The sequence below is a fragment of the Cavia porcellus genome, unplaced genomic scaffold (assembly GCF_034190915.1).
Source record: "Cavia porcellus strain 051 isolate PalLab524CR breed Dunkin Hartley unplaced genomic scaffold, mCavPor4.1 scaffold_8, whole genome shotgun sequence".
Classification (NCBI taxonomy): Eukaryota; Metazoa; Chordata; class Mammalia; order Rodentia; family Caviidae; genus Cavia; species Cavia porcellus.
Genome location: NW_026947491.1, coordinates 2,012,971 through 2,273,294, shown reverse-complemented (window position 1 = coordinate 2,273,294; position 260,324 = coordinate 2,012,971). Strand labels below are relative to the sequence as shown.

The window sequence follows — 260,324 nt, the reverse complement described above, 5'->3', positions numbered from 1 at the left end:
AAGCCTGTTTCAAAAACAACTACAGATTAAATGAACGTCAGTTTGCATCCATTTACATGCAAATTTTATCTTCTTTACAACTGCACAGTACTGTGCTGTGTAAATATCATATTTTCCTTATCTATTTATTTATTTTTTAAAATTTTATTTAAGGAGAAAAGAAAAAAAAAACAGCGAAAGGGTACAAGTTATACAGATTTACAGAAAAAAAAAGAACAGTAGGAAATCACTAGTTAATGGGTTGCATATTGCCATCTTAGAAATAATTGTTCAAGTCACAAAATTAAAGTTTGTAGAGTAGACATTCCAACAATGATACTGCAAACGGTTCTGTTCAATGATCCAATAAAACTCTGTGATATTATTTTCTATCTTATACACTTAAATATACATGCAGTTATATAGTTTAGAGCACTTCTTTTCCTCTCTTTTGTACAATGACTATTACACGTTTTGGGTTCCATTGCTCCCACGGTTCTTATTGCTTTTTTGGAAGAGAGTAAAACCAAATGTGACATAACAGAACAGAATCGGTCAAGTCAAAAGGGTGGACATAATAGATAATGTAAAAACGTAATACAAGGTGATCAACAATGGTTACCATAATGCCTCCCGCTATCTCTAATAGAATTGCCTATATCATTAGTTATAATACAATTGAACAAAACAGTAAAGAACAAAACCGACAAAACCAAAACATTGGAGACATTGTAGGTCTTCAAAAGTAGATAAAAGTCAACGAGAAAGGGCATTATAATGAATCTCATTATCTTCACAGCTGATGCCTAAACTTTCGAACCTGATACTATCCAGCAAAACAGAATAGGGGAACATCAGTCAAAAACAAGACGGTGAGAGTAATACAGGGCTTCAAATCGAGATAATAGAAAGTCAAAGTGGGTTACTATAATATATCCTGCTATTTTTTTCCCTTTAATTAAACGGATAAAAAATTAAAAAGTAAATAATGGAGTGGAGATTGAGATAAAAGAGGGCATAACAGTGAAACAGCGCGGATCAAAACATAACCATTTAAGCAGAAAAGTGTTTCACCACCAGATAATCCCGACCCAAAAGTAGTTACCATATTGACTCTTTCCTTGAAATCCTTGAGTACAACTTCGTATACTGTAGCATTATGTATATCAAAACAATGTAAAACCATTTAAGAGAATGACAGCATTACAGAGTATTTAGAATCGACTAACAGAAAATGAACAATGGTTTCTGTATAATCTCCTTGTCTTTAAAAGGTTTTTGCTTATACTATCGTACATAATAAAATCCAATAAGATACAACCTATTTAGACCATTGGAGACAGAAGAACAAAAGCTAGCTAGATGAGACTTCAAAACAAGATGATACTAAATCAGTATTACCTATTAAGATATCATTTTCTCCAAAATAGCTGTTCCTATCATCCAATCTTCTCTGTCTCATTTCTGTTGAGCTCTTTTTCTGTCAGTAGCTGTCAGTTTGTCTTCTTCATTTTGTTCTCTGCTCCATTCATTGTGGCCTCCCCGCCACTATTTCTGGGTTCTTTGTATTTTTCTTTTTTTAGAATATCCTGCAATACTTTCTGTAGAGTTGAATTGGTGGTTGCAAATTCCCCCAGTTCCTCTTTATCCTGGAAGCACCTTGTTTTTCCATCAATATCCAGGGACAGTTGTGCAGGATATCTCAATCTTGGCTGGAGATTATTATCTTTCAAAGCTTGAATTATTTCTCCCCACGCTCTTCGAGATTTGATGGTTTGTGCAGAGAAATCTGCTGTAATTCTGATGGGTGTTCCCTTGTAAGTGGTCTGTTTCTTGTCTCTGACAGCTTTTAATATTCTGTTCTTGTATTGAATTTCTGGAATTTTTATTATTATATGCCTGGGTGTTGCTCTGTTTGGGTTGTAGGTAGCTGGGGTCCTGTATGCCTCATACATCTGAGTATCTTTACCTTTTGCTAAATTAGGAAAATTCTGCTGGATTATTTCTGTGAGTAGCTTTTGTAGTTCACTTGTTTGTGTCCCTACTTCTTCTTTTATGTTCTTAATCCTTAAGTTATGGATCCTCTTATCATCTTCTTGTCTTTGTATTATTGCTGTTTGTTTCTTTGTTATTTTTAAGAAGTTTTTCATTTCATTCTCCCATATTACAAGTCTGCCCTCCAGTTCAGATAGTCTGTCCTTAGTTTCTTTCAAGCTGTTATGCCAGTCTTGGATAGACTTCTTAGTTTCTTGGTAGTCCCTTTGAACCTGCTTCACGTACTCTATGCTTTCTCTGTTTTCTCCATCAAACAATTCTCCCCTCTTTTTCTGTTCTTCCATTCCACCATCTGTTTTTTCCTGGGTGGTGCTTAGCATTTCTCTAACTATTCTGCATACTTCTAGCTTCAGGTCGTTGATAACTTCATTCCTGAATTGGTCTATGAGGCTCTCTATATGGCGCTTTATGTCTATTGGTGCAGTGTCCGCTATTGCCTGTTTCTCAGAATTGGGGGCCGAGGAGCCCTTCTTGTTGCTGCCTCTTCCCATATTCTCTGATCCTTATATATGCAAGCTTACATAGGAGGCCCAGCTTCCCTCCCTGTCAGCCACAGCCTGATCGAATTGCGCTGGTTAGGTGTTCCCGCCCACCACAGTGCACCAGGAAGTTGCAGATCAGGCAGCCTACACTGGGCCCGCCCCTCCCGGCCACCATCAGGCTCTGGGATCTGGGTTGGGCCAGCCTACTGGGTCCGCCAGCAGCCTCACGCAGACCAGGCACTTTTCACCAATCCAGTCCAAGAGGGGGATATGTGGCTGGAGTCGCCACCGCGCCCTGCTCCTGCAGGACTGCCTGAGCCCAGAAAGTCCTCCGCTGGAGTCAAACTGTGGTAGAGTGTCAGTTTCTCTCACTCACCTCACCATAAGTCAGTGCACGCCTAGCTGCCCGTCCTGTTTTCAACTCCGTTCGCAGAATCCCGTTCTCAGAGCTTCCGCGCTTCTGTCTCCTTGCCGAGCCGATGTAGAGGCAGCCAGCCGCCGCGCGCGGCGGGAAACCCAAATCGCGGCTTCCAGTGGCACGGGGTCCAGCCTCCACACTGAGGCTTTTCTGTTCCTGTTTTAGCGACAGGACTGCATTCCAAGTTGGTTTCTCTCAGCCCAGTTCGTTCCTGAGTCAGCAGAGCATATCTCCACCGGCTTATGTCTCCTTAGTCCGCACCATTCCTGGCTTCTGAACCAAGCCTTTCAGAGAGCCTCCGTAGTATCTGCTATCTGTCCACCATGTTCTTCCGGAACCTCCTTATCTATTTAGAACTAGCCTGAGAATCCTTCTTACTCCACAAAGAGTAGCCATCAGACAATGTAATAACATGCTGGCAAGCATAGTTGGGCAGGGGGGACTCTGGCATTGTTGGTGGGAATGTAAACTAGTACAACCACTATGAAAATCTGTGAAGATTTCCTCAGAAAACTAAAAATAGGGATTTCATTTGAGTAGGTATCTTCCCAAAAGAGTACCCTCTATTGCTTTTAGTCCTTGAGATTTGGGGTCATATTAATCTATGCTGACAGACAATGCACGGAAATTTTTCATGCTAGTGCCAAAAGACATACATCATGGTCTACCTCAATATATCCTATTTTACTGTATAATTGATTATGTAATAATTTTATAATGTTAATCCCCATAGATATTTTTAACAATTTTATTGAATTAAACAGTTTTGGGGCTTTTACTTCTGGTCAGTTTGGCATTCTTTTCCTTCTGAAACAAAAAAGCAGCAGGGATCAGCATTTTTACAGACAGTAACACCAGGAGTGAAGGACTGTGGACAGTGAGTGGTCCATGAGAGACGGCAGATGAATTGAGCCCTGCAGTTTCCTTGGTTTACTGCCTTGAAGGTTTCCAGCCACACAACGGGAATGGGAAGCCAAGCAGCAGCTGAGGCAGACAGCTGAGAAGCCCTGAAGTGCAGTCTTCCAGGCTGCGCTCCAGGACGGCCAGCAGCTGGGGATGGGGTGGGCCAGGAAAGGAACACCGAGGAAACCCCACCTGGCTCTTTAAACAGGGCCAGAAACGGTGCATATTCCACTACTTTGGGACTGGGAGCCTGGGACCCAGGATTTGGGAAAGTGCGCCATTTTATATGGCAGTAATTATCCCTAGACTGAGTGCTGCTGTGTACTTACCTAACAAATGAAAAAGCTAGACCTGCAAGGTGTTAGTTTTCTGTTGCAAGAGAAAAGCGAAAATAAAAAAAAAAATTTAAAAAAAGAAAAGTAAAAGAACAGGTTTATTGAGGACGGGAAAGGGGCACACAAGCCATGGCGGGTGGACTGCCTCCTCTGACCAGATACAAAGCGGCCAAGGGTTAGGGCCTCTGATGGGAAGTGGTGCGTGGGGTGGATGTTGATGACATGTGAGGACCTGATTGGAATTTTCTGTACATGCAGACAGGAAGGGCAGTTGCAATTAGGGCTGGAGAAGAAAGAAGAAGTGGTAGGCGTTCCTGCTTTGGCCTTCCTCCATGTTAGACCACCGCCCTAGTTGTCAGCAATTTATACTAGAGCAAGAAGCTTTCACAAGTAACTCCACATAAAGAGACTGTATCCCTGGACAAAACCCAAGATAAGTGGTAAATTGAGCACCCACAGAAGTCAAACTCACAATGTGTAGCTTTCAATTAAAGATTAAAGGCATAGAAATATGCAGCAAGATATGAACATAATGAAAATGGCCAATCAAACTGACAGCAATATCGAATTAGCAGGGTATTAGACACCACTGTCAGAATTAGCAGGATACTACAAGTAAATGTAACTATTCATATTGACCTACCAATAAAAAATAGGTAAAAATTACACGAATGAAATTAATGATAGATCAGACCCAGAGAAGAAAGATAAGCGGATCTGAAGACAATAGAAATCTGAAGCAATAGAAATTATCCAAAGGGAACAATGAACTTTGGAAAAGCATCAGTGAGCTGCAGGGCTTCGAGGTCCCCTGCAGTTCTAAACCACCTTCATACTGTCTGGACTTCCTGCAGAGCTCTGTTAGACGGAAGCTGTTTTCCATTTCCCGGGTCTAGGCCCTGTGAAAACTACCGTGTAGTTTTATTCTGTTCTCGAGGCAGCCAAGGCAGGCCTCCGTCCGGATTTCTACTTCTGCTGTCTCTCTCATGTCTTCTTTCTCCCTTTTAGTTTAGATCTATTAAAGACTTCTAGGCAGAGTAGCAGCACCCACCTGTAATTCCAACTGCTTGGGAGACTGAGGCAGGAAAATCACCATCCCCAGACCAGCCTAGAGAATTTAGCTAGATCTTATCTCAAACTAAATGATAAAAGGGGGTCAGGTGAGCACCAGCGAGGGGGTGACATCGATCACTATTCTGCTCGAGGAGAAACAAGCTACAGCGTGGACTGCAGAGCCCTGGGCTGCAGAGGCCTCGTGGGGACACAGCCCCCGTTTCCCCAGCTCCTCAGAACTCTGCCCCTGACGGCCACCTCGGGAAAGGGGCTGTCATTAGTAAATCAAACAATAACGAATGCTGGTGTGGCTGTTCTTAATTCAACCTGTAACTCAGCAGAAGAGTTCCAAGTGTTGAATTTCCACCTCTTGACCGGAGTCCCTTTACACAGTTCTTTCAGGTTGCTCTGTTGTCTTTCTTTGAAGCTTCATGGTTTGGAGGTTCCTTCTGAATCATTCTTATTTTTGAAAAATGAATTTAAGGTGAGATTTTTATACCTAACATTTATTGTGTGCCAAACACTAGACTAAGAGTATTTTTAATCTTTATTTGTTGCAATCTTCCAAAATACTCTGAGAGAAGTGATCAGTATCTCCATTTACAAATGAGGAGGTTGAGGCATTATATGAGTAAGCCCAGATTTTGGGCTTTTGTCTGATTTTGGCTACATTGTCTGAGTACATATCACGTCCAATTAAATGTTACAAATATTCAGTTAAACGATATAGAAAAAGAATTAATAGGTTTTCTAATATCACCATTCCCTCCTTTCACCCAGCATACCCAGAGTGCACTGGGGTGTGCCTTTCCATTTTCAAGACTCATCCATGTGTATCAGTGGACACCTGGGCACTTACATGCCCCTCACACAGAAACGTAACTTCATATGCATAAAACAGCCCTTGAAACTGGAAACTTGGATTTCATGGAGGAGGGGAAAGTATCAATTTTGAACTCTGGGGTGTGATATAAACTTCCTACTTTATGCTTCTTGGTTTTTGGTATTTTTAACTATGTTAGTGAATTATCATTTATAAAATAGGCACACTGTCCTATATCATTGTTTCTCAAAGAATTACCACAGTTTGATTGTAAGTCATGCAAATTAGAGTTCTGTGTAAATAAGAGTTGTGTGGGAAATAATAAACATCATTACAGTTGCATTAGGGACTAGGCAAAGATAAATTGCAGCTTTCACAGTGTTTATTATGCACACTTTGAATCTGCAACTAGGAAATGTATTATATGACTTTTTATTGTTGAGAAGACCCAGGATTAGAACTCCTCAAAAGATATTTTAATAAACACTATTCTTGGTGACCTATTGACATCAGCTTTGGGCAGACTGTGACCCATGGGTTGTATTTGTCCTACTGCCTGTTTTTTATATAGCCTGTAAATTACTGTTTTATAACGCGTGAGGGAAAAAAACCAAAAGACTAATATTTTGTGACACCTGAAAATTGTATGACAACTAAATTTCACTGGTCATAAAAAAATTTTGTTATGGTTTAGATCTAAGATGTCCCTCAAATTTTCATGCCTGTAGAAGGTGATCGTATCACGGGCACCATGCTTATTTACCTGTGAATGCACCCACTGATGGGATCAGCTGTTAAGAAGTGGAGCCTGGGTGGAGGAGGTCCCGCTGGTTAACACCTCCGCTTCACTCTGTCTGCTTCCCGGGTGCTATGGGATGAGCACCTTTTTCTCTACCATGCTCTTCTGACATCCTTTTCCTGCCCCGGAGAATGCCAATCATGGTCTAAAATTGTGCGCCAAAATAAACCTCTCCTCCTTTAACTTGTAGGTGTTGCATATTTTATTCCAGCAGTGGGAAAAGTAGCAAAGATGACTTTTATCAGAACAACTGTGCTCATTTCTTTACGTATTATCCATGGCACTTTCACATGAAAACGGCAGGGTTGGACATTGGAGCAGAGATGAGAGTTTGCTTTTGCATCATTTCAGTCCTCAGTGACCATAAATTGCAGTCATGGCATTACAGTTGAGCACCCTATCACATTCAGGTTTTTTTTTTGTTACTTGTATCAAAGCAAGAAAAGAATAGAAACATAATGTCATATTTGAATATCTAAAGGCATAATAGAATATGGCATTTGTTTGTTTGTTTTTTGAGACAGGGTCTCACTATCTAGCTCAGACTGGCCTCAAATTCATGGCAATCCACCTGCCTCAGCCTCCCAAGTACTGGGAATACTGCCTTGTTTTGCTCATGAAATAGGTGACAAACGATTGTATTTATTATGACATTGTAGTTCTGTTCTAAAAATAATATATCTATCTGTCTACTTTTCAGATAAAGTACTCACTATAGTATTTCCAACTCTCAGGAAGGCAATGATGAGAAAAATGAAAAATGTAATACAGGATATTAAATTACAGAATTTCTTCTCGAGGCTAGATAGAAAGATTGTGATCAAAATAAATTTCCAAGTGGGTTATTTGTTAACTAATTGAGAAAAGTCACATCACAGTGGTGGGTTAATAAAACGTAGTTTTTAGTGCAGAAAACAAATCTATCTAGAAAAAATACATTTATTTAAGACCATTAGCCTATTGATGAGAAAAATTTTTGAAGCATTGAGGAACAACATCAATAACCAATTAAAAAGCAAGGCAAATCATTTCAAGCTGTTTTTCTTGACTATATGAACCCATAGAAGTTATTGATTCACTGAACTATTTACTCAAAGAGCCTATGTCAAATTTGGAGTGAAAGAGGAATTAGACTGTAAGAATAACCTGTACAGGATAGGAACAGGTAGGAATATTTCCAGAAAAGGAAATACTAATTCTTTTTTTTTTTTTTTTTTGTGGTACCGGGGATTGAACTCATGACCTCGGGCTTGCCAGGCAGGCACCTATGCTGCCAAGCCAAATTCCAGACCCTCTAACTCAATAAAACCTGAAGTAGAATCTACTGAGATCTATTACAACCGATGGTCGCTAAAAACATGGAATAAGAAAAGGCTTAGCTGAACAAATTTATGAGGGCTCTTAAAATGCAAGTTCCTGGAAGCTGTGGTTTTCCTCATTCTGTTCTTCACCCACAGGAACTTTCAGAGAGATATTTGAGTGTTCTGTATGATCCAGAGCCAGCAGGATGACGGTGAGTATCATTCGGCCTTGTGTTCTGCCTATCATTATTTCTAGGAATTTTTGTCATAAGTAGGAGTCAAATATGCAAAATATCCCAGCAATTCTACAGCTTCACAACTGTAAAGTTTTATTGTGATTTTTTTTAGCTCAGAACGACATTACAGTTTTTCTGAATGATAAACATTATGTCAATCATTGAATGACTTTTGGAATTAGCTCTTGCTGCAGACTTGGTAGTGCTATTTAATAAATTCAACCTAAAATCACAAGACCAAATAATATTTGCATGTGAAATTTATACTCCACTAGAGTCCTTCTGACAACTTATTTTTCACAACTTCTTTTTTTTTTTTTTTTTGGTACGGGATTGAACTCACGACCTAGCGCTTGCCAGACAGGCACTTACACTACTGAGCTAAATCCCCAGCCCCCAACAACTTATTTTTGAATCACAGAACTTGGTAAGTCATTTAATAAGCTTCCCATTCCGTATACCGTTAGAACAAGAAACAAGATCCATCACCACACAAGTTTTTAGTGGACATATTTTCCAGTCTTAAAACTATATTTCCAGTAGAGTTTTGGGGACACTGATGTAAGTACAAAGGACATTTTTACATTTCAGAATCCATTCAAATGCATGCCTAGGGAAAATCCATTAACTCTTTAAGGAAGTGACTGACCATGCAATGCCATGGCATGTGAACAAAGCCTTAAGAAGCTAACAAAACAGTATGAATGTCTTCCTCACAATAAACACATAGGTGGAAACATATTTTCACTGATGATAGACAAGTCTTATTGCAAATTAGCATTAATAGATAAACATTTGGAGTTGATTCTGATTGACAAGGAACATTAACTTTGAGTTTTGATTCAGCAAAATATTCCCTGCTATTAAAAAAAGAATTACATTCCTCACCAGCAAACCAGTATCACAAAAATTGTGCTCATTTTTATGATATTTAAATTTTTACCAATCACTAATTTGTGAAAATTTTGTGATATAAAACATATACAATATTCTTTCTGAGACAAGGTCTCACTATATAGTCTAGGCTGGCCTTTATTTGTGTGTAGCCCAGTGGCCTGGAACTCAAGATTCTCCAGCCTTAGCCTCCTGACTGCTGAGGTTACAGGCGTGTCCCACAACACCCCGCTACAGTATCTCTTCTGCCTCTTGGCCACAAAGCCCAAAATATTTACCCTCACATCCTTTCAAAATAATTGGTGTGGACCATAAGTTTAAATATGAAAATAAATAATAAATGAATAAGTGAAATAAATAATAAATGAAAATAATAAAACTTGGAGAAATAATATAAATATAAAGAAATTTATTCATGACATTAGGGCATATAAAATTTAACTACAATATGAAACCACTAACTGTAGTAGAAAACTGATAAATTTGACTACATCATAATTAAGATCTACTATATATCAAAAGGCATAAAAGCTGGAGATACAACACTGTAGTACTTAGTATTTAAACAGCCAACTTGTGACAATCAAAAGTCCTACAAACACCCTTTTCTTGACTTTTTTCAAGTTCAATTTTTAAAAAGTAGCCATCACAGTCAAAATTGGGAGAAAAATGTCTATCTAGAGATCATACCTTTTCCTAGCTGCAAAAATTTATAATAAATTTATAGCTCACTCTCAAATATAAGTTAATTTATCAAGTGAAAAACATCACTCCATATTATTACTACTGAGCAGTACTTTTACAAAGAGGAAATAGTATTAGAATGTATATGTTCAAACATTTTTACAAATTATATTTCATTTGTATCGTATGAATCACAGAATTGATAAGAAATCAGTTAGATTCACAATTAAACCTGATTAAATTGAAAACATTACAAGGCAGTCATCCCTGTGGTTACCATTTAGAACCCCAATTTCACTAAAAAAATCACTAGCGTAGTAAATAAACCTCAACAAAATCAGCACATATTTTATGTGAGTAAGTGCATTAGCTTGATTGTAGCTGGTAGCCAAGGACAATTTGATGAAACTCCTGGAGGGTGACACATTTCACAGTGAAATGTTTTTCTGTCTTTACCTGATAAATATAGAAACCACTTGCAATTTAAATGTGACCAATTTCTTTTTTTATTAAAAAGAATTAAATGAAAGGAGATTAAAATAAGATAAAAGAGGACATAACATAATAATACAGAACAGAACAATTTAAGCAATGTAGTGTTTCACCACAAGATAACCCAACATAACAGTAGCTATCCTAGTGTCTCTTTCCTTGAAATATTTGAGTATAACTTTGTATATTATAGCATCACACGCAACATGACAGTGTAAAACCATTCAAGAGAATGAAAGTATTACAGGGTATTTAGAACCAACTAACAGAAAACAAACAATGGTTTCTATATTATCTCCTTGTCAATAAAAAATTTTGTTTATACTATCACATATAATAAAATCCAGTAAGATACAACATGATAAACCGATGGAGACAGAAGAACAAAGGCTTCATGGGACTTCAAAACAAGATGCTATTAAATCAGCACTAGCTGTTATATTGTCTTGTTTTCTTCAAAATAACTGTTTATACCATCACAGACAATAAAATCAAATAACCCAGAATAAAACCATTCCAATTAATGAATGAAAACATTATAAGGCCTCAAAGCAATATAATGGGGAATCATGTTTACCACATACTTTTATGTATTCTTACCGTTTCTTACTCTAGGGAAACTATTCAGTATTTATACATGTGTGTTTGATTTATTTTGCTTATGAGTATGCTCTCAAGCTGCACCCATTTATTTATAAATATCTCAATGTGATCATTCCTTATAGCTGAGTAGTACTCCATTGTATAAAAATACCACAACTGTTTTATCCATTCCTCAGTTGATGGATACTTAGGTTGTTTTCAAGATCTGGCTATTACAAATTGTGCTGCTATAAACATGGGTGTACATATATCACTGTGGTATGATGTTTTCAGTTCTGGGAATATGCCTAGAAGTGGAATAGCTGGAATAAGTGGGACTTCCATTCCCAGCTTTTTGAGAAATCTCCAGACTGAACTCCACAATGGTTGCACCATTCTACACTCTGACCAACAGTGCAGGAGAGTTCCTTTTTCCCCACAGCCTCTCCAGCATTTGTTGTTGGTAGTTTTCTTGATCCTGGCCATTCTTTCAGGAGTGAGATGGAATCTCAGTGTGGTTTTAATTTGCATTTCTCTAATGAGTAATGATGATCAACATTTTTTCATATATTTATTTGTCATTTGTATTTATTCATCTGAGAAGTGTGTATTCATCTCAGATGCCCATTTTTGGATTGGATCTTTGAATTTTGGGGGTCTGATTTTTTAAAAATTCTTTATATGTTTTAGATAGAATTCCTTTGTCTGAGGGACAGTTCACTAAGATTTTTTCCCAGTTTGTGGGTTTTCTTTTCACTATGCTGGAGATTTCTTTTGACATGCAGAAAATTTTCAATAAGAGGTGATCCAAGTTATGATTCTGGGAAGTATTACCCATGCGGTTTGATTCCTGTTCATGAATTCTCTACCTAATGTGACCAATTTCAACCAATAAAAACTGAATACAAAATTTTAAGTTAGCATTTCAAGCTCTGCGATAGAATCCAATAGACAAATGCTACCAATTCTATGGCTTTCATGCATAAATGTTAAATATAATCATCTCAGGGGTAGAATATTATTAAAATTACCTTTATCTAAACTAATCCTTTAAGCTTAAAGGAGCTTTTATTTTTTATTAGTGCATGTTTTCAGTACATAATGTTTGTATTCTTTGTGTGGAGTTAGTACATGTACGTAAGTCTTTTTTTCATTCTCTTTTTCTCTCCATTTCCCCTAATACTTGATCTCCTTCCACTGGAGAAAGATCTGTCTCTCTGCTTCCTATTAGCTATCTTTTATTTTGCTCTTAAAAGGAGTGTTTTTTGCATCTAGGGTCTGGCTGTGTGGTCCAGGCTGGCCTTGAACTCACGGCGATCCTCCTGAAAAGTACTTTTAAAAAAAACTCAGACAATGTAATTTTGAAACTTTTCCCTGTTTTTTTCTTCATGCCATATATTAGTATTTAGTACCTAACTTTTAATTTTTTCAATGAAGAGATTATTGTTTTTGAAGCTTCCATAGAAAAATATTTTTGTCAGATAGTGGAAAACAGAAGACATATAATATAACTATTTTTATGTGCCAATTATACAAAGAACTTGTGTGTATTAATTGGCTCACTTTAATTTGGAAGAACAACTATTAAAGTCACTTAGAAATAAGAAAAGTGAGGCTTAGGTTAAGTCAGAACAGAGAAAGCTGAGGTCCAAAATAGACCTTCTTTCACAGGCAGTTGAAACTAAAGTCTAAACTGAGAAGAACTTGGTGACCTGTTAGTGAAAACATAGCATGTGGGTTTTTAAAATTTTTTTTATTTTTATTTTAAAGGGGGTAAAATTAAACACAACAAAACAGAACAAAATAGGACATAAGAAAGCAATTTAAGAGATACAAATTTCAAAGCTAGACAACCTTAGATCTTCACTGTCTATCATATTCTCTCTTGTTTTCTTCCAAATAGTTGTCCATGTCTTCGCATATAGAGAATTCATATAAAACAACATAGTATAAAACTGATCTGAACAGAATGAGGAAGGCGTTTTAGGTCTTCAAAACCAGACAACAGGGAAGTCACTAATGGCTGTCGTAGGGTCTCTCATTCTCTTCAAAATAGCTGTCCATACTTTCATGTATATTGAAGTTCAACAAAACAATACAGGCAGGGGGGAGGGGTTGCTTGGTTTCCCAGCACTCCAGGTCCCAGCATGGCTCGGGTCCCAGTAAACGCCAGTGGCTCTTGTGCTGGGCCACAGCAGCCTGTCACGCTCACAGCCACTCACAGGGGGAAGAGGAGGGGTTTCTTCAAGCTGTTTCTTTTTAATGAATTGACCATTTTACTGCCTAAGTTCTGAAATGGCCAACAGACCATAGAAAGACATCTTTTTAGGCTCCTGCTTGAAACCAACAGCCTCAGGAAGCTGCTGGCCTTGATTCAGGGCCAGGATAGCATGAGTTTTAAGACAGCACTGATAGAAAAGCTGTGGCTAAAATTGTGATATATTGTGCCAAATCAACTGTCTGAAATTAAACAAAAATGCTTGCTGTGAATATGGCTAGAATTCTAGACTGACCCAATGGAAAGGTTATACTGCAGACAGATGAGGCTCTTAGAACTGCTGAAGGGTGTTAAAGAAACAATATTCAGGCCATAGATGTTAAAAAACAGATTAGGTCCACTGTGACACATTTTGGCAGAGAATAGTGAAATTAATTAAATGTTTGTTTCTTAATGTGCTATAGATTCTGTCAAACGGTGTCACTGGCAAACAAAACAAACTCTTAAACTATTCAGAAACATTAACAAAAAAACCATGAAATTCCCTTCTCTGCCTAATATCTTTCCAAATCTCAATTACCAGATAAATTTTTGCATGCCTGCTCTCAGACTGTGCGTGTGTGTCTAGACACAAACGTGCAACAGAATCGTTCTTTGAAATAGAATCACCTGGTTTATGTTGTTCTGCAGTCAGCTGTAAAATGGTACTTATTAAATATTTAAACTATCATTTTATAACTAAGTTGAAAATCACTTTTATAAGAGGTTAACTTTTGCCTCTGTGGTTCTATTTCTCCAGTTGTTTATTTGAACACCTGTACTACATGTATACCATACAGTGTCTTTAAAGTTTAATATCTGAAAGCAGTGTTTCTCCAAGTGTTTTGGCTATTGGTTGTTTTTCCATAAAATTTTGGATGTTTTTGGGAACTTTTATCCTTTCATGTGAATTTTTGCGTATGAATGTTCTTTTCTAGTTCCATCGATAGCTCTTCAGTGTGGAATCATACTCTTCCATGTTAATTTTGAGGGCCTAAATTTTTCCTGATAGACAGATATGCTGTGACTTGGTTATCCCCAAGGGTGCATGTGATGGGAGTCTCGGGCTCCAGTGTGCAGACAGAGCATTGTCTGAAGTATGATCGTGTCAGGGAAGTAGAGGTGGCATCTAGTGGGAGGCCCTCAGATCGTGAGGGCCTAAGGTGACTCTCAGGCAACCCCTTTGCATTTCTTGTGAAACGTTGTTATAAAAGGAACAGTCCTGGCCCTGCCCTGCTCTCTCTGCTCCTGTTTGAGATGGAATCCTAGGTTGCTCCTGCACGTGCTCTCACGACAGCTATCTATGCCATAAAGGGAGGGAGCAAGTGGTGACCTCCCGGGCCTGTGTTGTGCCTTCAGACTTTCAGTCTTCAAAACTATGACGACTTATTTTTCTTCATAAAATAGTCTGTGTCAGGTATTTCATTGTGGCAACAGAAAGCTAACACATGGCATGGCACTCTATTTATTCGTTTTGTTTTATGTCTTTCAGCAAGACTTTATAAATTTTTTATCATGTAAGTCCTATAATTTGTTATTTGTTTTCTTAAACATTTGCTATCCTTAATGCTAGGATACCAGGGATCCTTTTAATTTCCATTTCTAACGGTTTAGAAAAGCTATTGGTATTTGTGCCTTTGTCCTCCTATATGCAGCCATCTTACAAATTTTCTCAGTATTTCTTGGGCCTTCTCACCATGTTTTTAAAAGCATACCATCTAAAAGTAGAGATTTTTTCAATCTTCCTAATGACCTAATTGATCACTTAAATTTTTCTTGTTCCATTATCTGTAACTTGCAAAATGAGACTGAATATGCTGTAGACATTTATCGTTTTAGAGGAAAAGGCTTTTCAACATCTGACCCATTTCACTGTTGAGGAATTTCTTGACCTGTGAATCATGTATGGCTTGGCTCTTTGAAAGTGAGTGGAAAAATCTAGATGCTTTCCTTGTCAATGCCCTTTAATTAGACTCAGTTAATTAGATAGGCCTTTTCAGGGCTGTGAGATAATGAACCAAAGATGCGGGAATGATGAAAAACTAATTTTTTAGAAATAATGCAACATTCTTCTCCAAGAGTTGAGGGTGCCTAGGAATCATCCACAGCTCAGCAAGAGAGAGCTCTGCCTGCTGTGGAATGCAGCCTCAGCCCCGCAGTGAAGGGACTTCTCAGGCTACTCTGTGGAATGAGTTCCCTGTGGTTTTGTGGCCAGGCCTCCCCATGTTCCCTCTGAATCTCTAAGCCTGGCTCTCCAACCTCTCTGGTGATTCTGGAGAGAGTATGTTTCCTTACTTTTTTTTAATTTATGAGGATAAAATCACATAACATAAAATTAGCCATTTAAAAATGAACAATTCAATGACTTCTTGTAATCACAATGTTCTGTGACCACTGCCTCTATCTGGTTCTAAAAATGTTTTTGTCCAAAGAAAAACTCTCTGATCAATTAAGTAGTGTCTCCCCATTGCCTCCGTCCTGGAAGCCACTAACACACATCCTGCCTACTTTGCTATTCGTGTTATTTTGCATGCGCAGGATCATATAATAAGTAACCTCTGCGTCTGGCTTCTTCCACTTAGGATGGTGTTCTTAAGATTCTTCCATGTGATGATGAGGATCAGCACAGGTGCTCCTTAGTTTATGATGGGAGTATAAACCCTTCCTAAGTCAAAACTATCACAAGCTAAACACAATGCATTGAATTTGCCTCACTTGCCAAGCATCATACACTAACTAGCCTGTCTTAAATGTTAGCCAACAGTTGTATAAAAATCATCTGACACAAAGCCTGTTTCCTATGTGGTAACCGTGTGACCCGAGCCTGACTGGGAGCTGTGGTTTATTCCACCATCCAGCATTGCCTGGTATTGTGTGGCGTAGCATTAGCCCAAGGAAAGGCCAAAACTTGAAGTGTAGTTATGATAGAAGGTGTATTGCTCTCATGCTATCATTAAGTGAATAATTGTAAGTTGAATCATTCTAAGTTGGGAATTATCTGTACTTCATCCTTTTGTATAGTTGAATAATTTTGTTGTGTGTCTTTACCCTAATGTCTTTACCCATCCATTTGTTGCTGGGTATTTGGATGTTTCCACATTCTATCTATTGTGAATAGTGCTGTTATAAACATGCAAACACTTAAATACATGCTTGGAGTACTAGTACACTAGTTACATGCTTAGGGGTGTAATTGTGGAAGCAATAGTAATTATACATCTCAACTGTTTTCCACAGTGACTATATCATTTTGCTATACCACCAGCAATCTTCAAATTTTCCAGTTCCTTCATATCTCACCAGCATTTGTTACACTCCTGTTATTATTACTGTTGTTATTATTTCCATCCCAGATACAAAGTGGTACCTCACTGTGGTCTGGACTCATGCCCAGCTAGTAATTATGAATTTGTTGACTATTGTGGTTGACTGTGTGTCTCCTTTGAGAAATGTCCCTTCAAATACTTCATCACTTTAAAAGTTGCGTTAATGTGTTTGCTTGTGCTGAGCTGTAAGATTTTTATATCCGAATATGAGGCTCTTATTAGATGTATGATTCGCACATGTGCTTTCCCACTCTATAGATGTCATTTTTATTGAAGTGTCATTTGATGCACAAAGGTTTTTAATTTTGATGACATTTCCTTTACCTGGTTTTTCTTTTCCCTTTTTTTTGCTCTCAGTTTTAAGCAGGAAGGACAAAAGCTCGAAGCATCACCTTTCCTGATTTCAGGATATATTACAATGCTAAAATAATCAAAATGATATGGTACTGATTTAAAAATGAACATATAGAGCTATGGCACAGAATAGAGAACTCAGAAATAAATAAAATAAAACCACACTGATTTTAAACAAAGGTGCCAAGAGTATGCATGGAAATAGTCTCTCCCGTAAACCCTAGTTGTAAAATTGGATATCCACATCATAGGGAGTGAAATTGGGCCTTATAGTACATGACAATCTATTTAAAATGGGTTGAAGAGTTAATTGTAAGATCTGAAAGTATTAAGCTCCTAGAATATGTAGGACATTGGTATTCGCAATAATTTGGCATCAAAAGCATAGAAAACAAATAAAATGGAGAAGAAGGATTACATCAAAAGCATAGAAAACAAACAAAATGGAGAAGAAGGATTACATTAAACTACAAAGCTGAATAGGAACAGAAACAATCCAAATAGGGCTGGGGATTTAGCTCAGCAGCGTAAGTGCCTGCCTGGCAAGTGCAAGGTTGTGAGTTCAATCCCTGGTACCAAAAATAAATAAATAAGCCAGGGATTTAGCTCAGTGGATTAAGCGCCTGCCTGGAAAGCATGAGGTCATGAGTTCAATCCCCAGTAAAAAAAAAAAAAAAAGTTACAAAAATAAATAAATAAATAAATAAATAAATAATAAAATTGAAAAAACCCAAATAATCCAAGTGAAAAGGCAACTGACAGAGAAGATATTTACAAATCATGTTTGATGACATGATAATATTCAAAATATATACAGGATTCTGACAAATCAATAGCAGAACATGAATAATTTGATTGAAAAATACATAAAGGAATTGAATAGACAGTTTGCCAAAGAAGACATGAACAATCAACAGATAAGGAAAAGTGCAATCAGCATCACCAATCATCAGGGAAGTGCAAACCAAAGCCACAATGACATTTCACCTCACACCCATTAGAATGGCTATTTTTTTTTAAAGCTCATAATTATTGGCAAGGATATAGAGAAACAGGATCCTTTGTATGCTGTTGGCAGGAATGTGAATTCTTACATTCATTTCATTTTTCCTACTATGAAAAACAGTTTTGGGGTTTCTCCAAAAATTTAAAAAGCAACCACATGGGATCCGGCAGTCTGACTTCTGAGTACACCCAAAGCAACTGAAGTCAAGATCCTGCCTCCTTATGTTAATTACTTATGACAGCTGAGACATGGACGCAAACCAAAATGTCAGTTGACTGATAAATAACAACAGTGTAGTAGAGAGATCCAGAGGCACATAATTAAGCCTTGGAAAAGAAAGAAGTCTTGCTACTCATGAAAATATGGATGAACCTGGAAGACTATGTAAAAAAAAAAATTAGCCAGACAGGAGACAAATACTATGGAACTGGAGTTCTATAGGTGTCATCCTAATCTGAAAACCTGAAATCTGAAATGCCCTCAGATCCAAAACTCATTTTTTTTAGATCCAAAACTCCTTGACAGCTGACATGACAATGGAAAATTTCACACTGGTCTCATCTGTTGAAATTCAGATGCACAGCACAAGAGGCAGAAAAGCTCTCGTAGCCCCTTTCATCTGCAGCACACAAACCTTGTTAAATGCTTAGGATAACTAAAATATGATATATGATTGCCTTCAGGGTGTGTGCATAAGATACATGTGTATGTTTTGTGCTTATAAGTGAATTTCATGTTTAGTCTTGGGCCCCATGTCCATGATATCTCACTATGCTTATGAAAACCTTCTGAGACGTGTCTGGTCCCAAACATGTCAGATAAGAGATCCTTAATTGGTATGAGGAATATGAAGTAGGTAAATTCACAGGAACTGAGGGCAGAAAAGTGAGCACCAGGTGGTAAGATGGGTACATAAGCTGACATTGGTCAGCAGGTGCGGTGTTTCAAACACAGTGAGCACTAAATCCTGAAGATCCACTACGCGTGTACTGGTGCATATAATGAGCAATATTGAACTGTGTGCTTGACGCTTTTCCAAGAGTTATGTCAAAATGTTTAATATTCACATCATAAAAATTATAATAATAAAAGAGATCAGAAAGAAATTTTGAATGTGGTGGGTATATTTATTATAATGATTGTAGTTATGTCATGAGTAAATATGTATCTTCAGACTCATTAAATTGTGACTATAAATATATCTTTTCACATGTCAATTTTATCTCAATGAATAGTTTTAAAAATAAAAATTAAAAACAAGGAAATTCTGACATATGCTTCAACATGCGTGAAACTTCAAGGCATTGTGCTAAATGAAATAAGCCCATAACAAAGAAAAAAATTCTACAATTCCATTTATATGAGACACTTAAAATGGGTAAACTCGTAGATAACCAAGTGTAATGGTGGCTTCCAGAGGCCACAGAAAAGTGGCAATATGGAATTATTGTTTAATAGGCATAGTTTTTTTGTTTGTTTGTTTGTTTGTTTGTTTGTCTTTTTCCTTTTTATCGGTACCAGGAATCGAACTCACGACTGCCTGCTTGCAAGGCAGGTGCTTATGCCGCTGAGCTAAATCCCCAGCCCCCTAAAGTTTTCATTTTACAAGATAAACACAGTTTCTGGGGAGGAATCGAGCCAGAAGTTTTCACAGTGTAAATGTATTTACTGCCAGTGAACTGTGTAGTTAGAAATGGTTGAGTCTTCTTGTGGCACTGTGCACACTGCTGAAATTAGCCCAGCTCACTGTACCGTGCCTTCTAGCAGCTGCGAGCTGTGCGGAAAGGACCTTGGAGGACCCCGCTGCTGTGCATAAGAGGCAGTGATCTTGAGGACATAGCTGTGAACTTCACCATGGAGGAGTGGGCTCTGCTAAATCCAGCCCAAAAGAAGCACTACAGAGATGATACGGGAAACCTTTAGGAACTCAGCTGCCGTAGGAGGAAACTCGGATGGCCACGAATTTGAAGATGAGTGAAATATTGGAAGAGGAATCTAAGAAGTGAAATGCTGTCAATATAAATTATGGCATCAACATGGAGAAATGTCTTTTTGGATTCTAGATCCTGATGTGAGCGTGAAACTACCTGCTTCAAAACCAGCTGACAGTCTTGCATGTGGAAAGACCTTGCTTGGTCATGCACTGCTAATTATACCCATCAAAGCTCCAATTACACGAGTATCAGGACTTTGCAGAGAAGCCATCTAAATGTAATGAACATGGAAAGGCCAGTAGTAATTTCCATTGGCTTCAGAAGCGTGCGTATACAGAACCTGTAAAGAAAAATTACTTATGTAAGCAGTATTAAAGGTTTTCAGTAGACACAGTCTTCATAAAATACATTAAAGAACTCACATAGGAGAATATGTAAGCAGTGTGGAAAAGGACTTAAAACACACAGAAATTGTCAGATACATGGAAGAATTCACATTGAGGAGAAACCCTTTGCATATGAACAGCAAGGGAAAGCTTTCAGTACACAAAACAATTTTCTGTTTTTTTTTTAAATCGGTGCTGGAGATTGAACTCATGACCATCTGCTCGCAAGGCAGGTACTTCTGCTGCTGAGCTAAATCCCCAGGCCCACACAAAATAATTTTCAAATACATGAAAGAATTTACACTGAAGAGAAATCCTATATATGTAAGCAAAGTGGGAAAACTTTCAAGCAACAGTCATTGAAAAGCCCCTAAAAGCATTCACATTGGAAAGAAACCCTATGAATGTAAGCAATGTGAGAAAACCTTCAGCAGACACAATAATTGTAAAACACATGAAAAAATTCACACTGAAGGAAAAAACCCTGTATGTAAGTAGTGTGGGAAAACATTCAATACACAAAAATGTTTTCAAATACATGAACTCACACTGGAGAGAAAAAGCTATGTACAAAAGCAATATAGGAAAGCTTTTAGTACACACAGGTATTGTTGGGTACCTGTAAAAATACACACTGGAAAGAAACAATATGTATGCAAGCAATGTGGGCAAATTTTGCAAAGACAGTGATTGTCAAACATATGAAACAATTCATGAGAGAGAGAAACCTTATGTATGTGAGCAATGTGGAAAAGATTTCAGAGGACACAGTGATAGCACAATATATGAAAGAATTCACACAAGAGAGAAACCTTCTGTATATAATCAGCGTGGAAAAGCTTTCTGAAGATACAGTAATTGTCAAATACATGAAAGACTCACATTGGAGAAAAACCATATGTATGTAGGCAATATTGGAAGATTTTCAGTAAAAAAGCGTGAAAGAATTCACACTGAAGGGAAATCCTATATATGGAAGCAATGCAAGAAAACTTTTCGCCACAGAGTCATTGTACAAGGCACAGAAGTATCCACACAAGGGGAAATCCTGTGATCGTAAGGAATATGGAAAAGCTTTCAAGACACACAGTGGTTGCAAAATACATGAAAAAAACTCACACTGGAGAGAAATCCAATGTATGTAAGCAATGTGGGAAAGCTTTCAGGCAACAGAGTCATAAAATACATAAAAGAATTTACACTGGATAGAAACTCAATCTACACAAGCAATATCGGAAATCTTTGACCACTGATAGTTCTTTGTGTAGACTCTGTAAGAAGACATAGTGGAGAGAAACCCTGTGTATCTGAGCACTGTGTGTAACGGTTAACTTGCAACGGTTCCCTTTGTAGGCGTAAGTGAATTTATATTGTGTGGAAACGATGTATGTAAGCAATGTGGGAAAGCTTTCACTCCCATTAGAGGGGGAATCACTGTATATGCCATCAACATAGAAAAGCCTTCAGTTCCTCCTGTAATCAATGGATTTCTCACTCAGCTTTTAGTTTCATTCAGTCCTCAAGTGAATTGAGTGAGGGAGGAGAGTGCACTGAATTGTTACCTCACAGACCTGTCATCCTCATTCACAAGCAGTCTCACAGACACTGTTCAACCACACAGATGGGCTAAAAACCGCCACAGCGGGTTTTTAGCAAACATGGAGAAGCACTGGTATAGCACTAGAAAGAGAAGTGGTTATAGCTTGGAACTATATTGAAGAAGCTAACAGACATATGTTAGCCTGTACAATAAGTAGGATTAAAGAACAGAAGAATAGGTCAGTGTGGGCTGGAGAAATTGGATGAAGTGGTATTTCAGCATAGGTTGACTTACGCTGATCTAGAAACACTTTTCTGTAACTTCACAAAATGGAAGGAGATTCTAAAGAGATAAATAGGGACCTTGGTGTCTAATTCTAGTGCAAATTCGTTACACTGAACAAGAAAGATGACTTTAATTTTCCAGCATAATTTGAAAACTTGCCACTCAATTACTAAATATTTAAAACCCATGTTAGTACGTTCCCTTTTGTACTCTTATAAACCTTTTATGAACTGGGGAAAGTCCTTGTAACATTCATGAATAAGTCAGCACAAAGTCTGGATTGATACAAACCAATGATCATCATGATTTTATTTTGTCCTTTGGCAGCTAGAATAAACTTAACATGTAAACATTAGTCATTCAATTTGTGATGCTTTATCTTATTGTCTCACTAGTGTGAAAAACTGAAGGAATATATACGTGTATGGATACATATATAAAAATAGTTATACTACTGATTTCTCTGAGTTAATGAAGAGAAAGATTTGTGCTGCTTTGTTCAGACAGTTGAATGCAGGCATCTTGTGCTCTGGGTGAATGATTTAGGGATAACAATACTAAATGTGTGCACAATTGTTGTCCCCTGATTGATGTGTTTTGAAATTTTGTTTTATTTTTTTTTCTCTTTGAAATAACATGGATTTGAAAAAAGATTGCAGTGTTTTATCCTATATCCCAAATTTCAAAATGCAGAATTTGGATTTGTTTATCTTTTCCAGTATTGATTGCAGACACTAAAGCCAAACTGTTGAGAGTGAGTTGTTTCTGATTGGCAAGATGTAGACCTGTTCTCTGGAGAGACACCTTTGCCCCATCAATGGGAAGACCGAGTCGCTAAAAAGTCCTGATTTCACTCCAGCTCTGTCCCCAGCTGCTCAACTGCCCTTGTAGCCAAAGTTGTTTGAAGGAGCCAATAGAGAGTAATTCCTAGAAATTGAGACCCTACCCCATATTTATCTAGGGGATGTTCTGTTCTGTGTGTGCATGGTTGTCGCTATGGCACTGAGATTCTGGGAGGACCGTGACTGCCTGCTGTTCTGGCATCATCTTACCTGACTTGAAGATCTGTAAGCAATAAAACCCTTCAACTTTCACACTGTGTTTATGCTGCTGGATCCGTGCCCGCATTCCATCCCTCGGCATCAAGACTGCCCTACGGGCTCTGCAAATGCTGTGCTCATCTCTCTGGACCTCTTGTGACTGACTGGTGGGCACAGTAGCTGTCAGCTAACTTAATATAGAAAGTTGAAGGGTTTCTACACAAGAGATTGAGAGATCTTTGTTACAGAATGATCTAACTTGCTAATACTCTTAATGGCCATGTGTCCAGTTACCCAATTCCAGTCTGTGCTAAATCAGCTCCATCCTATAGCTAGAGTCCAACTTACATGTGTTCAAATCCGTCTGTTACAACAGTTACCTACAGATTTCTACTGTGTCAAGCTTTTCTGATTTCAGCCTATCCTTCACACATTAGTACTTTGGTATTATCTCCTAAAAATAATAAAATAACACAAATATCCACAAAATTTTAAATTCATGTTTTATCTCACTTCCTCCCCAAAATCTATAAAATTATAGTAAAGGCATAACATGATAATTTGTTTTTGTCTTTTTGAAATAGAGTCTCAGATGTAATTCAGGCTAGCCTTGAGTTCACTTTGCAGCCCAGGCTGGTTTCAAACTCACAACAATCCTCCTGCCTCAGACAATAAATGAAGGTACTTCTTCCTAGTTAAACCACTTTCTATCTCTCCAAAGACAACTATTGTATTGATACTTTAAAACAAATCGTGATAGAATATATGTACCATAGAATTCACCATGGTATTTTAAGTGTAGAGTTAGGTACGTTCACATTGTCGTATAAGTGATCTCCAGAAATTTTTACATCTCATAAATATGAAACAAGTGTATCATTAAACAACTATCCATGGCATGCATTCCTTCCCCAAACCCATGGGAACTGACATTCTACTAGTGTGTATCTCTATGATTTTGGATACTGTAAATATTGCCTTTTTTGGACTGGTGATTTCACTTAGCATTATGCCACTTGTGTATTAGCATGTGCCAGAATCTTATACCTCTTTAAGGCTGAATACTATTTCAGTGTATGTATAGTCTGCCTTTTGCTTATCTATTTGCCCTTTGGGTTAATGTCAAAATGCCTCCATCGAAATAAGGAAGAACATGACAGATAGATAGCAGCAGCTTCGGAGGCTCTCTGAGAAACCGCACTTAAAATCCAGGAATGGTTCTGGGCAGGAAGTCCTAGGCAAGGGGCGATATTCTTTGCCGACCCAGGAATGAACTAAATTAAGAAAAACCAACTGGAAACACAATCCTCGTGATACAGCAGGAACAAATAAGGTCTTAGCACGGAAGCGGGACCCTGCACCACTGGAAACTGCGATTTGAATTTCCTGCAGCTGCTGCTGCTTCCTGGTCGGCACAGCAGGGATAGAGGCACAAAGGCTCTGAGAGTGGGAAGCGTTGAATGGAGCTGGGAGCGGGACTGGCCGGGTGCCCTGCATCGACCTGCGGTGAGTGAACGGATTGGAGACCCTTCCATAGAGAAGGAGGCTTCAGCAGAAGACATACTCCGACTGGGCAGACTTCCCAGAAGGAGATGCTGCAGTGACTTCAGTCACATATTCCCCTCTCAAGCAGGATTGGTGGGGAGTGCCTGGCCTGCGAGATGCCGCTGGCTGAGACCCAGTAGGCTAGCCCAACCCAGATCCCAGCACCTGGAGGTGCACCCTAGCGGTGAAGCCTTCTGTAGGTTGACCTGGAGGGGCAGGCCTGATATAGACTGCCAAGGTCTGTGTCTCCCTGGTGTGCTGTGGTGGGCGGGAACACCTAGCCGGCGCAATTCAAACAGACTGTGGCCAACAGGGAAGGAAGCTGGGCCTCCTATATATGCTTTTATATAAGGAATAAAGAATATGGGAAGAGGGAGCAACAAGAAAGGGTCCTCGGCCCCCAATCCTAAGAAACATGCAATAACAGACACGGCACCAATAGACATAAAGCGCTATCTCCAGAGCCTCATAGACAAGTTCAGGAATGAAGTTATTAATGACCTGAAGCAATACATAAGCAGAATAGTTAGAGAAATGCTAAGCACTGCCCAAGAAAAAACAGATGGTGGAATGGAAGAACAGAAAAAAAGGGGGAAATTGTTTGATGGAGAAAATAGAGAAAACATAGAATACGTGAAACAGGTTCAAAGAGATTACCAGGAAACTAAAAACTCTATCGAAAACTGGCATAACAGCTTAAAAGAAACTAAGGATAGATTATCTGAACTGGAGGGCAGATTTGTAATATGGGAGCATGAAATGAAAAGCTTCTTTAAAATAACAACAAAAAAAACCCAAACAGCAACAATACAAAAGCTAGAAGATGATAAGAGGATCTATAACTTAAGAATTAAGAACATAAGAGAAGAAGTAGGGACACAAACAAATGGACTACAAAAGCTATTCACAGAAATAATCCAAGAGAATTTCCCTAATTTAGCAAATGGTAAAGATACTCAGATATATGAGGCATACAGGACTCCAGCAACCTACAACCCAAACAGAGTTACACCCAGGCATATAATAATCAAAATTCCAGAAATCCAATATAAGAACATAATATTAAAAGCTGTCAGAGACAAGAAACAGATCACTTACAAGGGAACACCCATCAGAATTACAGCAGACTTCTCAGCACAAACCATCAAATCATGAAGAGCGTGGGGGGAAATAATTCAAACTTTGAAAGATAATAACCTCCAGCCAAGATTGATATATCCTGAACAACTGTCCCTAGAAATTGATGGAAAAACAAGATGCTTCCAGGATAAAGAGGAACTAGAGGAATTTGCAACCACCAATTCAACTCTACAGAGAATACTGCAGGATATTCTAAAAAAGAAAAACACCAAGATTCCAGAAACAGTGGCAGAGAGGCCACAATGAATGGAGCAGAAAATGAAATGAAGAAGATAAACTGACAACAAATGACAGAAAAAGAGCTCAACAGAAATGAGACGGAGAAGATTGGATGGTAGGAACAGCTATTTTGGAGAAAACAAGACATCATAATAGCTAGTGCTGATTTAGTATCATCTTGCTTTGAAGTCCCATCAAGCTTTTATTCTTCTGTCTCCATCGGTCTTCACAGGTTGTATCTTATTGGATTTTATTATATGTGATAATCCAAGCAAAAACTTTTATAGACAAGGAGATTATACAGAAACCATTGTTCATTTACTGATAGTTGGTTCTAAATACCCTGTAATAATGTCATTCTCTTGAATGGTTTTATAGTGTCTTGATATGTTTGGTGCTACAGTTTACAAAGTTATATTCAAAGATTTCAAGGAAAAAGACACTATTTGATATATGGTATGACACTATTTTTATGTCAGGATATCTTGTGGTGAAACACTATTTCGCTTAAATGGTTATCTTTTGACCTGTGCTGTTCTGTTGTTATGCCCTCTTTTATCTCAATCCCCTTTTTTAAAAATTATTTACTTTTTTCTTTTTATTTTTTTAATTAGGGGAAAAATAAATTTAAAAATGGCAGCATACATTATAGTAACCTACTTTGATTTCCTATTAACTTGATTTGAAATCCTGTATTGCCCGTGTCACCATCTTGTTTTGACTAATTTTCCTCTATTCTGCTTTGCTTGATAGTACCAAGTTCGAAAGTATAGGCATAACTGTGAAGACAATAAGAATCATTATGACGCCCATTCCAGTTGACTATTATTTTCTCTTAAAATCCTGTAATGTCTCCAATGCTTTGGTTTTATTCTTTACTGTTTAGTTCCATTTTATTATAACTGCCAATTCTTCTTAAAATAGCAAGAGGCAGTATGGTAACCATTGTTGATCACCTTATATCTTGTTTTTACATTATCTATTATGTCCATCCTTTTGATTTGACTGACTCTGTCCTATTATATCACATTTGGTTTTACTCTCTTCAAAAAAAGTAATAAGACCTGTGGGAGTAATAAAACCCAAAATGTGTAATTGTCATTCTACAAAAGAAAAGAAAGTGCTCTAAAGGTTATAACTGCATATATGTTTAAGTGTATAAGATAGACCACCATATTACTGAGTGTTTTTTGGATCATTGAACAAAACTGTTTGCACTCTCACTGTTTGAAAGTCCACTTTATATGCTTCAATTTTGTAACTTGAACAACTATTTCTAAGATGAGAATATGTAATCTATTAACTAGTGATTTCTTACTGTTTGTTTTTTAAATTTTCTATTACTTGTACCCTTTTTCTGTTTTTTTCTTTTTCCCCTTAAATAAAAAAAAATGCCTCCATAAGCATATGTATAGAAATGTCTCTTTGAGATTTTGCTTTCAGTTCTTCTGTGTCTATACCCAGAGGCAAAGTTACTGGGTCATAGTTTAATTCTATCTTCAGTTCCTTTGGAAGCTCTCATACTGTTTTCTAGAACAATTGTTCCATTTTTGTATTTACCAGAACAGTGCACAAAGGCTCTGCTTTGCCCACACCCTCACCAGTACTTGCTATCTGCTGTTTTTTTTTAACAGTAGTCATCCTAATGGATGAGAGGTGGTATCTTGTAGTTTTGATTTGTATTTTCCTAGTGAGATTGAGCATCTTTTTATGTGTTTCTTGATCATTTTTATACTGTCTTTGAAGAAATCCCTGTTCAAATCCTTTGCCCATTTTTAATTAGTTGTTGAGTCATCAACACATCCTCAGTACTAGTCTCTTATCAGATTTATGATTTGAAATATTTTCTCCGATTCCATAGTTTGTCTTTTTGCTTAGGTAATTTTGTTCCTTGATATATAAAACATTTAAATATCTGCTTTTGGTGTTGTAGCCAAGAAAGCACTATAAATTCATTGTAGTGTAGCTTTTCCTCTATGTAGTCTAAGAATTTTGTAGTTTTAGCTCTTGTGTTTAGGTATTTGATCTACCTTGGGGTAATTTTTATATATGCTTAAGGTACAGGTCTGACTTTGTAAATATTTTTTTTTTAATTTTAAAGAGGGTGAAATTAAACACAACAAAACAGAACATAAGAAAGCAATGTAGGAGACATAAATTTCAAAGCAAGACCACCAGAGACCATCAGAGATCTTCACTATCTATCATATTGTCTCTTGTTTTCTCCCAAATAGTTGTCCATGTCTTCACATATGTGAATTCATGCAAAACAACATGGTATAAAACTGATCCAAACAGAATGATGAAGGCATTCTAGGTCCTCAAGACCAGACAATAAGGAAGTCAACAATGGCTGTCATAATGTCTCTTGCTCTCTTCAAAATAGCTGTCCATACCTTCACGTATGTTGAAATTAAACAAAACAAAACAGACTAAAATCACTCTGAACAAAGAATAATAGTGTTGCTGGGTTTCACATCATGCCACTACGGAATCAGCACTGGGTACCTTAGTGACTCTTTTTCTTCAAAGTAGCTGTCATTTCATCATGCATTATATAATCAGTTCTTACAAGCTGTTTATAAGTTCTACGCATACATGAGTCTCTACATGTATATTTATCCTTTCTGTATTAGAGGGGAAAGCAAAACAAAGCAAGACAAAACAAAACAAATTCCTAGAAAAACATGAAATGAAAAAGTCATATAAAACCACAATACAAGGTGATCTACAATGGTTACTATGATGTCTCTTGTTATCTTCAATAGAATTATCTATATCATCAGGCATAGTATATTGAACATAGCAGTACATAATAACATTAATAAAAACAAAACATTGGAGACATTATAAGACTTCAAAAGCAGGTAACAGTTGAACCAGACTGGGTATCCTACTGAATCTTGTCATCTTCAGTGTAGTTGCCTATACTCTCAGATTTGATACTATCAATCATAACAGATTCAAATAAAATCAGTCAATACAAAACAGCGATCTAACAAATCAGATTCAAATAATATCAGTCAAAATAAGACAGTGTAAGTAATACAAGGCTTCAGATTAATTTAATAGGAAATTAAGGATGGTTAACATCATATATCCTGCTATTTTACAAGTATATAGACCGGAACAGAATATAATCAAACTAAACAGAGTGATGAGAATAATGTGGGTTTTAAATCCTGATACATTATTAACAATGTCCTCTGCCTTCCTTTTTAGACAGTTCCTCCCCTTTCACTTTCACAGGGTACATTATACATTTTGCATCCCGTTAATTCCTTTAGTTTTTAGATTGTAGTTTTGATTTGCATTTTCCTAAATAGTGAGATTGAGCATCTTTTTATGTGTTTCTTGATCATTTTTATACTGAACCTTTTTACTCCTGGGCTTGATTTTAAGTTGTATTCCTTTACCTACAAAAGCCTCAAGGTTTTCCTTCATTGTAATTGAGTAGTTCTCTACTGCAAAAAAGTGTCATGTCTTTCCAACCTATCTGCAGGTGCTGGACGAGCTGTCCCTATTTCTCTCTGGTTCCCTGTCACACAAAGAGCATTGTTTTCTCATATTTGACTTTCAGTCCATAAACCTTCTTTCAGGTTGATTATATTTCCTGTACAGAGCATCTAGATGGACCCTACCTCCTGATCTAGTGAGCCTGTGTTTCTTTTTGTTAGTGTATCAAGGCCATCTATGTTAGAGATTATAGCCCACCTTCTCTGCCTCATTTCTGCTATGCTATTTTGCCGCTATTGGTTGTCTACTTTTCTCCTTCATTCCACTGTCTGCCCCATTCATTGAGACCTCTCTGCCACTGCCCTGAAATTCTGGTGTTTTTTTCCCTCTCTCTATATAATGTCCTTCAGTATTTTTTGTAGGGTTGGATTGGTGGTCATGAATTCCCTCAGTTCTTTGTCATGGAAGCATCTTGTTTCTCCATTAATTTTGAGAGATAGTTTTGCAGAGTACATCAATCTGGGTTGAAGGTTATTTTCTTTCAGTGCTTGGAACACTTCACTCCAGGCTCTTCTTGATTTGATGGTTTGTGTCAAGAAGTCTGTCGTGATTTTGATGGATTTTATTTTATAGGTGATCTGTTTCTTTTCTCTGACAGCTTTTAATATTCTGTTCTTGTGATGAATTTCTGGGATCTTGATTATTATATGTCTGAGTGTAGCTCTGTTTTGGTTGTAGGTGGCTAGAGTTCTGTATGACTCATACACCTGAATATCATTTCCTATTCCTATGCTTGGGAAGTTTTCCTTAATTATTTCTGTGAACAGCCTTTGTATTTCCTTTGTGTTTACCCCTGGTTCTTCAATCACATTTTTTTTATTAAGTTATAGATCCTCTTGTCATCTTGTAGCCTTTATATTGTTACTGCCTATTTCCTCGTTATGTTTAAGAGATCTTTCCTTTTGTTAATCTATCTCTAGTTTCTTTCAAGCAACTTGGCCAGCTTTCGATGAAGTTTTTAATTTCCTGGTAATTTCTTTGAATCTGTTTCATGTATTTCCGGTTTTTCTTATATTCTTCAGAAAATGTTTCTCTCTTTTTCATGTACCTCCATTCTTCCATCTGTGTTATCATCTTATATCTTACTTTACTTGTTTTAATATTTCGGTTTTGAGTTCATCCATAATGTCACAAAGCTATTTCTTTATGTCAGCTGATTCTGCATCAGATACTGCATGTCTGCTGCCCTCAGTCTGTTCTGTATTAACCTCTCCTGGACTAATATTCCCTGGGTTGGGGGCTAGAGGCTTTTTCTTATTTGTTTCTCTTGTCATGTTTCTGGTTTCTTCCATACAGGTATATGGTAGAGGTCCCAGCCCCTTTCCTTGTTGGTTATGGTTCTTCTGAAGCATGCTGGCTAGGGATTTCTGCCCTCTCCAGTTTGCTGTTGGTCATTGAGGTGCAAGCAGGGGTGGTGTAGGCTGGTCCCTCCCCTCTGAGCTAGTCAACCAGTGGGGGCCTTCACCACATTAGTGTGTGCAGCATGGATGGGACAGTTTGGGGACAATTTTGGGGACAATTTTGTCCCTGGCTATTGGGTCTTGGCCAGGGGCATGACCCAGCCCAAGCAGATCCCACCAATCTGCTCTGGGAAGGGAACAACCAACTGAAGTCACTGCCATTCCTGGGTCAGGCCCGTCCTGCCCGATTCAAATATTTGTCCAGTCAGTCACTCCTTTCCCATGGGAGGGTCAAATTTGGAGCACTCACTGTGGGTTAGTGCAGGTCTCCACACCGGTTCTGTTCTCCACTGGGCTCACCGACCCCTGACTTCAGCGTGACTGCAGCTCTGGCAGCGAGAGCACTGTAACCACGAGTCTGAGCGGCTCCAGTGAGAGCACCATGACCGTGAGTCTGGTGGGCTCTGATGGGAGCGCTGTGACCGCAAGTCTGACCAGCTCCTTTCCCTTTAGTTTCTTCATGGATGGAGAGGATCCAGTTCCCTCCATCTGGTCTTCTCCAGCATCTGAGTTGTTTCTCTCAGGGAGGCTCCATATTTTGCTGCTTACTGATCCACCATCTTTAGCTCTGCCCCAACTTTATATTTTTGCCTGTTGATATTCAGCTTTGCCTATGCCATTTGTTAAAAAGAATGCCCCTATTGAATTCTCTTGGCATATGTACCAAAAATTATTTGAACATATTTACAAGTATTTATCCTGTGATGTGTATTCTGTAATATTCTATTTCTGCCTCTTCTACAATGATTATTGTATCTTTATAGTAAATTTGAAGTCAAGAAGTGTGAGACATCCAATTTTTTATTTTTAAGATTATTTCAACTACTCGGGTTCCCTTGAGATTCCATATAATTTTTGAATGCATTTTTTTCTATATTTAAAAAGTACCCGTAGAATGTTAATAAGTGACTTCCAGGAGAACATGGCGGACAGATAGCAGATACTACGGAGGCTCTCTGAAAGGCTTGGTTCAGAAGTCAGGAATGGTGCAGACTAAGGAGACATAAGCCGGTGGAGATATGCTCTGCTGACTCAGGAACGAACTGGGCTGAGAGAAACCAACTTGGAATGCAGTCCTGGTGCTAAAACAGGAACAGAAAAGTCTCGGTGTGGAGGCTGGACCCCGCGCCATTGGAAGCCGCGATTTGGGTTTCCCGCCACGCGGCGACTGCCTCCACAGCGGCTCGGCAAGGAGAGAGACGCGCAGAAGCTCTGAGAACGGGAGTGTGTGAATGGAGTTGAAAACAGGATGGACAGGGAGGCGTACACTGACTTGTGGTGAGGTGAGTGAGAGAAACTGACACTCTACCACAGTTTGACTCCAGTGGAGGACTTTCTGGGCTCGGGAAGTCCTGCGGGAGCAGGGCGCGGTGGCGACTCCAGCCACACATTCCCTTCTCAGACGGGATTGGTGAAAGGTGCCTGGCCTGCGCGATGCTGCTGGTGGACTCGGTAGGCTGGCACAACCCAGATCCCAGAGCCTGACGGTGGCCCGGAGGGGTGACTCCCATGTAGGCTGCCTAGTCCATAACTCCTTGGTGCGCTGCAGTGGGCGGGAACACCTAGCCAGCGTAATTCGATCAGGCTGTGGCTGACAGGGAGGGAAGCTGGGCCTCCTATGTAAGCTTGCATATATAAGGATCAGAGAATATGGGAAAAGGCAGCAACAAGAAAGGCTCCTCGGCCCCCAATTCTGAGAAACAGGCAATAGCGGACACCGCACCAATAGACATAAAGCACCATATAGAGAGCCTCATAGACCAATTCAGGAATGAAGTTATCAACGACCTGAAGCTAGAGGTATGCAGAATAGTTAGAGAAATGCTAAGCACCACCCAGGAAAAAACAGATGGTGGAATGGAAGAACAGAAAAAGAGGGGAGAATTGTTTGATGGAGAAAACAGAGAAAGCATAGAGTACGTGAAGCAGGTTCAAAGGGACTACCAAGAAACTAAGAAGTCTATCCAAGACTAGCATAACAGCTTGAAAGAAACTAAGGACAGACTATCTGAACTGGAGGGCAGACTTGTAATATGGGAAAATGAAATGAAAAACTTCTTTAAAATAACAAAGAAACAAACAGCAATAATACAAAGACAAGAAGATTATAAGAGAGCCATAACTTAAGGATTAAGAACATAAAAGAAGAAGTAGGGACACAAACAAGTGAACTACAAAAGCTACTCACAGAAATAATCCAGGAGAATTTTCCTAATTTAGCAAAAGGTAAAGATACTCAGATGTATGAGGCATACAGGACCCCGGCTACCTACAACCCAAACAGAGCAACACCCAGGCATATAATAATAAAAATTCCAGAAATTCAATACAAGAACAGAATATTAAAAGCTGTCAGAGACAAGAAACAGACCACTTACAAGGGAACACCCATCAGAATTACAGCAGATTTCTCTGCACAAACCATCTAATCACGAAGAGCATGGGGGGGGGGGAAATAATTCAAGCTTTGAAAGATAATAATCTCCAGCCAAGATTGAGATATCCTGCACAACTGTCCCTGGAAATTGATGGAAAAGCAAGGTGCTTCCAGGATAAAGAGGAACTGGGGGAATTTGCAACCACCAATTCAACACTACAGAAAGTATTGCAGGATATTCTAAAAAAAGAAAAATACAAAGAACCCAGAAATAGTGGCGGGGAGGCCACAATGAATGGAGCAGAGAACAAAATGAAGAAGACAAACTGACAGCTACTGACAGAAAAAGAGCTCAACAGAAATGAGACAGAGAAGATTGGATGATAGGAACAGCTATTTTGGAAAAAATGACATCTTAATAGGTAATACTGATTTAGTATCATCTTGTTTTGAAGTCTCATCTAGCTTTTGTTCTTCTGTCTCCAATGGTCTAAACAGGTTGTATCTTATTGGATTTTATTATGTACGATAGTATAAGCAAAAACCTTTTAAAGACAAGGAGATTATACAGAAACCATTGTTTATTTTCTGTTAGTCAATTCTAAATACTCTGTAATGCTGTCATTCTCTTAAATGGTTTTACATTGTTTTGATATACTTAATGCTACAGTATACGAAGTTGTACTCAAGGACTTCAGGGAGGGAGTCAATATGGTAACTATTTTTGGGTCGGAATTATCTGGTGGTGAAACACTATTCTGCTTAAATGGTTATGTTTTGATCTGCGCTGTTTCACTATTATGCCCTCTTTTATCTCAATCTCCACTCCATTACTTACTTTTGAATTTTTATCCGTTTAATTAAAGGGAAAAAAATAGCAGGATATATTATAGTAACCCACTTTGACTTTCTATTATCTCGATTTGAAGCCCTGTATTACTCTCACCATCTTGTTTTTGACTGATGTCCCCCTATTCTGTTTTGCTGGATAGTATCAGGTTTGAAAGTTTAGGCATCAGCTGTGAAGATAATGAGATTCATTATAACGCCCATTCTCGTTGACTTTTATCTACTTTTGAAGACCTACAATGTCTCCAATAGTTTGGTTTTGTCGGTTTTGTTCTTTACTGTTTTGTTCAATTGTATTATAACTAATGATATAGGCAATTCTATTAGAGATAGCGGGAGGCATTATGGTAACCATTGTTGATCACCTTGTATTATGTTTTTACATTATCTATTATGTCCACCCTTTTGACTTGACCGATTCTGTTCTGTTATGTCACATTTGGTTTTACTCTCTTCTAAAAAAGCAGTAAGAACCGTGGGAGCAATGGAACCCAAAATGTGTAATAGTCATTGTACAAAAGAGAGGAAAAGAAAGTGCTCTTAACTATATAACTGCATGTATATTTAAATGTATAAGATAGAAAATGATATCACAGAGTTTTATTGGATCATTGAACAGAACTGTTTGCAGTATCACTGTTGGAATGTCCACTCTACAAGCTTTAATTTTGTGACTTGAACAATTATTTCTAAGATGGCAATATGTAATCCATTAACTAGTGATTTCCTACTGTTCATTTTTTTCTGTAAATCTGTATAACTTGTACCCTTTCACTGTTTTTTTCTTTTCTCCTTAAATAAAATTTAAAAAAAGAATGTTAATATGTTTGTATGTATATATGTATGTATGTATATGTTATGGTTGATACATTGTGTCAATTTGAGAAGTGTAGAAGTTTAACTGAGAGAATCAGCAAGGAGCCAGGGTTCTTACTTTGTAAATATCCTCATGCTATGCAAAAGAGTGCAAGAAGATTTTTTGAGTGCTGCACCAGCCTTGGAAGGCAGGGGGTGGCCTGTGTACAGTATAAGTCAGGAAAAGGGGCCTGTTTTCCCCCTTTTTTGTTCTGGATGCTGCTTTAAAATGTGGCCCTTGTGCCTTGCCACCTGCCTTGGAGCCAGCTGATTATGGACTGAAACCTCCAAAAACAGTGAGCTAAATAAACTTTCCTTCCTTCATGTTGGGCATCAGGTATTTTGTCTCAGCAACAAGAGAAAAGTAAACAATACAGTATGTATGTATTGTATGTATGGATGGATGGATGGATGGATGGATGCGTGCATGGATGGATTGAGACAGGGTTTGCTTTGCATTTCAGAACGGCCTTGAACTCACTTCATAGCTCATGTAGCATTCCTCCTGTCTCAGGTTCTTGCATGCTGGAATTACAGGTGTGTGCCCTCACACCCAGCTGATAATTAAATTAACCTATAGATTAAATTTGAGTAATATCACCATCTTAAAAACATTACCTGTTCCAATTCATGAACACCAGGTTTCTTTCTATGTATGTGTTTTCCTTAATAGCTTTGAGTAACATTTTGTATTTTAGTGTATAAGAAATTTATTTCTATGTATTTTATTCTTTTTGATGCAAATGAAATTATTTTCTAAATTTTCATTATATTTTTCATGTGAGTGTATAAAAGAACAACCAGTTTTATGTGTTTTGTATCTTACAATTTGTTGGTTTAACAGTTTTAATAGCATTTTTGTAAGATATTCATGGTTTACTATATTGACTAGTGTGGCAATTATGTCCTTGTCTTTTTTGTTTGTTTGCTTTTGTTTTTGGTACCGGAGATCGAGCTCACAACCTTGCACTCGCCAGGCAGATGTTGTGCCACGAGCTACATCCTTGGCCCTGTCTTCTCTTTCTTTTACTCTTGACTACATAAAATATGTATTTCTAAACATTATAATTTTCTGGGCTTTAAATTTCATATGCATTAAATCATATGAAATATATCATTCGGTGTATGGTTTCTTTTGTTCAACATTAGCTTATCGTGTTATAGTGTTTTATTTGAATTTATCACCATATTATTTCTTGCTACTGTTTTTATTTCACTGGAAAATTGGTTTGTTAATTTAAGGGATGCAAGTTACATATTTTTCGCAATATATATTTGGAGTTCTAGTTTCTTGTTACTGTAAGCAATAGTAATACTATGAACAGCAGTGCATGGGCTGCTATGGATATCCTTATACATATTTTCTGATTTGTATAAATAAAAGCATTGTTTGATCATTTTTTCATACCTAAATCTTGTAACCTGAACAACTACCTCTAAGACAACAATATGTTGTATATTAACTAGTGTTAATTTTCTATTTTTTAGAATTATGTATCATTTCTTTTTTTTAAAAAAAAGAAAGAACATACACAACAATGAAATTGTTAGGTCATGGGGCATATATCTTAAATTTAGCAGATAATACCAAACTATTTTCTAAGGTTGTTTTTACTGGGGCCAAGGATATAGCTCAGTGGCAGAGCACCTGCCGGGTAAGAGTCAGGTTGTGAGTTTGATCTCTGGTACCAAAACAATAAAACAGAAACAAAACAAAAAAAAGCTATGTTTTTACCAATTATACTCCCCTTTTAAATGAGTGTTCTTACTGCTTCACATTCTTGTTAACCCTGGTATTGTTAGTCTTAAGTTTTAGCCACCTTCATGTATGATCAAATGTATATTATACTTTTATATTACTCGTTACATTTTTAATTTGTGCTTTCCTGAAGACTACTCAGCTAAACATTATCTTTTTGCCCATTTTTTTCCTGCTAGTTTATTATTCTTTTTACTTTTGACTCGTAGGTATTCTTCAGGATAGACTGAGTTGCTGTTGTCAAGAGCTTGAAGGTATCAGCTGTCTCAAATTACTCTCCTCAAATTTTAGGATGTGAGGTTTTCTGGGTCAAAGCTGATCCTTGGTTAAATCCTGGACTCTAACTCCTCCATCATGACTCTTCAAAACTATCAAAAGATTCACTTCACAGAAAACCCAATCCATGATACCAGTGCCTTTCCTAATTCTGCTTGGCTGGATGGAGCTCAGTGTTTTGGGGGGATTACCACTGAAATCAGTGGTTGTGAAAAGGAAGGGGAAGGAATAAGATTGGGCTGATGGAAAAACAGCTGAATGAACATGGCTCATCGGTGTTCTGGTAAGTGGGAACAAAATTACCAAGCTTTTGTACCTCCATCTCAAACAGTTGCTGGATTCAGTTGCTGGATGCTAAGAAGAGTAGTGGTACTTTGGACCACAAACTTAATTTTTTTCATGATTCTGGTTGCAAACTGAATTGACTGAGAATGGAATCAAATTCAGTGGTTAGGTTCAATATTGGCCTTATGGGGAAATTTGATTTGGTTCTCAATTTGGTTTGAGACCAGAATTGTGAAAAGAATTAAGTTCGTGAACCGAGGTACCCACTGTGTAATACAATCACAGCCAGATGGCTCCCTGCAGCTGAAATAACCCTGACGAACATAATAACCAGAGGCTGTTTTCTGATCACACTGTCAGCCACTGGGGCAGCAAGTGCTCCATGATATGGGATGTAGGATATATATCGCTTTGCCCTCCTATCTACATTTTTTAGAGTAGCAAATGTCCCTGGCTCAAAGGCTAATCTTTGTTCTTATCTCCTACTGTGTATCTTGCTTCTGTAATTTCTCAATATCTTTTTTTTTAAGTGAGCACTTTCAAGAAAGTGGTTGTGTTAGCAGATGTTTAGTTGTCTTCAATAGCATAGTGAGTCCAAATTACCTATTCCACATCACCTAATAAGGTCTCACAGGGTCTGGGCTTAAATACTTTTATGGGAGTTGGGTAACAACTGGGATATAGTTTTGAGCCTTAATATGAAGTTAGAACTGAGCTTCCTGAATAAAGGCAAGACTCCTCAAAGCCTTGCCATTTCTGATAGGGAGAGCAGAAATATTTTATCCACAAGGTTTCAGGAAGATGAAAAATAGTTAAGAAGGAAGAAAGATTGTGGAGTCTTCTAAGAAATTAAAACTTTAAGGCCACTCTATCAGTGTTGTAGGTGGCATGGAAGAGTGAATCTACTCTACCTTATGGAGTAAACATCACCCTCTCAGAGGAACTTTGCCTGGCCTCCTAGACTCTCCTTTGAGATCTGGGTGGAAGCTTCTGTGACCACACAAGTCTTGTATTCTGCATGCCTGAAAAACCAGCAATGCATAGATGATGGCAAGGTTTTCACCAGCTGGAGCAATAGCATGAGGCCTTCCACAGCTGCAGTGTTCTCTGGGTTCCTGAGTACCTGAATGTGGGGACACATTTCCCTAGGCAGCCCTGCATGAACAGGATGCCCTGAGACCCTCAAAGTAAAGTCTTTCAAAGGAGTTTATTCTTTTACACTCTTGGGTCTGGGATGGGTGGGTTCTGACCAATTCCTGAGATGCCCTCAAAGCATCTTTCCTTTGCCTTGGTGCAAACTATTTAGTTTTTTCTTTCTTTCTTTTTTCAGTTTTTTAGTTTTTTTAGTACATGTTTGTAATACATAAACCCACTTATTGTGGGGGGTTGATATATATAAATATTGCATCTTAGTCTTTTTTATTTCTCCTCCTCAATTCCCTCCCTTCTGCCTCCAACCCAAGATCCCTTTCCCATCTGCAAAAGGCCTACCTCCCTGTTTTCTGTTATCTTACTTTGTTTTGCTCTTTGAAATACTTATTTAGTTTTCTCATATAACAGAAATCATGCACTATTTAACCTCTGTGTCTGATTTATTTTGCTTAACATTATGGTCTCAGGATCATTCATTTTCCTGTAAGTGACTCAAATGTATCCTTCTGTATGGTAACAAGTACTCCCTTTTGTACATTTAACACGTTTTTATTAGTACATGGTAATGATCACGTTCTTAGTGAGGAGCTGCAGGTACATAACAACTGCTGATTCTGTTTACTTTGCTTTTCATTTTCCCCTCCCTTCATCTCTAGATGCTCTTCCCACTTTAAAAAGTTCCATATACCTGTTTCCTATTATCTATCTTTTATTTTGCTCTTTAAATTATTAATACTTTGGTATCTCATATAAGAAAAACTATGCCATATTTAAACTTGTATGTCTATTTTATTTCACTTAAAATTACGGTCTCAAGGTGAATCCATTTTCCTACAAATACCTCAAATGAATCCTTCTTTATGGCAGAGTGTTACTCTACCATATATAAATACCACATTTTCTTTACCGAGTCCTCTATTGATGAATGTATAGGCCACGTTCAACATTTATCTATTATGAATTTTACTGCTGTAAATATGAGTATGCATATATATACTATAATATAATGTCTTGAAATTGGGGCGATATACCCAGAAGAGATTTATCTGAGTGAAATGAAGTGTCTAATTTTAATTTTCTGTAGAATCTCCATACTGATTCCTATATGGGGTTTACTATTTTACCTTCCTGCCAACAGTACAGAGGTTTTTTTTTTTTTTTTTTTTTTGTCCTACAACCTCACCAGCATTTCTTGTTTTGAGTTCATGGTGATAGCCACTCTTCCTGGAGTAAGATGGAATGTCACTATTTTGATTTACATTTCTCCAATGGCCAAAGATGTTGAAAATACTTGTTATCTATTTGAATTTCTTATGAGAAGTGTTTATTCATTTCAATTGCCCATTTTTTGATTGTATCTTTTGAGGGGGTCTAACTTTTTGTGTTCTTTACATGTTGTAAGTAATATCATCTATTCAAGGGATAGGTGTCAATTTTTTTAGAATTCATTTAAAATGTCTTATATTTATAGCCCGTGTGTGCCACATTTGTAGCTTATGATAAGCTGTGATTTTCTATATGAGCAATGTATTTATACAAATTTATTTGGACTTGGAGCATAAATTTTTTGTTTTCAGATACAATGGAGGGCTTTGGGAAATATTTTGTCATGTGTACCTATACCCCATTACGCCATTGGGTAAAAAAATTCTAGTATCTTTTATAGCAATAACCCAATTTCTCCTTTTCAACTGCTTCCTGACACCTTCTGATACATCAAAAAAGTAACATATTGTATTTTATTTATTTATTTATTTATTGGTACTGGGAATTGAACTCATGGCCTTGTGCTTGCGAGGCAGGCACTTATATTGCTGAGCTAAATTCCTGGCCCAACATTCCAGCTTTTGACCTTATAGTTTCTAACAAGTAGCACTTTCACTGTTTTCCTTTTGAAGACACTAATTGCCTATAACATAATTAGTTAGGTAAATGGTCAAAAACCAATAGCTTTAAATTACTGTATAACAACTTTAGTTTTTCCTCCATAATTAAGTGGGAAATTCTCTAAATATTTAAAAATATATACATTAATCTCTGTTCTTGTTCTCATGCTTTTATTGGATATTTTCACAGTAATTTTGCTGTCAATCTCATGTCATCTTAAAATAAGACCCTTTACTATCTGTGCGCAGTATGTGAAAGTCTCTGGGTACGTCTCCTATTAATAATTGAGAGCTCTGGTTGTTTTCTTTGCCTGCTTGTTAGTATTCAGCTCTCACTAACGTCTCTCTGACTAAGAGAGTTAATACCACATGGGCTATTATACACTTTAAATGAGCTTTGTGTATGAAACGGACTGTTAAAGTGTTACATGAGATACTAATTTAAAAGTAGGAGCAATTATACACGGAAAGCAAGAGTATTGCAGATTACCACTACACTTCATAAACAAACAGAAAAGACGTGGCAGAATCCACTGGCTTGGTGACATTAACGGTAATAAATTCAGAAGGGCTGGTACTTCAGTAATAATATCCTTAGGGGTCACCTGCAATCTGATTTGTGGTAACACTTCAGTTACACAGCTGTTTGGCTTAGCCTGCGTGGTATCAGTCCACATGGCATTTAACAGCAGTACAATTATGAAAACTTTTAACCTTTTCAAATGCAATTCCTAACTGTGATGAGCAAAATGACAAATCTATGTATTTTTCTTCTATGAAATTTACATAAAGTTGAATAGTATCTGCCATGAATTAATTTTTATAATGAGATAACAAAATGTTTCATGAGGAAAGAGACCGAGTGCTGTTTTACTGATTTACTTTTTTTCTTTCACATATTCATGTCACACTTTATTTTACCTTTGCAATTTTTCACTTTGCTCTAAACCACGCCACATCTACTCAGGCGTGCTGAGGGCTGTTAGTTTCCTTACTTGCAAAATGAAAGAACAGTAGGTGATTTGTGCTCAGACTGTGTATGAGCTAATCCCCAACCCATAGGAATGATTAAGCTAGAGCTGTTCCGGCTCATGTCGGGTAAGAGGGGTTTTTGCTTCCAGGGAAACCCCAAATTTTCTTTTCTCTCTATCCTCCAAGAACTCTAAGGATTCTAGTAAACAAAATAAAACAAAAACTATGAATTAAGAAATGAGGTGAGCAATGCCGTAGGATACACAGTCAACATAACAATTCAATAATGAAATTAAGAAAATGTATTAACAGTTGCATTCAAAGAATAGGAACAAAGTTAATGAAGGAAGGATAAGATCTGTGTATGGAATAAGTAAGTAGAGATGCACGCATATTTATAAATTAGAGGTCAACCTCCTTACGGTGGCAGTACTCTCCAAATTAAAAAGTAGAGTCAATGAAAATCCTGTGAAAATTCCAGGAGGTCATCTACAGAAATTGACAAAGTAACCTAAAATTTATATGGAAAAGAACACCTAAAACAGCCAAAAAAGATGTTGCCAAGATGAAACTAGAGAATTTATGCTACCTGATTTCAAATTTTATAAAATTTCACAAATTAATACAGGATAGTATTGGCACAAAGACAGATACACAAGTCAATATAGAAAAACAGAGAATGCAAAAGTAAATGGACTTATTTATGGTTAGTAAGTGTAAAATTAAAAATAGAAACTTCTAGAAGAAAACATGGCCAAGGCTTATCAGATGCCAGGTCCAAAGCTGCTGTAAACAGGGTTTGCATGTATCACTATAATATGTCTTTACCTCTTTCAGGGAGATACCAGAAAGGGGATGGTGAGATTGAAAGGAATGTCTAATTTTAGTTCTTGGAGGAATTTCCACATTGATTTTCATATTGTTTATGTCCCCACCAACGATGTAAGAAGAGTTCCACTTCCTTGCTAGCATTTGTTGTTACTTGATTTCTTTCTGGGCTCAGATGGAATTGAGCGCTGTTTTAATTTGGTTTTCCCCATGGCTGGGGTGTTGAGCATCTTCCCCGTGGACTTAGCGGTCATCCGCGTGCCTTCTGTGAAGCGCTGATTCATCCCCTGTGCCCATCTTTGGATGGCTCTTTATTCTGATCGCCCTGGCTTCTCTGTGGGTTGTAAGTATCCGTCCTCCAGGATGTAGCTGGCAATTGTTCCCCCATGCTGTAGCTTGTCCCTTCTCTCTGTTGATTGTTTACTGTGCAGAAGACTTTAAATTTGATATAATCTCATCACTGATTCTAGGTGTTATTTCTTGAGCAGCAGGGTTCCGTTGAGAAGGGCCTGTGGTTCCCAGCCGTGCTCCACCTAGGGTAGGGTTTGCTCTGCTCGCAGAGGCTGGATGGTGAGTGGTGGGCAGGCTGCCTCAGGGCCCAGAGCTCCCGGTGGTTTGGGAGGGTGAGGTGGGGAGGAGGGGGGGGTCGGGGGTCTGGATTCTTGTTTAGAGGCTGCTGGTTCTCCTTCTCCTTCTCATTTCACCAGTCAAATCTGGGGTGCCCTGGGGCCCTCACTGAAACTGTCTCCCGCCTGGGTTTCTTGGCAGGTGCAGGGGGGAGTGTGCAGGGAGCCGTCCTAGGAGTGGGGTCTGCGGCTCCTGCCCTCAGGATGTTAGGGTCCTCTCAGGACTGACACGGGGACCCACCTCCCTTTCCTAACCCCGCCGGGGCTTTAGTTAGAGCTGTGGCGCTCTCCATCAGGTTAATTCACCATTCCGTGGTTCTCCTCCAGTTTCCTTGTGCACCCCCTCTTTGCTTGGCCAGGATGAATCTCCCCATTCTAGTTCACGGCTTGATAACTGTATACACACTGATTTCTGAAAATCAGGGATTGGAAATACCATTTATTCTGTTTGTAACCTGTTTCACTTACTGGAGTGTGGTGAACGTCCTTTCACTACAACAAATTCAGGTTAACACGAAGATCTTTTAATGATATACTTAATAACTTTCCGCCATCCCCCCTATTCCCATCCCTAACCTCTTCTCCTCTCCCAAGGATTTTCCATAAGTCTAAGAAGATTAAAATGGTGAATGAGAATGACTTAGCTGATGTGTTTTTAAGATAACCGAAGGTCCAGAGAAGAATTAAAAGGAGCCTATCGGAGAAGTTGGGCAACACTTCCAGAAAGAAGGGCCTGGACATCTGAGGCCTGTTGGGGCAAAGCCAAGGGGGTGACACAGTTTGATCCCGGGGTGTCCCTGGACCAGAGAAGAGGAATCTGGACCAGCAAAGCTGCAGGTTTTCTCAGCTGTGGCTGAGCTGGCCAGTGATAACCAGTAGCGTAGCTGGTAGGGAGGCACAGGCCCTTCTGAGAGCTGGAGGGATGAGAGAAAAGGATGTGGGTGAAGTGGGAAGATCAGTGATCTCAAAGGCTGAGGCCCAAGCGGAGAGATCTGTGGCCTAGAAAACTGCACTCACTAAGCAAGAGTCTTACCGCTTGCAGCTGTGCTGCAGTGTAAACACACCTTCAGATTTCTATGTGGCCTTGAGAGTGAGAGCTGCAGGTTGGCCTCACAGTGCACCCTGCTGGGAAACGAGGTCACTCCAGACGAGAGTAGCAAAGAAAGGCTGCTAGCATCTGTGGACAAAAGGATGCTCCGCAAGCTTTACCAAAAAGCATCACATATGCAATACTTTCTTCTAATTTTCAAAAGAACGCTGTGCAGCAAATAATATTCTTGGTTTACAAATATGAAGAAAGAAGAGCCTAATAATTGTAACCAAGCTCATCAGCCCCTCTTACATCTGGGCCAGAGTCCCAGACCCTTATTTTTCACCTTGCCAAGCACCTCAACTCGCAAATAGACATTTAAGTCTAGATGAGTACAAATAGATCACTCTAGTGAGAAGAATCCTCTGTTTGGACTCTTTTTTGCTAGAAAGCCTAATACTGTTCCAGTACATTGCCTAAGTTCCAAAGATATCGTCACTTCTCTTAGGTCCCAAACACAGAAGCATTTCATTCTTCATATAAAAAATTATGTATAATGTTTTAAATGCAGCATTATTACCTGAGGCACCACTGAAATCAGATATATCTCAGCCACATAAGCAGGATATAAGCGTCCACCAGCGTCTCGGTAACACTGGTCTGGGAGGTTAGGCCATTAGATACTATTAAATGTGATTTGTAGGTATCCAGAGATCGTTTTCAGGGAGGAAATCTTAGCAGGCTTACACCACGTCTACTTTTTTTCTTTTCTATTTTTGTATTAGAACACAGCAGTTGATAATCAAGAGAAATTACTTGTTTCCATGATGAAGGAGGAAAAAAAGAACCAATTACACTAACTCAGAAGCAGTCTTCTGAGAGGAGTAAAACCTGATGCGAATGATGAGTGATTTACTGAAAATCCAACGAATAATTTTGAGCGCATTTCTAGTCACTGCTTTAGTCATTCAGTCATTCCCAGCCTTTCCTTCCCTTCCAGTGCAGGACATGGGTAAGTGGGAGAGAAACAACCAGGAGTGGACCCTGGTCCTTCCTCACAGAAGTCGTAGCAAGTCCAGACGCTTGACAGAAAAATAAAGGGAGGCGGTGGCAATAGATACTCACCAGCTAACTACAGTGGGGAGTTGTGGGCACTGCCGGGGCTGCGTAAACAGAAAGGAAGGAAGAAGGTCAGAAGGAAGGTCAGAAAGGAAGGAAGAATCGGTTGCATCCAGGCCTGGAGCCCAGTGCTGGGAACCGCTGTCAGCATGGCAGCTGCAGAGCTGTGGTTAGCCCAGTGTGGCGCAGTCAGAGGGCAAGAAAAACCGAGACCTGCAGCCTCAGTGTCCCGGTAACAGGTGCTGAGGTAAGTGTGGAGGAGACACAGATCAAGTCGCAGCTGGGTTTGGGAGGGAAGTTGTCTATTAAATGCAAAAGGAAAGATCACGAGCAGGCGGTGCTGTTAGTTTACCACAGTTTAAATTCCTCTTCAGATTGTTAGGGTTCCAAGACTTCTTTTGAAAATTGCAATGCCCCATTCATTTGCTTACTCATTAATTAGGTGTGCATGAAACACCTACATCAGGCTTAACACTGAGTGTGTGTGTGTGTGTATATATATATATATATATATATATATATATATAATGATTATATATATAATCAAATGTCATCATTGATCTGTGAAAAGGCAGCACTCAATCCTGTGGAAGGCAATAAATGTGGAAGACAATATGGGAAACACAATGAGGAACTAATTGCTCAAGAAAGATATTACCCTTGAGCTTGGTTCTAGAAGATGGGCAGGAGTTTCCCAATGCAGAGGGCGGTAAAGAACACTCCAAAAAGAGCAGAGAGCCTGAGTGGAGTCACAAAGCGGCAGAGGTACACAGAAAGGAGAGCGTTGTGAGGGGAGGTTGGAAGGGGAGGAAGTGAGCTGCAGAGGCAGATTTGAATTTCCATTCAGAAAAGAGGCCGAACCACATTCAACCACGCTGGTCATTCAGTGTAACCTCGCCCAGCCCAGAGCCTCAGAGGTAACAGGCTCCTCCCGTGGTCCTGATTGGTTTCTACCTGTGGTCTCCTTCACCTGTCATTTCTATGACCAGCTCTTGAAGCAGGTAAAGTGCTAGACTGCCACTCTTGCTCCACACCCCAGCATGGGAGAGCAGGAGCACCTCCGCCTCCAGTCTCCTTTCCAGTTCCTTTATTCTGTGACCCCATAGAATGAGCCCCTGGACACTGTCCTCCTTCTGGTTTTGCTCCAGGCTCAGATGAATCTGACGAGCACATCATAAAGCATGATAGTAGTACTCCGCAGTGCTACTTCTCAGAGCAGCATGTCTGATTCACAGAAGCAGTCAGTGTTTACAGAAGTAACCTGTGTGTCTAGACTGTATGTTTGTGTACGTGGTTGTGAAGATGTTTGGGGAAGAGGAGACCAAGTGCGTTTTGGACTGAAGCCTTTACCTGATTGACATGCATCTGAGAATGACGAGCTGGCGCCTCTAACCTCAGCCATCTCGTTGGCTGGTTTGGTCATGGTCATATCACATGTAGTCTGAAAGACTGTGCTTGAATGGGGCTTCAGCGTAAGAGATTCCTATGTTTAAAATGTTATGGTCTTTATTACATATGTATGGTAGTAGATTCATTGTAGCAGCAAAACAAGAAAAACAACAGATTTTATTCATAAAGTTCCACTATATCTTGAAGGATTCATGTCTGCTTATGTTGAGAATAACTGATATTTAATAGTCACTGTGAATGAATTAAAGAGAGAAAACACAAATAAACAGGGCTCTAAGTTAAATGATGATTTCGTGGCCAGAAGTGTTAGATAAATTGCAAATAGAAGCATCAATGTCATAGTCTACAAGATGGATCCTACCACTATTGACTGGCTCTGGATAGTAATCCTGTGTCCCATTGCAGGAGATGTAGATTTCTAACACATTCTGTTCCAGCTGATGTTCTAGAAGATGTTAGGATGGAGCATTTAATAAGCCTGGCTAGGGGATTGTAAGTCTTTTAGTGTAAGCAAAACCTGTGTTGTGCAAGTTAAGAAACAGCCATTTGCCTTCTCATGTGTAGATTCTGGTGAACTTTTTAGGGTCGCTGGTGGGAACGTGCTGGGAGGCAGAGGAGATGAGATTCATAAGCTGTGATCTTGCAGATGCAGATGCAGGCCAAGAACTGACAATAAAGCCTTCTCCACTAAGGAACCAGGACTGGCATGCAAATTAAAAGGCGAGAGCTTCTCTTTATCCTTTTCTGCACAACCCCTTCCCTCCCCACAAGGAAAGAGAAACCTAAACTTTTCCCTAATCCCACTGAAGGTCTTTAGCTTCACGGTCAGAGGGAGACAGAAGTTTTCTTTCCAACCACATCTTAAGCAGCCCATCTGGGATCTCTCCTCGCCATCCTGGGGAAACTACACTCTGCTCCCAGGCCCTCAAGGAGGTAGTTGTGCAGAGCAGGAGTGCTGCTTTGTGTGGAGTTTCAGGCTTTGGCTCTGGGGGAATATTTAAAACTGTTAGTGGCCAAACTAACTCCAGGCAGTCATGGGAAACAGCTGTTGGAGGCTGGCAGAGCCAAATCTTGAGAATTTTGTGCTTTATTCTCTTCTCCTGAGCTGAAGTCCTCTCCTCTTATTTGACAGTTGCTGTGTACAAAGCAGGTTAAGCATTGCCTGGGGTAAATGAATACACAACCTGAGCATCTACAGAAGCATTATCCATCTGAGCATGGGCAGGGCTTTTGCATATTACTACAGATTTCAATGAGCAGCAAGAGGGTTGACTGTGCTTGGGTTATGTTTGCTGTGTTCCAAAAGTAAGGTGAAATCTGGCCTCAGGTCCCTCGAGTCTAACTAATCCAGTAATGAACTGAGACAGCTTGATAGGTGTTATTTCCACCTAATTCCCAGGCTGTTCAGTTTTGAGAAGGTATTTTCTAAATTGAAAATGGAGTACATGTAATGGGCCCCACTCAAAAATAACAGATCTTATTAAAAATCATCCATAATTGAATGGAACTAGTGATGCCTTAAAATATTCCTTTGTTCCTAAAGTTGTATTGAAGAGTTTTATTGTCAAGGAGACTTGATGGGTTTATTAAATACCCTACAGAATACTATAGTTGAAGCCCCTGCTTTAATGCAATTTTTCTATTTAATTTGAGTTTTATGTATGCTGTTGCAGCCTTAAAACATCTGGGTACATCAGTTTTTTCTATCCTGCACCTGCAAGCATAAGTACACACATAAACAAAAAAGAAATTAAATCTTCTGCAGAACTGGGGGAAAAAGAACCCAACCAGCCATGAAGCTCAGGGGAGCAGTGTGACAGGCACTGAGCTGTAAACAAGCTTGAGAGGGATTTAATTCTTCTGACAAGCGCCAGTGGAGGCGTCTCACATAGACTTAGCATATGCCCACATTTCAGAGAGGAGCCACATAGGATTCAGTGCAAAGAGAAGAGAAGGGAAAAAGCTCTCAGCACACCAGCAGCTCCGAGTCTATAAATAGCCAAGCAAAGCAGGATAAGCTAGCGTTTTAATTATTCTTGATTTTCAGAATTTTTGCCACTCACAGGAGACTTTTAGTCTCCTCCTTCCTCTTCATAATTATAGCTGCTGTCCCAGCCTCTGCCGAGGGCTGGTGGTTGCAATGCGATATTCACCAGTTGGCTGCTCTGCAGCAGAGAAAGCTACAGTTTCCGGCGCTGGTCTGGTTTTGTCATTTAGGACCCAAATCAAGACTGCCGAGAGCAGCCATTCATCATCCAGCGACAGCTCTTTCTTCATTTTTGATTGCCTTTTTAGACTCTGGTGCTGTGGGGCCCTTCTGCACTTGGATAAATGACATCACTAAGACACCACAGGAGCTGCGTTCCACTTTCCACAGAATTGCAGACAGTTAAATCAGGGAAGGATGAGAAGCCAAGCTTTTGGTAGCCCAGAAACTAGACCCCTTCCAGATGCAGAATACCATGGTTGCTGACCCATAATCTCTTGGCGTGTCGAGAACTACAATGTGTGATTAAGGTTAGCTGGGCGGCTTAGACATTCTGCTTGCCGCCTACCTAGTATTCTTCCCTGCCGCAGGAGCGCGCGTGCTGCAACTCCCCGCGGACTCTACCCTGCAGGCCGTACCTACAGCTGCGTGGGAACACGGCCTCCTTGTGCGGGGCCTGTGGCTGCTTTCACACCATGAGGGCAGAACCCAGCAGCTGCAGCCCTGCACGGCACATTCGCCATGCAGCACTTTACGGGACAGTTTTGCTGACCCCTGTGTTGTATTTACCAGAACTTCATTTGGATTATGGCAGCCCCATGCCGGATTTTTCAAAATTAGTTTCTGGAAGGGGGGGGGGCTGGTTACCTGATCCAGTTACGTCTATTCAGATAGAAGACCGAGTAAGTTGGAGAGGCCTCCACGAAAATGTCTTCCTCCTGAAACTGGCGAGGCCACGGTTTCATCTTTTTGCTGTGTGCATGGCCATGGTGACACTTGTGGGCTGCTCCCAGCTGAGGTGGAATCCCACTGACGGAGCACGGTGAGCGTGAAGAATAAAAGTAGTGCTTAAAAAATAGTATTGTAAGGATATAAGTGGCAGTGTGGATTTTAATGGCTTTCTGGAGAGGCTGCTTTCAGGTTAGCCCTGAACAGATTATAGCCCGAACGGTGAACCACCTAGCAGGATTTTTGTAACTCACAAACAAGTGGACTCCAAACTAAAAACCAGGCTGGTCTTACAGCGCACATTGTTTGTACTATCCTGAGAAAGTTTCCTGAAACTTTTTCCTAAAATTCATTTATCACTGTAGTCTGTGTCTCTGTAAATATATTCACCAACTCTGATGGTCACAGAAGCCCTGAGGGTGACAGAAGTCCCTCTGACTTTGCTGGCACATGTGGCTCTATTGAGAACGGGAGAAGAGATGGAATTGGGGGAGCTACTCTCCAGTTCAGTAATTGAAGATTTGTTTTTACCCCGTGTCTGATGAGGCCAGAAGTACTTCCGAATGAATGCCCACAGTTTCCCCTCCATTGCCTCCCCGCTCTCCTCTTTCTCCTCTGCTGAGTTCCGGCTGTTCAGTGAATAGAACTGTAAGAGACCAGCACGCGGGAGCACAGGGACTCGTACAATAACCCACACACGGTGTTTTCGCGCTGTCTGGTTTCGGTCGCACTACATCCACGGGCGGACTTTGCTCGAAATGTGACCATCGCAGTTACAAGTGGGCCGGGCCAGGCGGCAGCTCAGGGTCCGTGGCGGCTCTACCCCATCCCTCGGCCTCCTTCCCTGGCCTACAGCAGCAGGAAAGATGCTGAAAGAAAGCCACAAGCACACACTGAAACACCTACTCCTTCCTCATAAAGGTGAAATAAAGTCTAAAGAGAAGATACCAAGTTTTTATAGCAGACAGTACAGTTGATGCATTCCTCTGCAGAGTTCACGGAAAGTCTACAATTAAATATGGTCTCACTTCATGTGAGATTTATGTTGTTCACTAGAAATGGTGAAGTTTTGAATTCTTAAGAGTATTTAGTAGGAATTTTACTGCGCTTTTAAGTGACAAAATCTTTCAAGAATAGTTTCACATGGACATTTTCATGGATGCTTCTGTGTCACATACATCATTCAGAAAAACTCAGGAAATAACTTTGGAGGAAATAGCTTTTTGGAGGTGTTATGTTTAAAGTTTATTAGAGCTATTAAAGCTATCTTAATTTGATTGAAAATGAAGTTTCAAGGGGCCCGACGTTTTCACTTCACCTTGTCTGTAATTACAGACTTCTGACTATGTGAAGAAATGGGGTCAGTAGATTTAACAGGGCTGTCTGGAGGAGGAGCCGCATCAGAGAAGCCAGACAGGATTCACTGGGAAGGCCGGAGGGGGTTTCACACCCAAACGGAGACCATATATGTAGATCAAATAAAACCAACCAGACGGACCCCCGCAGGGCAGCGGGGCTGCTGCAGGGGGTCCAGCGCGCTCAGCCGCTGCTCCTCTGGGCTGGGAAATGCCCGAAGGACCACTCGGGCTGCAGAGACCAGGCTCCCGGACAGGCCTGGTACCTACACGCGCGAGCACCGCGTTCCTGCGGCAGCCGCCTCCCACCCACTGCGGCCCAGAGAGGATGCACAGGTGCGTGACGCGCAGCAGAGGCCGCCCCGGACCGTGAGCACCTGCCCTGCACGTCCCGGCCTGTGGGTCGCAGGCACCAGCTGAGGCTGCTGGACACCTGCCTGACTGACCAGCGCGTGTCCGGGGTGACCAGAGCGTCCGCGCAGCTGTGGACGACACAGGCGGGGCCTGCATCAGAGAAGGGGGTTGTGAGACACAGGGCTCCGCAGGCTGCAGTCAGGAAGGCACCACAGCCCCTGCAGACTCGCCTTCCGCATGCCCGCAGGAGTAAGGAGAGGGAGGCGGGCCCCGCGCACAGCCTGGGCAGAGTGTGGGGAACGTGGATTCCAGGAGGCACAGGCACGCACACATGAACACACTCACATGCACACGCGTGAACACACACATTCATGCACAGCCCACATGCACACATGCACACACACGTGCTCACGCACATACATTTGCCCGCACAGGTACCCACACATGTGCACACACACATTCACATGCACATGCACGCTCACGCGTAACCACGCCCTGACGAGACTGGACTCCAGCCTGAGAGTGAAGAGCCCAAAGTTGGATCTTACTGCATCATTAAAATCAGGAAGCTGGGACTTCCTGAGAACATGGCGGACAGACAGCAGCAGCTACTGAAGGCTCTCTAAAGGCTCAGCTCAGAGGCCAGGAATGATGCGGACTAAGGAGATACGAACCAGTAGAGATATGCTCTGCTGACTCAGGAACGAACTGGGCTGAGAGAATCTAACTTAGAATACAGTCCTGGCGCTAAAATAGGAACAGAAAAATCTCGGTGTGGAGGCTCGACCCCGCGCCATTGGAAACCGCGGTTTGGATTTCCCGCCGCCCAGCGGCTGGCTGCCTCCACAGCGGCTCGGCAAGGAGAGACACGCAGAAGCTCTGGGAATGGGAGTCTGCGAACGGAGTCCCCGCGCCATTGGAAACCGCGGTTTGGATTTCCCGCCGCCCAGCGGCTGGCTGCCTCCACAGCAGCTCGGCAAGGAGAGACGCGCCGAGCTCTGGGAACGGGAGTCTGCGAACGGAGTCGGAAACACGACGGACAAGGAGGAAAACTGACTGGTGGCAAGGTGAGCAAGAAACTGATCCCCTACCACAGTTTGACTCCAGCGGAGGTTTTTCTGGGCTCGGGCAGTCCTGTAAGAGCAGGGCGCGGTGACAACTCCAGCCGCACATTCCCCTCTCGGACGGGATTGGTGAAAGGTGCCTGGCCTGAGTGACGCTGCTGGCGGACTCCCTAGGCTGGCCTAACCCAGATCCCAGAGCCTGACCGTGGCCCGGAGGAGCGACCGACTCCCGCGTAGGCTGCCTCCTCCGCAACTCCCTGGGGCGCAGCGGTGGGCGGGAACAACTAGCCAGCGCAATTTGATCAGGCTGTGGCTGACAGGCAGGGAAGCCGGGCCTCCTATGTAAGATTGCATTTTATAAGGAACAAAAAATATGGGGAAGGGAAGCAACAAAAAAGGCTCCTTGGCCCCCAATCCTGAGAAACAGGCAATAGTGGACACCGCACCAATATACATTAAGCGCCATCTAGAGAGCCTCATAGACCAATTCAGGAATGAAGTTATCAATGACCTGAAGCTAGAAGTATGCAGAATAGTTAGAGAAATGCTAAGCACCACCCAGGAAAAAGCAGATGGTGGAATGGAAGAACAGAAAAAGAGGGGAGAATTGCTTGATGGAGAAAACAGAGAAAGCATTGAGTATGTGAAGCAGGTTCAAAGAGACTATCAAGAAATTAAGAAGTCTATCCAAGACTGGCATAACAGCTTGAAAGAAACTAAGGACAGACTATCTGAATTGGAGGGCAGACTTGAAACATGGGAGAATGAAATGAAAAACTTCTTAAAAATAACAAAGAAACACACAGCAATAATACAAAGACAAGAAGATGATAAGAGGAGCCATAACTTAAGGATTAAGAACATAAAAGAAGAAGTAGGGACACAAACAAGTGAACTACAAAAGCTACTCACAGAAATAATCCAGGAGAATTTTCCTAATTTAGCAAAAGGTAAAGATACTCAGATGTATGAGGCATACAGGACCCCAGCTACCTACAACCCTAACAGAGAAACACCCAGGCATATAATAATAAAAATTCCAGAAATTCAATACAAGAACAGAATATTAAAAGCTGTAAGAGACAAGAAACAGATCACTTACAAGGGAATACCCATCAGAATTACAGCAGATTTCTCTTCACAAACCATCAAATCACGAAGAGCATGGGGAGAAATAATTCAAGCTTTGAAAGATAATAATCTCCAGCCAAGATTGAGATATCCTGCACAACTGTCTCTGGAAATTGATGGAAAAACGAGGTGCTTCCAGGATAAAGAGGAACTGGGGGAATTTGCAACCACCAATTCAACCCTACAGAAAGTATTGCAGGATATTCTAAAAAAAGAAAAATACAAAGAACCCAGAAATAGTGGCAGGGAGGCCACAACGAATGGAGCAGAGAACAAAATGAAGAAGACAAACTGACAGCTACTGACAGAAACAGAGCTCAACAGAAATGAGACAGAGAAGATTGGATGATAGGAACAGCTTTTTTTGGAGAAAATGACATCTTAATAGGTAATGCTGATTTAGTGCCATCTTGTTTTGAAGTCTCATCTAGCTTTTGTTCTTCTGTCTCCAATGGTCTAAACAGGTTGTATCTTATTGGATTTTGTTATGTACGATAGTATAAGCAAAAACCTTTTAAGGACAAGGAGATTATACAGAGACCATTGTTCATTTTCTGTTAGTCGATTCTAAATACTCTATAATGCTGTCATTCTCTTAAATGGTTTTACATTGTTTTGATATACTTAATGCTACAGTATATGAAGTTGTACTCAAGGACTTCAGGGAGGGAGTCAATATGGTAACTATTTTTGGGTCAGGATTATCTGGTGGTGAAACACTATTCTGCTTAAATGGTTATGTTTTGATCTGCCCTGTTTCGCTGTTATGCCCTCTTTTTTCTCAATCTCCACTCCATTATTTACTTTTTTATTTTTATCCATTTAATTAAAGGGAAAAATATAGCAGGATATAATATAGTAACCCACTTTGACTTTCTATTATCTCGATTTGAAGCCCTGTATTATTCTCACCATCTTGTTTTTGACTGAGGTTCCTCTATTCTGTTTTGCTGGATAGTATCAGGTTCGAAAGTTTAGGCATCAGCTGAGAAGATAATGAGATTCATTATAACGCCCATTCTCGTTGACTTTTATCTACTTTTGAAGACCTACAATATCTCCAATGTTTTGGTTTTGTCGGTTTTATTCTTTACGGTTTTGTTCAATTGTATAACAACTAATGATATAGGCAATTCTATTAGAAATAGCGGGAGGCATTATGGTAACCATTGTTGATCACCTTGTATTATGTTTTTATATTATCTATTATGTCCACCCTTTTGACTTGACCGATTCTGTTCTGTTATGTCACATTTGGTTTTACTCTCTTCCAAAAAAGCAATAAGAACCGTGGGAGCAATGAAACCCAAAATGTGTAATAGTCATTGTACAAAAGAGAGGAAAAGAAAGTGCTCTAAACTATATAACTGCATGTATATTTAAATGTATAAGATAGAAAATGATATCACAGAGTTTTATTGGATCATTGAACAGAACTGTTTGCAGTATCATTGTTGGAATGTCCACTCTACAAGCTTTAATTTTGTGACTTGAACAATTATTTCTAAGATGGCAATATGTAATCCATTAACTAGTGATTGCCTACTGCGCATTTTTTTCTCCTGTAAATCTGTATAACTTGTACCCCTTCACTGTTTTTTTTTTTCTTTCTTTTCTTTTCTCCTTAAATAAAATAAAAAAAAAATCAGGAAGCTGGCGGTGAGCATTCTGAACATATTGCCAAAAAGCATGGGTTTGCTCTGCCAGTGATGGAGTGGTTGAGCGATTCCTGACATGTTTCTACTATGAAGCCATGGAGATTAATCCATGGACTGAGACAATTCCCTCAAATATTTATATATCCTTGTGACTTACACTGTGATTTTTTCTATGCATATGTGTTTAGTTGACAATATTGTAATTTTTTTCATTCAGTATTTTTTACAACGTACTCTTTGCATATTTTATTTATTGTTTCCTAAACCTTCCTAGGATGGATAGAATCCTGCTCAAGGTTAAAAAACCTGTGCCAAGGTTAAAACACACATGTGTGCGAGACATGTGTGCAACAATAGCAGGCAGCAGGCAGCAGAGCCGAGAAGAAAAGCAAGAGAGCCTGCGTCTTTCTGGTACACTCTTACACAGGTCGTGATCTGATGTTTACATTCTCACGCAGTGCAGGAACCAGTGCACGTGTGTTGATCTGTGCCAAGTCATGGTTACACATCTGTATCCCGTGGTGTGCCTGTGCTACACAAGTGGGGTCGTATCTTCAGGTGTCCTTAGATCCTTGAGCTTTGAAACAGTATGAGTGGTTCCCCACATTCCACCATCTCAAAGATCAGGGGTATATAAAACAGGGCACAAGAACCTGTAGTTAGTAAGTCAAGCACCATGTAGTTTGGCAAAACTGCTTTTTCCATTTGAACAATTTCATCCATAAGTAACTTTCATCCATATGTCAAGCAAGGGCCTCAACTTGGAGGGCTAAGTTTGGGGTCCTTGGCTCTGGTCAGATGCTGTTGCAGCAGTCAACATTGCAATGCTCGCTCAAGGCATCTGCTAAGTCATTTCCCAGTGAGCGGGAAGGGTTCTGTCTTGAACCCTGATACCTTACAGATCAGCTTTTGGGCCATGCTCCCACACGTCTCACCACTTTTCTTGTCTCCCAGCCCATGTGCCAGAAGGGGCTGGCATCTGGTTCTCCTCCCCATGGTCAGTGCATGGCACCATCTCACAGGAAGGGGCTGGCGTCTGCTTATACTCCCTGCAGCCTGTGAGTGGCCAGATGTAGTTTTTTTTATAAAGTAGAATACTACTCTGCCAGAAAGAAAGAAGTGTGAGACATTTCTAGGTAAATGAATGCACTTTGAGGACATATTCTTGGATGAAATAAATCAGATGCATGTGTTGAATTATCACATGATGTCTCTGGGTATGAGAAACTGAAAGTGTAAGGACCAAAATATATCATAGATACTGGGAAATGGGAAGAGAATGTTCAGATGAGAAGGTGAACAAGGGAGAAGGAAAGGAAAGAAGGAACAATAAGAAAACAAGAAAAAATGGAAACAAAATTCTTGAAAATAAAGAAGGGGAAAGTGGTGGTAGAGAAGGTAGGGAAATGGGAAAAAAAGAACCAAGATATATCGTGCATGGGTACAGCTCCCTATGATAAATGTTATCATTATGTATACTTAAAATGCACCAATAAAATAAACAGTTACAAAGCACTTCTTCAGCAACAGACTTATTTAGTGGTGCTGTGTATTGCTGTGTTCTTAAAGTGGACACTGAGTGGGTGCAGTTATGCTCTGTCTTCTACTACTAATTCTTAGAAGAGGCTGCTGGGTCGCAAAGACCGAGGGACAATGTGACTCCTCCAGTGATTCTCCATCAGTAGGTGGCGCAGCTATCTCTGCGGGAAAACCCGCGGTCCTGCTCTCCCTCTTTCTGGTTGCAGGAGTTCGAAAGACTGAGCTTTGCTTCACAGCAGCCTGCAATTCAGCCATACTTTGATTACCGAGTCAGGATCCCATCTTGCTTTCTGGATGTGCCTATCTCCAGGAGCAGAGCTCTCGGGCTGGTTGCTGGCAGATGCGGGACTTGTGTTCTGGCTCAGAGTATACAGTTCTGTGACCCCATGTTCCAGCCTTTGGCTTCCCAGTAGTTGCTGCAGCTTCCCGGTACCCAGGTGTCCTGGAAATACCTTCTGTTTCCTGATGGAAGTTTTTTTTAAGCTACAATTTTCCTTCTAAATAGTGACTTAATGTGCACTACAAGTTTTCACCAGTGTATTCTAAGTACCATTTAATTTTAAGTTTATTCCTTAAACAGTTTGGGTACATTTTAAAATTTCTGGACATGTACCTTTAAATTTTGTTTTCTTATTACTGATTTCCTATTTTATTGCATGTGGTCTGGTAGTAGCACATCATCTGATTCTTTGGAATGTATTGTGTCCTAATATGTAGTTGACGTGTGTATGTATTTAGATGACAGTAGGCATAAGCAGGTAGACTCAAATTCTTAATTTTGGTATTTAAATCTTTTTTATATTGATGTTTGGTATGAATTAGAGCTGGTTATTTTGATGCAAAATCTCATAAGCCAGAATTCAGTAACAATAGAAGAGGATGGACCCTGGGCTGGGTGATAGGGGAGGGAGATTTTTTAAAAATAACTATCTAATTTGAGTGATGTGCCGAGAACTTGCTCTTGCAGAGGGGAGCATTTTATTTAAAATTGTGAGAAGAGTGGAGAAGGAATGCTGTGCCTCTGCACGCTGGCTGGAGAATTTAAAAAGTGGTCCACTTTCTTAATCATGGAGAGCATATAGCCCGGAGAAAGGGAGCGGGTGTGTGTGTGTGTGTGTGTGTGTGTGTGTGTGTGTGTGGGTGGGTGTGGGTGTGCGCTTTGCTGTGGGCTATCCTGGACATCAGGGAAACAGAGGGGGGTGCTTTGCCATCACCTCTATGCTGCTGCTGCCTGGACAAAACAAGAAAGCTCTCTGCTGCAGGGGGAAAAAGCGGGGGTCTGAACTGGAACATTTATTTTTTAGTAATAGTTCTTGCTTAGCATGACTAATACCAAATTTACTAGAAAGGTCGAGGAGGGTTACACACTAATGGAGTGGTCGAGGGGAAGATGAATTTTTTTTTTATGTAAGTGCTCCTGAGGCTCTCAGAATTATTTTGGGAAGTGGGCTTTACAAAAACAAAGACAAACAAAACAAAACTATCTAGATAACCAAGCAAGAAAAAGAATATTTTGGCTATTAAATGTTAATTCAATTTAATGTATACTCACGGGATGGTGACATTGTTTTTTATGTGTAGAGATATATTGTCATGGTATGTACTTAGAAATATAAATAACATATGTAACTTTCTGCAAGTAGCATATACCTATGTTGTTTGCTTTATCCATTCTACAACATATCACTGATATAATAGTCAAAAGTTGCCAAAACTCCCCAGCCAAAAAGAATTTATACATTTAAAGCTTTTAGATAATCAGTCACTACTAGTCTGCGTGATCAGGCTCAATTCATTTAGCTGGAAAGAATCCAAACAGTTAAGTATGCAAACGTATAAAGCCGAATAAGATAGCATTCGATTCCTTTATTGTCTTACAGTGAAAGAGAACAAACGAACAAGATGACGGCTCTATGCCAATTACTTTTAGTATGCTTTCTTTTATACTAAGGTATAGCTGAAGGCAAACTCTCAAATTCTAGAATGAGCATGAAACAGCCATAACATAAATATTTTAGGAGCTATAGGACCCTTTTTGTGGATTATGGTTGGAAATAAGAATTTTAAACTGTAACTCCTCTGACTGCTTTGACAAATGTGTAAAAAAACTACTGGGAGTTTGTGTGTGTGTGTGTGTGTGTGTGTGTGTGTGTGTGTGTGTGTGTGGCTTTAGTCCAAGATCTGCTTCCAAAAGGCATTAAGTCCTGAGGGTCCAAGGACTCCATAACCCTCTATCCTTCTATTTTCTAGATTAATATTTTACCCCTTCACCCCGCTGAAGTCATCCCTCTAGTGGCGTGAGCTTAGTTGAGAAGGACATGCATTTCCATGTGCAAGGCATGTGGCCCACTGACTGTCTGCAAACACTGGGCCAGCAACCCCGCAGAACGGCTGGCTGAGCTGAAGAGCTGGGTCGGGGGCCCCCACTCCAGCTCCGTGCAAACCCCTGGGCCCTTCAGCAAGCCTCAAAGCTCTGTAAGAGAGACAGCAAATCGGGGAGATCCATTCAAGCCCCAGGGAGAAGGTAAGATTGTTAAGGGGAGCTAACCAATCACATACTTAACCTATTTGTTTACAGATGTTTTTCCTCTTTCTAAAAAATAAATTAAAAAGTACAAAATTTCTGTGTGTAAGGCACTTCAAGAATTAATGAACCCCATTCTTTTTTCCTTACCCAAGGCATATTGCTGCTTAAAACCAGAAAGTGCTGACCTAACCAGTGGCTCCAGGACCTGGAGCCTCAGCACAGAGTTTTAAAGCCTCGTCTTCATGAGAAATTATGACTTTAATGATGGTTTTGGTAACATCTGGTGGGTGGAAATCACTTTCTGTAGATGAAGCAACATGGTTCCCATTTATGCTTCTCTGTACTTGCGACCTTAAGGAGACTTCACTAACTGTTCATTTAGTACAGTTTCTGCTGAATTATTTAAAACATCACCTTCCTGCTTTAATTTTGAATTTGCATGAGAAAGAACAATACCAGTTAAGATTCCTGTATTGTCTCTGCTTTTTTTTATTTATTTATTTATTTATTTTTGTCTTTTTCATTTTTATCAGTATCGGGGGGTCGAACTCACAACTGCCTGCTTGCAAGGCAGGCGCTTATGCCGCTGAGCTAAATATCCAGCCCCCCTGCATTGTCTCAAATGCTCTAAAAATAGGTACAAGCTAAATCCTGGTCACAGATACATTTCTTTCCTTCTGACTTTTCTGTTATTTTAAGCTTAGGCAAAATACATGAATCACACACAAAATTTGCGAAAGACAGCTAGAAGGTTAGAAAATTATTTATTAAGGTAACAACAAAATTAAATCTAAATGACTTAGATTTAATTTTTGGGAGCTTTTTGGGAGCATTGGAGACACTTGGTTCAGAGCTCTACATTTAGGTAGAAACTCTGTGTATACATTGACAGGTACAGACTGAACCGTCGCCAGGATTACATAATGTAGAATATAAATGTATTGTTGCACACTTGTATTTCCAGCTATTTGGGAGGTAGAAGCCAGGGAATCTCAATTTCAGGGCCAGTGTTGGCAATTTAGTGAGACTCTACCCTAAAATAAAATGAATAAATGTAAATGTAAATACTTAACATTTATGTAAAACTTAAAAATGGAAAACATTGGCTCATTTGGCCAATTTGAATTATACTCCCTACTAACCAAAAGCAAAGTCAGGTGCACAGCATAACTTTAGTTGACCATGTTTTATTTTTTTATTTTTGCAGAACTAGTATTTCTTTGCCCACTCTCTTTGATCTTTTCTCATTATCTGAGCCCTGGCTATTGACTCTAAGTCTGTCTTAGGCGACGTCCTCCAGGTAGATGTGGACTGTTCCATCTTCGTCACGCATACTGCTCTGGTTTCCACAAACCCTTCCTACTCACTGCTGCTACCTGGAATACCTGCTCCCTGCTGCCTCGTGTCTCTTCCGTTCTGTTCTGTTCTGTTCTGTTCTGTTCTGTTTGGTTCCGTTCGGCTCCGCTCCGCTCCACTCTGCTCTGCCCTCTGCCCTCTGCCCTCTGCCCTCTGCCCTCTGCCCACTGCCCTCTGCCCACTGCCCTCTGCCCTCTGCCCTCTGCTCTAAACCATCTGCTTATGAACCTTTCCGTGAAGGGGCTTTCAACTATTTCCGTCTTGCTCCAGGCATTCTGACTGCTCTGTTGTGACCCTGTATTATAGCTGTGCACCTGTCAACACTGAAAACCTTTGTAAATTAGCTCATGTTTACAGTCCATAATGTTTCCATTCCTTGCGTGGAGCTGGCACATGCACATAACACCTCCTAGTCCCTCTTTCCATCCCTTTTCCGCCCCTCCCACTCCCTCCTTGGCCACTTCCTCCCTCCATCTCTTGATTCTCTTCCCTTTGAGAAAGATCTACCTCCCATCTCCTATTACCTATCTTTTGTTGTGCTCTTTATTTAAATCTTGGGTTTCTTATGTACGGAAAATCAAGAATATGTAGGCCTGTGGGTCTGATGATTTTGTTTAACACTGTGGTCTCCAGATGCATCTGTTTCCCACAAATGACTCCACTTTGTCCTTCTTCACAGCAGAGTAGCGCTCCATGGTGGGACTCCACAGTTTCTCTATCCACTCCTTGTGGATGGACACGTAGGCTACTTCCAAGATGTAGCTATTATGAATTTGCTTTTATAGATATGGGTGTGCATGTGTCACTGAGGATGATGTGTTCAACTCTTTCGGGAGCATACCCAGGGGGGCAATAGCTGGGTCTAATGGAAGCTCCAGTTTTAGTCTTTGAGGAGTCTCCATACTGATTCCCATCATAGTTGTACTATTTCCATTCCCACCAACAATGTGGAAGGCTTTTTTTCCCTTGCAGTCTTGCCAGCATTTGTTATTACTTGATTTCTTGATAATGAAGAAAATGGAATCTCAGTGTTGTTTTAATTTACATTTCTCAACTTTCAAGAAATAGTTTTCAGAAAATAGTTTGAATTCTTTTGTGTTGCCATGGATCTGCACTTGGAAACATATTAGCTGTATGTTGTCCTGCTTACAGATATGCTGCGAAGAACAAACCACTGCACAACAGGGAAGGAGGAAAATCCATTTAAATCATGGTGCCATCTACTGGTACCACGCTCTCAAACCGGTTATATCCACTCAATAACACATTCACAGATTTACAGTGATACACATTTGTTTATACAGTTTGCGTGCAGTGTATCCAATTAAGACCTTGCTCCCACTTTTAGTTATGTTTCCGAAAAAGTTACAATAAGAAAATATTCCCATCTTAGTCCTCTGAATGAAACTGTCATCTACAAGAGATGGCTGTGAATTTTGGACTATCATTTCTGGCTGATTTGTACTGAGCTTCCTTTGTATTTATCGAAAAAGAATTTATTTATTTATTTATTTATTTTTAGTACCGAGAATCGAACTCATGACCTCACACTTGCAAGGCAAGTGCTTATGCCACTGAGCTAAATCCCTAGCCCCTTGGAAAAGAATTTATTTATGGAATAAAGAACTGAAATAACAGTGAAATGTCTGATTGCCATGAAGTTCCTATGGAAGTGGCATTATGTTAGGAAGAAGACTAGTTTTGGTTTTTGCTATTTTATTTCAGGAAATTAGTCCTTCTGTGAGAGATCCCCGCAGGGCTGGCCACCTTCACGCCATGGATGGCTGAGGAAGTGTGATTTCTCAGAGCAAGGCAGAGAGAACGTGTAACACGGCAATATTAAACTACTTAACTCCTGTATGTCAGCATAACCGTTTAGTCTGTTAAATGTTTTCTCAAACTCTTTAATAAACTCAATCTTGCTCTAAAAAAGTGTGAGTAGATTTAAACAAAATGCAAGGACATCAGCTAAAACTTCCCACTCCTCACACAGAGGCTGATCTGGATGGTGTGGGATAATTAGTGACCAAACAGTTGCCCCTGTCTGGAGTCAGAGACAGCTCTCAGCTGCACAGAGCCCCCTTCATTTCTAGCACAGAGGTGAGCTTAGAGCTGGCATTGATTTGTGCACCCTTTTCATCTTCCTGTTTATTGTGTGCTTCATTAAAGTCAGTCTCCACGGGGAAGACTGTCAGCCAAGCTCGGCCTGTCCTGCTATCTCCTGTCTCTAGAGAGCATCCTTCATCCTGACAGACGGGCTGAGCTGGGCACATGAGCGGCTCCTTATAATACATAGATTTCAGAGAGTCACTTCCTCCACACAGGCACGAGAGAGTCTGATAAGCAGGATTATTGACATGGGCATCTCAGCCAAGACAAAGCTTTTCCAGGAGATACGCTTTCAGATTTACTGTTGTGAAATGAGATAGAGGATCTCTACTTTTATCACTGTATCACACCACACTCTTAGGGCTGTGTTAGCCTGACGTCTCCCTGTGGATTCAGCATCATTTACAGGGTGTTTTCTGCACATCAAGTTTTATGCTAGGCATTGGAGAAGTAAAGATATTTATGGGGAGGAAAACAGTGCTCATGGGAGGAAAAAAAAAGTGAGACTCCTTGAAAAGCCATAAAAACACCTCACAGCTATGCTGCCAGCCTGCGTGGTGAGCTGGGCCTGCCTTGTCTGTTAGACTGCAGGCCAGGTCATCCACAGCAATTGTTCAGTCTGGATTAAAGGCTACACGGGGGCCCTAGACTAGTTTCCAGGCATGCTGTTCCCACTCTGGCTCATGTTGACAGCTAACGCAGCAAAGTTACTCTAGAAACTGGGACCCCATGACCCTGCTCCTATTAAATCAGATGTAGTCACCCATTCTAAGTTGCTCCAGCAAAACACCTGGAGCTGGATACTTTATAAAGATAAGAGTTTATTTGGCTCACAGTTTTGGAGGCTGATAATCCAACACTGGGTGGTGCCATTGGCTTGGTTCTGGCGAGGGTTCCTTGGCTGTGTCAGGGAACAGTTTCACAGCAGGAATATAGAAGTGGGAGAGATCACATGGCAGGATGGGGAGCTGGAGAGCAGGGCAGGCTCAGATCACCTTTTCATCACAACTCGCTCCTGTGGGAACTAACTGGGGTCCCCCTGAACTGCAGTAATTCTTTGCAAGGGCATGCCCAAATGACTTACTTTGCACTAAACTCCACCTCTTAAAGGTTCTCGGTGGAGACAGAAATGTCCGACAGATGGACCCAGAGAGGCATGTAAAAGAGGACTGCACACAAATCACCAAGAGAGGATACAGAGAAAGGTAAAAATAAAGCCTGAGGGATATCAGTGAGGGAGGCAACAGGTGAGCTGAATGCAGGGTGGCTCTGTAGCAACAGTGGGACCGGAACTCAAGTTTGGAGGTCTTGCAGCGTGGGGATGAGGAAAGAGTGTACACATGGGGATGCATTCTGACCTTTATCGAGCTTTAAATCCAACTGGAAACCAGACCAGACTCACATGTGACAAGGGGGGCTGTACTGACTTTGGGGGAGAGTGTCCCCCAAGGTTCATGTGGTGACCTTGATCCCCATGCTGCAGTGTGGGGAGGTGGGCTAAAGGGAAGTGCTTGGGCTGAGGGTAGCGCCAAATTTGGGCCTCTATAAAAGGACCAGTGTGGCCTCCCCTGGCTCCCTCTCTGCCTCTGCATCTTAGCCCAAGGCACTAGGAAGCACAGGGAGCGCTGCTGGCCTCCACAGTGGGGTGAAACCTGGGGTTCTGGGAATAGTGGGTCCCAGGCCAGGCCTAGGCCAGTCTGAGTGGGTGCCGGGGAGGTGCATGGAACAGGTTCCCCCATCCTCGTGTTTTTCATCCCCCGCAGGGTTGTTCAGTGTTTTAGATTAGCTCACGGTTACGATTCAGGAGATACTATCTGGCAAAAAAACAACGTGAAACACACAAATATTAAATGTTTAATGTGTTCTCCTCCACAGAGGTTTAACACCAGTCAAAACTAAAAATAGACTCAAAATAGTTTGCATATTATTGATTGTTCTCTAGAAGCCTTTGCGTGTGCGATAAAGATTACGTCGTCCAATCTACCATGCAAATGTTTGGGAAGCAGGGAAACCCAAGCTAACTGAGCCAGAGAAGCAGCCGGTCCAGATCGAGGCTCTGGCTCCCCCTAGTGTCCTTGGCTCAGCGTTTGCTCTACATTTAAAATGCTCGGGATGTGGACGGGCTCTCTCTCAGCAGAGACTGCAAAGCCTTGCTGAGTGAACTCCTTATCCGTTTAACACGTCATGCATCTCATTCATCTGTGAGTCACTTTGTTACTTGCTGTGGCTTACAACTAACATCTGAATACATTCGATTGTTTCTTGTGTATTGTCTCCCCCTCCTCCCCAACCCCAAATCACAATTATGTCTGTCTTTAAAAAATATGGACCACTTCATGAATTTGCATGTGGCAACTGTATCTTTGAAATGGGAAATAATCTGTATATGGCAAGCAATAATTTCAATTCAAGAATCCCAATATTAAAGTGAGTAAGCATGTTAATATAACTTGCTCCTTTTACAAAATAAGAAACAAAACAAGAGAATCAATATGTTGATCATTTCACACAGGTCTAGGAAAACCTTTTAGCCGCAGTGCTGCCTGCCATGGAGGAGACAGGCATCCAAGAGATGGCCCCAAGCGTCATGGGCATCTCAATGAGGTGTGACAAAGAGGACATAGGCCTCAGTCACCCCAGGGGGACACCCACCGTGAGGCCAGACACAGAGACCACGGGGTCTCAGTGAAGACACCCCCAGATGCAACAGTGGTTGTTAAAGTTGGCCTTAAAAGATGAGTGGGATTTGACTGTGTGAAAGTGGGGAAAGGGTGGTGTGTGACAGGGTTTCAGAGAAGGGAATTGCACAGAGAATCCTGGACACTAAGACGGAGTGGCTGAGGGTTAAACCATGGGAGGTTTTGAATGCCCGCCGTGAAGCTTCTCTGTGACACCATGCTGGAAGCACTACTAAAGGCAAGACTTCCACAAATTTCCAGTTTCTTGAACACGTGTTGTGTCCTTTAAGAAAATGAATTCTTCATCTTTAGAGCTGTTTAAGGTGGATGCGTTTTTATTCAACTTTCCCCCTACCATTTATAGAGAGATTCATAAAGAGGATTCATGCCTGGACTAGATAACTGCTAAGATTACTTCTCATTGGTTGTACAGTTAGGGTGCTTAAACCAAAAATTGGCCCTACTTTTTAGAAAGATTTGTATCTCTCTTTGTAGTAAGTCTCCATTAATGCTTCCTCAATTGACAAATGTCATAAACAGTGTCCTGTTTTAGGAAGAGGAATTTGGTCACAGGGTTTAAGCTAGACAAGCAAGAAAGGGGAGACCAGATACAGGAGAACTGGTTGGGACATCGTGATTCATTTCCAAGGTGTAAGCTAGGTTAGTGGGTAGGAGAACGGGAGGTACACTGACACTGATGCAGAATCAAGCTGATCACTGTGTGGTGATTATTTGCAATTCGTTTCCTTAGTAAACTGGAAATTCCATAAGACCTGAAAATGTGTCTTATTTGATCTTCTCTCCCTGCAGCCTAACAATAACCAGCACATCTAAGTATTAAATATGTGTTAATCAGTTTGTGGGCTACCTGGTTCCTGAAGAAGTAAGTACTTGAGATAGAATTATCTGAGGGACATCAAGGGTCCAAAGAGGTAGCCAGTGATGCCAGACTTGGGCTTAGATACAAGTGGTCGTGCCCCAGGGCCGAGGGGGCACGGGGGCAGCAGCTGGGTCTGTTTCTTCGCTATCTGTTCATTCACCCATGCCATGCAATCCTTCATCCATCCCTACTGATTGCAACTTTTCACTTCTCGGTCACCCGAACCCACCAGGCTCTTCTTTCTCCTCTCACTTTATTTAACTTGTCACTAACGTTGGACACGTTTGCCTTTTTCATTCCCTGAACACTTTCTTCCTTCAACTTCTGGGTCATTACTCTCTTGATATTATTTCTACCTGGTTGATAATCTTTTCAACCTAATTATTCTGGCTCCACTCCCTATTTCCAAGTGTATTTACCCTTGAAATCAGCAAGGGTCTGCACCTTAATGGTGCATCAGAATCACTTCGTGGAGCTTCGGAATCCGCTGGTGTTCAAATTGAACCACCGATACATTAAGTCACAATCTGAGGGAGGAGTGTGGGCTCAGTACTTGTCTGATGCTCTTCTAGTGATTCCAGAGTGCATCGTTTTTAAACTGCTTCCCTGAATATAGGAAGTCATTAAGTTCAGGCCTCGATCTCTCCCCTTTTCTGGCTCTATCCTTCGGTCCAGGGGTTATAAGAGCCTCCTCCTCATTACAAGAGCAACCTTGTTCTTCCAACCCCACGTTTGGAACTGTACACTTCTCCCCGCAAACTGCCTACTTGCAACCTCTACTGAGATACAGACAGTGTTTACGAGTTCAGACTCAGCTCTACGATTTTTCATGGCTTCTATTTTCCTTCTTGTTCCTGTCTCAGTTAATGGGAGGATCATTTGCCCCAGTGAGCTGGCAAAGGCAACTTGGAGTCATCCTTTTTCGTCCCTCTTCCCCTCTACTCCATCAAGAGTCCCATGTGTTTTATTAATAAATATGTTCCGGACCTGACCATCACCTCCAGCCCCACCGCTCCCACCTCACCTGCTCTGCTGCCACCAGCCTGGCTGCTGTTCCTGACTTCAGACTCGCTCCTTATGGCCTTGCATGTACAGCAGTCACAGGGATCTTTACAAACCTGCACTGTGTCACGGTTCTCACGCTTTAGAAACCCTCCAGGGGCTTCCCATTATTACTTAGAACAAATCCCAAATTCTTTCCCCAGTCTTCCAGTTCTTTGTGCTTTGGCCCCTGCCTGCGGCCCCTCTGCACCTCACCTTTCCTGCTCTGTGGCCTGTGCTTCTGTTAAATAAGCTTTTTGTGGTGTGAGGCCTGCGGCCTTTGTGTGGGATGCTTTTCCACTCAAGTCTTCACATGGCTCCCAGGCACGATTCGGGAGTCTGTGAACCTCTTGGACACCTCCTCCTGACCCATCCCTCACAGCTAACATGGCCACCACCACCTGTTGTCCTCTGCCCTCGCCTTGCCCTGTGCACCTCTTAGGGTTTCTTATTATCTGAAATGGTAGTGATCTTTATTTCTTTGTGTCCCTCTTGTAAAAGCCAAGGGCTTTGTCTACTCTTTTGGTTTTTTTTTTTTTTTACTACTGTACCTCTGATACCTGGTAATTACCTGATATCTGATCTCAGTAATTACCTGCTGTGTTAATTATTAAGTCCTGAATCAAAATTCAAATTGATAGTGAAGCAGCCAAGGTGTCACTGTGAGTTGAATGAATAATCTCAACACAAGGTACAATTAATTACAAACTCTATTAGAGGTGTTTTGGGAGAATATGTGGCTCAGAGGCTGGGTAGACTCTGCCATAAATTATTCTTCCCCTAGTCACGGTATATGAAACTCTTCCATTGACCATTCAAATTTATGCCTTTATGTCGAAAGCTTTCACCTTCTCCTATATGCCCTGCTAACATTCAATCTTGTACTACTATTGGGTAATATAAGATGAGTAAAAGATTTCTTTGAAAGACTAGAGCAGAGGAGGCAGATTACACAGACTCAGATAATGTGCATACTGATTTTTCTCAGTATGTAATAATGCCTTTGAAGAGTCCTTTGGGGAAATCAGTCCTAACCAGTAGGAAGCTGATGGTATAGGCTTTACCAAAAACCTTTTTTGAACCCCATTAGAATTGCAACCTTTTAATTTCACTTTCCCCTATCTAACTTCAATTTAATTCCCCAGCCTCCAGTATAATTTCCTAAGTTTGGGGATTTGATAGTCTATTTCAAAAGATCCTCTCACTCCTGACTGTGATTTCTCTTACGGCAAATCAACCAACCTTACCTGTTCCAGGGGAAAGTAGTTCTGTAGTATATAATTAAAAAATATTCTAACAATATAATATGCTACTAAGTAATTATCAAAATGTACATTTAGAGACAAAGAATTTGGTTTTCCTGATTTTGCAATTTGGATTCCCTGAGAAGCAGACACAGAGCTCAGCAGGTAGAACGTGTATTACTAAGCTGCTCTTGGGATCTACATTTGTGGAAGGGAAGGAAGCAGGGGAAAACTGAGCTCAGCTCAGTCTCTGTAGAGGCCTTGGCCTTGTCTCATCCCTTTAAGGCTTTTAAAGCTGGATGGCTGCTCTGAGTTTACTTCCCGCTAAGTCTAGGTTTTCAGTCCACATCAGCCCACTATTTGATGAAGCTGCTCCAGGTGAGAGAGTGCTCTGGGACCAGGGTAATTTCTGGAACTATCAGACCCTCATGGTTGTCTACAGACAGCATTTTCAGAATCCAGAAAAATAGGGTTGAAGACACCATTCCTAAGCCCTTGTGTTTTCATACTGCTGTTACATGAGTTTGTTGCTGACATTATTCCGTGTTACAGAGGACAATTGGATGAATCATGTACTGAGTCACCACTGAATCAGCTTTATGTTGAGGACTCTTTTTTTAATCATGATGTGTTTCTGAAATACTTAAATTTTCTATCCCTAATACATACTATTATCATATTAATGTGGTGGTATTTTGTATGTGATTGTCATTATTATTCCTATTTAACATTTTGTGATGAATTCAGGCTCTGAAATTGTTCCTTCGCCATCTGCAGTGGCCATTTGGTTGATTAGAAAGATAAAATCTGACTTATTTTAATACTGCAGACTCATTGAACCCAAGTTCCTTGAGTTTTCTTTAAAATAACAAAATCAAACCCTCCGCCTGGACGATGCTGGAGGAGCTAACTATTCAGGCTTCCTATTATACTTTTGCCTATGTCAGATCTGCAGGTTGAGCCCTAAAAAAGCATAATTGAGAATTAATGTGTTCTGTAGCTCAGAGGTAGGATATCAGATGGCGGCAGCCTACATGAAGAAACTGTAGATTCGTGTGTCCATGCAGCAATGAGAACAGATGACTGTGATGTTCAATACTAAAGGCTGAGTGGTGGATTTAAAAAAGGAGGACCCCCCTTCTACAGTGATTTTTTCACCCTGGCATGGTTAGTCCTTGAAGTAAGAGTAAATTATACATTATTGTGTTTATCCCTCTGGTAAAACATGGATCTGAACTATAACACGGTGACTACATCTGACTATGTAGTTTAGAAGTCCTTTGATAGTTCATTGGAAGAGTTTGGAAAGGTTTGAAGATACCAGCTACAGAATCTCTCGAATACTGTAAGCCAAGCTTGGTAGGAATCTGGTTGGACCTCAGAACACCAGAACACTCATAAAAACCTGTAAAGACCAGGCTTGGAGATTTCATGTGGGAATATGTACTCTTTTGGTAGTCGGACTAGAGACCATGTGTGTTATGTTGTCGACATTTTGCCAATGTCCTCAGACTTTATGGGAGGCTGAGATTAGGGGTAGTAGGCTAGGTAATCTGGCAGAGAAAAATTTCAAGACAGCTCAATGTTCATGCTATGGTATGGGTACTGCTTGCTTCATTCATTCATTTTTTTATTTTTGTTTTTGTTTTTCTGAAACAGGGACTCACTATATATTTCAGGTTTACCTTGAACTCACTTTGTGGCCCAGAATAGCTTTAAACACAGCAAGCCTCCTAGCTCAGCCTTCTGAATGCTGGGGTTATAGACAGGTACCACCATGCCCACTTTTGCTGTTTATATCAAGCTCTACAGTGAAAATGTAAAGTAAAAATTTCATTTAAAAATTTGAGGCTGGGGATATAATTCAATGGCATAAGTGCCTGCTTGACAAGCACAGGGTCCTGAGTTTAATTTCTGGTACCAAAAAAAAGTTTTCAGTTTTGTCAGAAAGGAAGTGCCTGCAAAGTTAGATTACAGGACAGAATAGTTCCTGAAAATGTTAGCATTGAGTAGAAATCAAGTACTTTGTATCAGATGATAGAAAAGATGTATAGAGGGCATGTGGAGAATCAGTAAGACCTCACCCTTCACATACTCAGGGGTGTAAAATCTGGAAAGCTTTTATTTGAGAAGACAGTTCCAAGGTGCCTGTTTGAGAAGAGCTGCCTAAGGAACTGGTTCTGTGGGATTTGTTTCACAGTGTTCATGCTGGCACTTGGAGGCCTCTGCATCCATGATCTAAGGGCACCTGTCAACAGCTTGACCTGATAAAAGTTGGGCTAAAATACAAGACAAAGGCTTAATCGTCTTCAGTTCTATGAAGTCTAAGAGAAGTGAAGAAGCTGCAAAAGAAAATCTTAAGGCTAGTAGGGCTCAGTTTATGAGATTTATGGAAAGAAATAATCTCCATAGTATAAAAATACAAGGTATAAATAAACAAGTATGTTCATACACCTTTGGTAAAAATCTGCTTGATATGATTATCCTGACAGTAACTTGTATCTATTCTAATGAAAATGCTGGTAGAGAAGCTGCAGCAAGTTATCCAGAAGATCTAGCTAATATCATTGATGAAGGTGGTTACACTAAAGAATGAATATCCAATGTAGACAACATAACCTTATTATGGAAGATGCCATCAGGACTCTCACGGTGAGAGAGAAGTAGTCAACTCCCGGATTAGAAGTTTCAAAGAATAGGCTGACACTTTGTAAGGCTGAAGGAAGCAAGTAACTTTAAATTGAAGCCAATGATCACTTATTATTCTGAAAATCTTAAACCCCTTAAGCATTATGCTAAATTTACTCTGTTTAAGCCCTATAAATGGAGCAGTAAGGTCTAAATGACACCATATCTATTAAAAACATGACTTACTTAAAAATTCTAAGTCACTGTTGTGACCTGCTAAAAAAAACCCTTTCCTTTCAAAATATTATTGCTGATTGTTAAGGCACCCCTGGTCACCTAAGAATTCTCACAGAGGAATATAATAAAATTAATATTATTTTCATAACCACTAAAACACCTACTCTGGAAACCATAGATCAGGAATAATTTTTCCTTTCAAGACTGTTTAACAATATATTTTGCAACACTTCTTGGTCTTTTGGGTTGGATGAAATGGAGAAATACATTTCATAAGCTAACAACCTCAGTAGAGAGCAATCCTTTTGCTAGATCTAGACAAAGTAAACTGAAGACCTTGAAAATGTTTGCTATCACAGATGCCATTAAGAACATTCTTGACTCATAGGAGTTTGGAGCAGGAGTTTGGAAAAAGTTTATTCCAGTCTTCATGGATGACTTTGAGGGGTTCAGGACTTCAGTGAAGAAGTAACCATAGATGTGGCAGCAACAGCAAGAAAATCAGATTAGAAGTGAGGTCCAGAGGGGGAGGGAACTGCTACAATCTCATGGTAGCACTGTGGATGAGGAGTAGCTTCTTTTTTTCATGACATTCAATTTATAAGTTTATTAGTGTACTAGTAATTGCAACACCCTAGTAATAAATGGAAAGGTCAAATGACTTTAAATATCTTCCAGCTCTACACTATGTCTCCTCTGTATGGGACACACCAAACGGAAAAGCAGCAGCGAGCCCAGCCTGCCTCGGCCTCCCCGAGGGAGCAGGCACTGCAGCGGGAGCCTCTGCTAACAAGGACGGGAGCTCAGCACAGCACATGGCTTCCAGAGACCAGGTGGAACAACTTCATGAACAAGTTTCTCGACATTATTTTGGCAATAATATAAAATGGTTTCAGACTGTAAAAAGCTGAGTTTAGAAGATCAAATTTTTCTAAACCAACATTGACACCCCCTGCACTGCCTAGCACGTCCTCCGAGCAGTAGCTTCTTATGGATGAACAGACAGTGATTTATGAAAGGAAATCTGCTCCTGGTGAGGCCTCTGGGAACAGTGTTGCAGAGGCATCAAAGGGCTTAGAAAGTCACACAGCCTTAGCTGAGAAAGCAGGAGCAGGGTTTGAGAGGGTTGTTTCCCATTAGAAAAGAGGTGCTACAGTGGGTAAAATGCTACCAGACAGCATCATGTACTAACGAGAAAACTTTCCTGAAAGAAAGAGCCAATCCATGGGGTAAACACTGTCTCAGCTAAAGAAACCCCCACAGCCCTCCTAAACTTCAGCCACTCTGGACTTCTGTCGGTAGCCATCAGTACTGAGGCCAAAATCTCCACCTGCAAAAGACTGTGATTTGATCAAGTCTCAGATAATCATTAACACTTTTAGGAATGATGTATGTAAAATTTAGTTCAAACAATGGCCTTCTACCCTCAAAGAACTATCACATAAACATAATCTTGATCTGCACTGGGAAGTGGAAGTAATTCTCATGACTCAAGTATTGTGATATGCTAAATTTACTGTGATACTGTTTTTATTACTATGATCTGGAACAAAACCTGCAATATCTCCAGGGCTATCTGTAGTAAAAGTGAGCAGATATCTCACATTAAGTGAATTAAACGTATATCTCACATTTAAAAACAATTATCTAAATGAGACTGACTGAAAAAGAACAAAACACAAAGGAAATAATTGATAAATCTGACATGAAATTAAAATTTTTTGTTCTTTAAAAGGCATCTTAGAAAAACTAAAGGCGATAAGCCATGGTCTATGAAAATAAAGTAGATGTGCCTATAAAATTCTTGAGCAGTGAAGACAAACCTGTTAACGAGTGCCCGTATTGCAATTCAAAATCTGCTTATTTATCACAAAGTGCTAACAGTGCAATTAAGCCTGAATAGTGAAATGCTAGTTTACAAATACAACTCCTCTATTAGCATCTTTTGTATTAAAAGAAAAATGACATCTGTGCCAAACATTTGCCACTACTGCTATGGAGTAATGTAAAAAACAATATGGAATTGAAAGCAATTTGCAGAAGTACTTGTAGCCCAATTAATCTTGTTAAAGCAGTCAAAATATCGATCAATTTTGGAGACTGATACATGGTACCGAAGTAAAATGTCACGAACAGGAATGATAAATCCTCAACATAGAATAGTGTTATCTGTAGGGGGAGGAAGGGCACAGAAAGAAGTGTACTTGCACAAAAAATGGTTTCCACCATTTTCCTTTGTTAGGTTAAGGATATAAAGGCATTCATATAATTCTCTGTATTGTCCTGTATGTCTGAAAAACATTTCAGAAAATGTCAAAAATATTGAAATCATCAATACAAGTGAACATGACTCAGAAATAGAAACTAGATATTGGGACTCAGTTCCTTAAACTACAAGTTGTAAAGTTTGATTCTTTAAATTTTAAGTAGCTATGACCTATAATATTCAAAAGTAGGAAAATGCCAGCACTGTTTACATAGATAAGCATTAAAAGGGGGATAAAAATCATTCCCTACTAATGAACCCACAACTTATTTTGAGATTTTCTAAACAATTTTCTAGAAAATTAACCAATGAGACTTCCAGAAGAACATGGCAGATAGATAGCAGCAGCTACCGACGCTCTCTGAGATACCCCACTTAGAATCCAGAAATGCTGCAGTAGGAGGAGTCCTAAGCAAGGGGAAATACACCCTGCCGACCCAGGAATGAACTAAGCTAAGAGAAACCAACTGGAAATCCAATCCTGATGCTATAACAGGAACAGATAAAATCTCAGCGTAGAAGCTAGAACCCCCGCCACTGGAAGCTGCGATTTGAATTTCCTGCTGCTGCTGCTGCATCCAAATCTGCAGGCCAGGGAGAGAGACGTGCAAAAGCTGTGAGAGGGGGAATCTGTGAACGGAGTTGAGAGCAGGACTAGCAGGGACCCCTACATCGACTTGCGGTGAGTGAGCGGAATGGGGACCCTTTCATAGAGTAGGAGGCTCCAGCAAAGGACATACTGGGACTGGGCAGACTTGCCGGAACAGGATGCTGCAGTGACTGCAGTCACATATTCCCCTCTCAAGCAGGATTGGTGGGGAGTGCCTGGCCTGCTTGACGCCGCTGACTAAGACCCAGTAGGCTAGCCCAAACCAGGTCCCAGCGCCTGGAGGTGCACCCTAGTGGTGAAGTCTTCAGTAGGTTGACCTGGAGAGGTGGGCCCAGCAGAGGCTGCCCAGGTCTGTGTCTCCCTAGTACACTGCAGTGGGCGGGAACACCTAGCTGGTGCAATTCAAACAAACTGTAACCAAAACAGACAAAAAAATTGGGCCTCCTACATTCTCTTGTATGGAAGGAACAAAAAGTATGGGAAGAGGAAGGAACAAGAAATGGTCCTCAGTCCCCAATCCTGAGAACACTGATCCAGGAAAGGGAAACGCAAAGGAAGACAGAAAACATGCAATATCAGACACGGCACCAATAGACATAAAGCGATCTCTCCAGAGCCTCATAGACGAGTTTAAAAATGAAGTACTTAACGAAATAAAGCAAGATATAAGTAGAATAGTTAGAGAAATGCTAAGCACCGCCCAAGAAAAAACAGATGGTGGAATGGAAGAACAGAAAAAAAGGGGAGAATTGTTTGGTGGAGAAAATAGAGAAAACATAGAATACATGAAGCAGGTTCAAAGAGATTACCAGGAAACTAAAAACTCTATCAAAAACTGGCATAACAGCTTGAAAGAAACTAAGGATAGATTATCTGAATTGGAGGGCAGACTTGTAATATGGGAGCATGAAATGAAAAGCTTCTTAAAAATAACAAGAAAACAAATAGCAATAATACAAAGGCTAGAAGATGATAAGAGGATCTACAACCTAAGAATTAAGAACATAAAAGAAGAAGTAGGGACACAAACAAATGGACTACAAAAGCTATTCACAGAAATAATCCAAGAGAATTTCCCTAATTTAGCAAAAGGTAAAGATACTCAGATGTATGAGGCATACAGTACCCCAGCCACATACAACCCAAACAGAGCTACACCCAGGCATATAATAATCAAAATTCCAGAAATCCAATATAAGAACAGAATATTAAAAGCCGTCAGAGACAAGAAACAGATCGCTTACAAGGGAACACCCATCAGAATTACAGCAGACTTCTCGGCACAAACCATCAAATCACGAAGAGTGTGGGGGGAAATAATTCAAACTTTGAAAGATAACAACCTCCAGCCAAGATTGATATATCCTGCACAACTGTCCCTAGAAATTGATGTAAAAACAAGGTGCTTCCAGGATAAAGAGGAACTAAAGGAATTTGCAGCTACCAATTCAACTCTACAGAGAATACTGCAGGATATTCTAAAAAAGGAAAATACCAAGACTTCAGAAACAGTGGCAGAGAGGCCACAATGAATGGAGCAGAAAGCAAAATGAAGAAGACAATCTGACAACAAGTGACAAAAAAAGAGCTCAACAGAAATGAGGCAGAGAAGATTGGATGGTAGGAACAGCTATTTTGGAGAAAACATGACATCATAATAGCTAGTGTTGATTTAGTATCATCTTGCTTTGAAGTCCCATCAAGCTTTTATTCTTCTGTCTTCATCGGTCTTAACAGGTTGTGTCTTATTGGATTTTATTATATGTGATAATATAAGCAAAAACTTTTCTAGACAAGGAGATTATACAGAAACCATTGTTCATTTTCTGATAGTTGGTTCTAAATACCCTGTAATACTGTCATTCTCTTGAATGGTTTTACATTGTCTTTTTTTTTCTTTTTCTTTTTTTTTTTTTTTTTTGTCTTTTTCGTTTTTATCGGTACCAGGGATCGAACTCACGACTGCCTGCTTGCAAGGCATTTTACATTGTCTTGATATGTTTGGTGCTACAGTATATGAAGTTACACTCAAAGATTTCAAGGAAAGAGACATTATGGTAACTACTTTTATGTCAGGATGTCTTGTGGTGAAACACTATTTTGCTTAAATGGTTATGCTTTGACCTGCGCTGTTTTGTTGTTATGCCCTCTTTATCTCAGTCTCCTATTTTTAATTGTTTACTTTTTTATTTTTTTCTTTTTAATTAAGGGAAAAATTTTTAAAAAGCAAGATACATTATAGTAACCCACTTTGATTTCCTATTAACTTGATTTGAAACCCTGTATTGCTCTCACCATCTTGTTTTGACTGATTTTCCTCTATTCTGCTTTGCTTGATAGCACCAAGTTTGAAAGTATAGGCAACAACTGTAAAGACAATAAGATTCATTATGACGCCCATTCTGGTTGACTATTATCGTCTTTTAAAGCCCTGTAATGCCTCAAATGTTTTGGCTTTATCCTTTACTGTTTTGTTCAATTTTATTATAACTGATGATATAGGCAATTCTTTTTAAGAAAGCAAGAGGCAGTATGGTAACCATTGTTGATCACCTAGTATTTTGTTTTTACATTATCTATTATGTTCATCTTTTTGATTTGACTGACTCTGTTCTGTTATGTCACATTTGGCTTTACTCTCTTCAAAAAAAAATAATAAGAACTGTGGGAGTAATAAAACCCAAAATGTGTAATTGTCATTGTACAAAAGAAAGGAAAAGAAAGTGCTCTAAAGAATATAACCGCATATATATTTAAGTGTATAAGATAGATAACCATATTACTGAGTTTTGTTGGATCATTGAACAGAACTGTTTCCAGTCTCACTGTTTGACAGTCCACTTTGTATGCTTTGATTTTGTAACTTGAACAACTATTTCTAAAATGAAAATATGTAATTTATTAACTAGTGATTTCCTACTGTTTATTTTTTCTGAAATTCTGTATAACTTGTACCCTATTTCTGTTTTTTTTTTCTTTTTCTCCTTAATAAAAAAAAAAGAAAATTAACCAATGTATTAGAATTCACTGTTGGCCAAAGGACCGTAGAAATAGAGCAAGGGAATGCAGAAAATTGAGAACAATAAGAAAAATGTAGGAATTAGCTTAAAGTAGATGTGGGCAAAATTAAAATTCCTGATCATGGATATATTTTAGCACTTTCATAACTGGAAAATAACACCAAATGAGTCCTATAAAACTGTGATGGGGTGTCCACTGAAGTTATGAATATAAGGGAGGAAATGCATCCAGAGACTTTTAAATGGGAGAGAAAGGCTTTGGTACTTCAAATTGGTTATCAGGTCAAATTCCTTGCTCAAAAACTTACTGAACCTTTTCTGGAAAGCATTAATTTGCAAATCTAAAAAACCATAATGTTGTACATAAAATCAGCCTGAGTTGGGGGAGATTAAAATCTGTCAGTTGGATCAAATTTTCCTCTGTAATGGGGCCAGTAAAGGGCAGCAGCAGTGTAATTAATTGCTTGAGGCTCAGAAAGCCAATTAATCTCCAAGCTAACTTTCATTTCCTTACACATTAGGCTAGAAAGCCTGCCAGGATCATCCAACCCACTCTCTTCATTTTGTAGAGGAGGAAACAGACATCAGGGAGGTGAAATGACTTGTTCAAGGTCAGAGATAAGTTTCATACTTGACACTATAACCTATAAATTGATTCAGCTTTACGTCCTTTTTATTAGTGTTTGTGTTTCTGATCATGAGCACAGTTTATTCTTCTGTTAGAGTCTTTCATAAGTATTTGAAAGTTCGTCTTGTGAAAGTTTTCTTGCAAGGGTTTTCAATTCTCAGTTTTAAAAATTTGAAACCTTTTCCATGCACTTTGTGCAGCAAGGATTGTAAAAGGAGAGCATGGGGGGATGGATGTGCATTCCTCACAGGGAATATCTAGGAACAGAAGAGTCCTGGGCTGTGGACTCTTGGAAACAAAGAGGGGTTCTGAGTGTGAACAAGGCCTGATCCTGGTGGTATGTTGCCACACATCCCATCTGTGTTAGTTACTTTTCTCTCGTTGCTGAGACAAAATACCCAATATCCAAAATTAGGGAAGGAAAGGTTTATTTAGCTCACAGTTTGTGGAGGTTTTAGTCCATAATCAGCTGACTCCAAGGCAGGGTGGCACGGCAGAGGGGCAACCTTTCATGGTGGCAGAAAACAGCAAAAGCACCAAGAGTGGGGTCAGGGGTTTAGTTCAGTGACAGAAGCGCCTACTCAGCAAGCACAAGGTCATGAGTACAATCCCTGGTGCAAAAAATAGGAGGAGTGGACAAAGAAGACTCTTTCTGTCCCTTATATTACATGTCGGCCACACTCACCCTAGGGTGGGGGCAGCACTCACACCATCATCCCAGCATTGGACCATGAATCAACCACAAAATCTAGAATCCTGCCCCATGACTGCATGAGGCTTTGGGGGGACATCCAGACACAAACCGTAACGCTACCGCTCATAGATTCTGCATGCTTGATTCCAACATGTGAGCAGAGAAAAAATAGCACACAGAATATTTTTAGTGAAGCGCCCAGTGGGGCAGCAAGGATGATGATGACGTATGAGGACACAGGAAATGACAGCCACTGCACATGTGGAAAGCAGTGTGGCACACCATGCATTTGTGTGGCAGCGTGGAGGTGCCCTCCTGAGATCTGCCCCAGTGAGCCTGCTGTTAATGAAGAGGTTGTCGAGGAGCCTCCAGTTGCTGCATATTCTGATTTGCTGCTGCATCCACGCTCTGACCAGCTTTCCCTGAGTGCTCCCTCTAAGTGCTCCCCACGGATGCCTGGGCACATACAGGGTAAGAGTCAGGGTTTTGGCCCAATATAAGGCCTTTCTAAGGAGAAGTCTTTATTCAGAGACTTCCTCTTAGCGTGGAAGAGACCTGCTCAGAATTGTGCTACCGTTTGAGCTCCTTTTATTTACTTTTCTTTTCAGGTGTCAGACCTGTGCTGTGTCTGAAGAATACTTGCCTACCCTTACTGTATTTCTCTTTATCCTTCACAAGCCTTTTCCCAAAGAAATCTCTTGACCATCAGGTTCTGTATTGACATGTGCATCTCAGAAGATCCTAGCTAATGCCAAGTATGGTGATTGCCCTGATTGATGCCAAAGAAGAATAAACAATTATAACTTTAAAAATGTAGTTAGGATCTTATCCACTGCTGAGGGCTTCACAGCAACGGTTTCTCTTTGGTTGTTTCAGTTTCCATTACCACAATGCCTTACTTGTGACCTCTCATGATGGCATGGCTTTAGGAGATGCGTGTAGAAAGAGAAAAAGATCTTTATCTTTAGGTCCTAATATATACATTTTAAAGAACATTTTAACATTTCTGAAATTAGAATGGTCATTAAAATCACAGATTTACTATTGTTTAATTTGGCAAGGGTTTTCTTCTTTCCTGCAGTGTAAAATAATGGAATATCTTATCATTTGTGTTGTTATAAATTGGATAAAATATACTAACTAAATTCAAGTCATTCGATCCAGGTTCTAAAATGGATTCTAAAGACCTCAGGGACTGGGATACCATTTGTGGGTTATTGTCTGTCTATTTTCTAGGTACATCTTCTAGAAAAGGAAAGAAAATTTCTGAAGAGCAAAATTATATGGTGAAGAGGTTCATGGCATATAACTGTTGATATGAATACGTCAACCTAGAAATGGTTACCCATGGAAGGACTAAAAAGCCATGAGAAGCGAGGATGGGTGCTCTTCCATTCATGGCCTTAGGCCCTCTTTCACTCTTCCTTACCCATGTTTTGCTAGTTTTACGGCTGATTCTTCCTTGCAGGCCACGGTCATCTTATTTTGGTTATTTCTTCTTCCAGAAACATCTTGTGTGACATAGGGTTATAAAGGTTTTCACTCGGTGTGTTTATTTTCTTGATAATATGTGACCCCTGTATGTGTTATCTTGAAAAAGGAAAAAAACTCAATATATGGCTTACTGCATTTGATATACTTTAACATTTTCTGCATTATTTTCATGTTGTTTAAAAATACCACCTGTGATTCATAGTTTAAAAAATACCAGACTGCTATAAAGATCCTGAGGTGAGGAATCAGTTTTGGTACAAATCTCTGTCCTTTTTTGTGAACATGGCTAGTTACTTCTTTGTGTGCTTTCTTTGTGAAAAATAAAAAACGGAAGTTGTTCTGATGAGTAAAGATGACTGTATATGAAGTGGCTGGCATATAGAGTAGTTGTTCCACAAGTGCTAAAGTAGTTAAAAATCGAACAAAACAGAATAGAAAAAAACAATAAAAACAAAACAATGAATGCAATAAAGGACTTCAAAACAAGACAATAGTCAATCCAAAATGGCTACCATAATATATCTTGTTATCTTTGAAACAGCTGCCCGTGCCATGGGATGTAATAAAACCAAACAAAATGAAATGAATAAAACCCAACCCAATGAAAATGATACAGGGCTTCAAAACAAGATGATAGAGAATTAACAATGGCTACCACCTTCAGAAGGAGCTCCCCATACATGCTACATTGCGTATTGTTATCCTCTGAATAGGTGATCAGACTACTGGCTTTAGGCCTGCAAGGTCAGTGAAACACTAAACACTACAAGCATTAAGTTGTATTTGACCTCATTAGCCATCGTCACAGCCTGTGTTTCTCTGGATCAGCCAGTGGCTTACGGCAGTGGTGAGGGAGGGGCTGGCTCTTCTTGTTTACTTAACACTGGGTCTGGTGGACCCATTCCTTCCTTTTCTAAATAAGTTTGTAGTTTAGCAGAATAGTAGCTGGCTGTGTTTCTCAGTTCTTTTCCCTGGGGGACATAGAAAGCAATCTATGTGTTTACCCACTCGGTATGAGGAATGCCAAGGTGTGTGCACCTGTGCAAAAGTGGCAGAACAGGATTTATACCCGCCCTGTCCTCCACCTAATTGGTTATATTTACCGGAGCATCACAGAGGGTCCAATCACAACTCTCCAGGATTTGTTTTTAAAAAGTCTTCTTTTGACTTTTCTGGTAGAAGTATCCCAATTCAGTACAATGGCACATGAGAAACCAGATTTACAAGTTTTGGAGGAGGCCAAAGGTGAATCATCATATTCCTCATGCATGGATGATGCAGATGACCCATTATGGTAAAATAGAAGCTTTCATAGGCGAAGAGTGGTGCAGGATGATGATAGTGATGGTGGTGGTGATGACAACTTTGACATTGGTTATGTGAGCCAGAGTTCCTGTGACAGTGAAATGAAGCAAGAATCAAGTGATATAAACTCAGGGAAAGCGGACCTGCTTGGTTCAGATGACAAAGAAAACAGCTGTATGAGTACATATTTGACTAGTGAAAATGCTGCGGAACGGCATTGCAATCAAATGGAACAACCCAATGTTAGAAGTAGGTCTGAAAATATAGTGAGGATCTTGGCAGGGGTGAAAAATATGGGACAGAATAGGCACTGCCATTCAGTGTTGGAAACTGCAACAGACAAAATGCTACAAAGTGCTCTAAATATACAATGGCTGAGATGCAAGTAAAATGTTCTATATTTACCAATATCCATATTTAAAATGTGTTCATCTTGAAGTATTAAATGAATTGAAAGCATTAATATGTCTGTTGTACACAGATTTTCATGGTGATTACAGAAATGTAAAAACACTTATTGAAAAGCAATGGGTCAAAATATGGCATAAAAATTTATGCCCTTATAGATGCAAATACTTACTATGTTTTCAGTGTGAGCATTTATCCTGGAGCTCAGCCATCAGGATGGTCCTTGTTCATATAGTAATAACCCAAATGATGTGAACAGATTCATTGCTCTTAACTCCCAAACTAATCGGAATGTGACATTCAACAGTTGACGTTCCATTTGGTAGCAGGACACAAGTTGACCAGCACAGGAACTGTACACAGGAACAAAGCACAAGTTCCAAATGGAATATTGCAATTTCAAAACAGAGAATTGCAGAGCACATCTTTGGATTTCAGAAAGATACAACACTAGGGAAACCTTGACAAAATGAAGCCTGGGACAGAAACGTTTTGCAACAAAACTAAAGGCTACAGGCGGGGCTGCTGTTGTTGATGGGTTATGCAGCAACTGTGGGGTCACCGGAAACACAAAGCACTGGTCAATGGTTCTGTTTTACTCAGTCCTAAACATCTGAGGTATAAATAATTTGAGAGTTTACAATGAAAATGACCAGTGCAACGTGTCACAGAAAAACTTTCTGAGAGTATTGGAATCGGAACTGGTAAGAGATCAGTTACAGCAGAGGCAAAACAAGATGTTTCTGCCTAGGGAACTATGCAAAAAAAAAAAAAAATGTGGAGCACACATCAGCTGGCAGGTGACCAGGCAGGTACAGCATCACAAAGATCTGCAAGAACAGGAAAACAAAATGGTGTCAACTGTCCCTTCCAAGAAAGGACAGGAAAACAAAACACACATATGAGCAGAGTACTGAGACATCTGCACCGAACGTGACAACTGTCACGTGTGAAGACTACCTCAGGTGTGACAGTTTTGTTTGTGGCTACACTGTATTTCGCATAACTTTTTATTTTTGATGCTATCTTTTTAGGTTTTGTAAACAAGTAAGCAACTGATATGAAAATGACTGCTATTCTAAGCACTCACATTTGATATTTTATTGCTATCTTGTTTCCCTGCTAAGTGCAGGCTGTACAGTGTAGTAGGAAGCTCCTGACAACACAAGAACGGAAGAGAAGTGACAGAACTGGCCCATGGGAAAGGCAAGCTAAGCACACGCACTGTCAGTGTAAGTGAGATGTGCGCGTGGAACTGTCACACGTGCAGACTGCATCGGAGGTGGCAATCAAAGCAATTGCTATAGCGTTCCATTGACATTTTCCTTAGTATTCATATAGGAGTTTATTTCTGATATTATCTTTTAGTCATCACAAGCAGTTGACGTGAAAATGTTGGTGCCTATTTTAAATGTGCAATAACACATTAAGAATTTAATACTTTACTTTTATTGATATTTTAGGTGGCTTTTAAGTACACACTGTGTAATATGACAAGAACCTCCTGACCAAACAGCAAGATCACTGAGGGTCAGGTCTGTCCTACAAAAAGGCCAGGAAAGCCAAACACATGTGCCTCGGTGTGAGGACGAATTGTGCTGTGGTCACGGTGCAGGCTTTTTAGGTGGGACAGCTCAAGCGAAGACTTCTTTGTAAAGTGCTATTGCATTTTCATTGCAGTGCACACAGGAATTTAATTCTGTTGGGTTTTTTTCAGACTCTGTACACCAAAAAAAGCTGATGTTAAAATTTTTGATGCTTTTTTATAAACACTCCACAATATTAATACTGTATTGTTGTGATTTTTCCTGTTAAATACTCAGTGTTTAACATAATGAAACTCAAAAAATTAACATTAATAATTCACCAATAGAAACATTCTAAAGAATAAACATGGGTCTGAGAGAGCCATGTTTCTGCGTCTTTGTGACAAAGTCAGTGTTTTGAATTGCGCTGAGAAATGCCCAGCTGACCGGCCTAGCACGCTTCCAGATGCGCCTGCACGATGGACGTGCTGTAGGCAGGACCCTCCTGGAGGCGGTGGCACCGACCACCACGCTTGCTGCCCGGAGGGATTAAAAAGTAAAGGAAGAATGAAATCTTGCCTCTGTTTCTTCGTAGGCGCTCCCGTCTCCTCCACTATCTTTGGACCTCGTTCTCCAGGCTCCCAGTACCGACCCTTCAAATTCCTTTGACTTGATGAGGGTGCAAGAGCAAGAATGCCAGTGAGAAAGCAGGAAAGAATCAACCAATCTAGCCAACAAATAAACCATTTGATGTGCCGTTTGGCCCTCCAAGAAATTGTTTAGCACTCGGTCACATCATCACGTGGTCAATCTGATTCCCAGATTGCAGTGGCCAGAATGTGCAGAAACACATTTTATTGTCTTAATGAAACAATCAGATTCAACATATGTTAGCTGGCTTATTCTAAATCCATAAGAAAGTAGTCATTTTCTAACTGCATATAACAGAGAAGAGTATAAAAGGAAGTTACATACAATGAAGCCATTAGTGCAGATTTGCTACAAGGCAAGACGGGAATGCTTGAACATTGTGGAGTGCAAAACACTGCAAACACATTATATTTCTAACCCTCCATCTCCTTAACTATGTACACTCTTCAGCTAAATAAGATAAATTGAGATTCAAGAGGCAGCATCACACTGGCAAATCCCATCCTAAAGGCATCCATTAATATAAATCAACAGTAGCAATTTGGTTTGATCACTTATTTGCAAGAATCATTAAGGCTTATTAGCATAATTATTCCCTGTGGGATTTCCTGTCGAGGAAATGAAAAATGATATTATCAATATTTAAAAGGTAAGTGTGTGTAATGTTCAGATACTTAAACAGTCATCTCCAGGTAGTGTCCAACTGCAGCAAATTAGGTTAGATTTGGGCATTTTTCTGAATGAAAGAAAAATTGTCTTGCTTTAATTGCTTCATTTTATAAAGCAATACAATTTGAGGGAATAAATTTTAATGCATAATAAGAAGTTATACTGCCTGCTTAGTCGCATGCTGTCTTTCAGATCAGCAACTTCGATATGTTCAATCCTGTTATCCTGCAACTACTAGGAAACATTAACCGGCATAATTCATCACTTAATATTAGGAAAATTCCCTTCTCTTTAGTACTCTAGATCTTTAATCTAAACCTGTAGGCAAAAAGCCAAACCAAAAATTTCACCCTAATGCTAGGAGGGCATAAATCTTCCCTTAACAAGTATGTATGACATAGTAACTTATCACTGAAAATAAATTTTAAGTGTAAATGCTAAAAATACCGTATTGTGAAATATTATTCAATGATAAAGGTAGAAAAGCTGTCAAGCCACAAAAAGATGCAGAGGAAACTTAAATACATATCGCTAAAAGAAAAAGTCATTCCACGAAGGTTTCATACTGTATAATTTCAATTATGTGACATTCTGAAAAAGGCACAAGTATATCAACAGTAGAAAGATTAGTAGGTTCCAGGGGCTTTGGGGCTGGGGCCAAGGAAGGATAAATAGGTAGAACACAGAAGATTTTTATGATGATGAAACTATATTCTATGATACCGCAATGGTGAATGTACATTATATATTTTCCAGAACCTATAGACCCACAAAAATAAGCGGTCTAAAATGAACTATGGGCTTTAATTAATAATAATGTATTAATAGTGGTCGATTAATTGTTATAAGTGTATAACCCTAAAGTCCTGCTAACAATAGTGGGAACTCTGTAGGTGTAGGGACATATGGGAATTTAATAAACTTTGTCAATTTTTCTGTAAATCTAAGATCACTACAAAATCTATTAACTTGGGGAAAAAAGTAATAGCCTTTTACCCCCAATATTCCTTTTCTTGGACCTCTAGAGCATCGATTAAATTACACGAATCCTTTCATAATACTCCTGGATAGACTAGAAATCAGGGGATATAAATAAAATTCAATTCAGAGACAAACATCTTCAGTTAGAAATGATAATGAAGAAGCATACATGTTTGCTAAAACATTTTGCAAAACTGCTGTTTGGTTACTAGGAATTTAATTCCAAGTCACATGTTACTGTGTTGTACCCTGTTCGGCCCCAAACCCACCGCATCTCTGACCCACGACAGAACTCCAACCCTTGGGGAGATCCTGATGCCCAGAAGAGAAACCTGCAGCGGGTGCGTGCTCTGTGCCTCTGTAGTCTGTTTACACACAGCCCCGAGCTGGTGAGTCCACTGGTCTCTGGCCCAGGAATCCCAGTGAGTAGAACTGTGGATACAACAGAGATCTGCAGCTGTGGGATAGGGTAAGCCCAGGTGGAGAGGAACAAAGGCTTACAGCTCTGCTGTTCTTTCAGGTTCAAGTTGAGTTTTCTTACATTCTATATTCTTTTTCCTGATGGTCTCCATCTTTGTGGTCCTCAATAGAATTTCCTTCAGCAAGCACGTTGTATGTTCTAACCCGACTGTCTACGGCCTTCCTTTTAATCAGAGTTTTCCTCGTTAGCATATATTTTTCTTATTATAAGTGCAAACGTTTTTCTTTTCTTTTTTTTTTTTTCTCTTTTTATCGGTACCAGGGATCGAACTCATGACTGCCTCCTTGCAAGGCAAGTGCTTATGCCGCTGAGCTAAATCCCCAGCCCCTAAGTGCAAACTTTTTTTAAATTTATTTAAGAGAAAAACACAAAACAAAACAAAGCGGTGTAAGGGTACACGTAATACAGAACTACAAAAAAAAAAAACATAACAATTAAGAAATCACCTGTTAATAGATTACATATTATCATCTTGAAAATAGTTGCTCAAATCACAGTATCAAAGAATACAAAGTGGACATTCAAACAGGGAGATTGCAAACAGCTGTGTTCAATGATCCAAAAACATTAATATAGTCAGCTATTTAACACCCCTAAACACACTTGCTGTTATATCCGTTAGAGCTCTTTTTTTTTCCCTCTCTTTTTTACAACAAAATTTACACATTTTGGATTTTATTACTCCTTAGTTCTTATTACTTTTTGGGGGGGGGAGAGAATACAGTCAAATATGGCAAAACAAAGCTGTCAGTCAAAACCAAGGATAGACATAGCACATGGTGTAGAACAGAGTACAAGGTTATCAACAATGGTTATCAACGTGGTCTCTTGTTTCCTTAAAAAGAATTGTCTATCTCACTAGATATTATAAAGTTAGACAAAACAGTAGAGAACAAGACCAATAAAACTTAGGCATTGTAAACATTACAGGACTTCCCAAGGAGACAATAGTCAAACCAGAATGGGCATCTTAGTGAATCTTATTGCCTTCAAAGTAGTTGCCTATACCCTCAAACTTGATACTATCATACAGAATGGAATAGTCTAATCAGTCAAATCAAGATCGTGGGAGTATTACAGGACTTCAAAACAAGTTAATAGGAAATCAAAAAGAGTTACTATTATATATCCTAATTTTTTAAATTTTTCCCCTTAATTAAAACAAACATAAGAAATAACTAAATAATTTTTTTAAAGAATAAGGGGGAGATTGAGATAAAACAGGACATAACAATATAACAATAGAGGTCAAAGCATGACTGTTTCAGCAACCTAGTACTTCACCACCATATAACCTGACTTAATAGTAGTTACCATTAGTGTCTGTCTTTTTCCTTGAAATATTTGGATAAAACTTCATATACTATAGCTTCAAATATTTCCATATCAAGAAGCCCAGAATAAAGCCTTTCTAATTAATGAGTGAAAACTTTATAAGGCTTCAAGGCTACATAATGGGGAATCATGATTACCACATATTTTTATATATTTGAATCATTACTTACATTAGGGAAACTATTCGGTATTCACACATGCGAGATTGATTTATTTCACTTATGAGTATGGTCTCAAGCTGCGCCCATTTATTGATAAATATCTCAATGTGATCCTTCTTTATAGCTGAATAATACTCCATTGTATAGAAATACCACAACTTTTTTATCCATTCCTCAGTTGATGGACACTTGGGTTGTTTCCAAGATCTGGCGATTACAAATTGTGCTGCTATAAACATAGGTGCACATATATCACTGTGGTATGATGCTTTCAGTTCTTCTGGGAATATGCCTAGAAGTGGAATAGCTGGAATAAATGGGATTTCCAATCCCCACTTTTTGAGAAATCTCCAGACAGATCTCCACAAAGGCTGTACCAGTCTACACTCCCACCAACAGTGCAGGAGAGTTCCTTTTTCCCCACAGCCTCTCCAGCATTTGTTGTTGGTTTTCTTGATCCTGGCCATTCTTTCAGGAGTGAGATGGTATCTCAGTGTGGTTTTAATTTGCATTTCTCTAATGACCAATGATGATGAGCATTTTTTCATGTATTTATTTGCCATTTGCATTTCTTCATCTGAGAATTGCGTATTCATCTCAGATGCCCATTTTTGGATTGGATAGGATCTTTGAATTTTCGAGGTCTGAGTTTTTTTAATTCTTTATATGTTTTAGACAAGAGTCCCTTGTCTGAGAGAGAGTTCACTAAAATCTTTTCCCAGTTTGTGGGTTTTCTTTTCACTATGCTGGAGAATTCTTTTGACATGCAGAAACTTTTTAATAAGAAGTGGTCCCAGTTATTGATTCTGGGAAGTATTTCCCATGCGGTTTGAGTCCTGTTCATGAATTCTCTACCTACTCCTATGTCTCCAAGGTTTCTACCCAATTTGTCTTCCAATAGATTTAGTGTTTCTGTTTTAATATTCAGATCTTTGACCCATTTAGATTTTAATTTAGTACATGGTGATAGACATGGGTCTAGCTTTAGTTTTTGGCAAATGGAGAGCCAGTTTTTCCAGCACCATTTATTAAAGAGACTGTCATTCTTCCAGTGAACCTGCTTGGCTCCTTTATCAAAGATAAGGTCGTTGAGTGTGTTTATAGTTGTGGTTGTATCTTCTAATCTATTCCATTGATCTTCGGCTCTGTTTTGATTCCAATACCATGTTGATTTTACTACTGTTGCTTTGTAGTATAACTTCAAGTCAGGGATTGTGATGCCTCCTGCTTTGTCTTTGCTGCTTAGAATTACCTTTGCGATTCTAGGTCTCTTCTGGTTTCAGATGAAATTTAGGGGTGATTTCTCTAGATCTATAAGGTATGTTGATGGTATTTCTATTGGGATTGCATTGAATCTGTATAACAGTTTTGGGAGAATGGCTATCTTCACAATGTTTGTTCTTCCTATCCATGAGCAAGAGATGTCTTTCCATTTTCTGAGATCATTTCAATTTCCTTTTTCAGTGTATTATAATTTTCACTGTATAAGTCTTTCACTTCTTTCGTAAGAGTAACTCCTAAATATTTCATTTTTTGGGTTGCTAATGTGAATAGTCCAGTTTCTCTTATTTCCCTCTCTGTGATTTTGTTGTTCGTGTATAGGAATGCTATTGATTTCTGAGTATTGATTTTGTATCCAGCCACATTACTGAATTTATTTATTGTATCTAAGAGTCTTTCAATGGAGTTTAGGGGGTCTTCTATGTAGAGTATCATGTCATCTGCAAACAATGATAATTTAACTTCTTCTTTTCCTATCTTTACCCCTTTTATTTCTCTTTCTTGCCTAATTGCTCTGGCTAGTACTTCCAGTACTATATTAAATAGGAGTGGCGATAAAGGACATCCTTGTCTTGTGCCCGATTTTAAAGTAAAGGCTTTCAATTTTTGGCCATTTAGTATGATGCTGGCTGTTGGTTGGTCATAAATGGCCTTTATTATATTGAGGTAAAGACCATCTATTCCAATTTTCTATAAAGTTCTTATCATGAATAAATGTTGGACCTTATCGAAGGCTTTTTCTGCATCTATAGAAACGATCATGTGATTCTTATTTTTGGCTTTATTGATATGGTGGATTACATTTATTGATTTGCGTATGTTGAACCATCCTTGCAGTCCTGGGATGAATCCCACTTGGTCATGGTGTATAATATTCTTGATGATTTGCTGGATCTTATTTGCCAATATTTTACTGAGGATTTTTGCATCTGTGTTCATTAGGGAGATCGGTCTATAGTTCTCTTTTTTAGTTGGGTCTTTCTCAGGTTTTGGTACGAGTAATATTTGCTTCCAGGAATGACTTAGGAAGGATTGCTTCCCTTTCAATTTCATTGAATAGTTTGAGGCGTGTCGGCATTAGGTCTTCTTTGTATTTCTTGTAGAATTCTGCAGTGAATCCATCTGGGCCTGGGCTCTTCTTGGTGGGTAAGGACTTAATTACATTTTAAATTTCATTAGCAGAGATTGGGTTATTCAACAGTTTTACATCCTCTTGATCTAGCTTTGGTACTTCATATGCTTCTAAGAATCTGTCTATTTCTTCTGTGTTATCAAACTTTTGAGAGTAGAGGTTTTCGAAATAGGTGTTGATGATCTTCTGTATTTCTATTGGGTCTGTAGTGATTTCTCCTTTTTCATTTCTTATTGCATGAATTTGAGCTTTTTCTTCCCTTTTTTAAATAAGGTTGGCTAGGGGCTTATCGATTTTATTTATTCTTTCAAAGAACCAACTCTTTGATTCGTTGATTCTTTGGATTGTTTTCTTAGTCTCTATTGCATTGATTTCTGCTCTGATTTTTATAAATTCCTCTCTTCTTTTGGCTTTGGGCTTGACTTGCTCTTCTTTTTCTAGCTGTTTGAGGTGTAGCATCAAGTTATTTATTTGTATTCGTTCTGCTTTCCTGATGTGGGAACTCAGTGCAATAAATTTTCCTCTCAGGACGGCTTTCATTGCATCCCACAGATTCCTATAAGTTGTATCTGCATTTTCATTTTCTTTTAGGTGTTTAATTTCTTCTTTAATTTCTTCTGTGACCCACTGATTACTCAAGAGTGTGTTATTCAGTTTCCATGTGTTTGCGGGATTTTTGCAGTATCTTTTATCGTTAATTTCTAATTTCAGAGCGCTATGATCCGATAACATGCAAGGGATGATTTCAGCTCTTTTGCATTTGTTTAAATATGTTCTGTGAGCTAATATATGGTCTATTTTAGAAAATGATCCATGTACTGCTGAGAAGAATGTGTATTCTGATGTTGTTGGGTGGAACATTCTGTATATGTCTATCAAACGCATTTGTTCACAGTTATGATTCAGTTCTGTTATTTCTTTGCTCATTTTCTGTCTGGTTGATCTGTCCCTTGGTGTCAATGGCGTATTAAGGTCTCCTGTTACAATTGTGTTACTGATAATTCGAGTTTTCATTTCTGTTAATAATTGTTTTATATAACTGGGTGCTCTGGAGTTTGGTGCGTATATATTTAAGATAGTTATCTCTTCCTCTTGGAGTTTTCCCCTTACGAGTATGTAGTGACCTTCTTTGTCCTTTATGGTCATTGTTGGTTTAAAGTTCACATTGTCTGCAAACAGAATGGCTACTCCTGCCTTTTTTTGGATTCCTGCTGCATGAAGAATTGTTTTCCATCCTTTGACTTTCAGTCTGTGAGTATCCTTCTGGGTTGGATGGGTTTCCTGTAAACAGCATATGGTTGGATTTTGTTTCTTGATCCATTCTGCTAGTCTGTTTCTTTTGATTGGTGCATTGAGACCATTTACATTAATGGTTATTACTGTTAAATGCTGGTAGGAATGTTATCTCTCTGCTGTTGCATCTTTATCTTTCTGTTCTGCTTAATTATTTGCTTTGCTAAGTGGTTTTTTCCTTTGTGTATCTAAACTGTCCTTCAATATTTTTTGCAGGGTTGGTTTGGTGTTCATGAAGTTCTTCAGCTGTTCTTTGTCATGGAAGTATTGTATTTCACCATCTATTTTGAATGATAGTTTTGCAGGATATATCAGTCTAGGTTGGAAATCATTTTGCTTTAGGATCTGGAATACTTCACTCCATGCTCTTCTTAACTTTATCGTTTGTGCTGAGAAGTCTGCTGTGATTCTGATAGGTTTTCCTTTATAAGTGATCTGTCTTTTCTCTCTGACAGCTTTTAATAATCTATTCTTGTGTTGGATTTCTGGGATGGTGATTATTATATGTCTTGGTGTAGTTTTATTTTGGTTATGACTATTTGGAGTTCTATATGCTTCACTGATCCTGATGTCAGTTTCTGATCTCATGCTTGGGAAATTTTCAGCTATTACTTCTCTAAATATCCTCCTGACATCCTTCATGTTGTCTCCCTCTCTTTCATTAATCCCTATCATTCTTATGTCATTCTTCTTTGCATCGTCTTGCAGTTGTTGAATTGTTGTTTCCTGATTCCTTGTTATTTTCAAAAGATCTTTCCTTTCCTGTTTACTAGCTGCAATCCTGTCTTCAAGGTCTGAAATTCTATCTTCACTTTCATTAAGGTGGTTTTTACAACTTTCAGTGGAGTTTTTTATTTCCTGTATATCTCTGTACATCTGCATTATGTATTATGTTTGTTTCTTATATTGCTCGTCTAGGGATTCTATCTTTTTGTTTAGTTCCTCCAATTTTTTATCTGTGTTTTCTTTAGATATATTTAGAATCTCTTTCATTTCTTTTATCATTTCTTCTTTTATCTGGGAGATTATTTCGAGTTTGAATTTCTTTAAAGCTTGCTGGAGTTGCTTGTCAATTTCAGTAGCTATTGTGTCTGATATATGAGGTGGATGGGATATATTTTCTTCTATATACATTGCTCCTAGGGTTTCTTGAGATGGGCTGGAGGTTTGAGGTTGTAATTTGGTCTTTCGTTTTGTCATTTTCCTATAATTCTGTGTTTCAAGTGTTATTTGAAAGCTTCTTCAGGATCTGTTGAAAATCCCCTTCTATGTTTGCAGCTACTGAGACTCTGGCACCACGCTACCCCAAGCCATTGGGCCTGCAGAACCAGTGGCCCTCCTCTGCCTGCTCAGAACTCCACAGTTCCAGACAAGCTGGGCCTCAGGGACACTGTGCACCCACCTGTCCCTTGGAAGCTCCACAGCTCTTCAATCGCAGCCGGGTTAGGGTACTCACCACAGGCCGTGGTGCCTCAGGAGCCTGTGATCCCTCCCTGCTTGCAGAGATATCCACAGTCCTCCAGACACACGGAGAGGCTGATGAAGGCACCCCAGATCCGCCCAGCTCCTCCTCTGTACACTGATGTCTAGGCATCGCAGCAAAACAGGCTGGGCTCCGGGGATAGTGTGGGCCCGCCCACCCGTCGGGAGCTCAGCAGTTCTCCAAGTGCAACCGGGATGGGGAGGCGGATGTAGAGACCTCAAACCCACCTCTCCTCTTCACTGCACCTGGAAGCCTGGAGGGACTCCAACAGTCTGGGCGGAGATATCCACAGTCCTGCAGACACACAGAGAGGCCAATGAAGGCACCCCAGATCTGCCCAGCTCCTCCTCTGCACACCGATGGCCAGGCGCCAAGTGCAAACTTTTTTAAGGAGGGGTCTTTCATCAAGGCATCTCAGTCCTTCTGCCAATGTGAGCATTCTTTGACAGCAGCTCAGACTCTGTTCTCAGATCCTACCGAATGTCTGCTTTCCTTGCTAAGTGGTTAAAAGCATGCAGACCGTTCTACAGTTCAGCCTTTTAAAAATTCTCCTTTTATCTATTTTGCTTCAAAGTTTCTGACTGACATATGGAATTTGCCCTTAATTTATTTCTACAGACTTTTAAAAAAGCTTCTGTGGCTTTTCCTCCACCTACATAGTGGTTTCTCTTTCTCACCCTTCCCATCATCATGATACTCACATTACCCATTCTAGATATATAATCAATATTTTAATGCATGTTTTGTAAGCTATCCTATGTCAGTGCTCTGTGCTAAGCAAACTGTTTAATTAAAGCTAAACAATTAGAAATGCAGTTAAACAATTGATTACAATGTATATATAGTGTTCTGAAATATTACTTGCATATTTTAAGAAGCACATGATATTGATATGTTTAAATTCCTGTCTATCCTGATAAGCTATGTATTGATAAGTGAAGTACTTTGTAAGCTTGATTAATGAACTAGTCTTTATGTTACAAACATTTACTGAAAAAAATATATTAGTGTGACTTAGGAATCAATTATGCAAGTAGTATAAGTTCAGGTCTAACAAGACAATATTGCTAACATTTTTATCTTGTTAATGTTTTAAAGACATATTTATGATTAATAAATTTTGTATAAACATTGTTGACCAAAATCTATGCATACAAAATGATTTATCATTCAATTGCCAATAAATCAATTGGATCTTGCTAGACAGATAAGGGAAATAATAATGTATTTAGACTTTAGTAAAGAGATTTTGGAAAATATTCCCAATAAGTTCTTATTGGTAGCATATTATTAAAATTGATGCATTAATAACTAGTTCAATGATCAAATACGAAGTTTGAGGATTTGTGTCTATTGACAGATATTTTAGCTGTGTCCATTGTGGTTCAGTGTCCCTGTGGTTTCTGTCCCTGTCTACATTTTTATCTGTAAGAGATCTGAAAATAGAAAATGCTTCCCCAATTCAAAATGACATGGCTCTTGGAGGTACCAAGTCATAGGTAAATGCTGTGTGGATATTTTGGAAAAATAAAAGCAATGATCAAAAGTTGTGATCCAGACTCTGAGACCCGGGTAAAAGGGAAGGGACTCAGATTCTGGAGGATAAAAGAGGGAGAGAAAAATGTGAAAAAGAAGACCAGGTATTTGCATTCTACTTATTAATAATATGCAGAACAAAAATTCGTTAGAAAAACAATGCTGTAAAATTTTCGTTTTCTTAGTCATTTCATCGTAAGAGACATAAGGGACATAGTGGTCACATCCAGTAGGACTCACGTTAGAGGAGCAGCATTAGATGAACAGCAGTAGACTTGGAGGGGAAGAGCGGGCGTGGAGGCGCAGACATGTTAGCTGTTTACTTTTCGTTCACACTACCTAGAGTGGGAGTCAGTCCAAGTCTGATGTGGTAGCCGTGTGGTTACCAAGAACCAAGGCTCCTTCTGGTGTTCTGCTCTGCATTCATAGCATAATGTTGTCTTACAGACGGGGACAAAGTTCAGTCATCACATACTCTCTTTAAGGGAATAAACTGAGGAGCTTCCTAGGCAGACTGATTTACACTGACAAAAGCTTTCTGGCAGACAGAAACAAAAAGAAATCCACATTTCGTTTCAAGAAGAAACCCGAAGAGGTAGACACAGAATCTTTTAAACCAGGGTGAGGATATCGAACATTCTTTAAAGGCAATAAGCAAAATATGAATGTTCTCTAATATTAAGGAATGTTTTTCCAACTTACAACTTTTTCCTGTCCCCAGAAAAACAGTGCGACAGGCAAACGGAGAAACTCCCGCTGCCCTCATCCATCTAGTAAGTACAAGCCCCCAAGAAAGTGGCTACTAACAGATGAGGAGCAAGAATGTGGAGAGAAGGCTGTAAAATGCGAGAACGAAGGGAAAGCCTGGAGCCAAGGTAGAATGCAACATCGAGACAAATCTGCTGGAAAACCAGTCCCAGCTGTTATGAGCAGCAGACAACACTGGAGAACTTTGGAGATAGTACTGAAAATAACTCTAGCGGCAAGTTCAAATCCAGCTTGACCTCCGGCTAACTGACTGGATCTTCTGCCTTAGGAATTTGTAAGAAGAGGTATGCTTGTTCTCAGGCACAGGTCTTTCAGTCCTCACTATTTTACATCATGACCAGCATTCAATAAAAAAACCACGAGTCCCACAAAACAGTAGGAAAAAAATAGACCTGTAAAAAGACGGGGCTGGTGATTTAGCTCAGCGGCATAAGTGCCTGCCTTGCAAGCATGTGGTCATGAGTTCAATCCCCGGTACTGGAAAAAAAGTCTCTTAAACCTGCCCCCCCCCCCACACACACAACCCAACAGAATATAACCCACATGTGAACCAGATGGTGAAATTATTAGACAGAAAAATTTAACGTTGCATATTAAAGACCGTAATGGAAAAAGTGGACAATTTATATGAAAAGATGAATGATTTTAGCAGAAAAGTTGGAAACTAAAAGGAAGTAAAATGGAAATACTAGATTGAAAAAATAATGAACATGAAGTGCATCTCTGACAGATTTATCAGAAGACACAAGAGGCAGAAATTAAAGATAAAGTAATAAAAATTACCCAACTGAAACATAAAGAGAAAGATTAGAAAAAACCAAAACAAATGGAGCATTTGAAAACTCCAAAACAATTTCAAACAATATAACATATGTAAAAATCTATGTATTATGGATTTACAGCATATGTAAAAGTAAATTGTATAACAGCGTCCCAAAAGGTGAACTGAAGCAATGTCAGGTTTTACAGTGTGGCAGGATTATAGTATTCAGACAATTGGAAGACACCACAAAGAGCTTAAATAATAAAATAGAAATAATCAGCCAATAGCAAAAATAAAATGAAATTTCAGACAATAAGACAGAAAAAGAGAAAACAAAAAAAGAACAGATACAATATATATTTGAAAACTAATGAAATGTGGTTACTAATCCATTTACATTAAAAGTGACATTAAATGTAAATATCATAAACACACCAATTAAATGACAGAGGTTGTCAGATTAAATAAAAAGTAACCCCAACTATATGCTCTCCATAGGAAAGTCACTTTAAATATAATGGCATAGATTCAAAGTTAAAAACAAAAGATACACCATATAGCACTACTTAAAAGAAATCTAGAATGGCTACAAGTATGACAAACATTTTTTAGAACAAGAGTAGTGTCAGAAATAGAAGATTATTCTAGAATGCTAATGCCAAAAGGTTACTAAGACATAACAATAATCCTAAAGATGTATACACCTACCAACAGAAACTTACAATATAGGGGTTAAAAATATAGAACTGAAAAGAGAAGTAAGAAAATCCACAATTATACATGAAGACCTTAACACTCCTTTCAAAAATGGATAAAATACAAATACTATATGGATACCTGAACAGCAGCCACAACAAACTTAGCCTTGTTGACTTTTATAAGATACTCCTCCACAATACCAGATTATTGACCACTTTTTGAGGGCAGACCATATTTTGCATAATAAAACAAACTTCCACAGACTTAAAAGAATTGATGCCCTACAAAGTCTGTTCTCTGGACACTATGGAATTAAACTACAAATCAGTTTTAAAAAGATACGTAGATATTCTGAAATATTTTGAAAGTTAACAAAACATTTGTAAATAACTTTAGAGTTAAAGAAGTAGTCTGAATGTTTTGAATGGGTGAATATAAAATTACAATATATTAAAATATGTCAAAGGCAGCTAAAGCAGGGTTAGAGAAAAACTTCTACATTTATTCATAAAAGGAATGGATTTAAATAAATATTTTAGCATCCACATTAAGAAGCTAAGGAAAAGAAGGCAAAATAAACCAAAAGCAAACAAAAAGAAGGAATAATGATAGGAAAAGAAGAAAACAATGGATTTGGAAATAGAAAATTAATGGAAAATTAGTGAAGGCAGTTTTATTCTCCAAAAATATAAATATAATTGATAAAACTTGAACAGGACTATATAAGAACAATAATTCCCCAAAGTAGTCTGTGGGTAGAGTTTTATATGAATCACAGTAATGTTATTTCAACCATCTGCTGATTTAACAAATACTCAGCACTTACTGTCTGCCAAGCAGTATTTAATGTGCTTGTAATACATCAGTATTCAAACCAAAAATTTTTGATAGTAGCTCAGTGAACAGCTTTTTAGTTAAAGGCTACTTTATGAGACGTTATATAAGCCAAATCCTTCTGGAGCACAAGATCAAAGCAAGAGGCATCACAATACCTGCTTTAAAACATTCTAGAACCTGAAATAATTCCTGAAGGTACAATTTGTGGAAGGGTAAGGACCCATTAACAATGGGTCATGCTAGTCCGCGGAAAATCCCTAGCAACTTTTCAAAATCACCATTTAAGTGGCCACACTAGTTGAGGTCTCCAGTGGCTTTTGCTCCAGGTAAGTAGGCTTTGTCTTGGACTTTGGATTCCACTCACTCCAAATTTTAAGGCGGGTAGTTAGTGAAAGTTTTCTACCCTAGTATAAATTATTGAATATTATCGCAGTGGTTTAACACGGTGGAAGGCCAAAACAAGGCCAGTTTATTTTCCTGATGGCCACTTCCTTCTCCTTCCTTCTCAGCCCTCATTACAACTTCCTCTTTCTTTTCCCCCGCAGGCTTGAAGAAAATTCCAGCCAGTTCCCCACACTCGTCAGCGCCAGCCCCAAACCCCGCCTCCGGCCAGAGGTCTATAACCTTTCACCCCTGTCCCCCTGGCCACAGGACAAGCCCAGCCCCAGGAGCTGTGAACTCCTCTCCACCTCCTAAGTAAAGGCTTCCTTTTTCTTTTCTTTTTTCTTTCCTATTGGGCTGGAAAAACCTAGCAGTCTGTCCTATGATCTCATTAATATGAGGGATCCCAAAAAAAGTCATTGATTTTTAATTTGTAGAGATTTTGTCTTAGTTTGGTTGGGTTTGGTTGGTTAAAGTTGAGAGATGATTTCCACGCTTTCGACACATGGAAAAACTTAAAGTTCAATAAGTTATTAATTTTTAAAAAGACACTACTTCAAGTTAAATCGTTATGCTACAGACTACGTTTTAAAACAAATTTATTTTTGACCAGATTTCTCAAAGTGTATCAGTATATCTGACTAACTTTTGGTCTTGTTCTTAAGTTCCATGTAAAACGGACTTCGGTGTTTGCCAGTGAAACAAAGCAGACCAAAACTCTGGCACCATCTGTGAACTTGGCCCCCTCCTTGCGCTCGGAACACAGCGCAGCGCAAGACGCTTGCACTTAAGGCATCTGGACCCCAGTTTACTGACAGCGTCTGTGAAGGGAGGGACTGGTAGGTCTGCCCGCCCCTGGGCTGCGGGACGGAACCAGAACCGGGGAACGAGAACCGGCCCTCAGGCCAGCGGCGAGGCTGGAGGGCGCAAGACGCGCGCGGGAGCTTCCGTACTCAGCTTTGGCTGGGGATTCATTTGAAAATGATTTCTTCCGGAAACCCTCCTAAGCACCAAAGTGCAGCGGTCCGCGGGAAACCTCCAGCGCCCTCAGCGGCCAGCGGAGGACAGGTGTCTGTCGGTTTGAATTTGGCGCTATCCGACTTATTAGGCCAGTGGAATGAGCCCTCCCACGGCTCTGAGAAAGCTCCATGCCGATTGGGTCTCGCCTCGTCCAATGGGAGGCAGCGTACTGAGCGGGTTGGCTGTGGCTGTTGCCCGGACACCTTGTAAACACAAAAGCGCAGCAGCAGAGGCGTTTGCTACTGCGGATTTAGTTGGTATCTTCGGGAACCTGCGTGGAGGAACTTGACTTTTCGTCTGCCAAGATGGTGAGCAAGTTGGGGGATTCTAGATTACTTGTGTTTAATTATCGTTTAGAGCTCGCCTGTTTCTAAAAAAGATTTGGAAGTGCATAAAGTGGGAGTGAAGCTGGAAACTTGTATTTGCTTTCCTCTACGAACGCTCGCCACGGTTCCCTTCCTTTTCTTTACCCCTCCGCCCCCCGTCTTAGATACATCGTTAAATCTGCCTGTGGATTCTCAGCACAAATGAATGGCAATAAAAGTCCAGGAGAGCAGCGGTTGACCCAGGAGATCTATATTAGGAAAAACTGACGAACTTCTGAATAGGACTTTGTGGCCATAGGGTGGTGTGGTGGATAAGCCAAGAGGAGGAATGAATTCCTCGGTGGTGATGTGGAGCTGGATCTGTGAACCGTGGCTGTCTGTTTTTGAATCCTAGGAGTACTTTTCTTTAAGTACTTTTACTTTTCATGCTCATCCATAAAATAGTATTAATTCTTACTTGACGCATCAGTGTATTAAGCAGCTACGTTTAATATTTTGAAGGAAGCCAAAACTGCTACCTGTTTTTATATCGTTTGGTATAGACGGACAAGACTTTGGAATATTGAAGTAGGCAAACTTTTTTTTTTTTCTGTTATAGGCTTCCGCAAGGAGATCTTGGAGCTTTAGTGAAAGGCATCAAAATTTAGTAGATCGAAACTACTGCAAAAAATTGGATGTCGAAGCACTAAAAAAGATAGAGAGTCGAGTCAGGAACCAGACTGTGCAGAGTGAAAATGATGACCGTGTTGAGCACAAGAGATTCCTCAGATTATTACAAGACGAGCAGTTTGAGTTGGATATGGAAGAAGCCATCCAAAAAGTAAGTTTTGATATTCCTTGTTAATTTTCATTGTTTGCACTTTGGCAGTGATGAGACCAGCAGCAGCTAAAGGTGCCTCATTTTGAGTCATTCCAGTTTAGTGGTAAGAGCTGGCTTTTTTGAGCCAAACTGTTTGACTTTGAATCCTAGTACTGCTTTTATCTTAGCTATGGAACCACAGGTAGCTTGTTTTTACATTTTATGCTTCATATGTAACATGGAAATTAGTAATGGAACCTCCAAGTTAGGACTATTTTAATGAATAATATGTATAAAGTGCTTTGAAAAGTGCCTCACAAGAATATTATTATTATTATTATTTGGTACTGGAAACTGAACTCACAACCTCATACTTGCCAGGCAGGTGCTTGTGCCGCTAAGCTGAATACCTGACTCAAGAATAAGAATTTTTAAAACATGAATGTGAAATTTATATTTAGGAATTTCCAATTTTATTCATATAAACACAGTTACCTTGCTATATAAATTTCCGAAGACAAAAACTTAAGGATGTCTTTTTGAATTTACTAAAATTAAACATATTATTAGGTGGTAGGAAATAGACACTTTTGTGTTAAGTGTAAATTTAGTTGTATTTTTTATTTTTGAAACTTTCCTTGAAGAATTTAGGTGCCATGAAATATGGAAATAATTTATCAGTGTTATTTCTTTTTTTACTTTAAAGAGGGAAAAACAAAACAAAACAAAATATAAGAAAAACAAGAAACAAAAGAGAAAAATAAACAACAATAACAAAAAACCCAAAACATTAATGATATGGGCTTTCAAAACAAGATGGTAGGAACTTAACACAGGTTGTTATTTTGCATACTTATCTTCAAAAGTTACTGAGATCACCAGCTATAGACATGAAAAATTGATCTAATCCTATGAATGTTAGCTGTTTTGTTCCAAGAATAGAATTAGTACAATCATCTTAGCTATCTTAAGTATGTTTATACAAATTTATCATTTTTCTTTTCCTGTCCTTCTTTTCTCCTTTTCGCTATGAGTTATTTTTCCTTTTTGAGCAGTTTCTTAACCTTTCACAATGTTCACAGTAGATTTTGTATCTTATTTACTCTTTCGGTTTCATAACACTAGGAAGGTAATATGGTATTTACACATGTGAGTTTGATTTATTTCACTTATGAATATGCTCTTAAGTTGCATCCATTTACCTATAAAAGCCTCAATGTGATCCTTCTTTGTAGCTAAGTACTCCATTTTATAAAAATAACACATCTTTCATCCATTCCTCAGTTAATGGGCATTTGGGTTGTTTCTAAGATCTGGCTATTACAGATTGTGCTGCTATAAACATGGGTGCACATACATCATTGTGGTATGATGTTTTCATTTCTTCTGGGAATATGCCCAGAAGCAGGATAGCTGGGTCAAATGGGACTTCCAATCCCAGCTTTTTGAGGAACTTCCAGACTGGTTTCCACAGTGATTGTACCAATCTACACTCCCACCAACAGTGCAAAAGAGTTCCTTTTCTCTCATAGCCTCTCCAGCATTTGCTGTTGGTTGTTTTCTTGATCTTGGCCATTTTTTCTAGAGTAAGAATCTCGGTTGTTTTAATTTGTATTTCTCTAATGACCAATGGTGCTGAAAACTATTTATTTATTTGCCATTTGTGTTCATCAGAGAAGTATGAATTCATGTCATTATCATTTATGATTGGGTCTTTGAATTTTGGAAGTCTGATTTTTAAAAATTCTTTATATTTTCTAAAGAAAATATATATTTCTATCTTCTTCTATAGATAGAAGTGCTTTGTCTGAGGGACAGTTGACTAAGAATTTTTTCCCAGTACATAGGTTTTCTTTTCACCCTGTTGATTTCTTTTTTTAAAAAAAATTTATTTAAAGAGAAAACCAAAACAAATCATAAAAAGGATAGAAATAATACAGAATTTCAAAAAACAGAAATCACTAGTTGATAAATTACATATGGTCATCTTAGAAATAGTTGTTCAAGTTATAAAATTAAAGCATACAAAGTAGACATTCACTGAGACTGCAAACAGTTCTGTTCAAAGATGCAGCGAAAACTTAGTAATGTGGTTATCTGTCCTACGCACTTAAACATGCATGCAGTTATATCCATTAGAGCGCTTTCTTTTCCTCTTTTTTTATAATAGCAATTACACATTTTGGGTTTTATTACTCCTACAGTTCTTATTTCTTTTTACACGAGAGATACAATGTGATATTTACAAATATGATTCTTATTTATTTCTCTTATGAGGATAGTCTCAATTGCCTCCACTTACCTATGAAGGCCTCAAGACCATCCTTTTTTATAGCTGAGTAATATTCTATATCTTTTTCATCCACTCTGTGGTTGATGGGCATTTTGGTTGTTTCCAAGATTTCGCTATTACAAATTGTGCTGTTATGAACATGGGTGCACATATATCACTGTGATAGGACCTTTTCAGTTTTTCTGGGAAAATATCCAGGAGGGGAGTAGCTGGACTGAATAGAACTTCCAATCCTAGTTTTATGAAGAATCTTCATACTGATTTCCACAGAGGTTGCACCAGTCTGCACTCCCAACAGTGGAGAAGTGTTTCTTTTTCCCTGCATCCTCGCCAATGTTTGTTATCAGTTGAATGGCTGATGGCAGCCATTCTTTCCAGGGTGAGATAAAATCTCAATGCTGTTTTAATTTGTATTTCTCAAATGACCAGTGATGGTGAACATTTCTTCATATATTTATTTGCCATTTGTATATCTTCATCTGAGAAATGTGTGTTCATCTCAGATGCCCATTTTTGGAGAGGGTCTTTTAATTTGTGGGGCTTGGTGTTTTTCATTTCTTTTATATGGTCTGGATATAAGTCCTTTGTCTAAGGGATTGTTGGCTAAAATTCTTTCCCATTCTGTGGGTTTTCTTTTCACTCTGTTGGTGATTTCTTTTGAAGTGCAAAAACTTTTTAGTAATATGAGATCCCAGTTATTTATTCTTTGAAGTACTTCCCATGTGGTTTGCATTTTATTCATGAATTCTCTCCCTACCCCTGTGTCTCCAAGGTTTTTAACTACCTTGTCTTCCAGTTGATTTACTGTTTTCTGTTTTAATATTTAGATCCTTGATCCATTTTGACTTTAGTGTATGGTGATAGACATGGGTCTATTTTCAGTCTTTGGAATGTGTAAAGCCAATTTTTCCAACACCATTTGTTAAAGGTGCTACCTTCTTCCAGGGAACATGTTTAGCCCTTTTGTCAAATATAAGGTGGCTGAGTCTTTGTAGTATGTGGGAAGCCCTATAATTGGCTGCCATCTTAACATCTGCGGGCCGTACTACCTTAACATCTGCAGGCCGCACCACCTTAACTCCCTCTAGGAGTTAAGTTTGGTAGTTAAGCAGCACCTTGCCTACCTAGCTTGTTTGGCCTATTCAGGAACATAGTTCCACCTTATGAGTCTGTGTCCGGGAAATTTGATTTGACCTATAACCCTCAGTCTTGCCGCTGTTGCTAAGTTACCTGCTGATGTCTCAGAACCTAAATCCCTCCTCCTCAATACCCTATATATTTGTTACTCCTTCCGTGAATAAATGAGACTTGTTTGGACTTCCTCATCTTGTCTCTGCTCTTTGTGTCTCTTGTTTCTTTTTCATCCCCACTTCCCCTTCTAGGGTCTCCATGGACTTACCCGCAGGCCGGGTCAGTAGTAGCGTTTGTATCTCCTGATCTGTTCTATTGATCCTCAGGTCTATTTCTTTGCCAGTACCATGCTGATTTTATTACTGTGGCTTTGTAGTACAGTTTCTTTCTTCTTTTTTTTTTTTGTACCAGGGATCAAACTCATGACCACCCACTTGCAAGGCAGGCACTTATGCCACTGAGCTAACTCCTGGCGCCATAATATAGTTTCAAGTCAGAAATTGAAATGCCTCCTGCCTTGCCTTTGTTGCCCAGAATTGCCTTTGCTATTCAAGATTTCTTCTGTTTCCAGATGAATTTTAGGAATATTTTCCCTAGATATATAAGGTATGTTAATGGTGTTTTGATTGGGATTGCATTGAATCTGTATAACAGTTTTGGGAGTATGACCATTTTTTACAATATTGGTTCTTCCTAGCCAAAGAGCAAGGAATATCCTTCCATTTTCTAATATCCTCTTCATTCTCCTTTTGTAGAGTAGTATAGTTTTCAGCAGATAGGTCTTTTATATTCTTGGTTAGGTTGATTCCTAGGTATTTCATTTTTTTAGATGCTATTGTGAAAGGTGATATTTCCATAATTTCTCTCTCAGTGAGTTTTTTGTTTGTGTACAGGAATGCTATTGATTTTTTTGTTGACTTTGTATCCAGCTATGCTGCTGAATTTGTTTATTAATCTCTAGTAGTCTTTTAATGGAGTTTTTGGGGTCTTCTATGTAGAGTATCGTGTCATCTGCAAATAATGATAATTTAACCTCTTCTTTTCCTACTTGTATTCCTTTTATTTCTCCCTCTTGTCTGATTGCTCTGGCTAGTATTTCCAGAACTATATTGAATAAGAGTAGTGATAATGGACATCCTTGTCTTGTTTCTGATTTTAGAGTGAAGGCTTTCAGTTTTTATCCATTTGGTATAATGTTGGCTGTTGGTTTGTCATAGATGGCTTTTATGGTAATTTGATTGAAATTGTATTAAATCTGTATAAGAATATTGGGAGAATGCCCATTTTCACAATGTTTGTTTTTCCTATCTGTAAACAAGGAATGTCTTTCCATTTTCTGAACTCCTATTAGATTTCTTTTTGCAGAATACTATAATTTTCACTGTATGGATCTTTTACTTCCTTTGTTACATTGGTTCCTAAATGTTCCATTTTTTTGGACGCTATTGTGAAGGATGTAGTATCTCTTTTTCACTCAGTGAGTTCAGTGTTTGTGTACAGGAATGCTGTTGATTATTCAGTATTGATTTTGTATTCAGCTACATTACTGAATTTGGTCATTACATCTAGAAGTCTTTCAATGGTGTTTTGGGGGTGTTATATGCAGTGTACCATGTCATCTGCAAATAATGATAAATTAGCTTCTTCCTTTCCTATCCTTATTACTTTTATTTCCCTCTTGTCTAATTGCTCTGGCTAATGTTTTCCGCACTGTATTGGATAGAAGTAGTGATAGTGGATAGCCTGGTCTTGTTCCTGGTTTTAGAGGGGAGGCTTTCAATTTTTGACGGTTTAATATGATGCTGGCTGTTGGTTTGTCATAGATGGCTTTTATGAGGTTGAGGTACATACTGTCTATTCTGATTTTCCATAGGGTTGTTATCATGAATGGATGTTCGACTTTACCAAAACCTTTTTCTGCAGCTGTTGAGATGATCTTGTGATTCTTATTCTTGGCTCTCTTGATATGGTGCATTGCATTTATTGATTTGTGTATGTTGAACCATCCTTGCATTCCTGGGATAAATCCCACTTGGTTATGGCATATATCGTCTTGATGATTTATTGCACTCTGATTGCCTGTATTTTATTGAGGATTTTTGCATTTATGTTCATTAAGGAGATTGGCCTCTAGTTCTCTTTTTTGGTTGGGTCTTTCTCAGTTTTGGTATCAGGGTAATACTTGCTTCTAGGAATGAGTCAGGGAGAATTGTTTCCCTTTCAATTTCATTGAAGAGTTTGAGGAGTGTTAGCATTAAGTCTTGCTTGAATTTCTTGTAGAATTCAGCCATGAATCCATGAGGACCTGGGCTTCTCTTTGTTGATAAACTTCTAATTACATTTTCAATTTCATTAATAGACATTGGGTTATTCATAAGTTTTATATCTTCTTGATCCAACTTTGGTAATTCATGTGTTTCTAGGAATCTGTCCATTTCTTCTGTGTTATCAAACCTATGAGAATAAAGGTTTTTAAAGTAGGTATTGATAATCTGTATTTCCACAGAGTCTGTAGTGATTTTACCCTTTTCATTCCTTATTGCATGTATTTGAGTTTTGCTTTTATTAATAAGGTTGGCTAGGGGCTTATCAATTTTATTCATTCTTTCAAAGAACCAACTCTTCAATTCATTAATTCTTTATATTGTTTTCTTCGTCTAAATTGTGATAATTTCTACCCTGTTCTTTATACTTTCCTTCCTTCTTTGGGCTTTGGGCTTGACTTGCTCTTCTTTTTCTAGATGGTTGAAGTGTAGCATCAGGTTATTTATTTGTGTTCTTTCTGTTTTCCTGATGTGGGGATTCACTGCAATAAATTTACCTCTGAAGACTGCTCTCATTGCATCTGACAGATTCTGGTAAGTTGTATTTGCGTTTGCATTTTCTTGTAGATATTCATTTCTTCCTTAATTTCCTTTGTGAACCATTGATTGTTCAGGAGTATTTTATTTAATTTCCATATGTTTATGGAGTTTTTGAAGTTTCTTTTTTCATTAATTTCCAGTTTCATGTCACTATGTTCAGATAACATGCATGGGATAATTTCAATTCTTTTGAATTTACTGAAGCATGTTCTATGGGTATGTGGTCTTTTATTTTATTTTATTTTTTGAACAATCGGCACAAGTCTTTTTTCCTAATACATAAATACATGATATTTTTTAGGAGGAAAGGAAACATCTTGAAACAGATCAGAATACACCTTCATATTAATCATTCTTTTCATATTATATGATCTGTTTGAGAGAATGTCCCATGTGCAGCTGAGAAGAATGTATATTCTGATGTTGTTAGATAGAACACTCTGTATATGTCTATCAAGTTCATTTGTTCACAAGTTTGATTCATTTTTCTTATTTCCTTGCTGATTTTTTTGTCTAGTTGATCTGTTTCTTTGTGTCAGTGGGGTGTTAAGGTCTCCTATTATAATTGTGTTATTGCTTGTTTGATTTTTCATGTCTGTTACTATTTCTGGTATATAGTTGGGTGCTCCCATATTTGGTGTATATATATTTAAGAGCATTATCTCTTTCTCTTGAAATTTTCCCCTAACCCGTATATAGTGACCTTCCTTATCTCTTTTGATCATTGTTGATGTGAAGTTCACATTATCTGCAAACAGAATAGCTATCCCTGCTTTTTTCTGGGTTCCTGTTGCATGAAGTATTTTTTTTTTTTTGCCTCCTTTGAGTTTCAGTCTGTGGGTTTCCTTATGGGTAGATGGGTTTCTTGTATACAGCATATGGTTGGATGTTGTTTCTTGATCCATTCTGCCAGTCTGTTTCTTTTAATTGGTGAAGTGAGACCATTTATATTAATGTTTGTGACTGATATGTGTTGGTTTATTTTTGTTATCTTGTTATCTTGTCATGTTATCTTTCTACTGTTGGTTTTTTACTTTTCCCTTCGGTTTGGTTGTTTGCCCAGCTTGTTGGTTTCTTTCTTTTGTTATTAAAATTGTAGTCATTTTTATGTCTATCTAGAATGTCTTTCAGTGCTCTTTATGGGGTTGGTTGTGGTCATGAAGTCCTTCAGTTGTTCTTTGTCATGCAAGTATCTTACTTCTCTATCAATTTTGAAGGATAGTTTTGTGGGGTACATCGATCTGGGTTGGAAGTCGTTTTTACTCCATGTTCTCTTTCTGTGTTTTCACTTCATGTTCTGCTTGCCTTGATGCTTTGTGTTGAGAAGTTGGCTATGATTCTGATTAACTCCTTTTCCCTACCACCTTTTAATATTGTATTATTATGCTGAATTTCAGGGATGTTGATTGTTCTGTGTATGTAGGTATAGATTTATTTTGATTATGAGTAATTGGAGTTCTGTATGCTTCACTTATCTGCATGTTATTTCTTTTCCCATGTTTGGGAAATTTTCTGCTCTTCTGTAAATACTCTTTTTATATCATTTGTGTTGTCACCTTTTTCATTTACACCTATCAAACTTACAGTTTTTTCCTTGCTTCGTGTTGTAACTGTTGAATTATTTCCTGATTTCTTATTATTTTAAAAAGATTTTTTGCTTTCCTGTTCACTAGCTGAAATCTTGTCTTTTGATATCTGAAAGTCTATGTTTACATTCATTCAAGGGGTTTTGACAGCTTTCTATGAGTTTTTGATTTCCTGGATACCTCTTTGGTCTGTTCCATGCATTCTAATTCTTTCTTACATTGTTCATTCAAGGTTTCCATCATTTTTCAGTGCTCCTCTATTTTTTTAACTATGTCTTCTTTAGATGTGTTCAGCATTTGTTTCATTATGTTTATTATTTCTTGTTTTGCCTGGTTGATTATTTCTGATCTAATTTCCTTTACAGCTTCATGGAGTTGTTTCTTTACTTTAGTTGCTATGATTTCAGAAGTTTCAGATAAGAGACTTGGACTTTCCTGTATGTTCATATCTCCTAGGTTTGTTTGGGATGGGCATTAAAGAATGCAAAACACTGATTTTCTAATTCAATTATTCGTTAACATTTAATTAACCAAAATTTCTCTGTAAAGAGCTTTCTTTTAACTGGGCTTGTTTTTTTTTTTTTTTTTTGTTTTGTTTTTTGAGATGGGGTGTCAATATGCAGTTCAGGCTTGCCTTGAGCTCACTTTGTAGCCCAGGTTGGTTTTGAACTTGCAACAATCCTCCCACTTCAGCCTCCCGAGTGCTGGGATTACAGGCATGAGCCACCATGCCCAGCTGGCTTGTTTGTTTTTACTGGAAAAGGACATAGCTAATTTTAGAGTGAAGAATTGGTGCTATGGTTAAGTCCATTAGAGTCTGCCTATGTTGTGGTTGTTTTTAAGTTGTTGTGTTTAGTTTTTGATGTTTTTGTCTTTTAAAAAGTGTCTTTATGGGCTCATGGATCTTTATATACTTATAATTACACTTATTACTAGATTATCCTCATCAGCCAGTGGATGATCTTTTTTTCTTTCTTCTGTGTCTTTTTGACAAGATATCTTAATCTTCACTATCTTTCTTGCTTTCAGATAGAACAAAACATTTCAGGCTTGTGATCGTTAATTTTATGTGTCAACTTGATTGGGCTTTGGTGTGCATAGACATTTGATCATACGTTATCCTGAGTGTTTTGTAATGTTGTTTTGAATGACATTAACATTTAAGTTGATAGATTGAGTAAAACAGAGTTATCTCTCTAGTGAAGGTAGACCTCATCCAATTAGTTGAAGGCCTGAATAAAACAAAAAGGATTACCTTCTTCAAATAGGAGAGAATTCTTCCTGTCTGAGTGCAACATCTAATTTTTTTCCTACTGTTGGGCTTAACTGAAACACTGGCTCTTGCTAGGTCTCCAGTCTGCTGGTCTTTGGATAGAGCTACATGATTGGCCTTGATTCTCAGTCCAGTGAAATCACTGGCTCTTCAGGTTGCCAGCCCATCCTGTAGATCTTGTGACTTGATAGCCTCCATAGTCACTTTCTTGGCAGAACCCAAGTAGTGTATAATTTATAGCCCTGTGCCTGGAATTAGCCATTGTGTCAAGCACTGTATTATCATTTACTAGAAGTAATATTTTGGGACACTTTGGGTGCTATATGTATTCCTTATTCTTGGATTATTAATGCTGCTGTGTCTTTTCAGGGGAGAAAATTTGGAAATAAATATTTAATTTTTTGAGATGAGATTAAATTTGTAGACAAGTTCAAAAATAGTAGAGGTAATTCTCTTATTCTTTTCCTGACACCTTCTTATGTTAACATCTTAAATAGATAAAAATCATTATCAGAACAGCATTGATACAATGCTGTTAACTAAACTATAGAACTATTCTAGTCATTTTCTCATTGCTGACACACAGTACCCAACACCCACAAGTTAAAGAGAAAAAGTTATTTTGCTCACAGTTTGTAGAGGTTTTAGTCAATGGTCAGCTAGCTCCAAAGCAGGGCAGCACAGCAGAGGAGAAATAGTTCATGGATTGGCAGGCAGGAAGAAGAGTGGGTTCAAGGAAGGAGAATGTTAAACTTTTGACTGGATGTCCCCCCAAAGCCTCATGTACTCATAGATGGGGCTTTATGGAGCTCGCTGGATCTAGGAGGTGACACTGGGATTCGGGGTATGTGTAACTGATTGGACTCAGCATAGTTCTGGTGTGTTTAAAGGGATATACTGAAGTCAGAAGACCCACCCTAGGTTTGGGTGTCACCACCAAAAAAGGTTGTATCCTGGATGGGATAAAAGGGAAAGACAGGTTTACTGCAGCTGCTGCTTGCTGCCATCTGCCCACGTGGCCATGCCATGGACTGTTTCTCCTCTGCAAGGCCCCTCTACCGTGTCACCCTGTCTTAGAACCAGCTGAAGATGGAGTGAAACTTCTACAAAATGTAAGCTAAATAAACCTTCCTCCCTTAATTTGTGAGTGTTAGGTATTTTGTCTTAGCAACTGGAAAAGTAACTAACATAGATTTTGGCACCAGAGAAACGGAGTTGTTGCTGTGCCACTACCTGACCATATGGTCCAGGAACCTTTGGAACTGGATAGTGGAAAGATTTTGAAAAGGTTTGGAGAAGCTGACTGAAAAAGTGGCCCTGGAATACATCAAACTGTACTTGATAGGAGATTTGGTCAGAGTTCAGAACACCAGAATCATGATAGAAATGCAGTCAGTAAAAACCAGGCTCAAGAGGTTTCAGTTTGGAAGAAGGACTTCATTGGTTGTTGGATTCCATATCATGAGTGTTATCCTTTAGAAGAAAATGTGTGTGCATTTTGCTCATGTCCAGAAACTTTGCCTGAGACGTAAGAGTAAAGGCAGTGGACTAATTCATCTTGCAGAAGAAATTTCAAGGCAGTCTAATGTTGAAGAAGTGGCATAGTTACTTTTGGGTAGATTTATGTTGAGAATCAAGAGCAGAGAGCCCAGAAAAATGATTTTGAATGTTTTCAGCTTAGCCAGAAAGGAAGCACCAGTAAAGTTGTGGACTATAAAAGAACAGCAGAGAATGTGGTTGCTGAAAAGGAAGAGGATGATAGAAAAAATGTCGCAAGGACATTACAAGAACCAGCAGAACTCCATACTTTGCAGCCTCAACATTGCAAAGCTAAAAGATACTTTCCGAGGAGAACCCCAGTGTACCATGTTTCAGAATGGCAGCAGTCCAGAGAATTTGTTCCTTTATTTTGGGTTTATAGTGCTCAGCAAACCAGGCACTCAACTCAAAGTCAAGAGAGAAGAAAGCCTGGCTACTTCTCCATCTGGTGACAGTCCTTGGTGTCATCCACATGGTGCTGATTTTAGATGCATGCAGAGTACAAGAGTTGTGGGGTCATGAAAGCTTCCATTAGGACTTTAGAAGAAGGTCTGGGAGACCATGCAGTGTACCCCTGAGGCTGTGAGTGTGAAGTCAGAGGCGCAGTAGAGCTCCCAGAAGGTTGTGTAAGCCAAGGACTTGGATCATCTGAGGAAAGCCACAAGGAGTGAGCAAAGCCAGCCCAAGAGAGAAGCCATGGGAAATACAACCACCAGCAGTGCCTTAAAGGCAGAGAACCCAAGCCTCCTGGAGTTTAATCCTGCCACAGGTGGCCCTGGATGCTGGATGTGAAATTATAGGACTTACTGTTTTTCCTACTGAATTTTGGACTTACTTTGCACTTATTCCTTTCTGTCCCACTATTTGCACCTTTTGGAATGGGAATGTTTATCTTATCCTATTGTATGTTGGAAGTATATAATTTTCATTTGTACATGGCCTCACAGCTAAGAGTTTGTTTTAATTCTCAGAGGAGGCTTTAGACTTGGACATTTCAGCAATGCTTCAACTGTTAGCACTTTGGCAACTCTCAGAGATGGACTAAATGCTTTTTTCATAGAAAGATGCTTTTGAGTCTTTTGGTGGCCAGAGGGGGAATATTATGGCTTATGTCTAGATGTCCCCCCCAAAGCCTCATGTGGTCATGGTGGGGCTTTTCACAGCTGGCTGGATCTAGGGTGTGTGAGCTGGGATTAAGATGTGATCCTGGGATTAATGGTGCATGATTACTAAATTAGTCTACTAATTGGTTTAGCATAGTTTTGGTATGGATAATGGGAAAGCCCACGCTGGGGGTGGGTACTGCCACTCAAAAGGCAGGTATCCTGGAAGAGACAAAAGAGAGGCTTCTGCTGCTGCTTCTGGTGCTCTTGCTTTTTACTGCTTTGCTACCTCCCGCAGGCTGTTTCTCCTCTGTGATGCCTCTCGGCCATGCTGTTCTGTCTTGGAGCCAGGCTTTACAACCTGAGACCTGTATGTATTGTGAGCTATAATAAACCTTTCCTCCTTAGGCTTTGCTTGTTGAGTATTTTGTCTCAGAAACAAGAAAACTAAGACAAGGAAGAATGCATATCCTTCCAGGCCACACTCACAGTGACCCTCCTCTTCCTACCTGGCCTCATCTGCTTGACTTCATGACACGTAGCTATAAACCCATTGGTGGACTACTCTAATATCAAACACTTGTGACCCTGCATCACATACCATGACACAGCCTCCCAAAAGTCCTATCTGTGAGCACGTGAGGCTTTGCAGGAATATTGAGATGATAAGCCACAACAGGGACTAATTCAGATTTCATGTTTTTCCTCTTCCAGGATCATGTGTTACTTTTAGATGTCATGTGTCCTTCATCTCCTCCATTCTTTGTCTCCTCCAATCAGCGAATTCCTTACTTGTTCTTGACTTTCATAAGATTAGCAACTTTGAAGGATGCAGTTCAGTTTTAAGTAGTTTTCTGTTGCTGTGTAGTAAATTATCATAGACATAACCGCTTAAACTATTATTTTACAATTTCTACAGGCCAGAAATATGGTCATGGTGTAGCTGAATTCTCTGCTGAAATCAAGGTGCTGGCTTGTATACACTTTTTACCTGGAGTTTGGGATCCTCCCCTCTGCTCCTTTAAGTTTTGGCAGAATTCATTTACATTAAATTATAAGATAGACTCTCATGGTTCATTGGTCACTACTATTCCCTGCCAGATGGCACTTTGCTTCTCTTGGGCCCACTGGACAGTGACTTAGCTGCTCTTTTCATTTTTATGGCTCACCTGATTAGGTTAGGCCCACTTAGGACAATCTGCCTTCCAATTTAACTCAAATGATTGGAGACCTTAATCTCCTTTTTGTATATCATTGGGACAGACGATACTGATATGTATTATTCTTGATATTAATCTGGCTTAAGGTGGTATATACCAGGATTATCCTCTGTAATATTGCTATCTTTTACTTTATAATTACTGTGTATCTTGAAGGAGGTATTTTGAGACTATGAATATCCTGTTTGTGTTTAAAATTTTTCTCATTATATTTCCAACACTGGTGAATTTGCAACTCTCTCACTATTCCTGGCATCCACTAGTTTGTTCTCCATTTCTATATAATTTTTCATTTCAAGGAGGTTAAATAAATGTAATCATGTATTTGATTCCATACGTGTGAAATCACGTCTGTGGTCTTTTGAGTAGGCTTTTTCACTCAGCATAGATCCCTGAGGATTTCACCCAAGTTGTTGGGGGTAGTGAACGTCTTGGAAATTCATCCAAGTATCTTTTGCTGAATAGCAGTGCATGATGTGTATGTACTGGGAGGTTTCTTTTTTTTTTTTAATTTTGAGTATTACAAACTTCATTCTTTGATTTACAGTTTTATGGACTTCTGTTTCCAGCATCACAGAGTTTTGTAAAACAATCCTTCACAAGTTGGTGTGCCATCCTTGCACAGGGGCCATGCTAACTTCCTCATTGTTCTCACTTTTAGTATATGTGCTGCTGAAGCAAGCACTGGTGCAGCCTGCCCTCGTGTTGTCACTCGTGCCCCAGTCCTTGGGAACTGCTAGCTTCTTTTTGTCTCAATAGTGTGGACTTTTCCACAGGGCCATATAAATAGCATTGTACAGTATGAAGCCTTATGGATCTGGCCTCGTTTACTTAGCAAAATAAATTTAAGACTGCATGTTACCACATGAATCAGTCTTTTACAGAATAGAATGAGGGTACTACAACTTGTTTTTGCATTCACAGGTTGAAGGAAGTTTCCATTTTGGGGACTGTGAATAAAGCTTCCATGTACAGTTGATTATAGCCCTGGGTGTGAACATAAATCGTCATTTCTCTTGAATAGATATCTGGAATTAGGATGGCAGTATCACATGGTAGATGTATGTTTCATTTGATAAGAAATGACCAAGCCATTTTCTAAAGCTGCTACACTATTTCATGTTTACTAAAGTGTGAGAATTCCAGTTGCTGTTTGTCCTCACCAGCACTTGCTATTTGCTTTTTTTGTTAAAATTTTTAATTGAGATGATGTATATTCATATACAGTTGTAAGAAATAATGCAGAGATCCTGTCCTCTGTATCCATTGTCTCCTAATAAAAACATTTCATGAAACCATAGTACAGTGTCATAAACATCAACAATAACTCAATATACAATCTTCAGATTTCCTTTTATCTGTGTGTACTTAATTCTATACAGTTTGTCAATCTATAAATTATATATTAAATACACAAAATAAGTCAAGATACAGAATACCTCTGTGACCACAGAATTCCTTGTTTTTCCCTTTTATAAATGTAACCATCTTCCTTGTCTCCCTATCTTCTATCCATAACACTACTCACCACCATTTCTATAATTTTGTCATTTTAAGAAAGTTCTGTATACAAGTAAACAAGGATTTCTATAGCTGTTTCTGCAAAGGAGATGTACAAATTAACAGTAAGCACAAAAAAGACACTTGGCATCGTTAGTTATTAGAAAACTTCAAACCCCAAATACAAGATACCACTTGGGATTCATGAAGATTGCTATAGTGATAAAATAATGGAAAATAATTATTTATGAAGATGTGGAGAGCATGAACCCTTTTACATTGCTGGTGAAAATGTAAACTGGTGTAGTGGCTATTGAAAATAGTTCAGGGGCTGGGGATTTAGCTCAGCGGCATAAGCACCTGCCTTGCAAGCAGGCGATTGTGAGTTCCATCCCTGGTACCGATAAAAAGGAAAAAGACAAAAAAAAAAAGAAAAGAAAATAGTTCAGGAGATTCTCAAAATGGCAGCTTGATAGGGGCTGGATGGAGAGCCTCTGCAGGGAAGGCAGCTCAGATGCTAGAGTTTGGAGAGGGCCAGACTACTGAGGATGATTTTTACTAAGCCAGGAGAAAACCGAAGGGAAAAATAAAAGTTGGGGGGGGGGGAGCTGGGGATTTAGCTCCGTGGCATAAGCGCCTGCCTTGCTAGCAGGCAGTCATGAGTTCGATCCCTGGTACCGATAAAAAGGAAAAAGACAAAAAAAAAGTAGGAAGAGGAAGGAAAAGCGTGGGTGGAGGGCTGTAGTGGGATGCACTCACTGAGACCGGTTCTGTGCTGTGCTGGGCGCGTCCTGGAGTCAGAGGATCCAAAGTCACGCTGAAGCTGCAGCTGCCGATAACCAGAGTCAGTGAGTCCTGGGCCCTTGACAGAGAGAAGTGGAGCCCAGGAGGGGAGCTGTTGACTCTCGGTGAGTACTGGAAATTGGGTCCGGGGCCCGATTCCGGAGGAGGCCACGGTGAGGACCATGTGTCTGGGTGCCAAAGCTGGGCACACACCACGCATTTTTCTGAAGAGGCAGGATGCTGACCTAGATGTGGAAAAACCACATCAAGCTAGAATCTACCTCTGCAGAGGAAGGAAAAACGTGAGTATAGGGCTGGAGCCCTACGTGCTCACTGAGACAGGTCCGCGCTATACTGGGAGCACCGTGGAGTCAGGCAATTCAAGGTCGAGCTGAAGCCACAGCCGCCGATAATGGGAATTGTTGAGTCCTGAGCCCTTGCGGGAGGACATGGCATAGCGTGGAGTGCAGTCAAGAGGAGAAGCTGCGTTGATTCCCGGTGAGTGCTGAGGATTGGGTCCTGCGGCTGCTGTCCCTGGCTGGAGGACATCTTGGAGTTGGGCAGAGCCCAGCACTGCGGGGGCATCAGTCAGCCAACCCTGGTGCAGAGAGGATAGGTGAGCTCTTCAGGGCTGAGCTACGCCTCTGGTTGGGACCCAATAGTCAAGGACAAAAAAAGTCATGACTTGGTGATATCTGCAAGGTACAACGTAAGTCCCTGAAGGAAATTGCGGGTCAACTGGCTCAGAGTCTAGAGGCTAGCCTGCACCGTCCCTGTGTCCTTGTCTGTACCTCAGATGACAGCAAATTGGGGAGGGCAGCAAAACCCCACTCAGCACACTTCAGAAAAACCCTAAGCAATAAGGAGAGGGCCAGAGACCCCCAGGACACACCTGTCTGAAAGAAACCAGAAACATGACAAGAGATAGAAATAAAAAAAAAAATCTCCAGCCGCTGACCCTGGGAAAATAAGCCCAGGAGAGGTAAATACAGAAGAGAACCAGTGCAGTAATCATGCAATATTAGACACAGCATCAGCGGACATAAAGAAATACCTTTGTGACCTCATAGATGAATTTAAAACTGTACTTCTGATCCAAGTGAGGCAAGATATAAAAAAGATTAATTAAAGAAATGATAAGCCCCTCCCAAGAGAACACAAATGGAGGAACAGAGGAACTCGGAAAAGGAAGAGAAACCTTTCATTAAGAATATAAACAAAATCTAGAATACATGAAACAGATCCAAAGAGATTACCAGGAAACTAAAAACTCCATTGAAAGCTGGCAAAATGCCTTGACAGAAACTAAAAGCCTTTTGAAATTTGAAGAGAGATTTATGATGTATGATCGTGAAAGAAAAGATCTCTTAAAAATAACAAGGAGCCAGAAAGAAACAATTCAAAGGCTAGAAGATGACAAGAGGATTTATAACATAAGAATAAAAAATGTAAATGAAGAAGCAGGGATAACCAACCATAAATGAACTACAAAGAATATTCACAGATATAGTTAAGGAAAACTTCCCAAGCATAGGAAAAAGAAATGATATCCAAATAAATGAGGCATACAGAACTCCAGCCACCTACAACCAAAACAGATCTACACCCAGACATATGATAATCAAGATACCAGAAATCCACCGCAAGAACAGAATATTAAAAGTGGCCAGAGAAAAGATGCAGATCACCTACAAAGGAAAAATTATCAAAATAACAACAGGCTTATCAACACAAACTCTCAAATCGAGAAGAGCCTGGGGGAAAATGGTCCAAGCTCTGAAAGAAAATAACTTCCAACCAAGGCTGATGTACTCGGAAAAACTCTCTCAAAATTAATGGAGAAACAAGATATTTCCAAGACAAGGAGGAACTGTGGGAGTTCATGGCCACCATCCCAGCCCTAAACACTGAAGGACATTCCAGACAGAGGAAAAACCGAGATTCCAGCAGAGAGGAATGGCAGAGAGGCCTCAATGAACAGGGAAGACAGTGGAATGAAGGAGTAAAGTGGACAAATAATAGCAGAGATGAGGCAGAGACGGTAAGCTATAATCTTTAATATATATAGCCTTGATATACCAACAAAAAAGAAACACAGGCAGAGTAGGTTAGGAGGCAGTATACATCGAGAGGCTCTGAATAGGAAATACACTCAACCTGAAAGAGGGTTAATAAACTGAAAGTCAAAGATGAGAAGACAATGCTATATGTGACAGGAAAGAGAGAGAAATAGGGACAACTCATCCAGCAGCCGCGTGTAGGTTGGAAAGTTATGACACTTATGGGCAGTGTAGGAACTACACAGCTGGAAGGAAGGAAAACTTTTGTGGCGTTAGTAAGTAAAGGAGTACAGCTCAAGATTAAGCTCAGGGATGAAAAGGTTCAGCCACACTCAGATAGATAACAGATTGACCCCCTAGTCTAAAAACTATAGGAGCTAGTGGGACCCAAAATACACAAAGCATCCTGAGAAGGGGAAAGGTGAGGAATTGCCTAAAAAAGGAAGACAGAGGACATTGTTAAAAGTGTATCAGAATTGAGAAGCCTGAGTAGTCTTAGTGTTCTGTTTAATTTGATTATATTTTGTTACGATCTGTCTACTCATCTGAGATTTGAGGGCACAGACAGCTAACCCAAAAGTAACAGGTTATACCACGGTAACTATCCTTAATTTCCTGTTAACTTAAACTGAAACCCTGTATTACTTACATTTTCTTACTGTGACTTACTATTACTTATTTGAAGCTGGTTTATTAGACCACTATTTTGCCTTGACTGATTTTATTCAAATTTGGTATGCTTGACAGTATCAAGTCTAAGAGTAGAGACAACTACTCTGAAGATGACAAGATGTAAAAGATATCCATTCCAGTTTTGATTAACTGCTTTCAAGTCCTACAAAGATGTGTTTTATAAAATGTAATGCTAGCTTAACTATATAATGCCTGATGATTTTATTGAAAATAACAAGAATTTTATTGAAAATAACAAGAGAAAGCATAGTAACTACTGTAGATTACCTAATATTGTGGTCTTATATGTCTTTTTCACTGTGTTTTTGACTTCACTTCATCTGTTTTGATCACAGTCAGAAAGAAGGAGAACTTCAAGAATTGCTTCAGAAAACAGCAGAGCAATAGGATAAAGGTTTTTGTAGTAAGGGAAAATAGTTTGAGGGTGATTAATGGCAGATTGCCTTTCATTATAATAATAATTTTTTTCTTTTTTAAAAAGTTAAACATTAACTGCATATTCGGATCATATTTCATGTATATACAGCATATATTTAAATACATAGTATTTAACATACAGTAAACTACATGTTATTTTATCTGTAAATGCCAAAACTTGGAAGCAGTCAGGAAGTCTTGATAAACTTACATCTGTCACTGATTGGCTAAGAGTTCTTTTGCTCAGTTCAAGTGAAAGTCAGGAACAGGCGCAGTATTAGCAGCCCTAGTCTCTGGGTGCCAGTGGTTATCATTTCTTAGGCTTAGTGGTCCCTCTTGCCACTTGGAGCCCCTGACCTGAGAGGCTTATCTAACATCAAAGATGGCAACTCCAGGCAACTCTGTCCTCATTGTTTTCTGTCTGCTGTCTACCTTCCCTGTCGCCAGCCTCAGCTCAGGCTGCTTTTGGTGCCGTGGCCTTTGGCATTACCAGTTTTTAGTATACCAGCTCAGCCTGCTCTCCTGGAGATGGAAAGCATGAATGGAGAAAAATACGCTGTTCAAGGGGACTTTTTTCGGCCTTACTGTGCAGCGTAAGAGGAGCCATTGCATGGACTGACCACTGAGGCTATGTTGGGAGTTGATTACCTAGAGGAGAAAGGCAGGCTTTTGCATGTGCAGTGTCAGACTTTCTGCTTAGTCATAGGTGGGGGCTGTGCCTTATGGACCTGACTGAGGTTGACTACACAGGGCCAAGGCCTCTAGAGAGCCTGTTGGGTGAGGTCATCTGTGATGGGCCCATGATGGAAGCCTGCAGCTGCCAAAGCAGCTGTCTGCTAGAGTGGCCATGAGTCATCTGCCCTAGCTATGGCCAGCTGCAGGGCATTTGGGGCAGCCATGGAAGAATGAAAAATGAAAGTGTCTCCCAGAAGAATTGGGCCTTTCCTGTTGCATGTCTAGAAATGTGGATGTGACAGTTCAGCACTAAAGAAATGAGATAGCAACCATGGTGGAACTTCACATGCATGTTACTAAGTGAAGGAAGTCACCTAAAAAGGCCATATTCTGTGTAATTTCAGCAGTATGATATTCTGAGAAAGGCAGGATTAGGAAAACAGTAAAAAGATCAGTGGTTGGAGAGGGTTTATTTTCATATTTTTTTGAACATTGGTGAGACTGGAAATTTTTACCATGGTAGTATGTTTGGAAACGTATTTGTTGAAATGTTATTTTGTATATTAAAATAGTTAGTTGACCATTGCTCTTAAAGTGTTTAGTTTCTTGTTATAAAACAAATCGAAACACGATAGAAAGAAGGCATTCTGGAGGAAAACATAACTAAGTTATGTTCTTTATTCAGGCAGAAGAAAACAAGAGATTAAGGGAAAAGCAGCTTGAACAAGAGGAAAAATTGGCTGTAGAACTGGCAAAACTAAAGCATGAAAGTCTAAAGGATGAAAAGATGAGGCAACAAGTAAGAGAAAACAGGTACCCTGATTTCTACTACTTTGATTTTTTTGGTATTTATACATAAACATTATGTAATCTTTAACACCTGAAAGTGTAAATCTCTTTGCTGTGTTACTATACAGTATTTTGTCTGGAAATGCTGGTTTTAGTCTAGAAATATTCATTTGAGAAAATTAATTGCATTCATAGAAGTGTAATATTTACAGTGAAAATTAATTGTCAGTTTCTTCTGCAAAAATTTTTATTCTTACTATGAAAAATAGTCCCATAGAGTCCTGGAATATATTTCTGAATGTTTCCTGCTGTGGCTTGGATCTAGATGTGCCTCCAAAGCCTCATCTGCTTATACAAAGGGCATTTCAGAGCTGGCTGCATCTAGGGTGGATGATACTGGGGTTAAAGGTGTGAGGTGCTAAATCCGTGCACTGATTGCTGTAGCCTAGTTCTGGGTTCTGATAATGAGAAGGCCCACCCTGGCTGTGTGTGGCACCACCCGTAAGGGTGTTAGCCTGGATGGGATAACAGGGAAAGGGAGCTGCTTCTGCTGCTACTTAATGCTTGCTGCTTTCTGCCCGCCTTGCCATGGACTGTATTTCTTCTGCAATGCCTGTGTGCCATGTCTCTGCCTTGGAGCTGGCTAGTAATGGACTGAAACCTCTACAAACTGTGAGCAGAACAAACCTTTCCTTCTTTAATTTGAGGGTGTCAGACGTTTGTCTCACCATGAGAAAAGAAACTAATACAGTCCTCAAGACAGTTGCTTCCCAGGGACGGCCACATCACACTGTTGATCCCTAATCTATACTCAGCTGACGCCAGGTGGCAGGGTGGTATGGGGGGGCCATCATAAACAGCAAGCACAAACGGCTGAGTATAGACTGAAACCTCCAAAACTGTAAGAACTAAACTTTCCCTTTCCTAATTTTGGGTGTCAGGTAGTTTATCTCAACAACAAGAGAGAAAAGTAACTAAGACAGACCTGGAGCCCGTGACAGTGTCTCATGTGAGTCTGTTTCATGAATCTGTGCTGGGAAGGCCCAAAGGACAGTGATGGAAGCTAGAAAGTCTGTGCCAACAAGGTGAAGGATCTGTGCCAGCAGACGGAGGGATCTGCACTGGAGTCAGGAAGCGGCGCTCAAGGTAAGGACCAGAACTTCCCTGAAAACTACCACAGCCATCCTCAGCCACAAGGTCCCAAACTCCTCTGATGATGTGAACAACCAAGTTCATATCAGGAAGCCAGCGTGACAAGTTTCTCCTAGAGACTGAACAGCACACCATCTTCCTCGCCGGAGCCAGGAAGTGGTAAAGTAAAAACCAGAGCTCCCTCAAAGTGAACTGCAGCCATTCTCAGTGACAAGGTCCCAAGCTCATCTGATGATGAGAACAGCCAAGTTCCTACCAGGACAGAAGCCAACAAGCTCCTCCAGGAGAACCAGTGACAACAGGAGAACCAACCCCACCATGGAGAACCAACACTACCTCTTCCTCTACAGTCCTCCTTTTTATCTTAGCAACAATGCTCAGATGGGTCATCCGCACAGCACTACACTGATGCAGTTCAGCTGGCGTTATAAGCCGATCACTGTTAACAATCCATCACGCTGGGAGAAGAAAAAACTAGTGTGATGAGCTTGGCATTAGTGGCTGTGTTCCTTCTGGAGGTTCTTGCAGATTCTGAAAGTATGACTAAGTTATAGGAGGCTGCACCTGACAAAAAGGCACAGGACTAACATGTTTAGTAGTTTTCCTCAAGCTCTACATGTAAAATTTCTGCACATTGGTGTATATTATCCTATAATTTGTTTTATAAGATAAGACATAAATGAATAGATATTCTGAGATAGTTTAGTGTGAACTACAGAAGAAAGGTGGGAGATACACATGGGTAGAAAAATACAGACGAGAACTTAAAAGAGATACTGGCTTGTCATGGTTTTTGTCTGTGTCCGCCAGGCCTCGTGAGTTTGCATTGTGCATTTGTGATTGGTTCATTGTCTAGTGCTTGGATTGATGTCAGTGCTACACCCACATAGGGGTGGAGCCAGGATGTGATGTAATGGCAGGAAGAAGGTGTGTCTTGCTCTTTGCTGGTTCCTGCTTGCTGTTGGTGGCTGCCATGAACTGCGGCCCAGCCATGCCCGCCTGCCTTGGGGCCAACTGAGTGTGGGCTGAAACCTCCAAAAACTGTAAGAAATAAACCTTTCCTTTCCCAACTTAGGCTTCAGGTATTTTTTCTCAGCGACGAGTAAAAAGTAACTAAGACATGGCTTATGGTGGAAATTATTAACAGATTTATATACATTCATTTTAGTCCTGGTAGTGAAGGTTAAAGAGGATGATACAGAGCATTATTTGCAGAGATGCTAAAAATGGTAGACATAAAGCCACAGGCATAAAACTCAAAAATCAAAATTCGACCTAAATTCCAAACTCATTCTCATCAAATATCCAGAACCTGATTTATAAAAAATAAAAGCAGCCAGAGAAAATGTATGTTAGCTTCAAAGAAGTGACATTAAGGAGTATGAATGTTGAACAAGGACAGTAAAAAATGTTAGATAATGGGGTTGGATGGTGTATACCTAAGTCAGTAAGCGTAGTACACCTTATTAACAGAGCCAAGGACAAAACCCATATGATCACCTCAATAGATGCAGAAAAAGTTTTTGACAAAGTCCAGCACCCATTCATGATTTAAAAAGTCCTCCAGAAAGCTGGAATAGATGGTCTTTATCTCAATTTATAAAAGCCATTTTATGACAAACTAACAGCCAACATCATACTAAATGGACAAAACCTGAAGGCTTTCTCTCTAAAATCAGGAACAAGGAAAAGATGTCCAGTCTGCACTCTTATTCAACATACTATTGGAAACTTTAGCCAGAGCAATTAGACAAGAGAAAGAATAAAAGGAATAACAATAGGAAAGTAAGAAGTTAAATTATCATTGTTTGCAGATGACATGATATATGCTACATGGGAGACCCCAAAAACTCCACTAAACAATTGCTAGATTTGGGGCTGGGGATTTAGCTCAGCAGCCTAAGCGCCTGCCTTGCAAGCAGGCAGTCGTGAGTTCGATCCCTGGTACCGATAAAAACGAAAAAGACAAAAAAAAAATTGCTAGATTTAATAAACAAATTCAGTAATGTAGCTGGATACAAAGTCAGCACTCAAAAATCAATAGTCTTCCTATACATGAATAACAAACTTGCTGAGAGTGAAATCAGGGAAACAGCACCTTTCACAATGGCATCCAAAAAAATAAAATCCCTAGGAATCATTCTAACGAAGGATGTAGAAGACCTCTCTACATTAAAAACTACAATTCTCTGGAAAAGGAGATTGAAGAGCGTACCAGAAAAGGAGAGATATCCTTTGCTCCTGGGTAGGGGGAACCAAAACAGTGAAAATGGCCATACTTTGCCACCTTATCTTTGACAAAGATGCCAAACACGTTCACTGGAAGAAAAATATAGCCTCTTTAATAAATAGTGCTGGAAGAACTGGCTCTGCACATGCCGAAGATTAAAACTGGATCTGTATCTTTCCCCATGCACTTTCATCATGCACCATGAATCAAAGATCTAAATATTAAAGTAAACACATAATGTGCTCAAAAATAGAATAGGTAAAACTCCTTTTTTTTTTGGTGGTATCGGGGATTGAACTCATGACCTCGTGCTTGCCAGCCAGGCACTTATGCCGCTGAGCTAAATCCCTAGCCCAGAGTACGTAAAACTCTTGAAGACATTGGTGTAAAAAAAGACCTTATAAATAAAACCCCAGTCACAATAACTATCACAAAGAATCAACAGCTGGGATCTCAACCACCAACAGAGGGAAGAGACAACCCACAATGTGGGAAAAAATGTTTGTCAGCTATTCCTTACAGAATTATTATCATACATATGAAGAACTAAAAAAAACCCAGACTTTCCAAATTTAAGGACCTAATCAAAAAATGGGCATGTGAGATGAATGCACACTTCTCAGATGAAGAAATACAAAGAGCAGGGCCAGGGATTTAGATCAGCAGCATAAGCGCCTCCCTGGCAAGGACGAGGGCGTGAGTTCAGTCCCTGATATGCCCCTGCAAAAAGAAATGCAAACAGCAAATAAATATATGAAAAACTGTTCAACATCACTGGGCATTCAAGACATGTGTGCTAAAACAACGCTGAGGTTCCATCTCACCCTGGAAAGGATAACTGTTATCAAGAAATCAACCAGTAACAATTGCTGGAGGGGCTGTGGGGAAAAGGGAACCCTTCTCCACTGTTGGAGAAGTGGAAGTGTAGGCTAGTGTGACCACTGTGGAAATCAGTGTGGAGACTCCTCAAAAAACTGGGATTGGAGGTCCCCTTTGACCCAGCTCTTCTCCTGCTGTGTATTTTCCCAGAAGAATTAAAAACATCATACCACAGCAATGTATGTGCACTCATGCTTATAGTAACACAATTTGTAATAGGTGCATCTTGGAAACAACCCAAATGCCCATCAACTGAAGAATGGATAAAAAAGATACGGTCTTTTTATACAATGGAGTGCTACTTAGGTGTAAAAGGATAAACTAGATACTTTTATAAATGAATAGATGCAACTCAAGACCATACTCATAAGTAAAATACACCAGACACTTGTGTAAACATCATATTGTCTCCTTAGTGTGAGAAGCTAAAAGAGTAAATAAGGTACAAAATCTACGATGGCTGTTCTAAATGGGAAGAAGCTTCAAAAGGAAAGAGAAACTGCAATGGGTGAGTGGAGAAAAGAAGGAAGGGAAAAGAAAAATATATAAAAGGTAGTTAAGAGGGTTATACTACTAATTTCTCTTAGCTCATTGAAAAGAAAGGTTTGTACTAATATTGTTTGAACAATTAAATGCAGATATCTTGTACTCTGAGTAATTAATTTAAAAATAATATGCAATACATTAACCAGTTACCCTCTTGTTTTGAGTTTTCATTTTATTTTTTCACTTTAAAATAAACAGTAATTGGGGCTGGGGATTTAGCTCAGCGGCATAAGCGCCTGCCTTGCAAGCAGACAGTCATGAGTTCGATCCCTGGTACCGATAAAAAGGAGAAAGACAAAAAATAAAATAAAATAAAATAAAATAAACAGTAATTAAATAATAAAAACAAAATAGTAAATAAATGAAGCTACAGTGGTCAAGAATCTTTCGTTGTGTGGTAAATAATAGAACAATTTTAACAGATGTGAAACAACATACGTATGTAATCTTTGTCTTAAAAATGTGGAAAACACAATTAAATTAATTATATAGAGCAAAAACATGTGATTACAGGAAATGAAGACTCAGAAGAAGGCTGTGCAGAAACCAGTCCACATAGCAGGCTTCTTGGCACGCCTCTAGGAACTAAGATTTGAGTAAGTTTGCACTGTGGTAAATAGTTAGAAGTGCCTACACTGTTTGCAAAAACGATGTGCATCTTCCTGCAAACATCGCCTTTCTTTCTTCTGCGATTCTGGAAGTCAGCATGTGCCAGGTGGAGGCTGCCTAAGTAACCAGCTCCCCGCAAAACCTTCAGTGCTGGGTCCCCCTGAGCTTCTCTGGCAGACAGCATTTCACACAGGTCATCCCAGCTCCTGGGGCCAGGCGTGTCCTCGTGAATCCCACAGGACAGGTCTTCCGAAGCTTCACCCGGTTCCCTCTGGATTCACCCCACCTGTCTTTTCCTGTGCCGCTTTGCTCTGCATTCTTTCACGGGAACACGTGCGCAGTCACATGCCGAGTGCTGTGACCCTCATCTCATCGAGAGCCATCTAAGCTGCTCCACCCGGGTGGCTGCGGTACCCACGAAGCAGCAGAAAGGAGAGAACAGTGAACGTAACAGGGAGGACAAAGTGAAAGAAGGTACTAAGGCTGTAAATTTAAACAGCTTTATTAGTTGTTATAGTAAAAATATTTGAACCAACAGACATGATACGTTAGTCCAGAATAAAATTATCAAGAAATTGTCAAGGGATTTAATTTATATATATTATGTTCTGTGGCTACATTGGAATTAAACTAAATGTCAGGAACTAAAAACCACTCACAATATGTTTAAGGGTTTTTTTGTTTTGTTTTGTTTTTGGTGTTACTAGGGATCAAACTTACCACCTTGCGCTTACCAGGCAGGTGCTTGTGCCACTGGGCTAAATCCCCAGCCCTACGTTTAAATATTTTAAAAATATATTTCTAAATAACTCTTGGGCCAAAAGGAATCAAAATTGAAATTATTATTTTTTCAAATCCATTTTATTCATAGATAGAAAAAGAAGAAGAAAAAAACTCCAACAAAATTTTAAAGTACATTAATCAGGGGGTAGCAATGGCACATACATTCCACATTGTCATCCCCAAATCATTCACCCAGAGCACAAGGCATCTACCTTGAGTTGTCTGAACAATACCAGTGCAAATCTTTCTCTTCAACATCCTCAAAATTGAAATTAGAAAATACTGTCAAGTGAAAGTAGTGAGACTATCTCATGGTAAAAGTTGCCAGGCTGATGTCAGCAAAATAACAAGTATAGGCAGGTTAAGGCCCCTGTCCTTCCCACCTGTGTTCCCCATGAGGTGCACTAAAACAAACCACAAAAACCAAGCATAAAACGCCAAGGAGAAGCTGTAAGAACCAACTCGTAAGAACTCTGCTAATCCACAGGTGATGGGAACCAATCAAACGCTGAGTCAAGGAAGGGGTGACTTAGACTTGTGCATTTACTGCCACTGAGGGCTCTGAGACAGCTCAGAAGAGGTTGAGGGCAGCAGCTGTGGTCTGAAGTTGAGACGGGTTCCTGGCCTACAGGGGAGCAGAGCACACCGCCTGTCCTAACTGCCTCTGCGGAACGCAGACACAGATGGATCGTGTTCTAGCAAGAACTCACTTAGGCAAGAAAAACAGCTTGTATTTCTGAGAAGGACTGAGTGTCCAGAATATAGGAAGAAAGGCTGCAATTCTGTAATAAAAACCCGATTCAAAAATGAGCGTAGCATTTAAATAGACATTGTCCCAAAGATGATAGACAGTGAGCAAAGAGTACATGGGAAGATACTCAGTTTCCTCAGCCGCTCGAGAATACAAACCAGAGCCTCAACAGGAAACCATTTCACACTCTTAATACGAGTGGGGTATAACACCTGTGGCCAAGAAAGTGGAAAATTGGACCCTGCGAATGCTGCTGGTATGAACGTAAAGTGTGGAAAAAGTTAAGCAGCTACCATGTGACCCGAGGATTTTACACCCAGGTACGTGTGCAAAAGAGCTGAATGCTTGACTGAAATGAATACGTCAGTGTTCCGTGTGATGGTTTACAGAGGTCAGAAGGCAGAAACAACCTGATTGTTCACCAGTGGACGAGTAGTGGAGCAGGTGGGCAGGCACATGCCATGGAAGGTCATCCAGCATAAAAAGGGAATGACATTCTGGTACGTGGCCACATTGAGTGAACATATGACACATGTTACACTAAATAGCCAGGCAGCCGAACAGATACTGTATAATGTTACTTACCTGAACTAGACAGATACATGCAAGTAGACCTCGGGCAGGATGGAAGAGGGAGTAGTTGTTTAATAGATACTGCGTTTCTGTTTGAGGTGATGAAAAAAACATTGGAAATACTGTTGATGCTCACAGGACACTGAATATAGTAACACCAGTGGATTTTACACTTGGAATAGTTAAAATGCGAATTTTCCCATTATATGTATTTTTCGCAGTAAAAGTTGTAAGATTAAAAAAGAACACCCCATCTCTTCCAGGACGTAGCTAAGGCTGTTCCTGTCAGGGAAATTTTTAGTCTGAAATGACTGCATTACACATGATTCCTATGGGGATTCATAGCAAACAATCAGCGGATTACTTTCTAAAATCGTTACAGGAAGAATGGAGGAGGAGAGAGCGAAGAGAAAGCTGAAAGCTTACACATTCCAAGTAGATTTAGGAATTCAATGCAGTCTTAATCAGAAGTGCTGCCGGTTTTGTTTTTGGTGAAGTTTGACAAGCCAAGGCTAAAGTGGGAATGGAAACGCAAGTACTAAGAATCGCGAATTTTTTTTAAAGAACACTAAAATTGGAGATGATTTCTTCAGGGTATGAAGACTTAATATAATCTGCAGGAGTTAAGACACTGTGGCGTTGTTATAAACAAATGGGTGAATGTAATAGAATAATATGTTCCTTTAAGCCCCGAGAGCCCTAAAGCATCCATTAAATGTAATGAATTAAGGTATCTCTCCTGTGGGTCTACAGGGATACTAGTTATGTAGTTTCTGAAAAAATTTAAAATGTAGAAGAAGCTCAGTTTTCTGTGAAGTTTTCTTATATACTTCAATTTCAGGTTGTCTTTTCTTCCCTCCACAGTATTGAACTCAGAGAACTGGAGCAGAAATTAAGAGCAGCTTACATGAATAAGGAGAGGGCTGCCCAGATTGCGGAGAAGGATGCCATTAAATACGAGCAAATGGTAACACTGTTTCTGATCTTAAGTTTTTATGCTTTGAGCTTTATTTAGAAAAATGTTAAAACCTAGTTTTTCTGTTTTGTTTTTAACATTGTTACATTCCATAAAGAATTTGCACTGCTATTTTTCCAAATACTTGTATACTTTTCAGGTTTGAGGGTATGGAAAATCTTTAGTGAACTCATATGGAACCTTGCTCAATTTAATATTCAAGCCTTTCAGAGCCCTAAATAACTCCCGGCATTCTTTATGGCCTCTACCTGGTTATTCTCTGATAAAACATAATAGTGTACATTGTTAGCAGGGCTATATTTTAGAAGATTATTAATTTTTAAAATACTTTATAATTTGAATAGTTTTATGAGGCACATTTGAAAAATATGATTCTTTGAAAAAGTTAAAGTCCTCTTTCATGAGTATCTTTAGTTGCAGTTTGTGGCTGCCTCAGTTTCTTGAATTGAGTCAGAGTATTTACCTTACATGATCATTTTGACTTTGGGGAAGAACCAGAAGTTACATGGTGCACATCCAGGGGGTACAGTGGATGAGGATGCATGGAGATACTTTTATAAATGTGCCTTCCCGTAGGATGATGTGCAAAGACAGCAGCATTCACGGTGTTCTTTATTAAACATTGTAAAACCACAAGAGAGGACTTCCAGAACCACCTCAGAAAGTGGCAAGAACAGTGGGATACGCTAATCCCGTTTTGTTTCTTTCTTTTTTTTTCTTTTTTTTAAAACACACCTGGGTTAGAAATTCACTGTGGTCTGAAGTATGAATCTGACCTACCAGTGCCCTTGTTATTAATCCCCTTTCTAACTCCTGATATGCTGCCACTTTGAGGGACTGCGCGTGGACAGAGGACTCTCAGACATGCTCACTAGCAGTGTTACATGGTGTAAATATGTAATAGGGTTATTGAGTTAACCGTTAACTACAGGGTATAGGTCATCCCTTGAGCCTCACTGTCACATACAAAGCCCAGACAATTGTATGTGCACGTATGTGTATATTTTGTGTATCAACATATATTCACACACATGTACAAGTCAGGGATGGTATCATAGTAGTTAACCCATGCAGTGCAATATCAGTATTTTTAAGAATAGGCACAAGATGTAGAGGCACATACGTGTTATTTGTGTGTACATTTGTGTTACTGTAGAAAATGTCTGGAGGTTCCATTGTGTACTGTTAATGATACCCTTAGGTGTGGCAGGGGTAGAAAAAGTGGGAAGAATTTATTTCCTAAGGCGTATGGTTCTATCCTTTCAATAACAAAATAGAACACAATTTACTATTTGACCAGTGATTTTTTGGTTTTAGTATTTCTGATAGTTAAAGTATTCAGGGTCATTGTACACATTTTAATTTGACTCCTAAAAAGATTTAGAATGATATGTCTAAATCAAATTGGTACACAAAATTAAAGCCAAATATTCCCAAGCCTTGACCAAGCGTCAGGGTATCTGGATACTGGTGTGGCTCAGTTTCTCTGAGCCTTGATTTTCTTGTTTGTAAAATGAGAACTTTGCATTCTAAAACTAGGTAATTATGCATACAGAAAAGTTTTGTCATTTCATATTTTTTAAAAATTTAGTACAACATATATAAAAAAGAGAAAATTTTGTCATATTGACAGGGTTTATTTTGCAGGCATCAGTTATATCAGGAATGACATTTATCTATTCATATTTTAACCTGTTTCTTCTTTATATTTGACGCTGCACAACTCTTCCTGTATTTGGGACGTGATCATAAAGGCAAATGTTGCTCCAGTATGTTTCATTTAAAACTTATTTTGTAGCCAGGTGTGGTGGCGCATGCCTGTAATCCCAGCACTTGGGAGGCTGAGGCAGGAGGATTGCTGTGAATTTGAGGCCAGCCTGGGCTACAAAGTCAGTTCAAGGTCAGCCTGAACTGCATAGCGAGACTGTCTCAAAAATAAAATAAAATAAATTAAATTAACTTATTTTGTTAAATTATTTGATAATGCTCAGAAAACTTAAGGGGTTTAATCCATCCAAGAAAAGTTTTATCTCTTAACAGGAATGGTACTGCACAAATGAATTAAAGATTGTGAGAAACAGGCACAGAACATAAGGACCCTTTAAAGAGATTCCACAAGGCCCTTGATAACTGGGAGAGAGCAAACTCAGAGGCTCATGGCAGGAAGGAGACTCTGGCTGGAAAAAGCTTGAGTTGCTTGCAGTCATCTGATAGCAGATCCGTATGAAAGAGCTCAGGCCAGCTTTGTACCAAATAGCGACTGATAAACCCTGGAGCTAAAAACTATGCAAATTGCCAAGATCAGCTTATAAATAGAAGAGAGAGAAGACTATAGCTTTGAGTTAAACAGTTACTAATAAAATGCTTATCATTGTACTTCTGGTTTCCCAGTGTAGATTTACTGATTGTCCTATTATTGCTCAAGGACAGCTTCTGAAAGGAACAGGAAACCTCCCCTCTCTGGGGTTTAATTCTTCTTTCTCACCATTCAGGTCACCGTGATTTTCTTTTACTGTGTAGTTACACAGATGAAAATACTTGCTTATGGGACGGCTTTAAAATAGCTAGTTAGTCTATTTAAAATAATCCACCATGCTTGTCTCCAATTTGAAATGGAAAGATAAACTTTGTTATGATTCCAGAAACGTGATGCGGAAATAGCCAAAACCATGATGGAAGAGCACGAGAGAGTGACGAGGGAGGAAAATGCTCTGGAAGACAAACGCAACAGAGAGAAAGCACGGTACTACCTTGACTTAGAGAAGCAACTTGAAGAACAAGAAAAAAGAAAGCAGGAAGCTTATGAGCAGCTGCTGAAAGAAAAACTCATGATTGATGAGATTGTTAGGAAAATATATGAAGAAGACCAATTGTAAGTTTATCCCAATTTTTTTAAATGGCTAAACATTTCCTTTACACTGATCTTAGGTTTGCCGTAAAGAGGTGAAGCACAGATGCTTCACCTGTAGCATAAAGAGGGACCGATGCATCCTAAGTGTTCAGTGATCATAAACTGAGGGCAGTTCCCGATCTTTGTCAGCATGATTATGAATAAATTACGTGAAAATAAATGCTTGCTGGAGTGACTCAAACCCTTTTCTTAAATATGCCCGCATCATATTCTGATGAATTTCCTTGGTAAACAGCTGAAGTGTAGTCTACTACAATCAGGGTTGTAGCCTTTCTGAAAAAATAATGTATACAACTCTATTAATAGAAGAAAGGGATGGAAGTGTTTTGTTCAGAGGAAATTCATTCCTCACCTTCTACTTAGTGGCTCATGGTAGGCATTCAAAATGTTTATTGCTTGAATGAATGAACAAATTACATATAGGAAAGGTGTATTTTGAAAACTAGTACTCCAAAAAGGAAATTGCATTGTTAATTTATTATTATTTCTGTTACTGTAAAACTGTATCACTGTTGTTTTATAGGGAAAGACAACAAAAGTTAGAAAAAATGAACGCAACTCGGAAGTACATTGAAGAGTTTCAGAAAGAGCAGGCTCTGTGGAGAAAGCAGAAACGCATGGAGATGGAAGAGGAAAACAGGAAAATCATAGAGTTTGCCAACATGCAGCAGCAAAGAGAGGAAGAAAGGAGGGCAAAGGTTCAAGAAGTGGAGGGGAAAAGGCTGCAGCTTCAGAATGCGGTACTGAGACGAACTCTTCTTCACCTCTGGTAAAATTCTGAGATGCTGGTTACAGAGCTTGGTCCTATAAATATTTTTGTTTAAAAAAATTTGACAGCTGATTCAGAAGTTGGAAGAAATGCTGCGGCAGCGTGAAGATTTGGAACAAGTGCGACAAGAATTATACCAGGAAGAAGCAGCCGCATTTTATAAGAGGAAAATAAAAGTAAGTTTTGGAAATTGAAAGAACAATTAGTATATCAAGTTATATAATTTTGAGACAGAGCTGTAGAAAGATAGATGTAAACAGGCTTTTGATAATTACACTGTGTGTGAGACGGTACGCATTTTCAACATGGATAGAAAAGCCAGCCCCAGGAAGCAGTTCATAAGACTGCTCCATAAAAAGCCTGGTGTAGCCGTGTGGTCCACCATCAGTGTTCAGCCTGTTCAAGTAACAGGTAACAAAGACAGATCATATCCTCGATGTAAAGTCTCAATAATTTTCAAGACTGTAAATCCATACCAGTCAGGTTTTCTGACTATAGGGTAACTAATTAGAAATAAGGATGAAAATGTACCTTCAAAATCTTTAAGTCCTGTAATCAAAAACATGTAATTCTTAGTACACAGCGAACAGAGGAAAGCATCATGGTGGAAATTAGTTATTTCCGGCTAAATGATAAGAGAACACTATAGCAAAATACAGGAAGTGCAGCGAAGGCAGTGCTTAACAGGAAGGTTGCATCTTTTAAGTACGTATGTTTTAGAAAGGAAAAATGGTTAAAAATTAATGATCTTATAGCTATACAAAATCTGTACACAAATGTTCATATAAGACTCATAATAGCTAAAAAGTGAAAACCATCAGAATGTTCAGCTGATGAATGTGAAACAAAATTATTCAACCACAAATGAATGAAGTACTGATAAGTATCAAAGAATGCACAAACCTGTCATAATCATAATGTTATATAACTGGATGGAATGGTATGTAATCTTTTGAGATCCACTGTTTTCACTAAGCATATTTCCATGGAAATTCATTGATATTATTGCTTGTATCTGTATTTTTTTGATGAGTATTATTTCATTCATATATAGATCCTAGTTTGTTTGACCCATTAAAGAAATCTAAGGTCTGACTCTTAGGAATAAATCTGTAAATGTTCAGATTTCTGTATAAAAAAACTTTTCATATATTTGGAATAAATGCTCAACAACTTTTAGGCAGAATATATAAAGAGCACTTGATAAAATATTAAAAAATCTAGTCTTATTAAGTGAGCAAGAAATTTGAATGGCTTCTTTATACAGAACAAGATGTATGAATAGCAGTGCATACAATAAATTGTCACTGTTACTGTTATTATCTTTAATATAAGAAAATGTGTGTAGATTTTTAGAGATATTTTAATGTGATCTTATAGCTACCTAATATCAAATTACCCAAAAGAGATTAAGAATAAATGATAAATTAAGGCTAACCAGTATATATGTCTAAATAGCAGTCAGACAGGGAGGCTTATCCACCAGATAAGTGGGCCATTAAACAAACCCTAAGTATTACGGATAAAAGATACAATTAATAATGAAAGTGTAACAGAACTAACATTTAATCTTACATGTAGCATTGAAATATATAATTAAAGCTATTAGAAATCTGAAGGAAATTTATCAGGATAACGCAAAGCGAAAAAATACTTGACCTGCCTCAGGAAATCAGTAAGCATATTTTAACCAACTAACTAAAAATCGAAAAATATTCTTCTCATTTATTATTAGTTGAAGAAAAAAATTACAACTGTTTAGAAGACAAGAGTACTATATATTAAAATTGATAAGATTTTATAAAACTGATCTCGAGCAATTCATCAGGAAATATTGGAAAAATTGGGCAACTTTATATAACTTGGAAAAAGAATACAAATTCAAGTATAAAAAAGAATATAGAATAACCAAAGATTATAAGTAGAAATTAATGAAAATCAGGAAAACATATTAATATTAGTTAATCCAGTTGCTTAATAGCGGGGAGAAAACAAAAACATTTGATGCTTAAAAAGACATAAGAAAGAAAAAAATTAGAAAAAATGGCCCATAAAGGGTGAAGTGTTTTTTTTGAAATGTAGAAACATCAGACAATTTAAGATTATTCAGGGTCTTTCCTGTACCCAGAGGCACCTGTGTGTTGCCACACACTTTGTCTTCTGTGAGAGCTGAGCCCGGCCGCTTGCTGACAGCTTCCCAGAGCTGGGTATGGGGGTGGGCACAGGCGCAGGAGTTAATGTCCTCCACCACTTGCATCCTTGGACCACCTGGGCACGTGGCTTCTTTCTGTCCTTCCTGGGACAGTCCTGGCAGCCTCTCCACGCACTGTGCACAGGTCCTGGCAGAACTGAGCCTTGGCTGTCCAAGGTGGTAACCTACGCCCTCGTCTCGCCTTTTTGCCTTTCTGCTTATCCCTCACTGCTGTTTCCTGTGATTGTCTCCTCCCCAATAAAACATCATGCACAAGTCCTTGTTTAAGGCTGTGCTTCCAGGATGGAATTCAGAATAAGATACCACCTCAAGGTTATTTCAGAGTTTCAACAAACAGCTGTTGCTAAAGCAATAGGATGGATTTTAGAGCCTAGGAAATGATGGATTCTATAGCTTACATTGTGGGTCCTGATCCAGATCTATCACAGTACACGGATGACTTTGTGTTGGAAAGATACTTTGTTTTGCCAGACATTTCCATGTGTTTTAGATCAAAGTCTTCATTATTGAATTGTACTAAAACTTTGGGTGGATTCAGGACATAACAATATGGCAATATTAACTTTAGTACAGAACATTAAATTTCTATGTGATAAACTTCCTGTACTTTGCAGTGCAATCTGAAAATAACTCTGGAGCCTCTGGTCATCTATCTAATACATAACAAATAAACACAAAATATATATTACAAATACTGTGTTCCCAGCATCCCAAAAAAGAAAAGGATATGTCTTCTAGGAATTTATTTCAGTGAGGAGATAAGGCATGTTTATATGAAATAAAATTAAGTGACAGAGAAACTAAGTAACTGATTAAGAGGCCTGAAAGAAAGAAAAACACTAATCTGCTTGGAGGAGACTTTGTAGAGGACAGAGGATTCGAAAGCGTAAGATGAAGACAAGGTTGAATACTCAGCATAGCAAAGACTGAACAGCTAATTCTGTTATCCGTTCCCGCCCTCCCCTTTCCACATAAAGACTCTACAGTAAGTTTGCCACTCACGAACAAGTTCTGTTCTGGAGAAAATTAGTAACTCCAGTCTGCTCCTAACCCTTGACAAAGTGAGTCTTGTACAGTACTCCTGCGAAAATTTGCACTGCACCTGTGAACGTTTGCAAATATTTATAAGTTGGGGATTTACTGTACAGTCAAAATTGCATTTTTTTCTCTTAGCTAATGTTCTTCTTGTGACCTGTGTTATCTCCAACAGCTGTCTTTGCCCTGCAAGGTGTGGAGGTCCTGGTGAACAAAATGCATGGTAGCTACATACAGCAACAGCAGATCTTTCGAGGCTGCTTTGGAATCAATGCCATCGTGGGTTTTAAGTAGTGAGACCGTGCTTGGTGTCGTGGCCCTCTTGGGAGTTCATCACGTGCCTGTGGCCTGTAGTGAATCCCTGAGTCTCTGTTACTCGTAAAAGCCCTAACCCATACGGATATCAAGGCACATTTTGGATGTCTTGAGAATAGTGACATGCCCAAAGCTTGTGGTAGAATTGGGCAGGATTGGTTAGGTTGGAAGAGGGGAGGATTTGATTTTGCTTCAGTCTTAATTGAAGTGATAGACAATGAAGTAAGAGTAGCAAAGATGTAATCCATAGCATTTAGGTGTTAGGCAAGTGGATGTTTACTGTCAAATTCTTTGTGTTTTTGATATGCTTGCAACTTTAATTCAGAAAATAAAGCTTGCAGAAGAGGACTTGAACTGGTTCAAGTAAATTTGAGTTTCCCAAAAAACTTCTAAATGTTATTGCTAAATTATTTAAATTTTATTGAATTTTGAAGAATGATAGTCATATTAGGTTACCAGAGATGAGTAAATGCAGCTTTGAATTCATAAAGAAAGGAAGTCAGAAACTAAAATTACTGGTTTGGACAACTTGGGCAAGATTCTAGAAGGACTCACAGTTGGTGTGACTACCACAGATGATAGGTTAATAAAACCAGGTGCATAAAATGTTCTCATCTAGCTCTGTTCAACATAGTTTCCTGTTAATTATGAGTGCGACCAGGATGGCAAATATATATAATTTAAAACTTTTAAAGTAAGTAATTCAAGGAAATCCAAAAGAACAGTTGCTGTATTCAAATAGTTTTAAAAGAGTGGGGCAAAGGACTATGAAAGGATGTAAGTTTGCCAGGGGTTTAGCTCAGTGGTGCAAGCACCTGCCTGGCAAGCGTGAGGTTGTGAATTAGATCCCCAGTTCCAAAAAAAAAAAAAAAATGTTAAGTTTTTAGTTTGTAAGTTTTCGCAGTTGAATACCAAGCTTAACTAAGTTATCTCATGTTTTCTTTATGAATTGGTTTCAAAGAAATGGTGCTAGTTAACTTTTAGTCGTATTATTGTTTAGGAAGAAGCAGAAGAGAAATTAAGAAAGCAAAATGAGATGAAGCAGGATTTTGAGGACCAGATGGCCTTGAAAGAGCTAGTACAGCAGGCTGCAAAAGAGGAGGAGGAAATGTTTAGAAAAACTCTGCTGGCGAAGCTTGCCGAAGACGATCGGATAGAATTAATGAACGCCCAGAAACGAAGGATGAAGCAGCTGGAGCACAGAAGGGCTGTGGAAAAACTTATTGAAGAGCGTCGCAACCAGTTCCTTGCAGATAAGGTAATAGAAATGTTTCTAAGTCCTCACGGAGCAGTAACCTGCTCATCTGTTTATCCACTGAACGTTCATGGAGAACTTTTATGTGCCAGGCAATGATAGATATCCGCTTATCAACCACATGATATGCACATTTTCTGACTAATCATTTATCAAAGCATCTAAAATCTATTTGTTGATGTTTTTATGTGCTAAACGCTGGTTGATGTTGACAACATAAAGGCAAATATAGCTAAGTCCATATGTCATTGTGAATTTATGATCTTGGCTGAGAAGAGCTATACAAGTTAATTATAAAGATATGTCATACATGGGATTATATAATATTATAATCCAGGTATGGAGGTGTTGGCGTGACATAGAGAAACGGCAGAACATGAATTCTCTGAATGATGGTTAAGGATGTGGGCTTTGTCCAATGGGAGCCACCAACGAATGAGGAAAGCTGTGTGCTGAGATCTGCTCATTAGAAGGTGATTCAGGCAGCAACACGAGAGCAACAGGGGGAATTATAATACTGTTTCTGTCATCTTTAACAAGTGGATGATATCCTGGAGGAAGCATATGTAGAAGGAAAAATAGACTTCGAGAGGGTAAATAATTCTATTTGTCTATATTGATTTTGAGGCCAAAGGCAAAGATTTCTATTTGGAAATGTGGATTTAGGAGTTGGAGAGGGAACGAGCTTGGTGACTTTGGACACTGACTTGTCTGTGTATGTTATAAAACCAAAGTAATATTTATATAGTATATGTCTCTAGGCTGTGTTAAGAGCCAGATGAGATCATGTGAAAGTGCTCTGAAAGAATAGAGCTCTAAATATGAGAAGCAGATTTTTTTTTTGGCATACAGTAAAGAAATATAAGCAATAAAAATGGAGTAACTAACTTTTATTGAGCACTTATATATGTCACTCATTCTAACCTCATTATAAACAATGGGATAATTTCTTTGAGCTTTTAGCCCTTTGAATTAGGTGCTATTACCATCTCACTTTAAAGATAAGTGGTGGCTAAGGCATAAAAAAAGCATATTCACTGCCAAAAATTCTTGGTAAATAAGTAGCAGAGCTGGGATCAACAGGTTAATCTCTTCATAAGTGGACTAAAATATGTTCTCAGGCTATCTTTATAGTCAACAGATTCTGACTGATAGATCCTGTTGTATGTGTTGGGAAGGGAACCAAAACTTCTGATCTACTGCAGAAAATAGGGTATAAATAGATGCCCAATGGGCTGGATTATACATAAAACTGAGGTATACTAAGAATACGTTATTAAATGTACATTGTAAACACTGATAGAATTTGGTAGTGTATAGTTTACTAATTGTTCAGTACACTTAGAAACTTTGTGGGTTTACCTGGAAATATATGAGAGTAAAAGGAGACGGGAAGGCTGTTCTACACTGGCAGCCTATAGCAACGTACTCGGTGGAGAAACCCGGATGTCAAGCAGAAGGTTAGACAGGGTACAGTGGCGAATTGTCTACTGTGGCATTTAGTATAATGTGATTATCAGTAAGAGAAAATAGTAATTAGAAGTGAGGTGATGACAATAGGAAAGAGAAGGAAAAGTATTTTTACAGGAGGAACAGATAAGAATTGTCTAATGCTGTTCTCACATAGGGCAGCGTGAATTAAGTCAAAATCATTCAGAGCTTTCAAATATGAGAAACAACACAAATGCTATTTTTTGTATATTTTGAGTTGGGTTTGAAAGATACAGCAACTTTTGTTCTAGGCATATTGAGTTTAAAAGAGGAATACAAGTTAAAAACCCCTGAGGACAAGTGGAAGCATGAAGCTTAGGCTATGTTTTCTTAGGAATTTTTCTGGACTACAGTAGCATTTAGAGAGAGAGACACAGTTGGAAATCCAGAGGTGAACAGAGTCAGACAAATGTTTTCTAATTCTTGTAGCCTGAATCCTGGTTAAAGAACGTAATCACTTCATCAGCCTGATCCATCACCCTGGAATCACTCCTGCAGTTTTTCTCTTTTTCACAGAAAGATTTTCGGTCAGCCACCAGATCCTACTGACCACTGCGGGATCTCTTAAATCCAGCTTCTCTTGTATGTAACTTTGCTCAGGCACTCAGTACAATTGCCATCACCTTCTGAAAGTGTCTTCTAACTGGTATCGGTGTAACTGTAGTTAGTGCTCTTCTTTAATCTCCTCATGGCCTCCTGCTTCCATCACGGGGAAGACGATAAAAATCGGTTTCTTAGTCTTGATTTAAACCAATTGTGACCTGTCTCTAAAATTTAAGGGAGATAATATCTATAAAGCACTTTTAAAAACTCAGTCATAGCTATTGTTCTTACACCTGAAGCAGTAATGGTAAAAGATCTTAGATACGTGTATACGTATAGTATATGTGAAAATGTACGCACAAGTATCATTTGAACTTAGTGCGATAGATCATCAACTTTATACTGCAGTTCACTGCAAAACAGTTTTACATGAAAACTTCCTAAAAGGTCAATGTATTTGTAACAGTCAGTAAAATTGGGTTTATGTTTCCAGCAACGTGAACTGGAAGAGTGGCAGTTGCAGCAAAGAAGACAAGGGTGTATCAATGCAATTATCGAAGAAGAAAGGCTAAAGCTTCTCAAAGAGCATGCTACGAAGTTGCTAGGATATCTCCCTAAAGTAAGTGAAGTTTGTCTCCAGGTGCCATCCGCATGACCTTGAACTGTGGGAAGCATGACACGGGGGGGGCAGAGGGTGGTTGCCATGCACTTCTTGCTGGCTTATGGGCAGCAGCAGGACCTGGCTGGGTTTTAAACCTTGCAGAGCACATCTGAACATCTCTAAAGTAGGAGTCTGTCTACACACATTGAGGTATGTGGAGTTTGTATTATACTGAGGCACTACATTTATATTTTGGAGGTTCTTTTCAGCCCCTTTCAGTACATGTCTAAGAATAAGTACCCAACCACTGTACATGGTGGACCCCAGATAACAGCTGCATGGAAACATTGTAAGGGGAAACACCAATGAGGGGTGAGTCTTGAACTGAATTTGCGGAGTGGGGTTCTGTATTAGAAGGTTGTGACGAGGTGCTAGGTGGTCTCACTTTTAGAAACAGTGAAACCTTGGTTTGTGAGAGTCATTGGTTCTGTTTCTAACCCAATGCACTTGTGTATCAAAATAGAAGAGAGACGAACCATTGTGACCACATGACATTCAGCCTGTTGTACTGCTCATGTCGTAAGACATCACTTATTTAGCAAGTTGAAATGTCTCAGAAATGTTTGCTCGTCTTGCAGAACACTCACAGACCTAGTTAATCACAACCCAGGGTTTGACTGTAATTCCAAGAAATAGTGAATTTTCAAGTCTACGTGAGATACGTTGTGACTATCAATAAAGTAAGTTTCGTAGTCACAGAATCATCTGGAGTCATGGAAATAAGGTTACCATTACTGAAATATAGAAATCATGCTGTTGAGTTTTTTAATTTGAACACTTAGTGTTCAGGCCAGTACTAAGGAAAGGAGAAAAAGAATTATGTAAGTAACAATTGCCAGGCCATAGGACCTTATAATCTAATTGGCTAGACAGAATTAAAGAATAAAATAATATATTAATGATACAATCCATAGGTCTCTGACAAAGCCCATAGAATAGATTATAAATTCTGGGAGTCTCTGGTTGCAGCATTTTTTTGGTGGGGAAAACAGCTGAGAGGCAGGAGGAGGACCTCGTAAATCTGTGAACAATTTCAAACAGCTTGTTTAAATTAAATTCAAAGGGCTTATTTAAATCCAAACCTGGATTCTTTGCTGCCAGGTTGCATGTTGCTGATTAGCCATACAACTGAGACCAAACAAACAAACAGACAAAGAGTTCCATACGTGAATCCACTGAAGCCCAGGCTCCTCACTGCTACCTTTCTCGGATATTGTAGAGCTGTTGAAGAGTACAAAGTGAATTTAATTACTATCCTTCCAGGTACTCCCAACAGCAGTGTCTGTAGTTGTAAACTAGAGGAGCCCAAATTCCTGTCACAAGTTCCTGCCCTGGAGCTGACTTTTGGGAAACACTGATTTTTATTTAAATACTGTGGCATAAATTTCAGTATCTTAGATGATTTTCCTACCTCATGTCTCTGTATTTGTTAGTCTCAAAAGAAGTTTGTGAAATATTCTGACATTCACAAGTAACCTACAAAATATTTTTCTTGCAGGGAGTATTTAAAACAGAAGATGATGTTGACATGCTTGGCGAAGAGTTTAGGAAAGTGTATCAGAAAAGGAATGAAATTCCTGAACAGAAGCAATAATAGCAAGATCTGGTAAAACCTGGGTTCTTTCATTTGTAACCACTAGATGTCAGTGTAACTTTTGTGTTACAGTTTAGTGTTTTACTTGAATTTTCTAAAATATCACCTTATTTCATAATTTATAAACAATTAGCAGATAAAGACAACTTAATTTTGCAGTCTTTAACTGCAAAATTATCTTCTTTCTGTTGTTATACTGGTAATTTGAAGGTCTGGATTTTATACCATCGTCCGCGTTATTACACTCAGTATAGAAGTATAGGCCAAATCCAGGACTCACTTCTCGGTGTCTCCTTTACTGTTCAGAGAGTTTCTGTATCCCCATCCTCAGGAGTCTATTCACGCTGACTAATAAAGGCTTTGGGCCAAGTGACTGCTCTCTTATGTTTAAGAACTTTACTTCCTTAGTTTGGCCAGGGAAATTCGGAGAATTTGGTCTTAGAGCACTTTTAAAAGTGGGGATTTACCTTGGTTAAATGAGGATTCATGTGGGACTCAGGGAAGATTAACTAAAAACGCAGGAAACTGGAAACCAGAGAGAGACACATACCTTGATAGAGAAGATCAATTTGAAGATCTGGGTAGCAGTTAAAAAGAGGGGAAGTGATCCACTAGGGCCCCACTGTCATCTGCCTGGGAACAGCCATCTTTTTTTTTTTTTTTTTTGGTCTTTTTCCTTTTTATCGGTACCAGAGATAGAACTCACGACTGCCTGCTTATAAGACAGGCGCTTATGCCGCTGAGCTAAATCCCCAGCCCCTGGAACAGCCATCTTGAGAACTTCCCAAATAGTCTGAGGGACCCAGCGAGTGCCACAGACACCAGTGTCCCAGGACAGACTCGTGATATGCAAGCCCCTTCACCCCATCCTCCCCTCTGCGAACACTCCCCTCTACATGCCAGTGCTCACTAAGGGCAGGGGAGTCTCCCTCCCCTCCCGCCCAGCCTCAGGAAGCAAGAGGATAAACTGTTTACTGCAACCATCTGCCCAGCTGCCTGTGCCTGGTGTCACCATTCATCAGCCTGCATTAGTGCCGGGCCCATTTCAGTCCCAACTGAGTGCTAAGCTTGTCCGGGTTAGCGCTGGGCCCCTCAGGTTTGTCATATGCTCTCCAGGCCCTCCAGCTGAGACTCAGAGTTGACACTGGATCACGTGAGTCTGTACCTGCCGCTCAGTGTTTCCCTGCCTCACAGCATCCGAGAGCTGCCCAGGATTCTCTCTAACTTCCAGCCCTAGTCCCATCCTCCATGGAGAGCCCCAGGCCCATGTGACTCCCTGTCCAGTGTGCCTGGCCTGCCAGAGCTCCACTCACTGCCAGACGCCTGCCCCTCCCTGGCCACACTGGAGTCTCCATCCTGCACTTTGCCACTGTCCCAGACTCGTCTGGGTCTCAGCCAAGTGGCCCACTGGAGTTCTACCTGCCTCTTAGCATTGGATTCCACCTAGCACCTAGTACCCTTGGGCCCACCAGAATCTCTTATCAACCCTGGGCACACCTGGGTGCCCCAGGCCTGCACAAGCCTCCATCTGGTATTTTGAGTGGGTCCCATAGCCCCAGATTGTTCATCTGGTGTCCAGTGCTGGTCTAACCAGCCAGGATCTATGCTAGGCGCTTCGAGCCCAGTTGAGTCTTCGCCCGGGGTCCAATGCCCCACTCCTCCCTGGGCCCATGTTCCAGCTTAGACAGTTGCCAAGGACAGGACTTTGCACTCGGGGACCTATCCAACAGAGGTCTCACCGCTCATTTTCACTATGCTGGTTCTTCCTACCCATGAGCAAGGGATTTTTTCCATTTTCTGATGTCCTCTTTGATCTCCTTTTTCAGAGTACTGTAATTTTCAGTGTACAGATTTTTTTACTTCCTGTGTTAGACTGACTCCTAAGTGTTTTTTTTTGGATGCTATTGTGAAGAGTGTGGTTTCCCTAATTTCTCTCTCAGTGAGTTTGTTGTGGTTGTGCAGGAATGTTATTTATGTTTGAATGTTGAGTTTGTATCCATCTTTTATACTACTAAATTTGGTTGTTAAATCTGATTGTTTTTTGGTGGAGTTTTTGGGGTGTTCTATGCAGAGTACCATGTTGTCTGTGAATAATGATAATTTAACTCCTTCATTTCCTATTCTTATTCCTTTTATTTCTCTCTTTTGTCTAATGGCTCTGGTTAATGTTTCCAGAACTGTACTGAACAGGAGTAGTGATAACCTTGTCTGGTACCTGATTTTAGAACAAAAGCTTTCAGTTTTTCTTTATTTGTAATGATATTGGCTGTTGGTTTGTCATATATGGTGGTTTTTTTTTTTTTAACCAGGCTAAGGTAAAGACCATCTATTCTGATTTTCTGTAGAGTTTCTATCATGAATGAGTGTGGGACTTTGTCAGAAGCTTTTCTGCATCTATTGAGATGATCACGTGACTGTGTCATTAGATTTATTTGCATGGTATATTACATTTATTGATTATCATATGTTGAACCATCCTTGCATTCCTGAGATGAATCCTACTTGGTCATAGTATGTTGCTTTTTTGATGATTTGCTACATTCTATTTGCTAGTAACTTATTGAGGATTTTTGCATCTATGTTCTTTAGGGAGATTGGTCTGTAGTTCTTTTTTTGGTTGGGTCTTACTCTGGTTTGCTAATAGGATAATATTTACTTCCAGGAATGAGTTAGGCAGTATTGCTTCCCTTTCAATTTTGAGGAGTATTGGCATTAAATCTTCTCTAATTTTCTTGTAGAATTGAGCAGTAAATCCATCAGGAGCTGGGCTTTTCTTTGTTAGTGAGATTTTAATTACACTTTCAATTTCATTTATTTATATTCAATTATTCAGAATTTTTATATCTTCCTGATTCAGCTTTGGAAATTCATACATACCTAGAAATCTGCCCATTTCTTCTGTTTTTTCTATTTTATGAGAATACAAGTTTTCAAAGTACATACAGATGATCTGGATTCCCACAGGATCTTTAATGATTTCATTCTTTTCATTCCTCATTGCATGGATTTGAGTCTTCACTTTTCTTTTTTTGATGAAGTTAGCTAACAGTTTATCAACTTTATTCATTCTTGAAAAGAACTAACTCTTTCATTCATTAATTCTTTGTGTTTTTTTTAGTCTCAATTGCTCTGATAATTTATAATTTCCTCCCTTGTGTGGGCTTTGGACTTGACTTACTCTTCTTTTCCTAGAGGTTGTAGTGTAACATTAGGTTGTTTATTTGTGCTTGTTCTGTTTTCCGAATGTGAGAATTGACCAGCACAAATTTCTCTCTTAGGACTGCTGTCACTGCATCCCGCAGATTCCAGTATGTTGTATCTGTTGTTTCATTTGATTGTAGATATTGTTTAATTTCTTCTTTAAGTTCATCTGGGACCCATTGTTTGTTCTGGAGGGTGGTATTTAATTTCCATGAGTTTATGGAGTGTTTGTGGTTTCTTTTGTCACTAATTTCCTATTTCATCACAGTATGGCCACATAATGTGCATGGGATAATTCCAGTTAAGCATGTTCTGTAGGCTAGCATATGGTCTGTTTTAGAGAGCATCCTATGTGCAGCTGAGAAGAATGTGTATTCTGATGTTGTGGGGTGAAAACTATAGTATCTACTAAGTCTGTTTACAGTGCATTTCAGTTCTGATATTTGTTTGCCAATTTCTTGTCTAGTTGATCTATCTCTTTGTGACAGTGGGGTACTAAGGCCTCCCTTTACATTGTATTTGCTCATTTGAATTTCAATGTCTATTAATATTTGTCTTATATAGTTGGGTTCACCTCTGTTTGATGCATACATACGTGAATTGGTATCTCTTCCTCTTCAGTTTTTCCCCTAAGAAGTATATAGTGATCTTTTTATCTCTTGATCATTCTTAGTTAGAAATTGACATTTTCTGTAAATAAAATAGCTACCTCTGCTTATTTTTGGGTTCCTGTTGCATGGAGTATTATTTTCTGTCCTTTGACTTTTAGTTTATACATTTTGTTTGAGTTAAATGTGTTTCTTCTGTACAACATAATGGTTGGATTTTCTTTCTTGATCCATTCTGGCAGTCTGTTTCTTTTAACTGGTGAATTGAGGCCATTTACATTTATGTCATAACTAATATGTATTGGCTTATATTTGTCATGTTATTTTCCTGCCGTCGGTTCCCTGATTTACCTCCCTGTTTAACCACTTACCCTCCATGGTGGTTTCTTCCTGTAGTTGCTCTTGAAATTGTCATTTTTATCTCTCTCAGTACTCATTGTAGAGTTGGTTTGGTAGTCATGAGTTTCTTCAGTTCTGTGTCGTAAAAGTATCTTATTTCTCCATTAATTTTGAAAGATACTTTTGCAGGGTACGTGAACCTGGGTTGGAAGTAGTTTTCTATCAGGACTTGAGTACTTCACTCAGATCTTCTTGATCTGAGGGTTTGTGTCGAGAAGTCTGCCATGATTCTGATGGGCTTGCCTTTATCGGTGATCTGTTTCCTTTCCCTAACAGGTTTAATATTCTGATCTTGTGTTGAATTTCTGGGATCTTGATTATTGTATGTTGAGGTGTAGATTTATTTTGGTCATGACTAATTGGGATTCTCTAGGCCCCATTTACCTGGATGTCAGGTTATGTTCTCATGTTTGGGAAATTTTCTGCTATTACTTTTGCAGATAGTCTTTTTATGTCATTTGTTAGCTCTTGCTTTTTCACTAACACCTATCAGTTTTATATTGTTTGTCTTTGTATTGTCTTGCAGCTGTTGGATTATTTCTTGATCCCTTGTTTTGTTTTGTTTTGTTTTGTTTTGTTTGAGAGATCTTGCCTTTCGTGGTCACTAGCCACATCCTGTCTTCAAAACTGAAAGTCAGTCTTCAGTTTCATTCAAGTCATTTTTCAGCTTTCAATGGAATTTCTAATTTCCTGTATATCTGTTTGAATCTGTTTCTTTCCTATATTGATTGTTCATAATTTCTACCCTCTTTCTATCATGATCTACTTTTTATCTGTCTCAAGATTTGCTAATCAATTCCTTTATAATTGTCAATATTTCTTTTTATACCTGAGAGATTATTTCTAGTCTCACTTCCTCTATCGCCTTATGGATTTGTTTCTTTAATTTGGTTTCTATCATTTCAGAAATTTCAGGTGTGTGTTTTCTGTTTTCCTCTGTCTCTCTGTGTCCTAGACTTGTTCTGGGTGAGCTGAAGGTTTCAGGTTACATCTTTCTTCCACATCTTGTCATTTTGGGTTTCAAAAATATATACTGTGTTTTCTGTGTTGATCCTTGTCTTGGTTACTTTTCTCTCATTGCTGGGACAAAATACCTGACACTCAAAATGAAGGAAGGAAAGATTTATTGGGCTTACAGTTTTTGGAGGTTTTAGTCTGTGCTCAGCTGGTTTGAAGACAGAGTGGCATGGCTGAGGGTCAGTCATTCATTGCAGCTGTGGCAGATACCAGGGGTAACCAGAACAAAGGGACGAAAGGGAAGAGCACACCTCCTTTTTTCCTTATATTGTGTGCTGGCTACCTACCCTTGGGCAGGTGCAGCACTCACACTGCCACTCCCAGCACTAGACTGTGAACCAATCACAAATGCTAGACTCAGTTGCCTCCCTGTCTGCATGAGGCTTTGAGGGGACACCAAGACACAAACCATACCAATCCTTGTAAGTTTTTGTAGTAAGTGGCTATATTAGTAGCATCAAGTCCTGTCTAGGTGGCTATATTCGTAGCATCAAGTCTGTTCCTAAGGGATATCTTCTGAGTATAGGAGGTTCTTGGCTTGTGTCTGCTCTCGGTTCTACCTTCTCAGTTAAGAATGAGATGTTGGTATCTGGCTCAGTGCCCACCTCAGTGCTGGGCTGTGGTTAGGTATTACCCCAGAGTTTCTCAGGATTGTTACAGAAGGGAAAACAACTGATTACAACTGATATGACATCCTAGCTAAAGTAGTATAATTAGCAGTAATATAATAGCATCAAGCACAGTTTAGAAAATGACAAACTGTAGAAGATACTAATTTTGTACCATAAAACACAGGAGCAAAATCTGTAAGAGAACTAATAAATTGGGAGCTTGTATTCAAAATTTTTCCCATCGGGGCTGGGGATTTAGCTCAGTGGCACAAGTGCCTGCCTGGCAAGCAAGAGGTTGTGAGTTCAATCCTCAGTACGAAAGCAAAAAAATGTATTCAGAGTTTTTCCCCTCGTTAGAGAGGTGTTACCCTGTGATGGGGAGAGTTAAGAAGAATAGTGGGTAAAACAAAGATAACTGAAGAGAAAGTAGAAGTAGGCTGGAAGACAAAGGATGAACATGCAAATTTTGGGAAACTAGAGAAATGAGCAGGAGAGAAAAAATGAGGCAGTAAGCAAGGGATTATCTGAACTTGGTCTCTGGGTTAGGGGATGGTGTAAGTTTTCTGTGGTGGGGTTCTCCCCAACAATTCAGAAAAGAGCAAAAAAAGAAAAAAAAGTAATAGACTGGGGATGGCCCCCCTTCTGCTTTTATTCCCTGTCTTTGTCTTCAAGCACACCGCGAGGTCACCTGATTCACCTGCTGGCTCACGTTGTTACTGTTGCTTTGAAATAAATTAGACTCACATGTGTAGACACTGTATTGTGTCCCTGGTGTGAAAATCTAAAAGAGTAAATAAAGTATAAAAATAAAGTATAAAATGTGTAAAAGCTATTATTAAATGGAACGAATTTATTCAGAGGGAAAGAGGAGCTAGCATACGTGAAAGGATAGTAGGAAAAAGTAAAAACTGCAAGTAAGTTATACTATTAGTATCTCTTAGATCATTAAAAGGGGAGGTGTGTGCTAAAATCTATTAGAGTTTTTATGCCTGTATGTTGTACCCTGACCAACAACTTTAAAGATAACAATATGTAAGGTATTATTCGTCTGCCCCAACCCTGCTAAGTGCACTGGTTGGAACTGGCATAGCTCTAGGTGTGGGTGAATGGATTTAATGAAGATAGAAGCTCACCTGTGTGTGTGGGTGGGATAAGAGGGAAGAGCAGCCTCCTGCTGCTCGCTCCCTGCCTTTCCATGGATTGTTTCCCCTCTGCCTTGCACTTTGCTTTGGAGCCAGCCAGTTATACACTGAAAGCTCTATAAACAGAGCTGAAATAAACCTTTCTTCTTTTAACTTGTGGGTGTTGGGTATTTTGCCTCAGCAATGAGAGAAGAAAGACACTGCTACACTGCTAAATTTGGCAATTCGGAGTCGTTTGGTGGATTGGGGGGGGGGCTGGTATTCAATGTAGAGAACCAGGTCAACTGCAAACAGTGGTGATTTGACTTCTTCCTTTCCTATTAGTATCCCTTTTATTTCTTTTTCTTTCCTAATTGTTCTAGCTAATACTTTGAGGACTGTGTTGAATAGGAGTGGTCATAGTGGAAATCCTTGTCTTCCTGATTTTAGAGGGAAAGCATCATTTAATCTGATGCTGTCTGGTTTGTCACAAATGTCTTTTATCAGAGTGAGACAGGATCTTTCTATGCCTGTTTTTCTCAGGCTTTTTATCATGAATGGATTTTTCCAGAGGCCTTTTCTGTACCTACTGAAATGATCATGTGATTTTTGTCTTTGCTTCTGTTAATGCAAGATATTACACTTACTGAATGGCTTATGTTGAACCATTCTTTTTTTTTTATTTAAAGAAAAGAAAACGAAAAAAATACATGGAGATTAAAAAAAAAGGGTAGAAATAATACAAAATTACAGACAAACAAAAGGTAAGAAATTGCCGGTTGATAAGTTACACATTGTCATCTTCGAAATAGCTGTTCAGGTTATAGAATTAGAGTATTTAGAATGACATTCAAAGAGTGACCCTACAAACCATTCTGCTCTATGATCGAACAAAAGCTCAGTAATATGATTATCAGTCTTACACATTTGTTTTACATCTCAAAGAGGGTAAGATTAAACATATCAAAACAGAACAGAACATTTAAAAAAAATAAAATAAAAAACAATTTAAAGAAATACAGATTTCAAAGCAAGTCCACTGGAGATCTTCATTATCTAACTGTCTCTAGCTTCTTACAAATAGTTGTCCCTATCTTCACCCACTTTATATACTTATTGCATATTATAGAACTAATCAAATCATTACAGGATGATGAAGTCTTTTTAGGTCCTCAAGTTCCAAATTAGGGAAGACAATAGCAACTACCATCGCATCTCTCATTCTCTTTGTGATAGCCGTCTCCATCTCTGCATATGCTGAAGTTGAATTGAAGAAACCAGTCCAATGTCATTCTAATCAGCAAACAATAGATTGCTAGAATTTATATTATAATGCTACAAAATAAGCCTCGGGTTTCTCAGGGTCTCTTCCTCAGAGTATTTGTTCCTTACTTCTTGCATTATATAATCTGTTCCCGTAAATAATTTAAGAAAAAAAAAAAAAACCCATGTGTGAATTTCTACCTATATATCTATCCTCTCTGTATTATAGGGAAAACCAAGTCATAGCAAGACAGCAAAACAATTTCCTAGAAAAACATGCAATGGATAAGACATATAAAACTACAATATAAATGATCTTCCGTAGCTACTATGTTTTCTCTTGTTATTCTCAATAGATTTGTCCACAACACTGGCTTATTATAGTTAAACATACTATCACCTATTTTTATAAAAACTTAACTTTGACAGCATTGTAGGATTTGAGAGCTGTTACTGATTCATACCAGTATGGATATCCTTTACATCTTGTCATGCTCAGAGTAGTTTCCTCTACTTTTAGGGTTGATTCTAACACGCATACCGATTTCAAATAGGATCAGTCAAGGCCAACCAATAGTCTTATGATTCAGATACAATTAAGATCAGTCATAGTAAGACAATGTAAGTAATACAGGATTTCAGCCTAAGTCAATAGGAAAGTAAGGATAGTTACCATGGTATAACCTGCTATTTTTGGTTCTAGAGGTCTGTGTCCTCAAATCTGACATGAGTGGACAGACCAGAACAAATTAAATTCAATCTAAATATGGCACTAGGACTACTGTGTTTTTTAAATCGTTATACACCATTAGCAATGACCTCTGCTTTTTTTTTAAAATATAGTTTCAGAGCTGTCTATACTAAAGACTAGCTTACCGTCTCTGCCTCATGTCTGCTACTCCACTTTTCTGCTATAATTTGTCCACCTTATTCCCTCATTCCATTGTCTGCCCCGTTCACTGAGACCTCTCTGCCACTGTTGCTGGAATCCTGATATCTCTTCCTCTCTTTCTCTGTAATGTCCTTCAGCGCTCTCTGTAGGGTTGGATTGGTGGCCACGAACTCCCACAGTTCCTCCTTGTCTTGAAAGTATCTTATTTCTCCATTAATTTTTAGAGAGAGTTTTGATGGGTATATGAACTTTGGTTGCATATTTTTTTCTTTCAGGACTTGGAATATTTCTCCCCACTCCCTTCTTGACTTAAAGAGTTTGTGTTGATAAGTCTGCTGTTATTTTGATAGTTTTCCCGTTATAGGTAACCTGCATCTTTTCTCTGGCTGCTTTTAATATTCTGTTCTTTTGGTGGATTTCTGGGATCTCGATTATTATATGCCTAGGCGTAGATCTGTTTTGGTTGTAGGTAGCTGGCGTTCTGTATGCCTCTTTTATCTGGATATCATTTCTTTTTGCTATACATGGGAAATTTTGCTTTAATATATCTGTGAATATTTTTTGTATTTCATTTTTGGATGTTCCTGCTACCTCACTCACATTCTTTATTCTTAGGTTATGTATCTTTTTGTCATCTTCTAGTTTTTGAATTGCTTCTTTCTGGTTCCTTGTTATTTTTAAGAGGCTTTTTCTTTCACTTGTTCATATGCCCTAAATCTCTCTTCAAGTTTCAGAAGGCTGTCTTTAGTTTCTGTCAAGGCATTTTGCCAGTGTTCAATGGAGTTTTTAGTTTCCTGATATTCTCTTTGGATCTGTTTCATGTATTCTAAGTTATGTTTAAATTCTTCTTCAGATGCTTCTCTTTCTTTTCTGATTTCCTCAGTTCTTCCATTTGTGTTCTCTTGGGCAGGGCTTGTCATTTCTTTAATCTCTTTATATCTTGCCTTACTTGGATCAGGAGTACAGCTTTAAATTCCTCTATGAGATCATGTAGGTACTTTTTAATTTCGGCTGATGCTGTGTCGAGTAGTGGATGGTTACTGTGCTTGTTCTCTTCAGTGTTTAGTTCTCCTGGGCTTATTTTCTACTGTTGGGCAGCTGGAGTTTTTTTTAAATTTTTATCTCTTGTCATGTTTCTGGTTTCTTTCAGACTGTCCTGGAGTTCTCTGGCCCTCTCCAAATTGCTTAGGGCCTTTCAGAAGCGTGCTGGCTTGAGTTTTTGCTGTCCTCCCCAATTTACTGTTATCTGGGGTAGGCTGGGATGCAGGGGCGGTACAGGCTAGTCTCTAGCCTCTGTGCCAGTTAATTCATAAATTAGGCTGTACTTTCTGGTTGTCACTGAGTTGTGCCTATTTTGTATCCGCTTATTGGGCCCCAAGCAGAGGCTTGGTTTAGCCCCAGTAGCTCCTGCCAGTTCTCTTTGTACCAGAAGCAGCTGAGTAATGTCACTATGGCACAGGGTTCTGCCCAAATCCCAGCTGTTCTCTTCCAAACCTCTCTGTGACAGGAGCACCAGAATAGCAGGTCCGCCCAAAACCAAGATGTCTCCCACTAAGTTCTCTGTGTGGAGCTGAAGCCAGCACGTAATCAGGCTCTGTCAGTTTTCAAGATGTCTTCCACCAGCCCTGCCTACAGGGGGACCTGGTGATGTCACCATGCTGCAGTTTCTGCCGCCAGACTAAAATGTCTGCCACCAGACTCTGTGTTATTGATTTCTCCGTGGTGGCGGGCCAGCTGTTCTCTGGCCAACCCCAGCAGCCGCGGGGTTCCCAGTACTCACCAGAGTCTGGTGCAAGTCCTCATTCCGGGACCACCGCACACCAAGCTGCCCACCTTTCCCGCACTTCCGGCACAGCGCGGAACGGTGCACAGCGTGCGCTCCCGGCACAGCGCTGAAAGGTCAGATATCTGTGCACCATTTAGATTTGAAACACCAGAGCTTTGTACATCCCCTCTGGTGCAGCGGTGCAGTCCTGGCTGCTACTCGGAGTCCCGGCCCGGGTCTCAGTTTCCCGCAGTCCCCAAAAGCAACTCAGCTTTTCCTGCTGGGTCCACGGGTCAGTTTGTTGATTTAAAGGCGCGGGATTTGCAGCCTCCCGTTATCAGCGTTCACGGTCTCAGCACGACTTTAAATCCTCCAGCTGTACTGTCTTGGTTAATAAGAATCACTTTCGATTTGTCTGGCCCTCTCCATGTTGTCATTTTTTAACTTCTAGTATGAATTCTCCGGAGAGACTCTTCGCTCGATCCCCTAGCTAGCCACCATTTTTCGGAATCTGTTGAACCATTCTTATATTCTTATGTCCCGAGGATGAAGCCTTCTTGGTCACAATGTTTGATCTTTTTGATGATCTGTTTCATTCTGTTTGTATCTTGAGGAGTTTTGCATCTCTATATTCATTAAAGAGATTGGTTCTCTTTTTGGTTGAGTCCTTTTCTGGTTTTGGACTTAGGATAATGCTAGCTTCTAGGAAACACTGGGAAAACCTTCCTTTTCAATTTCATTAAATAGTTTGAGGAGTATTAGCATTAGATCTTCTCTGAGGTCCTTTTAGAATTTGGCAGTGAATTCATCAGGACCTGGGCTTTTCTTTGTAGGTAGTTTTTTAAAAAAATTATTGTTTCAGAAAGCAACCCGCTTGCCTCCCTGCTAAACAGCCATGGCTTGAGTGATTTGAGTTTTTTCTCTCCAGGGAAAGAACCATCCAGTGTCTCCCAAGATCCCACGATATTGGGACTTAGGGCGCTGGGAAAGAAAACAACCTGCTCGCCTCCCTGGTAAGCAGCCATGAACCTACAGGTACATAGGCTGAGCATCAAACATTCCATCCCACCACTACCCCCCCACCCCCGTTAGCAAATGGGAGCCAGAGGTCTGAGCATCTCTTGGGAGGATGACCATGTGCAATATAGCAAAACTGGGGGATTTCCTTCTACCATCTCTTTGAAGGCAAATATTGTTTTCACTGTTTTGCTTTGTTCTTATTAATTGTATTGCTCTATTCAATATTCTGTTTGGTAAGTTCTATAATGTTCTGTATTTGGTTTGATTTTGCTATTCCTGATTGAAAGGACAACTACTTGTGGAGATAATGAGATATACTATGGTACCTATTACTGTTATCCTGGTAACCTACTGTGAAGTTCTGTACCAATTTCATTGCATTGGCTCAATTGGCTTTGTTCTGTCTTATTCTGCTGTATTTTACTACCTTCAAAATAATAAAAAATTATTTCAATTTTATTAACTGTTATTGGATTATACAGTTTTAAAACTTTCAGTTTTCTGGAAATCTTTACAAAGTTAGTGGTGGTAATATTCTAGATTTTGGTAGTGTCCATTATGATTTCACCATTTTCATTTTAATTTCATTGATTTGAGTTTTTTCTCTCCTGTTTGGAAGATTGGCTAACAGTTTGTTCATTTGAAAAGCCACCTCTGATTTTTTAAATATATTTTATGAGATTTCTTTGATTTCTGTTCTGAGCTTTATGATTTCCTTCCTCATATTAGAAGTGGATTTGGATGTTCATCTGATCTTGTGTGTGCAGTAATGTTTGTTTGATGCAGTTGAGTGTGCTGTTGTTCGGTGCATGTTTATAACTGTTCTCTCAAGTATTCCATTAACCAATGTGTAATGACCATCTTTACCTTTTCTGATCAGTTTTGGCTGAAGTGCACTGTGTCTGAATAGAGGGTTGTTACTTCTATTTGTTTCTGGGTTCTCATTCCATCGAATATTGTTTTCCATTCTTTGATTTTTTATTATGAATTTCTTTTTGGGTTAAATGTTTCTTGTTTACAGCACGCCACTGGATTTTGTTTCTTAATCATTTTGCCAATCTGTTTTAGGATGTGAGAATTAAGACCGTTCACACTGAAAGTTATTACTGATAGGTGTTGACATTCCTGTCATTGCATTCTTTCCCTGTTTCTAATTTTCTTTTCCTCTTCTGAATGGCTCACCCTACCTCATGTCGTCATTCTGTTGGGGCTTTTAGCATTCTTAACGTCATTATCTCTTTCTAGAATATCTGTGAGAATTTTTTGGAGAGGTTTTTGGTGGTCACTTTTCTGGGGTAGTCTCTACCACTGAGTTACCTTATTTCTCCACCAACATTGAAAGATAATTTTGTAGAACATATCAGTCTGGGTTAGAGATTTTTGCAAGTGAGGCACTTGAAACATTTCAAGCTTTTTTGACTATAAGAAGTCTGCTGCAATTCTTTCCTTTCTAAGTGATTCACTGCCTTTGCCCAACAGCTGTTAAGATTCTGTTTTTGTGCTGGAGTTCTGGAATTCTGACTGTGCTGTTTTGTGAATAGCTGATTGTGGCTATTTGGATTTCCACGTGCCTTATTTATCTGTTAAAATTTTCCTGTACTTGGAAAATTTTCTATTTCTAAAAACAAGTTTTTATGCCATTTGTGCTGTCTTCAGATTTTTCATTAATTTCAATTAACTGTAGTTTCTCCATCACATAGTAGCTGTTGGATCCACTTTTTTATTCTCTTGTTGTTTTTCAACTATCTTTCAATAATTGATCACTTAGAATGGCCTAAATTTCTAGTTCTAACACTGTTCCTTAGGTTAGTTGCTTTGCGGACCACACTTTCCATAGAATTGTTAATTCACTTGACTTTTTCATGAACTCTTATTCTTTTCTGTGCTGGATATTCACATTTTGCATGTTTATTTATTATTTTTATTTTAAAGAGAATAAAACTAAACAAAGTACAACATAATAGAGCCAATCAAAGCAAAACAATGAAAGTGATACAGGACTTCAAAATCGGGTAATAGGAAATCAACAATGGCTACCATTATATATCTTGTCATCTTCAAAATAGCTGCCCATACCATCAGACAGAACAAAATAAAACAATAAAATCAAAAACAAAACAAAACAATGAAAATGATACAGGACTTCAAAACAAGATAATAGGAAGTTAACAATGGCTATCATAATAAGCCTTTTGTTATCCTCTAAATGTTGCTCAGACCACTGGCTGAGCCAGTGAAACCATAAAAGTATTGTTTCTTTACTTCAGTTGCTATCATCTCAGACTGTGCTCCTCCAAATTAGATGGTTGCTTATGAGGGGGACTCTTCTCCTGGCCCACCTGCCAGCTGGCTCCATACAAGTAAGTGTGGCTTTCTGGTTCTCGCCCAGCCAGCATGATTTGTGCTTACTTACAGTGAGCCTTGGGGTCCTGGTTCTCCCCAGCTGGCATGACTTTTGCTGGCTCACACGGCAGGGCTCAGGGGTTTCCCGTTCTCCCCTGGCCAGTGCAACTGCTGCTGCTTCACGGGGTGGGACTTGAGTTCCTTGTTCTCTCCTAACAGGCACAACTTCCCTGCATCAGTTCATTTAGCATGGTTAGCTTTTTGTTAGTGTTTTCTGTATACATGATGATCATTTTATTAGGATCATTAATGGTTTAGTTATATTTTCACTGAACTTGCCAAGAGTTTCTTGATTTGTATTTTTTGTTTCTTCCTTTCAAATAATTTGACTGTATGACTTTTGATTTCTTCCCCCATCAAAGCCCTATGGATCTGCTCTGGGGAAGCTGGGAATTTGGGGAGGCTTTTCTTTTTTTTTTTTTTTGCTTGTTTTCTCTTGCTTCTGTCTGTTTTCTGTGATGAGGCTTACAGGTTGATTATAGTGGAAGACTTTGTTGCTAGTATGGAGACTCAGTGTCTGCTTTTCAATGGCGCACTCTGGGATTTGGCTAACTGCAGGCCTTTCTCTCTGTCCCAGAATGCCTCCACCTCCACTTATTTGGGAAGTGAAACTGCAGTGTATCTGGCTTAGGATCTAATTCACTGTTAATGACACCGAGGTAATCCAGATACTGGCATACAGAGAAAACAGATTAATAGCAGTAACTTTATCACTTTGGCTATAATAATAAAACCAGCAACAATAGCATGAAAGACAAACTAGATAATGACAAACCCTACAAACCAATAATGTACCATCCTTAACCACAGAAGATGTATGATTACAATATATTCAAACCAAATATTGACCTAAAGTAAATGTAGTAGATGAAACAATTTTTTATTTATTGGTACAATTTAGATTATGTAATGATCATATTCATTATAGGGAATTTGTACCTGTACATGATATATCGTGATTCTTTTTCCCCCCTATTCCCACCATCCTTTCAAACCCGTTTCCCCTCCCCATTCACAAAGCTCTTTTCATTTTATCCTTTTCTCATTTTCTTTTCCTTCTTTCCTTTCCCTCTCCCAACTCCCTAGTTTCCCTTTCCTTTTGAAATTCTTCCTGTTTCACAATATCTATTGTGTATTTGAGTTTTTACATTTTCACTTTCTCACACCAGAGATAAAGCAACATTTACACGTTTCTAATTTATTTCACATGATTATGGTCTCAAGGTCCATCCGTGTAACTATAAATGTTTCCATTTTATCTTTATGGCTGAGTAATATACATGTACATACATACACTTATCCATTCATCAGTTGATGAGTATCTGAGTTGCTTCAAAGATGTAGCTGTTATGAAATGTGATGCGATAAACACGGGTGTTCATGTATTACTGTGGTTAGGATGCTTTTAATTTTCTGGAAATGTACCCAGAAAAGGATAGTTGGGTCAGATGGGACCTCTAATCCTAGTGTGTTGAGGAATCTCCTTACTGCCAGTGGTTGTACCAGCTTTCATTGCCACTGACAGTGGGAAAGTGTTCCTTTCTCCCCAGAGCCCTGCCAGTATTATTTTCTTAATAATAGTCAGTTCTTTCTGCAGTAGAATCTCAGTGTTCTTTTAATGTGCATTTCTTGAATGACCAAATGATACTAAACATTTTTTCATGTATTTATTTGCTGTTTACTTCTTCTGAGAAGTGTGTATTCATCTTAGAGGTCCATTTTTGAATTGTGTCTCTGAATTTGGAGGGTCTGGATTTCAGTTCTTCATATATTCTAAATATTTCTTTTCTGTCTGAAGATCAGCTGGCAAAAATGGTTTCCAACTCTGGGTTGTCTCCACTCTGTTGGTGATTTCTTTTGCAGTGCAAAAGCTTTTTAATAAGACGAGATCACAGTTGTTGACTCTTTGTGGTAATTCCTAGTTGACTGGGGTTTTGTTCATAAAGTCTCACCTGTCTTGAAGAGTTCTGCCTATTCTTTCAGCAGATTTAATGTTTCTGTTTTAATATTTAGATCTCTGGTCCAGTTTGATTTTTAATTGTACAAAGTGATAGACATGAGTCTAGCTTTAGTCTTTGGTGTGTAGAAAGCAGTTTATTACAGGCTAGTTTTTCCAATGAACATACTTAGTTCCTGAATGTGTTTGTAGTTGTTTTTGTACTTTCAGGTCTGTTCTATTAAACCTCAGTTCTGTTTTTTTATTTTTATTTTTTGTCAGTACCATTCTGCTTTTTTCACAATAGCTCTGTAATATAATTTCAGGTCAGGAATTGTGATACCCTTACCTTGACTTTGTTCCCACAACTTTCTTCAATTATAGGTCTATTTTGATTCCAAATGAATTTTAGGAATGTTTTCCTCTAGTTCTGTGAGTTATGGTAATGATATTCTGATTGGGATTGCATTAAATCTGCATAGCAATTTTGGGAGTACAGCCATTTTCACTATACTGGTTCTTCCTACCCTGAAATAAGGGATACCTTTCCATTTTCTTATCCTTTTTGACAGTACTGTGTTTTCAATGTAGAGATCTTTTACTTCCTTTGTTAGATTGAATACTAAGTATTTCCTTTTTTTTTTTTTTTTTTTGATGCTATTGTGAAGGGTGCTGTTTCTCTGATTTCTCTCTGTTTATTGTATGTACAGGAATGCTACTGATTTCTGTGTTGACTTTGTATCCAGCTATGCTACTAAATTTGGTTATTAAATCTGGAAGTCTTTTGGTGGAGTTTTTTGATAATTAAGTAGAGTATCATATCATCTGCAAATAATGATAATTAAACTTCTTTCTTCTTTCCACTGTAAAACCATTCTCGAGACACTCCTGACTCCTGCCCTGTAGCCATGTGAGACTCTGTGGGCCCTCTAAGGCAAATTTCTCAGCTTGTGTCACCGCTGGCTGAGAGAAACAGCTTCGAATCACAGCAGCAGGCAAATCATAAAAGCTACAGCTTCTGGTGACTCTCAGCGCTGCTCTAGCGGGCTTGGGGAGGACTCCTGGAGATGCCTATTCTGCCGTCCTGCCCCACTCTCTCCCAGAATCTGTTTAACACACAGGGCTATAAGATCATAAGAAAGATAGAACCAAAAGTTAAATTCTTGCTGCTTTATTTATAAAACATTTAACAATTGGGATAATATATCAATTTGTTTTAGCACCACATCAAAACAAAGAAACAAGGAATTCTTTAAAATTTTGATTCATTTTCATTACTTTTGAAGAGTAAAAATAATTCAAACTTTTACAATTAAATAAGAAGGATATCCATCCCACACAGTCCAATATCATTTTATGAAGTTCCCCATTCAAGTGTCTTCATGAATTCTTCTTCAGTGAAAGACAGCAACTTGGCAGCTTCAATATGCATCTATTTAAAAATAATCAAAATTATCTGATCTAATATGAAGAATTGAATAAGAGGTGCCTTTTAAACATATACAGAAATGTTATCAAAATACCAGTTCTAAATATGTAATACAATTCCAATAATGATTATATCTCTAATGAAAATTACATTCAGTGATCAACCTATAAACTTTTTTGTCCAGTAACAATAAAGAACCAATTTATTTAAAAAATGGTTCAGTACTTAATACCTGGCTCTTAAAAGGGAAAGGGAGACAGTTATGAATTCATCTCATTACATATTTACAGAGGGGAACAGCAGTGAATTGAAATTAGTGTTCACTCAAGGTTTTTAAAAGTAAGTGGCCCCCAAAGTAGGAGTTGGTATTATGTACATTACAGTTTTGTATATCATATGGCACGGAAGGTCCCATCCTGTGCTTACTCATCCATTTTCCACATAATTTACTCACATGAAAATCCCCATAAACTTAGATGACATTACTATATTACACATACTATATTTCATACATATGATGCATTTTATTTAGAAAAAATTTTGTGTCTGGGGATGTCAAAATAAAAACTAGATATACTTAAAAGACACTAAATGGTAAAATAGTTCAGTTTTTCCAATTTAATATTTATTTGAAGACAAACTCACCTTCTGCCTTTTTAAAATATCAATTAATTTTAATTGTTTCTTGAAACCTATCATTAATTCTCCTTTTTGTTTTTCTAGCTTCTTGTTTTCTGATTTTAACACTTCAATTTTTTTGTTTTCTTCATTTGCTATATCCTACAAAAGGAAGAAGTCACATATATTATTTTTCTGATTTGCAGTTTTTCAGTGAAATTACATCAGTTACTATTTTTAACTCAAATTTTTTTGTGTACTAAAATTTCTTTGCATTACTGAAGTACTATGAGTTTATAGCTTTTTAAAAAAAACTATAACCTGATATTTGACTCTCCTATCTCTCTCATAAAAACAGATAGTTTTAAAATAATGCAGTTATAACTCCAGTACTGCAAATTAACTTGTATCAGGCCACATAATGACCATTGGGTGCTGGATCCAGAGGATTTGGTAGATGCTTAGTCCAAGAAGCTGTAAGTTGTAGAACAAGAATGATCATAGATGCAGTTCCAGTCTGAGACTGAAGGCCTAGATATTTCCCAGAGAGTTACTAGTATTATTCCATGTTCAAAGGATGCAGAAACTGACGTCTGATGTACATAGGAAATGGCGGTAGTAAAAATGCACCAGCTCAAGGAGAATGGAGCTTGTTTAAACTCTTACACCTCTCCCTTTCCTTCTATCTAGGCTGCAAGTCTACTACGTGGTGACACCCACAGCTGAGGTGGATCTTTTCTCCTCGGTTTGCAAACTTATAAATAACTTATGAGAGAAGAAATCAAAGGGAAAATTAGAAAATATCATAAATGGAATAAAAGTTTAAAAAACTGTGGGAAGTACTTAAAGGAATGCAAAAGGGGAAATTTTCAAGATTAAATGCTAATATTAACAAAGAACATTTACACAGTCTCTAATTATTTTTTAAGAAATTGGCAAAAGAATAAAAAATTGAATCCAAAGTCAAAAGAAGGAAATAAACAAAAATCATTATAGAGGAAAACTGAAACTAGAACTAGCAGACATCTAGTAAAGCTGATTAAAAAAAAAAGGATGAAAAATTCCAAAACAAGAATGATGGAGGGAGAAAACCAATAAAAATGTAGGAGGAATATAGAAAGGAAAATACAAAAATAGTATAAAAAGCTTTATGCCAGTAACTTTCAACAACAGATGAAAATGGATAGATTCCTATAAGATCCAAACATCCCAATCAAGAAAATATTTTATAACATTTTAAATATAACAGGATAAATATATAGTATGGTAGCCATTGTAGATTTGCTATTATTTCAAAGTCCTGTATTGCTTTCATTGTTTTGTTTTGATTGGTTTTATTCTGTTTTACTTTGTTTGGTTTTAATTCTCTCTAAAATAAAATAAGTAAAAGGAAATATTGATAACTGTACCATGTTTTGGCCATTCAGGTTGACAGAAAATCAAAATCTAATAATTGATATTTATGAAATGTTCACAAAAGAGTCTCACATGCAAATCCGTATTTGGGCCTTCATTTATTCAACAGATACATAAAGCATGGAATGCTAACCCTCTGCCAAGCACTGGAGACATGATGGTGATCTCTCACTCTGGAACAGTTAGTAACTGTGGTTTGAGAACTGTAGGCAGCAGTTGCACTGGGACCTGGTCACCTGCACATTCCAGCCCTCCAGGTGATCCTGATTTATGCTCAAGTTTGAGGACCACTATCTTATAAAATATCCCTCAATTTATATTAGAAGATTGAGGCACAGAAAAGACTGTAACAGACTTGAGATATTAAAGACACTTTTCTCACTAACTTACTCTTAGAGATTAGAAAAGTATCTGTGATAGAATATGAGACCCATAATGACGTTTTGGTGAAGAACTTAAAATTTCCTCCAAAGAGTTGTGCCATCACCTAATTATGGTAACAGCCCAAGCAGATAATCCCACTTGTTGAAAATGTACTTATTACCAGTGAATACATTTCTTCTGAAAACAGAAATGTTCAACATGACATCAGAATTAAAATTTAAAGCTATTATCTTTGATGTTTGCATAAGATTACCAAAGGTCATCACTACCAAAACTATTCAGTCTTTGCATACCTTATTATTTTGCTTTAATTTATTTAACTCTAGTTTATACTTTTCTGCTTCTTCAAGGGCTCTATTCAAGCGAACTTCTATAGCACTTTGAATGGTGGCAGCCTGTGTTTGTAGTCGTCTTTTATTTTCTAATTCCTGTGTAATAAAACAAAAAGATATGGGCTATTTAAATAAGTTCTATTTGTATATTTTTAACATTTTTCCATTTTCATATCCCTTGGTTTTTTCCAAAGTTTATAGCCACACACAGGGCTGAAGTCACAGTGGTAAGTGATAGTTTTTAGGGAATTCTTACCCTGAACAGGAATTTAAAAATACATACAATAAACTCTAGTCATGAACTGGCTCTCAAGTTCAGCTTCTTCTTTTTAACACCTGTATTTACTTTATAAACAACATTTTGTATACAATTCTTGGAACCTACTGAAACACTGTTTTTGTGTAAAACTGACAAAGCATACCATTAAGAAAACAGTCATTAAATACAGAACATCAGATACTAGTCTTACAGGAAAATCCCAGTGCTGAACAGAAACAGTGTGTCTTGTGATGAGTTTCCACATTCTGGGATGTGTTTGCTCCTAGTATCTCTCCAAGTAGTCTAGAATATTCTGTTGCACAGAGTCAACAGGCAAACACCTGAAGAAGCATGAACATACTGGATAAACTCCCAACTCAACCAGAGCGTTTGCCCTTTACACAGCCTTTTCTACTGCCACACACAGAACTTCAGTAGCATCAGCAGTCCTAGGGTGTCTCCCCAACGGCCATGGCGGTTCAGGCCTCTGAGCCTTTGTTCATGCTTTTCCTGCTTTCCGTGATCCTCTCTCTCTCCTCATGTTTAACTAACCAGTACCTACTTACTATCTAAGATTCAGCTAGGCTCGTTTGCTAGTGTTTAACTTCCTTGGGAAGCCTCTCCTCTGTGATCCTCACTATCCACCCAGGTTCGATTTAGTACCTTTTCTTCAGAGCTTCCGCAGCACCTTCAGACACACTGACCACAGCACCTGCTGCATGGTTTCAAACTATTCACTTGCTTTGTTTCCTCCAATACATGGTAAGTGACCTCCATGGGGGCAGAAACTACCTTAAATTCTACATCCTCAGCATTTCACTGTCATCTAAAAAACACTGACATCTTTATTTTATTGAATACTAACCAACTCTTCTTTGTAACTCCCTTAGTTACTTCTTGCTCATTGCTGAGACAAAATACCCAGCACCCAGTGTTTAAGGGAGGAAGGTTTACTTAGGTCACAGAGTGTAGAAGTTTCCGTCTATAACCAGCTGGCTTCAACAATGGGTGGCTCAGCAGAGGAACATTACAGAGAACAGTTCATGGCAGCAGACACCAAGAGCAATAAGCAAGAGAAAACAAACCTCTTTCTGTCCCATGTTCATCCAGGCTGCTGAGATTACAGCAGCACCAAACCAACCAGTGAATTGATTTATTAATCACACAGTCTTAGTCCCAGGCATCACATACTCTAGACTCAGCCACCTTTGAAAAAGCCTCACCTAAGATTGTATGAGGCTTTGGGGAGGCAGCTAGGCACAAACTGTAGTATTCAGCCCCTGGAGCCCCAAAGACTAATGTGTATTCCTTTGTGAAAAGGCATTTAGTCTATTTCTAAGAGTTGTTGAAACTGTTAGGACTTTGGCAGCTCTTAAAGTCCAAGTCCTAAGTCTCCTCTGAGTTTTAAGGCAAACTCTTGGCTGCAAGCCCCCATAAAGATGAAAAGAAAGTCAAAACACTTCTACCATACAGTGGCAAAAGACAAACACTACTGTTCTAAACGATAAATGGGGATACAAATGAATGGAACCAAAGAAAGTCCAAAACCCACCAGGGCAAACATTATATGCTGTAGTTCCACATGCAGCATCCAAAGCAATCTATGTCAAGATACGAATTTCACTAAGTGTATAAGATAGACATGATATTACTGAGTTTTGTTGGATCATTGAACAGAACTGTTTGGTCTCACTGTTTGAATGTCCAATATATAAGCTTTAATTTTGTAACTTGAACAAATATTTCTAAGATGACAATATGTAATCCATTAACTAGTGATTTCCTACTGTTTTTTTTCTGAAATTTTGTATAACTTGTACCCTTCATCTGCTTTTTTTTTTCTTTTTCTCCTTAAATAAAATTTTTAAAGATACGAACTTCAAACAGCTTTACTGGATCTGCCCCTACAGCACTTCTGGTGGTTGTAGCTCTGAGGCTCATTTGTGGGGCTGGCTCTGCTTCCTCCTTTTAATTTTCCTCAGATGATCTACACTCCTGGCTTCTCCAAACTGCTTTGGTCTCCACTGTACCTTTGGCTTCACACAGCGTCACACACTGCCCTCTCAGGGGTAAACTGCCTGGCCTCCCAGGCCTTTTGAAATCTGGGTGGAAGCCTTCCTGACACCACAACTCTTGCACTATGCATGTACCTAAAACTAGTGCCACACGGACAATGGCAAGATCTGCCACTAGCTGAAGCAGTAGCCAGGATCCCTTCTTTCTTGTCTGTAGTGGTTGAGTGCCTATGAACCAAATCAAAGGAACAATTTCCCTAGGCTGTCACCATTCTGGAACATGGTGCTTGGAGGTTTCTTCTCAAAGTGCAGTCTTTCTTTTGCAATTCTGAGGTTGCAAGGGGTGGAGTCCTGGTGGTTCTTGTGACACCCTCAGGTCATCTTTTCTATTCTCCTGTTCCTTCTCTGTTTATACAACACTGTAATTTTTGCTGATGGGGCAGTTTAGTACTACAGGTTTACATTCTATTATATGTTACAGTATTGCATGTCAGAGTTATGCAAATAGAAGCAAGGCATCATGTTGCAGTTTCCTTTAACCACTTAATGTTTAAGTATCTATTGTAATGCATATATCAAGCCACTCTTCATGGGTCAGCGCCATTCGCAGACAGTAGAGAGAGAGAACCAAGCCCTAAAGGGAGGAAATCCCTGCCTGGAAACTAGCGCCATGCATGGGCTGCTGCCAGCATGGGGAGAGCCAGACCCAAGCCTCTCTCTGTGAGCCACTGCCATTTGCAGACTGGAAGGGGAGAGAACTAGGCCCTACAGGGAGGTGATCCCTGCCCAAAAACGATACCATTTTATTGATTTGTTGGGTTGGGTTTTTATTTTCTTTTGTTTTGCTTATGTTAACTCTGATGGCATGAGCAGCTGTTTAAAAGATAGCAAGACATGTTATGGAAGCCATTATGTACTTACTATTAGTTTATTTTGATGTCCTTCATTGCATTTATTATTTTGTTTTTATTGTTTCTGTTCTGTTCTGTTCTGTTTTTAATATATCTAAAGGTGGTATCTGCAGCTGTTCTGAAGACATCAAAGACATTATGGTAAAGGTTTTAAAGTCCTGTTCTTAGATTAGAAGAACAATATTGTAAAAATGACCATATGACCATTATTCTGGTTTGTCTTGATTAATTTTATTGTTTTATTTTCCTGGATTTTATCCCCTTTAAAATAAATAAAAGAAAGAAAGACAGAGTGATCCCAAATAAATAACGTAATTTTGTATCCAAGGTCATACAAGAACAAACCAAACACATGAGTACCAGTAGAAGAAAAGATCTAACAAAGATCAAAGTAGAAGTCAATGAAATTAGGATTAAAAACCAAAATAAAACAACACATAAAAACAAAAAAAATACAAAGGATCAACAAATCAAAGAGTTAGTTATTTAAATAAGATTGAAATCCTTAGCCAAACTTACCAAAAGAAAAAGGGGCCAAATTAATAAATCAGAGATGAAAAGGTAGAATTTACAGGGGTTGGGGATTTAGCTCAGCGACATAAGCACCTGCCTTGGAAGCAGGCGGTCGTGAGTTCGATCCCTGGTACCGATAAAAATGAAAAAGACAAAAAAAAAAAGGTAGAATTACAAAAGACTCCACTGAGATACACAGGATTATAAGAAATTATTTTTGAAAGTTTATATTGCAATAATGTGGTAAATCTAGGAGAACCAGATAAATGTATAGGCACCTATGACCTATGAAACTGCACCAAGAAGATATAAAAACATCTAAATGAATTACTAACAAGCAATGAGAATGAGTAATAAAAATTTTACTAAGACATAGCCAGGACCCAACAAATTTACCACTGAATTTTATGAGACGTATAGCAAAGAACTTTTCCATATAACAGTAAGGAATGCTTTTACATTCACTCTATGAGGCCAGCATTATGCCAATTCCAAAACCAGACAAGGACTCACAGAAAACAAAAATACAGGCTAATATCCTTGATGAAAATAGATGCAAAAATTCTCAATAGAGTCATACACACAGAATTCAGTAATAATTAGAAAGGTCATACAACATGATTAAGTCGATTTTATTCTGGAGATGAGAGACAGTTTAACATGTGTAAATACCACACATAAATGGAAGCAAGGCTAAAAAATCATATGGTCGTCTCAATAGATACTGAGAAAGACTTCAATATGAAAAGTCCAACAACTTTCACTAAACAAAACTTTGATGAAAACTGGAATAGAAGGATCTTGCTTCAAACTGGTTAATACCTTACATGACAAACCCAGTCAACGTTACACTGAGCAGGAAAAAACTGAAAGCATTTCCTTTAAAATAAGGATCTTTGTGGTGTTCACTTTCATCATTCTTACTCCATATAATACTTGACACTTTAGACAGGGCAACTCAGGTGAGAGAAATAAAAGGAGATACAAATATGAAAGAATAAAAATTATCCTTATTTGTAGATTTTATACATATTTACACAGAACCCCCCCCCACCAAAACTCCACCAGAATATTTTAGATATATAAATTGAGCAGGGCAGCAGGATGCAAAATCACTACATAAAAATCAGTGTTGTTCGTATACACCAGTAATGAAACCACTGAGAAATCAGGAAAACAATTTCATCATGCTAGCTTCAAAAAATAAAAACTTAAAAAATTTCATTTTTAACCTTGCAATGAAGTCAACGGTCCTCCATAATGAAAATCACAGAATTCTAAAGAATGAAATTGAAGGGGATATTAGAAAATGGAAACTATCCTGTTCTTGGATTAGAAGAACTAATATTGTAAAAATCGCCACATTAACCAAAAGTGATCTATAGATTCAATGGCATGTCTATAAAAATACCAAAAATATTCTTCACATAAGTACCAAAAAATCCTAAATTTATAAGGTATCAAAAAAAGGTCCCAAACAGATATGGAATCCTCAGCAAAAACAAAACAAAAAAAAAAACAAAAAAACAAAAAAAACCAAAAAGCAAAGAAATGCCAGAAACATCACAATACCAGATTTGAAACTATACTACAAAGACATAGTAACAAAATCGACACAGAACTTCATAAAAACAAACCAGGTCAATGGAATAGAAAAAAAAAAGACAGAAATAAACCTGGGCACCTATAGCCATTTGACCAAGGGGGCAAAAACATAAAAAAGACCACCTCTTTAACAAATGGTGCAGGAAGAACTTCCGCAAACGGAAGACAGATGCTGGATTCCTATCCCTCACCCTCCATTAAACTTAATTCAAAATGAATCAAAGACTTAGATAAAAGACCAAAAACTTTGAAAGTGCTGGAAGATAACATAGGGGAAACACTTGAAGACATAGACAAAGGCAAAGACTTTGTATAGAATTCCTATTGCACAGTAAATAAAATCAAGAGTCAAAAAAATTTAAAATCCTCTGTTTAGCAAAGGAAACAAGGTGATAACATAACCTGCAGCATGGAAGATAATCTTTGCTGTTACTCAGTAAAGAAGATATTGATCCTCTAATATTAATCTAGAATATATAAAAAGCTCAAATGGGCAAATGAACTGAACAGGTGCTTCAAAAGAACTGAAAGCTCACCCTGGGTGTGGTGACACCAACCAATACACCAAGAGCCTAAATGGAATGTAAAATGCAAACGGAGGCTCACTACTTAGCTACCGCCTGCCTGCTGCCATGCCATGCCATGGATGGTTTCTTCTCTGCCACACAGCCTGGCCTTGGAGCTAGCCAACTATGCACAGAAACTTCTACAAACTGTAAGCTAAATAAGCCTTTCCGCCTTTACTTTTTTTAATTTTAAAAAGAATAAAACAGAACAAAGCAGATCCAAACAAAACAATGCAAGCAACACAGGATTTCAAAACGACAACAGGAAATCAACAATGGCTACCATGTCTCTTGTTTTCTTCAAAATGGTTGTCCATATCTTCACACACAATGAATTCAAACAAAACTAATAGTAAAAACCAATCAAAAGACAAAAGAATGAAAACATTACAGACCTTCAAAACCAGACAATAGGAAAATTAATAATGGCTACCTTAGTGTCTCTTGTTCTCTTGAAAATAGCTGACTATATTGAAATCAAATAACAAAAAACAGACTAAACAAAACCAAAATAACAAAACAAAATAATAAAAACCAGTCAAAACAAAGAATAAAAGCATTAGTGGACTTCAAAACAAGATGATAGGAAATCAGCAATGACTACCATAATGTCTTGTTTTCTTCTGAGTAGCTGTTGATACTATCACAGGTAATAAAATCAATTCTTATATACATGTACATCTATCCTTTCTGTGTTAGAGAGAACAACAAAATACAAGAAAAACAAGAAACAAAAGAGACAATAAGCTTTCAAAACAAGGTGGTAGGAACATAACTAAGGTGATTATTTTGCAGGTATCTTCAAAAGAGTTACTCAGATTACCAGATATAAACATGCAAAATTGATCTAATCCTATGACTGTTAGCTATTTTGTTCTAAGAACTATTAGAATTAGTAGTACAATCATCTTAGCTATCTTAAGTGTATAGATACAAATTTATATCATTTTTCTTTTCCCTTCCTTCTTTTCTCCTTTCCCTGAGTTATTTTTCCCCCTTTTTGTAGTTAACCTTTCCTCCTTTAACTTGTGGGTTTGGGGTATTTTGGCCCAGCAATGAGGAAGTAACTAAGACATTCTCCTATATAAGAGACAGACTTTTCAGTATTACCTGAACAACCCTAAGTGTACCTATAAAAGCATACCTTTAATAATGTCAGTGTGTCTTTGATATTGAATTAGAAAAAAACAGCAAAACTATTACCCTTTCTACTGAAGATAACTGTTGTTGTAATTCATCACATTTTTTGTTTGCTTCCTCAAAAAGATTTTTGTATTTTTCTATTTGGGACTGTTGTACATTAATTGTTCGCTGCTGTCTTGCACAATCTTCTTCAAAATTTTTTACTTGAGACTTTAAATGTTGAATATCATCTTCCTATACGTTACAAAATTATAGATTATATAACAAATACAAGGCAGTATCAAATCAAAGCAGAAAACAAAAACTTCATATGGTTTTAATGAAATATGCACAGTTAATGAAGCACAACAAAGTATATTCCACTTTCATCTTCAGAAGTGGAATTCAGATATTAATCTGAGATAGAGAATTCTTATTAACAAGTTTTAAAAATTCTTTAGCTCTAGAATAATGCAACGATACAAATCAAAATCTGTAAATTATATCCAACAAATACAATTCAACAAATACAATTAAAGGATATTCAACAAATACAATTAAAATTGATCCTCAAAGTCTTTGGTGGGAATTTTTATTACTACAGTACATCATGTTTATATTCCTTTTATGCAGTTACTTCATGTTCATACCTCATCTTAATTATTTTTTCATCCCCTTTCCTTCCCCTCTCTCCCACCTCCCTCCATCTCCTGATTCCCTTCCCACTTGAGAAGAGATATTTCTTTTGAGAGGTTTTAAAAACTTACCTTTTTATTGCATTCACATACAACATTATCCAGTTCCTCCTGCATAACATGGAGTTTGGCCTTTAGAAATCTGATCTGTGCCTCTGTGGATTTAAATGATTACATTTACTGCCTTTTGCTGTATCTAAGATATCACCAACTGTAAGACAGACCATAATTTTATGAGGGAAAAAATGCTCCAAATGGGGAATCCAATAGTGTACCCCTACTAGGGGACATTAAAGATATCAAATGCTCACTCGCTCTTTTCTTTCCTCTCTCTCTTTTTTTTTTGTCTTGGAAATTGAGTTCAAGACCTAATGCTTGCCTGGTAGGAACTGTGCTATTGGGCTAAATCCCCAGTCACCTCAAATGATCTTGTAAAAATAAGTTGGAAATGAATGCACTCAACAGAAAGGAACAGCTAGGAATTGTGCGTATTTCCTCATGGAAGCTGAGTTAATAAAGGGGCAGGGGAAAAAAACCTTTCCTAGCTAACCCATTTGTGAACTGAACTCACGCATAAGACAGTGACCCAAAACATGTTAAACAGAATTTACAGTGGTCTCAGGATCAGTAGGTCCCCAGGTGTTCAATAGAAGCAAACGCAAATCCTTGCTAACAAAACCCTGCTTCAAATTTTACAAAGCAGTGTATGTTTCCAAACTGCTTTCAGATCGTTTCTTCTAACACACAGCCCTGCCATTCCAAGCAGACATCTAGAATGAGGGAAAATTCTTCCAAGAAGGAAGTCTCGGGCCAGGGATTTAGCTCGGCAGCATAAGCGCCTGCCTTGCAAGTGCAGGATCCTGAGTTCATCCTGGTACCAAAAAAAAAAAAAAAAAAAAAGGAGAAGGTGGGGAGTGGGGAGAGGGAGGAGGAAGAGCAGGAGGAGGAAGAGGAGAAGAAGAAGCAAGATGTCTTCTAGGCCAAGGACACTGCAGAAGGAAGACCCTGAGACAGAGAGGCAGGCAGGTAATTCAGCAGAAAGAAAAGGGAGCGTGCCAGTCTGTGTGCCTTGGTTCTGCTGCTGGAAGTAAGAACATGGTAACAGGCCCGGGCGGCCCCTCCAGGTGAACAGCCAGCCACCCTGTTTTCATTTTAATGTTTGAATGTAAACTGTAGGGCATTTTAATTTTACTTGAAAGTGCTCCACAAATCCAAAACAGTATAGTCTTTTTAATTTTTACTTTTTATGATAGGAAACATTAAGTAGACACAACAGAGGCAAGTTCGGTGAACATTTCACCTACCCTCCACCCTCTGCAACAGACACTGGAGTTTCACCTTGAACTCCACACTCATTTCATGTCCCACTACATTATTCACTAAACAAACCTAAGACATCACGATAAAAATTTTAAGCCCAAGAAGCAACTCACAAAGACCCCTATTCCAAGTAATTGCGATAAAAGGGAAGATGACCATCAAAAGAAAACCTACTTGTCCCAATATCTTTACCAGCACCAGAGAAAATCTCATCGTCCGAACGTTCAGGTAAGCCTTCCTCCAGCTGCCCTTCAATTTTGCTAATCGTCTTTGCAAGAGAAAAGTCTGAGAAATCCTCTGGAATGGCAACATCACTGGCAGTCTGTACACTGCAACATCGCAATTTAACACTAAGACATAAAAATTAAATGCATATATAAACACAAACAGAAAGGTACAAAGGAAATATGGCGTTTGCCCAAATGACAAAACAGATCAAAATTATCAATTTTAAATTTATGATGAAATACTTAATTGATACTTTCAAAGACCACAAGACTGAATAGACTTTCAGGGAGTGTCTATACCTAAAACCTAAATTCCAGTCTCCATCCTAAGAAAATATTAAAAATGACATGTAAGTGTTCTGAAGTGGTGAATTCACTTAAGACAACAATACAACATTTCCATCAACTGCTACAAAATATTTCCAAGTAAAAAATGTTTTAAATCACTGAATGTGGTAAGATACACATGGTGTAACTATAAATTTTGGGTATATAAATATCTGGAGAAATAAAAACAGCTTAATAATTAAAAAGTGTTGTGAACTATAAAACTGAAAGTAATACTTTAAAACTATATTATACCTCGAATTTGCTTTTCTTCCTTTATTTGCAAACTGTAGCTTGTTTTGAACTTTGTTTGCAGGACTAGTGCTTTTGTTCTTCAGCTAGAAGAAAAGAATTGAAACTCAATCTAATTATTTGCCAGAGAAAGCAATTGCATAACACATGCAACTGCTACTTTGCTATAAATAAGACTGCGCTTTTCACTGAATTAATTCAATTGTATTTTTAAGAATCCCAGAGCTGCATACCTGTGACCAGCTTGTGTATCACCAGAACGAGATTCAAGGATGAGGAAAATGAGGTCCAAAGATTCAAGGACGTTCAGCTGGTCAGTGGAAACTAAATCTGGGTATTCTGACCCTCAAGAGTTTAGTTCTCCTCAGGAACCAACTAAGTTCCAGTCTGGCCTCCCCCAGCCTTCGGATACACAGTTCCCCTGGCCTAGATCTGCATGGGGAGAGCTTACAGATCCTGAAATGCCCAGGGTCTGAAAGAATGATCTCCATGCTGTGAATATTTTAAATAGTCGAATAAGCCTTTATATAGCCTTTTTATTTGTATGCGAGCACATTTCTCTTTCATATTTTCTCTCTTAAACTGTGGAGAGAAAACTGAGAATATAAGGTTACAATCTTAATTCACTTAAAAATTTTCCACTGTGTTCCAAATTGTTCAGTGAAATCACAAAACAAAAATGCTTCAACACACACAAATGCATCCCATCAGAGAATCTGAGTTTATATTTTTTCTATTGTATCTTACCCCTTCTCTAAGAAAAGCCTAAGGAGCTCCTCAGTTCTACAGAATAAAATTGCATTTACAGAAAGTGTGATTTCATACCTTAGTTTCTGGATGTACATGCACTAACCCTTCAGATGATAATGGATCTCTACAGACCAAAAATAAATATTATACATGAATAATGATGATACGAAGCTGAGAAAATGAAATTCCACAGCAATTATATTTGAAAGGGAAAATATATGATTATTGATATAATTCTAGTTATTCAAATGTTAATTTATTTGGATAAAGTATGCACAAAATTCTATTTCTGTATCTTTCAAATATCCATGAATTAGAATTATATTTGCTATAATTCTAGCTATTCAGTAATTTATTTTGAATGAGTTTCATTAGAAATGTGCTTTGGTTAAGTAATTTGCCTCTGATAATGTTATGGTTTGAGGCTGGGTGTCCCCCAAAGCCTGATTTGACAGTTTGTGAATGAATCAAGGTCCAAGCTGGTTTATGGGTATTTTACACCTGAGTGGCTGTGGCTTAGACACAATGTAAGAACAAAAAGAGTCTTTTCTCTGTGCTCCTTCCTGTTTGCTTGTTGTCTTTTGCTGTTTTTCCCTACCAAGAACTACTGCCCTCTGCCATGTGCCACTCTGCCTTGGAGTCAGTTGATGAGGGACTAAAACCTCCAAAACTGTGAGCTAAAAAACCTTTCTTTCATTCGCCCTGGGTGTCAGGTATTTTGTCTCAGCAATGAAAGAAAAGTAACCAAGACAGATTAAGCTACTATACTGCCAATATTTCCACAGCTAAATCTAAACATACATTTAATGATTGGAAAGCACAAAGAGTGATGATTGGCTACACAGAGGAATCATCCATTTTACAAATTATTCAGCACAGAATTTTTTACTATGAGCGTATTCTGGTGTCATTCTTCTAATTGTTTAAGTAACTGGTCAGTGTTGATTTTCCCCTTGCACTGTGAACTCTGGTAGAGAGGGTAGGGTAGGGGTCAGCTTTGCCTTTTTCACTATTCAGGGGCTACTCGCTGGCACAGTACCTCACATATAAGTTCTCAGCCTGGCAGTAAATAAATATATGATATGCTGAATGAAAAATACACCTAAAATGCAATTAATTTTACACACTTTAGGTTTTTAAAACATTTTTAGTTTACAACGAGTATTTATGAGGGTTCACTATGACCCCCAGGCTGAATCCACCCACATCTATTATTATATATTGTAATGCAGTTATCACTGTACTACAGCAAAATTAAGTAGCTGGAACAGAGCTGTATGCGCCAAACCCAGAAAGTATTAACTATCAGGCACACTACAGAAAAAGTTCACTTATTCCTGATTAGCTGTCTGTACCTATCCCTGTTAGTATTTCTAAAAGCGTATTACATTAGCATCTATGAAACAAAAAAACCCCATCTTAGCAAACTAAGAACTCCTAACCACAGGAGATAATGAAATAAAATTACTTTTCATCAGCTGTCACCTGCTGAACTAATCATGAATAGATTTTTTTCAAGATTCAACACAAAAATATTTTTAGGTATCATTAATTAACTACAACCACTTAAAGAGCTACTAGAAATACCTCTGGGAAGGCATAAAAGGCTATTTGAAAATGTCTTAAAATTACAGAAAAAAAAGAATCATTCTCACACATACAACATGAAAATTTGATGTCCAATTAATGTTTGACAATTAATGTTTGGCATTTCCGTGGATTATTTTCTGCACCTCTCACTCCAGTACATTTTGGTAATAAAAAAAAAAAAACGTTTTTAATGGTTATTTCTCCACCCCAGGGATCAATGGTATTGATTTGCTTATCTGTTTCCATGAAAAATGAACTTCAACAGATCTCTGCTTGTTTTTGCTCATTTCCCCATCAAAGCTTTGTAACAGGATTGAAATTATTTGAGTGTAAACTTTGCTTTCAACAGACTGGGATATACATACTTGTCATGGTTACATCTAATAGCATCTAAGAACCTTACGCATTGAGAGGTGGAACTTTCGGAGGGTGGCTGGATGTAGGGGCGAGAGCTGCCTTGCTGTTAGGAGATGGGTTTGGCTGGAAGAGGTAAGGGGGGGCGTGGCTGGAAGGGTTTATCTTCCTACCCAGCTCCCCGCTTTGTTTTCTGCTTCCTGACTGAGATGCCCCTCTGCCGTGCTGTCCTGTTTGGACTGAAACCTCTGCAAACCTCTACAAAAATAAACCTTTCTCCTCTAAGCTCTGGGTGTTGGGTATTGTGTCTCAGAGACAAGAGAGTGACTAAGACAATACTGAATTTTAGGAAACTAAATTCTGCTTTCTTTATCATATTTTCCAAAAGAGTAAACCTGAATATTGGGCATCTATTATAAGATACACTGATGGACTTCATCAGTGTATTATCATTAGGTGGATTATCATTGTGCCATTGAAATGACTCATCTCCTTAGAGGAACAACTCCCATCTTCAGTAATTGCCAACAAAGAATCAAATACGCTGTTTCACATGGGAAAAGTCATCTGTTTAAACAGCAGGATTTTAAAAAAATCCACCGTATCTAGGTAAACAGAGGCATCACCACTAATTTGCATTTAAGAAAAACTTAATAAAAGAGAATCAACATTTATTTTTACGTTTGTGATATTAATCTTTCACTTACTTCAACAGAAATTAAAGATTATCTGCTACTACCACCATTTCAGTCATTTAGTTTACTAGATAAGAGTCATGAATATTATCTATAACCCAAATTTTTGATTGTTTTTCCACTTCTATGGATAGAACTCAGGGAGTACTGACTTATATCTTGCCCCCCCCCCACCTTTTTTTGGCCCTTTTAAAATTTTTGACATAGGGTTTTGCTAACTCTCAAGTCCGACCTTTAGCCCCAGAGGAACTGAGATTACAGGCATGTGTCGCCACACTCAGTGTCTAATTTGAGGATTTTGATAACTGTTAAACATATTTTTACATAGATCATCACACATAGTAAAGTAGCTTTATGTTTTAGGCCCATATTACAGATATCAAATAATGATATAAGATATGTTTACTAAATAAAACCTTCAGATGCAACTCACTAGAGAAGTTTTCTGGGAGCAGGATCCAGGCCATGAACTGACCACTGTACTACCAGTAGCCAGACCTGACACTAAGCGTTCAATCATTTTTGTTTCATGTTTATTGAGATACAATTATACATCATTTTTAGGTATATAACTCATAAATTTTAACAAACCTAGTCAGTCACATAACCACCATGACAAGTAAGACAAAGAAGGATATTTCCTCTATTCCCAAAGTTTCCCAGGGCTCCTTGGTATTTAGTCCCTGACCCTATTCACAAGCCCAGAGGACCACCAACCTAAGTTCTGTCCCTATAGTTTTGAAGTTTTCAGAATCTAACACAGATGAGCCCCATACTGGCTTCACGGGCAGTGGAGTGTAAGAGCTGAAAAACCCGCAGTCCCTAGTAAAGCCACACTCCACAGGGTGGTTACACGTGACAGAACAGTCCAGCAGACTGTTATTTTCAGGACATAACCCACCACTAAACAATGCATGGTTATAAATGAAGACGCAGCTCATGGGTATTTTTAAGCCTGGGATCTTAGGCCTGGCACCTACACTGCTGTCACACCAGCCTTCATTTTTAAGTAGCGTTCTAGCACTGAGTTACCCCACATGACGTTTACCTACTCCCCACTGGTGATCTGATGATTATTTGAGCTGTTTCTAGTCTTTGGCAATTAACAATAAAGCTGTTCTAAACATTTACATGCAGGTTTTGTTTTTTGTCGGTTTTTATTTTTCTAGAATGAGTATCTCGGGTACTGCTGGATTATCTGCAATAATTATTTTCAAGTAAATGAAAAATATCCTGATGTTTTAAGTACAAGCCTGCCTTAATTACTTCTTGTTACTGGGACAAAATACCTCACACGCAAAGTTAAAGAAGGAAAGGCTCACTATTGGTCACCTTTTATAGAGGTTCCAGCCCATCATCGGCTTGCTTCAAGGCAGGGCAGCAGGCTAGAGGGGCTGCTCCATGACTGAAACAGCTGCTAACTAAAGCTGATAGTGTACATGGTACGGATGTGTCAGACAACAGGATGACACACGAATGGGGCAGCATGGAGCAGGACAGCGGAGATTTCATCTAGATGCAATTTAAAATTTATGCATTGTCTATTTCTGGAATTTTCTACTGACTACTGCACGAAACTTGGAATGCTTGATAATCACCAGTGTTTCTGCTACAGAAAGATTTTATAGTTTGATTTGTGAAGATCCTATACCTTTCATGTTAAATTTATCTCTAGATATTTATGGTTCCCTAATTTCTTGGCATATGCTATGATTTGGATCAAATGTTCCCCCAAATTCTCATGTGTTCAGAGGCAGAGCTTTTGAAAAGTGGTTAGATCACAGAGGTGCTAACTGTTGTAACCTGGCTAAGGCGCTGCTATCCTGTTCTGTAAGCATCGTTACCCTGACCTGCGTTTCAACTCTCGTTTCTTGTCAATTACGCTCTTCTAGAACAGCAATTTGGTTCCTGAACCAACTGACCCTTAACTGTAAAACATTTGCTGACCACTGATTGTAAAACACTCGGTCCCAGGACAACCCTGGTTGTGAAACATTTTTGCAGAAATTAACTCCCTTTTTGTATAAGCTCCCTCCCCTTTTCCTCTGCTTTACTGTCTTTACCTTTAAAAAACCTCAGTAACCTAACCTGGTTACACAGCTCTGCAGATTCCAAAGCAGGTTGTGTCACTGGGAACCAGCTAAAATACAGCACTTCTTTTTAAAGATGTCTTGCCCCATCTTTTTAACAACATCTTGGGGCCTCATTTTGGGGTACAACACTAACCTTATGCATAGATTACCCTAGTAATGAGTTCATGAGTGGATGGGCTGGTTACAGGTGGGCCTGGCTGGAAGAAGCCGGTCCCCGGGACATCCTTTCCAAGTGCTCGTCTCTCCTGGGGCTCTCTCCCTGCTCACTACTTCCTGGCTGCTATGAGGTAAGCAGCTTCCCTCTGTAATAACTTTTGGTCATGCCTGGGATTTGCTCAGTGGTTCAAGTGCTTGCCTGGCAAGTGCAAGGTTATGAGTTCAATCCCTGATACTAGAAAAAATAAACATAAATTTTAAAAAATGATGCTTTGTCATGATGTCTCTGCCTTGGAAACAGCCTACCACAGACTGACATCTCTGAAACCGTGAACTAAAATAAACTTTTGTTCCTTTAAGTTGTCTATGTCGGGTATTTTATCCCAGCAACAAAAGGTTAACGACCTTTCAGATATGTATGGGAAATTCAAGAGAAAAAAGGAATACATATTATCTTTTCTACTTTGATTGTCTGTACTTAATGTCCAGACACATAGAACAAGTTTAAAGATTGTATCACTTATGATTTGAATCTCAGACAAAGGATATACCTTTCTGTATGTTCTTTTGGCAAACTAATGAACCTCTTATTTCTGAGAAATGCACTTTTTAAAAGGAGAATAATAGTATTTATTTTCAAACAATACATTCCAGAGTTACAGGACACAGTAAATGGCTTGCCTTTTAATATCTAACTAGCATACGCCTCTAGTTATTATTCTACATATGATTCCTCTTCCAGTTATGAGCCTTCAACATTTGCATGTCAAAAAATGATATAGTAAAAGACTTGTATATGTAATTGAGCTTTTTAAAAAAACTAGTGTTTTGAGAATTTAAATCACTTACCTTATGCTATAACCATCTTCCACTTCATAGGATTTCTTTGGTGTTGAAAAAGGCCTAGACTGTACCTCTTGCTGCTCTCTCTAGTTCAGTGAGTAAAGACATATGTAACATAGAACAGAAAGGAAAAGGAAGATATATTCTGGTACCTTTCAGAACACCGATCATTTCAGAGTTTTCCATGGTTTTTATAACATGAAAACACAGAATTTGAAAGATGATTAGTATGAAAATGAGGCCTGATGTATTACAGCTCCCCTTTTCATTTGCTCTGGGTTCACAAAGTCAATCCAAAGGGGAAATAAAAGAATGCAGAGGCTCCTTTAAGATATTTTCAATTTCTGTTTCCCTGCTAGAATCTTTTATTGTTATACAGTATGCAATAAAAATTAGACAAAAACTTTTTAAAAATCCTATTAGTAAGGGGCTGAGGATTTAGCTCAGCGGCATAAGCGCCTGCCTTGCAAGCACGTGGTCGTGAGCTGATCCCTGGTACCATTAAAAAAAAAATCCTATTAGTATGCAAGAAAATGTCTCAAATCGGGTAAAATCTGTGTTGTAAATACCATAAAGACACTAAAAATCAATTTTCAGGAGTAAAAGCTTTGGCAAAGACATATCAATAAAGGAAAGCAAATAAACACATGCTGTGGAGCCAAAGTTACACTCGGTAGCAGTTTCCGTGGGCTGGAGGGTGGGGTGCAAGGCCTTCTCCTGTCCAGTCCTCCTCAGTTTCCTTCTTTGTGTTTTGGAAGAAAGGAAATTGTCTTTTGGTGACTCTACATCTGAGTCTCTCATTCTATTACAATGTGGGGGCTTTCTGTCCCAGGTCTTTCCTGTTCTAACACTGGCAAGACTAAAAGTGAACTAAAAATATTTGTTGCTAGTAAGACAAAAAATTATTCTGTAGACAGGGTCTCGCCATGTAGCCCAGACTGGCCTTGAGCCAGCAGTGATCCTCCTGCCTCAGCCTCCTGAGTGCTGGGATTATAGGTGTATGCCACCACGCTTGGCAACTAAAATATTTAATTAAAAATACAGCTAGCACATCTGTAAATATTATCTAAATGTATTAATTCAAGTGTTATACGTGACACATTTCTTATTCTTAAATTAACAAATACGTAGTGGTAAAAGGCATTTACAATATTGCTAAATTTCCTTTCTTGCCTCTATCAATTCCACTTCTGGGAGATTAAAGGAAGATGTAATTATAGTAGGGTAAGAACTGGTAAGTTTGAATGCACCTACTTTATTCCTCCAAAGAAGGTTCTCCACCCTATATACAATTAAAATTGCGAATGCTGATGGGTAAGGAGAGCTATGTAAGCAGGAACATCCAAATTGGTATCAGGATGGAGAACAAAATTCTTACATAAAACCTCACAACACTGTTCCTGACTAAAACTGTGGTTGTAGTCTAGCCCTAAGAATATGAATTAGATTCAACTGTGCAGTTTAAGCAACAATTTATCATTTAAATATCAGTGATGATTGTTATCATTTATTCAAATTTCATCTACAGGCAATTTGATTTCTATCCCTGTTGAATTACCCATGTTAATTCTACACAGCTACTCCGAAATATTAATCTTTTGGTACTAGAAAAGAGTGTTACATATCAATTTTGTTATATTATTGCAACACCTAAATGCAAAAACATTCTTTCAGTGGCATTTAGGAAAAGTATGCTTACCAAACTGGATACTTGAACGTACACATAGCTGTATCTCTGCATATATGTTCAGGCTAAGTGTATGATGATTCATTGAGCTGAACCTAATGCTTTGGGTACTTTTTGATGTCTGTGCTATACATCAAAATAAAAAGTGAAAACAGCACTTACATGGAATTATTATTAATTGTTCATCTACTTACTATTGCTTCCTCTGCTTGTCGAACAAGATCAACTGTTTTTGCTTCCAATTCTGCATTTAAACGCCTAAAAGCAGAAAATTAGCTAATAAGTATGTTATGAAATATCATTAAAAACAGTTACATATTAACAAGTAGCCTAACCAACAAACACTGAAATATACACATAACATTCTTACTCAAACACAAACACAGCTACTAAAACACATCTCCAAATCCATGTGGTTCTTCCTCCTTTGTGGTAAGACGACTAACACTGTAAGTAACAGGCTCTCTGTAGCCTACTGTTCAAGTGAAACAGCTTATTTCACTAACACATTCAGGAAGAATAAACTAGATGAATTCTACACAGTTCCACATGTCATCCTCTTGGGCTGCACAGCATACAAATTTTAGCCTTGCTACAAACAGGCTTTGCTGGACCTAAGGCTGGGGGACAGCCACCATGGGTGACTGGGGAGCTGATATGGGGTGCTGTAATGCAATGGGGCTGACAACTCAACCATATTTTCAGTATCAACTTTGACTTCCATTTGCCAGTCCACTTGGACTGTACAAAAGAACAAGAATACTGCTCACTTGGACCCATCGAAGACTGCAAGGATGACAATCATTGAGGGAAATTGCTTTTAAAGGAAAAAACTGTTCATAACTGTCATGGTTTATGTCGGTGGCCCCAGGCATCATGCATTTACATTATGCATTTGTGATTGGTTCATTGTCTAGTGCTTAGATTGATGATGTCAGTGCTACACCCACCTAGGGTGGAGCCAGCATACAATGTAATGGCAAGAAGAAAATGTGTATCTCTCTCTCACTGGTTTCTGGCTTGCTGTTTGCAGCCACCATGAACTGTGGCCCACCATGCCACCCTGCCTTGGAGCCAACTAAGTATGGACTAAAACTGTAAAAAGTAAACCTTTTCTTTCCCAACTTTGGGCATCAGGTATTTTGTCTCAGCAATAAATAAAAAGAAACTAAGCCAGAATTTGGTACCAAGAGTGGGATCATTTGCTGTGACTATACCTGATCATGTTTTTCGAGAGGCTTTAAAAATGGCTTGTGGGCAGAGCTTGGAAAGGTTCAGACATGTTGCTTAGACGCATAGAGCTAGAGCAGCTTAGGCTGTTCTACAGGGGAGATTCTGGTCAGAGCTCAGGAGACCAAAAGGCTGATAAAAAGCTTCATGGTAAAAACCAGGCTTGGGAGGTTTCTGCTGCGAAGAAGGACTGCATTGGTTGTTGGACTCCCCATGATGAGTGTTACAGCTCAGCAAAAAGTTTGTCTGCATTTTGCTCTTGCCCACAGACTTTGCCTGGGACTGAGACTAAGGGCAATAGATTGATTAATCTGGGAAGAAAAAAAACCTTCAAGGCAGTAAAATGTTGAGGCTATGGCATGGCTATTGTTGTGGGCTTTTAGCCAGCTTTATGTTACAAATCAAGAACAAAGAGCCCAACAAAATAATTTACAAAGCTGTGAGTTTGGCAAAAAAAAAAAAAAAAAAATTCCAAAAAAGCTGTAGATTATAAAGACAGAGTTGAGAGTTTGGTGAAAAAAACCAGAGAGATAAAAAAGATGATCAGGGGGCAACCCAAAAAACAGTGGGTCTTCACCCTTTACAGCCTCAAAGCTGCAAAAGTGAAAAAAAAATTTGCTCAAAAAAAATAAATAAAACCTCAGAGCACCATGCTCCAAAATGGTGATAGAGGCCACATGAGGTCCCAAAATGGCGACAACATAAAAAAGCTTTTCCTCACAATCAGGTAAGCAAAGCCCAGCAATCCAAACACTAGACTCCTACAGCAAAAAAAAAAAAAAAAAAAAAAAGGCCTGGCTACTGCTGCAGCTGGCAGCAAACCATGGTGGCATCCACATGGTGCTGATGGTGCCACTCATCATTGCCCCTAGTGATCCACTAGCAAAATTTTTGCTTCCTGTTCCCAATGACTTCATGTTCTGCTGGCCTAGAAGTTTTGGTTCCAGAGCAGGGAAGGCTTATAACAGGAAGCATGACAATGGTACCATTAAACTAAAACCTAAGACTTCCCCCTGGGTCATTTCGGTCTCCTCATGCCTCTGAGGAAACAAACTAAAAAGGGAGTCAAAGTGTTGTCAGGGGTGATTGACCCAGATTACCAAAGGGAAATTGGGCTACTACTCCACAATGGAGGAAAAAAAATATATGTGGAGTGCAGGAGATTCCTTAGGGCGCCTTTTATTACTACCATGCTCTGTTATTAAGGTTAATAAAAAATTACAGCAACCTAATCCAGACAAAGTGACAAGTGGTCCAAAACCTTCAAAAATAAAGGTATAGGTCACTACACCAGGAAGAAACCAAGACCTGCTAAGGTGCTTGCTAAAGGCCAAGAAAATACAAAATGGGTAGTAAAAAAAAAGTTCTAAATACCAGATACAACCCCGTGACCAGTTACAGAAAAGAGGATTATGATTATAATGTCTCCCCAAATATGGTTTTAATGTAACACAATGTTAGACTTAGTGCTGTTTTTTAAAAATTGTTAAACTTGTGTTATAATGTTAAGGTTATAAACTGATAAGAGTAAACATCAACCAAAAAAAGTTACACTGTGTATTCTGGTAGAAAAATTATAGCATTTCCGTTTGTACAAAAGACAGTATAACATGTTAGGCACAATTATATGCATGTCTGTGTATCTAAAACTAGTTTTAAAAAATGTGTCTGGTTGCCAAGTTGACAAGGGGTAGATTGTAGTGGTTGATTGATTGTGTCAACTTGAGACATTTAAAAGCTTAACTAAATGGGTTTAATGTTATCGTTTATGTTGGTGGCCCCCAGGCATCATGCATTTGCATTATGCATTTGTGATTAGTTCATTGTCTAGTGCTTGGATTGGGGGTATTAGTGCTACACTGGCCTAAGGGTGGAGCCAGGGTGTGATGTAATGGCAGGAAGAAGGTGTGTCTTGCTCTCCTGGTGGTTTCGGCTTGCTGTTTGCAGGAGCCATGAACTGCGGCCCTGCCATGCCACCCTGCCTTGCAACCAACTGAGTATGGATTGAAACCTCCAAAAAGTATAAGAAATAAACCTTTCTTTTCCCAACTTTAGGCCTCAGGTATTTTATCTCAGCAATAAGTAAAAAAGTAACTAAGACAATAACCCTAGTCACCATCATCTAACCGTTTTTATTTTTGATATTCCTTTTCAATTTTCATCTACAGTACACACACAGTTTTGTATTATTTCCACAGCAGAACAGCAGGGAACACATTTATCTCTATATAATCTTTGTAATAAGCATCTTATGTGTTTCCACAATATCCCAAAGAAGTAACATGAGCATAATGTACAACACTCTGTTCTTATTTTTGGTTCAACTCTTTTCACTTTTTAAAGATCAGTACTATAACAAACATCTTCAAAACCATTTAACTTCTTTCTCTTACTGAGAGGTCACATTTATGGATTATACGGGCTGTATTAAAGTTATATGAAAGAGAGGTATTCAGGAATTTATTTTTCTTAGGTATGTAATTCAAAAGTAACACAATGTCCTCAGGAAAAAGAAGGCAGCAAAACCATCTTTCCTAAGAGCATCTAATGTTTTAAGAAATACTTGTACTACCTTATGGTTTCTTGGTCAAAATACGAAACTTAAAGTTGCATTTAAATTTTCCTAACACAGATCAAGAGAACGTGAAGCTTTACATCTACATAATTGATGGAGATGACTACTCTTTTACTCCAAATCCATGAAAACGTCTATAAAGTGCAATAAAGGAAATACTGCTTAACTCAGATGCAGGAAGGGGAAATGCCTTGGTACTAATAGCATTCAAAGTGAGCGCACCAAGGAGAGCAGAAGTGAAAACAGCTTATTGGCTAGCTAGAAGTTGACACACATGTAAGTGGTGAAAGGCTACACTTGTGAAATACAGTTATCACACTACAGAAACTCTGTCCATAACCTTAGCAAGCAGAAACAAAGCTAGAGGCATGGCAGGAGAGAATACCTTGTCAGTGAAAGGGTTTTGGCCCAGACAGGACTCGGTAGCCAGAAAAGCCTCAACGGGAACCAGGAAGCTCCTATCTCCCCCGCCTCTAGGAATTTACCTGTGATGTCATCTTCCACGCCCCTGGGAACTTACCTATGGCGCCAAACCTAGCACCAATGGGCTACCCGTGCATCCCTGATGCCCCCTTAGGTTCTACCCCAAACCGAGGCTGCTTACATACCCCCCACACCACGTGTCTGCCAGAGAGAGAGCCGGACTCCAGCGGTCGGGAGTGCTGGTTCTCTCTCTCTCTGTGTTCTCAGAATAAAGGTCTCTTTTGTTTTATACTTCTCACCTTTTGGAAATAATCCTGTCAGTCAGTAATTACAACACAGAGGAGTGGAGCCCAGTCTACCTAATCCACAAGGTTCGGAGACACTATGCCAGCGCTGTACAGAAGAAAGCTGGCCTGGAAAACAATGGACGTCTAACCTAGAAAAGATAAACTCAAAACTTTACAGGGATACTTCTCATGCAGAGTACATGGGACTCTTTTAGAAACAAAAGCCTGCAAGAGATGACTTCAGTAAGATAACAAATCACACAGAGAAGCCACCAAAAAGAGACAGTCAACAAATGCAAAAGAAAAAAGGGTCAATGCGTCTTATTTTAAAGAGAAAAAACAATGAAAATACAGAATTTCAAAACCAGGTAATAGGAGACTGACAGTGGTTAATATATCCTTTATTGTTATCGTCAAAGTGGTCAACAGATATGTTGATCAAAAGTAAGGAAGAGGGATAAATTACAAGACAAATATGAGGAATCCTCTACAAAAAGGGTTAATAACACAAGAAAAAGGTTTCCATTCACTGATGACACAGGTAACACAGACCGTTGCTATCAGCTGCTCTCTGATGGAAGCTAGAGGAAGAAACCCCACACAGGAGGTGAGACTATCAGCATCTAAAGAAATAATGCTGAGAATTTTCCAAATTGAAGAAAGACATCACTCTAAAACAGAAGAAAACAAAACCACAGCCCACTCAGCACAGTGAACCTACAGAACTTTATTCATTGTGATGTGGAATTCAGGAACAGATCAGGTGATGACAGGGCCCAGAGGAACTCTGGAAGGCAGGCAGGTTTACTGTGCTAACAGAATGGTGGGAATCTCAATTCCAAATCACCAGCCCATTTGGGGTAAGGCAGTTACTTACACAGGTTCCAAAAGGAAGTACAAAAGGCAGATAATGTGGTGTTTACAGCTGGTTACAGTCTTGTCATATACTGCTAGACAAAATTTACTCTACGTAAGCTGACTGGGGTTACTACTGTATAACAAGCAAAAAGAATCAATCACTGAGACTGGGCACAGTTGTTCTCCAGGTGGTAAGTCTCTGGAAACTTGAAAGCAGCAAAACATAGTAACTGCTGAGTTACACTAATCTTGTAGCCGCCATTTGGAATGTCAAGGCTTATTAAATTTTGTAGCTTGCTAATTATTAAAACAGGCTGTATTTTTCAGTCTCATTCTTGACTACTGTTAAAAATATACTAATATTAAAAATATGTTTTAAAAATTTCCTTTACATTTAAAATTGCCTCTATAATTAAACTACCCAATAATTATTCTAGAAGAACAGAAAAAGTTAGCCTGCCTGCGTATCAAAAAATCAACTGCAGATGGCTGCTGACATCTCTGGATGCCAATAAAAAAATCAAAGGATATCTTCAATAGGCCAAAGGGGGGAACTGCCACCCAGGAGTCTATGTACACATAAACTGTCACTGAAGAATAAGGGCAAAAAAACATTCCCAGAGAAGACAAAGAGTTTAAGACTCAGATTTCCACAAAAAAGGGGGTCTTATATTTCATGAAGGAGAAACGGGGAAACTTGGATAAAATGAATCATGAACCAGTGGCTAGAAAACATGATAAAGCTAAATTACTACAAACTACAGAACAATACCAGTGATGACTCAAAAGGAACACTGCCAGCAACTTGAAAGACAGAGATAAACCAAGTTAAAGCAACAGAAGACAGACAACACCAAAAAGAGGAAGACATGGCAAATAACAGCAGCAACAACAAAATGAAAAACAAAATGATTAAAACAACTTCAATAAACAATGTAAATAAACTAAACTCACTTATCAGAAGGCAGAAATCATCAGGCTTGAACTTTAAAAACATGTCACAGACACCACACAATAATGGAAATAAAAAGACTTAAATAATACAGCCTTCAAACAGAATGGCCACCGTTATATGGAATAATTTTAAAGTATAGGTATGATGATTTTATTACACTCTAATAGAAAGCTACTACAAAAAGTGGTAAGGATATTGACAGACTGATGGATTTTTAGAAATAAAATTAGGCTAATCTAACAGATTAGCCAACATATAATAAATGTATGCATTGTCCATGAACACACACACACAAAAAAAACCCACAAACATTGAACAGGTACTTGGCCACAAATAAATCTCAAAATATCTTTTAAAATATCAGTGTTTAGTAAGACGTGGTGGTACGTGTCTATAACCCCAGCACTTGAGAGGCTGAGGCAGGAGGATCCCTGAGTTGGAGGCCAGCCTGAGTTACACAAACAAGTTCAAAACCAGCTTGTATTACTAAATTTAAATAAAAACAAAGCAGCAAACAACCCTGTGCCTTAGAAACTAAAAAAGCACACTCCTAAATAATCACAATGAAAATCATAAAATGTTCACGAATCCATAAAATAAGTACACTTCAAAACAGGTCCTGGAATACTTAAACTAAACTTGGAAAGAAAATTACAGACTTACATGTACTAAAAATAAGAAATAATGAGCTTGACAAACTAATAAATTTATCCACCACATAAAAGAAAATTTCAATTTCTATCAAAATGAAGAAAAATGAATTTTAAAAACAATAAGTTAGGTAATCGTGGTTAGTCCTCTGAAAAGATAAATCTCCTGACAAGATTGATAGAAAAAGCAAACATAAAAATAAACAATATGGAAAGGCTCCAAAAGTAGGGGTGCATACAAACAAAATTAAGATTTAACTCAAGAGAATATAGCAAATTTATGCTGGTACAGGTGTGACAGATACATGAAATGAACACTTTCTACAATATTTTCCATACCCACTTGACAAAAATAATAAAGATAATCCCTCGTTATAAAAATCTTTCAAAAACAGCAAAAGAAAACTACTTCGCATAATTCATATGGATTGGATAACGTAGATAATGTGGATCTCAAAATTAGAAAAGAGCTAGAAAAAAGCATAACACCAACCTTATTTTTGTTAACTACTGCAAAACATACCATTATAGCGATCAAAACCAGCAGTCTATAAAGGAATTAAGAATCTGCCTTTGTAGGATGAAACGTTTAAATGTTAAAAGGGGAAAATACTAGTTCTTTTAAAAATTAATTTGGAAAAAATTAATTTGGGAGAAAAATGTTCTGACAGATTTACGTCTCATTCAAATTAGGAACTGAGGGGGGAAGAACTTCTTTAAACCCAATTAAAAGGAATCTATGAAAATCCAAGATCAAAACCAGGTGTGGTGGTGCACACCTGTAATCCCAGCAGCACTCGGGAGGCTGAGGCAGAAGGATCACTGTAAATTCGAGACCATCCTGAGCTACAAAGTGAGCCCAAGGCCAGCCCGAGCTGCATAGTGAGATCCTGTCTCAAAAAGGCAAGAAAAAAAAAAAAAAAGAAAAAAGAAAAAATCTGACATCAAATCTCAAATATACTGATAAATTATTAAACATGGACTCCTCAAAATTACACTAGGTCTGTTGGAGCACGCCTGTAATCCTAGCACTCTGAGAAGCCGAGGCAGGCAGATTAAAATTCAAAGCCCATTCTAGACACTTAGTGACTTATCAAAACCCTGTCCTAAAATTTAAAGTGCTGGAGATGTAACTCGGTGAAAAGGCACTTCACCAGGAAAAAAAAATCAAATAAGAAAACTTATCACTTTCCATTGCATATCGCACTGTCCTAAGCAGAGAAAAAAGAACAATGCATGAGAAATACTAAAGGAATAGAATTATTATGATTTGCACGTCTGTCCTCCTAAAAAATCCAAAAGGAACTCTACAGAATAACAGAGTTCATTGGGCTGAAGATCTTTATCTACCTGAGACGTAGCACAAGATGCAAAAAACTAACAATGTTCCTACACACATAACCTGTTAAAAAATCTCCTCGCAGCAACCAACGATATAAGATGCCCTGAAACAATATGTATGTAAGACCTGTTTGTAGTAAAATGATAAAACATTTAACAGAACACTTCCTTGTAAATGTAGATGTGTATTCGTTGAAAGGAAGATTTAACAACCTAAATATATAAACTTAACATGTAAATCTAATGGAATTGGGATTTATGGAGAGCCTGCTCTGCTGGTTATTACATGGCTTAATGTTTGGCTTTCTGGTGTTAATAGGAGCATGATGCTTGAAGAATCTATCAATTTGAGTGCCTGGAATCTGCCTTAGTCTCGCCTCTCAAACAATGGTCACCCCACCCACCCCCACCCACGCCATGTGAAGACGCTGAACTGCAGCAGCCTGGACTCAGGTCCCAGGGAAATGTGTCCTGCCAACTGACACACTATTTCAGTGTGTTTAGTACTAAGGCAAGGGGCGAACTGTGGTTGTGAGCTCACATTCTTGCCTACAAGGATGGCATCTGCTCTTCTGCATGGTACAGGGCACTGCAGAAGGTTTAGGCAGAGCCAGGAAGTTCTTCTGTTCCTGTGCCTCAGATTTGTACACCTCCGAGAACAGATAACAGAGCAAGTAACAACTGGGCACTTGTATTACTAAAAACTCTTAGTAGCATGGAATAGAGATTATACGGTAATTCTACGTGTACTCCCTGAGGAACCGCCATATTGTTTTTCAATTCTTAAATTACCTACTTTAAATTAAAAAGAAACAAACTGGTTGAATATACTTTTCTCGTAAGGGCTTACATGACGCCGAATATCCTCTTGGGACTTACAGTACGATGGAGGAGGCAGAAAATAAAAAGTAAACTGAAGAATGCACTTATTGAATTATGCTAATTGCAAAAACAACAGCAGAGAGGGCGGGAGAAAGGAGCAGCACGATGATGGACAGGCAGGGGTCGGACGGAAACGCCGCCGTTCTCCGCAGCGCTGGAGAACTACGAGGCCGCGGCTGTGACCGCGGCACGCGGGACGCGGGGGCGGGGGGGCGGGGAGGCCCCACCTCCACACATGTAGACGAGGGCGGGATTCTGCCTGCCCCGAGAAACACGCTTCCAACTCATAAACGAGCCTGAAAGAAGTTCACGTCAGGTCTCCTGCGGGAGCCCGAATGAGCGCGACGTCCTGACGCCGGCGGTCCCTCGCACCCGCTGCCCTCCGGCAGAACGCTCCGGTTTCCAAGGCCGAGGAAGGCGGGCCCGGGAGAGGACAGGCGGGGCCGCAGTGTGCGCCGGGCCCCAGGAGGACGCCCCGCAGGAGCCTCCGTCCACAGAGGGGGAGACGCGCGGCGACCGAGCTCTTACTTATACTCTCGCTCCCGGGCGAGAAGATCCAGCGACGGGAGCGGGGTCCCCGGGACACAGCGTCTCTGCAAGACAGAGACAGCTGGATGACTCAGAGCGGAGCTCGCGGTGTCCCCGCCAGCCGAGCGCCTCCCCGGCCATGGGTCGGGAGGGAACTCACCCTAGAGCCCAAATTTTGACTCGCCATCTTTTGCTACTGCGACGCGGTTACCCAGGCAACGACGTGTCTTCTCGCGAGATCGCTCGTTTCCCCGCGCAGTCTCGGCGCTGGTGGGTGTGGCCGGCAGGCAAAATGAGCGCTGTGACTTCGAAGTGGAAGGAACGTTCTTAACCAAGTGATTCGCGTCTCTTTCTCAGTTCACTAAAAGCAGGGCTAGCAAGACCTTACCCAGTGCTTTTCAGCTAAGCTGATCCCACATTCATTTTATTTTAAATGCAATTAAAATTTTAAAGTTCTGATTTCTTTTATTATTATTTTTAAAAAATCTTTCTGCAGTACTGAGAATTACCCTCTGCCCTTTTAAATTTTGAGACAAGATCTGCAAAAGTGCTGAATTGCTCAGGCCAGGCTGACTTGCCATCCACCTGCCTCTGCCTCTTAGAACGCCAGCATTAGAAGCCTGGGCCACCACGCCCGGCGGTGAATTGCGGCACAGTTAGGAACCCAGTCTGGACACTGTCTCAGCTACTTCATCTATAAAACGGAAGTAGGGTAGTGTCCACCCCACACAGTGCTGAGGAGCGAGTGAATTCATGTTTAGGATTGTGCCTAGAACACAGTTAAGCCAATAATTCCAGTTGTTTTAGAATAAAATAGGAAGTTCTGAAATAAACCTTCACATTTACAATGAACTGATCTCCCTGCAAAGATACCAAGACCATTCAGTGAGAAATGACTCTTCAACAAATGGAGGACTACAAATTCACATGCAAAAGAATGAAACTGGGCCCTTGCTTGACATCATGACCAAAAAGATCAATGAAAGACCTAACTACAGAACTAAATACAAAGCTGCTCAAAGAAACCATGCAAGTAGATCTTTAGGTAACGGCCTCTTTACTATAACACCAAAAGAACAAGCAACAGAGTAAAAAGAGAAAAACAAGACATCACTGATATTTAAATTTTTTTATTTCAAAAGATACCATAAAGCAAATAAGCCACTGAAAGGGAGAAAATTTTGCAAAATGTATGTCTGGTCAGTGACTTGTGTCTGTAATTATTAAGATACAAAAATAAAAGATGAAAAAGTTTTTTTAAAAATGGGGAAAAGATCTTAAATAGGCATTTCACAAAGAAGATATATACAATAACTAAACAGCACATACTTTATGCTCAGTATCATTCTCCAGGAAAATGAAAATCAACACCACAATGAGAGATTTCGTACTCACTAGGATAACTCTAATAAAAAGAATAGACAATAGCGAGGGGAAAATGTCGAGAAATATTCTATAGTGGAGATGTGAGAACTTACATAGCCATTTGGGAAACAGTCTTGCAATTCTTTGAAAATTTATACAGACAACTCCTCCATGACCCAGCAACCCAGCTGTAGGTATGAAGCACATACACAAAAGTTATGTCAAAAAAGCGAAAGTTACCCAAATCATCATAAAGTGTGTAATAGGTAAGTAAGATGTAGTTGATAGAACTGTGGAGGACCGGCAGCAGCTGAAAAGATAAGTATGAAATATAAATGACCTTTATTTTGAGAATGTGGGGAGAGACAACCCCGACCCCCTGGGGCATGGCATCTCCACCCTGGGGTTGGTGATCTCTCTGTGGAACACGTGTAGTGAGGCACATAAGTAGCCTCAGTTTCAGGTGTAACCTAAGGGGGCATTAAGGATACACAGGTAGCCCATTGGTCTTTGTTTGGCACCATAGGTAAATTCCTAAGGGTGGGGAAAATAGGAGCTCTTTGGCTTTACTGCTACAGTGTCCTGTCTGGACCAAAACCCTTTCAGTATGTATTCATGTAGTGGAATATTATGTAGCAGCAATAAGGAACGAAACATCAATATCTGCTCTAATGTGAATAAAATTTGAAACTATGCTGTGGAGGAAGCTACTAACACAAGACAATATAAATGACTTCATTCCTGTATGACAAGACATTATATGAAATGTTCATAACAAGCAAATCCATGGACAGAGAAAATAGATCAGTGGTTTTCAAAATCTGGTATATAATGGGGCATTGATAAGGGGTTGAATTCTTATGATATAATAAAAGCATTTTAAAACCTACTGTAATGATGGTTGCTCAACTCTGAATACACTAAAAACGAAATATTGTACACTTTATGTGGATGAGTGTTCTTGTAATCCACAAACGAGCCCCCTGGAGCCCCCCACCTCGAGTCCAAAAATGGGGGCAAGACATGTTTTTTTAAAAAGCAGTGCTGATTTATTTTATCCTGGGCCCAATGACACAGTGCAGTTGGAGTTTGCAAAAGCTGTGTGTCTCCCTCAAAACTTTCCAGACTTTTTGTAGAAAGCACAGTTTACAAAGTAAGGGATTATGGATGTGGATCAGGAAATCTGCTAAGGAATGAGGAAGACCTTTGTTTCCCTTAGCAGAGGACACAGAAGTCTAGCAGGAATTAACAATCCTTTGTCAACTTATTTGAGCACAACATCTGTTATTTGTAGAGGGCAGCAATGGTTAACATATCAGTAAGGTCAGTTTCCCAGGGACTTACAATTCTTTACAGAGGGGAGTATTGATTAACATATCAATTAGGTCACCCAGGAAAAAAGACGCACACAGAACAGTATGGCAGCTTTACAGGTACTTTGGTCATATAATTTAGGCATAACACAAACGTAACGAAGCTCTTTTTGCTAGTGTACAGCAGTGTTAGGCAGGCAAAATAAACCAGTGAAACTGGTAAAACATTTCAAAAGGGCTAGGGATTTTTAAGTGCCTGCCTAGCATGTACAAGATCATGAGTTAGATCCCCAGTATGACAGAGAGAGGGAGAGGGAGAGAGAGAGAGAGAGAGAGAGAGAGAGAGAGAGCCATTAAAAACTATATTACAAATCAAGGAACAAAGAAAGATGGACCATTGTCAAAGTCTGTGTGAGTGGCCCCCAAGCCTCATGAATTATGAGCTGGACCAAATCTAGCACTTGTGATTGGTTCATTGTCTAGTGCTTGGGTTGGTGGTGTGAGTGTTTCACCGGCCTGGAGGTGGAGCCAGGATGCGATGTGTGGCGGGAAGAAGGCCTGTCTCCCTCGGTTGCCGGTTTCTGCCTTGCTGTTTGCAGTGGCCATGAATGGCTGCCTTGCCATGCCACACTGCCTTGGAGCCACCTAAGTGTGGACTGAAACCTACAGAACTATGAGAAATAAACCTTCCCTTCCCTCCTTTGGGCGTTGGGGATTTTGTCTCAGCAATGAGTAAAAAGTAACAAAAACAACCTAAACTAACATTAATTTAAAAATTGGAGTTGCTCTATAAATTTCAAAAGAAAATAACTTCAGATTTATTAGAAACAAAAGAGCACTGCAGATGAATAAAAAGGTCTATTTTCAGGAGTTATACTAATTGTTAGTGTATAAGAATCTAACAACAGTGTCAAAATGTCTCAAACAAAAACTGGTAGACTGAAAGGAAAGAGTCAAATCTGCTGTGATATTTGGAGCCTTAAACACGACTCAGTAATTGATAGCTCAAGAAACAGAAACTAAAGGATATGTTTGCCCTAAACAACTTAATGCAATAGCCATTTATAGAATATTCCACCCGACATTAGCAGAACACACATTTTTCACAAGTCACATGGAAGACTCATAAAGAGAGACCTAGTTCTGGGCCATAAGGCACACTGTAGTCCATGGAAAAGAACAGAAGATATTAAGTGAAATGAATGGTACACATAAGCTTAAATACTGCAGTTTCTCTTATTTGAGAAACCCTAAATATAGATATCAAACTGAAAGATAGATCATGGAAATTGGGGAAACAGAGCTTTCTCAAAGGTGAAGAGGATCAGGAGATGGAGGGAGAGGGGAGAGAAGAAAGGGAACGGGGTGAAAAGAATGAAGAGGTGCTGTGTACACGTATCCTCTCCCCACAAGGAACATGAACGCTGTGTACTTCAAACATACTAATAAAACAGCACAGAAATTACAGCCATTGTAACAAAGTACCGCCGTGGGGTGGAGGCTGAAAATGGCACCAGCGCGTGGGCGCGCAGGGATGGAGGCTGGAAGGATGCGGTCGGTCGTGGTACAGGCAGGACCAGTCAGTCCCCTTTTGAAACTGGGAGAAGGAACTTTCTTGACCTCTTCCTGGCTTCTCGCGGGGCTCTTGCTCCCTTTTCCTCGGCTTGCTCTTGCTTCCCTCCAGGCTGGCTGATTCTCAGATCTTACAGCATTCTCGCCATTTCTTCCTCTATACAACACTTTTCCATCTCATAAAGACACCAGTCATCCTGTACTGGAGCCACCAGAAGGACTTCATCCTAATCTGACTACATCTAGAAATACTTTTTCCAAATAAGGCTACCTTTACAAGTACTGGGGGTTAGGATACAATTCAATCTGTAACAGCAATAAAAACTATTTTCCCAGACCACCAGGAAATTAAACTAGAAACTAACAGAAAAAAATCTGGCAAATCATAAAATATATGGAAAGTAAACACTTTGAAATAATGCATAGGTCAAAAAAGAAGTGCCAAGAGAAATTTAAAATATTTTGACTGAATGAAGAATGGAAAATGTAACTTATCAAAATATGTGTGACCCAGCAAAAAGAGTGCTTAACATTAAGTGCAATATTAGGAATGAAAAACACCTAAAATCGATCATCAAAACTTCCATAAGTTAGGCAGCTAGACACAGAAGTGCAAATTAAATTTAGGGAAAGCAAAATAACAGAAATAATGAATATTAGAGCACAAATGAATGGAACTGAATACAGAAAAGTAGAGAAAATTGTAGACACTACCAGCTGGTTCTTTGAAAAAATCAATGAAATCAGTAAGCTCTAGGATGCTAACCAATAAAGAAGAAAGGTAATTCACACACTGACTGCTTATGTGACGTTCACTCAGGTGCAGGGGACGATTGTGTATGAAAGACCAGAAAAACAAAGTTCGTACATTCACGAGTTCTGGACATGGGAGGTGTAAGATGCCACACGTAAGGGCTCCTTGAGAAACCTCAGGATGGTCAGCAGACAAAAAAATAGCAATAGTTTAAGTATCACTTTATTTCTTTCCTGTGAGAGCCCCAAGGGATACATAAGGAGCAAGGGAGGGTGGACAGCAGAGAGCAGGAAGAACTTGTTCAAATGGGGAGGGGGAAGGGAAGGGAAGGAAAAGAAAAGGGATTAAAGAAGAATCAAAGAGGAAAATAGAAAAAGAGCTTTCGTAAATGGTAAGGAGAAAGGTTGAAGGGAAAGGAGGGGAACGGGAAAAAAGAATTTGGTGTACACATAATGTACAAGTACAATGCCCCATGATGAGTGTGATCTTATGTATGACAAACTTGTGCTAATAAAAATAAATAATTTCAAAAAACAGGAATGAAAGGAAACCTAAATTACAGCCTACGGGCGGGGAAGAGTAAGGGGTGAGCACTTGCTGAAAGTTTTGAAGCATAGGCATCGCTCCCAGCCACCTGGTTCTTGGTCTTGGCATGATCCAGTCACAGTGACCAAGACTTGTTGGGATGTGTGGGCCAGGTAGAGAAGTCGTGGCTCTAGATTAGTCCGAAGATCGAGAGCATAAATACACAACAAACTATTACTTAGCCACACAAAAGAATGGCGGTCAGGTGCATGCTGAGATACAGATGAACCTTGGAAATATTACCTAAGTAAAGCCACACACACACACATGCACATGCACAGGAACTGGCCCTAATTTACAGAGACACAATAGAACAGAGCTTACTTAGTCTGGTGTGATAATGGAATGAGAAATTATTTTTAGTAGGTAGAGAGTTTCTTTAATAGTGAAAATTGGTGGAAATGGATATTGGTGCGCCTCATACAGCATTGTAAATGTGTGTGAAACCAGCAAAGTTTCACATTTTAGAATGGTAAGTTTTACATGGCCAGGTGGGATTGAAAAATATAATGAATGCTTAAAATTAAAAAAAAAAAATTATTACAAGTGTGGTAAAGCATGCCTGTGGTCCCAGGACTTGGGAGACTGAAGCAGGAGGATGGCTGAGAGTTTACGGCCAGTCTGGATTACATAATTAGTTCAAAATCAGCCCAAACTACAGAGAGGCCCTATCTACAAACAGACAGACAGATTACAGCAAAAGACACATTGCCATTAATCTTCCTCGAAGTACTCCCTCTAACTTCAGGAACCTATTACCCTGCCCCTTTCTGAAGCAGCTCTGGAAGTTTGGTTTTGTGAGTATCTAGCTGCACTGTTGCGGCTGCCTTGATGTCCTGGTCATTTTGGGGAAGAACTGCAGGTCACATGACACCATATCCAGTGGAGAGAACCTTGTGCTTGCCAGGCAGGTGCTTACACCACTGAACTAAATCCCTGGCCCATGGGTTTACTCTTTGGTTGGATGGCACTCCACTGCAACACTCACTGTATTTTTAAAATCATCTTATAAAGACACAAAAGAGGGCTTTCAGAACTGCTTCAAAAATTGGCAAGAATGGTGGGATAAGAAAATCTAACGTGAGGGGAAGAAGTCTGAGAGACATTAATTGCAATGTGTCTTTAACAGTCAATAAATTTAAGCATTCTTTATATGTTTTGATCATACTTTATATGTATGCTTTTCTCCAATTAAAAGTAAAAGTAGAAAGGAATTTTACAAAAATACCTGTCCTGTTCCCACTAACTGTGTCAAGACCATCTCAGAAAGTCTGACATACAACTAAGACGAGGCAGGGAACAGGACAGCACAGAGTAATGTAGTATCCTAGAAAGATCCTGGAACTGAAATAGCAAATAAACCAACAAAATCTAAATAAATGATGGGGTTTTATTAATAATATATCAATAATGGCTCATTAATTATAAAAACATAACCATATTAATGTAAGGTGTTAATAACAGGGAACTACATTGGAACACTTTGGACCACAGTCTCACTTTTTCTGCAAATCTAAACCTATTCCAAAAATCAGGACTGTTTTTACAAAATAAAGGGGACTTCTGCTCAAACAGAATGAAGATCTAGACGATCGGGGGCTCTCATACAGCAAAAACGTAGATAATGAAAAAGACCCTTTTACGTCCATTGTAGAACTTGAGGGAAGTAGGAAAAATGTTCCTGTGTGCTCCTGATATGTACCTTTCTAGATCTACACCCTCCGAATAAACAAAAGTGGAGACAGACAAGTAAGAATAAGAATATTAACCTTAAAAATTGCCCATAAAAGAACCATGTTCAGAAAACAAGGCTTATACCAGCTACAACGTGGAGGACCAGAACCCAAGACTTTAAACTCGAAACTGAAAGAGCCTAAATGGTTCCCACAGGAGTCCCCTGGGCTGCTGGGAGAGAAATCAGAAGAAGTTTTTAAAAACTTAGACCTTCACAAAATTCCAACGCTGAAAATTTTTCAGCTCTAAAATACGGTGGAGCTATTTAGAAAACGTTTAAAGAAATGAGAGTAGAATTATAGTGATAATCAAGTAGCAAGAGACTATCAAAAATGACCGAATATGCATGACAATCAAATGGAGTTTTTATGCATGAAATATGTTAAAATGAAAATAGATGGATTGAGTGATAAATTGTTTTTTTTTTTTTTTTTTTTTTTTTTTGTCTTTTTCGTTTTTATCGGTACCAGGGATCGAACTCACAACTGCCTGCTTGCAAGCAGGCGCTTATGCCGCTGAGCTAAATCCCGGGCCCCAAGTGACAAATTGGAAAAAATAATAAACCATGGAATATCTGAGAAAAATTATCCAGAGTAGAGAGTAATGAAATGGGAAATAGTGTAAGAAATGTTAAGTAATATAGACATTAGTATAAAAAATTTTTATGTATACAGGATCAGATTCCTAGGAAGCAGATCTTAAAAACTGAGAAGCACTCTGATACAAGTTAATTGCTTAGAATTTTCCAGAATTTAGAAAAGAAAAAATGCTTAGATTTGAGAAGTACAATGTAGTACGAGAATACAACTTTACAAATCTCTTCCTATTCAAGATTTTAAAGTTTTAAAATCTTATTAATGTTTCCTATCAGAGTAGTGTAATTTTCAGTGTATAAATCTTTTACTGCCTTTGTTAGATTGACTTCTACGTATGCCATTTTTGGGTTTTTTTGATGTTAGCACGAAGAGTGTAGTTTTCCTAATTTCTTTCTCAGTGAGTTTGTTTGTGTATAGGAATGCTATTGACTTCTGAGTATGGACTTTGTACCCAGTTATGCTGCTGAGTTTACTTATTGAGTCTAGTAGTCTTTTGATGGAATTTTTTGGAGTCTTCTGTATAGAGTATCATGTCATCTGCGAATAGTGATAAATTAACTTCCTTCTTTCCTATCCTTATTCCTTTTATTTCTCTCTCTTGTCTGATTGCTCTGGCTAATGTTTCCAGAATTATACTGAAAAGGAGTGGTGATAGTGGGCAACCTTATTTTGTTCCTAATTTTAGAGTGAAAGCTTTCAGGTTTTGGCCATTTAGTAAGCTGTTGGCTGCTGGTTTGTCATAGATGGTTTTTGGAAAATTGAGGTAAAGACCATCTATGCTGATTTTCTCTATGGTTTTTACCATGAATGATTGATGATTTTATCAAAAGCTTTTTCTGCATCTACTGTGATCATCATGTGATTTTTGTCTTGGCTCTGTTAATCTGGTAAACACAGGTTGTGAGTTCGATACCCGGTACTAAAAATAAAAAATAAAAATGATGTTTTGTCACAATGTCTCTGCCTTGGAGCAGCATACCACAGATTGACACCTCTGCAACTGTGAGCTAAAAAAAACTTTTCTTCCTTTAAATTGTCTATGTCAGGTATTTTATCCCAGCAACTAAAAGCTAATGACCTTTCAGACATGGATGGGAAATTCAAGAGAAAAAAGGAATATATATTATCTTTTCTACTTTGATTGTCTTTACTTAATCTCCAGACACATGGAACAAATTTAAAGATTATATCATTTGTGATTTGAATCTCACAAAAGTATGTACTTTTCTGTATTTTGTTTTGGCCAGCTACTGAACCTCTCACTTGTCAGAAATGCACTTTTTAAAAGGAGAATAATAGTATTTATTTTCAAACAATACATTCCAGAGTTACAGGACACAGTAAATGGCTTGCCTTTTAATATCTAACTAACATACGCCTCTAGTTATTATTCTACATATGATTCCTCTTCCAGTTATGAGCCTTCAACATTTGCATGTCAAAAAATGATATGGTAAAAGACTTGTATATGTAATTGAGCTTTTTTAAAAAACTAGTGTTTTGAGAATTTAAATCACTTACCTTATGCTATAACCATCTTCCACTTCATAGGATTTCTTTGGTGTTGAAAAAGGCCTAGACTGTACCTCTCGCTGCTCTCTCTAGTTCAGTGAGTAAAGACATATGTAACATAGAACAGAAAGGAAAAGGAAGATATATTCTGGTACCTTTCAGAACACCGATCATTTCAGAGTTTTCCATGGTTTTTATAACATGAAAACACAGAATTTGAAAGATGACTAGTATGAAAATGAGGCCTGATGTATTACAGCTCCCCTTTTCATTTGCTCTGGGTTCACAAAGTCAATCCAAAGGGGAAATAAAAGAATGCAGAGGCTCCTTTAAGATATTTTAAGTTCCTGTTTCCCTGCTAGAATCTTCTATTGTTATACAGCATGCAATAAAAATTAAAAAGAGATAAAATGTTTTTGAAAAATGCATTTAATATGCAGGAAAATGTCTCAAATCAGGTAAAATCTGTGTTGTGAATATCATAAAGATGCTAAAAATCAATTATCAGGAGCAAAACTGCATCAAGAAAGGAAAACAAATACACACATTCTGTGGAGCCAAAGTTACACTCGGTAGCAGTTTCCGTGGGCTGGGGGGTGGGGTGCAAGGCCTTCTCCTGTCCAGTCCTCCTCAGTTTCCTTCTTTGCTTTCTTTTGGAAGAAAGGAAATTATTTTGTAGTGACTCTACATATGAATGTCTCATTCTATTACAATGTGGGGTCTTTCTGTCCCAGGAACTTCTTGTTCTAACACTGGCAAGACTAAAAGTGGAATAGGTTGGTTATTTGTGCTTGTTTTGTTTTCCTTAAATGAGAATTCACTGCTCTAAATTCCCTCTGAGGACTGCTTTCATTGCATCCTATAGGTTCTGGTAAGTTGTGCTTGTATTATCATTTGATTGCATATATTAATTTCTTTAATTTCCTCTATGACCCACTGATCGTTCAGTAACGTGCTATTTAATTTCCATGTGTTTATGGAGCTTTTGCAGTTTCTTTTGTCATTAATTTCCAATTTCATTGCACTGAGGTCAGATAATATGTGAAGGATAATTTCAATTTCTTTGCATTTACTTAATATATTCCATGGGTTAGTATATGGTCTATTTTAGAGAACTTCCCATGTGCATCTGAAAAGAATGTGTATTCTGATGTGAAAACTGTACACATCTACTGAGTCCATATGTTCACAAGTTTCAATCAGTTCTGTTAATTCTTTGCTGATTTTTTTGTCTAGTTGATCTGTCTCTTAATGTCAGTAGGGTTTTAAGGTCCCCTATTATACTTGTATTATTGCTTATTTGATTTTTCATGTCTATTAATATTTGTCTTACATAGCTGGGTGCTCCCATATTTGGTGCATATATGACTTTTAAGTCAGCAAAGTCCAGTTTCTGTCCTTGCAGAAATGTTCCTGGAATTTCTGTCCTTGATAATTTTCACAAGGAACTTTATGAGAGCTAGCCCTGTTTGCTAAGTAGCCTCAAAGCTATTGTTGAAATAATAGTATGCTACTGCGTTTCTGAATATTTTCACCAGATTCTCCAATTTTAAGTATTTAATGAAATGATTTGAAGTACACATACATGTACTTCGGAACAAAATTTCTCTTTGGGTGTGAAATAAAAAGATCCGAGGTATCCAAAGGAGAAGGAGAGCCGAGACACCTAATAATTTCCATGAACGCCTCCACCTTAGTCTCACTTCCAGGGGCTCAGTTCACAGCTTTCAGACCTGCAGACAAACGTAGACGCTGGAGCAGCTTGGTTGTAAAACATGGTGAATCAATGCATCTCTGGGTATGTAAGCTCCCATTTGTTTCAGCTCCCTCATTCCCTAGGATGAAATTCGGCGATTTTATACACCCACCCTTCCACAGAGGAGATTCAACAAAGCTGCAGGCATGTTTATGCAAAATGTGTGTACCCAGAATCCTCAGGTCAACAAAAGCAGTCTCTTCTGGATTTACACAAGAAGTTTATTAATTGAAAGGATTCACTGATCTTACTTATTGGCTGTCTGAGAAAGTCAGCGTGAACCCACCAGTGGTATCACTACTAAGAACTAAGCCAATAGAAAAGTGAGACATGTAAAGAACGAACGCACATTGTGTAATATTGTCAACGAAAGTTTTATTATTACACATTTCATAGTGAAAAGGTTACATGAACCCTGTTGTAACCTACTACACTACATAATGATTTCCTGCTTCAGAGGCTATTTCAGCCAGCCAGGTTGGCAATTTCATTTACTTGGCATCAAGTTTATGAGGTTGTTTGCAGAATCTAGCATCCCTAACAATTTGATCTACACATCCCTGGAAATTTGGTATCCTCTGCTGTTCAACATATATTCATTTTATACAACGTCACAAAGACTCATGTAAATTTGTTGAAAATGACATGATTTTCTCTTGTAGAATACTTGCATAATTGTCCATAAAAACCTCCTGCCTTCGCCTTGAATTTTATATAAATAGTTATTGCCAAAACTTCCCCTGTCAATAGGCCCTGCTCAATATCATTCACTTTGCCAAGGAAAATTAGTTTTTCTGGGACAATTCCTACGCAGATTTCATTGCATTTCCTCTTTACTCCTTGGATATACTCTCTAGAGATCCCAACACACTCAACTCAGTAGAAAAGCAGCTTTGAGCACTGTGAGCAACACTCTAGTTAATGTGAAAATAAATCTAGGAGTGGGATAACTAAAATAACATTTTCACTAATTGTGCTACCAATTTCAAATCCGGATTACATCAGTCACCCGCACGTGGTCCGATAGTGATGTGCAGTAACTAAACCATGAGCACAGGTCTCTTGCCCTGTGCATTCTTTTTCTTCTTTGTAGCCCTGGCACTTCCTCTTACATGTGGTACTTGGTCTGTGTTGGTGGACTCTCGACCTGTAATGTTTCTGGCCAAATTGGTGGGACAGAAATTTTCTTGTTCTGGATGAGTCTTCTTCAGTTTACCTGTGTTCTTTGATCGGTGGGTCATGACTACATTGGTTGGAAGATTACGTTCTACTTTCCGGAGATTCAACTTAGTCTTTGGTTGTTGTTGTTCTTGGAGGAATTTCCACTCATCTAAAGTGCTGCCTTCAATGTGTGTCTTCTCTAAATTGATGTGCTCTCTGTGGGAATCTATTTGAAGATCTCTTAGGTTTGCACTCAAGCCCTTGTCCTCAGATTCAAGAGTTTTTGCTTTCGTGTCTGCTGACATACCACTGCTGTCTGTTTCCAGGTTAGACCTCTGGACATAAAAGAGGACATAGGCATCTTGAATCAGGGCAGAAGTTCTGTCACAGGCAGTTACTTTGTTATCATTCATCTTGTACCAGTGGCCATCCCCAGCTCTGACGTAAGAAAAGTAATGTCCACTGTGAGAAGTGAAGCCAGCGTGGACCAGCACAGCATACAGGGTGTACAGGAGTGGTTTGTTGTTCTGCTCAGACATATATGGCTGCATGTCAAGACACTCAGAATATTGAACATGCTTGGCAATCTTCTTCCCTGTGACATCTGAGAAACGTTTTAACAGGATGATGAGGACTTTGGAGGCAGTGTGTAAAGTCAGTGTCTTGGAGGCAGGCATCTTTTGGAGACAAATGCTACAATGATAGGCATTTTCCCCACTGAGTTCCTCAGGCTGTACGGATCGTGCCAAAGCTTGCTTCACACTCCGAGTGGACTTGATATCCAGAGGAATGTCCAGATAAGGATCAAATGTGTCAGAAGTGCTTCCACACTGAAGACACTTGATTTGTGATCTCCAGTAGCCACCAAAGATTTCACGCACTAGACTCCTGTTTTCAGAGTGAAGATCGACCTTCTGCATGGCATCCACAATGAACATGAGAAACTCATGTGCATCTTCCTGATTCTCTCTGTGGAAGTCGGCAAGCAATGCACGTGAAGGCTGAATTACACGTCCTGGATGACGGAGAGCCTGAGTGATGTGACACCGTATAGCACACCACATGCAGATTCTCTTACCAGGACAGGATAACCTGAGCCCCAGGGCCAGCATATGGTTGGCCAGAGGTGGTGTGTATGTCAGGCACTGCAGGGTTGCATTCACATAGCAAGTGTTTCCCAAATTCCGGAGACCAGCTCCAACTCCATAAGGTGTCTTCCAGCTCAGGGAAACTTCATGTCTCTGATCCAACTCTGTAGTCACAAGAGACACCGTATCACACTGAGCCAGCTCTGGAGTCACAGGAGACACCGTATCACACTGAGCCAGCTCTGGAGTCACAGGAGACACCGTAGCACACTGGGCCAGCTCTGGAGTCACAGGAGACACCATATCACAATGGGCCATCTCTGGAGTCACAGGAGACACCATAGCACACTGGGCCAGCTCTGGAGTCACAGGAGACACCGTAGCACACTGGGCCAGCTCTAGAGTCACAGGAGATACCGTATCACATTGGACTGCATTGGTCCAAGTAGCCATCAAGGCATCTGCAGGAATATAAGAAATCAAATCAAAATGAGCACCAGTAGAATTTGAAAAAACATGTGGAACTCGGGGACATAGCACTAACAGAAAAGCAGGCAAAGCCCAACTAAAGAGAAAAGTCCAGGCTGGTCTCTGTGAGGAACACAGGTACAGAAATAATATTTCAGGAAACAGAATCATCCAGATCACACATCATGAACCAAGTGGGCTTCATTCTAGATAAGCACATACAGGTCAACATATAAAAATCAATACAAGCGATACACCACACCAAGAGGAGGAAGAGCAGACATCACAGGATCAACTTAATGGATGTGGAAAGAGCTTTCTCAAAATCCATCCTTCACTCCTGGTCGAAACCCTGAAGAAAATACACACAGCAAATAGCTCCACAAGATGAATGCCATTTGGGAACAACATGCTGCCAGATCTGTATCACAACAAAGCCAGAAGCTTTGTCCCTAATCAAAGCAAGACAAGCATGATTTTAGTCACACTGCAATTCTGTCGAGTACTCAAAGATTAGGCATTTCAAGCAGGCAAGAGAAGTGAATAGAAGAAATCTGTGCTGGCGAGACAGAATTCAAGTAATCATTATTTGGACAGTAGGCTCCTTGCAACTGAGGGATTACACAATCTTTCGTGCAAAGACTCATAGAATTAATAACCAAATTCATCAGTATAACAGAAGACAAAATCAACAGCAATATTAATTGTGTTCCTTTAAACCAATGATCAGCTCAGCAACAGGAAAATCAGGAAAACAACATCCTTCACAATAGCAGCAAGAGCATGTAAATAACAAAACTATGGAAGCGAAGAGTGTCTACAATGAGACCTCGTACTCTGAAAAAGACATTGAGTGGGACATCAGAAAAGGCAAGATCCTCCCTGTTCTTAAAAGAGCACACACACAGTATAGTTAATATTGGCATATTTTCAAAATGGGTAGATAGTTTTAGTGCCATTTCAATTAAAATACCACTGGCATTCTCCAAGAGAGCCCCAAAAGCAAAAGTGATCCTGGACAACAGGATCAAAACTGTAGCCGTCATGATCTCAAACTTCAAGATATATTACTAAGCAAGAGGGATGGGAAGCAGGTTGAGGAGTGCACAGAACACACATGTGGATCAGTGGAAGAGAAAATCAATTAGAAAGACAACAGGCTCATTCAGCTCTCTGACCTTCCACAATTGGGCAGAAAAGTCCTCAGAGGAAAGATAGACACCTTGGCAAACCATGCTGGGAAAACTAGCCTTAACCATGCAGAAGATCAGTTAGAGACCCATATTTTTCACTATGAAGTAAGTTATGTTCAGCATGGAATAATTTATTAAATGTCCCCACAGGAAAATGTAATTGATTGAGCTGAAACTTTGTACTCAATCTGGAGTGGCACAGAATACTAAAGAGAGGTTTTCCCAGGGACCCACCAGCATGGGCCGAGTTCACACCAAGACAGTGAAGAAGGCGGCCTGAGTTGTCATTGAGAAGTACTACATGCACCTGGGCAATGACTTCCATACCAACAAGCGTGTGTGTGAAGAGATTGCCATTATCCCCAGCAAGAAGCTCCGCAACAAGATAGCAGGCTATGTGACACCTCTGATGAAGTAGATTCAGAGAGGCCCAGTGCGGGGTATTTCCATCAAGCTGCAGGAGGAGGAGAGAGAAAGGAGAGATAATTATGTCCCTGAGGTCTCAGCCTTGGATCAGGAAATCATGAAGTAGATCCTGACACTAAGGAAATGCTGAAGCTTTTGGACTTCGTCAGCCTCTCTAACCTGCAGGTCACGCAGCCTACTGTCGGGATGAATTTCAAAACGCCACGTGGAGCTGTTTGAATCTCTTTGCTATGCTGTAATGTTGTCAATAAATTTGGGACAAAGAAAAGAACACTAAAGAGAGGAGGCAAATAGATAAGAAGGAGTTTAATGAGGGCACAGAGGGAGTCACCACAGAGAGGCTGTGGCTCGGCTCTCTGCAGACAAAGGGCAGGTTCTGCCTGATAAGGGCTCTGGGGACTGATGTGAGCTGAATTATTTTGTGAGTGTGCAGGGGATTGGGTAAATCTTTACATGCTTGAGCTTTGGTAGTCTTTTGGGAGGAAGAAGCCATAGGGGCTTTTGGGAAGAAGGAGTTACGCATTATCATGGCACAGTTTTGAACCATCACCATGATGATTATGCTGTCCCTCAGATGGGGGATCTATCAGTAATCTGTGGGAAAGACAAAGTAGATAACATAGTTGAGGATGGAGACCTAGCAAATGACATTCTGAGCAGATCTTCAGATACAGAATAATTATCAAGATTCAACGAAGACTATATAGTAAAAGATTCATAAAGCCAAGTGTAAAGCTTCTATAAGACCATAAGAACAGCCCCAAATAAAGCAGAAGACCCAAATCAGAATGTGCTTTGCCACCACCCTCCAGAGATCTTTGAGGCTGCCAGGTGTGCCTGGCTGTTAACCTTCAGCTCATGGCAAGGAGGCCCTTGGCTCAATTCAGATGGACTCTGCTTTGATACTAGATAAACACAAGTGATCCAAGGAATGGGGTGAGGAGAGCCCCAGAGGATATATGTGTGTATCAAATGCTGAAGGGATGGAGTCCCCATGTTTGACACACTGGCAATCATAAGAATTTTCACAATGGGGCTGGGGATTTAGCTCAGCGGCATAAGAGCCTGCCTTACAAGCAGGCAGTCGTGAGTTCGATCCCTGGTACCAATAAAAAGGAAAAAGACAAAAAAAAAAAAAAAAGAAAAGAAAGAAAAAAGAATTTTCACAGTGAAACTACTGAGTCAGTCTCATCCCATCAGGGGCTTGAAACAGCCTCCACATACACTAGGACATGACACTAAGATGTTGTCCCAGATCTTTAGTGGCAGAAAGATGCTTCCCTCTCCCACAGTCTCCCACTGAAGAGGACTTCAAGCCCTCATTAGTCCTATAAACAAAGCCTCCCACCACACACACCCCCAGCATAAGGTTTCTCAGCAACAGGGTGAAATGTCTTCTGTGCCTCAGGGAATAGTGGGTGTGGTCACTTATGTGCCTCAGGGAATAGTAGGTGTGGTCACTGTACCTTACAGTGGATCCCTGGACTCCTTTTAACTTGTTTCTGTTGAAAAATGCCTGAGGAATATTTGAATATGAAGATTTTCAAGATGGGTATGGAAGAGGAATGGCCTTGAACTGATAGATTCTTACATTTTTCTTCAATCTAAAATGGGGTAAGAAGCCAAAGAGAAATTATGAAATCCTCTTTGGGAATCAGTATTTGTTGGTGAGGATTTAAAGGTTAAACAACATAAAGAGCAAAATAAAATCTCCATTTCAAACCAGCAACTGACGCCATACAGAATTCTGAGTGGGATCTGTGGAACAGGCCAGAAGATGGAGGTAGGGATGAGGAGAGATGATCAAGATGAAATGTGTGTCTGTCACATCCCCAAGCTGAATGCAATATTCACATACTCAAAACATGCACTGAAAATGCAAAAACTAGTTGCTAAGGGGTGGGGGAGTTGTTAGGAAAGTAGGTTTTCCTCCGGCTTCTTAGTTTCGAGCCGCGGCTGTCAGAGCAGACCCCCGCCATGGGCAACACGAGCAGCGAGCGGGAGCAGCAAGGTGGCCATAAGACACCCCGGAGGGGCAGCTCAGGAGGCACCAAGGACGGAGACCGGCCCAAGATCTTGATGGACAGCCCTGAGGACGCCGACCTCTTCCACTCCGAGGAGATCAAGGTGCCAGAGAAGGAGGAATTCCTGGCCTGGCAACATGACCTGGAAGTGAATGATAAAGCTCCTGCCCAGGCACGGCCTACTGTGTTTCGATGGACAGGGGGTGGAAAAGAAGTTTACTTATCTGGGTCCTTCAACAACTGGAGTAAACTTCCCCTCACAAGAAGCCACAATAACTTTGTAGCCATCCTGGATCTGCCAGAAGGAGAGCATCAGTACAAGTTCTTTGTGGATGGCCAGTGGACCCTTCCGAGCCAATAGTAACCAGCCAGCTTGGCACAGTTAACAACATCATTCAAGTGAAGAAAACTGACTTTGAAGTATTTGATGCTTTAATGGTGGATTCTCAAAAGTGCTCCGATGTGTCTGAGCTGTCCAGTTCCCCACCAGGCCCCTACCATCAGGAGCCCTACGTGTCCAAGCCAGAAGAGTGGTTTAAAGCACGACCCATTCTCTCGCCACACCTGCTACAGGTCATCCTGAACAAAGACACTGGGATTTCTTGCGACCCAGCACTTCTCCCAGAACCCAACCACGTCATGTTAAACCACCTGTATGCACTGTCTATCAAGGATGGAGTTATGGTGCTCAGTGCGACCCACTGGTACAAGAAAAAGTATGTGACCACCTTACTGTACAAGCCCATATGAAGAGCGGGGAGCCGACACTGGGCCCTAGGGACAGTTGGCACCTCTGTGCTCCCCGTGTGCATGCTTTCCACTAGAGGAATGGTCTGGCAACTTCTCATTTCATACTCTTTAAGACATTTCATACCTGCCCTACTCCTACTTGAAGGTTTGCCCAGGTGCCCCAGCTCCAGGGCAGCCTGGTTCTGTAACAGTCCTCTTAGCACTTGGCTGTGAGCCTCGGGGACTCATCATGGGCGACAAAGGCAGAAGTGAAAGTGGAGGAGCTGCAGCCCCAAGACACTGCACAAGGTCAGGTGCGGCTCTCAGCATGCGCCCTCTCAGCTGGTCATGGACATTCTTAAACCAAAAGTGCACACTAGCCACTTTGCTGGGGAAAATTGCAGGAAGCAGGGGCTGAAGTCACACAACATTTCTAATTGTGCATCTTTAAGGCCACTGGCCTGTCCCTACTGAGGCCTGGCTGCGGAGCTCAGAGTAAGTCCCATCTTGCCTGTCCTTCCAAATCAAAGCAATAGATTGCCTCTCTTTCCCTGCTTCAGGGAGGTATAATTTCTATTGAAATTAAAAGCTGTCTGATTTCCAAAAAAAAAAAAAAAAGCAAAAACTTAAAAAAAAAAACAAAAAAAAAAAAGAATGTTACTGAACGGAGGTGATGTCCCCCAGTGGTGTGAAATGGCCTCCATGTGTTGTGGAGCAAAGATCGAAAGGTTTTGTACAGAAGTTCAGCAGCTGAAGGGTACTTCTTGGCCTGAGGAGTTCTGGATTGCCTGGAATTACCAACCCTCAATCCATTTTACAGCCCATCTGTCCTACTCACTCCATAGGTTCCACCAACCCAGTGAAAATTCGTCCCAGGGATCATAGAAAAAAACCAGCATTTTGGCATTTCCAAACCGAGCCAGCGAAGTTGGTATGGTCTTTTCTTTACAAGACCCCAGACACATACACGGAACAGTTCCCAAACTCCTACATGTGGACCTTTCCTGAACGTGTAGTAGGTTTTACAAGCCTAGGGTGGTTTGGCATCAGATGGCTCCAAGAGCCTCATGCGTTTGTGGGGGAGATGCGTTTAAGAGTGGTTGGACCCAGGGTTCATGTGGCTGGTGTGAAGGACAGAACACTGAGACTGAAACCGGGCACAGAGTTAAGGATAAGAAAACGTGTGCCACCACCATTAGGGCAAACAGGAAAAACACAATGGACCAAAAAGAGTCCTAGGTGGCTGCTGAGCACTCCTGGCTTTTGCTGTGCTGTGTCTGACATGAATCATTACTCCTCACTGATTCCTCCTTTCAGGACACCGTGCCCTAGAGCTAGCCAACTATGGACTGAAATGTCACTAAATTTTGAGCCAAAATAAACCTTTCCTCCTAAAACATCAGCTCTCTAGTATTAGACTCAGTAACAGAGGTAAGGAGCTCCTAGGTGCAAGACTAAGAGCACACATGTGGATGGTTCAAGAGAAAACACATGGGGGAGAGAACACGGGCCCCATAAAGTGGAACTCACCCCACCAGAGCAAGATAGACTCTTTGGCACTGGATGATGGGAAACCAGCCACCTCTAGGCCGAAGATCAATTAGAGATCCACCTTCTCTCCACAAAGTAAACCACAGTTAACATAGAAGTGATTAGTCAGGTGGGCGTGGTGGTGCACACCTATAATCCCAGCATGCTGAGGCAGAGGATTGTTGCAAACTTGAGACCAGCCTGGGCTACAAAGTGAGCTCAAGGCCAGCCAGAACTGCGGAACAAGACCCTGTCTCAATATGACCAAAAAAAAAAAAAAAAATTAGTAAAAATTAGCACAGAAAACCTTACTCTTTGGGAAAAGTAAAGTAGGTAATGGCTTTCAAGACAGAAGCCCAGATAATCACATTCTAAGTGAGTATCTTCAATTGCACTGGCATTACAAAAAAATTCAACAATCGAAATTAATACAACACAAGGAAGGCTTGTCCCCAAGTAGAGCAAAAAGCCTAAATAGAGCATGTTGAAACGCAACACACTGGAATCATCACGTATCTCAAACACATACTGAAAGTAAACAAAACTTTTTAAAATGCTATCTGAATAAGACTCACCACCACTGTTGGTGTGAAGGGCCTCCATGGGTTCCGGAGCAAGCGTCAGAAGTTATGTGCACCGCAAGTTCAGCAGCAGAAGCCCGCTTCTCTCTGTGGCGTCCTGAAAAGACAGATTCCCACGCCCTCCCTCCCTTTTATAGCGGTGCCCACCTTTCACGCCCTACTCAAAACAGGAGCTCCACCAATCAGGTGAAAGTTCGTCATAGCCTGCCAATCACAGGCTGAGGCGGGACACAAGGCCTCCCCAAACTGGCCGACAATATAGGGGCGATATTTTTACTACAAAACCTGCGGCTGCATGGGCAGAACAGGTCCCAGACTCCTGCATGTGGGCTTCTGAAAACTGACGGAGGTTTGGCAGGAGGTGTTATTACGGCTTTTATCTAGAAGCCCCCCTCCCCACAACTCTTATGTTTTTTTCTTGAGGGTTTTAGAGATGGCTGGATCTAGGAATTCTGCGGCTGAGTGAAAGACAGGCCATGGAGTTGAAGGTTAAGGATGCACCTACTACCTGCCCTAAGAGTGAGCGGCCTTGTAAGCTGTGAGACGGTGAGAGCTGCAGAGTCCCTGCTGCTGACTTGCTGTCCTCTGCCTGCCATGAACTGTTTCTCTATGCTGAGGCCCTCCATTGTTGACTTCCAGCCTAGGAACTGGTCCAACCTGTGATCCAAAACGAATCTTTGCTCCTTTGACTTTGGCTGTCATCTGTGTTGTCTCATCAGTATGAAAAGTAACTGAGATCGATGGCCCTCGGCGAAGTTGACCTTAGGTGTCACTCATAAAAGATCAAGAGCGGTCACACTGAGCTGTGCCGGCCTGTCTTGCTCTTGCGTGGTGACCCAGGCTTACACGCTCACACTACACCGTATATTGTTTTCTTTTTTTTTTTTTTTTTTTTAATTATTTAAGAGAAAAAAGACACAGAAAAGAATAACAAAAAGAGACAAACAACAATAACAAACCTCAAACAATATCAGTATAGGTTTACAAAACAAAATGATAGGAATTTGACAATGACTGTAATATTGCTTAGTTACCTTCAAAGTGTTGCTTAGATTACCACATACAGACATGTAAAATTGACCTAATCACATGAGTATTAACAGTTCTTTTCCACTAATACAATTAGCAGTATAATCATTTTAGCTATCTTATGTATATATCTACACAAATTTATGTCTTTTTCCTTCTCCCTTCCTTCTTTCCTCCTTTCCCCTATCCAAGTACTTCTCTTTGAGCAGTTTCTTACCCTTACACGATATTTTTTTTTTTTTTTGAGATATGTAATTCAGGCTGGCCTTAAGCTCTTTTTGTGGCTCAGGATGGTCTCAGATTCACAAAGATCTTCCTGCCCCAAATGCTAGGATTACAGCACCACCACACCCAACTTCTTTTCCTATGTTACTTGGCTCAATCTCTCTCAGCAGAGTCCACTTCTTTTCCTATCTTTGCTACGTAATGTGCTCGTTGTTATGTTTTGTGTCTGGATGTCACTGCAAAGCCTCATGTGGTCATGAGAGATGGGATTTTCAGAGCTAGCTGAATTAAACGGTTTTGTTTGATTCATGGCCCAATGCTAGGACTAAGGGTGTGAATGCCACACCCATCTTAGTGTGGTCCGCCTTCCAACAATTCAAGGGAAGTGGTTTGTCTTGCTCTGTCTCACTGTTTTGGCCATCTTCCATTACAATGAAATGTTGCCTCCTTCCCGTGGGCTGCCCACCTTACCTTCCAGCCAGCTGATTATGAAAAGAAATCTCTACAAACTACGAGTTAAATATGACTTTCCTTCTTTGAGTGTTTTATCTCAGCAACTAGAGAAAAGTAACTAGGACATTTGACTAATTTTCTGCTCAGGACAGCATGTTCCAGAAACCACCAACAGAGAAGGCCAGACCACCCCAAGTCCCCTAAGAAGGGTGTACTTACTGTATTTCGTAAGGACTCCAGGGAACTCCTCTACTGTTTCTAGTTCTAAAACCACTGATGCATATTAAGATAAGAAGTGTTTCAGGGACGTTTGGGGAGAGTTACTGCATTGAGATGATATGGATACATTCCTTCTAGTTCAATCCAAAATAAATAAGGAGCTACCAAGGTAAACAGGAAGTGTTCTTTAAGAATTAGCTTTTGTTTACCAGGACGTTCAGGTAGAGATCTCTGTGAGGTGAAAATTACCCTTAGACTTTATAGCTTAGTCAATAGAATGGGTGCTGAGGATCCATACACATGGGCTGTTCTGCAGTGATACAGGGCCTACACTGCTATAGCTAGACCTCAAGCCAGGGTCATGGGCCTTCCAGGGCATCCAGACCAGGGGCCAAGGACACTTGAGTGGAACTGCATGCTGCCTGGGTCTCTGCAGTACTCCCCCATCAGCCTGAAAGACAGAGCTTCAAAAATACCCGGGAGGGCAAGGCAGCAAAGGGCAATGGGCCCGCCATCATCACCTGCCTACCAGGAGCTACTATCTGCAAACTGGGAAGTGCCCCAAACTTTCCAGAAGTTTCTCCTTGGAAGGAGAAAAAGGCTACTAAGATAAACCAGCTCTCAAAATCCAGGAGCACCATCCCACTACAGACAGAAGCCCCTGCCTGCTCCTCCAGTCTCCAGTGCTACCTAAGGCTGGTTTCCCTCCAAAGGGTCCTTGATGGAGTCACGGATCACACTGTTACCCTGGGCAGCAGCCAGAGTCCGCCCCAGCTCAGGGAGTCAGAGGCCACAGGTCGTGGCAAAGGCCCAATGGCCCACATTGAAAAGAAGATTCTCTGGTTTACCCCCCAAGCCTTCAGGATTAATTCTCCAGGTAGGGGCTTTGGAACTAGTGGTGGATGGTGTTTCCCAAAGGTCCCATCTCCAGATCTCCTCCCACAGGCTCTTCTTACAGTGCTATGTCCCTGCTCCTGTCCAGTGGTGAGTCTGGTCCCCTTCCCTTGAGCCCGGAACAGACCTAAGGCCACCTCACCTAAGGATGAGATTTCTGAAGCCTTGTCAAGCAAATTCCATGTATTTGTCTACCTTTTTATATGGGGGCGGGGTGCACTCACTCTAGAAATAGACTGAGGGAGCCCACACAGTCACATGGAAAGACTGAGCATCTCACCAGCTTCCAGGTTCAGCCATGAGACATGGAAGGGAATGAGACTGCAGTGTCCCTCAGCCATCCTGGCTGCTCTGTGTGAAGCAAAAATAACTTAGCAACCCTCGATCCACCCCACACTGCACGTTTATGAGCAGAGCAAGTCAATGCTCTCTTAAGTCACTAAGTTGTGGGGTGATTCTTTGCACGGTAAATAACCAGACCATAAGCTGTAGTCTGAGATCCACCACCATGGAGCTTCTACTGCAGGCTGGAGTATGTAACAACTAAGAGAGATGTCATCGTGGTCAAGACCTGGGCATCATGGGATGGGGTCAGGGGACAGGTGCTGTGACCCCAGGTGCGCCTGGCTTATGTGGCAGATGACCAGGGGATGGCTCTTGCCTGGGGACCTCAGCTCTCCTCCCTTGAATTTTCATTTCTCTTGGGTTGACGCTCAGAAGTATCTATTGCTCATTTTTTCCATGCTTTGGTTTTTGAGACAAGGTCTTATGTAGTTCAGGCTGGCTTTGAACTTGATATGCAGCCCAGGCCGGCCTCAAACTCAGGGTGATTCTCTAGTATCTGCCTCCCAAGTACTGGGATTGTAAGTGTGTACCAGTACATCTGGATTCTGTTATTTTATTTTGTTGGTCCTACAGTTTTGATGAGTTATAAATTCAATGTATACTCTGAAAACAAAGTCCTTTTTGGGTGAATGATTTGTACATATTTTCTTCTAATCCTTTGTTTTTTTCATTGTCTAAATAGTGTCTTTTGAAGTATAAAACTTTTGAATTTTAATGAGCACCCATCTGTTAATTTTTCCCTTTTGGGACTGTGCTTTAGGTACCATCTTGTACTTAAGAAAGCTTTGCCTAATAGCAAGCTCTTTCTAATTTTTTTCCCCAACCACCCACCCCCAGCTCCTAATTTTTAATCAATCAATCAATTCATTATTTGATTTGCAGAGCTACAGATGGAACCCCAGCTCCACCACTGAGCTGCACCACCAGCCGGGCCCCTTGTCAAGAGACAGAAGCAAAACTTGATGTCTGACCACTGAACAAATCTATTAACCAAACCTCCTGGAAATCAAAAGCTTATGACACTGAAAATAATTGCTCGATGACATCTGCGGACACTTCTGGGGCTTCGTAGAATGATGGTGCTTTCTGAAAAACAGGGTAACAATGTCAAGAGCTCCCACAGAGCTCTTACTCCTTGACCCAGTAATAAATACTTAGGATCCAGGGCAACCTGGCCTCAGAGCTGTTTTAATGGAGACCGGCTGGAGATCCGTTCCCTGTGGGTCTGCCAGCCAGCGGCCCCAGGAGGCTTCGAAGAAGGATTATGGCTGTGTTCAAAGCCAGGGCCATGTGGGCAGAAAACTGTGCTTTTCTGTGTGGTTTAATGAGGTATAATTTACATACTGTAAAATCTGCCCTTTGTGTTTTGACAGATGTATACAGTCATAGGCCCCAGCTCTCCGATGAAGATGTAAAATATCTTCTGTCACCTCAGTAACTTCTTTCACGCCTCGGTGCCTAAAAAAGTCTGGAAAGAAATGCACCAGAAATAAAACATACACTGTGATCTCTTCTTGGAGACGGGATGATGCATGATTTTTTAAATTTAAAAAAAAAATCTCTTAATACTTTTCTGGACTTTGTTAGAAGTAGCTCACACAATACCAAAGCGACTTGAGAAAATAATTTCTTTGCTGGGGCCTTGAGTCTTTCCCCATTTGGACGCCCCACCCCCAGCTCATACAAAGGAACCCAAGGAGACTGTTGAGTTTGCTCACTTTGAACCTCAAACAAAACCCTTGTGGATTCAAGGAGAATTATTTAAGGGGCTCCTGGTAACAGGCCTGACAGCACGCCATTATAAGCTATTGCCTTCCTGGGCTGCAGGGAACGAGGCCCCACAAGGCCTCCCCTCCCAGATGCTGAAAAGCCTGCTTTTCAATAGTGACTAGTCTGGAAAAGTTACTGTTCAAAGGATTCCTTCAGCGACAGCAGCCACCAGCATGATGACGGCGTAGGGCTGTCCCCCATCCTTGCCTGGGCTACAAGCTCTCAGCACAGATGCAAAACAAAGTCAGGTTCCTCAGCAGGGCCGGACTCCCCAGAGCCCCAGGGAAAAAAACCCAAGTGTTGGGAGCCGCAGCCCCGAGCCCGGTCGCCTCACTTGGCGGACGTGAGGCCTGTAGTAAAGAGTGAGGCCTGAGGTAGATTACCCCTCCCATCGAATATGTTAGTTTCCTGCTTACCGCGTAAACAACCCGCTCAACAATATAGTCTGCCTGGCAACTGATGATGTTAGCCAATCAGCTTGCCTTGCTTACTTTAACATGATTGGACACTGTACCCGTATATATACCGGTGCCACCCCTGGGCGGAAAAAGAAGCCAGATAGAAGCCCGAAAGTAGAAGCCCAAAAGGAGCCGCGGAGAGCGGACCGGTAGAGGCTTTGGGGCAGGCTGAAGCACAAAAGGAGCCGCGGGGAGCAGACCAAAGGAGGCTTCAGCTGGGAAAACCCAGGGCAGGCTGTACGGAGAAGAAAAATAAAAAGAAAAGGTTGTCCACTACCAGACTATGTCGTGTGTCCTTCCTGCCGGCCGGGAGCGGACATCGACATTTGGTGGCCCGTACGGGGACTGATCACCCCCGCGACGTGGAAGTGGACAACGCTCCAGTACAGAGCTGCGAGACAGGTGAGTTGGGGATAAGCCTGGGCTCTGGGTGGCGCGCACCTACAGGGCTTTTAGACTCCCCTCAGGCTCACGCGTAAGTGGCGGATTCCTTGGGCCTCACGCGGTGAGTAACATATTAAAAAATGGGAAACATGTTAGGTAGCGGCACTAAGAGCGAGGGTGGTTGTGGAGAAAGCTCTCAAGAGCTTACAAAAGTACGCAGGGTATCTGAGCAGGCCCAGTCAGGGAGCTCCCGAGAGGTGTTTGTCAAGGGGAACAAGGATGCTAAGGAGGAGGACGGGGCTCTAGCCTCGGAGTCGTCTGACTCCGAGGACGAGGGAAAGTTGAATGGCAGGGAGGCCAAAGAGACCAGCTGTCAGGAGCCTAAGTCGCTCAATAAGGAGTCGCAGGGTTCTTTTCCAGCGTTGCCCCGCGAATTGCGCTCTGCTCAACCTGGTTTGCGGAGGAGTAGAGAGCTCCTGAGCGCTCCCCGGCGCGAGAGGGAGGCGATCCCTCGCCGCGAGGCGGCCGCCCGGGAGCTCCCTTCCTCTTCGCCAGAACAGGAAGTGATGCACGGGCCCCCATTTTCCGCCCAATCACGGCCGCTGTCTTATGCTCCGCCGCCGGCAGGTCGGTATTTTTACAGGCGGCTTTGGCAGGGGGGACGCTTGTCTCATGAGGTACATCCACCTGGGATAGATAGTGGCCCCTACGGGATATTTCCTGTACAAGTAGCTATGGGCCAGGGACGCAATGTATGGGAGCCTTTTGAGATAAAGCAGATTAGAAAACTTAAAAATGCAGTTACAACCTTTGGGCCGACTGCGCCTTACACCATTGCCATGCTGGAGAATCTGTCTTCTGGGCCCCTCACCCCCGCGGACTGGATTCAGCTGGCAAAGGCCTGTCTGCCCTCGGGCAGTTACCTGGATTGGCGAGCCTGGTATGCAGAGTTCTCTGCCGAGCAGGCTGAGAAAAACGCCAATCGAGGAAACCGGGGGTGGAACAAGGAAATGCTTATGGGAGAAGGTCGGCACGCTGATGACCAGACCCAGTTCCCCGGCGCTGTCTATGAGCAAATCAATGCCATAGGGCTCCGCGCCTGAAAACAGGTAAGTGGTGCCGGAACAGCCTCCTTGTGTCTTTCAAAAATAATTCAGGGTACCACAGAGCCATTTGTTGACTTTGTGGCCCGAATGCAAGATGCTGCCGATAAGATATTTTCTGATCCGGGAGTGGCTCAACCGCTGGTAAGACAGCTGATTTTTGAGCAATGTACAAAGGAGTGCAAGGCAGCGATAGCTCCTCATAAGAACAAGGACCTCAATGCCTGGATTAGGATATGCAGAGAGATAGGGGGGCCGCTCTCCAACTCGGGAGTGGCTGCTCTCCTGGCCGCGGCTGTACAGCAGAGGGGACCTCGCGGGTTAGAAGGGAAATGTAAGGCTAAAGGGTGTTTTGCCTGCGGGGAGCCAGGACACATTAAACGTCACTGCCCAAACAATGCAGATGCTAGGCCTCGCCCTAGGAATAAAAAACCATATGTTTGTGGGCGATGCAAAAAGGGACCACACAAAGCTGAAGAGTGTAGGTCGGTCTTTGATGCTCAGGGCAACCGTATTTGTGGACAAGATGCTAGAGAGCCAAAAAACGGCCAGAGGGGGCCCCCTTCACAGACGGGCCCCCGCCCCAGAGACAAGACAGCTCAGGGTGGCAGCCTTCAACAAGGGCCACCCCTGGGTCAGCAGGTGTGGACCTCAGTGTCGCCTCCAGACTTATATGGGTGTTCATCTTGTCATTTGTCACTCAGCACCCTATAATTTTTCCAAAGGTTACTGCCTCTGAGCCATTAGTCCCAGCAACTACAATATATACAGATGGCTCCAAGACGGGGATAGGCGCCTATGTGATCCTAGGCAAGCCCCCGGTTACCATACAATTTAAACCAGATCAGCCTCAGGTGGTGGAACTGCAGATCGTTAAAATGATTCTTAAACGGTTCTCAGAAGCCATTAACATTGTCTCCGATTCTAGGTATGTGGTCAATGCTATGCAAGTGCTTGAGACTGCCAGTTTAATTAGATCCACTTCCACAGTGGCTGGGCTGTTCCTGTCTATCCAGACATTGCTTCAGAACAGACACCATAAGGTCTTCACCACCCACATAAGAGCACATACATCCCTGCCAGGGCCTATGGCACAGGGGAATACGGCTGCTGACACTGCCACTCGCCCGTTATGGATTTTTACCTTACTAACACCAATCGAGCGAGCCCGTGCCTTCCATGATAAATTTCATGTTAATGCCAGGACACTAGCAAACCATTTCCATGTTTCTAGAGCAGATGCACGAGATATCGTGCGACTATGTGACTCCTGTGCCACATACAAACCTGCCATACCGATGGGAGTAAACCCTCGAGGTTTGATCCCTGGTGATGTTTGGCAGATGGACATCACACATATACAGGAGTTTGGGACTCTTAAATATGTTCATGTTTCCACAGACACCTGTTCTCGCGTCATATTTGCAACAACAGAAACAGGTAAAAAAGTGTCTAATGTGATCAATCATTGCCTGGCGGCTTGGGCCGCATGGGGCAAACCAAAAATATTAAAAACTGATAATGGACCAGCCTATATAGGCAAAGCCTTCAATGAGTTCTGCAAAATGATGGAGGTTCAATTAAAACATGGTATCCCATACAATCCCCAAGGTCAAGGAATCATTGAGAGGGCTCATAAAAGCCTCAAAAAAATTTTACAAAAACAAAAAGGGGGAGTAGGCCAAGGCCTGGCCCCAAAGGCACGATTATCCATGGCACTATTCACACACAATTTTTTAAATTTAAATAATGATAATCGCTCCCCAGCTGTGGAGCACTGCAACCCTTCCCCCAACCATAAAGGGTGGGTGAAGTGGAAAGATGTCCTGACAGGACAATGGATGGGCCCGGATCCAGTGGTCAGCTGGAACCGAGGCGCGGTTTGTGTTTTCCCACAGGAATCGGGACGAGAACCACTGTGGATACCGGAGAGACTGACACGGACAACAAAGCCCTCGACTAAAGATCAGACCTGCCCTACTGGAGATCCATCACAGACCAACCAACAAGATGAATAGAAATAGCGGTAGCCCGAAATGGACAAAAAGATCCTCAGGCATATGCATGGCTCGCTCGCCTAGCCTACGACCGAGTCTAGGGACGGTGAGCTTCCCACACTCCTCCTCTAAAAAATTATGATATAGCAGGGTAGATGAGTCAATGACGGGTAAGAGCGTGCCTCCCCAGCATGACTCGACCTAAGCCAGGCCCTACCCCATCCTGCACGTAAGCCGCTGGACTGTTAGATGCTGCCCAGGTCTAAATTTCTCTCCGAGGGGATTTCTTTACGGAGAGAGAATGAGTGCAAGCTTGTGTGCATCCAGGTTCCGTCCAGTTTGTGCCTGGCCCTAGAAAAAGGACGAGGGCCTCAGGGCCTTGGCAGACCATGGGACGGCCGACCAGGGTCTAAGCCAAGGACCTACGGTGGGCCTACGCATAGGGCATAAGCCTCTACACCCAGTCCAGGAAGGGCTACGATGCGCACATTCATAAAAAATAAAAAAGGGGGAGATGTTGGGAGCCGCAGCCCCGAGCCCGGTCGCCTCACTTGGCGGACGTGAGGCCTGTAGTAAAGAGTGAGGCCTGAGGTAGATTACCCCTCCCATCGAATATGTTAGTTTCCTGCTTACCGCGTAAACAACCCGCTCAACAATATAGTCTGCCTGGCAACTGATGATGTTAGCCAATCAGCTTGCCTTGCTTACTTTAACATGATTGGACACTGTACCCGTATATATACCGGTGCCACCCCTGGGCGGAAAAAGAAGCCAGATAGAAGCCCGAAAGTAGAAGCCCAAAAGGAGCCGCGGAGAGCGGACCGGTAGAGGCTTTGGGGCAGGCTGAAGCACAAAAGGAGCCGCGGGGAGCAGACCAAAGGAGGCTTCAGCTGGGAAAACCCAGGGCAGGCTGTACGGAGAAGAAAAATAAAAAGAAAAGGTTGTCCACTACCAGACTATGTCGTGTGTCCTTCCTGCCGGCCGGGAGCGGACATCGACACCCAAGACCAAGACACAAGGTTTGAAAGAGGTGATACCGTGAGGTGAGCAGAGGCAAAGGCCCTGAGGCAGGACCTGGTTAAGAGAGCAGTAGGAGGGTGGTAGGAGAGGAAGTGGTTGTGAGGGGCTATGGAGTCATGGTGAGGCCAAATGAAAGGAAAATAATTATGTCCGGAGAAAGTCTCATTGAAGCATTAACAGTATCCTTCTGGCTGTCAAGAACAGGTACAGGAGGTCAAAGGCAGTTCTTTGGAGGAAGACACCACCATGACACAGGTGAGGGATGCTGGGGGCTTCATCCAGAGTGATCACAGCAGAGCACTCAGAGAGAAGGAGGCAGCTTTGGAAGATATTTTAGGGCTGCAAGCACTGGACACCTTGTCAACTGTGCAGGAATCCCTTGTGTGGGGTGGGGTCCAAGGCTTGGCTTCAGCTTGGTGCTGGCAGGAGACAGCAGAACCTGAAAGTGACAGGGCTTTGTGGAAGGTCTTTGGGTCCCTGGGGTCATGCCTCTTCGGCTGCCTCTCTTTGGCTTCCCACACACGCAGCCAGTGGCCACTTGGCTCCCCTCTAAGCTCCTCGCCATGCTGAGCCATGCAGACCACACACAATGGCGCTGGCCACTCCTGGACTGCAGCTTCCAAAACCTTTCTCTCACCGGGTCAGTGGTCTCAGGCGAATGTCCAGTAATGGAAAGTGACCCGATGCGGGGCTGGATGGCAGCAGCTTCTTCTAAGGACGGCTGCAGGCACCACAGACAGAGACCTGGGAAGCAGGGTGGGGCGCAAGTGCAGGCCCTGGAATCTCGGGGTTCCTCCCTGCACCCGGCGACACAGAAGCCCTGCTGCCAGTGGGATGAGCACCCAGCAGCCACTCTGGGCAGAGAGTTGGGGCGTTCTTCAAGAAGTTCACCACCACAATTCCAGTTCTGCAAAGTGTCCAGAATAGGTGACCCTGTAGAGAAAGGAAGTAGGGGTTACCAGGGCCGAGCGGTAAGAAGCCAGGGGATGGGCTAACCACCCACAGGCTGGCGTTGGAGAGGGGCAGAGAACATTCAAAACGGAGAGTCAAAACCAAGCCATGGCTATGCAACTCTAAATATCCTAAAACACTGGCCTGTACATCTTCCATGGTTGAAATCTCTTTTTAAATAATGGAACTCTACAGTCTATCAATGATGCACAAAACACATTTTCCTCTTTAAAAAGAGCCAAAGAAAGCCCCACCCTGTCCAGAAGGAAGCTTTGCATCGAAAGCTAAAGGTCTCCCAGCCCTAGAAAGGATCAGACTAAGAATCTGCTTATGCGACCATTTCCCTCTACACTTCTGTGCATGTGTCCTCCTGGAACTTATCAGTCATTATTCCTTGTCATTGCCATGTACGTGTCAATACTGTACATAACGGTGCTATGACTCGCTTTCGTCTCCTGCCCTTGCTTGGTGATTTGTCCTGACAATCTCAGCAGGTTGACCCCCAGTCTACTTCATGGCTTCTGTCTTAAACGCACCCATATAAACAAGGCAGTGAACATCTGGTACACATGTGTTTTCCTTTCCTTTCGTGTTTTTGGGGAAGGAGATGACCCTGATGATTGAACCCAGGGCCTTTGCACTGGCTATCCCCCATCTCTATTTTTTATTTTTAATTTGGAGACAAAGTCTCAGTAAATCACCCAGATGGCCATTACTTTAGCAATTAAAAAACAAACCAAAAGAATGTACATCCACGTGATTCGGGATGAAGACTCCAACTCCTTCTCAGGAGAGGTGATCCTTGGGCAAAGCATTCAAGAGCAGGAATTTGCCAAGTGGCAAAGTGGTGATTCTGGGCCAGGGTGGCAGAGACAACAGACTTGTGTTTTGTTTTGCAAAAGTGATGGATAAAATTTAAGGAAACAGAACTGTATTGCTTTGCAAATGGCAGGGTTTAACACTTGACTCACAGAGCTGCACACAAAACAAGCATGTACCTATCTCACACACAAAGGCAGCGGAGGCTGCCAGTCTGTATCACTGCCTGGATAACTGGCCCTGCATAGGAAACAGCAGCTGCATCACCTCATCTCTTTTGTGCAAGAGAGAGAAAATGGGTTAGCAGTTCTCTGAGAAGTAGGAGTCTGCCTTCTAGAAATGTGTTTGTTTTGTTTTGTTGTTTTGAGACAGGGTCTAGTGATGCAGTTCAGGCTAGCCTTGAACTCATTTTGTAGCCCAGGCTGGTCTCAAACTCTCATCGATTCTCCTGCCTCAGCCTAGGATTACAGGTGTGTGCATACCCTGCCAAGAAATGTGTGCTAAGGCACCACAGAAAATGTTATCGAACAGCAACCTGTTAGATTAACCCCAGAAAGAAGGAAAAGGTTTTTTAAAAAGGAGGTGGGGGGGGGGTACAAGCTTTGTAAATAGGAGTTGAATAGAGGACAGGAGGATGGGAAAAAACCAAGTTATATCTTGTACAGGAACATATTCTTTATAATGAATGTGATCAACATGTATATCTAAACATACCAATAAAATAAAATTAAATTAAAAAAACGTTAACCACAGTCTAGAGATGCAACCGGGTCCTACTACCAAATTGCCATTCTTGGTTGCAAAGGGAGAGACAATCACTTTTCAAGGAGCCCTGTCCCTGCCTCCTAACACACGCCTATGCGTGCATGGACACACACACACACACACACACACACACACACCCCGCACCTGGAGAGCAGTTTCTCACCAGCGGGATGTCCAGACCTGGTCCCCTGCCTCTCTACGCCTGTCTCCTCTGCTCGAGTTATTGACTCCTGGGCCATTTTCACATCCCCGGAGGGGGGGGGGCGGGTTTGGGAAGCTTAATTTAACCGGCGAGAAGGCGTTCCCACACCGATAGGCAGGGGAGCTCACTGGGCCACCCTCCCGGGCTTTCTGCAGACAGGGGGAGGGGCAGCGCGTGGACGGAGGGGGCAGCCCAGCCCGCCGCAGCTTCTAACCGCAAGCGCGCATCTCGCGCGCTCCAGTTTCGCGGCAAACTCTCTGCACTTAGTGGGTGGGACGGAGGCTGGAGCGCGTTGAAAGCCAAGCGCCCTGGAGTGGGAGAGGAGCCGACGCCGGGGGTCGCAGGGAGGAAGAATCCCCTAGCTCGGCCCCATCCAAAGCAAGTGGGATACACAGACACGCCCCGTGCTCACCAGCGCGTCTGCGGCTGGACCCGGACCCCGCGACGCCGCCACCACGCTGCGGCCGCCAAGCCCCTCCCTCCTCTCGAGCAGCTCCGGCCGCCCTGCTAGCGGCGCCGGCCGCGCCATGGAGCCGGGCATGGAGAGCGCGGCGGGCGACCCGTACCGGCGGCCGGCGCGGCGCACGCAGTGGCTGCTGAGCGCCCTCGCGCACCACTACGGGCTGGACCGCGGCGTGGAGAACGAGATCGTGGTGCTGGCCACCGGCCTGGACCAGTACCTGCAGGAGGTCTTCCACCACCTGGACTGCCGTGGCGCCGGCCGCCTGCCCCGCGCCGACTTCCGCGCGCTCTGCGCCGTGCTGGGACTGCGCGCCGAAGGCGCCGCCGCCGCCGGGGAGGTCGCACGGGATGGCGCCGCGGGGGACGCGAGCGGTGAGGACGGGGACGCGAGCTCTGGACTTGTGGCTGCGGACGGGGACACGGACACCGAGGAGGAGGCGCGCCTAGCGTTGCGCGCCGAGCCCCCCGAGCTCACCTTCCGCCAGTTCCACGCACGCCTCTGCGGCTACTTTGGCACCCGCGCGGGACCCCGGCTGCCCCGCGGCGCGCTCAGCGAGCACATCGAGACGCAGATCCGCCTGCGCCGTCCGCGCCGCCGCCGCCGCCCTCCCCGCGCGCCCTGCCCGGACGGCGGCCCGGACGACGGCGGCGGCCCGCACAGCGAGCGCGTGGCGCGGCTGGAGGAGGAGAACGGCAGCCTGCGCGAGCTGGTGGAGGACCTGCGCGCCGCGCTGCAGAGCAGTGACGCGCGCTGCCTCGCGCTGCAGGTGCGAGCGCGAGGGGCTGCCACAGGGGTGAGCGTGGGGTGGAGTGAGGTCTGGGCCACAAACTCCTGTGCCCGGACTGGGCGGAGAAGGAGGAAGGGGACAGAGGGGACAACTCTACCCAGTCCTTTCTACTTCCTTGCTTCCTGTCCTTATCTGACCCCATTCCACTCCACTCCAACCCGATCCCCATCCCGGCTCGCCCTCTCCCTCATACTGGGGATCTGAATCTCGGAACTTTCTAATATGCTACACCAGCTCTTTCTGTTTTAAGACATGGTCTTGCTAGGTTGCCAAGAATGGGCTCAAATTTTACTTCATCCTGCCTCAGCCTCCTGACTAGCTGGGAGTAGAGGTGTGCACCACTGTACCTCACCCCACCCCTCTTGTTATCCATTCTGCGCACCACAACTCCAGGCCCACTTACACAACCATTCCACACATCACCACCACGAGTACCCGGACTCCTCTTGTCCCTTCTAACGCTGACGCTGACCGTAAGGGGCTCCCTGCCTCATGAGGGGAACAGCTCCTTCCATGGTTCAGCAAATACTTTGAGGCGCCCTCAGGGCCAGGCCTGAAGCCCGAGTGAGGCGCAGAGCACGCTGGATCACAGGATGGTAATCACTTGCCATCAACTGCTGGTCCCAGGTGTGAGGCATTTCGGGAGCTATAGACACAGACCTGAGATCAGTCAACAAACACTTCAGCACTGTGCCCAGCCTTGTGCCAGAGGCAGTGCTGGGGGCCAGAGGTCAATGAAGGAAAAGAACAGCCCCTGCTCAGGGGACCAAAGGAGGCAGGAAGAGGTTGGGAGGGACGCGGCAGACAGGGTGTAGCTCGAGCAGAGAGACAGCAAGGTGTGGCTCAGGGCCACGTGTGCAAAGGGCATGAGCAGGTGGCATGAGCAAGGCCAAGCCACGGGTGGAGGTGGGAAGCCACCAGTCATCCGTGGGATGCAGGCTGAGAAAACATACCACACTGATTCATACCTGGCGCCAACTGTGTCAGGCCCATTCTAGATTCTGGGACAAAGCATAAAGCCAGACGCAGCTCCACCTTCCAGGCGCAGGCAGTGGAGGGCACAGACTCCAGGGAGGGCGAGAGCAGCCAGCTGGAAGGGTACATCACCCTGAGGACCTGGAACATGAAGCCAAGGCAGATTGAAGGCTATGGATACTGGGGGCAGCAGGCCAAGAAACCACGGAGTTTGGAGATCACTTTTTTTTTTGGAAACGGGGTCTCAAAATGTTCAGGTAGATATTGAACTCACTATGTACGTAGTGCAGGCTGACCTGGAACTGCCAGCAATCTTCCTGCTCCAGCCTCCTGACGGCTGGGATTATAAGCGTGCGCCTCCAGGCCTTCCAGAGAATCGCTGTTCTGCAAAGAACAGAACTTGAGCTTCATGACTTAGTTTCCCTCATTCTGCTTCACTCGGGATATCACAGGAGTCCGTGACGGGGCACAGCAGGCCCATAAGCAGCACGCTGTGAAATGCGCAGTCCCCTGTTCACTGTGCCTCTGGGAGGTTGGAGGGTGGCGGTGGCCCAGGTCGTCCTACATCCCCGCTGCAGCTGGGGCGGGATGCTCATCACTTGCCCTCTGTCCCCGCAGGTCGGCCTCTGGAAGATCCAGGCGGGCGCCCCGGAGGTAGAGGCGGCGGCGGCAGCGGCAGCGCGGGAGCTGCGGCAGGCTCAGGAGGCGCTGGCGGCTGCAGAGGCGCACGCGGGGCGGCTGCGGCGGTGCCAGGCCGAGGTGCGGCGGCGCGCGGAGGAGGCCCGGCGGACGGTGCTGCGCAGCCTGCACCGTGTGCGTGAGCTCGAGGCCCTGGCGCGGCAGGTGCCCGGCCTGCAGCGCTGGGGGAGGAGGCTGGAGGCGGAGCTGCGGGGCTACAGGTGAGCGGGGGGGGGGGGGGGATGCACCCGTCAGCTCTGGTCTCTCAAACCCTGGAGGTGCAGGCCCTGCGCGCGTGTTCCACGTGTCCTCACGCTTGTGTGTTCCTTGCTTTCTTTGTTCAACCTTCCATCCCTCTCTTTTTATTTTTTTGGAGACATGGTGTCGCTATGTCGTGTAGGCTACTCTTGAACTCAGTCTGTAGCCCAAGCTGGCCTCAAATTCGAAGTGATCCTCCTGCCTCGGCCTCCCCTCGGCCCTCCTGCCTCGGCCCCCACGCCTGCTCGCTCTTCCATTTCTCCTGTTTGAGACTCCCTTTCCTGCTCTGCATCTGCCCCTCCAGACCCAGTGTACCCACGAAGTCCTCCACCATGCACGCGTGCGCTCCCGTTTGATCCTGATGGCAGCAAAGCGGCTGAGTGCTGTGTGCCGCGGAGCGAGGCGTCTTAGGGGCATCTGTCACTCACTCCTGTGCACTGGGTACTGCCGGGTCCCCACTGTAAAGATGAGGAAACAGGTTTATAATAACGCCTTGTGCTAGCCCAAGCAGGGCAGGAAAGTGGCCTTGGGTCGGAGGTTCAAATCCTGGCAGGGCTACTGACTGGTGTGCGCCCCATGGGGGCCCCGCCTGCCTCCCCCAAGGCAGAGCTGCCAAGCTCTCTGCCAGTCAGTCACAGCAGCCTGCACTTCCCGGGCACCTTCTCTGGCCAGTGACCGTGCCTGGCATGCAGGATGTGACTGTAGCTGGCCACTTGCGCTAGCTGCAGGGGAAGGAGCTGAGCGTGCGGCTGGCGCGCCCCCTGGCGGGGTGGGTGGCCGAGGGGGAGAGGACGCGCGTGCCACGAAGAGGAAACAGCGCGGGCACGGTTCACAAATGAGAAGTTTGGAGGAATCGAGCTGGAGCGGGCGGCACAGGCCAGGCTGTGGAGTGTGGAGGGAGCCCAGGGACTTCAGTCCTCCCTGAAAGAACAGGAAGCTTTGGGAACGGTTTAAGCAAAGGGTGATGGGAGCGACTTGCATTTGAATAAAGAATTGCCCTGGCTGCAGCTGTGACACAGGCAGGAGGAGGCAAAGAGTGGGAGAAGACCAGGAGGACCTGCGAGGGCCATGGTACACATACACCCCCCCTCGAAGGTGATCTGGCCCAGACCAGAGGTGGGGCAGTGAGAAGGGGTGGCTTTAAACCTGTGTCCTCAAGGAGGGACACCATCCTGGAATTCAGAGGAGCGCCCAGCTGGGGATAGAAGGCTGGCAGGGGATCTCCACAGAGGCTGACTCCAGCCAGAAGCCAGCCTCCTGCCGCTCCAAATGTTTGGATACTCACTTCCTGTTTGCTTAGCTGATCTGCTAAAGAGCAGGGCTGGTTGGCTTGAGGCCCACATCTACCCTTGGAACTTTCCCCAAAGGAGAAATAAAGTGTCTCTTCTTCCTTTTGCCTTAAAGACACAATTAGTCCTTTACTGCATGAACATAAGAGCAACTACAAATACTGGAATAGCCCTTCACAGAGATAGAGTGGATTTTCTTGTGGTGGTTGATTTATGGTTACAAAGTGGCTGCAGCATCTCCAGCGCTTATCACCTACTGTCCGGGCACAAGGAAGATGGACCACTAGGAATGGGGGAGGTTTTCCTCCTATGGAGACATTACCTTTGTAGTTCCCCAGCAGAACTTACATGTCTATGTCACTGGCCAGAGCTGGGTCCCAGGACTTCCCCTACCTGCAAGAGACCCTGGTCACAGTGGCTAGCCCCTTGTGAAACCAGTTCAAGGAAGAGGAGGACATGGCCATTGCAGAGACCCTGGAGAAACGTCTCATACACAGAGAAGCTGAAGGCCAGGCAGTGAATGACACCTGAAAGCCCCCAGCAAGGATGTGGATGGGCAGGTCCCTTGATATTCTGCCCAGTTTCTTGTATAACTTATAGGCTGACCTGCCTAAAAGCTGCCACTCTCCGAAGAAAGGAACAGGGAAGAGATGAATGGCATCTATTGAGCACCAGCTGTTTACCCAGCACGATGCCTGAGAGAAGAGTCGTCACCTGCATGTCACGGATGAGGAGACCTAGGCCGGACAGGAGAGTCCAATGAGGGAGTCATTAGGGCAGGACTCAAGGCTGGCCATGCTGTGAACCCCAGGGTGGGTCCAGCCCCCAACAGCAGCAGGGCATGGCACAGGCCGGGGCGGCAAGGAGAGCTGCACTTCCAGGCCCAGGCGCTCAATGTATCCCTGAGTGTGGAGCCAGGCTTCCTGTGTGCCAGAGCCCCACCCTGCTCCGTGTGACAGCACGCTGGGCCCTTCCAGGTGCTCTGCAGATGTGGGATGACGGAACTGTTCCCATGAGGGACAGATTGGAACCATTTGTGGTGACCAGACTCACACTTTCCCAGCATCTTGCCCTGGTGCTGCACAGCAGGCCGGCTTCGTGTGGTCCCTGCTGGGCCACAGAAGCAGAGTCCAGGGCAGGGGTGGCTTCATTAAAGTCACGAACTCCAAACCCAACTAGACCAGGACACAGACTCCCTGACTCTCTATCCCCTGCCACGACCCTGCAGTGACATCCCACAGCCATGCCGTTTTCCCATTCCTACAACTCCTGTTAAGTTCTTTTCCATCTACTTAGCCCATGGGCTCAGTCTAATCCATTATTTCCTTAACTTTTAAACACACCAGTGTGGACACCGAACCAATGGCTTCCACATCCTTCGATTCTACCAACCAAGGATCAAAAATATATGGGAAAAAAAAGAATCGGACTTTTTTGTGTCCTTACCTGCTGGACGACACAGAATAAATGCTAGTTATAGGGCGCTGACACTGGGTTGGGTACGACACATACCCTCCAGTGGCCAGGTTCTAGTAGACGCTGACATTTTACACAAGGAACCCGAGCATCCTCTGGAAGAGGTCTGTCCCCTGCATGTCCAGCGGAACCCTTAGTTATCCTGCCGTCTCTCTGGGCATGCTGTGATTCTTGAGTTTCCCAACATGCTTTGTGCCTGCCGTCTCTACCATGCTGGTGAGCTCCGGGTACACACTGTCGTCTTTGACCGTGAGGCCATCGTTATCAGAGCCACGATCCTGAGTGCCCCTAGCAGAGCCGGGAGCCCTGAATTCCCCCATGCCAGGTCTCCGGGGGGCATCGCAGCCACCTCTGTTCTGAATGCAAGCAGGACACCTCCTCATCTTGTTTTTGACCTTGACTCTGTGGTCCAGCATTTGTGGCTGGAAGGGGGCTTCCGGTAGCACCTCTATCCACAACTTGCAATGGAGAAGCAATTGAAAAAAACCCACTCTTTTATTCCTTCAGTGATTTTTTTAAAGCACTTTTTATGGACTAAGCTCTGTGCTAGATACCTGGGGTGCACAGATGGCATAGCCATGTGCTGCCCTGGATGGTCACGAACAAGCATGTTAGGACATAAATGTGCTGTGTGCAGAGGGGCCACGTAGCAGCCACTGCTACCTTCAGGGCGGCAAAAGCCCTGGACCACACAGTACCTTTGAGTCCAAGGGCGCCTTTGGCCCAGAGCTGACCTGGCCCAGCCCCTGGCAGCTGAGTGCATGCAGCTCCCCCACGCAGGTTGCCTGTCCCGTGGGGCTCAGTCCCTGTCCTGCTGTCACAGCTGTGCTCCGTCTCACCTCACATCATCTGAGAAGGGAATGTGGCTTCGTCTTCATGTCTCACAAAACAGCTTCATGTGCAGTATCTGACCTCACTGTTTGTGAAATGTGACTTAACCCTTGCCAAACCAAGTTGATTCACCGATCCTTTACCCTAATCACTTTCCACCTGGCTTTCCTCTGTTTTCTCTTTCTCTTCTTCCTGTCATTAGACGGACCTTTTAGATGAATGCCTGAAGCTTAGCTCAAACTGACTTGGCTGAAAAGAATTTAGTTCTTAAAGCTGGAAAGTCTAGGTATGTCCAGCTTCAGGTACTGCTTGATCTAGGTTCTCAGTGCTATAGGCTATGCTGATCTTTCCTCTTAGGCGAGTTCTCCCCTTTAGTCCTCCCTGAGGTGCCAAGCAAACATTTCCAAAGTTCTGAGATCGGCAGGAAGATTATCTTTGGCCTAAGCCATCCCACCCAAGTCCTGGAACTGAGCCTCATGGGTCAGCACATTCAGCCGTAAACGATAGGCGTGCTGATGGGTCACACTTCAGTCACAGGTCCACTGAGTGGGGCAGCACCAAACCTGAAGTGTGCACTGAAACCCTCCTGGGAGAAGCAAGAAGGTTCTATCTGCACGTGGACAAATAGCACATGCCTTCGTGGCCAGCTCCCCTTTCTTGTCTTGGTGCAGCCCATTAGTGGCAAGCAAGACCAGGGTTAAGAGCTGGGCATGGGTTACATGGCTGTGATCCCAGCATTGGGAAGACTGAGGCAAAAAGGTCCCAAGTTCAAGGCTGGCCTTGACTACAGTGAAGACAGTGTCTCAAAAAGCAGACAAGACTCTAGACTGTGAAGGCCTGTGGAAGGGACCTGATTAGACATGGGGTGGGTTTGTCCTGAAGTCAGATTTCCCAGTGGCAAGTGCTTTGGGGGCACGCTGTACCCCAGCTGAGCTGCTCAGATGCTGCTGTTTGCTGACCCTTCCTCACAGAAGCCCCTGGGAAGCACAAAGGCCAGGTTGTGCTGTGGTCACCTCCCAGGCCACTCTATACAGCGAGACGGTTGGGGGGGGGTCAGTGAAGGACGTGCACATAGGTGCCGCCCTCTGACTGACCTCAGCACAAGGTGGCCACAGTGTGGCCCCAGCGTGGGGCTGCTTCGGTGGCAGCACCACTCCTAGGAGAGGTCGCCCTGGCCTGAAACATCTCCCTGTCTTCAATGTCTTGGCCACCCATGGGCAGAGGAGCGGCTGGGGCTTGGCGGGAGCCTCGGGCTGCCTGTGCGGGTGGGCAGTGAGGCCCGGCCTTGGGCGGACCTGGGGCTCAAAGCTTCTGAAAGAAGGCAGAGACAGGAGGCCCAGCTGCGGCGGAGGCGGGGCGGCTGGCTTCTTTGGCTTTGTTGTCCCTGAGGATGAAAAGCCGGGAGGGTAGAGGGAGGGCAGCTCTGTCCGCTGGCCACTGTGCAGGGGACAGCCAGCCCTTTCTTCTGCCCCACCCGGCAGCCCGGTGGGACCTGTGGGTCGGGGCAGGATGGAGGGAGGGGAAGGCCTGGTGGGCGCCATGTGGGGCTGGTGGCTCAGTTCCATTATCCTTGGAGGTGGTGTGTGGGTGGCCACGGGTGGGGACAGAGGTGCCTTCCAGGGACAAAGCTCAGACTCACAAAGTGCCAGTGAGCTAGGGCCGTGGTGGTGGGAGGCCTGTTGGAAGTCGTTGTCACCTCCAGCAGCCTCGGTTTCCTGCTCTGCAGAGTACTCATGCTCACTTCCTAGAAGACCTGCAGATTCCTAGGGCGGGAGTGTTTAAAGTACCTGGAATTTCCTGTATTGGAAATTATTGTTATCATTTTCCCTTATCAGAGGAGCCACCAGACACAGCAGACCCTACGAACTGTAATGGTGGCCATGATGTTAGTATTCAGTGAGCAGCTCACAGACAGCCTGCTGGACACGGAGAAGGCCCAGCAAGCAAATGCACAGCTCCAGCACAGAGATGGCCTGAATAGTGTTGGCACAAATCAGAACATCTCTCTGGGACATCTGTCATCTGAGCTGGGTTTTGAAGGATGAGTAGGACTTTGCTCAGACACTGCAGAATTGGGTTCCTGTGAGCACAGAGGTTCTTCCTACTGCTTCCCCTGGGTGAGCTGAAAAGAAGCTTCAGACTTGTCAGTTGCCAGTAGCCGCACGGGGCCGGTATCCTCTGGCCATGACCTGCCTAGTCCCCTTAGTCTATAGACCATACCTTCTGTTTGGTGCCTTGACAGTTCTTGAAAACCTCCAACTCAACCTATTCATGCCTCAGTTTCCTCATCTAGAAAATGGGGGTAATTTGAGTTCATGCCTGCCTCATAAGGTAAGAATTAAATGAGATAATATAGAAAATAATTAGAATTGTGCCTGGCACATTCAATAAATGTCTTCTCATGAACCATCCCTCACCTTCGATACTCTAGTCGGCCAGGGCACATGCTCATCCTGAAGGAGGTGGAGGGGTGGGTAGTGAGAGGCAGTTTAATGTCAAAGGAAGGCAGGTGCTGTGGCAGAGTGCTAGGCAAAGGGAAGATGAGAAAGTGGATGTTTAGGCCATGGGGCCAAGAAAGTCAGGGAGCAGGGCACACCCTGATGGTGCCTGCCTGTGACAGGGGTTTCCTGTCCACAGAGAGGGAGGAAACCCCTCTCTTCTCAGAACAGATATGCTCTTTGACCACAAGGGGATGCTGGAGGAAGAGCTCTGGGGTGGAGGCCTGGCACATCTTGTGGCTCTTGAGGTTCTGATACCAGGATGGATGACTTCTGCAGACCCAGACCTAGGAGACAGGAAGTCCCAGGGGTGGGGGCCATGATCTCCAGTTTATTCTGTGGGGCATTCTGAGATATGGACAGTCAGTGTGGTCTTGGGTACATGAAATTGTGCAAAGAGTTCTAGGTTGGAATGTTTAGTTGCTGGTAACTAAAACAACTTAAGCATGGCGGGGGGAGACATATTTGTTCGTTAACAAAAAAAATGTCAAGAGTATACAGCTTCAGGCATGGCTAGATCCAGGAGCTCAAGTCCTGGTGCCTGGAATTTTTTCCTTCCCATCTCTTGTCTCTGTTTCCCCCTAGTTGGCTCTGAGTTCAGACATTCAAACATTCTTCCCATAATGTAGCAAGATAACGATCATCTCCACCAGGATTAGATCCTGCCCTCTCAACCACCCCAACAGAAAGAATTTCTCTTCCCCAGGGGTAAAATATTAACTCTGATTTTTCTCACCTGGGCCATCCATGCCCACCCCTAAACCAACCACTGACACCTGGGATGTAGAATATACCGATTGGCTAGATCAAGGTCACGTGAGTTCTCGGGGCCAATCACTGTCCCTCTGGCTGACAAAAGCCAGGTCACACGCCCACCCCTCGCACTGCTAGACAGCTCCTCCTGCACCCGGTTCCCCCTTTTTCGGTCCCCGCTGCCTCTGAGCTCGGCCGAGGGATTTGTGCAGACTGTCGGCAGTGGCTGCTCTGGGTTGGCTGGTGGACGGGGTTCCAGCTGGGAGGGAGGAGGAGGCAACTTGAAGAAACCCAGAACCAAAGCCAGGGACCAAGTCCAGGGTGGGACGGATCCTTCACTCTGTCCTGCGTGGTTTTCTCTCAGGAAAAGCCAGTAGGTTTTTTCTGCTGGACTCAGTCCTGTCCTGTGCTGTCCAGGGATGGGAAGGTGGCCGTGAATGAGATGACGTCCCTGTCTTTTTGGGCTCACAGCCCTGTGGGGAACAGTGACCCCACAATAATGACAAATCAGTGGAGGAGTGAGGCTGAGATGGGGGCGGCTCTCTGGCTGTGTCACAGGTGTGTAGACATCAGCTCGGGATGCTGTGACAAGTGGACTGATGGGCAGCTCAAATGACAGTTATGGCCCTAAGGTCCTGGAGGCCAGCAGCCCGGATGGAGGTGCCGGCAGCTCTCTGGTTCCCTTGCGGACGGCTGTCTTCATGTTGTCTTCTGTCTCTGCATCTCCGTGCCCAGGCTGCCCCTTTCTGTCTGACCCCAGCCACCCTGGAGTAGAGGTCACCCTGAGGACGGGGTGATGCCTCACTCACCTCTCTGCAGACCCCGTCTCCTGACAGCGTGAAGTTTGGGGAGCCAGAGGTCTGCACTTCAATGCGTGGGTTGGGGGGACAGGACTTAGCCTACTGAAGGAGGCATCTCCTGGGAGGTGACATGGTGTGGAGACCCGAGGGCCAAGACAGAGCCCGTGACTTGTGCAGCTTGGGGTGGGCATGAATCCAGCAGGAAACACCCTGGACTAGGTGCAGACTTAGGGAAGCCTATGGAGGCATCTACGGTGTCTGCTGAGGGCCGAGCATGCTGGACTGTGGACTTCCCTGCTCACAGCCATCTCTTGGCCTCTGCACGTGACTGTCGCCCTGAGTCATCTGGTCCCTGCCCTCCACCCACACACAGCGTTGTCCCCCACACAGACCTCACCTCCTCCGAGTCCATTAGGCCCTCTGCCCCCACAGGTCCACTCCACCCTGTGCCAGACCCCACTTCTGCAGACGCCCTGCCTCACCGCCTGTGCCCCATCATCTCGCACAGCCGCTGTCCTTTTCTGTCATATCTTGGTGACAGCCTTTCTAAAGTCTGTCACAACTCCCACTCTGGAATGTGGGGTCAGGGGCCACTCTGGCACTAAGGAGAGTGGTGGCCCCGTGATTGTGTGTGCGTGGATTAAAGGCAGCTGTGCTGGCTGGGGCTCGGAGGCCCCACGTGATGTCTCCAGGAGCCCAGGGTGCGGGTGGGCTTGGACACTGCCATCCCGCCCCGGCCCTGTGCCCTGCTCCTCGGCCTGGTTTATTTTCAGCTCTTCCTCCCGCTGTTGTTCTGTTGTTTGCTCTGCTGCTCTCCATTTCCTGCGAGGCTTCTCTGCTCAGGAAACGCCACTTGGGAAAGGAAGCTGCTGCGTGCAGACCTCCAGGACCTCCCAGGCAGGTCCCACGGAGGGTGTGTGGCCTGCTGCCCACCCTGTGGTTGGAGGGCCTTGGCTGAGCCCTGGGGGCCCTGGCAGTGGGTGGCTTCCTGAAGTTTGCAAGGTCCAGGGGCTCAGGGTCCTGGGGTCAGAGAGAGAAACAAAACCGGTGACATTTTCCATCTGCGCTGGAAAAGCCACGCCTGGGGGCCTGCTGGTTTCTTGCTGTGTCACCTGGCTTTGTCACCCCACAAGCTCCAGGCTACCCAAGAGCCTCCCTTGGTAGATTTAAGATGGACTTAGTCGGGGTCTCCAGCCACAACGGCTTTGTTCATATAGAAGCTCCTTTGACACACAGCTTGGATGAGTGTCCTCCAGTGGCCCTGCTTCTCTAGCTGACCCTGTCTGGACAGACTTGGGCCAGGAGGACCACATTTCTCAACACCTGTTCATGAGGCACAGCCCTGAGGGTTTATCCACACGGCCTCACCTGCTCCCCAAGCAGGGGTATGAGTGGTTTATCATGATCGTGCTTTAGACTACAAGTAACGAAACCCAGTCCTGAATGACTTAAGCCATGAGAACATTTATGGTGCTGAGAGAAAAGTCCCTGCGAACAGCAGTTTTGACAACTCTGTCATCCCTTTAAAAATCCAACTCTTCAGACTGCCAGGGCCCCTGGTGGTCACAGAATAGCTGCCAGGGCTTAGGCATCACTGCCACAACCAGAGGCAGAAAAATGACTGCTCCTCCTTTGGACTTCCCATTTCTCAGAGGTCTTCCTGGCAAAACTTCCTCACACCTTTCATTGGCTAGAATCACATTACATGCCTGTTCCTGCGCCAATGGTTAGCAAAGGGAAAGAATCATCACAGCTGTTTTATACCGATCACATCTCCTCTCTGGGAGCCCCTGGTCTCTGGGGTAGTAACTGAGGGGGTGCTAACAGTGCCAATGGGGTGTGGCTGTTTGTATGGTTGCCTTCGGTTTCTATAGCAACCATGACAAACAATCACAAACTAATTCACTTAAAGCAACACCGATTTATGACCTTGGGATTCTAGGCCAGGCGTCCGCGCAGGCGTGGCTGTGGTGTGGAAGCTGCAGGCCCATTTGGCTGTGGAGGAATCAGTCCTGTGCTCCAGGACGCGGTCCGGTTTCCTGCTGACTATCAGCAGGGGCCCTCTGAGTTCCTGCCTCACTCATCCTAACCCTTTTCCCTTCCTCTCTCACACTTGCTTTAGAAAGACATGTGGGCCGAGATATCAGACAGCTGGGCTCCCTGGGAAGCAGGCTGTGAGATCCTGCCCACCCCAGCAGGGCGCCCAGTTTCCCAGAAAGAATGAAGTCCCAGAGGCAGAAGGGGTCCCTCAAGGCTGCACTTGTCACTGGACAAGTACTCACTGGAGCAGGAAAGGAACTGGGGGCTGGGGCCAGGGAGGTCGCAGGACTCCGCGCAGTGCTGCCCCCGGGCAGTCTGTGGGGGGCCCTGCTGTCACCCCAGCTCTGCTGCTGCCATCACTGCCACTCGCTTTCCGACTCCACGCAAGCTTGCTGTGAGCCTGCGGCCTGCAGACGGCCACCGGCCACCGCTGCAGACTCCGTTCTCCCTGTCCTCGTCATGGTCATAGTGTGAGCCTATGTCCCCAGCTCAGGCCACCCCCCTCACTGCTCTTAGCTAGCCCAGAGGTGCGGGCTGGCCATTCTTCTGGTGGGCTGAGCTGCTGTCCTTGGTCAGTTTTCCCCGCAGAGGGCAGAGGTCACCAGCTAACTGGGGGAGGGAAAGCGATTTCCATCCCTTGGCCTCATTTTGGACAATGCACAAAGGACACTTTTACATTGTCAAACGGCCAAAAAAAAAAAAAAATCAAAAAGGGATACTATTTCATGACACATGACGACAATGTCATGAAATTCAAATGCTAGTGTTCATAAGTAAAGATTTCCAGGGCCCACAGCCCCATCTCTGTTGGTGTGCTCTTGGTGGCCACCTGCATGCCTGATGATCCCCCGGGGTTCACAGCCCAGCCTGTTTGCTCCTTGGCTCTTCCTAGGGTATCTGTCTTGGGCTGCACTGGTGGGGCTTTCTTGATGCCCCGAGTCACTTCAAAACATTCACCTCGCGTGGTCACTTTGGTTTTGGGGAAGAGCCGGAAGTCACCCAATGCCAGAGCCAGGGAATAAGGTCACTGAGGATGCACAGTGGTGTTTTTACAGGCCTGCCTTTCTCTTGGGTGGCACCAAGCAGCAGGACTCACTGTGTTTTTATCACACCTCTTAAAAACCCTCCAGAAAGAGGGTTTCAGGGGATGAGTGTAAATAAGTGGCAATATCCTTATCATGGAGCCGCTGGCGCTGTGGGTTTAAACCTGACACCGTGATACCTCGTGTATTCCGAGCTGCAGACTAGGATGGAGGCAGGGGTCTGAGTGGATTCTGTCACCTGTTACTCCCATCCCACCCCGTAGGAAACCATGCTCCCACAATCTCTGCTTGCAGTGTCCTCCCTGCCTACCCTCAGCAAATCACAGCTGAAAAGATAAAATGGAAAATGCCAGAAATAAGCAACTCATGTTTATTGTGCGCTGCTCTGAGAAATGATAAAATCTCACACCTTCCTGTGCTATCCTGTCCCTGGACACGTGTCACCCCTTTGTCCTGGTACCCACACTCTGTCCACCCCTTCAGGTGTGGGCGGGGACCCAGCTTTGGTGTACTCCACACAGTGAGGGTGTCTGTGTCATCTTCGTGGGACTTAGGAGTCTAATCAGGCCCCTTATCAGTGCTCGCCTTTCCTGAGGCTGGTTAATTTAGAAAGAATGCAAGCTTATTTGGCTTACAATTCTGAAGGCTGAGAAGTCCAAGACCATGGTACTGGGATCTGGTAGGTCTTCCTGCCGACAGAACTTGACCGAGAACACAGCCTGGGAGACGAAGCAAGAGTGCGAATTGGGGTCTCTGCTTTTTTTATAAAGCCATTGATGCTATTGTGAGGTCCCCACCCTACAACCTCCCCTGACTCGTGACTTTGCAAGTGTTTCCCCACCAAATGCCAACACTATGAATTTGAGGATGACCTTGAACTCTGGGGGACACATTCAAACCACAGCCATGGTAGAGGCAGGTGTCCACCTCGGATGTAGTTTGCATTGACATGAATGATGGAATTGAGGCCTGGGTTCAGGTTCTGACAATCTAAGCAGGCTTCTCACTGCACAGACATGATGTGAATTACACTGGGGGTGTTCACTTGAGAATCATGGTCCTGGGCCCAGTGACCACCAACTGATCATTTAACTTCCAGCCTAAGATTTGTCCTCTCCTGGATACTGATGACCCAGCCTTCGGAGACCATATCTGTGCCTGCTGCCGGCACCCTCCAGTTCTGTGGCCGTGAGCCGCGTGTGAGCACCAAGACCTGGAGTGTGGCTAGTGTGACCGAGGAATGGAATTTTTAGTTTTATTTAATCCTAATTAGTTTCAGTACCCACATGTGACCAGCGGCTGCCACATGGAGAGTCCAGATCAGACTTTCAAGCTGGGATGCGCCACTGCTGAAATTCACACATTTATTTGAAGTGTTGAGCAAAGAAAAGAAATGAGTAGTGGAGAGGGAGAAAGAGACGGGAGACCCTGTGGGCACACAATGGGAGGCCGTCTTGGTTGAGTGCCCGGGATGTAAAAGAGGTCTGGGTTCCCCCGGACTCTCCTCCTGGAGCTGCAGATGTGCACTTAAAGGCAGGCTAACTGAGCTTCAGAGAGGTGCAGGGCTTGGTGGGGACTGAACAGAACCCTGCACTGCCGGACCCTGTGGCCCCCGGAGGTCCTTGCAGAGGAGCTGGGATGGTTACAGACCAACGAGGCACTGATAGACAGGGACCCTGGCTCCAACCTCCGCAGGGCCTGGACGTGGTCCTGCTGGCTGACCTGGCAGCCTCCTGGGCCCCAGTCAGGGCCCAGGGTGAGCACTGGCATGTGGCTGCCGGGGCCAGGCTTGCATTGCCTGGTGGGATGTGAGGCCAGGACAAGGAGAGGAATCTGGAACAGGGAGGCTCCCAGAGATGCTCCATGGGATTGAGGGAAGAGATCTGTGTCACTGCCTGGGAGGACAAGGTTGCAGGGACTTGTTCTCACTGGGAAAAGCCAGCTCTGCTTTATGTATAAACGTAATTTTTTTGCATGGCTTTAATACACAAAGAATTTGTCAGTGCAAGACTGTGTGAGCTGAGGGAAGGTTGTACTTTGTTTTCTTTGGATTTTCCAAGAGTTGCACGGCCTTTCAGAACCAGATCACGGTGACAGAAGCCCTTGTGGTCCTTATCCAGCTAGTAAACAAGGCCTGCGTGCATGGGGAGCACTTCCAGTTCCATCCTCATGAGTCTGTGCGTTCCTCTATTTATCCACCCACCCATGCATCTTGCACCTACCTATATTTTCTTAGCCCTTATTTCAAAATGCTAAAGTCAGGAAGACTGTCAACAGGGTTTAAGTGAATATTACCTTTCTCCCGTTGAATTCAAACATAGTAATTACAAGTAGGTTCAGTATTAAAACTGCAATATGCCTGAGTATTCATCTTGAAATGTATATTATAAAAATTACTTTTCTTTCTGGTTTAACTGTTAGGACGTCATCACATTAATTTTTCTACAGTAGATATGAAAGCAGGGTATATTATTAATCTTGCTTATTTTGGGATAGCATGAGTGATGTTCTAAAATATCCATCTATCCTAGCTAGACTTCTGCCATGGTAAGAAAATACCTGAGATAGTTAACTTATGAAGAGAAAAGGTTGAGGCTGAGGTTATAGTTCATGGCAAAACGTGTGTGTGGCAGACAGAGGCCCTGAATTCAATGCCCAGTATGGGGTGGTGGCTGGTAAGGAAAGGGAGAAAGAGAGACCTGGAGAAAGAGAGACAGACACACAAAGAGAAGAGGTTTATTTTTGGCTCATGCCTTTGGAGGTCCTCGTCCATGGCAAGTTGCACCTGTTGCTCTGGCCCTTGAAACAGCATGCAAACGAGCATGCATGTGGCAGAGCACAACCATTTGCCTCCTGGCCAGGAAGCAGAGCAGGACAGAAGCCGGGGCCCACCAATTCCCTTCAGGACCATGACCCCAAAGGCCTCCCTTATTCCCAAAAGGCCCCACCTTTCAAGGTTCTACCACCTCCCAAAAGTACCATGCTAGGGACTAACCCGCATGAGTCTCTGGGGGACCCTCGAGGTCAAATTATAGCACTGTATAACAAGGTATCCACCTGTCAGGGCGGAGTCCTCTGCTCTGAGGGACAGAGAGGCCACGGGCAGGAAGAGCTCAGCTCCAACAGTGCCTAGAGCATCTGCGTACGGGTGTTTAAGCATTCACTGAACTTCAGATGTTTGCTGAAGATCTGAGCCAATTTCTGACTACATCCGCAGAGTATATTATTTAATTACCATTTGCCTGAAATTACCTCATTCTTTTTATTTTTTTTCTTCTTGTCATGCTAGTGATCAAACCAGGGCCTCCCATGTGCTAGGCAAGTGCTCTACTGCTCAGCTACACCCACAACCCACAACTCAATTTAAGTAATTTTAAAGGGAAGTCATCACTGTCATGAATGTAAAACTGAAGTTGATTGATATGCTCCTTAATTTCCTTGGCAGAAATTCAAATCAATGCCTGTTAAAACACACACGTGCATCTCCCCCTGCACACTATGCACGCATCCACGCAGCCCTGTCCATCCACCTGTCACCTAAAAGCATCTCACATGCTAAGGCGGGCAGGAGCAACACACACTTGAAGCTTGGAGTCCGTTCATGTCGTCTTCAGCGCAGGGCAGAGTCCCCTGGCTGTTTACTGACCAGTGAGTGGGTAAAGTGTCACAGCAAAGATAGGGTCCTGCAGGGCAGAACCCAGGTGTGGTGGCTCTTGAGACCTGACTCTTTGCACCCCGATACTGAGGGAGGGGACTGTCAGATGGAACCAGAACTGCCAGGACCCTGGGAAGGAAATAACAGCAACATCTGGCCCTTGTTGGATTGTGTAAGCCACTGGGCTGGCAGCCAGTTGTGGCCACAGCCTCTAGCAGGAGGAAGACTTCAGAGCCTCCCCCCAGGGCTCTGGGCGGCGCACAGATGTGGCCAGCTGGAGGGGACACCCAAAGGCATGAGAGCACTCCGGGATCTGAGGACACGCGGGTGAGAGGGAGGAGTGGGTGGCTGGCGGGGCCCACCTTTCTCAGAAGCAGAGGCACTCGGCAATGCAGGCTGGGAGGCAGGCGTCTGAGCCACTCCCAGAAGGCCCCGCTTCCCCTCATGGCTCCTAAAGCAAAGTGGCCCCGTGGCCACAGTGGGTGCAGGTCAGGGGAGCAGGGGCAGGGAGGCTGGGCTGTCGCTGGTGACTCTGAGGGTCCCGGGAAGGGTCCCGCAGAGAGAGAGGAGCAAAGAAGCACCAGAATCAGCAAATGCTGACCTCCAGACAAGCACAGCACCCCTGACTCTTCTTGGGGCTGCTTCTCTGCAGCCATGTTTAATTTCTTGGAACATTCCAAGGGATGTCCTCATCCGTCCCACTCTCTGAATGGCTCTATCCTCAGCGGCTTCCTCTTCCCGACTTGGTCACATGTGACATGGAGTCACCTAACGAGGCCAGCAGCTGCCGGGTGGTCCGGCAGAGTTTGCTTTCCAAGCTTTCCTTCTGCCTGGTGCTGCTGGCCTAGAACCAGTCTCAGCCCCCCTCCCACCCCGTTTCCAGTGTGGGACCTGGGGGGAGGCTTCCTGCAGCTTTCTGCATGTCACTGTCCCCTCCTGTGCAATGGGGACAGTGAGGTCAGTGCCCTTCTGGATCACTGGAAGGGAAAATGTCTCCAGCTCTGACCACAGTGCCGGGCAGCCAGCTAGACGTGAAAGCTGCGTCATCATCCTGGCACTGTTTACGCAGGAAGCCACACCTGCAGCGGGGCTCTGGACTCCAGGGCTGGGTGAGGCTTGAGGGGCTGCTAAGCTCTGCTTTTGAGAGTTGGGCTGTATGATCTCATGTTCCTGTGCTCCTGTTCTCTGGGCTGTGGGCTGGAGCCTTTGGTATACAAAGGGACTGTCACGTCCCCACTTAAACCTCAGCTAATGTGACTGAAGTGCTAGTCGCTTGGCCTGACATCGTGGCAAGAATCCCAGCCAGGGGATTATCACACGGACTGGTGCTCCTAAACCAGATCCTCTTGCCTTGGTTGCACTGGGGAAGCCTGGACATAAAACTTTTGAAGTCAGAGTTCTGGGTTTAGAAATCACACTCTAGGGATACCCCTGGCTTTAGGCAAAGCCTGTCCCAGCAGTTCACGTGATTCCTTTCTTCGCATCTGATCTCTTCTCTTGCCCACAGGGCAGAGGGAGGCCAGCGTCCAACCCCTCCACGAGCCAGCCCTGAGCCAGAAGGCAAGAATGACGAACCCGAGGACATTGGGGCCCAAGCCCCAGATGCCTCTCCAGAGGAACCCTGGCACTCAGACAGCAGCTGGGGGAGCAGAGTCCTGGATGAAGGTTTGTCCCAGCTGCCAGCCTCGCCGCCTGGTGCATGGCAGGGGTGGCTATCCCCAGTCCTGCTCTCGGGGACTGCCTACCTTGGTGCTATGTTGTGCTGCGGCTGTTCCAAGACAGAGCCTCGACCCCAAACTGCTCAGGGAAGGATGCTCACCCCCAGGGCCCCTATCCTGGGGCTGCTGTCAGCAGGACCTGGCCCTGAAGCAGCTGGTGGATGTGAGGCCGCCTGGAGGGCGCTGAACAGATGCTGTGTCCCTGTCACTTATCCTGTCCTCAGAGCCCCTCAGCTGCTCTGCCTCAGCAGCACAGCAGTGTTTGTCATCTACACACACAGGGCTATAGCATCAGGAGACACCCAGCATGTAAAACAAGCCATCAGTCCCGGAAACACACTCATAATCCAAAAGTTACAAAGACCATGGTTCTGTCTGCCTGGGTGCTTCTTAATCAAAACAGAAGATTCCTGAGCACCTCCAAAGGGAAAAGCCAGGCAGGAGCAGTGGGTGTCCAGGGTCCCTGAGTCTGAGGTCCCTGCACCTGCCTGGTGGCCAAGAGCACCCAAAACCCAGGCCACCTTGACCTCCCACATAGGGGGCAGGGAGCACCTCGATCTATGATGTTTTGGTCACTGTACCAGGTCAGACATTGCTTGCCTGCAGATTGTGCAACCCAAACCAGCAGAAGTTCAAAGCAACTTAGCAGTTCACATAGCGAACTGCTAAGAGTCCCTGTGCCAGATCCCAGGGGAGGGCTCTAACTGGCCAGCTCCACTACCAGGCGGGTCACATGGAGGGGACAGTACCAGCCAGGGTGGCCTCACCTCACAGGAGATGGGACTCAAGGAATCGCTTTCTGGAGAAGGGAGAGAGGGTGCCAGAGCCCTCTCCCCTGACCACTTGTGGGGTTTCCTCTGCAAGGTCTGCTGTCCATTCTCCCAGTGACCAGTCCCTTGTTCCCACGTTTGTTTCTCCTGCAGAAGATGAGCAGCTCTTCCGCTCTGTGGAGGGCCAGGCTGCCTCTGAGGAAGAGGAGGAAGAGGAGGAGGAGAAGTGGCAGGAGGTGGAGAGGCCGGTGGCCCAGGCTGAGGCCTGGCCCTTGGGCTGCGGGAGTAGGTAGGTGCAGCGCCCCGGCCAGAATCTGCTGCTGTCCCCCAGGGTAGCACAGGTTGCCAGGGGACCCCAGAGCTTCAGGAAGGTGGGGCCCGTCTGCAGGTCCCTTCACTCAGTGTCAGCTGGAACTAGGAGGTGAGGGCTCTCGTTCCCATAGAGGCTCCATCACCTGCTGGCCTCTAGGGGCCTGTGGTGTCAGAGGGAAGAGAAGAAACCACATAATACAGTGAGGGGGAGAGATGGGCTTCGAGGAGTCACTCTGTGGCCAAGACATGCTGCAAAGCCAGGCCCGTTGCCAGCCCACTACCCCCGTGACACTGTGTGGCTCCTGCCGGCCCAGCCCTGCTGTTGCTTTCTTATCCACACACAGATTTAATTCTGTGTCCAATCTGGAGGGGGACAGGGACAGGCCAAGGTGTGCCTGCGCACCTTTGACCAGTCACCTGACTTCTCATCTTGAAGGTAGGTGGGCACAGGCTTTGTGCGGACTCCAGATCAAGATGTGAAATACCTGGTGGTTGCCTGATGCATAGTGAGGGCCCCCAGTGCACTTACTAGCCTGCTGTGAAAAGTGCTGTGCCTTTGCTGGAGTTGTTATCACCAATTCCTTATGTCCACAGCAAGTGCTTATTAAGTGCCTATCACATGCCCATCATGATGTGAGACACAAAATATCAATTGAGGCAGCAGTCCTGTCTGGTTCCCGTATCAAGTGAGTGGAGGAGTGGGGAGAGAGCCAGAGCAGAAGAGAGACAGCAAAGTACCATACAGGGCTGGGGATTCTGGGAAGGTTCTATTTGAGCAGAAAGCCAATGAAAATGAAGCAATGCACAATGCAGATGTTGGGGCAAGAGTGGTCCAAGAAGTGGGACCAGCAAGTGCAAAGGCCCTGAGGTTCATTGGCGGGACAGTAGGAGGCTACTGTGGCTGGAGCAGAGCTAGTGGAGGGGGGGGGAGGGGGATCAGAGAGGTCTTGAGTGTTCCGGGTGGTGCTGAGTGATGGTGCTGCAACCAGACTTCAGGAAGCTGGGCCAGCATGGAAGGTCAGGCCCGCTCTCCCAAGTGGAGCAGCCTGTGCCCAGCCCTTGCAATGCTTCATGCTCTCCCTTGCTCAGGTGTGACCACCAGATGGCCAAGAAGCTGCTGATGTACCTCAGCTGCCGTGGTGACGCCGAGCACACCTGCTCCCCCAGAGAGCTGGAGGCCCAGGTGGCCAGGCTGTTGGAGCAGCTAGACATCCAGGGCTGTGAAGGCGGAAAGAGCCTGGGGCCATGCGTGGAGGAGGTCAGTAGGGCCCCAGGGGTCGCAGACTCCACCAATTGCAGAGTCTCTTGTTGCTGGAAAAGCTCTTAACCCATTCCTGAGGGACTGGGATTGAGAGATGCGATTTCCTCTGATTTAGATTTAATGAGATGCCTTTTGTCCCCAAGTTAAAGGATCCATCTCAGGCATGCCCAAGTGCCAAACAGGGATTTCTGAGACGGGCAGAGCTGGATCCAGGGCTCACACTACAGGGTGCTCACCTCCAGCTGTGCCTCGCCCTGGGGCCCTGCCTTACTGTCCCTGGCTCAGGGAGTCTCCGAGGGCTGGCAGCTTCCAGCAGCCCAGATGAAAAACCCAGCAAAGGGCGTCCCACTGAACCCAGGAAGTCTCAAGCAGCGCTCCAATTGGCTCAGCCTCCATCACATGTCCAGCCCCGGCCAGTCTGTGCGGTGGGAAAGTGGATCCTCCTGGTCACTTGTCCTGTACAGGACATTCTGCACGGGGAAGGCAGGCTGGACACGCAGGCACACGAAGCTGGCCCTGCTTCAGTGACAGCCCTCGGCGTTTCACTCTGGGCCTGCACAGCCCCTGCTTCTGTTTCCACGTCACAGGAATTGGGTGTGTCAAAACCAGACATAGTAGAACACACCTGTAATTCCAGCACTTGGGAGGCTGCAGCAGGAGGATCTTTGCAAATTTAAAACCAGCCTGAGCTACAAGTGAATTCAAGGCCAGTTTGAACTGTGTAGTGAGACCCTAGCTCAAAAACAAGACAACAACAACAAAAAAACCCCAGGTCTTTGGAGATTTAGCTCAGTGGTGTAAGCACCTGCTGGCAAGCATGAGGTAAGTTCAATACCAGTACCAAAAGAAAACAAAACAAAAAACAGAATTGGGTGTGCCAAGCTGTGACAGCTGTTCTCACGCTAAGCTTTGGCTTCTGTAATGTATGGTTTAAATAGAAGATAGATTTATATTTTCATATCTGAAATTCTAAATCTGTGCTTTTGGGTTTTCTTTTTCCCTGTCCTAGGGATTAAACCCAGCAACTAACACATGCTAGAGACGTGTTCTAACCCTGAGTTACATCACAGCCCTCTTAACTTCTTTTGAGACAGTCTTGCTAATTTACCCAGGCTGGCCTTGAATGTGTGATCCTCCTGCCTCAGCCTTCCATGTAGCTGGGATTATAGGCAGGTACCATTGCACTGGGCTGTGCTATCTTTTAACAAAGGCCTGGTCTGATGCAGTTCTTGCTTCTTAAATAATAGTTTGAGAAGCAATGCCAGCCTTGGTCTCATTTTTCGCCCCAGGGTAGGGCTGAAGCACAGCACAAGGCCGGGGGTTCCATCCCCAGCACTGAAACAATAATTTTATGTTCTAAGAGCCAGCTGAGGTAAGCAGTGATGTGAAGAGGTGACGGCCAGGAGACCATGGCTTTCCCTACACCAAAAGCGCACCCAGGAAACCAGGTAGCCACGTCCCTCCACAAGGAACGGAATAAAGATTGTGTTCCTGCTGACACTGAGCCGAGAGGGGAAAATGGGACCAGGATGATGGGATGAAAGGGGTCTCCTGCTTCCGGCTTCCCAAACCCCTGACTGGAGCCGGGGATGCCTCTCCTGTAATAAGCCCTGAAAACCTCAAAGCTGCCAGAGGGCAAAGTGACACCATTGTAAGGATTTCCATTGGCTTTGTTTGAGATTCTAGACCCAAGCACCACCTAACTGCATCTATCAGAACCAGCTTCCCAAGGAGCTGAGCAGGGGAGGCTGGGTGTGGAGACAGGAAAGGGAAGCAGGCTGGAGGTCAGAGGACAGAGGATTCTGGCAAGCTCGGGGCAGAGGGTGGACTCAGGAACAGAGCTCACTGGTTAAACCGGGTTACCTGAGTCTGTGTGTGTGTAAGGGTTAAGTCAGCGGAAATACAGTGACACCTCGGTTCACGAACTCAATATGCTCCATGGTTCTGGTTGTAAACCGAATTGGACAGGAACTGAATCAAATTTCCCCATCAGATCAACATCAACCTAACCACTGAATTTGATCTGGTGCTTGTCCAGCTTGGTTTGCAACCAAAATTGTGGAAAAAATAAAGTTTGTGAACTGAGTGCAACTGTACTTTATTGTGCCAAGGAGACTGGGAAATCTGACTAATAATTCTCTCCTGATTACAGGAGGCCACATAGCAACTTAGCTTGGGTTTGCTGTTATGGAAGTTTAGCACGAGTGACTCCATTTTTTAGCCTGTTCTGTTGAGGCCCAATATTGGAGGTTAGTCCAAAACAATAGCCTCCTGGGATTTCTATGTAACAAACAGAACCTGAATGGGAAGCAAGGCTGCTCGCCAGAATAGAAAGCCAGTGCTGATTGGGACAGCACAGTGGGCATGCGCTGGAGCCAGACTGCTGCCTTCAAACCCTGCTCTGTTACTTATGTGGGAAGGTTTACTCTGTCTCTGTTTCCTCATCTGTAAAATGGGCAGAATAATGTGCTATGTGTCACAAAGATGAATGCTCTCAGTATCCATGAGCTGTGATTTTCACTGAATGGATATAGACCCTCCTAGCAGTCTTCTGTGCTATGTGGATCTGGTGTGTTCTATTTGTTACCAGAGTCCTGTCCCTGTCTGTAGCTTTCTTGAGGCCTTGACCATGCCTGGCCAGGCACTGCTTAGGAAAGCCACAGCCCAAGGGCATATAGGAAACAGTGACCACCCAGTAAAAAATTGGCAGTCACAGAGTTCCCAAGGACACCTCCACTGCCGCTCTTCTGAGTAAATTTAAAAGCTGAAGGGGCTGGGACGAGCGAGCCACCTTCCCTTCCCCTTTTCACACGGGGGTTCTCCCCAGGGGCCTTCTCCCCTGCTGCTCAGAGTCCACAGTGGTAGCAGGAGGTGGCTACAGGGCTCTCTGTGACTGCATGCTGTCGCCAGCTCGTATCTTGGCTCTCTTGGTGGCCATGGGCAGTCACTAGTTGGGCCCCTTCTACCTGGAAGAGGCAGACAGGGTTGGAGAGTCTCTTGTTTAATTTTGGTTTTTGCGGTACTGAGGATTGAACCCAAGACTTGAGCTACATGCCCCAGATCTTGTTTTTGGTTTTTATTTTGAGACAGGGTCTTGTTAAGTTACCAAGGGACTCGGGCTGGCCTTGAATTCGAAGCCCTCCTGCCTCAGCCTCTCAGAATGCTGGGAGTACAGGCATTCTGACACCTCCACACCTGGCTATGGATATTGTCCATTTTCACAGTGGTTCCTGGACACAAGGAAGGCTTGGGATTCTCCTGCTGTCTCCACCCATGGCTGCCCCTTTCCCGAGGTTCTTTGCGCACAGTCCAGCCTAAGAACTGTCCCTAGCTGCCCGTACAGTCCCCATTTAACAAGCCAGATGGGTTTCTGTTGCTTGCTGTTAGCACAAATGCATTACACAGAAATCCAATGGCTACAGAAAGAGAGGCGTAGAGCCCTTGGACAGGGAGACAAACTACACAAACTTGCTGTGCAACCTAGGGCCAGGCACTCAGCTGACCTGGGTTGAGTACCCGGCTTGGGGAATCAGGGTAATTTATCTGCCAGGCACCTGACAATGAGTGGAGCCAGATGAGATGACATTCCCCAAGGGGTCAGGGAGGCCAGGGACCTTGCTGGGATGAGCACCAAGCCTCTTTCTCCCCAGGCAGAGCTGCAGCAAAAGGTGGCGGAGAACGAGCAGCTGCGGCTGGAGCTGCAGATGGTGGAGACAGAACGGGTGCGGCTGTCCCTACTGGAGGAGAAGCTGGTGGACGTCCTGCAGCTCCTGCAGAGGCTCCGCGACCTGGTAGTCTCAGGGCAGTTGGGCACGTGCGGGGAAGGGAGCCAGGCTCTGGGCCCTCCTCACAGCTGGCAGGTGCACCCCGCTTTGCAGATGTAGCATGGGGGTGCAGGGATGCCATGGAGAGTAGGTGGGCAGCTCCTCAGGTCATTTTTATGAATCTAATGTAACTTGTAATCTCAAGTCAGGAAGAGGGTAAACACAGAAAAAGGAAAATTATAAGTGAATGTCACATTTTGACACAGCTGCAGAATTATGAAAGAACCACATCTGGAAGCGTGTAAAGAAATGCAACCCTGGGCCTGGAATTTAGCTCAGTGGTGTAAGTGCCTGCCTGGCAAGCTCTAAGTTGTGAGTTTGATCCCCGGTACCACAAAAAGAAAGAAGAAAGAAAGAAAGAAAGAAAGAAAGAAAGAGAGAGAGAGAGAGAGAGAGCGAGCGAGAGAGAGAGAGAGAGGAAGGAAGAAAGAAAGTAAAAAAGAAAGAAAGGAAACAAGAAAGAAAGAAAGAAAGAGAAAGAAAGAAAGAAAGTAAAAAAGAAAGAAAGAAAGAAAGAAAGAAAGAAAGAAAGAAAACAAGAAAGAAAACAAGAAAGAAAACAAGAAAGAAAGAAAGATGCAATCCAGGGTAAGGGTGTGGCGCAGCAGCAGAGCCTGCCCAACACTCACAGGGTCCTGGCTTCCATCCCCAGCACTGGAGGGAAAAGAGGAAAAAAAGGTGACGTGGTTGGTTGGATTTCTCCAAGGAATTCTAGGGTGATCCCATATCACATAATTTTTTACCATGACACACCACATGGCAGATTAAAGGAGAAAAATCATATGATCATGTCAATAGATACTGAAAAGGCAGCTGATAAAATTCAATTCTTTGATTATAATCTTTTGCCGAGTTGAGGACAGTAGAGATCTTTCTTTGGCAGATAAAGGGAGTCCAGCAAACAACCATAGGCGAACTTATTTTAAAAGAAAAGAATTAGGAGCTTGGTTAAATTGCCCAGGATTATATAGCTGATACAAGATTGGGGTAGGATTTGAACCTGGGCTGCTTCTTCAGGCATCAAGCTGTCTGGGCCCTGGGCTGTCGTGGTCTGGCCCAACACCACAGGGCTTAGACAAACGGAGCAAGCAGAGGATGGGCCCCAAGAGCAGCAGGCGAGGAGGTCCCCGTGCCAGCAGGGCGTTGGCCCTGGCAGGCCGAGGTGGTGCGGGAGATGCTGATTAGCCTCTGATGGGGTGGCTCTGGGCTTGTTTCCTGTTCTTCCTTTGCATGCATTTTTCATTGCTTGGTTAAAATGGGCACAAGAGAATTAACTGTTGCAAGGATCACATGAACTAACACATAGAAACACTCCCTCAGTCACAGTCACCTCCTAGATGCCTGCTTGGGCACACAGTGCAGCCAGCCCAGGGATAGAGGCCAGGAGAGGATGACACGGGGGTCACTCTGTCAGTCCCTAGCTGTACAGAAGCTGCGGTAGGCCCCCAGATCCCAGCTGCTGAGTGAGGACGCGCATCACAGCCCTGGTCTGACCCAGTCCTGTCTCCGTTCTCCTAAAGAGCATATCGAAGAGAGCCCTGGGGAAGATTTTGCTGAGCACGCTGGATGGTTGCAAGGACCCCTCACAGGGTAGGAATGCACCCTGTCCCCTTGAGCCTGGATATTGCCCGGAGGGCTTCCTGATGAGCAGATTCCAGCACTCTGTCCCCAGTGTCCCCTCTACAAAATGGTGACACGCTCCTGCCCTGAACACCTGCCCGGGGCCCATCAGGAGCAAGCTTTGGAAAGCAAAAGCACTATTTAGTAAGAGCAGAGGTGCAGAGGCTGCAGGCAGATGTCAAATAGGAGCCTGTGTGTCACAGCCAGCAAGGGGGCTGGATGGGTGCATGGCAGCAGGCTGGGGGTGCCCAATTCCTGCCTTAACTGTGGCCCAGGCCCTGGAGAAACACCCCTGGTGTCTTTAACACTCGATCCTTACTACAGGACTAGCAAGAAGGAGTTCTTAGCCCCCTCCACAGATGGAGAGACTGAGGCATAGAGTATCAAGTGCTGGCCGTGCCTGCAGCCTTGGGCATCATCCTTAAGCCTGAAAGCCTCACAACCCTGCTGTTCAGGAAAAATCTCAGGGCAGCAAAGCATCCTGTGACCAAGGCAGAGCTCTGCCTCTGAGGCCACACTGGTGGGGAGATGGGGTGGGTGTGAGCGTTTGCCTCGGGCCCTGGGCATCCGGTGCCCTGAATGGACCCATGCCATCCACAAGAAAACAGGTGTGCATGCTAGAAACTCCTGTCGGGGTTTCCAGGGATGTGGTAATAGCTGAGTACCGGGAGGAGGGAGGCATCTCTGTGGGACAGAGTATGCAGCCTGACCCTACTTCCTGCCTGCCCTTCCTCTCCAGAGGGGAGGTCAGGCCCCCTGGCTGTCCTGGATGCCCTGCAGCAAGCCTTGGCGGGCTGTGAGCTCCTGCGGATGCCATCCTCAGGACCCGCCTCCACCGCCCCTGTGCTTGCCAACCCACTCCTCATCTCCTGCTGAGGTCTCTGGCCCAGCCTGACGGCTGCCATCGGATCAGCCTCCCCGGGCCAGCCTGACCTCCACCACGGGAACACCCAGCCCCGGGCTCTGGCAGCCACCCCTTCTCGCGCTCCTGTGGCCCCTGCTTATGCCTCAAGACTCCATCAGAGCCGAGCCTCTCCTGCACCACTTACACCTTCTGCTGCCTCCTGCCTCAGAGCACAGTGACCGCCTTCCCACCTAGTGCACCCCCACCCTCAGCCCGTGCGCTGCTGTAAGGGATCCTGCGCCTGACCTTCAGGGCACAGCTGGTCCAGTAGACACTCCCTTGACCCAGGAAATGCCCAAGACTCGGAGAGGCTGGAAGCTCCAAGGAGGTAGCCATTGCTGTGGGCTTCCTGTGAGAGCTGGTGCTGAGCTCATTCTAGAAAACAGGTAGGATGTGCATGGCCAAGGCAGGCGGGAAGGCCATGGGAGGAGCAGGAGTAAAGACGTGCTCTGAGCAGGGACCCCCAATAATGCCGAACCCGGAGCCCCTCCTTCCGGAACACACACTGGGTACTGGCAGGACTCTTGTGACATCGAGGGGAGATTAACACAAGGTAAGAGAAGAAGACGCGTTAGCTACAGGTACAGTGTGGGTAAAATCAGTGCTAGATCGAGGGAAAATAAAGAATTACGAGAACTCAACCCAGAGGGGTTTATGCGAGCCATGGAGGGCAAGGGTACCTGACACGGGTGTGGGTAGCAGGGGTGTGGGCACCTGGTCTGCTGCAGCAGAGGTGGCAGGAAGGGGCCAGGCATGGGGCCTTTGTGGCAGACAAGAATCTAAGACTTGATGCCATAGGCAATAGGGAGCCATGGCAGGCAAGGGTGGACTGGGGTCAGGGAGAAGAGTGCAGGAGGGGCGCCAGGGGACTGTGAGTGCAGGAGGGGCGCCAGGGGTCTCTAGGGGCTGAGTGGGGGTGGAGAGGAGCCAGTGGGCAGCCACTGTGAGGCCCAAGAGCGGCAGGCGGTGCTGGGCAGGGGCAGCAGAAGAGAGAGGGAAGGGAGGGGCTCATAGGGCATGAGTTTGACCCTGGCCGCAGGTCCAGTTCCTCAGACTCCACAGGAGGCACCAGGGGGCAGCACAGCGGGGCCATCTCTGGTGCAGATGGAGAGAGGCTGTCTGTCTATTGGAAGGCCCTCGGGTCCCCCTAGGCCCCATTCCCCTAGCTGTGCTGTTCACTAAGCTCTGTGTGGACCCCTCCTCAGTAAGAGGGCCGAGCTCGTGCCCTGCTCCTGCCCATGGCTCCGGGCCCCTGTCTGTGTGTGAGATCAGGTGTGAGGGGTGAAATCCACAGGGTGACCCAGGCAGAGAGGGGCCCCACTTCAATGGCTTCACCTCCGAGAACCCTGCTAGGCTCTCATGTGGGAGCTGAAGAAAAAAACCTGGGCCTCTGGCACACAGACACCAAAGCATTTGTGGTTTGTTTGTTTGTTTGTTTGTTTTGCAATCCTGGGGATCAAACTCGGCCAGATGTATGCTCATGAAGCTCTCTACCACATTGGTGCTTTGCTGATGTTGTTGTTGTTGATGATGATGATGATGATGGGATGGGATCTTGCTATTCTTCCCAGACGGGTCTCAAACTTCTAGGCTCAAGCAATCCTCCTGCCTCAGCCTCCTGAGTAGTTTGGACTACAGACATGCACCACAGAACCCAGATAATTACAGGACTACAAACACTTCCTTTCCTATTCTCTATGTCCCTTAACTCCTAACATTAAAGGCTGGTTTACTGGAGTTTGTTTTATCCAGCAGATCATGTGGGTCTTTCAGAAAACTACAAGACATACTAAAAGGCAAAACACACAGTATGAAGAAGCAGAATAAACACGAGAGCTAGACCCAGCTACATCAGAGGTTCTGGGATTATCAGAATGGGAATTTAAAACCACTGTAAGTGATCGGGAATGAGAAAAGCAGACAGCGTACAAGAACAAATGGATAATGTAAACAGCAAGATGGCTGTTCTAAGAAAGAACCAGAAGGAGATGCTAGAAGACAGAACCAGCATCACAGCAGTGCTGGACTTATTAGCAGACGGGGATGGTGAGGAAAGAATACCTGAGCTGAGAGACAACTACAAATATGTCACAATGCATGATAGGAACGTCAGAAAAAAGAAAAAGAAATACAAACAATAATCAAGTACTAAGAACCTGGAATTCTCCGCAAACATCAGACACCAAGCTGCAGATAGAGGAAGCTCAGGAAGCACAAGCAAAATCAATACAAGCAATAAAACATAAACTTAAAATTACAGCTTGGCATGTGATAATCCAACTGTGAAAAAAAAATCTTGAAAGAAGACACCTTAAAAAGCACCTTACCTAACAAGAGGAACAAACATAAGAATTACAGAGACCACGAAGGATGCAAACAAAGCGTACAGTGAAGTCTTTAAAGGGGAGAAAGCCTCAAGTTCATTGTCTTTCAAAACTCTCCTTTAAGGAGAAAGTTAAATAAACTTCCACAAACAGAAATTTGCCAGGGTACCTGGCTTTCAGGAAATGTTAAAGGAAGTCCTCTGAGAGAAGGAAGGTTTACAGGCCCCAAACTTGGATCTATACAAAGAAGGAAGAGAAGAGCTTTAGAGGAGATACATTAGTCACTTTGCCACTGCAGGTACAAAATATCTGACATGCTACAGTTTAGGGAGGACAGGTTTATTTGTTCATTAATCCATTTGTTCATTCATTTTGAGACAGCATCTCACTATGTAGGTCAGGATGGCACTGAACTCACTATGTAGCTCAGGCTGATCTCAAAATCATGGCAGTCTTCCTGCCGCAGCCTCCCAAGTGCTGGGATTATAGGTGTGCACCACCACATCTGGCAAAAGAGAGGTTTATTTTGCCCCACAGTTTTGAGACAGAAATGTCCAGACTCTCTTTCCATACTGCTGTGGGTTCCAACTGACAGCTGTCACCTCCCTCTCTCTGGGACCTAAGGGTGCACTGGATGTCCTCTGTCACACGGCAGTTACTCCAAGGACACCCTCTGGGCTATGCAGGCAGGTGGCCCAGCTCAGCTGACAGCCCCAGCACCCTTCTCCAGCTCCTGTACTCTGGGGAGCTGCTGGGAAACCACCCTTGACAACACCCTTGACATCAGGATGGAATTGGGGGTCCCACACCCCAAACCCCTCCCGGAGATGCCTGGGAAACAGGAGTCACAGCCTCAACTTCGCCGCCTTCTCAGGGGAGTAGCTGTCATTCAAGCAAGTGCTTCTGCTATGCCATGGACCTGTTGCCATGACATCTGGGTTGTCCTGGACCCCCTCACCCAATAATACATGCCATGATTATAGTTTATGTCAGGGAGAAGACTGGCAGCAATGACATGGGGATGAGAAAAGCAGTTAGAAATATTTTGTTATGATAAGGTACCTAGCCAGGATATAGCTCATAGGCACAGCACCTGTCTGGCACGTGTGAGGTCCTGAGTTCGACTCCTGGTGCCAAAAAAAAGACGAAGTAGTATAGTAGTATTTGAAAATATACTTGGGTTAGTTCAAAACTTGTACTGCAAATTCTACAGCAACTATTAAAAGAAGGGGAAAAAAAGTAGTGGTGGTGGCAGTATAATTGATAAATCAGAAAAGTAGAGAATGTGGAATCATATAAGATCTTCAATTAAAACCACAAGAGCGCTTGGAGCCTGAGACAGGAGGATCACAAGCTCAAGACCAGATTATTTAGTGAGATGCTGCTTTCTTTTTTTAAAGGTTTTTTGTTGTTGTTGTTGTTTTTTGGTACCGGTGATCAAACTCATGACCTCACACTTGCCAGGCAGGTGCTTGTGCCACTGAGTAAACCCCTGACAAGGTGCTTCTGCTTTCTTAAATGAATGAACAAAAAGCGTAAGAGTAACAAAAACAGATGCAATGAATAGAAAACAGTAACAAACAGTGCATATTAACCCAATTATACCACTGTCACCTCAAATATCAACGGTTTAACTATATCGGCTTGAAGACAGATGTTGTCATGTTGAAGGAAAAAGAAACAATTAGGTATTATCTATAAGAAATCCATTTTAGATATAAAGACACAAATAGTTTAAGAGGAGAGATGGGGGAAGATAGTAGCATGCTAACACTCCTGGAAAGACTGCCCGAATTGCTCTGTTACTTTCATGGAAAGCAGACTTCAGAATAAGGAAAACGATCAGAGGCAAAAAGAGCGTCGTTTAAGGAGAAAGAGGTCAAACCTCCAAAAAGACGTAACAAACCTCAGTGTATATGCACCTAACAACACAGTCACACAGACAGAGCTGCAAACAGGAGTAGGTGAATTCACTATTTTATGGGGAGACTTCACACCCTTCTATAAGAAATGGACACGCTCAGCAGGTAGAAAACCAGCAAAGACATAGCTGAACTCAGCAGAACCCAGCACCGGACGGATATAACTGCCACCAGCAGATCACTTCATTCTCATGCTCACACAGAACATTCTCCAAGGCAGACCAAACTCTGGGCCATGGAACACTCTTACCAAGTCTGAAAACAGAAAATGATACACTGCTCTCAGATGACAATGGAATTAGCCAGAAATCAATAACAGAAAGACAGCTGAAAAATCCTCACTTAGTGATTGAACAATTCTTTCTAAATAACACATAGCTTCAAGAAGATATTTCAAGAGGAATTTTTAAAGGCCTGAACTAAATTAAAATGAAAATATGCCTTACAAAATGTATGGGATACAGCCAAAAGCAATGCTTAGAAGGAAATGTAGAACATCAAATTCATGTACCAGAAAAGAACAAAGAACCAAAATCAATCATTAAGACTCTGCCTCAGGAAACTACAAAAAGAAAAGCAAATTTTAATTCCAAATTGATCAGGACTTTCAAACCTGGTCTATAGATTTGATCCAAAACAAAACAAAAGAAAAAATTTGAGCAGAAAATAATGAAATGGAAAACAGGAAATCAGGAGAGAAAAGCAACAAAACCAAAAGGAGGTTCTACAAAAAGATCAATAAAAGTGATGGGCTTCTCGCCAGGCTAATTAAAGAAAAACGAGAGGAGAAACCAGCAACTAATGACAGAAATGAAAGAGGGTACAACATTGTGGATCCCAAAACATCAAAAAGATGTCCGAGAAACAGTGTGAGTACCTTTAGGCCTGCAGATCTGATGGCCTATGTGGCATATGCAATGTTCAAAAACTCATATAAGACGTGGATGATCTGACTTGGCCTATGGCTCTTAAAGAATTTAATAATAAACTTCCCCAAAAAAAGCCTAGATAGGTTTGTTGGTCCATTCTATAGCCAGATTGTAAGAAAGACATTATACGAATTACTAACAATCTCTTCTAGGAGACATAAACACAAATATTTCCTCCTGACTTATTCCATGAGGTTAGAATTACTCTAACATTAAAACCAGACAAAGGCTTTACAAGAAAAGACAAGGGATCAATATTGCTCATGAATGTAGATTCAGAAGTCATCAACAAGTATCAGCATGTCAGATCCAATGGTGTATAAAAACAATCATTTACCACACAGCCATGCCAGAGAGGTACACGGGTTCTAATTGCAGAGAGGTGAAGACAGCATGGGCAGCTCAAGATGGAAGGTGGCTCACCCCTGTAATCCCAGCACTCAGGAGGCTGAGGCAGGAGGATCGTTGCGAGTTTAAGACCAGCCTGGGCTACAAAGTGAGCTCAAGGCCAGTCTGGACTGCATAGAGAGACCCTGGCACAAAAAGGAAAAAAAAAAAAGATGGAAAAGCAAGAACAGAACTAGGAACTAACACAGCCCAACCTGGAGATGTCTAGAGAGCTGCAGTCATCCAGACGGCACCGTATTGAAAGAGCGGTACAACAGAGCAGTGGGAGAGAATGGGAAGCCTAGAAATAGATCTAGTCAACTATCACTGAAACGGGAGCAAAGGCAACACAGCGGAGGAAAGGAAGTGTGCACTGAAAACTGGTACCAGGACAACCAGACATCTACGTGGAAAAATACCTCTCATGAAAATTAACTCAAAAGGTTCACAGGGCCAACATAAGAAAGCAAAAACTATAAAACTCCCAGAAGATAATACATGAAAAAATCTAGATGACCTTGGGGTTTGAGGATAACTGTGACTGATTGAGGAAATAACTGATAAGCTGAACTAGAACTTAACAATAATAGAACAACCTGAGGTAAAATGGGCACACCTATAATCCCAGCACTCGGTAAGGCTGAGTCAGGACAGCTGCAAGCTTGAACCCAGCCTGGGCAGCTTGGCAACTTAGCTAGACCCTGTATCAGAATAAAAAATTTAAAAAGGGCTAGGGATGTAGCTCAGTTGGGAAGACCCTGGGTTCAATCTTCAGTGCTGTAAAATAAACCTGACTTAAAAATGGGCAACAAACCTGAACAAACATATCATTTAAGAAGATATGCAGAAGAAAAATATGCATGGAAACATACTCAACATCACGTTATTAGGAAACTGCAAATTAAAACAATGAGATACTGCTGTGCACCTGGCTGAAGAGCTATAATCCAAAATACTGACAGGGATGTGGAGTCACAGGAACTCATTTGCTGCTGCTGGGAAAATGTACAGCCACTCTGGAAGACAGTTTGTAAATTTTCTTACAAAACTAAACATACTTTTACTCTACAACCCAGCAATCACACTCCTTGATGTCATGAAAAGACCTGGGGGAAGCTGGGCATGGTGGCGCACACCTGTAATCCCTGCATTTGGGAGGCTGAGGCAGAAGGACTGCCGAGAATTTGGAGCCATCCTGGACTACACAGTGAGTATAAGGCCAGCTTAAACTACATAGTGAGACCCTGTCTCAAAAACAAACAGAAAGACATGAAGGAAACTTAAACGCATATTACTAAGTCAAGGATGCCAATATGAAAACTCTCCAAACCATAGGATTATCACATGGGCTACCTTAAAGGTAGCGGTTGTGGGGAGTTAGGGGAAGGAAAGGATGAATTGGCAGAGTAGAGTAAAGGAAAAGAAGTTAGCCTGCCTTTCCCATGAGCCAGCGGCAGCCATGGGCCAGGAGAAGAACCAAGAAGTTGGCCTGTTCCCACCCACTGTGCAGGCCACAGCCTGATTCAGAGGAACACAGGCTGTGATGATACGAGCAGAGGTACAAAAACAACTTAATGCTTGTATTGACTGATTAACTTTGTAGGCCTGGGGCCGGTAGTCTAAGCATCTGTTAGGGGATTAACAATATGAATTAGAGCAACTATGAGTGATTTGTCTTATTTTTGAAATTCAATATTGTTCTGTTTTGTTTTGTTTTATTCCCTTCAGAAAAAAAAAGAATAAAGAAATAGTGAAAAAGAGACTAGACACAGGTGGCCTCTTTGCTGTTTTTGCAGAGCCTGGCACTGGGCCATTCCTGGGCCCCCTGAGCCTTGCTGACCTGCAGCCTGCACCAATTTCTCTTCCACCCAGTGGGGAGAGACTGGAGCTTCCCCCAACTCCAAGGCCTTGAGCTTTGGACGTGACCTTAACACCTGCCTGATGCCCTGCTTCGGTCCCTGCCACTCCCCACTGAGCTCAGATTGGCAGGGGGGGGGGTGTGAGTCCTCAGAGGCCCATGGAATTCCCTGCAGGAAGTCCTAGGTCACGGTCAACACGCCATCGGTGACCAACAAAGACCAGGCATGGGGCTTCCTTCTCACCTCCACATCTTCCTGACAAGGGCTCCTGCCTAAGGCCACACAGACCAATAGTAGAGCCAGGATTCAGGCTCTGCCTGACCCCACCCTATCCTCAAAACCCCACAAGGCCTGGCTTTCATCATGGTGAGAGGCAGGACCTGACTGACCAAGGCCCGGGCTCACTCATAGGAAAGACGGGAGAAGGGTCTTTCCCAGAAAGATGATGGCACAAAAGGCTGGGGCCTTATCTCCAAGGAGCAAAATATTGGGGTGCAGGGAGCTGTCATTGTGGGAAATGTGTTCCTTGGGGCAGATCAGACTAAGTACACAAATGCTCACCTTCACGAACCTTCACCAAAAACCAAGCCTCCTCTGATCTTTGGGCCTAAGTGTTAGTTACAACCATGACCCAACATTTTCTTGTCACTTAATAGCCCTGGAAACAACTGCTAACGAATTTGACCCTTGGCCAGGGCTGCTTATCTAAAAGCTTTAGACTTCTCTTGCTAGACGCCCTGTAATAATTTAAATTTGAAAATTTCTTGTGTAAGTATAGCCACAAGATCTTTCATACACTTCCTCCAAACTGTCTAATTCTCTTCCCACTCACAGTCTGTGCAGTGGTGCACACCTGTAATCCCCACACTCTGGGGGACCAAGGCAGGAGGATCAAAGGTTCGAGCCCAGTGTGAAGACTCTGGGTTCAGTCTCTAGTACACACACACACACACACACACACACACAAAGTGACCTGTATCTAACAAGCAGAATATGGCTGCCGTGTGTGGCTTCCCCTTTCCTGTTCTTCTCAGACACCAGTGGGAAACAGGGAGACACCAGCTGCCAGGTCACAGCACACCCATGTAGTCCAACCGAGGCGGCCACATGAGAGTCCTTGGATTCCTGTCACTGGTCAGCAATGAATTGCAACCTCCCATCAACAGCCATGGCTGCCATCTATGACACACCCCTTGTGGTCCTGCTCAAGTCTTTCCGGCATGGCAATCCTGCTGAGATCCCAGCCACAATACCCAGAGGTCTCTAGCAAGGGTGCTCCCAAAGTCTTGAGCCACAGAAACCATGTGAGATGGGAACAGAACTAGTGTTACTGTTTAAAACTGCCAGCTTGGGGATAGTAGTTATATAGCGGTAGATAACAAATACATTTCCTAACATAAAGTCATGTTTCATCGGAGCCCAGGGTAATGTGTGTGTGTGTGTGTGTGTGTGTGTGTGTGTGTCGGGTGGGGTGTTCAGGATACCAGACCCCATTAGAGCCTGCCACAATCACTAGCAGGTTGGAAGGAGGACAGGGTCCTCTAAGCTAAATGGGCATTCATGAGCACAGAGCTGCTGGGAGTAAGGAGGTCAAGGGTGTGAATATGCACTGATGGACAGGAGAGACGTGTGTGGGCAGAGGGGACCAGCCCTCACTCCACACATGCCCACTGTCCCACTACTCTTCAAATGCACAAATTCAGCTAAACAAACATGCTCGATTCCAAGATGGCAGCCCCAAAGCTTGAGATCTCGATTGCAGGGCCCTAGTAACTGGGGAGAGCTGTGCTGCACACTGGTCAACAGCCCAGGAGGCCAAGGACAAGGCCAACATTCTACACGTTTAGGAAAAACAGAAGAATTGAGTGTCTGCCAACAGACTCCCTTCTACCACGCTTCCTTTACCCTTTTCTAAAAAGGCTTACTTATGATTGTTAAAATGGTCCGGAACAACTTTTTTTTCAGGGGTATTTTAATGTCTTTTCTCTCCTCTTCTGACAAAAGTATTCTGTGGATCTTATATTCATGCCCATCAACCAAAAAATAATGTGATTCCACACTACAGCCACAAGGTGACATAGGCGTGCACTGCATTGAGGGCGATTTCCACATCACCTGTAAGCCAGTCAGAATGCGCCTTCCTTCAGGATTCACTGTACATTCCCATCGCCTGGATTATTATCCAGCTACTTAATATTTTTCTTGGGATCAGGTCTCTTTTTAACTGCAAATATGTTTTAAGAAAGAAGATGTACACCAGGCATGGTGGCTCAAATTCTAGCATGCTGGGGGCTGGAGCAGGAATATCACAAGTTTCAGCCCAGCCTGGGTCACTTGGTAACTTACTGGGACCATGTTTCCAAAAAGTGGGTAGAAGTAGCTCAGTGTGAAGGCTCTGGGTTCAATCCCCAGTCTCCCCGGTACACACACATGTAAAATTTCTATAATGTATTTGAAGAAACTTATGTCATCTGCCATACCAATAAAGGAATATCACAGCAAGGCATAGTGACACATACCTGCAAATGCAGCACTCTGAGAGGCTGAGCCAGGAAGATTGCAAGTTTGAGTTCATCCTGTTGAACTTAGCAAGACCCAAGACCATCTCTCAAAATCAAAAGCATAAAGCTGGGCATGATGTTGCACACCTGTACTCCCAGCACTTGGGAGGCTGAGGCAGGAGGATCGCTGTGAGCTTGAGAACTGCATGGGTTACAGGGTGAGTTCAAAATCAATTTAGCTATGTAGCAAGCCCCTGCTTCAAAAATAATTAAAATTAAAAAAGGGCTGGAGATGTGGCTTGGTGCAAAGAGCCTGCATTTCATTTATTTATTTATTTTT

General features: G+C 41.6%; 4 protein-coding genes, 1 non-coding gene and 3 pseudogenes across 17 annotated transcripts; 4 read left to right on the top strand and 4 right to left on the bottom strand.

Moving 5' to 3' along the window:
* Positions 1-13,283: 13,283 nt before the first annotated feature.
* On the bottom strand, positions 13,284-13,420 carry LOC111753396 (small nucleolar RNA SNORA2/SNORA34 family). The gene has a single exon (XR_002788193.1). It is a non-coding gene; the product is annotated as a small nucleolar RNA SNORA2/SNORA34 family (small nucleolar RNA).
* Positions 13,421-98,798: 85,378 nt separating this feature from the next.
* On the top strand, positions 98,799-160,046 carry Mns1 (meiosis specific nuclear structural 1). 2 transcript variants are annotated; one of them, XM_013159820.3, is made up of 11 exons: positions 98,799-98,934; positions 99,551-99,772; positions 119,574-119,701; positions 128,065-128,167; positions 130,819-131,048; positions 131,611-131,827; positions 131,925-132,032; positions 136,419-136,676; positions 139,201-139,326; positions 140,867-140,974; positions 159,936-160,046. In XM_013159820.3, exons 1-10 carry the CDS (start codon positions 98,932-98,934, stop codon positions 140,960-140,962), a joined length of 1,491 nt encoding a protein of 496 aa, XP_013015274.2. In that variant the 5' UTR covers positions 98,799-98,931; the 3' UTR covers positions 140,963-140,974; positions 159,936-160,046. The 2 variants fall into 2 exon arrangements, with proteins under 2 accessions (XP_013015274.2, XP_013015267.2); XM_013159813.3 differs by lacking the exon at positions 159,936-160,046 and having other exon boundaries at positions 140,867-141,346.
* Positions 113,346-113,445, bottom strand: LOC111753395 (U6 spliceosomal RNA; annotated as a pseudogene).
* Positions 158,354-189,331, bottom strand: Tex9 (testis expressed 9). Of its 10 annotated transcripts, none has more exons than XM_063254249.1 (12): positions 189,247-189,331; positions 189,087-189,151; positions 179,552-179,615; positions 177,677-177,756; positions 172,015-172,063; positions 171,193-171,275; positions 170,558-170,733; positions 169,136-169,218; positions 168,450-168,623; positions 161,339-161,473; positions 159,273-159,407; positions 158,354-158,630 (listed from the first exon to the last, which is right to left on the bottom strand). In XM_063254249.1, exons 1-12 carry the CDS (start codon positions 189,271-189,273, stop codon positions 158,553-158,555), a joined length of 1,149 nt encoding a protein of 382 aa, XP_063110319.1. In that variant the 5' UTR covers positions 189,274-189,331; the 3' UTR covers positions 158,354-158,552. The 10 variants fall into 10 exon arrangements, with proteins under 10 accessions (XP_063110319.1, XP_063110320.1, XP_063110326.1 ...); XM_063254250.1 differs by having other exon boundaries at positions 170,558-170,712; XM_063254256.1 differs by lacking the exon at positions 172,015-172,063 and having other exon boundaries at positions 188,786-189,151.
* Positions 189,332-200,631: 11,300 nt separating this feature from the next.
* On the bottom strand, positions 200,632-203,474 carry LOC100715648 (ubiquitin carboxyl-terminal hydrolase 17-like protein 6). Its single transcript, XM_023560043.2, has one exon. It carries the CDS (start codon positions 203,159-203,161, stop codon positions 201,314-201,316), a length of 1,848 nt encoding a protein of 615 aa, XP_023415811.2. The 5' UTR covers positions 203,162-203,474; the 3' UTR covers positions 200,632-201,313.
* A 947-nt stretch (positions 203,475-204,421) lies between these two features.
* LOC100714529 (small ribosomal subunit protein eS17-like) lies at positions 204,422-204,880 on the top strand (annotated as a pseudogene).
* A 1,691-nt stretch (positions 204,881-206,571) lies between these two features.
* Positions 206,572-207,969, top strand: LOC100714258 (5'-AMP-activated protein kinase subunit beta-1-like; annotated as a pseudogene).
* Positions 207,970-222,289: 14,320 nt separating this feature from the next.
* Efcc1 (EF-hand and coiled-coil domain containing 1) lies at positions 222,290-257,391 on the top strand. Of its 3 annotated transcripts, none has more exons than XM_063254246.1 (8): positions 222,299-223,363; positions 224,951-225,231; positions 241,161-241,318; positions 242,295-242,430; positions 243,543-243,711; positions 247,365-247,505; positions 249,059-249,128; positions 249,898-257,391. In XM_063254246.1, the coding sequence occupies exons 1-8, from the start codon at positions 222,635-222,637 to the stop codon at positions 250,032-250,034; spliced, it is 1,821 nt and encodes a 606-aa protein (XP_063110316.1). In that variant the 5' UTR covers positions 222,299-222,634; the 3' UTR covers positions 250,035-257,391. The 3 variants fall into 3 exon arrangements, with proteins under 3 accessions (XP_063110318.1, XP_063110316.1, XP_063110317.1); XM_063254247.1 differs by having other exon boundaries at positions 222,301-223,336; XM_063254248.1 differs by lacking the exons at positions 247,365-247,505; positions 249,059-249,128; positions 249,898-257,391 and adding an exon at positions 245,076-245,800 and having other exon boundaries at positions 222,290-223,363.
* Positions 257,392-260,324: the final 2,933 nt, after the last annotated feature.

Excerpts from the sequence above, each read along its gene's own strand:
- Mns1 (XM_013159820.3), top strand. Across the intron at positions 128,168-130,818 it reads CCATTAAATACGAGCAAATG|AAACGTGATGCGGAAATAGC; the intron begins GTAACACTGTTT and ends TTATGATTCCAG. Across the intron at positions 131,828-131,924 it reads GGCTGCAGCTTCAGAATGCG|CTGATTCAGAAGTTGGAAGA; the intron begins GTACTGAGACGA and ends AAAATTTGACAG.
- LOC100715648 (XM_023560043.2), bottom strand. The coding sequence starts at position 203,161 with ATGATTCTGTTTCCTGAAATATTATTTCTGTACCTGTGTTCCTCACAG.
- Efcc1 (XM_063254246.1), top strand. The coding sequence starts at position 222,635 with ATGGAGCCGGGCATGGAGAGCGCGGCGGGCGACCCGTACCGGCGGCCG. Across the intron at positions 242,431-243,542 it reads CCCTTGGGCTGCGGGAGTAG|GTGTGACCACCAGATGGCCA; the intron begins GTAGGTGCAGCG and ends TCCCTTGCTCAG. Across the intron at positions 249,129-249,897 it reads TTGCAAGGACCCCTCACAGG|AGGGGAGGTCAGGCCCCCTG; the intron begins GTAGGAATGCAC and ends CTTCCTCTCCAG.
- Tex9 (XM_063254249.1), bottom strand. The coding sequence starts at position 189,273 with ATGGCGAGTCAAAATTTGGGCTCTAGG. Across the intron at positions 189,152-189,246 it reads GTCAAAATTTGGGCTCTAGG|AGACGCTGTGTCCCGGGGAC; the intron begins GTGAGTTCCCTC and ends TCTGTCTTGCAG. Across the intron at positions 169,219-170,557 it reads TGGTAAAGATATTGGGACAA|AGGCACAGATCAGATTTCTA; the intron begins GTAGGTTTTCTT and ends TTAAATCCACAG.